The sequence below is a fragment of the Muntiacus reevesi genome, chromosome 3 (assembly GCF_963930625.1).
Source record: "Muntiacus reevesi chromosome 3, mMunRee1.1, whole genome shotgun sequence".
NCBI lineage: Eukaryota > Metazoa > Chordata > Mammalia > Artiodactyla > Cervidae > Muntiacus > Muntiacus reevesi.
The window spans coordinates 36,119,585-36,407,117 of record NC_089251.1 but is presented as its reverse complement, the minus strand read 5'-3'; the positions used below and the strand labels follow the sequence as shown (position 1 = coordinate 36,407,117).

Here is a 287,533-nt window from a genome sequence, read left to right as displayed (position 1 = left end):
AAAGACTTGGTTAGCAAGTTGAATCTATCGCTTTTTAATTTCCACTGTAAATCTCTCTACTGACCATCGCAACAATCAGTAGGAAGGAATAGAATTGATATAACTCTTAGCTGCACAACTGTTGTGGGGACAAATCTCTCCACCTCGAGGGTAACCACTAAGCTGATTTCTAACACATAGACTGGATTCGCCTTTTTTTGGGAAGTTATGTAAATGGAATCTTTGGATTTCCGTGTCTGGATGTTTTCGCTCTGTACTGAGTTTGTAACTTTCATCTATAAGGTTGGGTGTAGTTCATGGCTGTTCACTCTCATTCCCTGTAGCATTTCATTGTGTGAATATTCCCCAGTATTATTTATCCATGTTCATGGACTTGTGGGGAGTTCTCAGTTCAGGGCTATCTTGAATAATGCTGCTATGAATTTCCTTGTACATGTTTTGTGGTATACAAGTCCAAGCATTTCTGTTAGGTAATACCCAGGGATTGCTGTGTCAGAGGATGTATATATGTTTACCTTTAGTTCTGACTGCCAGATAGTTTTCCCAAAAACATTTTTTTCCAAAGGATTGTTATTTTAAATTTATTTTTATTTGCTTATTTTTGGCTGCATGTGGGATCTTAGTTCCCTAACTGGGGATTAAACCCGTGCCCCCTGCAATGGCCGTGCAGATTATTAACCACTGGACAGCCAGAGGAGTCTCCCCAAAGATGTTTTTGATTGACTTCCTTTTTCCAAAGTGTTGCCTGGGTGTCTAATTGCATAGCTTGGTTTTCTGGAGTAGTGCTAATCATAGCCTGAGATGGGAGGCCATCCGTTTCTTGAGTTCAGGACCAAGGCTTTTTGGGGCAGGAAGTGCTGTTACCTAGCATCATCCTCCCCTCCCAGGTCATAGCAGATTCAGGGTTGTTCTTTCATGGCTGCTCCTTTTACAACTGTCTCCTTCTCATACAGTCACACAAGCTCAGAGGTCCTGAGAATACCTTTCCTGAGGTGTAACAAATCTGTGCATCTGTCAAGTAACTCGGCTGTGAGAAGAAGCAAAAATGTGCCGGAGGGCCAGAGGAGGCTTTTGTGGATAAGGGGAAATGAGCTGAGCTTTGAAGAATGGATGCAATTTGAACCAGAGAGGGCAAGACACATCTTGTGTTTGTGTGCGACTGAAAGGTGTGTTGGGATAGAGCAGAGGGTGTGTGCTGTGTGTTGTTTACCCAGAAAGAGGCCCAAACCCTGAGAGCTTGACCACATGGGTTTGAGGCCACCCTCTGTTTGGAGGAGGGGAAGGAAATCTATTTTTATTTAATCAAATAAAGCAGTTCAAAGCCTGTGACTTTCTTCAGATGCAAATAATTCTGGAAAAAAAAAAAAGAACTCATTTACATCTGTTTTAAAACTCCTTCCTATTGAGATGTGTTTTGAAATGTCCAGAAGGGAGAAAGACCAAAAGGTTGGTTCTTCAAAAGTGTGGGAGGTGGTGGAGAAATCAGAGTAGGGAATGGCTCTAAGACCAGGGTGCTGCTGTCTCCTGGGGTGGAAACTCTAAGAGCAGAAGCAGGCGAGAGGGGAAGAGCATGACCCCACTGAGGTTCCAGTCGAAGAGCCTGTAAGAAAGTAAAAAAAGAAGATGTGCGAAAAAGCTGCCCCAGGGCTCACCCTAGTGAATCTGGGCAGCTAGATCCGCTGAAACTGCTGCTCAGGAGCACTGAAAGGCAGGCCACCAAGTTTCTTCTAGCCTGATGTTCAGTTCAGCTGCAAAGAGTGACTGATCTCAGGGTCTGCCTTCTGCAGGGGCCAAGTGAAGGTTCTTAAGCCCATGGAAAGTTACATGGCAGCTTAGGGTGTACACTCCCGTTCTGGGGGTGTCTGCACTTCTACAAAGATCTGTGGCTGTGTAGTGTCTCACGGAGTCAGGTGGAAGATGAGGCAGCTGGGAGTGGGCAGGGAACTCCATCAGCCAAGTTCTTATATCTTCACATAGTCATGTAATCACCCCAGCGTTACCAGTGAAGGCAGGGAGCTTCCTGCCATTTCTCCCCACCAACCCCAAACCCAGCATCCTCGCTAGGTGCCTGGTTGCTATGGAGACTCCTTTGCTTTTTGAAACCGCCCTTGATTTTACGTTGTGCCTCAGGCTACTTTGCTTTAGATCCTGCATACCACCCCCTACAGCCAACCTGTGAGAAGCGGTGCTGTTAGGGAGGTCACTGAAACCGAGTCTCAGCCTAAACCAGTCCCAGGGATGTGGTCAGAAAAACAGAAGAGCAGTCACATGGTTGTTATCTCACAAAAAGTTTTCCTGTCCTTTTCTCCTTCAGCTTCATATTAGGAGGGGTGGAGAGGGCAGGTTTTATGATTCTTTACATTTTACAAATGAAACATCAATTCATTCATTCAGTCAGCTAGTCAGCAAACACATATCAACCATTTCTTTATTCATGACTGGGTTCTGCAAATCCAGGAAACAAATCTTATTCTTGCCTTCAAAATAGTTCATAGTTGGACTGTGTTCTTTATTGTTTCCTGAAAGACAAAGTCTTGGGATTTTCTATTAAAAATGCAATCTAAATGCAGACAGATGTCTAAATGGTAAAAACTTTCAAGATCCTTTCCAACCATTAATTTTGTAAAATCATTTCCCCTTTCATGAACCAGTCATGATCTGTACATGGAGATATGGGTTTTCCTATTCGTCATCAGTACCCACAAAGCCACCTGAAATCTTCTCAGGAATGCCTGATGTCAACACCTGTAAAAAATGTATCAGAGACCTGACTTTAGCAGAGAGAAATGGCGAGCCATATCTTTAAGTCTTTTTGAGGCACAAATGAAACTCAAAATGTTAAGAGTCTGTTAAAAAAAAATAACAATGAATCAATTAGAGATAAAATTCTGTTGCATTAAGATAAATTCTCAGTGATGAATTCAATTAACCACATTTTACTCTGTGGATTCCTCCTTGGAGCTTACCCCTGTGCCTACCGCCATGTAGCAACAATACATCTGGGTTAGATAGTGCTTTAAAGCAGACTTCTCTGTAAAGGACTGTGGTGGTTTAGTCGCTAAGTTGTGTCCGACTCTTGTGACCCCATGGACTGTAGCCTGGCAGGCTCCTCTGTCCATGGAATTCTCCAGGCAAGAATACTGGAGTGGGTTGCCATTTCCTTCTCCAGGGGATCTTCCTGACCTAGGAATCAAACCCAGGTCTCCTGCATTGCAGGCAGATTATTTACCGACTGAGCTATGAGGGAAAGGGCTAGGCCTTCAATATTTTTACTTATGGGTCATATGATCTCTGTTCCCTCTATTCAACTGCGCTGTTGTATGTTGCAAAAGCAGCCATGAATACGTAAATGGGTAAGCATGGCTGTGTTTCAATAAAGCTTTGTTTACAAAAACCAATGGTGGGCCAGGTTTGACCCATGGATCACAGAATGCCATCCCCTGCTTTAGAGTTTCTTCAAGCCACTTCACATCATTGTCTCTTTGAGTCCTGAGAGTGGGCACAGGATATGTCATCTTCATTTTACAGGTAATCCAGATAGCTGGGCGATGGTAAAGTGTCTGCCCATGGCCACACGGTAAGAGGTAGCAAACCCAGCCACCTCTGGGTTTTCTAATTCCAAATCTGACATACCATGAACACTGTACAATGCCCGTTACACAAAAGAAAGATAGCTTTGCCCAAGATAAATCAGGCAAGGCTGATTCTTAGTCTTGTTCTTTTGTTCCAACTGTCAAGAGAATGGAATTGATCATTTTTTCAATCCGATGCTTTTTATCATGTAGACAGAGCCATTGTGCAAGGAGCCTAGGTTTCTATTCCAGTTTTACTCAGATAACTCAGTGGGCTGTGGCGAGATGCCAGAGCTCTCCGGGAATCAGTCGTCCTGTAGGAGGATTCTACAGGTCCGCAGTACCTGTGAGCAGGGATGTACTGATTTCATTTCCTTTTCAGAGCCCTGACTCTACTCTTACTGGTGGGTCAACAACCACATGTATGTATGTGACATGGTGCTGTGCCTGCACACAGTAGGTCCTCAGGGAACATCTGAATGAACATCAGGGCAGGGAGCCGAGGCATGGAAGAGATCAGAGTCTCACCTGGTGCTGCTCTTCCAGTTAATGTTCTAAGGCCTCTTTGGGATCATGGGCACCAGGGATCCCCCTCCCCATCATAAAGCTGTCTCTTACCCCCAACATCTACAGAGAAGGCAGGTATAGCCAATAGGGCAAGGTGAAGATTGAGGTTCTGACTATTGATTTGCTGAGTTCAAATGGATCCTGACCTGAAGAATGTGATGGAGAAGTCCAACTGCCTCTGGGGAGCCAAGGAAGCACTCAGGTCAGACAGCATGTCTTTAGGCTTCGCTGGCTAATATCTGTGCCCTGATTAGCAAGCCTCTGTTCATTTGCATTATCTCGTTTTACTGGCCTGCTCCAACACTGCTCACTCACAATGGTCAAAGTGCGTTTCCAAATATGACCGAGACCCATTTGGCCCTTTGTGGAGAGCTGTGGTGATCTGGGAATAAGCCAGTTTCTTGAACAGCTTGTTATACATGGCAGACACGCAAGAATTTCCAACAAGCCGCATGTGGGTCTAGACTTTCCTGAAGGTGACTTAGGAATACTTCTTTAAGGATATGTATGTATGTTGCCTCATCCTAAAATTTAGAGCAGGAGTATCTTGTGAAGGGCATGTTGTTCTCTGAGCCCCACAAGACACCGATGCTTGTGTTGAGATGCAATGTTTTCAGGCCCAGAGAGGAAACAGAGTGTGAGTCAGCCCTTGGTGAGGAGGTCATGACCCTGGGCTGGGTTCTGAAGCCAAGGGACCCCGTTTGTCATGTCACAAGCAGTGAAGGATGGCTGTTCGTGCGTGAAGGACAAAAAAGTAAGAGCTTGCCTTTAGGTGCCTGGTGTTTACAAATGTAAATGGTGGAAGAAACTTGCTGGGAAGGAGGTGGGCTGGAGGAAGCTTTACCTGATAGTCCATACCAGGAAGGAAAAAGTGTGGGGAAACACAAGACCAGACTAACCGCTTTTGGATCCCTCTAACCCAGGTTCAGGAGAGGATTGAGTCTTCCCCCAGAAGGTGTGCCAGCAACTGTGACAAATAAGAATTTTCAGGAATCAGTGTCCTAACCTCAGAGAGAGGTAAGGGTGTGAGGCTAACAGAATTGCACCAGCATTAACCCCTTGAGGGATAAAAGACTGGTATCAGGCAGGAGGAGTTTCAGTGCATGAATCACTCACTGCAGAGCCCACAGTGGGGTCCAAGGACAAGGTCATTCTGCAAACAGGTCACTATCAACGCATGACGAGCTAAGTGTAAAACAAAGGTCAGTGTTTAGAAACTTTCATAGCGATTGACCCCCCCCCAAAAAAAATATTTCTGTTGAATCTGAATTTTCTTTTTAAAAGGAGGGCTTGCATTTTGTATTATCCTTTAAAATTTTCTGTTTCTATTAATTTATTTTAATTATATTTCTGTGACAAATTTGAAAGAAAAGAATACATGTCTTTCATGAATGATAATTTGAGAAGCACCAAGTAGAGGGCAGTAGGAATTCCTCTACAGTAGGGGGCCGGAAGGTAGTCAGGATGAGGGAAGCTCAGTGATGGCTACACATTCAAAGAAGGCTTCCTGGAGGAGGGATCAAGTTGGATTTTGAAGGATGGGTAAGATCTTGACAAATGAAGAGGTCCCTCAGGTCACTTCTATAGCTGTGAGGGAATATTCAAACTTCGTTTGACTGTGTGTAGGTGACTTTTAGTGCAAATACATTCTGTCCCAAGGGCTTTACTTCACACAAATGTGAGTTCCTGGCATCGAGGGCTGAGCACTGTAATGGGAACCAGAGTCCTGGGTCCTGAGTTCTGGGTTGGGCTTTGATTCAATTTCCTCATGCAACTGGAAAGGTCATTTAAACCCCCACTAGACTGTCAGAGTCATGAAGGTGGGGACCATCTCTGGAGAATGGTGCCTGGCTCAAGCCTGGCAGATGACAAGTTTCCAACAAAATTTTTGATGAGTGAATGGGTGAACAGGTTTCCAGTGAACACCTGAAAAATGAGGCAGACTAGAAAAGGCTGGTGATTTTCAAACCATACAATGATAAACTTTGCAAATATGCACTGGGATCCAAGCTGCAACCTCAAGTCTCCACCCTTGAGTTTCTGTGGGGTTTCTTTCGTATGAAGAAAGAACCCCACTGCTAAAGTAATTTGGGGAAATACTAGACAACATATTTTTCAAGGCATATTCTGATTCTGACATTTTCTTTTTCTAAGTGGATAAGAATGCAAATAATAGAGGCCTCAAAATCACTGACTTAACCAATCACAACTGCACAAAAATGCAGGAGATCCAAGGATGTGCTAGAATATTTATTTATTTTTTTGGATGTGCTAGAGTATTTAGATTGGTAGGGCCTATGGCTTGCACACCTCTTAATATGAAACTCATTGATTAGCTTCAAAGAAGGGACCCACTGACCCCTTAAAAAATACATGTAAAATTTAATATGCCATCGAGTACCAGTTGAGAATGCTATGGTTGAAGCATAGTGTTCAACCAAATGCATGAAGCAGGCATCTGGACAGTGGCTGACATAAAGAACCTTACAGAGTCCGGATACTACCATGGCTTAAGTAAGCCAAAGTTTTATCCTTCTCATGTAAGAAGACATCTAGAGGCAAACCACCCAAAGCTGGTGCCTTTGTTCAAAGCAGTCCCCGAGATCCAGACTCCTTCTAGCGTGCCACTGTTCCCTAATGGTTGCAAGACAGCTGCTCCATCTCTAGGCATCACATCGACTTTCCAGAAAAGGGAGAGGGAGGAAATAAAAAATAGTGACCATTGAGCCTTTTTTAAAAAAAATTTATTTATTTTTGGCTGCACTGGGTCTTAGTTGCAGCATGTGGGATCTTTCGTTGTGGAGGAGCATGGGCTCCTCATTACCCGTGGGCTCCAGAGGGCCTGGGCTCAGTAAGTAGTTGCGGTGCGTAGGCTCAGTTGTAGCATATGGAATCCTAGTTCCAGGACCAGGGATCAAAGCCCGTGTTGGAAGGCAGACTCTTAACCACTGGACCACCAGGGAAGTCCCGAGACTATCTTTTTTATTGGTGAAGTTATAGCTTTTCCAAAAGCCCCACCTAATAGACATCCACTGTCACCTTGTGAACCAGGTGCTATGGTGGCCGTCTTGTCTGCCAAGAAGCCCAGGGAAATCAAGTTTGGCAGCTGGGCAGCCAAAACTGGAATTCTACCAATAAGAAAAAAGAGTGAAAGGTGAGGTTCAGGCAACTCTCGGCCTTTGCCACTACACGTGTGACTTTTTTTCACATTGCCAAAAATGTCTTCAAGGAAGTCGTTTTGAAGAGCATATAAAAGGGGGAAAGCAAGAGACATGGTTTTTCAGGGAAGATGGAGGAGGCCATGGGAGCAGGCGGAGGGCTGAGTGAGAGCTCTCCGACTCCCTGGAGGGGCAGAGAAGGGGCAGCCACCGCCGCTTCCAGGTGTAGCATATGGACCCCCAAGTCCATGAACAGAGCTTTCACTCCTACTCCTCCCTTCCCTGTGTTCCCCACTAAGCAGGAGTAGCCCTGTGGCCCTGGCACAGTCAGGGGCCCAGGACCCAGCCCTGAGACTGGGGAGACCCTCCTTTCCCACAGGACTCCCTGTGGGAGCCTGGACCTCCCACCAGAAACCCCAGCTCTTAAACAAACAGTGCTCCAGGTCCCCCACTATCTGGAATGAGAATAAACCAAGTGCTTCAGTCCTGTTCTCATGGCCTTTTCCCCTACCCCCACCTCGCCTGCACCACCAGCCCATCCCTCCATCTTCCTCTTCCTCCCCGGAGGCCTGGCAAAGCCTCAACAGAACGTGAGGACACTGGGCACCCTCTGTTGTCTGTTTCAGGTGCCGGAGTCCGTCCACAGGGCCCTGGGGTCTGCGTGGTCCCAACCATGGCCATGTGGTTTCCTGTCTGCAGAAACTGGAAGCTGAGGCGTGAGGACACAATGGGGCATTTTTCGCAGCTCCCCAGACAGGACTACGAGGCCCTGAAGGAAAGGTGCCTGAGGGACGGCAGTCTCTTTGAGGACAAGAGCTTCCCGGCCTCCCTGTGCTCCATCGGCAGCGGGCCTCTGCTGCGGAAGCTGCCGAGCCGCCTGCAGTGGAAGCGGCCTCTGGTAAGGGGCCTCTAGACCCCACGCGTGCAGTGTAGCACCCAGACCGCCTGCCCAGGGCTCGGGGCTTACTCACTGTTGTTGATCCCCACGTGAAGGGCTCCAGGGAGGTCCCCACATTCCCATTTTCCAGAGAAAATCCAGGGTGATCCTGAAAGGGGTCTAAGCACTCCTTTACCCCCTGCCCTGAAGTACACTGAACAGTTGCAGCCAGAAATATATCTCAGTGTACCGCTTGGCTCCATGTGACTGACCAATACCATCTGTCAGAGAGGAAGTTTATTTATTTATTTATTTTCCCAATTATTTTTATTATTTGGAGGCTAATTCCTTTACAATGTTATTGTGGTTTTTGCCATGCATTGACATGAATCAGCCATGGATTTACATGTGTTCCCCATCCTGAACCCCCCTCCCACCTCCCTCCCCATCCCATCCCTCTGGGTCATCCCAGTGCACCAGCCCCGAGCACTTGTCTCATGCATCCAACCTGGACTGGCGATCTGTTTCACACTTGATAATATGCATGTTTCGATGCTGTTCTCTCAGATCATCCCACCCTCGCCTTCTCCCATAGAGTCCAAAAGTCTGTTCTATACATCTGTGTCTCTTTTTCTGTCTTGCATATAAGGGTTATCGTTACCATCTTTCTAAATTCCATATATATGCGTTAGTATACTATATTGGTGTTTATCTTTCTGGCTTACTTCACTCTGTATAATGGGCTCCAGTTTTATCCATCTCATTAGAACTGATTCAAATGTATTCTTTTTAATGGCTGAGTAATATTCCATGGTGTATATGTACCACAGCTTTCTTATCCATTCATCTGCTGATGGGCATCTAGGTTGCTTCCATGTCCTGGCTATTATAAACAGTGCTGTGATGAACATTGGGGTACACGTGTCTCTTTCAGATCTAGTTTCCTCGGTGTGTATGCCCAGGAGTGGGATTGCTGGGTCATATGGCAGTTCTATTTCCAGTTTTTTAAGGAATCTCCACACTGTTCTCCATAGTGGCTGTACTAGTTTGCATTCCCACCAACAGTATAAGAGGGTTCCCTTTTCTCCATACCCCAGAGAGGAAGTTTAATACTCCCCTCCCCAAATCTGGCTCATGAAACACCTAGGTGAAGAAGCTACTAATCACTTTAAAAAAGTCTTCTCTTTGTGAAATGCACCAACAATTCCTTTCACAGGCAACTTCTTAATGTGTTGAAAGGCAACCCAGCTCCCCCAAATTTGGTTTACAAGTTGAAGATGGCTGGTGAACAGAACGAAGTCACTCAGGGCTACAAATCCTCCCCTTTTCTGTCCCCTATCAGCCAACCCCATCAGAACCTGCAACCCCAGACTTACCAAGTCCCTCTGTGTAAATTCCCCAGTAAGCCTGCTACACTAGATGACAGCCAAGACTCTCCTCCCAGAGAATCTAGGGAACTGCTGAGGTAGCAAGTCTATCACGAACCTGACCTTGTGGTGTGGTGCCCAGGTCTCCCCTTTGCTGAGGGCCTGTGGAAGGGAGCCCAGGCAAAGATGGAGGGATTTAGGGTGTGCCGTGGAGCAGAAACCATCCCACACTCTCCCCTTGATGCCACCCCCACCTGCATCTCAGCATGGAAGCCAAAGAGACCCGTTAGACTGGGGGTTGGAGGTGGGAAGGAGGAGTAGCAGGGAGAATAGTGGGAATGAGAAGATCTCTAGGAAAAATGAGAACACCCCAGAAAACAGATGCTTCCATTTGTCACAGATACTCCAAGAAAAGGCATGTTAGGGACAAGTGCTACTTCTCACTATCTACCCAGGGTTTTCTAGCACTCTGACTTAACACGAGCAGCAAGAAGGAATGAGAAATACAGTGGGCAGAATCCCGAAATAGCCCTGATTTCTCATATGTTCTGTGTCCATGTGCCCAGAAGTCTAGTTCAGGGACGTGAGAAACTATGGTCACTGTAGCTCCAGGGGCTTCTTTGTTCTCCACCAGAAGGACTTTTCTGTCTGTTCCTGCAGGAGCTGCACAGCAACCCCCTTTTCTATTCTGCCAAGGCCAAACGCCTGGATCTGTGCCAGGGATTGGTAGGTAAGTCTGCACAGCCCCGAGACACACCTGGCACCTGCCAGCCCAGCCCAGCCAAGAAAGAGGGGGGTGGCGAGGAGGGGGCTTGAGAGATCCCAAGAGAGGAAATGGCCACCCTGAGCTCCATCTTGACATGCTGTCATTTTCTGGGAGAACGATCACAACTGGTCCTCTGAGGATGCATGGGAGCGCCACACCTTGCCTAACGATCCTCCTCCCTAACCAGTTTCCAGGTCTGGGTTTCATCTTGGGAAAATGGACTCACCCTACCATAGTTCCTGTAATGAGTCCTTCTTGGCATACCAGTTACTAGATGCTTTAGGATCTGAGCAGATCTATCCTCAACCCAACTTCTTTTTAGAGGGAAGAGGAAAAACCCTTTGCCATGACAGAAGGCACATGTGTAGTCATACACATTTCACAGACAGAGAAATGGAGTCCAGAAGGGTTGAAGTTTTCTCAGAAGTGCATAAATCAGTTACAGAAGCAGGCTTTAGAAAAGTTTGGTTGGGCTTGGGTCCCAGTTCCTGATGTCGGGGCATATGGGAAACTAAAAACTAGTCTAGGAATATGGTTCAGTTCTTGGTGTCAAGTCTGATTTCCAGACGATGTTCCCTGCCCCCTGCTCTGCTCACTCACCATCTTTCTCTTTGATACAGAATTCCTTCCTCTTAAACTAGGCCACAAGTCCAGAGAGGAGAGCAACTGGGACTAGGCACTTCTTGCCTGCAGTTAGTCCTCAGTAGATTCACATGGACACTGGTAGCTTGTGCAGGCCTGTACAGTACATCCATGCAGACACTTGCGGTCTTCGCATGTGTGTCCAGCAGATTCATGTGGATACCTTGTGTTCTCTGGCTTAGGTGACTGCTGGTTCTTGGCGGCTTTGCAAGCTCTGAGTTTGCACCAGGACATCCTGAGTCGCGTTGTTCCCCTGAATCAGAGTTTCACGGAGCAGTATGCTGGCATCTTCCAATTCTGGGTGAGTGTCCTCTGGGTGCCCCAGCCTGGAGGAGGCCATAGGAAAGAGGGTTCTGCAAGAGTCATGTCTCTGCTCCCTGGGCTGACCATCCTCCATGACCTTCTCTCCTTCCAGTTCTGGCACTTTGGAAAGTGGGTTCCGGTCGTGGTGGATGACCGACTACCTGTGAATGAAGCTGGCCAGCTGGTCTTTGTCTCTTCCACCTACAAAAACTTGTTCTGGGGAGCTCTTCTGGAAAAGGCCTATGCTAAGTAAGACAACCGCACAAACCCTTCCCCTTTCCTTCCTGGCCCTTCTCCCCTCCTCTGTCTCTGTCTCTCTCTCATCAACATTGAGGGAGGCAAGAAGAGGCAGGGGAAGTTTATCAAGTGAGATACTGAGGAATAGCTCAGCAAATATAGAAGTGACACATCCAGGGTCTCTTATGTAAGGGTCACCCCATCGGAACAACCTTTCCCTGATGGATGGACTTGTGTAGTAGGGATAGAAACTGACTATGTATTTCTTTTTTGCCCCTGGGATGGGAGGAAGGGATAGCAGACACACACCCTGGGAATAACCAAGCAGAAGGTCCTTTAGTCTTGTTTGGATTGTGCTGCGTACAGTAGAAACACCCTTCCTTTTCTCACATCTGTTCCTTCCCTGGGCAGGCTCTCTGGCTCCTATGAAGACTTGCATCGTGGACAGGTGTCTGAAGCCCTTGTGGACTTCACCGGAGGGGTGACAATGACCATCAACCTGGCAGAAGCCCCTGACAATCTCTGGGATGTCCTAACCCGAGCCGCCTGCAGCAGAACCCTGATTGGCTGCCAGACCCACTGTGGGGTGAGACTGGGCTGTGCCCAGGCAGGACAGCCTCCTCCCCTGCTCCCCTTCCCTTCACCCACCAGCTGCTGCTCTTGCCTCAGTGTATGCCCCGGACTCCCCCAACTCCTGCACTCAGAGTCCTGATGTTCAAACTAAACGAGCAGAGCTGAGCCCCCAGGGCAGGCAAGAACCCCGTAGAATACAGATGGTGTGCAGAGAAGGGAGCTAACATTTCTGGAGTGTCAACTACATGCAAGGCAGTTTACCGGCTCTACTAGCTATCATTGTCTAGTTTCATAACAAACAAGAACCCGAAACTGGAGTAGGCAGTCCTCAGTTTAGCCCTGCCTCCGTTAATGACCATCGTGTCACCTCACATGACCTAGCAGCTCTGAGTTGAGTTGCCCTCCGGAAAGCAGGATGATAATCACTGCAGAATGGCCCCTTGACTTCTTCAAAGTCTCAAATGAGACTGTGGTTGCTGAAGAGCTTCAAAAACTGTAGGGAAACACCACATAGGTCTCTCCCAACCCTCCCCATAAACCCTTGCTCCAGCCAACAGGTCCCCCCGACTTCCAGGTTAGCTGTACCCCACAGAGCACTGACAGGAGTTCTCTGTCTCTGCAGAAGCAGCGGGTGCTGGAGAATGGGCTGGTGGATGGCCATGCCTATACACTCACAGGCATCTGGAAGGTGAGTAGGACCGGGCTCCTCTGTCTCCCTTCCACCTCTCCCTTCTCTCCAGGGCTTTTTCCCAATGCATTACCTCATCTTGGTGACTGTTACTATCCGTGCCCAGTCTAGGGGTGAATTCTCTGGTGGGCCTGCCGAAGCAGGTGGTGGGCTTCCCACACCTCTGTGCCACTCTTCTCGGGTGAAATGGTGGGTTCAGGCCTTGCCGCCTCCAAGTATCATCCCAGCCTCTCTTGCCATGGGGCAGCCTTGGCCAATCGGCCATCTAGCCCTGATGGCTAAGTGGGTAAAAGAATCTGCCTGCAATGCAGAAGACACAGGAGCTGTGGGTTCAATCCCTGCGTTGGGAAGACCCTCTGGAGAGGGAAATGGCAACCCACTCCAGTATTCTTGTCTGGAAAATCCTATTGACAGAGGAGCCTCATGGGCTACAGTCCATGGGATTGCAAAGAGTCGGATATGAGTGAGTGACCAAGCATACACACAGCCTTCTTGTGTCTCATAACCATTTCTTGAGCTTCGCTTTGCCCTGGGCTGCCAAATGATATGCTAAATGGAAATGGGGTTTCCCTTCAAATTCCTGCTTCTTTCTCACATGCTCCTTTTCCACCATCTTCTAGTTTCCTTCCATTGCTCTCTACCTTTTGAGCTTTATTAAACATTGAGAGGAAGATGAACCAGACAGGGACCCTGCCTACAAAGAGTTTACCATCAAGTATGGAGACAAATCATATTTGAAATCTATAGGGAAGCAAAGTAGAAGCTGAAAGAAGGAAGCAATGAAGAAAATCTTCTGGGGTTTAGAGGTAGGAGAGAAAATATTTATCTGGTTGGGTTGGAGGGAAGTCAGAAAAGGCTTTATAGGGTAGGTGGCCTTGAGTTGACCCTAAAAGATGGGTAGATTTGTGTCAGGGGAGAAGGGCCTTTCTAATGGAGGGAGCAGCAGGAGCAGAGCATGGAGATAAGGAATCAGCAGGTTGAATCTTCGAGAACTTCTGCTACTCTATAGAGGATGCGACTTCCCCAAAGTCCTCCAATTCCCTTTAACTCTGGTTCAGATTTTTTTCAACTCCATTCATACCTGACTTCTATCTCCTAGATCTCCATCAGTCATGTTTGGTGTGTCAAGAAATTTTTCACATATATATAACAAAATTTATACTTTAAAATATTTATTTTTATGATTTTATATTTATTTAACAAAATGTGGCACTTAGTGTGTGATACTGTCTTAACTGCTTTACCATGTTAACTCAATGCTCATGACAGTCCTATGAGTAAGTAAGAAATTGGGAGATGTAAAGCGAGAGAAGTGTATTTTTCACAGTGTTTTCTAAAGCCGGATGTCTGAAATCCAGGTGTCTTTAGTCCCATCCTCCCTCTGATGGCTTGGGGAGAATCCTTCTGTACCTCCTCCCACTCAGGGTGGGTCAAGCTTTCCCTAACTTCACACACATAACTCCCGTCCTTGCCTCCATCTTCACATTCCCTTCTCCTCTGTCTTTCCCTTTCTCTTCTGTAACGACTTTTGTCATTGAATTTAGGACCCATACTAATCCAGGGTGATTTCATCTCAAAATCCTTAACTTAATTATACCTGAAAAGACCCTTTTTACAAATTAGATCACATTGACAGATTCTTAGTAGACATATTTTTGAATGTTCAACTCATGCAATAGATGTAACCATTAACTTCTTCTCACAGATCAGGAAACAGACACAGAGAGGTTAAGTAACTTGCCTTAGGTCTCACAGCAAGTAAAACAGCAGAGCCATTTTCTCCTCTGCCAACTCCCAGGGCCTTTGATGGTTCATTTCAAGGTCTCAGCTGCAGGCATGAATCTCACCCAGATATCTGCAGCATTTGCGGTTGGCCCTCTAGCCCAGCCACCTGAACTGGTTCTCATTTTGTGCAGGTGACCACCAGACATGGACCTGAGTATCTCGTGAAGCTGCGGAACCCCTGGGGGAAGATAGAGTGGAGAGGAGACTGGAGTGACAGGTGAACCTCTGAGACTGGCTGGGAGGGGTGAGGACGGGGTAGGTGAAGGCGGCAAAGAAGTTTGTTGTTGGTACACAAATTCCAGTGCATGCTTTTGGTCTCAGGTTGAATCAGGAAAGCTTTTCGACTGTGTGGTTCAATCCCTCATGTTTACAGTTATTTTCATTTTAAATTTGAATAATAGTTGATTTACAATGTTGTGTTAGTTTCAGGTGTCCAGCAAAGTGATTTACACAGACACACACACATACATATACATTGCTTAAATACACAGACCAATCCGCTTGTAATGCAGGAGACTCAGGTTTGATCTCTGGGTGGAGAAGATCCTCTGGAGAAGGGCATGGCTACCCGCTCCAGTATTCTTGCCTGGAGAATCCCATGGACAAAGGAGCCTGGCGGGCTATAGTCCATAGGGTTGCAAAGAGTCAGACACAACTTAATGACTAACACTTTCACTTTCACTTCATTCATTATAATAATTAAAGTTAATATTTATTGAGAGCTTGCCAGCATTGTGCTAAACCTTTTGAATTTTTATCATTTCACTGAGTCCTCCAAACGACACTATTATAAGGTAGGTGATTTCATCCCCATTTACTTATGAAGAAAGTGATGCTTCAGTTCAGTTCAGTTGCTCAGTCGTGTCTGACCCTTTGCGACCCCGTGGACTGCAGCAGCCAGGCTTCCCTGTCCATCACCAACTCCTGGAGCTTGCTCAAACTCATGTCCATCGAGCCGGTGATGCCATCCAACCATCTCATCCTCTGTCGTCCCCTCTCCTCTTGCCTTCAATCTTTCCCAGCATCAGGGTCTTTTCCAATGAATCAGTTCTTCGCATTAGGTGGCCAAAGTATTGGAGCTGCAGCTTCAACATCAGTCCTTCCAGTGAATATTCAGGACTGATCTCCTTTAGGATGGACTGGTTGGATTAAGTGAACTCTTTAAGGTCTCACAGCATGACTCAAGAAAGGTCTTTGGCATCTAATCCACTGCTCTTTCTAGTCAGTGTACACTTGGACTTGTCGAGTCAGGGTCAGACAGATCAGGATTGGCCCCTACACTCTAATTACATTTAATGACCTCTGGACATTCTGATTAGATCCCTTCTTTTTTATTGTTTCTGTCTAAAATCAACCCTAAAGGAATGCGGGCTTTACAGGCTACGGGCTGGGATAGGGCACAGGCAGAAAGGCAGACCAAGTGTTGTAGTCCTTTCCCCTCTGGCAATGAAGATTTGTAATACTTAACTCTACATATCACTTGGGGGATTTCTTGATAGCTCAGTTGGTAAAGAATCTGCCTGCAGGAGACCCTGGTTCAATTCCTGGGTTGAGAAGATCCGCTTGAGAAGGGATAGGCTATCTACTCCAGTATTCTTGGGCTTTCATTGTGGCTCAGCTGGTTAAGAATCTGCCTGCAATGCAGGAGACTTGGGTTGGATCCCTGGGTTGGGAAGATCCCCTGGAGAAGGGAAAGGCTACCCACTCCAGTATTCTGGCCTGGAGAATTCCATGGACTGTATAGTCCATGGGGTAGTAAAGAGTCAGACACAACTGAGTGACTTTCACTTTCACATATCACTTAAGAGTACAGAAACATTTTCACATGTGCATCATCACTGAATCATTTTTATGGATGAAAAATTGAAGGCTCAGAAAAATAAGTAGAATTTTACTCCTGATAGGTTGTACTGCACTCTATTTATTATGTTTTAATAAAGAGAATTGTCAGAGGGACTGGGTCTATGTGGAAAAATGGCATCCAAAGATATACATAAATTTTAAAGTGTTACGGAAATATAGCATCATAATGCTGTTGCTAGTAGTTTGTTTAGGAAAACAAGTGCTTGTTTTGAGAAAAAATGAGTTAAATTGACTTTGTTAGCTGTGTGATCTTAAGCAACCTTCTTTGAGCCAGAAGTGTGATAAGGATTAAATAAAATGATGGACACTATTCCATAGTATCTAATCTGCAGTTAACATCTCATCCAAAGTAGTTTTCATTTTAAATAAATATTTTTTAAATCTAGAGATACCATTTGAGAATATCTTTCACTTCTCTTTTCATTATGTCCATAGTTCCCTTTACATCTTTGGGAACATGGAGCATATTTATAATCGGTGTTTTAATGTCCTTATTGACTAGTTCAATCATATTTCTCTTATTTCTAGGTCAGTTTTTATTCCTGGTCATGGATCACATTTTCTGCTTCTCCATACACCTAGTAATTTTTTATTAGATGCTGGACATTGTAAATTTAGTTGCTTAGGGATTAAAATGATACTCTGAAGTTTTCTTTTAGGACAGATCTAGGAAAAACTTTATTGAGGGGATAATTTGACCTCACTACTAAGGTGTAGAATTTTTGGGTTCTTTACTAAAGACCCCATGTATTCTATAAGGTCTTTTAACCCTGGCTGGTGGGAATTCAAATGATTTCCAACCTAGTGTCAACTCTGGGAATTGTTCTCAGTATAATTCAGTCTTGTGGGGTTTCATTCCATGTATGCACAGATTTTATTTTAGCCAAAGACTCAAGGGACCCCCTATGAAGTTCTCTGGAGCTCCTTCCTTAAGTATCCCTCTTCTCTTGGGCACTGTTTCCAGCAAATTCTAGCTTCCTTGTCCTCCCTGAACTTCAGACTGTCTCCTCCACTTAGCAAGACTGCCAAGTTCTTTTGGGGTCCCTGTCCCTGCATCACTGTCTGGGGAATTAGTTTCAGGCAGGAGTCTAGTCAGTGTTAGGGCTCACTTCATTTGTCTCCGTCCTCTTGGGGTCACAGTTCTGTGCTGCCTGCTGTCTGTGTCTAAAAACAATTATTTCCTGTATTTTGTCCCATTTTTAGCTGTTTATAGTGGGGAAGTGATACATGAAAGCCTTACTCTTCTATGGCCAGAAATAAAGTCCAAATGACGGGTTGTGAAAAAAAGAAATAGCAATATAGATTCCAGTGGTAGTTCTGGCATTTAATAACTTTGTGGCTTCAAGCAAGTGACCTGATCTCTTTTAACCTCAATTTCCTTATCTCTAAAAATGACAGTGGGGCTTCTCAGGTGGCACTAGTGGTATAGAACCCATTGGCCAGTGCAGGAGACATAAGAAACATGGGTTTGATTCTGGGTTGGGAAAATGCCCTGGAGGAGGGCATGACAACCCACTCCAGGTATTCTTGCCTGGAGAATCCGATGGACAGAGGAGCCTGGAGGGGCATGGTTCATAGAGACACAAAAGAGTCGGTCACAACTGAAGCAACTTAGCACGCATGCACACAAAAATGACAATAAAACCCCTCAGTTTGTAAAGTTGTTGTTATCCTTAAATAAAATAAAACATGTCAAAAAAATAAAATAAAACATGTCAAAAGCCTAGTCCAGAGCTTGGCTCAGAGTAAGTAATGTGCCTAGACTGAGTGACTAAGCCCGTTATAGAGCTCTATAATGCAAGAAGAATTTCTTGCATATCCTTTGTAATCCATTCCTCCCCCCTGAAAGCATTTCTTTTCTGTTTTCAGCTCGAGTATGTGGGATCTACTGAGCCCCAAGGAGAAGATTATGCTGCTGAGAAAGGATGATGATGGAGAATTCTGGTATTTGATGCAGGGACTCAGAACACACGCCCTGGCTTACATTAGGACATCCATTCAGCAGACATTTATGGGGTGCCTCATATATGCCAGGCATTTCTTTTAGGAGACCAAGAAGGCCCTTGAGGGGCTCACAGCCTAGCAGGGCAATCCAGCATCCACAGTCTCTGTGATCAGAGCAGAGACCTGTGACATGGAGCTCAGTGGGTGCTCAGAGCAGAGCGTGGGGGTGGCCACCACCTCTTCTCTGACTGCTGTTTCTTGCCACACTATAAGCTATTGCACCTGTGCCCTCTGGAGCAAAGCAGTACTATCCCACCCACCCCAAAGCCTCTCACCACTTTTTATGAAAGACCACAAGATGCCCTGAGCTGATGCTGCTTCTGGGTGTCTGACATGAGACCCACCTGTTCCTCATTTCCTCTGCATTTCACCCTTACTATTAACTTCCAACCTGTCCCATGGGCCCCTCTTCTCCCCTTACCAATCCTTTTCAGACTTATTCTTAAAGAGGTCATTGAGCTCAAGAGCCCTGAAAATACTATTACTTTCTTGTTACAGAGAGTAAATGGAGTATCTGCTGCTTCAGGTGGCATGCCTTGGGCCATAACGTTAGCCTGTAGGGGCAAAGATTTTTTATCAATAGATGACTAGGAACAGATCTGTGTGATTTTCATTTAGCATGTATAAATCAATGGACAGCTATGAATACTCCAATTCTGCTTTATCACCACTGTCAGTGGTGCAGGATCATTGCCCTCAGGCAGCCATTGTTGGAGGCTGCTTTCAGCCACAGAGGGGGGTTTCTCCGCAGCACCACTTGCTGGTGATGGACCCTCATGTTGCTCCAGCCAGCCCCACTCTCCTGGATCTGCATGAGGGCATGGAGGATGGGGCTCTGGGTCTAGAGAGGGCTAGGTGCCCAGTCCTTAGTTATAGCTTCCCTCTGGTCCTGATGACTGAATGTCATCTCCATGGGCTTCCCTGGAGGCTCAGAGGGTAAAGCATCTGCCTGTGATGCGGGTTTGATCCCTGGTTCGGGAAGATCCCTTGGAGAAGGAAATGGCAACCCACTCCAGTACTCTTGCTAGGAGAATCCCATGGACAGAGGAGCCAGGTGGGCTACAGTCCACAGGGTCGCAAAGAGTCGGACACGACTGAGCGACTACACTTTCTTTTCTTTCTTTCATCCTCTACACAGGATGTCACTGCGGGACTTTAAAGCACATTTCATGCTTCTGGTCATCTGTAAACTGAGCCCAGGCCTGCTGACTCAGGAGGTGGGCCAAAAGTGGTCATACACCCTGCTGGAGGGGAGATGGAAGAATGGGAGCACTGCTGGGGGCCGGATGAAGTCGCCCCGAGGTGAGTCTGTATATGGAAGCCAGAGGCTTTCGTGTCTAATGTGGCAGCTTCTCCATGCAAAGGTGGGGCTGTGGGCAGAGCCGTTGCCGGGGGCATCTGGCTGAGGAGGTAGGGGGCTTTGCTGGCGGAGCTGTGTGTGCTGGCCCTGGGCTGTGTCAAGCGGGAAGATGGGACACCTTTGTCCTAATTTGCAGAGGCATAGAACACTGTCAAGCTGCCCATCTGTTGGGGTTGCAACTTTGTAGAGGGTGGGTTCTCTTCCCAACCAGCACCAGGAGTCCACAGGTGCATGAGCATAATAGAAAAGTTACATCTTTCTGTGGTTTTTGAACAAGGCCTTTGATATGCTGAAGTAACAACGAGGTAACAGGCAGGATGAAATTAGTATTTATATTGTATGTACCAGGCCCTCATTACTTAGAGTCTGATAGGGAAGCAAAGTCAAGGATTCCCAGGTCATCAAGTACAGGAGATGAACACATATACATTCTCCAAGTGCAGTGGTTTGGGGACTGCATCCCTTTCTCCACAGTGGAGGTACTGAGCCATCTCCATGGTAGGAAAGATTAGATGGGTAGGATCTCAGCAAGGTCACAGTGGTCTTAGTTCTGACTTTCTCTCCCCTTCAATGTCCCCCTCGGAGAAGGAAATGGCAACCCACTCCAGCATTCTTGCCTAAAGAAATCCACGGACAGAGGAGCCTGGTGGGCTGCTGTCCACGGGGTCGCACAGAGTCGGACACAACTGAAGCGCCTTAGCATGCATGCATTGAAGAAGGACATGGCAACCCACTCCAGTATTCTTGCCTGGAGAATCCTAGGGACAGAGGAGCCTGGTGGGCTGCCATCTAGGGGGTTGCACAGAGTCGGACATGACTGAAGCGACTTAGAAGTAGCAGCAATGTCCCCCCCAAAGGCTGAAGCTGCCCATAAGCTAAGCCTTGGTCTCCACTAACATGCAGCTGCCCTGGCACCACGGGCATCTACTCTCCAGTTAGTTAACACAGTCACCAACCCAGGCAATGAATATACAGGACACAATGTCTGTGCCAGGCCGTGTGCTGGGCCCAAACTATTAATACAGGAAGAGTAACCTTTGGCCTGTGTGTCCACAAAAGAACCCGAGATGGAGGAGGTGGGTGGGAGAGGGACAGAGCTATGGTGGAAGAGGCCCCAGCTCTGTCCAGATGGCCCTGGGGTGGGAATCCCAGGCAGGTGCCCTGGATCTGTGCCCCTCCCTGTGGTTTGGCGAGCAGGATGCTAGGGAAACCTGTCTCACCTTGCTGTGTTTTGCACCAGACACATTTTGGAAGAACCCGCAGTTCCTGCTGTCGGTCTGGAGGCCCCAGGAGGGCAGGAGGTCCCAGATGCTCTGCAGCGTGCTGGTGTCCCTGCTCCAGAAGCCCAGACACCGGCACCGCAACCGGAAGCCTCACCTCGCCATTGGCTTCTACCTCTTCAGGGTCAGTAGGCCTCTCGTGGGGTCTTATCCTTTCTCCCCCTTCCCTGTCCTCTTTACCACTTGTCTCTGTCTGCCCACTCCCTTTGTCCACCATGGGTGCAAATCCTGTCTCTGTCCCTTGGGAATACATGATCTAGAACAAGCCACCTCCTTGCATTTGAACATGTTTCTCCATCTGTAAAATGGGGACAGAGATAATTATGCAAAGGGTGGAGCAGAAGAAGATCCTGTGGATAGTGTTATCTTTGTACCTGGCACACAGTTAGTACAGTTAATTCTGGTTCCCTTTGCGCCTCCCCCCTCATCCCTTTCCAGAATTTCTAATGATGGATTAAAATGTCACTGACTAGAACAACAAGTCTTCTGGGAGGGGCAGTGGCCTCTGGGTAGAGTCTTCTTGTAAATCAGCCTCTGTTAGAATTTGTGCTTGTGAAAGAGCTGGATCACCGCCTAATGAGGCCTCTTTTTTTCCTTGTTTTTCAGGTGAGCCAGGTGAGTCGCACACTTGCCCTCCGGCCCTGGTTGGGAGTGATGTCCCCTGTGGCTGGTGTCGCTGTGACTGCAGGAGCCTTATGTAAGGAGCTCTGGAAAGGGCCGGCAGTAATGCCAACTGCCTGTGTGTGCAAGCAAAGAACGTCAGCTGTTCTTTTTTATCCAAGGACCCCCGAATGTCCCTATGCCTCTGTAGAGACGTCTGAGCCTGATGCAGAACCAATAAATTTTAGAATTTATTAAATCTCTACATAAGTACCTACGGCAAATATTGCAGACTGTCACAGCAGAGGAAGAATGATAAATTACAATCTTGCCTGAGTTATGAAGCCCATAATAAAATAGATCTATAACAGAGGGGGCAACAGGAGACCATACAGCCCACCGCCTAGGAAACAGGGACAAAGGCTTGGGAAAACAAAACAGAAAACACAGGCAGGGGACAAGGATAGCTGTTTCAGCTGCCGCCTAGAGGGATCAGTTAAGAAGGCCTGAGCTATCCTGGCCTCTGAAGGGTGGTAGCTATTATTTTGTTTCCCAAAGAAAACAGGAGTGAAAAACTTAATTTTCTCATATTAGACTGATTAGAATAAAAGGATTTTTATAAAGAAACCATTTTGCATTGGGTGTCTTAGTTAGGTTTGGGCTTTTTTTTTTTTTTCTTCTCTCCCGAGGGAATACTGAGTGCTTCCAAAGTTACCTATTAATTTAAAAAGAAAAAGTTATTTATATCAAGCCTATTCCTAAATAGAATTTAGGTCAACTTACAATAAAAAGTGTAAACATAGCAAAACCGTGAACCAGTTATAGAATTCAACTGGAGAGAAAAAAGTTATAAATGGACAACGGAGAAGGAAGCAATTGATTCTACCAGGAACATTACACATAGGACAGCTGCTACAGCTGATTATAAAAGTGAGTTCTGAGATTCCTGGAAACCAGGGCAAAGACAGCAATGGACTGATTCTCTAGTTCTCATTTTCTCAATAAGGAAGCAAGCAGGACTAGGACATACATTTTGTTTCCCCAGCCCTGAGTGGAATGGGGGAAATGTCTTTATGTGGTGTAGTGTCTTTATCAGCAAAGGTATGCATCCCCATATGGACCACCATAGCCTTCATGAGAGCCAAGGGAAGAGGAAGTGAGAGAGAAAAATAGGGCCAGAGGGAAGTAAAAGAGGGAGGGAGAGAGGAAGAGAGAATAAAAATATGATGTAAAAACAAAACATAAGTCAGACCTCTGATTGGGTCTTCTGGATTTTGGCCAGTCCTCTTTCCCTTTTATGAGGCTGTCTTCCCTGAGGTGGTGTGGAATGTCCAGGTGATCTGTATGGAGGGAGATGGCTGGTGGTATGTGTGTACCTGTGACCACAATCATGTCATAATCAACCTTGAAACTGTAGCGCATACCTGGAGGCAGCATCAGGAAGGATCTAGAACATGGGCACTGGGGCTTAGCTGCCCTGAATTCCGGTACTGGCAGAGACTCTTACCTGCTGAGTAACTCTGTGCAGATGACCTACCTTATCTGAGCCTCAGACCCTCAACTGTAACGTGTATATGTAGACGCAGTGACATTCCTCACCTCATTCTATGCATGATGTTGTTTTAACACAAAGTCAAATCAAACGACCAATGTATTCAGCCTCATGTAAGTTTCCAGCAGAGGTGCCTACTCAGGACATGTTCTGGTGTTTTCTCTCCACTCCTCTCCCCTCCACTGGCGCAGGTAGCATTTGGCAAATCAGAGGCCACTTTAGTCCTGGCTCTTGGACAAGGTGCCCAGGCCTGACCACAAGCCCTGGGTGATCACCTCATCTGTTGCCCTCTGTCCTCCATTTACAGAGCTTTGATGCCCAGAAGAAACTGCCCTCTGAGTTCTTCTGGAAAAATGCGTCCCTGAGTCGCCCTGCGACGTTTCTCACAGAGAAGGAAGTGAGCCAGGAACTGTGGCTGGAGCCAGGGATGTACGTGATCGTGCCCTGCACATCTGAGGCCCGGCAGGAGTCTGAGTTCGTCCTCAGAGTCTTCTCCAGGAAGCACATCTTTCAGTAAGGGCCAATCCTCTCCCGGACATTGGGGTCCACTTGGGCCAAGGGAGAGCGAGTAAGCGGAAAATGTGGAGTGGTCTCTGTGACCACACAGAAGAGAGACAGGGCGAGCCTGAGAGCAGGGCAGCTCTCTGCATGGAGACACCTTCACTTTTTCCTCCCTGCTCTCCTAACAAATGAACACTCTGCTAGAGAAAAAGCTAGAAAGCCCTGGGCCCTGCCCTCCAGGAGCTCAAAGTCTGGAAAGGACATAGATATGTGAGCAGTTATTTATGTGGCACTTTGTCTGGGGCAAGTGTTTATTTGCCCAGGGTGTTAGGAGAACATCAAGGAGGAGCATCTGAGCTAACTTTCCATGGTCCTGGGGGAAGCAGGGGTTGCTTCATGGAGGTGGTGATTCTGACAGGAGGCACTGGGATTGTTCAGATGAGGGAGGCTGTCATCAACTATTGGGCTCAGACAATTCAATATACATATACCCCAGCCAAACTTATAACAGGCCTACCTTAGGTTTAGTTCCAGACCACTGCAATAAAGCAAATACTTCATTAAAGAGAGTCACAGGGGTTTTTGGTTTTCCAGTGCATATAAAAATTATGTTTATACTGTATTGTAGTATTGTGCAATAGCATTGTGTCAAAAAAAAAAAAAAAAACCCAATGTGCATACCTTAAGTAAAAAATACTTGATTGCTAAAAAAATGGCAACTATTGTCTGAGCATTCAAGGAGTTAGAATCTTTTGCAATAATAACAAAACTGATCACAGATCACCATAACAAATAAAACAATAATGAAAAGTTTGAAATATTGTGAGAATTACCAAAATGTGACAGAGACACACCGTGAGTGAATACTGTTGGAAAAATGGCGCCCATAGACTTGCTCAACACAGGGTTGCCGCCAACCTTTAATCTGTGAAAAATACAATAAAGCGAAGCACAGTGTTTTGCCAAGGATTGTTTTGACATGACTACCTTTCAGTACATAGGACCCAGTTCTTTTTCCTTCATGTTTTGGGCATAGGTAGTTTAACTTGGTCCTTAACTCACCGCCTTATGAGACCTCTGAGCCTTAATGTGTGACTGGGTGTAGTTAGATGAGGGTGTGGGGTGGGGGGAGGAAAGGGCACATGGGGTTGGGGTGGGGGGCTCATCTTGAGCAAATGCAGGGGGTGAGAGCTCAGGGCAGGTGGAGAAGTACAGCGAAGTGCTGAGCTGTGTGCCAGACTGCACACTTCAAGGGCAAGTGGGGCATGAGGTGGAGCCGGGCAAGGCCCACGTGGTGCATTAGCTAAGGAACTGGGAAGATGAGGGAGGGTATTGGCCAAAAGATTCCCAAGGCTAGCCCCAAGAAGTAAGTCTGTCTTTTCTCCCCTCTCAGTGAAATTGGCAGCAATTCCAGTGTCATCTTCTCCAAGGTGAGTTTTCAGGTGGATTTCCACATGACTGGATCTGTTCACAAAGCCGGGGGGGCAGGTTTCTCCCCTCACATTAGGGTTTAGGGGGAAGAGGTCCACAGATCCTGCAGGCCCTACTCTGTGGCACACATGTGCATGCTCTGTCGCTTCAGTTGTGTCCGACTCTTTGCAACCCTATGGACTGCAGCCTCTGTCCATGGAATTCTCCAGGCAGGAATACTGTAGTGGGTTGCCATTTCCTCCTCCAGGGGATCTTCCCAACCCAGGGATCCAACTGGAATCTCCTTGTCTCCTGTGTTGCAGGCAGATTCTTTACCGCTGAGCCACTGGGGAAGCCCTCTATGGCACATATATTGTGTTATCTATCATGCTCTAAAAGTCCTCAGATTCTGCTGTTTTTGTACTAGGAGAACTGGCCTTCTGATCAGGTCCTTGGTCTTGAAGGCCCAGAGCCCTTGTGCATGAGTTATACATCCATGCTCTTATTTCTTTCTACCTGGTGTTTCTTCTGCCCCTTTCATGGTTTGCTACTTCTCCCAAGCCACTGAGGATTAGAGAAACAAGGGATGTGTGTGAAGGCTATGGTAGAAAATTTAAAGCAGTGGTCAAGGTCAAGTTTATAGATTTCAGAGGCCTGGGGGCCATGACCCATTAGTGTATGCATGAGAGTCCCTTTGTCCAGGGAATGACCTTGTCCTTCTGTATGTCTGTTTCTATAGGAAATTGTAGACCAAAGTGAAGGGAAGGATGAATTCTTCACTAAACTCTTTGAAAAGGTAAGTTGACCAGGGGAGGTAACGAGGAGCAGGGGACACTGTGGAGCTTCTAATTTCATGAAGAATGGTTTTGTCTTTGCTTGATCCTGTGTTTAAGTTGTGATTTAAGGCTTCCTAGTCCCCAAATTGCCACTTTCCAGGGAAGCCCTCAAGTTTTTAGACAAATGAATAGAGCCATTGTTTTCAGAAGCCTCTTATAAAATGCATATCTGCTCTTGGAAGCTACCTTGATTTGCTGTGGGAGAAACAACTTCAATTTTTAAACCCTGAAAAAATGGAACATGGCAGGGGTGAGACTCAGTGTTGGGAGGGGAGGGTGGGGTGTGGCCATGACGAGCCCTGGGGTATCTGGAGGATGGAAACCCAGGGAGAAAGACCCCGTGGGTGGTCCCCTGTGGAGGATGGGACTGGTAAGAGGACTGGGGAAGAGGAAGGCTACCCACCTGGTAGCCTTTCAAGTTCTTTCCTTGGGCTCACCCAGGTCTGAGCACCAGCAGAAAGCCACCCCATTCTTAACTTATAGGACAGTAAACCCAGTTAGGAACAGGGCAAGAAATCTGGGTCTGACATCTGAGAGATGTCATTTAAAACTGGAAGAACATGAACTTCCTGCATTAGTAACACTCCTGATTTAATTCACAAGTTGCCTGCCTTCCCATCTTTTCTCATTTTCACACTGGCATTTGCTTAGTATAGTCACAGAGGCTACATCAAAATCTGTGTAATGTTTTTAAGAATTTTCCTCCCTGCCAGGGGTTTCCAAACATTTTCTGCTGCAGTCCTTTTATCAAAGGGAATCTCATAGAGAATCCTAAGATATATAAAACAGATAAATATAAACAGGTATCATAACCATTTTATAAGTTCAACTTTATGGTACTTACATTTCATTAACATATTTTAAAGTCAAATGTCCATGTAAAGAGCGGCTTCTGATGAAGTCTAAAATGGAAATCTGAACTCTTGGCTAAGGATAGTTAAATAAGAATAAAATTGAAACTCAATTGCTAAACTTTTGCAGCATCTCTATAGAACCCAGTTTGAGAAACACTTCTATTTGTCTTCCTCTTAAGAGTCCTGCCCTGCTGGGGCACTCTGAATTTGTCACTCAGTTAAACTGTTGTTGAAGTTCTTATGAAATTTTGGATTTAATTATATGTCTAGTCACGTCCTTATGTATAAGAAAACAGTGTCACTTTTTCTGCCCAGAAATGGCATATGTGCTGTGCTAAGCAGATGTGGGAGAGGCTTTTCCCAGACTTGTTTATCTGTGGGTTCATCTAATGAGCCTTCAGAAATGATGATTTTCTCCCGACCCTCTGCTTCCACTTCAGTATCCAGAAATAAATGCGATCCAACTGCAGAATATTCTGAACCATATGCCCTGGTCAGGTGAGTATTTCAGTCATTCCTGTTGGACTCAGGGGACACAAATTTTCTGAACTCTGGGTCTGCTTCTCTTTCTCCTGGTGGACCATGTGAATGCCCACTGGTCTCCCCAGCAGCTATGTCCTGCACCAGGGTGGGTCGTGTGTTCAGACAGAGGTAGAGGAATTTATGCAGCTTGGGAAAATAGTTCTTTTTTTTTTTTTTCTTAGTTGGGTGTGTAGAGATACATGGTAGAGAAAATAAAGATTTCTACTAGTTTGCTAGTTTGAGAAGAATAGCTGAGTATTCCTTTCTTGGCTTAGAAAGTCCATGTGGAAGAATAGTACTCATTTCTTCAACTCAGCAAATAAATAAGTATTGGTAGCTTACCAGGGAGATCTCTGATGAACTCATATTTAAATTGATTAACCTACAAAAATCTGATAGAAGGGAGCACATCACACAGGAGAACTTCCATGTGGATGCCTTTGTGTGAAGCCTGGCATAAATCATCAGGAAAGCTTAAAGCCCATCTAAAAGTATTTTATATGTAGATTTTGAATGAGAAGAACATAATTTCTCCAGGCAAGAGAATGAACCTTAAAATGAAAAAAGTAAACCAAACAGTTGAAGGGTATTTGATTGCTTCTCTTTTATATGAAGCCAAGACTTCAAACCCAAACAAACTCCGAAATTGTATAATTTCCAGATGGTTTCTCAAAACCACACTCAAATATCATAAAAGAGCCAGAAGGCGAGGCTCTAGAAATGATAGAATATGAGATGCACCCCTTCCCTACTCCTCATAAAAAAAAAAAAATTCTATGGAAATTATCTAAAAGAGGTGGCTTCTGCACATTTAAATTTTTAAAAGAATGGATGGACACATTGCTTTCATTTATTCCTATGAGAGTGTTTCTGGTGGACAGATCAAAGAGCTACTATAGATTTTGGCAAAATAGTTGGTAAAGTCTCCCATAACAAGTGATGAAGTGGGGGTTGGAAAGTAGCAATATGATTCAAAATTTTAGCGTCAATCCCAAGAGTTATATAAATATGAAACCAGAGGGATAATTCTATGTTATGGATCAGAGTCTACATGTTTAGATACTTAGATGAAGCGCTGTATTCTGCCCTTGGTCCCCCTACACATCCTCAGCTTTTATCAATGGCTTGGAAGAAGACAGGACATGAAGGCTTATCAGATCTGCAGATGGCACAGAGCTGGGAGGAATCATTAATAGACAACAGAATTGAAATTCAGAATGTTCACCACAAGCTGTGCCCAAGCCAAAAAGATGAAATGCAGTCAGGGTGATAATTAAAAACTGCCATTTTGTAATTTTTAAAAAATTGGTTGCACAAGTTCATAACAGAAGAGAACTCATCTTTGTGGCAGTTTATTTGAAAGATATCTGGTTAATTTAGTTGACCTTGGGCTTAACATGTGCTAATAGTTTTAAGTTGCTGCTAAATAAGCTAATCCAAATTCAGGCAGTATTTAACGGAAGCTTTAGATGTGTGTTTTTGAAATCATGTTCCCAGAAATGTTAGAAACCAAAAGGTTTTAGTGAGTGTTCCATGAAATAAAAAGGGTTAGGTTCTATGGTCAACTGTGCTTAGGAAATTAGGTTTTAGTGAGTGTTCCATGAAATATAAGGGGTTACGTTCTATGGTCAATTGAGCTTAGGTAATTCTGCATTAAACAAAATTTCAGTGTTGACTCCTCTATACCAGTCACGTGCTAAGGTACATGATAATGGAGAAAAGGCTTGTAGATACAAAATATTTCAAATGTATTTGAACTCAAAACCCTTTCTCTGCAAAACATCTTCCTTGGAACCTAATTTGGGAAATGCAGATTGAACATTTTGGAAATGATAGACCCACTGTACTCTGCTTAATCCAATTGCAGCTACAGGAGTATGTTCCAGTCTTGGTATCACATTTTAGGAAGAAGCTGGCAAAGCATAGCTCATGGAAGAGGGAGGTGAGGGTCTAGAAACCATGTCATCTGGGGAAGCGTTGGAGAAATGTTTAGATATTTAGAATGGAGGGGAGATGTCGAGGAGAGGACAGATAGTTATTTATGCTTTTCTGGAGGTAGAACTAGGACTAGTGAATGAATGAGAAAAGAGGTTCCTTTGGAGTTAAATGAGAAATTTCTCCCGACTTGGAGCTATGGGTTCAAGTGAAAAAGAGAGGTCCCATCGCAGATAGGAGCGCTGTCAAGATGTCTGAGGCTGTCTCCCAGTTTGGGTCGGAGCTTGAACAAGTTGCTCTTTCAGGCTGGGTAGTCTGTGACTAGCTGGCTGCCTGCCTCTGCCACTCCCCCAGTTACAAAATGTCACCCCTCTGCCACTCCACCAGTTACAAAGGGCCATGTTCATCCATCTGTCCCACTGTGTAAGCCAGAATGTTCTCTGCAGGGTTTTACTGCTTTCCTTGGGGGTAGGAATCACCCCCTGCACCCCCCACCCACCAAGCGTTCTCTGTCTCCACTGCTCTTATTCTCCCCACCCCCAACATAAATGATGCTCCTTGGAACCCACGGAGGGTCTAGACAGCACTGCCTCTTCCTGTTTGGAAAAAGGTCCACGCAGTCCCAGGGCCACTCCCATGCAGACTCTTTCTGTTCCTTCACAGGTCTAGGAAGCAAACAGCCTTTCTTCAGCCTTGAGGCCTGTCAGGGTATCCTGGCTCTGCTGGATGTATCCTTCCAGGTTTGTGGGTAGATGCATTCTACTGTTGGAGAATGCACTAAACTAGGGCTCTGATGAGTGACAAAGTCCTCATGGGGTGGTGTTAAAGCCTATTCTGTAGGATTGGTATGCAAATAAGATAAAGTGCTAAGGACAGAACTGTCACTGAATCATTGAATAAGTGATCAATATCCTAGTGGCTCAGATATAAAGAATCTGCCTGTAATGCATGACACCCAGGTTCGATCCCTGGGTCAGGAAGATCCCCGGGAGAGGGCACGGCAATGCAATCTAGGATTCTTTCCTGGAGAATCCCATGGACAGAGGAGCCTGGTAGGCTATAGGCCATAGCGTCTCACAGAGTCGGACATGACTGAAATGACTTAGCACACATGCATTGTTATTAATAACAATAAGTTTATTTCCTAAGAGTGAGGATGAGGCAGCTGCAGGGTGGTGGGTAGTAACACTTCTCTGGATGACAAGAAGCTTTTAAAGGAGCCTCAGGGTTCTGAGTTTTCCTTTTGCTGATGAGGCAGCAGCTGCCCCCATTTATAGATTGGGAAACCAGAGCTTGGAGTTCAGTGACCTGCCGAGAACTCAGTTTTCCTCAACCCTGTGATCTTTCTAGCAAACCTTCTGCTTTTCTAAGTGGACAAGTTAACTGGAGTTTAATTACCCACACTACAGAGAGGCATGTAGAATGGACAGTGTGAAGAGGGTTGCAAATACAAGGAATCTTGTTAGCAACTTTGCAGAGGCCGGGGGTGATGGGGGATGGTGGTCAGGTGTGCAGGCTTTGGGGCAGGTCCCAGCCTTGTCACCAGATATATGGACTTGGACCAGATCATACTCGCTGAGCTCTCATTTCATCATCCATAGCAGGGGCCAGTTAGTACTTACCCCAACTGCTAGGTGAAAATGAAGTTCCATAGGTCAAGTGTGTAGCTCAGCGCTAGGCCCCCCACCTAGCACTAGTCAGGGCTCCAATATAGCTGGCGTGTGGTGGGATTTTTAACCCAGTCTCTCTGATGTGGGGGGACTTGGACATGGTCTGCAGAGCCAACCATTGAGCTGCCACATTTAGACTTGCCACAAAATGTCTAAATATAAAAGGACTCCTCATCCACCCTTGTGCCTGAATCCATCCATAAGTTAGTTTTAACAACAGTGATAAAATATTTACATGTTTTATTTAAACTGTATCAAATAGGCCACATCAGAACACCCTGTTTCACTAAATGGAAGCTGTTGTCACCACCATCATCCCCACCTCTCCTCCTAGTGTTGCTGTGTTCCAGCTCATTCTGTCCTTTCCTAGCAACGGCCAGGGAGCCCTGGGCTGGACAGACCAGCCAGGGGAGGCCAGCTAGGGTTGTCCAACATTGACTGTGGTGTCCCAAATTGCCTGCGGCTCTGTGGAGGGCCCATCACTGCCTCCAGAAATGGGCATGAAACTCCCGTGGGGGCTTTGACCTTAACCCTGCTATCAGCTTAACGCATCCGGCACTGTGAGTATCCAGGAATTCAGGGACCTGTGGAAGCAGCTGATGTTCTATCAGGTGAGAACAAGTGTTTAGCCTGCCTCCCGCAGGATGGTGCAGAAATGGCAATTCTGCAAAACTTGTAAAAAGACTTCTCTCCCTTTCAGCCCTTTCTACTGTTAGGTAGTTAGAATAGGAAACGGGTCCAGAATGGTGGTGGCTAAAAGACAAGGAAGGGAAAAGTCCGCAGAAATGGAACAAAGAAAGGTCCAAGGACTGGAGTGAGGACCTCAGGTAGAACAAACAGCACTCCTGGCTAGCCCAATTTACATAGGGCAGGCCCCGGGGCGGGGGGGTTGGGGGGAGGTGGGGAAGGGGAGAAAAAAACATATAAAAAGAGGAGCCAAAGGGCTGGGTCTCCCCCTCTCTTCTCTTTGCATCTTTGGGTCGGCATGCCCTCACACCTCGAGGGTATATTTTCTTGCTATTTTATAAATAAAATTGAGCTGTAACATGGAGCTGTAACACTGATCTGTCTGAGAGCTATAACACGGTCTGTCCAAGACCTGAGAGCTATATAGCACGGTCTGTCCGAGAGGTATGATATGCCGAGGGCTCTAATGTCCGTCACTTCAAATTTTTGTTGAGACGAGACAGAACCGAGAATACACTCGCCTGACACCACCCAACCACTCACCCAGTCTTCCCAAGTGTCCTTGGAGTGTTTCTTCCTCTCCCTCCCAAACCCAGAGAGCCTGCTGCAATCATCTTCTGAATTTTGAAAGTGACATCTGATCACGTTGCCTCCTTCCTTACCTAACTAAAAGGAAGAGACTCTCTGTGCCCTTCAGATCAAGTTCACACCCTCAGCATGGCCTTTAGAGTCCTTCATAAATTGGCTCCCGCCTACTTTTCCAGTCAGTGCTCACAACTCTCCTCCTGTCTCCTGAGTCATCAGGTTGGAAACCCTTCACAATTTGGATAATTCGCTTAGATTAAGCATGTTTATTTGTATCCTGTCTCTCCATCCTTCATGACAGAAAGACTGCCCCCTCTGACAGCCTAAAGGACAACTGGGATGGGGTGGGATCCCGGCCAGGAGACCCCAGCCTGTTCTTGTCTGGGCAGCTAGTGAAGATGGAGCCTCATGCTTACTAGCAGTCCTGCAGGCTTGATACTGGGGTGCAAGGGGCTCTCAGGGGGTGCTTGGAGATGGCTGGCTTCCTCAGCCTTTGCTTTGTGTTCTTCCCAGGAGGTTTTCCACAAGCAAGACACTAACCGATCAGGATCCCTGAATTGGGCGCAACTGAGGGCTGCCATGAGGGAGGCAGGTAGGCACACAGCAGGCGGGGAGTGGGGCTGGGGGTGGGACGGGGTGGGGCAGGGGTGCGTGACGTCCTGGTGCTGGTTTAGTCACAAAGTTGTGTTCAACTCTTGTGACCCCGTGGACTTCAGCCTGCCAGGCTCCTCTGTCCATGGGATTTTCCAGACAAGCATACTGGAGTAGGTTGCCGTTTCCTTCCCCAGGGGATCTTCTGACCCAAGAATCAAACCTGGGTCTACCTGCATTGCAGGCAGATTCTTTACTGACTGAAACACTAGGGAAGCCTGCAGCCATTCTAAAGAGCAGGGTTACTCCCTGAGTTCAGAGGCCCAAAGATAAGTATCTGTGGTTAACTAAAACATGGGTTATTACCAGTATGCTCACAGCTAACATTTGCTGAGGTCTGGCACACCCACACTTTAGTCTTTGCCAGCACCTAGACATAATCCCCACTTTGCAGAGGAAGAAATAGCAGCTCAGATAAGTTAAGTCACCTGGGGCTTACCTCCAGGACTCCCAGACTCCAAAACAGATTCTCTTGACCACTAAGCAGACTGTCTCCTGCCTGGAAGGCCAGTAACCCGCGTGATCCAGAGATCCTCCTGGTTGCCTAGGGGACAGGGACAGAGAATGGAGAGAAAATAAGATTAGTAAGATAAGTAATTAATTCACAATGAACCCTGCCAAAGAAGACCCCGGGCTATTAGGAATCAGGTCCTGGAGATGGAGGGACAATTTAGGGGCGTCAGGTGGGAGGGGAGCTAGGTGTGAGGTCCCAGCACCCACGGCGGGAGCCTGTGTTCCCTGCAGGAATCGTGCTCAGTGACGACGTCTGCCAACTGATGCTTATCCGCTACGGCCGCCCCGACCTCCAGATGGACTTCGTCAACTTTGTCCACTTGATGCTGCGTGTGGAGAACATGGAGGGTGAGCTGGTAGGAAGGAGGGTGGACCCGGGCTTCCTCTGCTCTCCCCGTGGATTGCCCACCTGTCTCAAGCAAAAAGAGGACGGCTGCCAGTGCTGGGAACTCTGGGGATGCTGGCTCTGTTTCTGTGAAACCTGGCTGCATCTCCCCAAACTCATGGATGCCTTGCCTGTTCCAGGGCAGAGGTGTGAGGTGGCTTGCTTAGAACAAGTGTGGCGCGTGTGGTTGCACTAAGGCCAAAATTGGGTTCCCGGGTGAGGGGATGCATGGTCCCTTATGTTTCCAACACACACACACACACACACACACATTAACTGTGTTCCTTTCTGCTGCATTTTCACAGATGTCTTCCAAAACTTGACCCAAGATGGCAAAGGGATATACCTCCAGAAGCCAGAGGTAAGACCTTCACGGGATTGAGTCTCGTCATTTTAAAGAGTGGTGGCCAGTGTGGGTCCAGGGTCTTGTGAAGGAGAAGGGTGCTGGGGACCCTTCGTTCTGCTGAGTTCAGGAGGCAGCACTGCATTCATTCATTCAGGCATTGTTCTGATGGGGCACCCGCTGTGTGCCAGGCACACATGAAGGTACAAGTGTTTGTTGAATGATTGAAGTAATATGCTGAGGGGAAAACAACACTGTGTCTGACACTGATTATCTTCCCCAATGACTCAGGTTGCATGGATTTACTGAGCACCTTCTATGGGCCAGATGTGGTGTTAGATGGTGTTTGCTGCATAGACGTTGGAGTCTGGAGTTGAATCATCTGCCCTTTCTGTCTCAAACATTCTCTGGGACTTCCCTAGAAAGCCAGTGGATAAGACTCTGTGCTTCACTACAGGGGGTGCAGGTTCGATTCCTGGTTGGAGAACTAAGATACCACATGCAGGGTGGCCAAAAAAATAAAACACATTCTCTGAGTTGCTTAGGAAGGGATTGATAAAAGCTGGGGTTTCTCTCTTGATCCAAGATGTCCATTTTATGGAATAACCTTCTAAGATATAGAAGGTTCCCTGGTGGGCTTCCCTTGTGGCTCAGCTAGTTAAGAATCTTCCTGCAAGGTGGGAGACCTGGGTTGGATCCCTGGGTTGGGAAGATCCCCTGGAGAAGGGAAAGGCTACCCACTCTAGTGTTCTGGCCTGGAGAATTCCATGGACTGTATAGTCCATGGGGTCGCAAAGAGCTGAACACGATTGACTTTCACTTTCTAAGATATAGGGACCCATAGCGTGTGTCTACCCTCAATCACTCCCGTGTTTGAGTGTGAAGGTGGGATGCAGCTAGAGAGGCAATGGTTTTAGAACTCCTGAGCCCATCCCCAAGCAAAGGTCCCCAAGACCACCTCCTGATCTCAAGCAGTCCTTCCATAGCAGACTCAGCACTGAGAGAGCAGGACAATGTCAGTGTGGCAATTGACACAGGATAGCCCACAACTTGAGGAGGCTTCTAAAAAGCAGTGTGCTATCAATAAGAGAATAGACAGTTACAAGCCACAGTACCCCTTGTAACCATTTGTGGGCAAATCATGTTACAACTCTGGGCCTCAACTTCCCAATATGTGAGATGAGCTGGCTGAGTGAGGTGGTCTCTAAGAGTGTCTGCAGCCCTGACCATCTCTGGTTCTCTAAGGAGATCTCAAGGTCATTCAAGGTGGTCTGAAAGGAGTAGCAGCCAACTTGTTGGGATTTCACTCTGGGGTTTTCTCTGATCCTTTTGGTAACGTCACCATTATCACCTTCATCATCACCAGCATCAGCATCATCCTTTTTATGTAATTGGCCTGGGGTGTGGCCTCCCAGAGATCCCCACCGTGTGAGTTAGAGTGACCATTCATCACACGCACATAAAGCTGTCAGACAAATGGGTTCATAAATGTAAACATGTAGAATATGCTCTAATGGATCTCTGCTGCCCAGTTGGTCCACACACCTGCGCACTGCTATCAAGAGCATGCCAAATTGAATTCGTGGGGGAAAATTGCATTGTAAATTGAATATAGAATCAACCTGCATCTCTGGCTATCATCATTCACAGGCACCAGGAGAAGTCAAGGTTGATTATATTTCAGGTTGATTTATACTTACCACTGGATGCTGTGGTCCCTCTGGCTAAGCCATCCATTAGTGTCCTGTCTCCATGGCTTCCCAGGAGTGAGGGGGAGGAGGCCCCAAGTCCAGTCACCAGGTGACTGAGAGGTGAAGCATCCTTAACTGAATGTCAGAGATGGGTCTGAATGGACTGTAACTTGCTTCCCCGTTATTCCAGTGGCTAATGATGGCTCTGTACTGCTGAGAAGGCTGGAAGCTCACTGATCCTCACTGAGGACTCTGCATATGGACCAAGAGTGGCCTTTAGCTGAGACCAACCCACGTTCAACCCACCTACAATTCTTCAGGACCGTGTCTCCAGTCATCACGTTCTCATCTGGGAGGATGGGCAACATACAAAAAGAGAAGTGAGGAAGTAAAGATTGCCTTGGGGTTGTCAAGAGCAGCTCTTTTCCTCAGTGACCACAACCATAAGCAGAGACATGGCTCGATTGACTCTGGGTTGGTGTGCTTACCTTTGTATGATACTGCCTCTATGGGTGTCCAACTTAAATGACCTTAGACATGCTGTGTCATCATATTTGGGGTAAGAGTCTATCTAGGTTTCAAGATCTGAAGAGGGAATGATATGTTTATAGACATATGTAAATTGGCATCTATAAACTGGTAGCAGCATAGGCTAAGCTTTAACTGTCTGGGGGTGGAGTAGACCTATGTTGCACTTTCAAGAGTACAGAAAATAATAGAACTCGCAAGGTTTGGGGGCGGGGATGGGCTGGCTCTGGCCTTTGAGGTCACTGAGTGATCTTCTGCTAACAGTATCTCCAGATAGTTGGATTTGGTATGTACGGGTAGATTTGAAACACCCAGCTTCTTAAAGGGCTTCCTGCATATGATGGGTGTCAGTCTGCTTACCTGACCTAGGGGCTATCAGGTCTACTTCAAAGAAAAACAGCAAATCCATGCTACATCATAGAGTTAATCAGTAAATAGTCAGTATATCTGTGTTTTTTTTTTTAAACTATGTTCACACCTCATTTTCATGGGATCCCTACCAACCCAGAACCCAGATGGAAAACCAGAGCGTTGGCTATTTTCCAAGGCCATACATTCTATTTATAAGTTAGCAACCTAGAGCCACTCGTTAAAATTCTATTTATTATTCACTTACAAACTGTTCTAACCAACGTGACTGCCTGGTTTCCAGGCCCATAGCAGACTAAAGGAGGAGGCTGAAAAGCGGGGATCAAAGGGTGTCTTTTGGCAGAACTAAAGGAAATTTGACAGCCTGGTAGATGGGCAGTACAGGAGAAGGAGGGAACACTTTCAAAGCATGGCTCAGGGAGTAGAAAAGCATTTTATTTAGAAAAACCTCTATTTATTCCAAATGATGAAAAATATCACAGTTTGTCATAAAGTGCCATGTATACTACTACATGAGGTATTACTGATTTTATAAATAGTAATCCTGTATTTATATTCTTTTAAAGAGTTTTATGTCTATTTATTTATCAATATTTCTATCTTTAGATTCTGCCATTGTAAATATTTGGTTTAATTAAATTGTTATTGCTTTGCACCATGAAGGTGATTTTGCAAATTTTTGGGGAAGGTGGTACCATTATTCCTTTCATGACATGTGGATTGCAAAGTGATGGTTTTGCTGGTGCAGATGGAATCAACACTGAAATGAATTCTGATAGAGTCCCTCTTTCAGCTTCTTGGTGATGATCTGAGATGGCCTCCTGTCACTCATGTATAATCTCCACTCCCCTGAAGTTATGTATCACTGTGTGGTGTGGTGACTCATAGATGCCCTGGGCCCTGCTGACCTCCACCCCTGATGATTTCTTCTATGCTCCCCAAAGCTGAGTACTGGAAATGAGGGGCAAAGCCACCATCCCTACCCATATAACCCCTTCCCATCTGCTGTCACCCAGGGCATGGGAGCAAGTAAAGCTCTAGAGCAGGATAGACTGTTGAAGGTCAGGATGAAGTCACGCTGAAGGCCTGAGTGCTGGACGTCAGTGACTTCCAGAAGTCAAAAGCCCAAGCTTGTCATGACAGGTGCAAAGTGTGCAATCCAGAAATCCAGCAACGAGGGAGCAAGGAGCCAGCCCTCAGGTGTTAGGTGAGGGCAGGCGTCCAAAGGATTGGGTTGTCCAGAAGACCAGCCCAAGTAGGCAGAGCATGCCAAGGGAGCCTGTCCTAAGCTTTCATATCTCAGGAGGAAAAAAAAGGATTCTTACTGATAAAAGAAAAGGGACTAAAGTACCTGCCCTGTTTATTTCTTTATTCTGGTTTTTCTTTTTTCCTTTCTCTCATGGTTTGTATAAAAGTTCAGCCGCTGACTGGGAGCTCAACCCAATGCTTTGTGACAACCTAGAGGGATGGGATGGGTGGGAGATGGGAGGGAGGTCCAAGAGAGAGGAGATATATGTATACTGTGGCTGATTCATGTTGACGCATGGCAGAAATTAGCATAATATTATAAAGCAATTATCCGCTAATAAAAAATTTAAAAAAAGTTCAGTCACCACAGAGAACCTTCCAGATTCCAGTTAAGGCCCAGGGCAGGGCAGTCAGTTGCCATCTGTACAGAGCGCTACTTTCCTACTGTTGTTTCTCTGGATTAGAGAAATGATTTTAGCCTCTAGGATTTCCAAGCTGATGTTTTCCCAATGAAATATAAGTTTTTATATTTAGGGAAAAAAGGCAAAAATGAGTTCCGTGGGCCCTAGGTAGGTAAGAGGAGGCCAGCTCTGCCTGGCTTGTGAATGAGCAAGCTGTGTATCCAGCTCTTGGGAAGTTCTGGTAAGATGGCCCTTTGGGGTCACCTTGCTGGCCATAGTGCGTGAGTTACCCTCTCTCCCAGGGTTCTGAAGATTGAAGGGGTGCAAAGTCCAACAGCAATGAAAGTGGGAAGGGGTTGGGCAGGGAGAGTCTAGCTGTATGACCTTGGGCCTCAGGTTACCCATTTGTAAAACGGAGCCCAAAATGTCTACATTACTGGGTTTATGAAGACTAAATATTACTGGTATGCTATAGGCACTCAGTAAATGAAGCTCCTCTTTTTCTCTTAGGCAGTGCAGATTATTTTTACAATTATTATTTATTTTTTAAAAAAATAATGTATTTATTAAATATAAAAAACAAAATATATATATAACATAAAAAAAACATGTCTTATGTTTTTAAGGCATGGTCACTTATAACAACCACTCTCCTGAAACACCCAAAGTTTCATACTCCATTTTTACTTTCTTCTTCCTCTACATCTCCTCTCTGAATGTGTTATGATTATGATTTTGACTGTTAGTCACTCAGTTGTGTCCGACGCTTTGCGATCCCATGGACTGTTTGTAGCCCGCCAGGCTCCTCTGTTCATGGAATTCTCCAGGCAAGAATACTGGAGTGGGTTGCCATTCCCTTTTCCAGGGGAACTTTCCAACCCAGAGATTGAACCCGAGTCTCCTGAATGTGTTACTCCTTCCTTGAAGTGTGCTGCCAGGAGGTCCAGCCCAGTCTCCAATGCCAGGGATCCAACTCTAGGCACCTCTGAGAAAGGGGCCGTCTTGTAATGAAAGCTCCTCTCAAGTTAAACAGACGCAGGTGCTGCCTTCTGCTCCCCTTGAACTTCAGATGCAGGAGAAGGTTTACTCATCAGAGTCCTAGGTTGTCAGTGATGGGTTTTGTGGACCACAGACCAAGCAATTTCTGGAGACCATGCTGACCAGCAGTTGTTCCAGCCCTTGAAAAATACAAGCTCACAGACTTAGGGAATGGACTTCGGGTTGCGGAGGGGAAGGATGAGGGGGAAGGGATAGGTAGGCAGTTTGGAATGGAAATGTACACAATGCTACATTTAAAACGGATAACCAACAAGGACCTACTGTACAGTACATGGAACTCTGCTCAATGCTATGTGGTAGCCTAGATGAGAGGGGAGTTTGGGGGAGAATGGATACATGTATATGGATGGCTGGCTTCCCAGGTGGCTCAAGGTTAAAGAATTCACCTGCCCATGCAGGAGACACAGGTTTGATCCCTGGGTCAGGAAAACCCCCTGGAGGAGGAAATGGCAACTCACTCCGGTATTTTTGCCTGGAAAAAATCCCATGGACAGAGGGACTGGAAGGGGCTACAGTCCTTGGGGTCACAAAGAGTCAGACATGACTGAGCAACTGAACACACACACACACACACGCACACACACATATGTATGGCTGGGCCCCTTCGCTGTTCACCTGAAACAACATTATTAATTGTCTATATCTCAATACAAAATAAAAAGTTAAAAAAAAAAGATGTGAGCGCAACCTGATTTCTCGGATGGAGCGGGGGCGGGGGTGGGGGTGGGGGCTCTGCCATCTGTGGCATGTACTGAGGCTGTATAGACACTAGATGGCGCCCTGTTCCCATGCTAGGGCTCCTTCCTGGGAGCTGGACTGCCACTAACACCTTCAGCCCCTATCCTGGGAAACCCTGGCTGATTTAGAGTCGTGATACCTGACTCACCTCAAAAAGCCACTTTCAGCCCCACGTGGGTTCACTCCCTTTTTCTTGTCTCCTTTTTCTGCTTAGGTTCTAATTGTTGCACTGTACTTCATTTTACACAGCTTATTCATTTATGGGGGGGAGGGTGCGGAAAGCAGGCTGTGTTTCTAAACCCTTGTTTCAGATGCATCTCTCATAATGCACCCAGTTCTCTCACCCTTGGACCCCAGCGCCTGCCTTAGTGCCTAACACATATTTGGTTTTCATTGAATGAATGGATGATTTTTGAAAAAATTCAGGTGAATCCTGTCATTTAAAAAGCCAGCATCTATTCAAGTTTCTAGCTGAACATATTAGTACATAAAGGTTGCCTAGGGACAAACAACTTTCTTCTGAAAGTTCCCTCAGATGGTATATAAGGTTTAGTTGCATGCTGATGCCGAGCGCCGTTTCCTGACCAAGGGGACCAATTCGGACCACCCGTGAAAACTGTTATCAAGCTCTATCTGAAAACATTTTCCACATCTTGACATTCCGGGGTCTCAGGCATCATTTTCTCTTACACATTCAGAATTCAGTGGTATTAACCAGTTGGGGAAAGTTCCAGAGACTTTTGCTTTCACGGTGGCAGTGGCAGCTCTGTGGGCAGTGGGAGGGGGCTGGTCGTGGTTGTGGTCATCTCCATCCTAGGCCTCCACAGCTCCCCCCTGCTGGCAGAAGTGTATGAGGCCAGCAGTCCCACAGCCCAACACAGGCAGGGAGGGGAGGCGGCAGGAGCAAGGCTCACCTAGGTGGAGAGTCTGGGTGTTTTTTGTTCTCCTGGAAAGCTCTCCAGGGGGCCTTAGATGCATTTCCTAACTTCTCAATTCAACTATTTACAAAAGTTATGTATGCAGTTGAAGGAGGCTGGACTGTGTAACTTCTAAATCTGCCTCTGGCTGGAGATACATTTGCCAAGAGCACAGGCTGGGGTTGAAAAAAAAAAAGCCTGCCTGAGCCTGGCTCCACCATTTACTAGCGTAAGTTACATTTGATGAGTCGCCAATGATTCTGTGGTCCACAGGATGGTGTGGATCATGTGTCACATGTGGTTACAATGGTGAGCTGCTTAGCACCAAGCCAGGCCTCTACTATGGTTTACCGTGGACCCACAGGAGGGGCCGTCTCCATTCTGCAGTGGCCCCAGGATTCCCCCAGGCATGAAGCCAAGTGGTTTCTGAATCAGGGCAAACCAGAGGCCTCAGGGCTCTGATGCCTGAAACCCAAGCTTCAGTTCTAGTTTTGCTTGGAAAACATGGCTTTCAGAATTTTCATACAAAGAATGTTTCCCAGATTCATTTTCCTTTTGACCGAATGAAAGGATCAAAATAATCTTTGTCTTTGTTTTGACTTCCCATTGACCTCACATCAAGTCACCCCCAAGAGGGAGTGTCATCGAGCTTGACTGTCCACTCACCCAGTTAATGGCCAAATTGCTCTTGAGCAGTCACAGGAGAGGCAGCCCAGCCACGGCCACATGGTGGTGACAGCAGCCTTGCTCGGGCAGAGTGGGCAGACCAGCCTGCAGCCATGGGCCAGCCCCTCTGCTCTCTCACCCTCAGTTTCACACGCACATGGAGAAGTGGACTTGTTCAGGCCCTAGAGCAGGGCTGACTCCCATCCTGCATGGTCCAGGGTTCTCTGGGTACAGCTTGGATGGTTGACGGACATAGAACATTCTTTTCCTGGTCTTTGGCCAGGAATCAGAGGAATCAGAGATTGTTAGAGGGCGTTGGCCAGGACTTTCATGCTGGGAGGGCCGTGGTGTTCTCAGGATCCCTGCCTCTGGGTGTGGGCAGGGCGTCTGGAGGAGGGAGCTATAGGGAGCCCTTCTGGGGACTCTGGAGGTTGTGTGTATGCAGTTTGGTCTGTAGGCGATACCTGGAAAGGGGCCTGAGAGACTGTCACTCAGGGTTGCTCATTGCTGCCCGGGTGCATGTGTGTCTGACACCCAGGCTCCCAGAAACAATCGTTCCTTCAGATCAGGCTATATGGGGCTAGAGGCTCAGCAACTGAAAGGAATTCTGAATCCTGCAACTTCTGCTGTGAAAGTTGGGGTCCTTAAGGGAGTAAGAATGACTCAGGTGTGGGCTAGTAAAAAGGGCAACACACCTGACCAAGAGCCAGATGATGTGAGCTTACGTCCCCTCTGCCACCAACTGGAGGTGAGGTTGGGTAGCCTTAGGAAAGTATTTGACCTCTCTGAGAATCGGTGTGGGTCATCTTCTTATTTGGGATGGTGACTCCTGCCTCCCAGGACGGTGGCAAAGATTAAGTAAGATTGGGAGTGTCAGAGAGAATTGCAAATTGTAAAGTGGGGGCTACTATTCTAGTGGATAGACCTGGAGTCATGTGTGTTTGCTGGATTATTTGAGAATATTTGATTCTACTGTAGAAAATAAGGGAACCAAACAACTAAGGAGGATAGATAAAAAATAGTATAGAAGCAAATGACTTGAAAGACAAATTAGAAGTAGATAAAGAGAGGGAACCACAGCGTGAATGTAGATAGGAAGGCATGGAGATAGTGGGCTCTGAATATTCATGATTCACACTAAATATACATGAGGCACTTGAAGCATCAAATATTCAGGATACGCCAAACAAACACAAGACCCATGAGGCATGAGGCACTCAGTCTTCAATCAGCTGCCCATTGGTGACGCCCATCTGGTCCCATTCTAACCCCTAGAAATGCAGATAAGCACCTCGGCTTTCAGCTGACTAAATTGATGATCTGCAGCTGTGCCCCGCCATCCCTGCCCGAGGCTCGCTGATAGAGCACCTGTGTGGCTGGGCCCAGAACCTTCTGTCTTTTACTCAAAGCCTCAGCTCCGGTGCTTGTGACCGTGCCAGCAGCAGGAAGGGCTGATGTGGCAGACGGACGGGACACCCAGGATTCGGTGATGTGGTCCTTTCACAGTATCCTAAGTGTCTCTCCTCACCTTGCGTTCGCTGTGTTTTAAATTGATCCAGTCACCCATGTGAGCTGCGACTCTGGCTTTGGTCTGCGAGCCCTTCGGCTTGGTGATCTGTTGGCAGTGGAGTTGGACGCTATCCTTGCAGCAAGGTAATCCCTCCACGACACCTGGGGCCAGAAGCGGGGACTGGGCGCTGGGGGCGGGAGGACTTCGTGCTTCCAACTCTCTAGCCGAGCTGCTGAGATGCGGGTGCTGTGTCTGCATGTGTGGTCGGTGGAGGGGTCCCTCAGGACTCCCCCACACCCCCGGTCAGGTGGGTCAGCTCCCTGGCAGAGTGCTGAATGATGCCCAAGACTACACTGCGGACAGCGTCCCAGGGGTCCTGCCACCCTTCTCCCCTTGTCCTAAAAGGACAGGAAGTCAAGTGACTTCAGCAACCACCTGACAGAGTTTCCTGCTCTCCTCATTGGCCTGGCCAGTGTCCCAACTTTCTTACCATCGCCTTCCTGCAGACTCTTCTGAACGTCATCCTGAAGAGGCTACGTGTCAGAGAGCAAAGAAAGCTGGGTCAGTGTCCCACCTCAGTCACGTACTCGCTGTGAGATGTGCATGAGTCACCTAAACTCTGGGCCTCAGTTTCCTCATTAGTAAAATGATGACTGACCATACACTTACAACAGCTGATGTTTATTCAATAACCTCAAGTACCAACAAGGCAGGTAGTTCTTTATTTTACTTACTTGGCTGCTGCTGCAAAGTTGCTTCAGTCATGTCTATCTCTGTGCTACACTATGGACTGTAGCCTGCCAGGCTCCTCTGTTCTTGGGATTCTCCAGGCAATGATACTGGAGTGGGTTGCCATGCCCTCCTCCTGGGGATCTTCTCAACCCAGGGATCGAACCCAGGTCTCCCACATTGCAGGTGGATTCTTTACTATCTGAGTCACCAGAGAAGCCCCTTACTTACTCTACTTGATTTTATTTTCTTATTTAGATTTTTTTTTTAAGTAGACATACAGGTGCTGGCCTAGATCCTAACATATGAAGATGAAAATTTAGCTACTGTCCTTAAGGAGGTTGCAATCTGCTTGGAGGAAAATACTACAAAGTAGCTCAGTGTAGGGGGTAAGAACATACCTGGGGAGCTCAGGTTTATTTGAGGAGTCTTGGAAGAGTTCCTGGACGATGTGGTACTTTGCTCAAAGTCAGGTCCAGGGACAGAGGTTGAGCTGGGTCAAAGGAATGGCATGGGAAAGGACCGAGGATTAGAAAGTGGATTTATCAGAAAAGGGACAAGTGTTAAAATGACAAGTGGTGTAGAGGATAGAGGGTGATTTGGAGAGATTGTTCTAGCAGCTTAGGAGAGGACAGGTTGGCAGGAGTAGAAATGGGAAGAATTCAGAGATTGTAAGTGACCTACTCAAGGTCCACAGGAAGTGGCAGGGCCCGTAACTCAACTCTCTCTGGGCCTTCTCCTCAGGTTTCTTAGACTCCCAGAAGGGCCTGACCCTAGGTCGGTGCCTTTCCAGACAAGTTGCTGTCAACCCCACCCTGGCAGCTGCAGATCAAGCTGCTCTGGAGGGAAAGCTGTGAGGAAGCTGCCCCGTCCCACTTCATGTCATCAGACACACAGACAAAGGCCAAGCTGAGGGTGTGACGGGGACGGCGTGGTTCTGAGACAGGCAAGAGCGGAGCGGCAGCCTCCCCAGAACCTGCGCCCCGCCCAGGCATCCCTCCTCGGGGGTTTCCTGCAGGAGGTAGAGGAGAAGGAAGAGGAGGCGACTTCAAGCTGCCCCTCACTTCTCAGTGTCGCTCCCTCAGCCAGACGGCATTTGGTTTCAGGAGCAAAAGGGGCATTCGGTGAACAACAAGGTCCCTACCCCACTGCCAGCCCCTCTGACTCACACTACACAAGACCAGCCCTCTGAGCATGCTAAGTAGCATCAGTCATGTCCGACTCTGTGACCACGGCCTGCTAGCCGCCTCTGTCCATGGGATTCTCCAGGCAAGAATACTGGAGTGGGTTGCCATTTCCTTCTCCAGGGGAATCTTCCTGACCTAGAGACTGAATCTGTGTCTCCTACATTGCAGGAAGTTTCTTTACTGTATGAGCCATGATTGGAAGTCCGTTTATTAAGAGGCAGTGGGAGGTTGAGGAAGAGAAGAGACCAGCTCCTGTCTGGGCCTCTGAGGGACTGTACGGTAGTGTGACTTTCACAGGTCAGGATGCAGCAGGTCAGAAACCCCAGGTCACCTGGAAGTGACCAGTCTCTGGACAGCTGGGTCCCCAGTGCCTTCTCATGTCCTTGTAATGCATTCTGGAAATGCATCTACTTGGAGGAGGCTCCTTTAGTGTGACCAGGCTCATGCCCATCCTCCAAGAAGCACCACCTCTGGGAACCTGGAAAAGCAAACAGATCATTAAATGGCTAAACAGACCTAAAGCCCAGGGAGTGAGGCAAGCCTTTGCCTGCCGAGTGATTAAATATTTGTGCTGCCAGATGCGCACTCCCATCGTCCCCCTGGACGGTGCTCCACAACTGCGAGGGCTCTGCCTTCCCGCTGCGCCCCCATCAGCTGTCAGTTACTTCCATCCATCTGCTGGCGCTTGTATGACATCATCTCCATCTGAACACATGGAGCCTCTGTCGCAGGCCGCGCTAAGTTTACAGATCATTATATGTTGATTGCGTTTTTGAGTGGCTGCTTCCCTGAGCCTGTGCGGAGGGCCTGTAATTCACCAGGGCAAACTCTCAGTCACTGCCCCAGCCCGACTTACTCCAGGAAAGATTTCCTTTTAGACAGTTAATCCCCATCAGGAGTGTAGATTCCCATTAGTTTTGATCAAAGAGATTCTCTGTGATCTGTCTTACCCTTAAAGCACCATGTGTGTTGGTTTATTTCACTAATAACTGCTGCCTTTAATGTTGCTGGCAGCCCGTGGGAGCTTACATAAATATCCTTTAAGCCAAAAACAATAGAAAGTGTGCAGGGGCCTTAAGGAAGGCCAACCTTTGAGTTAAGAGTTTGGGATTTTGAAACAGAAAGCTTTTCCACTCCTCAAAAATAATTCTTTTTTTTTATAAGGCAAGCAATTAAATGTTGTTAATAGGCATTTAGAAATTAATTTTTTAGAAGAAACAAAGACCTTAAAGGTCAACCCCAGGTCTTTATCTTCAAGTGTGAATTTCTGCCTCAGACCCACACATGTTTGAAGTTCCATTTGGGGAGTACCTACTTGTCCCCTGCTGCTTGGTTTCCTAATGGATTGTAAGAGCTCTCACTATTCACTCCCATTCATAAGGGAAGTGGTCTTTAAAGGAGCTCAGTTATGCTTCAGAACTGAGGTTCTCGATTGTTTACTTGGTTTGGACAAGTGGACTCTGGGATTTGGGTAATTGACAAGCTGTGGAGAAGGAAACGGCAACTCACTCCAGTATTCTTGCCTGGAAAATTCAATGGACAGAGGAACCTGGCAGGCTATAGTCCATGGGGTCCCAAAGAGTTGGACATGACTGGGCATCTTTCACTTTCATTTTCAGAGGACCTGGTTACCTCCTCAGTGTGTGTGACCAGTGTGACCTTATATCAGATTGCCTGGGGCTTTTAATTGCACAGCTTTCAGGGGCCCATAGATCACCCTCTTCATTTTAACATGTGGCACTTTCAGGGCATCACATGTTCTCCCAGCTTATAGATGATTTTCTGTTGGTTGAACTTCAGAATGGGTGATTCTCAGGAAATGCAGGTAAAGGCAACTTCACTCACCACTTAAATCTGAAATTCTGGGGCCAAGACACGAAAGTCCAAGTTTTCACACACACACAAAAAATCTCTACAATGACTCTGATGTATGCAAAATTCTGATGTTATTCAGAACCGACTAACTTCGCTTTGCCAGATTTCATTTGTTCCCTGTTTCTTTCCAAGATGCGCTCCAGAGATAGTTTTCCAGAACACACCAGAGTCATGTAAGGTACCCATCAGTTGGGCACTGGTAGCAGTCACCTCTTGGCATAAAGGCAAATGCCGGGCGGTGTACATTTCTGCATCCTTCCTCCTATCTCTCTTAGATCTGCACTTTCCCCAGAGTTCCCCAAAGTAAAGAGATCTGAAGATGCCTAACGTGACCTGTTGGCAGTGTGTGGGTACCTTTCTGAGAAGAGGATGAAGTGAGCATTTAGCTTCCTGGTGCTGGCGTATACACGTTCATTGTAGGGTCTTCATCTGCTTTGGTAGATAAATCGCAATATTTCCATGAATAACTGCGTCTGTTATGCAAATTGGTTTCCGTCTGTTGAGAACAATGTTCCATAATTACAACAGTTATTTACTTATGGGCAAATCAGCTTTCCTACCACCTTCTCCATTTAGGGGAGGCCTCCAGCTGCCGGGGGAGCCTGTGTATCTGGAAGGGCTGGGGAGCTCTGCCTTTGTGGGCCTGTGGTCTGAGTGTGCAGGTCCTGAGACAGAGAAGGATCCAAATGCCATATATTACTTATTTGTACATTTATCCTAGGAGTGTTTATTGAGTACCTACTTCATGCCAAGAGCTGTGCTTGGCTAGATATTCAGAGATGAACAGACCCAATTTTGTTCTCCATCATTCACAGTCTGGTTAAAGAGAAGTCAGCATGGTGTTCTGGTAAGGGGAGTGCAAGGGGTCATGTCAGTCCAGGGGGGATCCATAGTCCAGAATCACGAAATGCTTCCAGGCAGAGGTGATGTTTTCTCACTTTGCTGGTCTGTCCTGCTGTTACAGACTCCTCCAAACACCAGGGAATTTTCATTCTCTGTTCCCTCAAAATTAAATGCTGTTCCCCCCTCTTTTTGGCTATCTCCTCCCATACATCTTCAGGTCTTGGCATAAACATTGCTTTCTCAGGGAGGCTTTCCCTGGCCTTACTCCCCACAAATCTAAATGATGATTCTTCTGCTGCTTTTCCTTCCTACCTTCCCATTCCTTTACAACACAATGTATCTGTATCTATGTGCGTGCGTGCATGCTAAATTGCTTCAGTTGTGTCTGACTCTTTGCAACCCTATAGCCCGCCAGGCTCCTCTGTCCATGGGATTCTCCAGGCAAGAATACTGGGGTGGGTTGCCATGCCCTCCTCCAGGAGATCTTCCTGATCCAGGGATTGAACCCATGTCTTCGGCACCTCCTGCATTGGCAGGCAGCTTCTTTACCACTAGCACCACCTAGGAAGTCCACTTGTATCTATGTGAGTTTTTAAATAACTGTTTATTGTTCCTACCAGCTGTAAGCTCCTAAAGGTAGATTTTCCTCTGCTGTGTATACAACTGTCTGCCACACAGAAGAAACTCAGTAAATGTTGGTGGGACACGTGAATGAACTTACCCAACAAAGGCGAGTCAAGAAGCCTCTGGATCTCAGTTTGTTCCTCTGCAAAATGGGATTTAGGTGTGCCTGCTTCGTAGGGTTTTTAGAGTGTGGTTACCTGAGCAATGCCCCCCTCTCCTCCGAGATTTTCACACCCTTGGAACCTGTAACTATGTGACCTTATATGGCAAAGAGGACTTTGCAGATGTAATTAAATTTTGTAATTTGAATGTATTTAAACCTTGAGATGGGGAGATTATCTTGGATTATGCAGATGGGTCTGATGTAATTGCAGGGGTCTTTGTAAGGAAGAGGCAGGGGATCAGAGGGACAGAAGGTGATGTGGTCACAGAAGCAGAGAGAGACCAGGAGATGTTATGTGACTGGCCTTGAAGGTGCAAGAAGGGGCCACAGACCAAGGACTACAAGTTAGGAGAGGGAAGAGACAGATTTTCCCAGAGCCTTCATAAGGAAAACCCTCCCTAACCCCTCTGACACTTGGATCTAGCCCTGCAAGACTCATTTTGAATTTCTGACTTTCAGAGTTTTAAGAGAAAAAAAGGTTATTTTAAGCCTCTCTATGTGTAGTAATTTGTTACAGCAGCAATAGAAAACTAATACAAATAGGGATCCAGTAAGATCTTGTGTGGGAAGACTGTCAGAAAAACACAAAGCCAGGAGTCATTATTAGTTTATGACAACTCACCCCTTGTTTATTCCATTTCTGTGCAGTGCTGTGTAAGTTTCAACGACGATAATGAGGCGAGATGCTTGAATAATAGCCCTACACCCCTAGGAAGGGTATTTTTTCATAGTTTATAATTGCCACAGAGCTTGAAAATCTTCCAGGTCTTATAGTTCTTAATTATGCTCTCATGCATATGTATCAATTACCCACATGCTCCTACCTAGCTTGTTACTGCAAAGATATTTTAAAATATATATATTTGGAACAGTTTCCTCTGCATGCATCTCCATCTGAAAATACCCTATGAAATATTTCACCTCCACTGCAATAATCCGTGCCGGTTGGGACATGCTTGCCAATCTTCCCCTGCACGATGAAATTAAACCTCCGCTGTTGTCTACTGCAGTCTCAAGCCTGCTCATTCTACCTGCAATTCTCTCCTTATAACTCTCAGTGGCTTCATTGCAGATTTGGTTCTCTGGGTTTGTGTCTGCTTTGGGGGGGGATGGTCGGCAACCCAGGAAGGATCAGGGAGTGCCTGATCCAGGAAGTTATATTGAAATGGCTGTTGTGGGGGGGGAAGAAAGTGTGTTGATAGTTTTGCTCACTGTTTCTCCCTATTAGAAGTGACTCTGCAAGATCTGTACTTCTGGGCCAGTGAATTCTCACTGACTCTCAGGGCTAGGGAGGCAGTTTTATCTGCCAATCAATGACTTCACCTAGTGATAGCACGTGAAGTTCTCCAGTGGCCCTTTCGTGGTGATCTTCGGATTTACCTGACTCAGGTTTCCAATTTACAAGTCGATTTTCTTCTTTCCCGATTCTCCATTTTCCTTCTACTCCTTTTCTCCCAGACTATTTCCCCTGTCCTGGAGCTGCCCATAGGAACTACGCCTGCTTGTCTCTGTTGGGAAAGTCATCTGTAAATCTTCATCTGGTATTTTCATCAAATGGACTGATGGTGTTCTGTGGGTGAGCTAAAACATGGTGGTCTGCCTCAATTTTTAAACTGTTATACTGAACTTAAAAAATTTTCTTTTGTGAAAGAGGAGATTTCACCTGTGGAACCTCTATTTTATAACATACACATTTTATCATTAGGTAAAACATTTAGCCTCTCTCCATCTTGGTTCCTTCATCTATAAAATGGAGGTAGTAATATAAACACTGCAGTGTCACTGGGAGGATTACATGAATTACTATGTAAAATGCTTGTCACACCTGGTGTACAGTCACTTGTAAAATATTTATTGTCTCCTCTGCCCCCTCACTCCATTCTCGCGCTTGAGATGTATATACACTCTCTGGTGGATTTGCTGTAAAGAAGGATCCTGGGGTTCTAGTTAAGAGAATCGATTTGGTTTCTTCCAGGAGAAGCCAGGAAATCTGTGTTTGGATTCCCAAAGCTGACCAGATGACACTGACTCAGGTGTTCTTCAGACTCTCCTTTTAGAGACTGTTCCGTGGGCTGTAAAGATGCTGAGCTTGGACCTTAAGCATCTTCAGGGCAGCGCCTGTGTGCTGTCAAGTTTGTGGCTAATCACAGTGCCTGTCACAGAGGAGATACCCAACACACATTGGCCAAAGTTAAATGAGTACCTCCATGCACTTTCCATACTACCTGGTTTATTTTTTCAAGTTTTACTCCTCAGTGGGCAATCAGAAGGCTATGTATAAAGTACACTAGTGTGACAACTCATCCTCAAGCCTGAAACGTATTCCTAGGCAACATTTGAGCCCCCATTCTCCTCCATTCCTGCAGTCTACATCTATCCACCTTTCAATAAGTCCCAGTTCTGAGGCATGTTCTCTATGACTCCTTCTCTGGTTAGAGTTAACATTGCCCTTCTCTTCAACCAGTTTCTGCATATCATGTAAAATAATTTAAGTCACACAGGTTATGTATATTCATTGTCTCTCTCAGCAAACTGCATGCTCTCGGTGGTTTTCAAATCCACCCCGTTTTCCCATCTGGACCACAGTTGGCTCAGTTCCAGCTCCATCATCTTGCTTGTGTTTATGATATTAGCTTCTTTGAGTCAGGTGACTGGGAGTTCTATATCTTTTCAATAAACTCTCCTTTAAGTAGGCAAGCTTGAGTGGGTCTCACTCATTCTTTATCTTCAAAAGAAATGTGAGAAGCAATTGGGCTTGTCATGGAGCAAACAGTTTAATTTTGAATTTGAGATGAACCTGGGTGTACTCACCTTTCTTAAAGACTCGAGCCACAAACACAGCTTCAGAAGAAGCAGGCTAGACATATCATGCTTGTCTGTAGTTAAGCTGAAAGCCAGTTCTTGTGTTTATGTATAAAGCCAACATTCTCTGTTACTCACAGTTGGGTGAGGGAGACTTTCCTGACTGGACATCTGACCCAGCACGACTTGGGCTCATAGCCTGCTTTGGGGGAACTGCTGAGACTGAGGTTTAAAGTGGAAAGTCTTTTCTGCTGCCTCGGGAGATGGTTGTGGAATTGACAGGCACAGAAGGAATCTACCTAGTTCTTCCCTCTTCCAGTCCAAGGGCAGCCTGGCCTGGCAAAGGGCTTATACAGAATCTCCCTGTTCTTCTAGGTTACTTTTAAGGTGTTAGCACCATGCTGATGCTCTTGTAAAATCACACTGGGTGCTAGTCCCCTTGGATGGTGTCTCAGCCGCCAGCTCTTAACGCCTTCAGATGTTCGAGTCAGCAGACCCTGCACTGTCCTCGCTGGCCAAGGCACTGTCACCCAGTCAGCAGGTGCTTGTGGAGAGTCCCCGGGTGCCCATCTCTGTACCAGGCGCTCTTGCACTTGGCTTAAATGTGTGAAGAAAACTGTTAATTGCCTGCTGCACGTGTTGCTCTGGAAGGGGTTTGACACTTCAGCAAGCATTGCCAGGGCAACCAGACCAAGAGTCTGTTAGTTAATTAACATTGCAGTGATTGCACCCTATTCTAGCTTCTAGAGAAGAGGAAGCTGGTTGGGGTGTTTTCGTCCTTTGTGAGGGGTGGGAGAGAGAGAGACAAGGAGTTTCACAGTAGAGGCTTTGTCTCAGTTTAAGGCCAACTGGGACCAGACAGAGAGAACTGATGTTGCAGGGAGTTGTAGATGAAAAGAGTTCAGCTCATAATCAAGTAGAGGGTTTCTTAGGACAGAAGGAAACCACAGCATGAAGGGTCTATCAAGGGAAAAGCTTAATTGCTTCGGGGTTGAGTTGGGGTCCAGGTTTCATGCAAAGGTTAGCCTTCCAATCAGGGCTCCTGAGAAGATCACTTAGAAGGGCTTTTGTAGAAACATGAATTCCTCGGGAAATTCATGAAGAAAGACATTCCCATGTGGATTTTGTTTAATTTTGTGTGTATGTATGTCATCACAAAAAACAAGGAGTGACTGTCCAAGTTCCTCATGGATTATTTGGGACAATCACTCATTGGTTTTTGTGATTACACACACACACACACACACACACACACACACACACACGCACGCACACACACACACACACACACACACACACACACACACACTTAAATGAAGACTGTGCCCATAATAGGCCTCCCAGGTGGCGCTAGTGGTAAAGAACCTGCCTGCAATGCAGGAGACATAAGAGATGGGTGTTTGATCCCTGGGTCAGGAAGATCCCCTGGAGGAGGGCATGGTATACCCTCCAGTATTCTTGCCTGGAGAATCCCATGGACAGAGGAGCCTGGCAGGTTACAGTCCATGGGGTCACAAAGAGTTGGACATGACTTAGCACATGCCCATAATGGTTTTTGACATAGGGATACAAATCATTTCTGCCCGTAGTCCTGGCGGTCTTTTGGTGCTTTGAACCCCATTGTGCAACCAAAGGTGTTTGGAATTAGGGTGGACTCCTAAGGAACTCATTTATAGGTTGGGCACAGCCAATCAGATTCTATCTTCAAGAATTGCACTAAAAAACTGAATTAGTTGCTAGTCAGGAGCCTGAATGGGGAGGGCAGGACATGGACACCTGTGCTAGGCAACCATGTCTTCACGAGCACCCAGACACAGAGAACAACACTTGGGTAGCAGGGGAGGCAAGGATTATTCACTCATTCATTCATTCACCCACCCATTCATTTTTCACTCATTCAGAGCTATTCGCTGAGTTACTTCTATGAACGATACCCTCCTCGGGACACAGGTGATGCAACAATAACTAAAACACAGTTCATTTCCTTGTAGAGTCTACATTCTAGTGGGGCAAAAGGGAAACATAAAATTAACAAACATACACTATATGCTCTGGCAGTAGTAAACGTTATGAAGAAAAAGAAAAGTCACTAGGACCAGAGAGATAGATGGAATTGAGAGGCTGCTATTTTAGATAAAGAGGACAGGAAAGGTGAAACAAGGGAACAATAAAGGTAGCGACCTAGGAGGAAAGAGTGAAGGGGATGGCTGGGAGGATTAGGGACAAGTTTTCCTCTGGTCACAGAGAAAAGGAGGGAGGGCTTCTTTTGAGATCTGGTTGTCCTTAATGTCCTTGGGTTCTGTGAGATCCCCTGCTGTACATCTAGTGAATTACCCCTTTTTGCTTAAGTCAGTTTGAGTGGCTTTCATTTTCTTGCAGTTATCGGATTTCAAAGTCATCTACAAATCCACAAGGTGAGTCTAACGCAGTCACAAGTCACTCTAGAATTTCTGTCAAGGCACCTTAGTCGGAACATGTGGCTCTCTATCCCCACCTGGTGCCGATTCCCTTGAAGTGCAGGTGCCTTAACAAAGGGGCAGAAACCAGTCTGTGAGCCTAAGAGATAATAAACACAACTGTTTCTTATCACAGTTTTAGCAAATTTCGAAAATGGAAAAATTAAAATCTTGAAAGCATTCATGCCAGGATCCACCCATTTCATCTGGAGGATTCCAGGAAACTTAGAGATATTAGTTGTGATTTCTTTGAACTGAAGGCAATAGCTGGTCCTGTCTTGGAGTCTGGCCCCATCACTCTGTATGGCTCTTTGTGATTCTACATGTAAACATGGGGTACAGTTCATTTCTGGCCTTTTGATCTCACTCTAGCTAGAGAATCAACCAACAAGATGGGATCTCTCTAGAACTCTGTGGATCCCCAAGATACCACAAATACCCCAGTGTCAAAAAGGAACATAAGGAACACTGTAGCTCGAGGCTCTGACTGCTGTTAGACTTGTGTTTAACGGAAATAGTATTTCTTGAGTTCTCTGATGCCAGGCACTGAACATACACCATCTTTTTCTATCCCTAAGGAATTAACCTTATTGTAAAGATGGGGAAGCAACTCCAGAGATTAAGCATGTTGCCGGATCAAATTCTGGGTTGCAAGCTCCAGAAGATTACTCTGGTGGATAGATGCAGAATACTAAAAGGAATTTGGGAAGTGCGCGGAGAACCAGGGCTAAGCTTTGAGAGGTTTGCCTCCAGTTGCTCTGGTCTGATGAGCAGACAACTAGATACCAGATTTGCACCACTGCCATTTTTGGGCAGATACTCAGCTTCTACTGTTGCTGTGAGTACCAGGCCTCTTCTGTGCCAGAAATTCAACATTTCAGCTGTCATGTCTCCCACACCCCTTTGTTCTTTCTCTTTTGTCTCACAGCTCCCATGTAAAAATTTGACCAAGTAGTCTGATCAGGAGAGCATAAATCTGGGTTTTAGCTGCAAGGGAGGCTAGGAAAGGAAGTGCTGGCATTCTTCAACTGTTTTGAGAGAGGCTGTTTCAGTTCCTTATCAGGGAGGGAATTCCCCCTAAATAGAAAGGGATTCAGATGTAGGCAGCCAAACAGTCACGTACCCTCCAGAGCTGCCAATATACCATGTCTGGTGCCACCGGGGAGTTGGCATCTCTTTCCAGAGTCCTTCTTTCTGTCAATACAATGGAAGGAGATGCTGGCTTTTAAAAATTCATCAAACAAATAGAGTATTGAGTATTTTCATCATGTCACTAAGTGGTGGGGGAAGGGTGCCAAGGTCAGAAGACACGGTCCTTGCCCTCAGGGTGATAACTTGTCAAGCCATCATCACATGGTGGTGAGTGGTGATGATGGATGACTAGTGTATTGATTGCCTTCTGCACCAGGTGCTTTGGATCTGTTGTCTCTAAATCCTGACAACCCTGCAAGGAGCTATTTGTAATGCCATTTTTTTCAGATGATGACACGGTGCTCAGAAAGGCTCCATAACACGCCCACATTACACAATTAAGAAGCAGCAAATCCTAGACTACAAGCAGAGGTCTATCTGGCCAACTATGACCTGGGGATGCTAGGGGCCAGAAGGATTCAGTAGCTTGACAAAAGTCGGCAGCCGATGGCAGAGGTGGAATTAGAACCCAGGGCTCTGACTCTGGTCCCTGTGTGCTTAGCCGCTAAGTCAGACTGGCTTGACGTCATGTCATGCCAGGTGTAGGCTGGCCTGCCTGCCCCTTCTTTGCATTTGTTGTTCTGAAGGCCTTTTATTCAGCCTTGAGGTTTAAAACTTGTCCTTTCCAGTCCCATGTTTTTGAGGGATGCTGTCCACCTCCGGTGATTTCAGGAGATGTGGTGTGTCATTAAAACCAGATCACCAGAGACCCTCTGAAGGACAGGCTAAGTGAGAAGCAGGACATCAAGCAGTTGAGCATGCAGGTCATTTCCCGTCTGACTTTCCATCAGGAGGGCTCACTCTAGAGTGTGTGACTCCTTTAGGAGAGAAGCTCTCGATATTACCTCCCCTCCGTGAGAGAGGATGCTGTGATCTGAGGGCAGTCACCCTGACCGCTGGTGAGCTCCTTCCCTAAAGGACAGGAACAGATTGCTTTCTTTAAAAAACAAAGAGCTGCTGTATTCATACGAACTGTTAACATATACACACCAACTGTAAAGCTTAAGTATGGAAGTCGTCCAAACCGATGACAATTCAACCTCTGGGGTTAGTGGCCAGAATGCTCGAGCGGGATGGGACCAGGTCAGATTCCCACGGTGGAGGGGGCATCTTCAGAGGTGAGGTGGCCAGGACAGGCTGCTGGTGGTGATTAATTTCCTAATGAGGAAAAAGGACTCCTGCAGAAGGAGCATGATCAGAACCTTGGTGGGAGAAGTTTTGTGAGTGACATTATGAGGACATGCCTCCCAACTGGACAGGTCTGGCAGCACTGAGGGCAAAAAGGAGAGGATATTCTGAGAGAGGTTGGGGGAAAAGCAGACTGAATTAGAGGAGCTGGTTCTTTACATCTTTCTCTCCCACCTCCCATCACCGGTCCAGCTTCCACTGTGGTGATGTAGCCTTAGTTTTTATCTTGTCCCTTAATGTACCCATGGCCTGTATATAAGTGCTTAAATATGTTTATTGTTGTTGTGTGAGCATTACTGGATCATTTCTATTCAGTTCCTGTAAATGTGAGCCTATACCACCTTCTCCCCTTTCATCTCTCTCTCTCTCTCTCTCACACACACACGCACATGCACACCACCCGTGAAAACCTCAGAGCTATTTGCTGCACCCTGGGGATTGCTTTGTCTTTGAGAGGCCAAAGAGAAAAACCCATCAGCTGTCAAAGATTTTAATTATTTATTTTTAATTACACAAGCAATGCATGAATATGTTCTGGTTGTAAAAAATTCACATGATACATATAAAATTAACATCTCCTCCAAGTGAAGAATTTTAAATAGCTCTGGTCCTCACCTGTCAGACCTCAGGACTGCCATGGACCAGTTCCAGGGGGTGTTGGGGAACCAGAAAGGGGGTTAAGGCAGCATGGAACCCTCATTATACAGGGAAGGGTGGGGAAGCTGGGGTTACCTGTTAATTAAATTGGGGGGTGGTCTCTAGCTGAACCTACCCTTTCTGTTTAGAGGCTGTGGATTCTGCCAGGAAGGTTCTCTTAGGTTTTTGCAGTTTTCTTTTCAAGGAGTGAGGAAGAGGATGTGTGGGCCCCTGCTCCTGCACTGAGATTCACTCTCTTCTCTAACAGATGCTGCTTTAAGGCAGTCAGCATCAGAGGCAACTGCTCAGCATCTTGGCCTGATGGCTTCTCTCTAGGGGGCTGCCCCGGCTCAGACAGAAGAGGAAGAATCTTCTTCACACATCCTCTGTCCCGTCTGACTTACTGAAGGAGTCTTGTGATTTTGGTTCATACCCTCCTTTAGTTTAAAGGACCTGGACCTACTTGGCCATGGCAAGCAGGAAGAATTTTGTCAAGTACATCTCTTCTCATCAACGTTTTATTAATGAGTATTTCCCTGTGACTCAATTTACCCCTTTTCATGTTTGCTGCAGAACCAAATGGAGGTGAGTCAAAGGTGTAGGAGGAAGGGCCGGAAGGGCACTGAATCAAAGAGAGATTGAATTGGAAAGAATCTTAGAGACCATTAACTTAGTGCCTCGCTTTATAGGTGAAGATACTGAAGGCCGGGGAAGCTCGGCCTAATGCTCTAAGTTCCATAGGCAGGGCTAGAAGCAGTGGGAGGACCAGGATTCCCAATTCCAGGCTCTCAGGTCAGTGCTGTGTCTACTACCCCAGAGTCAGAGTCCAAGCTGTCACTGAGATCCACCTGTAGGACCTGGGAACATCCTGACAAATCTTGGTCCCAGTTGCGTCGTCACTCCTATCTACCTTAGGGAAGAACCACTGCTAAGAACATCATGAAATAATGACTAAGTTGCCTTGCAAATCACCAAGCAATTTTCAAGTACAAAAAGTAAACTGCATTTCGGTTATTGGCAAAACAAGCCTCTTCATCATTCAGTCAAAAATCATCACCTACATGAATGAACCTTTTTGGGAATCTGATCAGAAAAGTTTGCTTTTCAGTTTTGCTTTGTGTTTTTAAGTTTCCCAGAAACATGGTTATGAACTGAGTGTTGTATGATCTTAGGAAATTATTTTTAAATCAGTTGTTGTTGTTCAGTCCCTAAGTCATGTCCAACTCTTTGTGAGCCCATGGACTGCAGCACACCAGGCTTCCCTGTCTTGCACTATCTTCCAGAGTTTACTCAAACTCATGTCCATTGAGTTGGTGATACCATCCAACCATCTCATCCTCTGTCGCCCCCTGCTCCTCCTGCCCTCAATCTTTTCCAGCATCAGGGTCTTTTCCAAAGAGTTTGCCCTCCACATCAGGTGGCCAGAGTATTGGAGTTTCAGCATCAGTCCTTCCAATGAATATTCAGGGTTGGTTTCCTTTAGGACTGACTAGTTTGATCTCCTTGACATCCAAGGGACCCTCAAGAGTCTTCTCCAGTGCCACAATTTTAATTCAGTTAGGTGTGATCATAGTGTTGTGGTTATGACCAGGATGCCATTAATTTGGAGGACTGTGTGACAAAGGATTTCTGAGTTATTGTTCAGGTGTTACATATCATGTCTGTAGTTTACTTTTTAATGGTTCAGCAATTATAGATGCAGGCTTGTGTGTGTATACACACATATAGTCAAATGTTAATATTTGAGTCTTGGTGGTACGTGTGTTCTGTGCCTGGCTGTTGAGCAGACTCTTAGTCTAACTTCCTACATGTTTGAGAGTATTTTTAGTACAATGACTAGTAGAACAAGTTTTCCAGGTGATCCTGATTTTCTCTACTGGTTTGAGCCCATTGATGTGGAGCTGTGAGCCACAGACCAACGACAATGTGTGAGTGGAAAAACCTTTTTAATTCCCTGCTTGGTGTCTTGTCAGAATTGGAATCACTTCTCCTCAGCAATACTGGTGAGGTTCTATTTCCCATGGCTCTGTTTCTCCTGTCTGAGTCATCTATAAGACCAAAGCATTGGGATGACAAACCATCTTTAACATTTCCAGGCAGACCTAGAGGGGACACTGACTCAACTTGAAGGTACTGATTAGAACAGTGGTTCCCAAACCAAAGTGCCGAGGAACATCACCCAGAGAATTTCAGCAGGCTTAGGATGAGACACAGGCATCTGATTTAACAGCCATCAGAGGTAACTCTGATACATCTATATTTGAGAGCCATATTTTAGACTATGATGATCTTAAAGCCAAGGTCATGGGTTTGATTCCAAACTGAAGAGCTATTTAATTTTGCAGGAAGCAAAGTTGTGTTCCTTAATGATATCCTGTATATCTCACTCTATTCTATCATTTTTTAAAAGGGGTCCTGGTGGGAAAAAGTGAAAAATAAAAAAGAAACAGGACAAAGAAGGTGAACGGATCAGAGCAATTTACTATTGTAAACACATATACAATTTATTCCCCTTCTTATGAGAACCTGATACAGTCTATTGTAGAGGTAGCTGCATTTTGTTGGTGGGAGAAAAGAGGCTTTATTTGTTGTTCTCTGACTACCAAGTATATTCCTACCTCAAGAATTTTGGATGAAAAGGTAAAAAAATATCTTGTTAATATCAGTGAATTATGATCCAAAGGAACCATGCTTTTAATGAAAAACATTTGATGGACCCTTACATGGCAAGCCTAAAAGGAGAAATTGAACCCTGGGAAACCAAAAAAAAAAAAAAAAAGAACACTCCCCCCTCACCCAACTACCTTTGTTATGAACACTTCCTGGGACGCCTTACACCACCCTCAAAGAAGCCAGGAACCTCCCCGCAGCCCTGGTTTCTGTAGCAGGAACCAGCAGGGTCTTTCATAGGCATGCCACAAAGCAGCTTCCTGTGTTCTTATGTAATATGTCTTTGCAGCTTAAACCTTTAATTAACCAGAGATGTCATCGAGAAAAGTTTGCCAAGGAAGAGGATGCCTGGTTTAATTAAAAAGATCTTTAATAGTTATTAAGGAAATCAATTTGGAATTCAGGCCTGAGAGCAGTGATGGGGGAAGAAATCACTGAAAGGAACTTTGCCATCTCTCTGGGTAATGGATTTTAACCCTTTGATCTGCATTGCATCAAAATCCCTGGGACAGTGGTGCAGGAGAAGGCAGAGGGATGCTTATCACTCATCACTTTTGAATCTACCTTCCAGATACAAGAGGCAGGTCTACCTTATATATGGAAAGCCTAACCTTTCTGTTATGCAGTTATCCTGGCAATTGAAGGAAATAGAAAACCATTGTAAATTGAAAATCTCCTACCTCATAAGTATAAGCTATTTTTTTTTTCCAAGAGATGCATTATTTCTCCCTGAGGATTTGTGCTTGGACTGTACATCAGGCATCTATTACTGCTCAAACCCACCTTTTTTGGATCAAGCCAGAAAAAAAAGGGGGGATTTGGCTCTAAGGAGCACAAGGGAAATATTATTTTCACTTGTCTCATGAAAATGATGACACAAAAGGTGAACTATCCAGAGGATGGGCAAAATAAATTGTCTATGTTGGGGAAAACTGCAAAAAGGAAAGAGTTTTTTTTTTTTTTTTTTATAAACAGCATCCTGCCAACAGGGGGTTAGCTTTAATATCATCCTCGGAGGCAGCCCCATTGAGTTCAAATGTTAAAAGCACTTTTCAAATAATCCATGTTTAATTAATATTTGTACAGCACTTAGCAAGGGTATCTGAAGACAGGTGCAGAGTATGGCTACAAAAATGATTTTTCCTGTTGCAATGTTAGCTCATTCTCAGGCAGACTGAAGCGCCTCTACCTGGAGTTCCTATCATTACCCAGTGGAAACTGAGAGGATGGACTAGATCTTTCAGCACTCAAGCCTGCATCCTGATCACCAGCTTACACTTTCTTGAGGAGATGGGAACAGGCTGGTATTTATTGGTATTCCTTATAGCAAATTGCCCAGAATATGTGCCCACAATATCTTTGTTGATTGCTTGGCTGATTACCTGAAACTTCTGGGCTTATAAGTCCCCAAAACATCTCAGCTCCCTGTTTCACTTGGTCTGTTGAACCTAATGAGGGGTGTCACTTGGGAGAATTAGGGGTTTGCGTTATAATGCAATCTCTATTGAAGAACTTGTCTTGCTGGAAGTAGATCAGGTAGCTTTTCTAAGCTCCACTTTCCTCAATTACAAAATAAGAAGCGTTGAAGTAGATGGTCTCCAACACCCGTTCTGGTTCTAACATAGTTTGATCCATTATTTCTCCTTTGTCTTCACTGGGTGTGTCTGTTCTAAGTTAGTGGACTGATAGTACACAGGAAATCTCAGTGCTTATTGAAACATTTCTGCTTGAAGTACGGGTTGTAAACTGGCAAGCAGCAGCCTGGATCCAGTCTGCAGATCTGTTTAGTTTAGCCTACCTAATATTTATTTTGGAGGAAGGGTGGGAATTGAATTCGTTTACAATAGTTAAAATCCAAGATATATCCTGAAGTTGGACTTGTGTTTCTGTTGAGATGTTGGAAAATTCTGGTACTGCTTCATCTTCACAGGCAATGATCAATTAGGATTGCTTTCTTGTGAGTCCTAAATGGACCCCACCACTTCCTACTGTGTCTCCAACAAGCTGAATGTCAGTCCCATTGTTTTCATTGCGTTTATGCTGTCCCCGACCTCATCCCACTTCACTCATTCATGGCCCACAGAGGCATGTGGGTAGAGGAAGAGAGAGTTGGAGGAATAATTAGAGTCCAATGTCAGGAACCTCCTGTCCTTTGAAGAGACATCCGTGCCAGGATGTTTCCTGAGATGTGTGAGTTTCTAGGTGGATAAAGTGCCTTCGTTGGGTGGATAGGATCAGACATCCATTGACTGATATGGTAGCACAATGATCTCCCATTTAAAGCCGGCTCAGTATGTCCACATTTTCTCTCTTCTTTGAACAAACGTTTTGAATATCATTCACTCAGAAGAGTGCCCCACAGGGACACTGAAGCTACCCCAAACTCAGCACATACACAAAAGAATTTGAACAGCAAAGACCCTTTGGTCACCTAAAATGATCAATCCTCTTTTAGCAACATCAGTGGCATCCTCTTGTCCATTAGAGTGGCCATCTAATTTATTGCCTAAAATAGGAATTTCTTAAAAGTGAAAGGGGGCACTATTAATAATTATGCCAGGAAAATACTTCCCTAAACAAACCGGAGCATGTGGTCACCCTGCTCAATGTGCAACACCTCCTAATGACTTGATTACAAAAAGCTGCCATTGGCCGCAGCAGGTTTTCTTGGGAGCCAGATTTGTCCCATTTCCACCCCTGGGGCATGCGTGGCTCCTCTCATTGTTGAAATTCCCACCAGATTGAAGAGGCCTCCTGTTTCCATTTCTTCCAGGAATTGAACTCTCTTGCCTGCTTCTACCTTTCACTGATGCTCTAAACTTAAGATGGCATCACTGACTCAATGGACATGAGTTTGAGCAAGCTTAGGGAGATAGTGAAGGACAGGGAAGCCTCATGTGCTGCAGTCCATGGGGTTGCAAAGAGTCGGACACAATTTAGCAACTAAACAACAAGACTGTCTTTGACTCTCAGAGATGATGCATGCGACTATCAGATGTGGCTCTCTGAAATTTGGGTCCTGGGGAATGAATGAAATCTCTGGATCTCTCCATTTCTTTTCCTGCTCCTGTTCCCCTCTTTCAGAGACCCTGCTAGGTAATTCAGGTTAAAGAATTTCCCTCTACTTTTCTTTAAGCTAATTGGGTCATCCATTCATGCTGCTAGAACGTTACATTTTCCGTGGGGGGAGGGGTGGTCCCTGGCTCAGGTCCCTGCAGGACACCAGCTCTGAAGATCACACCACTTTCACAACCAGCAAAGGCATATCATTGCAGCAATAGTGAGTTTTATACTTGGCATTTGGGTGAGGAACAAAGAAAGTTTGGGGGCATTTCAAATAATGAAAGAAAGGAGCAGGCTTTTGAAATGCAAAGATATAAATCCCTTTCCAGGAGGCAAATTATACAGTGGAACAGAAGGGGGAAAAAAAGGGAAGGAGGGGTTGAGGGGAGTAGGGTGGTGAAAGGAGGTGTTTAATGGATAGAGAAAGATCCAGGAAGGTGAGGCTCAGATCCCTCAGATAAAGCCACCTATCTACTCAGCGAAGATAAGAGGAAAAGCCTGTTGGCTTTATTCTTTTGACTAAGATGCACCAATGTGGCAGAAAGAAGAAGTAAGAGGGTTGGAAACAGCTCATTCTCATTTACCACACAGCCTAAACTATCCTATCACTCACTTTATAAAAAGGACTTGCAGGAGACTCGGGACATACAGTTTGACAGAATCTACAGTGGCAAGGAAAAAGAAGAGGAACACAGAAAAAGGGAGCTGATGTATTATTTATAGGTAGAGAACTTGAACAAAGCAGGATGCAAAAACAGGTCCAAAGACTCGTGTTTATACGACTGTGGACTAAAGACAGACACCTCTGAATTCTTACTGCCGTATCTTTTGCTGCTGGAGACCTCTGTCAGTGCTGGGCCGGCGTGCTCCAATCTGCCCTGCTCTCGGTTACATTTCCCTGTGGCCCACAAGGGGTAAAGGTCTCACCACGAAGTTGCTGGGCCTCTGTAGGTGCAGTCTCATTAGGCTGGGCACAGAGGGCATCTCGCTGGTGGTGGCAGGTCTAATAAGCATGCAGATGGAGGACAAACGCGCATACACACACTCTCACTGAAGTCACGCAGCGGGCAGAGAGGAGGGACAAGGGGAATCAGATCCAAAAGGAACAAAAGGCTGCAGCCTCTGCAGTGAGCTGAATGAGAGTGACAGGAGGACAGTTAAAGGCAACCAGAAGCAAAGTGTGAAAACCCACAGCCAAAGGCGCTGGGGAGCATATGCCCTGGACTTCACAGCTTCCTCTTCTTCCCAGCTTACATTGGCTCCATATGCTGCTTCATATAGCGTTCCCGGGCCATAATGGGTTTTATTCCATAGTTTTTATACGAATACGGATGACTCACATCTGCTCCAATACCCAATTCGGTTTCTAATGTCTTCGGCTGCTAGGAGAGAACTTGCCAATTGACAGGAGTGGCAAAAAAAATAAAAAAAGCTTCAATTCAGGGATGAGGAAGGTTACCACCCCATAGGTGTGAGTTGGAAGCCCTTTGAGAGGGCAAGACCTTAGGGATGGGAAACAGACCCTGGGAAATGAGGAATTTGCTCCAGACTATCAAGACCTGAGGGTAGAATCATTAAAGGGCAATAGGATAGTCTTAATTCAGAATGTACTTATATTTCTTATTTTCCTGTCATGTTAAATCTTTTGCTAGGAGCTTTTCTTCCCCATATAGACTGTGATGAGAAAAAAGCCACTTGGATTAATCACCAATGATAGCTAATCCCCCACTGGGATCAACTGTGCTCTGCATTACTTAAGCTGGTTATTAAAGTTTTAAATATTCGGGGGAACCCCTGGATAGGCTGGGAGATACTTAAAGGGCTGGGCCCTGCATGGAGACTCACCTGGCTTCCAAATGTGTGAAGTCCCATCCGAAATCAATTTCAACACTAATGACAGTGACTGGCTTGATAACCCAAACTAATATGGCTTTTGGCTGGATCAGGTAATGACACTTGGCAAAACTGGGTTCCCTTGACAGCTTTCATAGGCCCAGGGAATCTCCTCCACTTGAATGGAGGACAAAGTAGTAATCAAGAAGCAAGCACCTTGAAAGCTGATAACTGCGCTCCCAGGCATCACAGTCCCTGGACGGAGCTGCCATGGGAGACCCAGGGCCTCAGTTTCCCCAGATGCCAGACAGCACGAAGCACCTTACCTCCTCAGCAGCAGGCGGTGTGTGCTGCTGCAACCAGATCTAAAGCTTGGCGGTGGTGTTGTGTAACTGTTTGCCATCTGTTACTCAGAAGCAGCACCACAAAGCGCTGAGCAATGGACTACGGAGCTGCGGCTCCTGCCTGGAGCTGACAGCATCTCAGCAACTTGCCTGGGGGTCCCCTGCAGAGCCTGCCGCAGAACACTTTGCAGGCCCCAGACCGCAGGTCCAGGGCAAGACTGCTGGAAGGGATCCAGGAAGCTCATGATACTGCAGAGAGGGGTTCTCTTGCTGCTGCCCCCAGCCCTCCCAGACCGTGATCTACCTGGACCTCTGCCCAGCCAAAGCAGTGGCTGGGGAGCCTACCCCAACCTTTCATTGTACAGAGTTCTAATAAAGGCAAATGGTTCTGTGTCATGGTCTGAGAGCTCAGCTGCATGTTGAGATGGGCTGGCAAGTGTGCTCAGCTTTTCTGGGCTGTTTTATTTTCTATCTTTGTTCCCACCCAAAACTTCTTATCTACAGCTGAGCCAAGAACACGTTGGGGCTAGGAGGAAAGACTGTCCTGTGACTAAAAGACAGTGTACCAAATACCGGGGCAGATGCCTCCATTTTTGACTCCACTTTTTGCTGGCTTCGTCTTCCTGAAGAGTGAATTCTGGAGCCCTGCTTTATACCTGCTCTACCTTCTATGCTGGGCCCTGTAGGGAGAGGCCAAGAGGATGATGGCTACAGTAGTAGGTGCATCACCTTCACCTCACCAACAGCTTGATGAGATAAGCATTCTTCCAAGCAGGCTCCACACATAAGATGGCACTGTTCCCCAGGGAGAGCAAGGTGTCCTTCTCCGCCTCCTTCAGGGACCAGATGATCAAGTAACACCAGCACGTTGCACTTAGCTTTCACAACTATTCATTCACTTGTAAATCGTCCCCATTTTACAGATGAGGAATCTAAGCCTCCTGAGGTCTCCATGATTCACACAGCTATTGCGGCTGACTGGGGCCAGGAACTCCTCACCCAGTGTTATCACCATCATTCCAGCCTAGCTGAGGCCCATGTGGGAATCCAGTTCAGACTGTGCTCTGTCTCTGGACCCAAGTAGTTTTAATCTTCAAGAGGAAGGAGGACGCACTTCCAAAAGGCACTTGGGGAAAGGGGCTTTTTAAAGATAGCCCTCTGCACCCACTACCCCCTCCCTCCAAGTCACCTTGACCCAACTTTGGACCCAACCCCCACCCCCTTTCTGCAAACACAGAGCCCTGATCCTCAGGGAGAGAAGACTCTTAAGGGAGGTAATTGCACCTTAATTTTTAAAAGGATTTCTTTAAAGTTAAATTTAGACCAACTCAGCGTTCCATTAAGCAGAAAAAGTTGCCAGGCACCTGCAGGCAGGCAGAGAAACACCCTGGGGAGTTGGCTGAACTAGGCCTTGGCCCTGAAAGGCCAGGAGCATGACCCCCCGGTGAGGTAGCATGCCCCTCAGCGCCGGCTCCCCTAGGGTGGGTGCACAGAGAGCGGGACCAGGCTGCAAGCGCCACGTGCAGACCCCCGCGGCGAGCGGGAAAGTCCTCCCGGGCACCGCTCCTCCGGGCACCGGCTGGCCTTTGGGGTCCGGCGTGCAGCTGGGGGCGGCGAGTCTCGCGGACGCACCGTTCCCGCCCCGCCCCGCCCCATCCCAGGATGGCCCCCGAGCTGCGCGCGGGGCTCGGCGCGGGCGGCCCCAGAACAGCACGCGGCGGCGTCTCGGTGGGCGGGCGGCGGTAGCGCCCGCTCTCAGAGCCCAGCTCGCTCCCGCCCGGGTTCACCCTCGGAGTCGCTCTGTCTGTCGGTCCTCCCTCCCCCTCTCTCCCTCCCTCCACTTCCCCCTCGAGCTCCTCGCGGGGTGCCGGGCACAGCCTCGGATTCCTGCCTCCCCGCAGCTCGAGTCAGTTTCCTTCGCGGTGGCGGCGGCGGCGGCGGCGCGGGGAGCATCTCGGCGGCCACCGCGCTTCTCCGGCTGGAGCGGTCGTCCAGCTTGGCCGGCCCCTCGGCCCTCGCCTGCCGCGCCTCGGGGCACCGCGTGGTTCCCCCTTCTGCTCGCTGCTCTCCCGAGCGGGCGGGGCGCCTGGCAAGCTCCCGCCGGTCCTCTCCTGCTCCGGATCCCGGGGCTAGCGCTCGCGGGAGCAGGGCACGCTCCAGGACACCTGCCCCGCCGACCCTGACCGCCAGGGGGTGCCCCCGGGGCGCAGTGACGCCCAGAGGAGAAGGCAAGCGGGACCATGCGGCGCCTGAGTCGCCGCCTGGTGCTGCCGATCTTCGGGGTGCTCTGGATCACCGTGCTGCTGTTCTTCTGGGTAACCAAGAAGAAGTTGGAGGTGCCGACCGGACCCGAAGTGCAGACCCCCAAGGTACGGGGTTTGGCTGTGCGCCGGGAGTGGGGCAGTGGTTGGCAGGAGGGCGCGCAGTTCGCGCGCGGGGTTTGCGGGCTCCCGGGAAGCCAGGGCGGGGGTCTGGGTGCTGCGAGCAGGTAACCCGGCGCCGGATGCGGATACAGTGTGATATTTCTGGATTTTACAAAAGCTCAGGGGCATCCCCGGCCCCGCGCTGTGTGGAAGTGGGAGTGGGTGTGGGTGGCGGGCGCACGCTGCCTCGCGGAGCGGGTCTCTTAACTTGGGTACAGCTCGCCTGGGTCCCGGGGCGGCGGGGGCGCAGCGGTCGAGCCGCCCGGGGGTTGGTGGTCCGTGGACGCTGCGAGACAGTAGCTGGTGGGGCGGGGGGGTGGTGCTGGGGTCGGGTGGCAGGGCCGTCCGGCGCTTGGCGCCGGAGAGAAGTCTGGCGGCCGCGCTGACCTCCTTCCTTCCCGCAGCTGCCAGGCCGGAGCAGGGGAGGCCGGAGGCCCAGGGGTGCTCCGCGCGCGCGTGTGCGGCGCGGGCGAGCGCCCTGCAGCCTCCCGGGCGGCTGCCGCCCGGGTCCACCCAGCCTGTCGCAACCCTTGCTTTATAATTGTCCTCGATCTCTTCAGCTGCATTGGAAGTTGAAATGAATGTGCCCTGAACATCACTAAAGAGCCTGTAAAAACAGACGCCTTGGTATTGGTGGGGAGTTGGGAAGTGGCTTTTCCAACTCCTGCCCAGGCGGTTCATCTGAGCGGAGCCGCTGGGCTCTCCGTGCAGGCTCAGTCTTAGCTTTACTCAGAGCCCCGGTTCCTCGGTCTCTTCTTCCACAGACCTGGCCGTGGGACACAGAAGGGGGCCTCGGGGGGGTGGTGGTGGTGGTTTCTGACCAGCCAGGCAACATTTATGAACAGGGTTCAGAGAGGTTGTCCAGTAACTGTGAAAGAACCCTTAGAGAACCTTATGGTCCCAAGCAGGAGACTGAAAATAATGGGGGGAGAGGGAGAAGGGGGCGTAAGTACAGTGCAGAGGACCAACTAGGTGGCCTGTACGTGTGGATGCTTCCTAAATAGTTGTAGGAGTTGGGTGGGATTCTCCTTATTCCATAGATTAGGAAACTGCTTCAGTCTTGCCTTAGGAATGCTACTGATTTGAACTCAGACCTCTGATGTTCAGGATCTTTCCACTATATCAAGTTGCCTCTGAGATTGCCTTTTAACTGTCTTTGGGTACTTACATTCTGAAATCTTGCCAATGCTTGACTGAATTCCCCAAGCATTTATTGATGGTCTGCTGTGTGCCAGGCAGTGTGCTAGCTGCTGTGGGTACAGAGATGCAGAACCTGTTCTCTGTGGGCAGGGGCTTTGCTCAGGAGTGGACCAGAACCATATGGTGTGCACTAGGTGTCATGGGGGCCTGGGCACTTAATGGAGGAGGAGGAGGAGGGCACAGTGAACCGAGTAGAGAAGGAAGAACAGTAGGTTTGGCACTAGGTAGGGAGGGCATTCCAGGTAGAGGTTAATTGCACCAAACAGGCCGAGAGGAATGACACAGCATGCTGGTTGAATTTGGCACAATTCGAGTGTCAAAGCACGTGGCTGATGGTGGGGATGAGGTTGGGGGGAATGTGTAAGAGTCCTGTTGGGTAGGACTTTGAGGGTTCCAGGGGGCCTTGAGGCTACACTAAGCAGGGGAGTGACAAGGTCAGATGGATGCCTTCCAACAGCCTTCATCACACTGGATCGATTTTCTCACTCACTTTGGACCCGCCTATAGATCTGGGGAGCTTTTCCTCTTATTCCCTGGGTGGTTCTGCTTTTTGTGATGCAGTTAATGATGCCTGTGGGGACATGAACTCTCTGTTTTTTTTTTTGTTTGTTTGTTTTTTTTTTTGAACTCTCTGTTTTGCGTTGAACTTCATTACCTTAAGCTTGCTTATTCTAGTTTACTCCCCGGAGCTGGGACCAGAGATCTGTTTCTTCCTTTGTGCACTTTGTCGTTCTTCCTTACCTGCTTCTTCTCATCTGGCCATGCGTTGAGCACACATTTATCCAGTGCAGCCACAGGCCAGGCTCTGTGCTGGGTTTGGGCATTGCTATGAGAATCACACTCTGCCTCTGCCGTCTGGGGGTGGCTCTCACAACTTCCTGGTTGAGGCAGAATTGCAAACATGAGTAGTGGGATGGGGTGGGGGCAGTGGTCTAATGTCAGATATAGTGCTGTGCAGTCATGGAACAGGGGTCTCCTAGTTTTGACCACTTTCTCTTTGTCTTAACATCTCCCCCCCCACCCCCATTTTCTGTCTCCTTTATAACCGTGAATTCTCTAGACTTTAACAGTCTTGATACTTCTTATTGTTGGTCACCCTTTCTTGTCAGTCTATTTCTTCTTTCTCTCTTTCACCTATATTACACATTTGTGTGTCTACATATATATGTTGTGTATATTCATGGGTGTATTTTGTGTCTGGTGGATGAGCACCCCTCTGTATCTTGGTGCGTATGTGTCTGAGGGGAGGGATGGAAAGACAAAGAGAGGTCCTTCTCAATGCCACAACAACTGTTTCCATCACTGATCTATCAGGAAATTTGCATGTTGGGTCCCAAGGAGTGCAGTAGGATTCCAAACCTGACTCCATGTCAGAACCACCTAAGAGAACTCGTTTAATATACACGTTTTTATATTTACTGCAGAGATTATGATTCTGTGGGTTTTGGTAGAAGGTCCTAGAATCAGTTTTTTTTTTTACAAGGGCCCCATGTGAATCTGAAGTAGCCTATTGATGGATGGTTTTGGAAGCTAGATGAAGAATACCAAGTCTATGGGGTTTTTTTTGCGGTTCAGTGGGCCCCGTGTAAATATGGCCGAATAATTTCATTCTTCTTGAGTTCCTGGTGGTCCAAGCTTGTGTGAGCATGTGCATTCATGTGAAATGACAATAGCTAGCATTTGCATTGGGTTTTACAAATTTACAAACTCCATTTCACATGTATTAGCTCATTTAAGCTTCACAATGACCACGAACAATAAGGCAGATCATACTTTAATGCACATGAGATTGAGTAATGAGGTTAAACAATTGGCCCAAGATAGCAGGGCTATTATTAAGTGGCAGCTTCAGCACAAGAATGGAATTGGATCATCCTGGCAACCACCCACACCCTGTGCTGCTTCTTTGCCACCAAGCCACCTGGATGCCTGGGTCTTTGCTAGGGGATGATGGGGTGAGGTCAGGGATGTTTACAGCTGCATGGTGCACACCTGCTTTCCAAGCACTTCATGACTCATCCCTAGGTGCTGGTCTTTGTAGAGCTCCAGGGAGGTTGGTGCCATCTGTGGGGAAACCATCTCAGAGGGAACCCTGCCCTACCTATGGAGGAGGCCATCTGGGGCCGAGGAAGCGCTTCTGGCTGGCCAGAGTGAACCTTGCTGGGACGGGTCCAATGAGAGGCTGCAGCGTCATTGGGTGGTTGCAGGTGGTTGCAGCACCCTTGGTCTAGGAATCATTTGCCAAGGCAGAGACTTTTTCCTCAACAGTAAGAATTATCCAGGGACATTTGTCTATTGTAGGGCAAAAAATTTGGTTTTTGGGTGAGTTCAGCATCCCAGGTTTCTCAGATGATGCTTCTGCCCAGTCCTGGGGGGAACTCTTGCCTTGGATATGTCTGAAGCTATGGGGACTCCACCTAGGGCTCTTCCCAGTGTGGCAGAGGGCTCAGTTTATTATCCAAAGCAAGAGCAGTGGGCTCCATTCCCTCTGAAATATTTAGAGAAGTTGAAATGGTGGAGGGATTGGACAGGAGAGGGCTGTAGCCAGGGCTTCTTGGCTGGGGACTTCCCAGCGTGTCCATTCCGTGCAGCCAGTTGCCATTGCTGGGGACTAGGCCCTGGCTCTCTTTCTCAGTGTTAGCAAATATCTTCACTCACCTGGCAGTGGGATCTCCAAAGTGGGCCTGATAATAAAATAAAATCTATGCCCCGTCACAATCCAAGTGATATAGAGAAGCTGGGCTGCACTCTTGGTTTAAGAAAATAATTGGATTTTTTTCTTAGTTTCAAGAAGGGCTGGTTCTATTAATAGCTCAAATAAAGATTTCTTTAAGTTTGACTTTTCAATGTTGATTTGATTTTTATGGAGAGTCCCACCCCCAAATTCAGCAAAGCTCTAATTCCTAATTGAAAATCATGTAACAAGCTTGATGCTTTAATTTAAATAGGATTTTAGCAATAAGTACTGTACCACTAAAAAAAAAAAAAAGACAGAAAAACGTTTCCATTTCTTCTCTCCTCTATCATTTGTTTGCCATTTGGAGAATTACACAATAACTGACAGAAATTTTTTTTAAAAACAGCAAATTTGTCTCTTATTTTCAAGAAACTAAATTTAGGCCAGGGGTTTAGGGCTTAGTAAAAGAAGAATTTGAAGCCTGAGGGTACTTTTGGAGGAAGGTATTGGAAATGTAAAGGCTTTGAGTAAAGTGCCTCGGGCCCATGTAAATGTATTTGTGCCGTGCTAGAAATACTGCAAACACTGTAAGAAAGGAGCTTGTTTTCTGTAATATTTGCATACTGCACATGCCTTATGTATAGGCACTGTTATTGTATTCCCCATTTATTACATAATTTCTTCCACTAAAAAAAAAAAAATTCATCAATTTTAGAGAGAGGGCCTAATAATCTGCTGAAGCTCTGTGGGCATATTTTAGATTCTGTTCAGGAAATTTCAACTCTGGCACGACCAGAAACAGCCCATTTTCAGATGAACCTTCATCCTTCGTGAACATTCGTGCCTGTGTGTGCTGGTGCCCACACTGGGCACTGTGCTGATTTCCCATCTAAGGCAATTTCTGGAGAAGGTGGTGGGGATGATGCTGCCTTCATGGTCCAGATGTGGGTACCGTGAGAAGCTGGGAAGTATGAGACTAGCAGGTTAGAACTCCAGGTATTCAAGAAATAGCATGCCTTGCTTTCTAGATATTAACAAGCTTAAAACAAAACAAAACAAAACAAATCACCGCCCTCCCCTCCCCCCAAAAAACCAAACCCTGAGCTCCCCTGTACTCCTGTCTTGCCTTCATCAGCCCTATCATGCTCGTGGGAATTTCTCTTCCCTGGGTCATTTTTGGCCTGCCTGGGGTTATACCCTTGTCCCAGCTGATATTCTCCCCCAGGCTGTATCCCAGGGACCCACAGATCTATTTTAAGGGAATCTCTTTGAATCAATCTGGGGACCGTTCTCTCTCTCTCTCTCTCTCTGTCCCTAAACCCTTGTTCTCCTAAGTTGCCTGGTGCTTTTGGAAATAAAGACCAGGAATCCCCATCTCAAGATTTCCCAGAGGCCCAGAATGATACTTGCTGCAATCAGAGAAGACACAGGGACAAAACCAGAAAGGAAAGAGAAATTAATGTCCCTGTCACAAGCTTCCCCAGCCTGTCTAGAGACTACCCTTTTCCAAGGTTGCTCATCTGTTTGTATCATTTAAAAGTGCTAATCTCCACTCATAAGAGGTCATTTATTAGCTCAACAGGGACAGAATGAGGTTGCCTTTGGCTGATGCCTAAGGCCCAAGATCTTTACAGGGCCAGGTTCACATGCCATCTCGTCTGCTTCCTCTGCCTGCATCCTTTCCCACACCTCTCCCATCCCAAATTTCCAAAATAGTCTTATGCATTATCAGGCACCCAGGAACAAATTTTGAAGTTGAAGAAATGTGTTTCTGTGCCTGTTTAGTTTTTAACGTTTACAGTTATGTCATTCTTCCAGAGCATTTCAAAGTCCCTGATGTGTTTTTCAGAAAAAGAATCTGAATTAGAAAGCTTCCCTCTCTGGGGGCATCTGTGAACCCCGCTATGACTTTTGCACAGTCCACTTGAGATCAGTGTTATAGACCCACCATCTGTCTGGGGAAGTGAGTCTCTACAGCTGGCTGCTGCGTCTTCCCACTTGCCCACAGTGACCCGGAGCTGGGTAGTTGGCCTCCCTCCTTGTCTGGACCTCAGAGACTCAAACTGTGCACCAGGGTCGAGAAATGGAGACCCCAGCTCTCTTGTGGCAGCTCCCATCATGTCGTAATCAAGTGTGGGTTTGCCTTCTGGTTTTTCTAATACACCTGGCAGCCCGGGTGTCTCTTTCTGCCATTGGTGGTGCCAGGGATCACTCAATCTTTTCTGGGCTCAGTCTCCTCATCTGTGAAATGGGAGCAGCTTGCTACAGCCCTACCTATCCATCTCCCACTTGCCTTGCTAGCAGTCTGAGTTATTTTGCATTACTTGTGAATAACTCTGAAGTGAAACTTCATGGCTTTAAATAATTATACCACGGATACTCTGAGTCTATTACTTATCTTATAATTATTTTACCAGAAACGCTAGATTAACCAAACACTAAATCAGTTTCTGAGTCCTGAGATGTTGAGCTGATTAAGAAAGAACCCCTTTGGGACAGTGAAAAACATGCGCATGCACACACACGTGTACACTGGCACCCTAGGGAATTCTGCAGAAGCTCCTGAAATTTGCTGGCTCTGGCATTTTGGTATTTGAGGATAAATGGCCTGAGATGACCTTTTGGGGCAGCAGCCATTGCATTCGGTAGCAGCTTCCGCCATCACAGGACCTAATGGGCACTAGGAAACTGATGGCGAGAGGAAGGAAGATTTGTCTACAGTGAGAGGAATGTATATGCCTCCCAGGGAGTCCTCTTTCCTCCTGCTTTCCTTTCCATCACTTCCCTCCTCCCTTTATCACATTCTTCCTCCTTCTCTTACTCACATTTTCTGGGAAGCAAGAGGGCCCTGGAGCAGAGAGGCACAGGGCACTTGGTCAGGAGTCCTGGAAAGAAGTCTGTAGACCTGGGAGCCTAGTACCTCCCTGCAGGCTCCGACCAAGGTCAGGAGCGGCTTGCCTAGCTGCTGGTCTGGATGCAAAGGCAGTTCTTTCCGAAGGAGGGACGTGGCTGCTCTGGCCACCCTGAGCCATTCTGCTCAGATGCCCTTTATCAGCACAAGCCCTCTTGGCTGGATTTAAGGGGCCAGCGGACCACTGCCTCTGGACAATGCCAATTTCAAGTACAGAGTCTCTTCTGCCTACCATTTCCCAGAGACAAGATCAGGCACTTAAAAAAATAATTAAATTCTCCTCATATCACTTGTCTTCTTAACTGTGAGCACTACAGAGATCTTTCAAGGAAATGCAGGGGCAAGCAGCACAGGCACTTGTTCCTGCCACTAGATCTGAGTGCCTGGCCGGAGAGCCACCACCCAGCTGCCTCTTTCTAATAATCACGTTGTTTGAACCCAATTTGCATCTCATTCATGGCCAGAAGAGCGTGAGGAACATCTCCAGGGTGGGTAGGACCACCCCATCTTGACGCGCTCTTTCCCAAGAGGCAGTCAGTTCCTTTCCTCACTAAGGTTTGGAAATTAGGATTTTTTTCCTCTAATGGCCCAGGCTGAGGATTTATGTAGCTCCTGTTGTTCCTCTGAGAGCACTCTAATCGTTAATTTCCCCCCCAGCCACAGAGAGACTGAGCCGATCAATATTTATGCTCCCATCACTTGCAGCTGCAATGTGTAGGCATAGTGGAGGCCAAACTCCTTGATGGTCATTGAGAAATTAGCTGGCACTCGTGTTTCAGGCTCATTGTTTCTCTCTGGGAGATCAGATCACGTGGTCCATGGATTAATTAAGCCACCCAGATAACTGGCTGTTAATAGACGGGCAGTTGATAGCTGAATTGACAGGTCCTGATTGTGGTGGGCTGGTGGTCTTCACCTGCAGAGGGACTGCTCAAAAACCTGAATGATTAAAGGTGAATCAGAAACTGGAGGATAAGAGAGCTTCCTCCCTTTGTGTGATGTTACAGAGTTTACAGAGCATTTTTATTCACAAATGCCTCCTTTGATTTTTCCTGCAACCGCGTGTGGTGGGTGTTATTGTTACCCTCATTCTCTGAAGTAGGATGAAAACTGAGGTTGCAATAGGGAGGAGACAGGCAAGCTCGCCCAACCGTTACGTGGCCTTGAACTCACTCTTCTGACTGTAAAGCCTGTGCTGTTTCTATCATGGCTATGCTCAATGTCCGGCTAGCTTCCTTTTCCAGGGGAAGTGGCAGTTCTTTTATATGTGTATGTGCTTTGTGTATATTTTCATCTGGACAAAGAGCTCATGCTCTTGCTGAAACATGATCTCTATACCTCTGATAAAACACCAGCAATGCTTTTCTGCACGTAAAGGGGAATGGTGGGTCAGGTTAAGGGAACTGTACAACCTGTCTCTGAAGGGCCAGCAGGACTTGGTGTTTTCTCCCAGGACAGACCATGTTTAACTCAGTCTCAGACCCAGCAGAAACATGCTACAGGTGATTTGGGGAAGATACTGGGCTGGACTGGCAGACTCGTGGTCCTGGGAGAAGTGGAGAGAGGCTTTCGTGCCCCTTCAGTCCTATTGTCGGCACTGGCTCTGTCTTTGTATTAGTGACCACCCCCCCAAACCCCCACCCAGGATTGGCAAGGTTTGACAGCAGGAAATGAAGCTCTGCTGTCATTCAAGAGGCTGCTCAACTCAGAAGTCAATGGGATCCTGCAATTAAGACGGAAATTGTTGATCTGTATCCGTTTCGTGATGAATGTGGTTCTTAAACAATCAGAAGCAATTCCCCTCTAAGAGAAAAAATGTCATTTGGAAGAACCTAAGACGTACATCCTATTTGAAATGTGAGGCAGGTAAATGGGGGAGTGACTTCAGGGAAGTGACTTTGGAAGGTACCCAGCATCACCTGAGAGAGCTTTGTGGCTCAAAGATAGAGGGCTCCCTGCCTGCGTCTTCAGCCTTGAAGGGCCAGGGTTCAGTCATTTGGTGGTTGCTTTGGGGGCTGGGTGTGAGTAACAGAGTTGCTGCCCATGTATATGTTTAAAGTTATGACAGCATAAAATCAAGAAGTTGCTGATATCTTCCTGCTATTTTTGTCTGCAATTCTGGTGAGCTCCTAGAGAGCTCATGGTAATGCTTTTGTGATGTGGCCTGAATGTCACAGTCTGTATTGCGGGATCCTGGGCAGAAACATGACTTTTGCACTCTTGTGCATTTCTGCAGAGTATGGCAACATTAACGGGGACAATATTTTTTAAGGATATGCTTGGAGTAAGAATGAAAGGAAATGTAAACCTAGAGAACTCTGATATTTTCCCTCTCTGCTCAGAAGTCCTGATGGTTTTCTAATCATTTGTTTAATTCTGAATCAGATAAACTCTCTGTAATTCTCCCTGCCTCTTTTAACACTGAGATTATGGCTTTTGCTTCAGGTTTTAGCTTTTCTGCTAAAACTGAGTGTGTATTTTGGGGGCAGTGTCTTCTAAAGCTGAACATACGTATAATATGTTAATATTCCTATGACCCTGCAATGTCACTCCTAGCCGTAAACCCCAAAGAAATGCTTTTGTATTTCAGTGAATGCCTTGCATTCCAATTAAAGTCAGCACTTTTCTCTGTAAAGGGTCAGATACAGTAAGTCCCCTATATACAAAAAAGTTCCATTCTGAGAGCACATTCGTAAGTCCAGTTTGATCTCTAAGTACCACAACGTTGGCCTAGGTACCCAACTAACATAATTGGCTATTTAGTATTGTACTATAATAGGTTTATAATAGTTTTCACACAAATAATACATAAAATACAAAAAATAACACATTTTTAATTTGGAGAAGGAAATGGCAACCCACTCCACTATTCTTGCCTGGAGAATCCCATGGACAGAGGAACCTGGCAGGGGTCCTTTAGGGTCACAGGAGTCGGATACAACTTAGCGACCAAGAGACAGAGAATCTTACAGTACAGTACCTTGAAAAGCACAATATACAACAACTGGCATACAGGGGCTGGCATCGAGTAAACAGGCAAGAAGATTTACTGGCTGGAGGAGGGAGAGGAGGTGGGAGAAGGTAGAGCTGAAGGACTGTCAGCAATAGGAGACAGAGGGCAAGCTGCCGTTTCACTCATGCCTGACATTGATAGAATGCACGTTTGCATCTTTGAAAGTTTGCAATTTGAAGGTTCATATGTTGGGGATGTACTCAGAATCTTTTTTTTTTTTTTTTAGATCGTATGGTTTCTGTTGTAACTATTCGACTCTGATATTGTGGAGTGAAAGACATTATGTAAATGAAATGAGTGTGGCTGTGTTCCAGTAAAACTTTATTTATGGGCCCTGAAATTTGAGTTTCGTGTAGTTTTCCCATCTCATGAAATACATCGCTTTTGGCGTGATTGTCAAAGATTTACAAATGTAAAAGCCTTTCTTAGTTTGCAGGGTGTCCTAAGACAGGTGGCAGGCCAGATTTGGCCTTCAGGCTGTGGAAAGAAAGTGAAAGTGCTCAGTCGTGTCCAACTCTGTAACCCCATGGACTGTACAGTCCATGGAATTCTCCAGACCAGAATATTGGAGTGGGTAGCCTCTCCCTTCCCCAGTGGATCTTCCCGACTGAGGAATTGGCTGTGGAATTCTATTTAAAGTACAAGAACAGGCCAAACTAATCTGCCGTATTTGAAGTCAGCTTCATGGTGACCCTTGGTTGGCCTCAGGGACCAGAAGGGAAACTGGGGCAGGGGAGCGGGGAGGGCGCATTTGGGGAATTGGTACCCTGTTAGTTTCTTGATCTGGGTGCTTGTAACTTGAGTATGTTCGCTTTGTGGAAATTCACTGAATGCTTGCTCTTTTCTGTTTGAATATGCCACCTCAATAAGGCCTTCGAAAAGAAAAGAATGAACTGAGTGGGTGGCTTCTGACTCTGGGTATTAGCACCTCCTTTGAGGTCAGAGTGCAGAAGTTTTCACTCTTCTTGTAGCCACTGGCTTCTGTTTCTGAACGGAGAAATGTCTTGATAGATCTTTCCAATTTCCCAATTCCTACCCCTTTTTACATACAGGGAGATGTTTCACAGCTAGTGTGGTACAGGTACCAGCCACCTAAAATACCATACCTGGAAGAGTTAACCTTTTAGTTGCTGAATCATAGGAAGATGGATAAGGGAGGGGAATTCTAAAGGAGACCCAGGCAATGGGAACTGCCAGTAGGAATTCGGCTGTTAGAGCAGCTCCATAGTGAATCTGAGCTGAAATCTATCTTTTTATGGCTAAGATGTGGAGGCTTAGTTACATTTGTTGTTGGTTACTTGCTTTGTCCTGTCTGACTCTTTGCAACCCCATGGACAGCCTAGCAGCCTGCTAGGCTTCTCTGTCCATGTGATTTCCCAGACAAGAATACTGGGGTGGTCAGGATCTTCCTGACCCAGGGATCGAACCTGTGTCTCCTGCATTGGGAGGTGGATGCTATACCACTGAACCACCAGGGAAGCCCTACTTACAGTGAATGGAATTATATGGCATAAGCTACTGGCTTGTAGAAAACCAGCTTTCCCTGCCACCCCCCATCCAGCAAAAAAGCAGAGAACTAAGAACCTGAGCTTCTGTGAGTGCCAGGTGCTTCCTGTGTCAGACATCTGTTCTCCTAACAGCCCTATACATTAGGCAGTGGTAGCTTTGTTCTTCAGGTGAGCAACGTCAAGGCTTAGGGAAGTTAAGTGACTTTCCCAAGGTCATGCCACTTACCAGTGGAGGAAGTGGATTCCAACCCAGATCTGTCTGGCTCCAGAACCCACCTCTTCCCACTTCACCATGTTCACCCTGGCTTCTTTCTCTCTCCTCACAGTCATACCGAATCTGGTCTCCTAAAAGAGATGCTGAGTATATTTTCCCCTTAGCAACCTGTCGTTATAGCTGGCCTTTGTTCTGCTTCCTAGAATTACACACATCTTGTTGAGACCAGAAGCTGTTGAATGAAATAGTTTATACCAGAAGCTATCTCTTCCAGGACAAGTCATTTTAAAACAATAGGCAAGGAGAAATTTTACAACACTTTCAAAGAGAAATATACCGTGCTTTCAGCTTTGCTTGCTACCCCTTGTGAACATGTCCAACCTACAGAGGACTGGAGATGTTTCTGGTCCCAGGGTTAAACTTTAAAAAAGGATGTCTTCAAGCTGTCACATTCTTGAGAGTGTGAAGGAGCTTTCGGTATGCCTCCAGACTGATTAAAGAGGGGATGGCATGGACTTAATCAACAGACGCTGAAAATGCAAAGGCTGTCGTGAATGGAAAACAACCCCTCCCCCACAGCACCCCTTGGAGAGGAATAGTCCTGTATCCAGCATAATAGCACCAATTATTTGGTTGTTTGTACTGAGGAGTTGAAAGCTATCATGTGCCGGGAAAATACTCAGCATGGAGCAGTAATTATGGATCAGCTGATAATAAAGGATGCTCTGGATTGACTACTAATTAGATTATTAGCACCAAAAAACAAATACTTGCTATTAACCATGAATAAGCCACACTTATGACATTTCCTACTTTTAAATATATTTTCCTTTTTATAATGTGCAATTTCCTTTCTTCCCTTTCTTTGCTAAGACTTCCCATTTTCCCTAGTCATACTAAACTTCGTCGTCTGTTCCGCTGTAACCAAGTGGTTTTCTTGTTTCCTTCCAGGCTCAAAAGGGCCTGAGGTTGTTGATGAATTGAGTGTCACATATCAGACCCTATGTGAGACGTGCTAGGTGTTTTCAGGGGAGAAGTCAGGGTTATTCTAGAGCAGGATCCAGGTCTTTCCCAATGGGCACAAAGTCTTTATAAGGGGTAAGGGGATTTATGGGCTTCCCAGTGGCTCGGATGGTAAAGAATCTGCTTGCAGTGTGGGAGGCCTCAGCTCGATCCCTGGGTTGAGAATATCCCTGGAGAAAGGAATGACTACACACTCCAGTATTCTTGCCTGGAGTGTTCCATGGACAGAGAGCCTGGTGGGTTATAGTCCACGGAGTCACAAAGAGTCAGACACGACTGAGCGACTTTCACTCTCACACTTTCTTTTCACAAGGGATTGTACATTTTTCCCTGTCAAATACGTGCTGGAGTTAATTGCCAAAGAAGTTGCTTTTTTTGTGGCACTTTGAGATTTGGTCCTTGTCTTCCCGATCTGAGGAGATGGGATGGGCGTTGAGTGTCAGCTTTGAGTGTCAGCTCCCACCCTCCCCAGCAAGTAAGCCATCTTCCTACAAGTAGGTTGACAATGCATTCCCAGTAGAGTGAGATTCTAGCTATCTTCTGCCCAGGGCAGATGTGGGTAGGACCATGTGGGAAGAGCCCCTTGGGAAGTCTTCAGGGAGCAGCTGGATATGGTAGGAGTCAGAGGGCAGCTCTGGCCACGCCCTCAGTAAGTGGTCAAAGTGACTGCCAGGAGTCCTACAGGAAGTGCTAGTGATGGAGCTTGTTCATGACCACCATTAAAAGCTAGGAGGGAGAAGCTTCCTTGGGGAGAGGGGTGAACAGCTGCCTGTCAGGAGAAATGCGAGTTGCTCTATCTGTGTGAAATATTCGTTCTTTCCAAGACCTACCACAAGACAGGCAGATGAGATTTAGCTGGTACTTGCCAGTACAATCATACTTGGTGTTTAAGACTAGCACCTTTCTGATTAAACAGTGTCTGAGCCATACTGATTATTCAGATGTTCTCTTTTGAATATTATTTCTGGATGATGTATTGATTACTCTTATTTTACCAATGAAGAACTTGAGGTTTTATAGCATCCAGTGAAACTTGCCTAAGTCTACAGAGCTTGTAAGTGTTGGAGCCAAGACAGGTCTGGTTGATGCTGGGGTGCCAGTGAGGGAGTCAGCAAGTGAGAAAGTCAGTGATTTCCTTGAAGGAATATCTCCCTTTGAGCACCCATTCAGCGTGGGGAGAGAGGCTTGTCAAACAGAGGGAGACAGAGTGGGCCAGTTCCCTGGCACCAGGCCATGGGATCGAGCTCATCTGTTCATCCAGCAAACCTATATGGGGGTGTCGGGGGACGTTCAGCTTTATGGGATCCAATATGTTATTCTTTTCTTTTGTGTGCTGTTTCTCAAGGATTCTCAATTCCTTATCAGTTCCTGGAAACCAGGAGCGAGCAGAGCTGCACGCAGTTCTCAGGACTGAGATCATGAGAGAGGGCACCTGCTTGGATTCCTTTCAATGACTCCCTTCAGTGACCTTTTACTTAAGTGTAATCTGTTCAGTTATGCCCTTCTTACTCAAGATATTGAATGCTTTCTGGCCCTTTGAAGATTGTTATTTGCTTGGCTTTGTTTTTGTTCAATTTATTTTACTGCTTAAAGCTGCTTTGTATGAAGATATATAAACATGGATTTCTGCAAATAAAGCACCCTTGTTTCACTCGAGACTTGGGTCCCCTGTGTCCCTCTTCTTGTCGACTGCAGTCCCCAGGTCCCGGTCTATGAAGACCATGACAAGTGGCGCCCGAAACAGGGACCTGGTGAAGCCCTTGGCGAGCGGACGGAGTGACTGTTAGGACCTATGGAGGTTGGTAAGTGCGGGGTTGTGGGACAAACGGTCGGAAAGCCCCCACCACTTTTCTACTTTACTTCATCATTTATTTAAGGTTCAAGGACTTCCGGTTTCGTGTCAGCAAATAGAGGCTTGTCTCCAAACAGTGGTTGAATGTAATCCCTGGTTCCCTGATGAAGGCAGTTCCAATTTAAAAATTTGGAACTGGGTTTAAAAAAAAAATTAAACGAACTGCAAGACGGGGAGAAAATATTCCAATAGGTTTCTGGCCCTTGTGGGCCCTCATTAAAGTCATAATCTTTCCATTTCAAGGCAATTCTAGCCCCCCTGATATTCTTCAACAAGTGTAACGCTCATTATACGAATATAAATTAGGTGATAAGAATTTACAAAAGGCCCAATTAGAGCAACATAAAATGTTTCAAAACTTTCCCACCATCCCTGCTCTGGCTGTCCCAAGTGCTCCTCCTCCTCTTGTAATGGGCATGAAATTGAAGGTCCCCTCGATTCAAGGACAAGATAAATCTGATGATGATTCTTCTGATGCTCTCTTTGACACTAAAGTCAACAATACTTTTTTTGATGTCAATGATCAACCCCTAACACACACTCATATTTATGAAAATGGACAATCCACTCATTCTCCTTCATGACAAAGGCTTTCTGATTTACTGACTTTGCAACCTCTAGTCTCTGAGGCCAATGACCTTTTTGTCTTTCCTGTATTAAAAAATATTAATGCTCAAGGACAACTAATACTTCAATACAAAGACATTGACTTTCCTCACATGCAACAAATGAAAAAGGCTATAACTATATACAGCCCTCATTCACCTTTTGCTAAAAAACTTCTAAATGCTATGGCATCTTCTATTGGAAATTTTATTCCTTATGATTGACAAATTTTGATAAAAGCTACATGACATGTTATAACCCACCTGTTAGCTTGCTTTGCAGTAATGAGAACACCTAGTTCTATAAAAACAGATGGTGGCCCTGCCTATGTTTCTAATCAATTCAAACAATTTTTACAATCATTTTCTATTAAATATATTACAGACATTCCTTATAATCCACAAGCACAAGACATAGTTGAACGAACACATCACATACTAAAACTACAAATAAAAAAATTTGAAAAGGGAATACACAGGAATACTTCTGTCTTCCTTATCCAGAGCAGACTTTACTAGATTCCAACGCAATATATTCTTTAAGCCTATAACTATTGTTATAGTTAATTAAATTATATTATATTGTTAAAGCTGTTAATAAAGCTTTATTTGTTTTAAATTTTTTAAACTTACCACAACGAGATATTTTGACAAAGTAGAAAAACATTTCGAAGCATTGAAGGACACTCTCTTCCTCTGCCCATTTGGTATCAAGACAGGTTGACTAAACAATGGAAATCTGGAAAATTAGTATTACAGGGAAAGGGGTATGCTTGTATTTCTCCAGATGGATCCAGCGAAATCAGTTGGCTCCCTCTTCGTAAGATCTGCCCCAGGGGAGCCACCGGCATTCAAGATAGAGAAGGAAGGGTGAAATCCCCAGGAGGAGGAGTTTCCAGTACAAGCCATGGCAGCTTTAAAAATTTCCAAGAAATGCCGCACTCGATGTCCTTGACCTTATGGTTTCCTTATTTGAGGACAGATAAAAACCCTTACTAATCAAACTGAAAATCTGGTTTCTCAACAGTGAATGCCTTGGAATCCTGAAAATATTTTTGTCAATATGCTTGCTTTGCTTGCTTTTGCTTCCCCTGCTCAGGCTGACTTGATTAATCACACTTATTGGGCGTATCTACCTAACCCCCCTTATTGCAGGTTATAAAATGGACAGACATAGAACTGATCATATCCATTAATGACTCAGTACATATGCCTCCTCCTTGGAACTTGGAGGGGCCCTCTCATCCAGAGAAAGAAGGAAGACTAATTAACATTTCTCTAGGCTATTAAATCCTTCCTTTATGCATGGGCCCAACAGAATTATGTATTAATGTTCATCGACAAACGTGGACTTTCTTCCTACCTCCAAAAAAGAACTTCCGCACATTGCTTGGACTGTTTACTGCTCTGTTCTTTTATGAGAACCATGTCAATACTGCCAAAACTCTAGGAGTAGGACAAAAGTTGGAATGTAAGTGGTTTACTTATAAGGATTTTAAATATACTCCTGATTACTGAGATAGATGTCAAGCTAAATAAAAAAAATTAATGTTTGTGGCCAATTATACCATTGTTGATTGGGGATCCTATGGTATGTGGTTATCTAACTGCTCAGATGATATTAACAGTACTATGTGTGATTATGTTACTCAAGTAACATGGAGGGTTACTAAGAGTTCAGTGAAACACTTCCATGACAAAGGACTCCTTGACTGGCTTGATGGTGGAATGGCACCTCCTCTCCCTCGAATCGTCCTCAATAAACAGATTGGGCCTGAACAATGAGACATCTGGAAACTTGCTGCGAGTACTGAAAAACTTGAAACTTGGACTAGATATTTCACAGAGACCAATCATGATCATAGTAACTATTCCTTCTGTTGTAATCATTCATATTTTATACAAGCTTGTGTTCCCCTTCCTTTTGTTATAGCCATAGGAAACTTACAATATAATAAGACTTTATGTTCTGTGATTTGTGTAGATTATGAATTGTATACTTGTCTTAATTCTTCTATTTCTCTAAAAAACAAATCCTTTTTGATTCTTTGATCTCAACGTACTCTGTGGTTGCCAATAGATCTCCAGCGACCCTGGGGAGAGGGTCCCATGGCAGGACTTGCCTCCCAGTTGCTCACTAAATTACTCCAATGATCTAAATGGTTCATTGGATGGCTAATTCTTGGCATTTTGAGATTAATAGCCATTTGCACCACTGCTGCTGTCGCAGACATTGCTTTACAAACTTCAATTCAAACACAAAACTTTATTCAAAATTGGACTAAAGATGCTCATACTATATGGGTCACTCAGGTTCAGATAGATGAAAAATTTCAAGATAAAATTCAGAAATTAAAAACAGCTATCCAATGGGTTGGAGATCAATTAATAGATTTACAAAAACAAACATTATTAAATTGTGATTGGAATTCTACTCAAGTTTGAATCACTCCTGTTTGGTTCAACCATTATGCTTACAATTGGGAACAAATCAAATTTCATCTGCAAGATATACATAATAATGCTTCCTTAAATGTACAATTGTTGCAAAAGAAAATTTTTGAAACCTTCTCTAAGAGTCTGCCCTCTTCCAACCTTTGGAAGAGGAAAGCTTAGCTGAACAGCTAACTGATCAATTATCTGGGCTGGATGCTCGAGGATGGTTTCAAAGCATTACACATGAACTATAACACTGATAATTGTCCTAGTGATATTTGTAGTGTACCGATGCCTTTCAACTAAAATTATTCAGACTAAACAAACTCAATTGGTCAGGGCCTTTTTCACAAAAGTATCTACAGTCACCCCCAGTTGTGAAAAAACAGAAAAGGGGGAATTGTCGGGGGACGTTCAGCTTTAAGGGATCCAATATGTTATTCTTTTCTTTTGTGTGCCATTTCTCAAGGATTCTCTATTCCTTATCAGTTCCTAGAAGACAGGAGTGAGCAGAGCTGCACGCAGTTCTCGGGACTGAGATCATGAGAGAGGGCGCCTACTGGGATTCCTTTCAGTGACTCCCTTCAGTGACCTTACTTAAGTGTAATCTATTCACTTACGCCCCTCTTACTCAAGATATTGAATGCTTTCTGGCCCTTTGAAGATTGTTATTTGCTTGGCTTTGTTGTTGCTCATTTTTTTTTTTTTTACTGCCTAAAGCTGCCTTGTGTGAAGATATATAAACATGCATTTCTGCAAATAAAGCACCCTTGTCTCACTCGAGACTTGGGTCCCCTGCGTCCCTCTTCTCGTCGACTGCAGTCCCCAGGTCCCGGTATACAAAGACTGTGAGATATGGGCATTGCTGGGTGTGAAGTGCTGTGCAGGGCACGAGAGATGACTGAGCCTGGTTCTGCCTGCCTCATCCCGGATGAATTCTTAGAGAATGGTAGAGTGCGGCTCTGTGGCCCCCAGCTAGTGCCTGGCTATTTCTGTCTCTAGAGCCCTGTCTCCTTCTTGGACTTTAAGGTGTGTTGCTTTATCCTTGGAAAGATAAAACTGTGGCCCTGGGATGGCTGTTTAATGGTGAAAGGGGCTGCAAGATGACTGGAAGTCTTTTCTGTCTTTTGAGTTAAAATGGGATGTAAGGCCGAGGGAAATGGAGAGAATCTTTACATGGGTTCGCCAGATAGAAGTTTGAGACAATTGCTTTTGAATTTACTAGCAGTTGTTCTGCAAGGTTGAATTTCTTCCCCTGATCATGTCAGTCTGCTGTTAGCTCAGAAAACTGTGGTTGAAGTTTAATCTCCTCCTTAAAGCTCTTTCACTAAAACAGAAACCTGTTATTCCACTGGGCTGCTTATTAGAAGAAGAAGGATTTAGGGCTGCCTTTTAAAGTCAGTTCAGTGAGTTTTGAAGAAGTCCATTTGCCAGGACCCACTTGTCCCCAAAGTGTCTGCTCTTTGAAAAGCACAGCACTAGTGGAAGGATAATGGGAAACGAAAACCAGCCTTGGGATAGAAAAATAGGCTAACTGAGCAACCCACTTTAATTTAGTCAAGGATGCCTTTTGTGGCTTTTATACTGTTTTGGACACTAGACCAGGGTTGGCCCATGGGCCAAATTTAGACCCCACCCCCTCCTCTGCTTAGTCTGTGGGCTAGGAATGTTTTTTTAAAAATATTTTTAGTGGTTGGAATAAAACTAGAAAGAAAAATATTTTGTGACACATGAACATTATCTGAAATTCAAATTTCAGTGTCCATAAATATAGTCTTAGGGAACCATCACCCTCAATTATGTATTGTCTGTGGCTGCCCTTACCCTCCTGTGGGTGGCGGAGATGATAGCTGAGATGGAGACTAGGTGGCCCACGAAGCTGAAATTTTTACTGTCTTTTTAGGAAAAATTTGCTAACCCCTGCCTTAGACCTTTGCTTCTCAAAGTGTGTTTTGGCGGTAGTTTGTTAGAAATGCAGTTTCTCGGGCCACTCCACAGCTACTGATTGAAAATCTGCATTTTAACAAGATGCTCAGGTGATGTCTGGGCGATTAGCCTCTGAGAAGCCCTGTATCAGATGACAACACTCTTGCTCACAAAAAGCTAGTGTGAATCATACTTCATGGATTGGGGTCTGGAGTCGGTGCCACATTTCCCTATTTATTGAACTCAGCCTGATTCTGAGCTCCCATTCCCCTGGGTTGAAGTGGGGATTCCATATCTACTTATAGGTTCACAAGGGTTGAGAAGGCTTCCTCATTGCCTGGTGACATGGGAAGAGCCTGAACCCTTTTAGCATCATGGTCATGTCTGTAACATCATCATTTTAATGCTCCCGGGCTGGTGGGTTCCTTGTGATGCTGGGAGCCTGGAGCCCAGGGCCTAGCCTCCCTAGGGGCACCACAGAGCCATTCCTCTTGGACCCTGCTGTCCCTGGGGGTACCCACCTCTTTCAGGACTGGCTACTTTTGTTTCTTGCCAAGCTGGAGGAATTCCGTTTTTCCATCACCTTCTGGGCTACTCATTCTTTCAACATACCTAAGCTTTCATGTACCATTTCCCTGGGAGGGAGGGAGTGTCCTGTCCAGGTTATATGCTGAGGTTGGGGACTAGTACACAGCTGGGATGAGAGTGAGTGGGTGGAATGCAGTGAGGATGAATACAAATGAGTATCCTGGTGCATTATTCTACCACTATAGTGTATTAGGGTGCAGTTGGGGGACATGACCAGCACAATGCAGTGGCAAATCTAGGATATCTTCCTGCAGAACAAGAAGAAATTCTGAAGGAATTTAGAGAAAGGGCAATTGTGTGGGTGGCAGGAGTGGAGAAGTTCTTCCTGTTATTGGGACTCAGCAAGAGTGGCCAGAGGTTCATGAAAACCAGGAGCAGCCCAGATGGCAGAAGAGTCTGAAAATAAAGCCATTTGCTTATTTTTGTTCTCAGATGTGAATGTGTTTGAAAGTAAATGGATCTCTTCAGTTGGGAATGTTATAGTCTACTCACTGGGGACTTTGTTCAAGAAGTGTTTTTAATTTAAGAATTTTTAACTGCTTAGAGTACATTAATTGCTCTTAAAGGGGCAATTCAGTGAAACTTGAACATGGCATTCCCTTTCTTTTACTCCCTGGCCTAAATGAGAGCTGCTGTGTTCTGTATTTCTCATCAAGGCTGATTCTGGCTTTTCTTGACCACCTATTTTCCTCTTTAGTTCATGTAGCTGCTCTTAGAGAAACACCTCATGGAGAAGTCATCTTTTCCGTCTTGAATGAGGTCTTGGCAGGGCCATGGCCAAAAGTTACCTAGAATAGTGAAGTCTTCTGAGTTCAGAAGACCTGAGTCTGTGTGTATTCATTGGTGGATCAAGGAGTGAAGCCATCCTGGCTGGTGTTACCAGGAGGATGGGTTGGGACCAAGGCCAGGGAGATTTCTTTCTTCTTATATATACCAGCTAACCCAAAGGCTGATGTCTTGCTGGCATTTGCTAAAATGTATGGCTAAGCCGCTGTATTTCTCTCCAAATTATCTTCTTGGGAAACTAGACCAGGGGAGGACCTAACACAGTGGACATGGAAATATACTTATGATGTGCCAAGTTTAAAAAAAAAGGATTCAAACTTTTGTCCATAGTAGGATCCTGTTTTTTTCAAGATCAGTTCAGTTCAGTCACTCAGTCGTATCCAACTCTTTGTAACCCCATGGACTGCAGCATGCCAGGCTTCCCTGTCCATCACCAACACCCAGAGCTTGCCCAAACTCATGTCCATTGAGTCGGTGATGCCATCCAACCATCTCATCCTCTGTTGTCCCCTTCTCCTCCTGCCTTCACTCTTCCCCATCATCAGGGTCTTTTCCAATGAGTCAGTTCTTCTCATCAGGTGGCCAAAGAATTGGAATTTCAGCTTCAGCATCAGTCCTTCCAATGAATATTCAGGACTGATTTCCTTTGTATAGACTGGGTTGATCTCCTTGCAGTCCAAGGGCCTCTCAAGAGTCTTGTCGAACAGCACAGTTCAAAAGCAAGATATCTATTGAAAAATTTTTGGAACATCAAAGTGGGTGATTTACATAAGTGGGTATTAATCTATGTTGTATTTCTCACTGTGAAAGTGTAGTCACTCAGTCATGTATGACCTTTATGACCCCATGGACTGTAGCCTGCCAGGCTCCTCTGTCCTTGGGATTCTCCAGTCAAGAATACTGGAGTGGGTTGCCATTTCCTTCTCCAGGGGATCTTCCCCACCCAAGGATTGAACTCAGGTCTCCTGTGTTGCAGGTGAATTCTTTACCATCTGAGCCACCAGGGGAGTCCACGTATTTCTCATTGCTATCTATTAATTGATTGATTGATTTAGGCTTATCTTCTCCTTAATGCCCTCCACTCCCCTCTCCCCTCCACTTTAAAATAAGCAAACTAACAACCTGTGTAAACTTCCATATCTTTCTCTCTGCACCTTCTAATCAGTATATAAACATATATAAACATTTACTGATCTATTTTGATCATTATTAAGGAGAGAAAGAGCGTGATCATATTATACATACTTCTTTGTATCTTATTCTTCATTGACCATGTATCTTAGAAATCCTCAGGTCATTATTTTTAATAACTGGATATTTTCTGTGGCATGGTGGTGGCTTGTTCTAGTCAACCTTCCGTGGAATGGGTATCTGCCTTGTCTGTTACCTCTTGTCACTACACACAGTGCTGCATGCAGTAAATATCTGTGCATACTTCTTACATATTGGTGCTTTTACTTCTGTGGGATAGCTGTGGAAGAGTGGGAGTTATGAGTCAAAGGGAATCTAATTTTTATATTAATAGATATATTAAGATTGCTTTTAAAAACAGTGTAATAATTCACATTTCCACTAGCAAATTGAATATTCTTTCCCCAGTAGCCCCTTTAGCATGAATATTGTCATTTTCCTTTTGCCCATTTTGGGTGCAAAATTGAATCCTATTGTAATTTTATATTCCTCTGACTACTAGAGAGGTTGAGTACATTCTTACATGTTTATTGCTCTTAAGGATCTGTTATTCTGTGAAGTGTTTTTTCATATCCTCTGCTCATTTTCCACTGAGTTGTTTATCTTTTGTTGTCAATAATGAGTTCTTTGTAAGTTACAGATAGCTCTTTATCGGTCATATGTAGTACAGATTTGTTTCTAGTTAATTGTTAAACTTTTGACTTTGTTTATAGTATATATTACCATATAATTTTTTGCCTGTTTTTAGATAGTTAAATATGTCTTTAAAAGTAGTTAATGAGTGTTCTGTCTTATCTTTGTACTAAAAAGATCTTCCTAACTACTAAGTTGTATATACAACATCCTAAATTTCCTCTTCTATATGAATTAAAAAAAAACCTTTTGACAATATTGATTCTTCCAATCCATGAGCACGGTATGTTTCTCCATCTGTTTGTGTCCTCTTTGATTTCTTTCATCAGTGTTTTATAGTTTTCTATGTATAGGTCTTTTGTTTCTTTAGGTAGATATACCCCTAAGTATTTTATTCTTTTTGTTGCAATGGTGAATGGTATTGTTTCCTTAATTTCTCTTTCTGTTTTTTCATTGTTAGTGTATAGGAATGCAAGGGATTTCTGTGTGTTAATTTTATATCCTGCAACTTTACTATATTCATTGATTAGCTCTAGTAATTTTCTGGAAGAGTCTTTAGGGTTTTCTATGTAGAGGATCATGTCATCTGCAAACAGCGAGAGTTTCACTTCTTCTTTTCCTATCTGGATTCCTTTTATGTCTTTTTCTGCTCTGATTGCTGTGGCCAAAACTTCCAACACTATGTTGAATAGTAGTGGTGAGAGTGGGCATCCTTGTCTTGTTCCTGATTTCAGAGGAAATGCTTTCAATTTTTCACCATTGAGGGTGATGCTTGCTGTGGGTTTGTCATATATAGCTTTTATTATGTTGAGGTATGTTCCTTCTATTCCTGCTTTCTGGAGAGTTTTAATCATAAATGAGTGTTGAATTTTGTCAAAGGCTTTCTCTGCATCTATTGAGATAATCATATGGTTTTTATCTTTCAATTTGTTAATGTGGTGTATTACGTTGATTGATTTGCGGATATTAAAGAATCCTTGCATTCCTGGGATAAAGCCCACTTGGTCATGGTGTATGATTTTTTTAATATGTTGTTGGATTCTGTTTGCTAGAATTTTGTTAAGGATTTTTGCATCTATGTTCATCAGTGATATTGGCCTGTAGTTTTCTTTTTTTGTGGCATCTTTGTCTGGTTTTGGAATTAGGGTGATGGTGGCCTCATAGAATGAGTTTGGAAGTTTACCTTCTTCTGCAATTTTCTGGAAGAGTTTGAGTAAGATAGGTGTTAGCTCTTCTCTAAATTTTTGGTAGAATTCAGCTGTGAAGCCATCTGGTCCTGGGCTTTTGTTTGCTGGAAGATTTCTGATTACAGTTTCGATTTCCTTGCTTGTGATGACTCTGTTAAGATCTTCTATTTCTTCCTGGTTCAGTTTTGGAAAGTTATGGCTATTCTACCCAAAGCAATCTATAGATTCAATGCAATCCCTATCAAGCTACCAACGGTATTTTTCACAGAACTAGAACAAATAATTTCACAATTTGTATGGAAATACAAAAAACCTCGAATAGCCAAAGTAATCTTGAGAAAGAAGAATGGAACTGGAGGAATCAACCTGCCTGACTTCAGACTCTACTACAAAGCCACAGTCATCAAGACAGTATGGTACTGGCACAAAGACAGAAATATAGATCAATGGAATAGAATAGAAAGCCCAGAGATAAATCCACGAACCTATGGACACCTCATCTTTGACAAAGGAGGCAAGGATATACAATGGAAAAAAGACAATCTCTTTAACAAGTGGTGCTGGGAAAACTGGTCATCCACTTGTAAAAGAATGAAACTAGAACACTTTCTAACACCATACACAAAAATAAACTCAAAATGGATTAAAGATCTAAATGTAAGACCAGAAACTATAAAACTCCTAGAGGAGAACATAGGCAAAACACTCTCCGACATAAATCACAGCAAGATCTTCTATGACCCACCTCCTAGAATATTGGAAATAAAAGCAAAAATAAACAAATGGGACCTAATGAAAATTAAAAGCTTTTGCACAACAAAGGAAACTATAAGTAAGGTGAAAAGACAGCCCTCAGATTGGGAGAAAATAATAACAAATGAGGAAACAGACAAAGGATTAATCTCAAAAATATACAAGCAACTCCTGAAGCTCAATTCCAGAAAAATAAATGACCCAATCAAAAAATGGGCCAAAGAACTAAACAGACATTTCTCCAAAGAAGACATACAGATGGCTAACAAACACATGAAAAGATGCTCAACATCACTCATCATCAGAGAAATGCAAATCAAAACCACAATGAGGTACCATTACACGCCAGTCAGGATGGCTGGTATCCAAAAGTCTACAAGCAATAAATGCTGGAGAGGGTGTGGAGAAAAGGGAACCCTCTTACACTGTTGGTGGGAATGCAAACTAGTACAGCCACTATGGAAAACAGTGTGGAGATTTCTTAAAAAACTGGAAATAGAACTGCCATATGACCCAGCAATACCACTTCTAGGCATACACACTGAGGAATCCAGATCTGAAAGAGACACGTGCACCCCAATGTTCATTGCAGCACTGTTTATAATAGCCAGGACATGGAAGCAACCCAGATGCCCATCAGCAGATGAATGGATAAGGAAGCTGTGGTACATATACACCATGGAATATTACTCAGCCGTTAAAAAGAATTCATTTGAATCAGTTCTAATGAGATGGATGAAACTGGAGCCCATTATACAGAGTGAAGTAAGCCAGAAAGATAAAGAACATTACAGTATACTAACACATATATACGGAATTTAGATAGATGGTGGCGATAACCCTATATGCAAAACAGAAAAAGAGACACAGAAGTACAGAACAGACTTTTGAACTCTGGGGGAGAACGTGAGGGTGGGATGTTTTGAAAGAACAGCATGTATATTATCTATGGTGAAATGGACCACCAGCCCAGGTGGGATACATGAGTCAGGTGCTCGGGCCTGGTGCACTGGGAGGACCCTGAGGAGTCGGGTGGGGAGGGAGGTGGGAGGGGGGATCGGGATGGGGAATACGTGTAACTATATGGCTGATTCATGTCAATGTATGACAAAACCCACTGAAATGTTGTAAAGTGATTGGCCTCCAACTAATAAAATAATATTAAAAAAATTAAAAAAAAAAAAAAAAAAAAAAAAAAAAAAACCTTTTGAATCTAAAGTGCTTCTGAATTTTATTTTTATTTCTAGTTTGAGGTAGGGATTTAACTCCATTTTCTTCTAAATGGATAGTTATTTGTGTCAGTATCATTAATTAAATATCATCATTTTCTCCACTAAACATTGAATTTTAAGTCTAGGAACTCCACTCTATTGATCTATTTATCTTACTATACCAATATCATACTTTTTACTAGAATTTTCTTAGTAAACTTAGAGATTACGTGTTAATTAGTCCCATTAGATTCTAGGCATAAAATCATATCATTATCAAAATGAGTTAAATTTATCTCTTCTTTTTGAATATTGATCTTGATTATTTCATTGTTTTGTTTTGTCACATTCATGAGGACATTCAAAATGAAATACCAAGGCAATATAAGACTCTTGCTTTTGATGCACATGGCTATAGTATTTTATTATTTACTACTTTACATTTATGAAATATTTTTTTATCATACTGTAGTAGTTTCCTTCCCTTTCTTGTGTTACTTCAGGTTTTTATTAGAAATATTTTTGGATTTTTCATTATATTTTGATTGAATCATATAATTTTTCTGTTTTATTGATGCAGTGAAAGGACTTAACCCAAAGTATGTTAAGTTCTGAAGGCAAGAAGGAAATCTCACAGGCCACCAGACAGAAAGAATAAGTAACTTACAAAGGAAATTTAATTAGCTATTAATTACCTGCCATCTGCAAAATGGGAACCTAGAAGACAGTGGGAAACCATCCACAGATGGCCAGACAGCTAAGCCAGAGGTTATTCCACCTGTCTGACTGGTAATTATTTTGACTTCCTTATTTTTGAACCATCCTTGCTTTCCTGGAATAAATCCTTCATAGTTATAGTTTATTTCTATTTATGCTACTGGATTTTATTTGTTGGCATTTATTTGGAAGTTTAACAGCTATGTTCATGAATTAGACTGATTTATAGTTTTTTTGGTACTCTATCAGGTTTTAAATTTAAGAGTATATTTCTTACATAAAGTTGATTAGGGAGATTTTTGTCTTATTAAATAGTTAACATAATAGTTTAAATAACTTTGACTTATCTGTCCTTTAATGGATACATAAATACTCAGGTCTGAAGCTGTTAACTTCTTAAGTGGTAGCCCTTGATTCCCTTGAATACCTATTTTCATTTTTCAATTCAATCTAAAAATGTTAGTATCTTAATAGGAATATTCGACATATCATAATTAGTGAGATAATCGATATATTGAATATTTACTTCTTATTTTCTTTCTCCTTTTTATTATTGTCACTATTTTAGCCAGTTGTAATTTCAATTTCTATTTCCTGTTTAAATCTGGACATCTCACTTTACTTTACCATCAACATTGACCGTTACCTTCTTTTTCAGGACATTCAAATAGGTACTTCTATAAAAACAAAATACAGATGAGTTTTCCCCACAAAAATGTTTACTCATTTATTATCAGTCTAATACATCAGGTCTTTTAAGAATACTTTTACTTCTTTACTCTGTCTTACACTTAAATAGGGGGGACCTTTACAAGAGTTTTACTCACCCCCTCCCCACCCCCAGTAATTTCTACAAATGCTTGCATATCCAATATACTCTACCAGTCAGACAGGTGGAATAACCTCTGGCTTAGCTGTCTGGCCATCTGTGGATGGTTTCCCACTGTCTTCTAGGTTCCCATTTTGCAGATGGCAGGTAATTAATAGCTAATTAAATTTCCTTTGTAAGTTACTTATTCTTTCTGTCTGGTGGCCTGTGAGATTTCCTTCTTGCCTTCAGAACTTAACATACTTTGGGTTAAGTCCTTTCCCGAGACTCCTGCAAGAAGCTCAATTCCATTTGCAGACATCAAGGGAAACCCTCTTCTTTCATTTGTTTAATTCTCGCCTATTTTTTTATTTGTTCCTTTTTCTCCTTCTGGGATTACTCTTATTCACAAATTAGGTCTTCAGAGTAGATCTGCTATCCAAAATTTTCTTTTCCCTAATTATTATTTCTTTGTATTTTTTCTCTTATTTATTTTTTATTTTTTTTATTTGATCTTCTGAGCCACCAATTCTGGTCAGTATTGTAACTGTTCCTTTACTTATTCATCTGATGAGATTTTTACTTTGAAAATCATGAATTTTTGTTCTAAAAAGTTTTCTCTTTTTGGTGCTGTTGGAACATCAGTAATTGCTGTTGTTTTTGTCTGTGTTGTTCTTTGGCTTTGGTGGCTCAGTTGGTAAAGAATCTGCCTGTGATGCAGGAGGCCTGAGTTTGATCCCTGGGGTGGGACGATCCCCTGGAGAAGGGAATGGCTACCAACTCTAGTATTCTTGCCTGGAGAACTCCTTGGACAGAAGAGTCTGGCAGGCTACAGTCCATGGGGTCGCAAAGAGTCGGACACAACTGAGCAACTTTCACTTGCCTTCTCCAGCAGCTGTGTTTCATCATGAGCCTTCCCCTTCTGTGTTCTGCTCATTCGTCTCTCTGGCTTCTGGTCCCCTCTGTGGGCAGCTCTTTTCCTTTGTCTGTTGGATGAGTCGCTGCCTTCAGGTGAGAGCAGCAGAGAGTGGTGATGGGATTACAGTCTTAGCTCCTGTACTTTGGAGTGGTTCCACCTGGCAGGTAGCCAGTTCCCTGAGACACCAGAAGGAACTCCTGAGCTGCTCTGGTTCCAGGCTAGAGGGGACTTAGCAGGACTGTTCAGCTTCCAGCCCTTCCTCTGGGCCACAGAGCAGGAGGTCCTCTCTGAACACTCACACCAACTGAGCTGCCTTGCTCTTGGTGTTCATCCTGCTCTGGCCTACGCTGCCCACGGGATTTTGGGAGCTCTGAGCTCACTGTGGCCTCTCTTCTGCTGCTCTCGGGGCTCTCTTTCAACCCCACATCACTTTCTCCATTCAGCTCTGCAGGACCTGAGGTCTCTCTCATTGTAGACTCTAGACCACACCTGTGTGCTGGCCTCAGCGACTGCCAGGTTCACGACAGCAGTCTGCAGTTAGTTGGATTGACATTGAGAGAGATAACTCCAACTGTCAGCAGGGGCATGTTCAAGACCATTGTCTCAAATTGCTTCAACTCCTGAATTTTCAGCAGTGAGTTTTCAGAAACTTTTCCAGCACATGGTTTTAAAATTTAGGTCTCTTTGTGAAGCAGTTGAGTTCTAGGAGGAAGATGAGAAGACAGAGTCTTTGCCTGGACTTTTTTATCTTGCCATCTTCAAGGAGGGCTTCCCTGGTGGCTCAGTGGTAAAGAATTTGCTTGTCAATGCAAGAGACTCAGGTTCGATCCCTGGGTTGGAAAGATCCCCTCAAGGAGGAAATGGCAACCCTGCTCCAGTATTCATGCCTGGAAAATTCCATGGACAGAGGTGCCTACAGTCCACAGGGTCACAGAGAGTTGGACACGACTGAACACACACACATTTCCTCCCCCCCCTGCCCCCGCACCCACACACCCACACCTTCAAGGAGAGGGGGTTTTACTTTAGTTTTTAAAGAATGTCTATGCATTGGAAAATGTTACTGTGATTTTATAGTAGCTGCATATTATAATACCTCTGGATTGGCTGAATTTATCTAGACCAAAATTACTTCCTTATGGGATCATTTAGTCCACCACAAAGTAAGAGTTCCAGAAGCATATGGAGGTGCGATTCTCAAACCAGAGGAAGGAGGAGTTGGTATAGTCTGAGGATCAAAGAGGAGAAATTGGGGCTGGCAGGAAGTAGAAGGTTTGAAGTAGAATCAGGGCCAGACTCAATGGTGTTGTAGATAATGAGAATGACATGGGATCTTGTTCTGTAGAGTGGACAGGATGCCAAGTGGACCCTGGGTCACTGGAAAATTCTTTGGTCAAGATGTTATCAGATGTCCCTTTAGGTTTGGAGAACTGGAATATGACCTGGATCGTGAATGTTGGCCATTTTCCCTTGAAGACCATGACCTGTCACAAAGCTTACCTTTCGAAGAATTCAAGAGGGCCTCGTGTTTTTCAGAATTTATTAAACATTGGTTCCATACAAAAGATTGTGCCTAGGTTTACTCTTCACCTCCCACATATCTGGTTTACTCTTCACCTAATGATCTATGTTAAGCAGTGTTTCCCCAGTTTACCTAAAGAGCAAGGATGAGAAATGAAGTGACTAGTTCAAGGTCACAGGTCAATAAATGCCCAGCATCATTTATTTGCTGGGCAGGAGGCCCAACTCCCATGTGACAGTGTGGTTGAAATGCATAGGTTTTTGCCCAGAATTTACTCAAACGGTGGTTGGAATAAGAAAGCAACCGCAGTGTGTTGGTTCCCCTGTGCCCTCTGCCGGCCCTCTGTGAGGAGTGTTTCAAGGACCTTCGGCTGAATGGGTAGGAGTGTGACCACTGGCGGTCTCCCCAAGGACAGCCTTTTACAGAATTGGCTCACAATAGTCGCTCAGGTCCTCTGTGGAACAAGGAGGCACACAAAGAAGAAAAGATGAAGAAAACACGCAGAGCTGTAAAGAGAGAAGGTGCCCAGCTTCGTTGGTAGAGGCAACAGCTGTGTGGGGGCCTGTCCTCTTGCTAATGGCGCTTCTGGTGGCCTAGTTTAAAAATAAAAAGCAAGTAAGATAGAAGAAAGAAGCAAAACAGATGTAGTCCAAGGAAGAGAAAATCAAATTGAAACTCCCTCTTGCATAGAAAAAAATGACAAAAGCTGGTAAGGACCTTTGAAAAAAGTCTTAAGCAAATATCAACTTACCTGCCTCAACTCACGTCATTTTAAAAAGAAACAGAAGTTCTCAAGGTGTACTTCAGGAGTCTCCAGAGGGCTAGGTTTAGGGGTGAGCTTTGGGTAGTCTATGATAGTTTATTTTTGGTTTGATGGGCTGTGGTTTGAAGTCCATGAAAGCCACACAGGGAGTGGACAGGAAAGCTGTCCCAGTCAAACCAGCCTGGAAGCCAGCAGAGAGGGGCTTTCCTGCCATTGATTTAGTGAACAGATTAAATTCTACAAACGTTTAGATGAACATCTGCTGTGTGTCCAGGGAGGAACTCAGCCTTGTGGGAATAAAAGTTTAGCCCTGGTCCTTATCCCTGGAGACCTGTGAAGTCTTGCAGGCTGGCCGCCCTGGGAGGCCCGTATGTCCTTGGGGGTCACTTCTGCAGAGTCCTGGGGTCTGCCTTCTGGGCAGCTCAGTGATAGCATTTCCACATCTGCAGTCTCGACGGTTCCCTGGGGCTTCAGAAAGGAAGCAGGGGGCCTGCGCGTGTTTCTGCCTCACCCCGGCTTGTTCCTTTGAGACTTTGGAGCACCCACGGGTTTCAGTTCTCTTGCTCTGCTGGGAGAGGCGATCGTTTGTTTATCTCTGTCTTACAAATGGCCTGCAAACACCAGGGAGGACTAAAGCCCTTGACTCCAAGTCATTCAGGGGTTTGGAGTTACAGTCCAAGTTCCTTTAACCCACGTGAATCAGGTTGAGTCACATCTTTGAAAATCTGACTTGGAGATTTTTTTCCCCTTATGAATTGAGTGCCTACGGGAGAGTTAATGTGAGTCAGTTTTCCCATTCAGAGAAAAAGACCAATCAACTTGACATTAATCCCCCCAGGTTTTCAAGCAGATGGTTTTCTGAGCACTTAAGAAAAAAATGTGATGGTTGCCAGGCCTCACATGGCTCTTATCAGGACAAAGCATGTCTTCCTTCCTGTGGCCCTTCTACTGGGGGGTCAGGGCAGAGACACAGCAAGGGATGGCCTGCATCTAGCCCGTGTGCTGCCACTCCATCCCCAGCACTCACTCCAGGGGAGACAGTGCTAATGGTCCCCTCCGCCAGCATACGGCCACAGTTTTCATGGAAGCCAGCGCCAGGCCTGGTATCTCCTGTTCTGCTTTTGTTTTGCTCGTTAAAGACTGCCTTCTGGGTGAGAAGCAGGGTTCTTTCTTTCTTTGTGTGACTTTTTAAATCCTTGGCCTGTTTAGTTTCCAGGATGCCCCATGTGTGGAAGACGGGGCCTTTGGGGTCAGTGCAGGTAGACAGCCTTTGACTTGATGAGCCAATGAATGGAGTATCTGGAAATGGGGGCTAGGAGAAGCCATTCGTGTGCTTCTTTGTATTTATAGTGAATAGAGAGACTGAGGAAGTAAGAAGGGGAGAAAGAAGGATTGAGTCTGGCAATTCAGACACCTGGATTATTGTTTCAAAGACAGGCAGTGCAGAAATTAAACCATTTTTTTTTTAAAGAGATGGGGCTCAAAGACAAGGAAAGAATGGATTTGTTTTTAACGATTTCAAGTAGAATTGAGGCTGTTCCTGCAATTGTTGGAAATAAAATTGGTTAGAAAATGATGTCAGCAGAGAGTGGGGACTGTGAACCAGGAAAATAAATGAGCTCTGAAATCACCTTCTATTTTATAAATATTGTTTCTGGAGCTGAGAAAATTGAGACAGATTATTCCTTCTTCTCTCTCCCCAGCTATGGGTGGAAGAAACCCTGAGTATCCCATTTGGACCTTGTGAGGAGTGTCCCATCTTGTCCTGACGCGCTAAGTAGCTTTGTCTGCATTTAGACACACTCCATTTCCCTCTCAAGGACCGCTATCAGCAGTAGCCAATTACAAACACACCTCATAACACATTATTGAGATACACTGCACACAAATAAGCTGGAGAGATGTTTAATGATTGTACCGCATCGCGTCCATTCCAATCTGTCCGCACTGCCAGGGGACGGAGGGGCCAGGCCGGGACTCGAGCATCTCTGTGCATGTGCACTTATGTGTATTTCATTTTCACTGTGCCCTAATTGGACATAATTTGAGCCAAACCAGTTTACACTTTCAAGGAGGGAGAAAGGGCATCATTTCACATTCTGACAGGCTCCTTTTAAGCCTGAGATTCCTTGTCTTCGGTTTTCTAAAAGTATTGGTGCTATTAGCTGCCTGAATTCATCTGAGAACAAGGGGTGATGTGTTTTCTGACTCCATGGGTGGTTTTCTTCTGTTGTCTGTTTCTCGTGGAGAAGCAAAAGGTGGGCAATTTAGAGAAATGCTACTTAGGCAGTCACTTCCTCCACTCTTTCATCTGTGGGCTTGGTTTTGCAGTAAGAGTTTGCTGAATTTTATTTTCTCTGCCATTTGCCATTGCTGTCGGTTTTGAAGTAATGACTGCATTTTGCCACAGCGACAGCTGCATTCCAGGCTTGGGAGAAGTCGTAGCTGGTTCAGAAAGCATAAGGCCTTCCCTTGCAGTGTGGGGTTAGGGGGATCAGAGCTGGGAATGACATAACAGGCAGGCTCTGGGGGGTAAACTGGAATTCTCACATGTTGAAGCAGGGAGCCTTTGGGTTTATCAGACCCACTTGCTCATCTTACATCTGAAGATGTAGGGACTAGGGAGATGGTACCCTCTTAATAGTACTTGGGGCTTCCCTGGTAGCTCAGTTGGTAAAGAATCCGCCTGCAATGCAGGAAACCTGGATTTGATTCCTGTGTTGGGAAGATTCCCTGGAGAAGGGATAGGCTACCTACTCCAGTGTTCTTGGGTTTCCCTGGTGACTCAGCTGGTAAAGAATCCACTTGCAATGTGGGAGACCTGGGTTCGATCCCTGGGTTGGGAAGTCCCCCTGAAGGAGGGCGTGGCAACCCACTCCAGTATTCTTGCTTGGAGAATCCCATGGACAGAGGAGCCTGGCGGGTTATAGTCAATGGGGTCACAAAGAGTCAGACATGACTGAGCAGCTAAGCACGGCACAAGAGTACTCACTAGTTGGTGGTGGAACTTACCTGGAACCTGGCCTCTTGGCACTGAGTCCAAGCTCTTTGCATGCTGCCTGTTTCAAGCTGGGTGCATTGGCTTTCATCCAATGAAGAGCTCAGGGGGGAGGTGAGAGCAGCTGAGGGGGTGTTGGGGGGCCCACTGCACCCTCCAGTCATGAAAACCATCATGGAGCATGCAGACAATGAACACTTGTATAGTTCTCATTCCCCAAGGAAACTCTTCCCAATCCACAGATCCTTCTGAACGAGGGCATATGATTTCAAAGGATTATTTTATCAAAGGATTGTTTTTATCCTCCTTCTTTTGGAGAAATGGCATGCCCAGTGTTCCTCCTCATGTTGCCTTGCTTTCGTTTCAGTCTTGTAGTTCTGAGCCTTCCTTGAAGGGTAGCAGAAAGAAGAGAGAACAAACCTTTATATCTGCCTTGAAATCAGTCAGGAAGGTTTTCAGCTGGATGGAAAACTGGGTCGGGTCTTCTAGAGCCTGTTTGTATAGCTGAGCGGGTGATGTGTCCAGCCTCCCAACTTGAAAAAAATTTACTGTTCACACTTCATTCATATGTTCCCTAGTCCTTGGCAAGCGAATTGCTTTTGAAGAATTTATGTTCCCATCTGCCACTTCTATTACTAAGGATGATGTTTGTGACTGATAGGGTGACGGCTGAGTCCTGGGGCCTTGATGATTTGACATTGCTCGTCTGTAGCTGAAACTTTGGGGTTCACGTGGGGTCATGAGTTTGGTATTTCCTGAATCACACCACCTGGCTGAGGGAGCCCGTGTTTGCTCACAACCAGGAGGATGGTGCCAAGTAGTGGCACATTCCTACTGCTCCTTTTGCAGTCAGCCAGGGAGATGAGACAGGGCAGCCAGCAAATTGGCATTTTGAAAAACCTGCTATGTCTGTGGGTGTGAGTGTGGGTGGTGTTGGGGAGGTGGTGAGAGTCTGGAGTCTAGTCCTAAAGAACCAGCTGATCCCTGGCTGATGGTCTACAGAAGAGCTGGTGCTGAAGGGGAAGTAGGATGGGAGGTAAGATGATCAGCACCACGGAAAGCACCCTTCCTAACGGCAGGGAGACTTGCCTCACATTTGCACCTCCCATACTCTGCTTTCATCATCTTCAGAAGGAGCTGGGAGAAGGACAGCTGTTCCTTCTGCCCACTCTGCTGACGGAGAGACTGAGGCTCACGGGGTGACAGGTTTGAGACATGGTGACCCAGTAGAACAGGCAAGTGGAACTTCCAGCATATGGTTGTTTGTGTAAGACACCCTCTTTTGCTTTCCATTCTTGGATATTCTACAAAAGCAACAAGGAAAATAATTTAAAAATGCAAAGTGTCATTTCAGGTGGAATTAGAGAATAGGTGTAGTCTGAAATCTGTGAAATCTGAAATATGTGCAAGGGCTACCCAGGCAGCTGGGTTCGGGAGAGGCTACTGGCGGATATGAAGAGGTTTAGAAGAGCAGTGGGAAGGCCTCAGGGCAGCAGATGGCAGAGAGTGTCAGCAAGATATGTGTCCTGGAGGTTCAAGGGCATCCCAAAGAGCCCCAGCTGTATCCCTTATTTGCAAATGTTGGGACTGGCATGAGCCGAACTGAAGAAGGTGCCTCTTGGTCCTCTGTTTTGCTTTAGAAAAGCAGAGGAGGTGGGTTGATACAAAGGATCCTCCAGAAAGACCTATTTGCAGAAAGTAATGTTTTTCTGCTGCAACAGAAAAACATAATTTCTCCCCCCCCTCTTCCTCCCTCCCTTCTTTCTTACCTACATTTTTCTTGAGGTCTAACATACATGCAGTAAAGCATATAACTATTTTTTAGCTTGATGATATTTTATATATGTGTACACTTGTGTAACCATCTCCCAGTTCACTATCTAGGGCATTTTCAGCACCCGAGAAATCTCCTTGTATCTCTTCCCAGTCATCCAGTCATTACCTCTTCCCACAAAGAGCTGTTTTTTTGTTTTTTTTTTTTTTTAAATAATAGTGAAGGGTTACCCTGGTTCTTCAGTCTGTCCCTCAAGAACTTCCTGCAAAAGAGTTGGTCCAAGAAAGTCCACTCATACAATAGTAAGTAATAAAAGAGAAATGAGAAATTGAGAGTATTGGTAGAATAGAAGCAAAGATTTTACAGTGAAAAAATATCAACAGTAGCCACAAAAAGTACCTCAAATAAGGAACATTCACAGGTGAATGTAAGGAAGAGATGAAAATGATTGCAATGAAGTATTTCACCATGAATTTAAAGGACCCAATGAAGCAATCATTTCTATGAAAAAAAACTGCAAAGCAGAAACAAGAATTCTGGAAAGGATGACAAGATGGCAAGAGGTGGTGAAACACGAGCTGTCAGAACTCAAGGAGGAAATAGGAGAAAAAAGGCAAATCTATCTCAGAAATGAAGATAAAGTTGGAAGGACCTCAAGGGAAAATAGACACTAGAAAATTCAGTGCAGAACACAGATAATAGAAATGAGGACAGTGAATAATGCAATTGAAATAAGGGAAGTGCTCATAAAGATGAAAAAAAAAGGTAAATGTAGAAGACGTATAGTGGAAATCCAACAGAAGCATCATTTAAGTTCCTGAAGGAAAACACAAACAATTGAATAGAATATATATTTAAAATGTAGATTAAGAAAGCTTTCATGATACACAAGAAGATTTAATATCTAAATGTTGAAAGAACACAAATTTGGGCTTTTGGGGGAAAATTACCCAGAAAAGTTAACACCAAGATATAGCCTTAGAAAGATATAGGCATTAAAGAAAGGAGATCATTCCCTTCTTTCCTTCCTTCTCTCCTCCCCCTCTTCTTCCGTGTCCTCGCTTCTCCTTCACAGCAGAGTAGAGAGTAGGTGTGGAGCTGGCAGGCACAGAAGCTGGCCAGATGATTGGGAGATTAGTTATGGGGCCAATGAATTAATTTACTGAGCAAGTAAATATATAGAGAGGATAATTGGACCCGTGTTTTTCACTGTTTGTGAGAAGATTTATAAACAAGTAATGAGGGAGGGCTAGAAAGAACCTGGGGTGCTGGGGTGGAATTAGAAGTATCCATGTGTATGTGTATATATGTGTGTACATACATACATGTATTTCCTAACTCATTCTGCTGAGATGGTCTGGAGGCAGTAGAACTGCAGCAGCAGTGACTTCACACTGAATACTCAGATCTTGGTATCTAAGTACTGTCCTCTGCTAGGAATTTACTGGAGCTCCTCAGAGAAATGGCTGATTTAAGGGATGGGGCAGGGAAAGTGTAAAATGAACCTGAAATATTGTTTCGCAGACAGTCTGGAAAAGAGTGTAACATATCAGAAGGACACAGAAACCAGTTTGGAGTATCTATGAGCCAAATTGAGGACAGTATGAGCATCAAAGTAAATAATGAGTATCAGATTACAACAGGAATCCATGTTATAAATGAATGAATGGATGAATGGATGGATGGATGGATGAATCAGTCAGTATATAGATAAAGAGATAAGTGGGGGGGAGGGGGAAAGTTTTCCTTATAACAGAATGCCAACTGAGAAACATAGAAGGAGTGATGGAAATAAATATTCATCACTTGACAGTTATTGTAATGATAGTTTAAACAGGCAGGAGTTGTCAATGGATGCTAAGTCTTCTGGATGGAGTTTTCATAAGACTCAGTGTTTCTGGCAGACTGGAATAGCTTCCCCCCAAATTGTAATCAAATACAGTGGAAACATGGTAAATTGTCAGTGGCAAAACCTGGCAGACACTACCTAGGCCAGATAATCAAAGTTAGCATTACTAGTGGTGCAGCGGGCTGATCTAGGGCACCCTGGATGTGATGCGCTGAGAACACGGCATCATTTCTCTTGTATTCCTGCCAAGAATGCATGGTCTTTGGTCATGGGGCAGCATTGAATGTACCGTCGCCCTTCAGAATGAATGGCCTGAAACTGAAGCTTTGAAGGACTTGAGAAACAAAGAATTGTTCCGGAGGGACTGTTTCAGATTGGAGGAAACTGATAAGACTTGACAATGAAGTGGAATACATGTTGGTGGATAGAATCCTAGACTGGGAAGGGAAAGGAGGCTTTGTTAGGACAGCTGGAGAAATTTGATTGGGCCTGTGGATCAGGTTGTACCATATCAGTGTTGAATTTTTGACTGGAAGGGTTTGTATGGTGGTTATACTTAGGAGAAGGGTCCTTATCTTTGGGATGCATACATGTATTTAGAGGTGATAGACACCATGTCAAAAGAAAAATATCTCTCCACAGATGGGAAAAGTACAGTAAAATGTTCTCATTTAGATAGTTTGTGTGGAGAGGGTCTAAGAGCTTGTATTGTTCTTGTAGCTTTTTTTTTTTTTTAATGTTTGAAAAAATGAAAAGTGAAAGTGTCAGTCACTCATTTGTGTCTTTGCGATCCCATGGACTATAGCCTTCCAGACTCCTCTGTCCATGGAATTCTTCAGGCAAGAATACTGGAGTGGGCAGCCATTCCCATCTCCAGGGGATCTTCCTGACCCAGGGATGGAACCTGGGTCTCCTGCATTGCAGGCAGATTCTTTACTATCTGAGCCACCAGGAATGTCCAAGGTTTGAGATTTTTTCAAAATTAACAAAAGGACCATGAAAAAGACAGTTGCAAAGAAGGAAGGAGAGAAGAAAGGAAGAAATAAAAGAAAGGAAGACAAGGGAAAAAATGTAGGAAAAAGGAATTCATGGAGAATCTGGGCAAAGAAATCAAGTCATTTAGGAGGAGAAAAATAGCAGGTTGGCCCCATTTTTCTCTGCAGAAGCATTAAACTCCTGGAAGTCAGTGAAACGTCTACAAGATAAACAAGGGAAAAGGATATGAGCCAAAATTTACATCCATCCTAGCTGTCTTTTACGTATAAAGACAGTTTTGAGCGTGTGATAACTCAGGGAATATTGTTCCCATGAGCGCTTCCTGAGCAAACTACTAGAGGATGAACTTCAGCCAACAAAGAGAAGACGGAGGGTGAACACCGAGTAGTTCCAACTGTCAGTCTCTACTAAAACTAAAACAAATACAAGGATTAGAGCAACAGAGGAAATGTAAATGTTCTGTGCCCTGATGATGCAGAAATAACACAGTCAACAAATATTGGAAGGGGAAGGGGGAAAAGTTAGTTGTCTGCCTCATTCAATACTAGCAGGGAGTCAAAGAATAAAATTTAGAGCTGACAAATGAAGTAATATAAGCATAATTATATTTAACAATAAATGGTAAACATTGCAAAAGATAATATTATTGACTAAAATCAGGTGATGGAAGAGAAACACAGCCTCGCCAGAGTAAATTGTGCCCAAGGGGCTCTGTAATGTGTTTGTCATCTCGCTCCCTGCGTGCAGCTGCCGCTGTGTTAAATCTCAGTGAATTTTTATAACTGGCATCCAGGGATGTGTGTCTTTTTCTCTTCCCACCCCAACCACGTCTTTGCTATTCTGCTTCTGTGGAAAGGGAAGTGATGGGGAAAGGAGGAAATACACTGATTTTATCTTTGTACTATAGGACTCATAAATCACATCTAAAGACATAGATTAAGATTATCATATAATGTTGTAGTTATGAAATGTAACCACTAGAATAAAAACACGAACCTTCCCAGAAGAATCCTTCAGGATAAACAGTCACAGAAAGACTAAAAATGATGCCAAGAAGCCAAGAAACATGATATAAAATGAGAATGAGGAACAAACCCATTTATCATATTGCTAAATATAAATGAATTTAACTCACATTTTAAAAAAGATTTTCAGATAGGATTACAAATCACAACCCAATTCTATGTTGTTTAGAGCGACACCCCTAAGGAAAGTGATATAGAAAGGCTGAAACTACAGGAAGAATGCATAAAGGAGCACGAGGAAAATGCTTAAAGTGGTTAATAAAAAGTAAGCATAAAACTAAAGTAATAATCACAGGCTTGCATCAGAAAAAGTAGTGTGTGCTGTGTTTAGTTGCTCAGTTGTGTCCGACTCTTTGTGACCCTATGGACTGTAGCCTGCCAGGCTCCTCTGTCCATGGAATTCTCCAGGCAAGACACTGGAAGGGGTTGCCATGCCCTCCTCTGGGGATCTTCCCAACCCAGGGATCATACCCAGGTCTCCCGCATTGCAGGCAGATTCTTTACCATCTGAGCCACCAGGAAAGCTCAAGAATACTGGAGTGGTAACCTATCTCTTCTCCAGGGGATCTTCCCCACCCAGGAATCAAACCATGATCTTCTGCCTTGCAGGCAGATTCTTTACCGCCTGAGCTGTCAGGGAAGCCCAAGTTAAAATGCATTAAATGAAATAAAGGAATTTCATTATGCTAAATTGTGCATGTCACAATGAAAAAAAAAATAGCAATATTGAGAAAAGGGAAATTTCAGGAGATTCAAGGAGAAATAGACCAAAGCACACTAGTAACAGATCACTTTAATTTGCATGTTTTAGTCTCCAGATAACTAGACAAGAATAAAAATCAATATTGAAGACCTAATTACCACAAGTAATAAAGCAGATCTGATTGATAAATAGCAAACCCAGAAGATTAAGCGAAGAGAATGCACCTTTCAAGGGCCCATGAAGCATTCACAAGTATTGACCATCTATTAGCAGGCAAAGATAACCTCAATAAATCCCCCAAATTAAAGAAAAAGATGCAAGCAGTATTCTCTGATTAAGCAGCGTTAAGCTATAAAATAGTACCAACTCAGAAAATCAAAAGGCCATTCCATTAAAAGTAAAATCAGATCAGAACAAAAAGACCCCTTCAGTGTGTGGCTCAAAGAGGAAAATAGAAACTGAAATTTCAGACTTTCTGGAAAACAGCAACTGATATAAACACTAAAAATCAGGACAGATATGATAAAGCTAAAGCAGTACTCAGAGGGAAAATGATGACTTTAAATATTTACACAAAAGAATGAAAACACATGAATTAAGTCATCTAAGTCTTTTTATTCTAACAGAATAAAAAGATTATAGTAGAGGGAAAGCAGAAGGAAGAAGTAGATAAAAGTAAAAATTAAGGAGTTAGAAAACAGAGCAGTTGGAATAAATTTCAAACTTGGTTTTGGGGGGAAAAACATGAAATAGATAAATTACTAGTTTGTGGGAGCAAGTGCAGAGATATCAAATAAGATATGTGGGAAATAATGACAAAAAAGGACGTTAAAGGAACCACAAACGCTACTTTGCTCAGATTTATGTAGATGTATCTGAAAGTCTGATTTCACTGGATTGTTTTCCAAGAAAATAAAATTCACTAAACTGACCTCAGAAAAGAATCCAAAATGTCTCAGGCAGAACACAAAAAACAAACAAAAATTCCTTTTCAAATGGGGATACTCCACCCCAAAGAAAAAAACAATGCAGATGGTTTTACAGAGGAAATTTTATCAAACCTTGAAGAAACAGGCAATTCCAGTACATCCCAGATCATAAGCAAGCAAGATAAATAGTTAACCAAAATCTAACAGAGAAGGCACAAATAGAAAGCCAAAGACTAATCCCACTTATGATATCAATTCAAAAATCCTGGGGAAAATGGCAAAGCAATTTCAGCAATACAGTTGAAGACTAATAAATCATAATCAGGAGAGTTTTAGTCTTGGAATGCAGATACAGTTTTACACGAGTGAACGTTAGCAGAAAAATGATATGGTTATCTTGAGAGAGTAGCATTGACCTACATATGTACATTACCACGTGTACAATAGAGAGCTGGTGGGAGGCTGCTGTGTAGCTTAGGGAGCTCAGCTCTGTGCTCTGTGATGACCTGGATGGGGTGGGGGTGGTGGGAGGGAGGCTGAAGAGGGAGGATGATATGTATACATATAGCCGATTTGCATTGTACAGCAGGAACTAACACAACTTTGTAAAGCATTATATTCCAATAAAAAATGATATGGTTATCTTCATAGATGTTGAAAGGCCTTTGAGAAAGTTCATTGATCATGTTTTATTTAAAAAATATATATAAGAAAACAGGAACAGCTGGGTACTTTCTTAACATGCTAAAAATACATCTATTTCAGACTAAATGCCAGCCTCATTCTTAATGGGGAAATGCTACAGGAATTCTTACTAAAGAAAAGAGCAAGGATCTATACTATTAGTACTGTTATTCATCACTGTGCTGGTGATACCTTCCTGTGCAACTAGATAAGAGAAAACAATTAGAAGAGAGAAATGGGGAGGAGGCAATAGTCACTATGTGAGATACTGTGGCTGCATGACTGGAGAACATGCAAGAAATCACTGTGTAAATCTTTCATGAAATGGCATGTACAAAGAATCCCATGAAATGGCAATGTACAAAAATTGGTAAACAGAAATCAATACCTTGCATATATACACACGTCAAACAGAGTGTACATTGGAAAAGCCCTCAGTTATAATAACAAGAAAAAAACATAAAATGGTAATAAAACTTAGCAAGAAGATATATAGGGTGTATAAAAAGATTTTAAAATATTACTGAAGGTTGCAAAAGGAAAATTGAGCAAATGGAGAGATAGCTCATGTTCACTGATGGAAAACAATATGATGTTTTTCTCCTGATGTCATTCTCCTTTTAAATTTAATACAATCTAAATAAAAATACCAGTAGATCCCTTTTTCTAAAAAACAGGTGAGTTTATTTTAAAGTTCACATAAAAAATGAATAAGAATAGTCAGGAAAATTCTGAAAAATAAAAACAATGTGGGAAGACTGGCTCTACCAGATATTAGAATTTATCATAGTGCCTCACTTTTTGAGGGACTTCCCTGGTGGCTCAGTTGTAAAGAATCTGCCTGCCAATGCAGGAGACTCAGGAGATGCAGTTTCGATCCCTGGGTCAGGAATATCTCTTGAAAGAGGAAATGGCCACCCACTCCAGTATTCTTGCCTGGAAAATCCCACAGACCGAGGAGCCTGGCGGGCTACACCCTGGTGAGTCTCAAAGAGTTGAACACAACCGAGCACGCACTGCACACTTGCATTCGTTCATTGAAACAGTGTTGTGGGCACATGCACAAATAGTTAAACAGAATGGATAGCTTAGAAATAGACTCAAATATATGTGATTATTCAGTATTTGATAAAGGTAGCATATCAAGTCACTGGGGGAAACGTTTAAAAGTTTAAAGAGATCCCTATGGGAGAAGAAAAAAATTGCAACACCATAGATACGCCAGGATAAAATTCAAAACAAAAATAAGATTTACATGTAAAAACAAAACTATAAAGATGTCCAAAGAATACACAGAGAAGCCTTTTCTAACCAAGATTTAAACCCAGAAGCTGTAGAAGAAAAATCTGATATAACTTGATATGCATTTACATTTGCTTCTATATGCATGGAAACTTCTGGGAGGATATGTAACAGACTAACAGTGGTTTGCATTTAGGGGTGCTGATGTGAACTAAGGGTGGACAGGGGTGGAGGGAAACTTTTCACTGTGTGCCTTTTTTTCCCCAACATGTAAATGAATTCATTTTAAAAGGGATTATTATAATAATAGGATTATGACATATTCACTGATATATTTATATCACAAAATGCACATCCTCTTATCCCCTACCTACAGAACCGTTACATCTACTTCTGCTCCAACAAGATGTAATTTGCCTAAACATTTCCCCCCTTAATAAGTCGTGAAGATAGAGGCAGAGTGTGTCTGAGTCCACTGTGAGTTTTTCAGGTAACGTCAGCATCATCTCGAATCACTGACTTTTATGAGGCACTGGAGTGTTTGTTTGCAGAATGCAGTGCATTTGCTGAGTGTGCGGTTTGCATCTCCCTTGACAGTTTGGTATGGATGTGGATCAAGTGTTAGATGCTTGTTTTGCAGCTTTTTAATAGAGATGTACAATGATGACTAATACCAGCTTGAGATTACTCAGTTCCCAGCTCTAACATAAGTCTAAACAGTCTTGACCATAAGACAACCTAGGACATAAAATGGAAGGCATGGAATGGATCATTGAATTCACTGGTCATCGTGGAAGGTACTTGTCTAGTCAGTGCTGAACTAGAACAAAAGCCCTGAGGTTCTGAGCTGGAACCTGCCAGTTCTGGGTTCTTTCCTATCTCCCCCTTTCCCATGATCACAAAGATCTTGGCTGGGTCAGTATAGTGTGTCTCTGTGGACAGAAAGAAGGAGGCCTAGTACTGGAGGATGAATCCCCCTTGTGTTAGCACACTTACATGTGTACAACAGGAAAGAGAAGAATTAAGCAAAGGTAGCCTCAAAGTCCAGATAACACCCTTGGTCTCTCTCTGTAACAAAAACCCTATTTTATTTTCTCATAGCCCATAACACTCTCAGAAAGATCTTGCTGGATTTTTGTTGTTGTTGTTCATTTGTTTATTTTTTAGTTCTGTGACTGAGGAGTCCTTGTCTGGCTTGTCTACTCCTGTACCTCTGATGCCAAGAACACATCCTAGGTGCTCAATAATTACTCATGGGAGGAGTCAGTTTTCTGCCCTTGGAGTAGAAGTTGGAGCAAACACATGGTCTAAGTGTGCGGAGAGGAATTGTCCCCAAAAGACATTGAGAGGTGACAAATAGATGCATGATGCCAAAATATAACAAATTCAAAATATAACAAATGTCCACTGTACCTCAAAGACTTTCATGGAGTCTTTAGTTCTCTTCTCCTTCCTGGTGCCCTGAAAAATGTCTTAATGTTCATGTTTTCCCTTTTGTTGGATTTGACTCAAGAGGATGGGGAGAAGCTTCCATAATGGTGATGGGCACCTCACACACCACTTGACACTTACTCTGCACAATGCGACTCTCCCCAATCCTTCCCCAGCTAGAGGATCCTGACTGCTTCTCCTTGATTTAGACCCAGGACTAACTTGATGATGTGGAGTCTAACAGCAAGAAAAGAGGAGTATGGTTTTAGGAGGAAACTTTCAGTGGGACACAGCCAGACAGAGGACTGAAATACAAAGATGTCTTGATTCTGAGAAGCTGTGAGTATGTTAGGTTACATACTAATATGTATACTAGGTTACAAAGGGGAGTTAAATTGCTGATCAGTTGACCTTAAAATAGGGAGGTTATCCTGGGTTATCTAGGTGAGTCCAATGTAAATATCAATACAAGCGTCCTTAAAGGGGAAGAAGGAGGCAGGAGAGGTCAGAGTGATGGTGTGAGAAGAACTAATCCAGTGTGGCTGGCTTTGGCAGGGGTCCCCAACCTCCAGGCTGCAGACCAGTACCTCCTGTCAGATCAGCAGTGGCATTAGGTTAGAAAGAAAGTGCACAATAAATGTAATGCCCTTGAATCATGCTGAAACCACCCCTCACCCCACCCCCAGTCCGTGGAAAAATCGTCTTCTACAAAATCAGTCCTTGGTGTCAAAAAGGTTGGGGACCCCTGAGATAGAAGACAAAGTCAAGAAATACAGGTGTCTCTGTAAGTTGGAGAAGAGAAGGGAAACCATTCTCCCCTAGGGCCTCTGGAGGGACCACACCATCGCAGACACCTTGATTTTAGCTCACTGACTTGTGTTAGCTTTCTAACCTGGAGAACTGCAGGAGAATAAATTTAACATTGTTTTAAGCCACTAATTCATGGCAGTTTGTTACGGCAGCCATAGGGAAGGAATACAGGTACCATCCCTCACGTTTAACTAGGCACAGAAAGGAAGAGGGACTTTTTCTAGGTCATAAGTGTCAGCTACTTTGGCAACTCGTTTTAGATAAAGGAGTTGCCATGCTGAAAATATTCCATAACTACTATGGGAGATAGCCTGGGAAAGATTAGGATATTAAATAGCTAGTCTTAGAAATAAATTTTCCTCTCTTTTTAGCTAGCTTGCATTCCCTCTATGGAGGGTCAAGAGCTGTAACATTTTTCAGTGACCTGATTTAATCATTGCTTATCCTGATGAGCTGGCAGGTTGACCTTCTCAGGACCAAAGAACATCTTGGTGAAAGGTAAAACATGGGAAGTTGAGGCAGAAACCACTTTCATATAAGTGGAAGTGGGGACTTTGGCATATGCACTTTTTTCTTTTTTTTTTTAGGATGATTTACCCTGTGTTCAGTTAGACTAGGTAGGAAAGGAGTGGGCTTCCCAGGTGGCACTAGTGGTAAAGAACCCGCCTGCCAATGCCGGAGAGGTAGGATATGCGGGTTCAATCCCTGGGTTGGGAAGATCCCCTGGAGGAGGGCATGACAGCCCATCCCAGTATTCTTCCCTGGAGAATTCCCATGGACAGAGGAGCCTAGTGGGCTGCAGTCCATGGGGTCACAAAGAGTCGGACACAACTGAAGCCACTGAACTTGCAAACAGGAAAGGAGTAGCTTAATGCAGGGCCCGTGCTCTGGCAGATACTCAGCTTGCAGTTGTTCTGTTGTCCAAGCTGAGGCATCTTTGTTAGTGCACCTGAAACAAGGACACTGAGTTCTGGGTGGGATCTGAGGGGTTACCCCACCTCGTTTTGTGTTGATGACATTAAGCTATTGCAGTGACAGATGTCTACCAAGATGCATTCATCTCTGGTTTTGCCACCTCTCTTTTTCCACTCCCAGTTGTTTCCATGATTGTTCTTTTTTCTTCTGTAGTTTTCTTGGTTTATTCAAACATTTTATGACAGCTTGATTTATGATGATATAATTAAACTTATTTTCAAATACTTTCTACTTGAGTTTTAAAAAAGTTTATTTATTTGAATTGAAGGATAAATACTTTACATTATTGTGATGGTTTTTGCCATATGTCAACATGACTTGGCCATAGGCATACATGTCTCCTGCCTCCTGAACCACCCCCTCCAACCTCCCTCCCATCCATGACTGTTCTGCTGTTCATCCCTCTCTAGCTCAGCACATTATTTGTACTCTCAGTGACTCAACCAGAATATGCTCATTGATTCCACGCGAGACTTGATGTTTGCCTGGTGGTTCTTTTGTTTCAGTGTCCAACCCTCTTTCTCATTTTGATCTTGATACTCCTCCCCCGTGCCTCTAACCTGACTTCTGGTTCAATTCGCTCCTTGGACAGATGAGCTACTAAGGGCAGAGAGGAGAAGTGACCCACGTGGGTCCCATGTAATTGGGGCAGCAGTGGAACCGGAGCCCACTTACCTCTACTCCAGTCTTTGCCCCTCACCAGCACATCGCCTACAGTGTCTCTGTGGGGACATCATTGCTGGACCAGGGGCAGCCTGTGCCTTCCAGTCTCAAGACCAGCCTCGTGTTCTATGGGAAAATTACTTAATCATAATCCTCCATTCTCCATAAGCAAAATGGAGAGAGCAGAGAAGAAGCCGAGAGATACCTGGGGAGTGGTAAAATCTGGCATGTGCAATAAAAATGAATCACGGGAAGCTCAAGGACATCCTATTGCCAGAGCAAAGAGAGTGATCAAGTGCTTCTGGCCACATGTTGCCCACGGCCACTTTCACAAATAGCTTTGGTCTCCGAAGGGACCAGGTTAAAGCTTGCAGCCAGGGTAGATCTTATTGCACCATAAACAAATGTGAATGACCTGAATTCACTGGGCTTCCATCCCATCAACATGCTTGGGAGGGACTTGTCAAGTCCTGCTCAGCGTAGGTCTTGGAATAACCTGGCAGCTTTACTGTTATGCTCCTGGCTGTTTTTCTTTATAAGACGCTGCAAGTCTGCAAAGGGGTTTTTCAGTCCATTTGCATTCAACACCTGCTGGATGCTACAGAAATAAAGTGATGTATACATGATAGATACATGTATCTATCAAGTGCTACATTGTCATTTGTTAACACTGCTATTCATTATTCTTTGCAGCAGTGTGGTATGATAGATTCATGTTATCTTCCTCCTAGAGAGGAGAGACAGAGGCCTGGTGTGTGGGAATCAACATACCATGTCTGTGGTCCCTGCTCAGGGTGTGCAGCCCGGAGTTCTCAGGCACTGCTTCTAGAAGTGGCATGGCCTTCTCTGTTGTACAAACATGGCCTCTGGGGATATTCTACTATGTGGATGCTTGTGGTGTAGTTAAGGAAGCCTCTGTAAGATGCGTAGTGTTCTAAAAGATGAACAGATGCTGGTCACTGATCACTACATTTTATATTCACAACATTGTATATTCACTACTTGGAGATTATGTAGTGATGGGGAACTCATTGCTTGAGGCAGCACCAATAGCCAGGATGCTTCTTTAGGTTGAGCTGAAATGGGTCTTCAGTCTTTCACCTACTTCTTATAGCCACGGAGAAAGATCCTTACCTTCCTTCTTCCTAATAGTGCTTTGGATAATTGAAGCTCCCCCTTTAATTATGTCTCTAGCCATTCTTCCTGTGACATGTGTTTGAGTCCCAGGACATTCCTGGTTGATAACCTGAAGAAGCTGAAGTTGAACAGTTCTATGAAGACCTACAAGACCTTCTAGAACTAATACCCAAACAAGATGTCCTTTTCACTATAGGGGACTGGAATGCAAAAGTAGGAAGTCAAGAAACACCTGGAGTAATAGGCAAATTTGGCCTTGGAGTACAGAATGAAGGAGGGCAAATGCTAATAGAGTTCTGCCAAGAAAATGCACAGGTCATAGCAAACACCCTCTTCCAACAACACAAGAGAAGACTCTACACATGGACAACACCAGATGGTCGACACTGAAATCAGATTGATTATATTCTTTGCAGCCAAAGGTGGAGAAACTCTATACAGTCAGCAAAAACAAGACCGGGAGCTGACTATGGCTTGGATCATGAACTCCTTATTGCCAAATTCAGATTGAAATTGAAGAAAGTGGAGAAAACCACCAGACTGTCCAGGTATGACCTAAATCAAACCCCTTATGACTATACAGTGGAAGTGAGAAATAGATTTAAGGGACTAGATCTGATAGAGTGCCTGATGAACTATGGACGGAGGTTTGTGACATTGTACAAGAGACAGGAATCAAGACCATCCCCAAGAAAAAGAAATAGAAAAGAGCAAAATGGCTGTCTGAGGAGGCCTTACAAATAGCTGTGAAAAGAAGGGAAGCGAAAAGCAAAGGAGAAAAGGAAAGCTATTCCCATTTGAATGCAGGGTTCCAAAGAATAGCAAGGAGAGAGAAGAAAGCCTTCCTCAGTGATCGGTGCAAAGAAATAGAGGAAAACAATAGAATGGGAATGACTAGAGATCTCTTCAAGAAAATTAGAGATACCAAGGGAACACTTCATGTAAAGATGGGCTCCATAAAGGACAGAAATGGTAGGGACCTAACAGAAGCAGAAGATATTAAGAAGAGGTGGCAAGAATACACGGAAGAACTGTACAAAAAAGATCTTCACGACCCAGATAATCACGATGGTGTGATCACTCACCTAGAGCCAGACATTCTGGAATGTGAAGTCAAGTGGGCCTTAGGAAGCATCACTACAAACAAAGCTAGTGGAGGTGATGGAATTCCAGTTGAGCTATTTCAAATCCTGGAAGATGATGCTGTGAAAGTGCTGCATTCAATATGCCAGCAAATTTGGAAAACTCAGCAGTGGCCACAGGACTGGAAAAGGTCAGTTTTCATTCCAATCCCAAAGAAAGGCAATGCCAAAGAATGCTCAAACTACTGCACAATTGCACTCATCTCACACGCTAGTAAGGTAATGCTCAAAATTCTCCAAGCCAGGTTTCAGCAATATGTGAACTGTGAACTTCTAGATGTTCCAACTGGTTTTAGAAAAGGCCGAGGAGCCAGAGATCAAATTGCCAACATCTGCTGGATCATCGAAAAGGCAAGAGAGTTCCAGAAAAACATCTATTTCTGCTTTATTGACTATGCCAAAACCTGTGACTGTGTGGATCACAATAAACTGTGGAAAATTCTGAAAGAGATGGGAATACCAGGCCACCTGACCTGCCTCTTGAGAAACCTGTATGCAGGTCAGGAAGCAACAGTTAGAACTGGACATGGAACAACAGCCTGGTTCCAAATAGGAAAAGGAGTACGTCAAGGCTGTATATTGTCACCCTGCTTATTTAACTTATATGCAGAGTACATCATGAGAAACGCTGGGCTGGATGAAGCACAAGCTGGAATCAAGCTTGCTGGGAGAAATATCAATAACCTCAGATTTGCAGATGACACCACCCTTATGGCAGAAAGTGAGGAAGAACTAAAAAGCCTCTTGATGAAAGTGAAAGAGGAGAGTGAAAAAGTTTGGCTTAAAGCTCAACATTCAGAAAACTAAGATCATGGCATCCGGTCCCATCACTTCATGGGAAATAGATGGGGAAACAGTGGAAACAGTGGCTGACTTTATTTTTGGGGGCTCCAAAATCCCTGCAGATGGTGATTGCAGCCATGAAATTAAAAGATGCTTACTCCTTGGAAGGAAAGTTATGACCAACCTAGATAGCATATTAAAAAGAAGAGACATTACTTTGCAAACAAAGGTCCGTCTAGTCAAGGCTGTGGTTTTTCCAGTGTTCATGTATAGATGTGAGAGTTGAACTATAAAGAAAGCTGAGCACCGAAAAATTGATGCTTTTGAACTGTGGTGTTGGAGAAGACTCTTGAGAGTCCTGTGGACTGCATGGAGATCCAACCAGTCCATCCTAAAGGAGATCAGTCCTGGGTGCTCATTGGAAGGACTGATGTTGAAGCTGAAACTCCGATACTTTGGCCACCTGATGTGAAGAGCTGACTCATTTGAAAAGACCTTGATGCTGGGAAAGATTGAGGGCAGGAGGAGAAGGGAATGACAGAGGATGAGATGGTTGGATGGCATCACCGACTTGATGACGTGGGTTTGACTAAACTCCGGGAGTTGGTGATGGACAGGGAGGCCTGTTATGCTGCGGTTCATGGGGTCACAAAGAATCGGACATGACTGAGCGACTGAACTGAACTGAACCTGAATGTGATCCATTTTGCCCATACCGCTATTAAAGTAGAATTCCCAGAGTCAAATTGAGGCTCATTCTAGATCTTTTTCTGGAGTAGCCTTGGGGTAAGTAGAAAGAGGTCTATAACAGAAGTTGGCAGACTTTTCCATTGAAGAACCAGTTAGTAAATAATTTGGCTTTACAGGCCATATGGTCTCTGTTGCAGCTACTCTGCTCTGCTGGTATAGCTTGAAGGCAGTCGCAGATAATATGTAAACAAGGGAGCATGGCTGTGTTTCAATAAATCTTTATTTATGGACACTAATTTGAATTTCATATAACTTTTGTGTGTCACAAAATACTCTTCTTTTGACTTGTTTTTCCAACTGTTTAAAAATGTAAAAACTGTTCTTAGCTCATCTCTCATACAAAAATAGGTGGTGGGTCAGATTTGGGTAGTGGGCCATAGCTTGCTGACCTCTGGTCTATGTCTATATTTAAGATATGAGGATCTCCTTCAGTCAAAAAAAAATCCAGTTCATGGTATTTCACCCATGCTTGAAATACCACCATTGATGAAGATGGAAACATTGCCCTCCATGCCGAAGGGAAGGGAGGTCAGAGGGTCTGTTTAAAAGTGAAAATATTTTGGGGTGAAGGAGTCCAATCTTGACAATCTTTAGTATGAATCACTATTAATGACTTACCTTGTAAAACAGTTGAACACACATTATTTAATTCTATTCTCACAGAACCTGTGAGGTGTATATTAAAATATCTAGCTTCATAGTAGAGGAGGAAGTCGCTTAAAGATGAAGTGACTGCCTCGGGCTCCATGGTTCAGGCAGAGCTGGGGCTTAGTCCAGGCAGGTTGAATTCTCTGCTGCCTCCACTGTTAGGCTATAGCAAAACATTTATTCAGCTCCCACCTGTGCCTAGCACACTGCTAGAGAAGGAAATACAGGTGGGTAAGACACAGCCTCAGACCCAGAGAGCTTAGAGCCTTAAATACTCAGGCTCAGGTATCTTAGATCTTTAGATACCTAATGTTATTGTTGTTGTTTGTCTAGAAGGTAAGAGTAGGGTGCTTCTGAAATCTCAGGAGAGGGGACCTTCACCCAGCCCAGCCATAGACTGGAGGACTTCTTGAGGGACAGGCCTGTGTTCATGCTAAGTCGCTTCAGTCGTGTCTGACTCTGCGACCCCATGAACTGTAACCCACCAGGCTCCTGTGTCCATGGAATTCTCCAGGCAAGAATACTGGAGTGGGTTGCCATTTCCTCCTCCAGAGGATCTTCCTGACCCAGGGATCAAGCCCACATCTCTTCTGTCTCCTGCACTGCAGGTGGATTCTTCACTACTAGAGCCATCTGGGAAGCCTTCTTGAGGGATGCTTTGCTCCAGTAGAGAAGGGAAGGTGGGCTGGCTTGATGATTCTGGCATCTGGAAATGAGGGGAACTTGGGAGGGTAGATCGAACCCTTCTAGGGGATGGAAGGTGAGCGGCCTCCCCAACTTTACAAGTTTGCTGTGGTAGCCCTGCAGCTTGGGGTGTTCTCTGGATCAGTCCTGTTTCCTCCACACATAACTGGTGGGTGTTGAAGGACCTTGTGAAACTGTCAGGTTCCTTGAACCGAGACTTCAAGGCACACTCCACTACCCTGGCTCAGGCTGAGAAGGCCCTCGAGAGCGAGCTCCCTCTGATCTCTCCCAGGTATAAATAAGATCTGCATAGCTGGGATGCAGGAAGCAGTCTGGCTGCTTGTTATTTCTGGGACCCCTTGTATGAAATACAGGCTCCTGAGCATCACCTGTCAGATCTGCTGCCTTTTGTTTCATTAAAAATAAAACAGAAAGTGCTCTAAGCAATGGCATTAAAGCACATCTGGAAAATAACCCTTCTGCTTTCCCAGGGAAGATGTCAGTACATCCAAGGCAGGATTGATGAAGGGATTTTTGAAGCAGTCCAAAAAAAAAAAAAAAAAAAAAAGACGGATCAGGCTTCAGGGAAGTTGGCATAAGAAGTGAGAAATAAAAAATAACCCCAAACCAGAAAATGTGTCTGTCTCCAAAAACAATAGCTCTAGTGGCTAACTCTAACAGCTAATCTTGCCTGATTTGTTTTGGTCCAAGTCAGCTATTCTAGAAGAAGAAACAGTGACAGACAAATACTTTTGCTTCTTAAGCCAGTTAACATGTAATTATTAAGCCTTCTCAGCATGACCATCACTACTATGTCATTGGTAAGCAGACGGCATGGCTCACGTGTCTTATCAGGCTCAGGTCCAGCAGAGCGAAGGGGAGGCGTTAGTTCTGCCGGAAACAAAGAGAAGGCTAATCAGTATTAGACAGGGGTTGAGATTACAGATGCTGTAGGACAAGTGAGGTGTCATGGTAATCTAGGGTAGTTAGGAAAAGGTTTCAAGGAGAGAGCAGGGCTTATTAGAATCTAAATCAGTCAAGAAAATCAGACATTTAAGGAAAGGCATATAGCAGGCAAAAAGGCCCCCCTCACCACCAAAGACATGTCCTACAAATGACCTTGCATCTTTGTTCTTTGAGAAGTTTGAGTCCATCCAACCTGAGCTCCTCATCATCCCGCGACCAGACTTTTAAATCTTCTGATGTCTGTACCCATCTTTTTCTCTGTTATTGTAATGGAGGCTATATCACCCTCCACTTACCTTAGGCCAATGCCTCCACTTGTCCTCAGGACCCCCTTCCTTCTTGCTCTTTCATGGATAATGCCCTTCCAAAGCTATCTCACATCTCCCAGGCAGCAAAATCCTCTTTCATGTCAGTAGATCATTTTCCCATTAGTATACAAACATACTCTAGTATCACCTATCTTAAAAACAATAAAGATATTTGAACACATGCTTTCCCTTGTATCAGTCAGTCATATCTGTAATCAGGTTGCATAACAAATAAACATAGTGTCTCAGGCATTCATATAATAAGTGTTTGTTTTTTGCTCGTTGGCCTCTGTGTTGGCTAGGAGTCCACAGATCTAAGCTGGGTTTCAAGTTATGGGTTGTGTTCTAGTCTGTTCCACATGTCATTCATCCTCCTTCATTCAGAGGCTACCCAAGGTGTGTTCTTCTTCTTGTCGAGAAAGGCAGGAGCCACAGAGAGTGGGCCCAATCAGGCAAGCGCATTTCAAGTTCTTGTTCAGGGCATATCTGCACATCTCATTGGCCAGATCATGGATCATGTCAGATGTCCAAGCCCAACATTAGTGGGGTGTGAAACATACTCCTCTCCTGTGGGTGGTAGGGGAGGGATGAATGCTTGATGAGTGATAATCTACCATGTTCTTTCATCCTCAGTGCCTTTGTTCTATTTCTCTTGATAGCCAGACCTCTGGAAGAGTTTTGCCTGCACATGGGTGTCCCCAGTTCCTCACCTCCTGTTCTGCCTCCGTCTCTTCCAGTGGCTTCTGCCACAGCCACTCTACTCTGGTCAAGGCCCCTCTGGTCAAGGTCACCAACACCATCCACGTTGTCAAAGCCAATGATGTGTTTACATCCTCATCTTACTTTCTCCATCGCTCAGCAGCATTCCACCCAGGAAGCTGCTCCCTCCTTCCAGAATTCCTTTCTCTTTGGGATTTCACGGCTCCACTCTCCCTCCACGACTGCCCCTCCTCATCTCCCTCTTCTCTCCAGCAGCTCAGCGGTGGTGTTTCTCAGGACTGATCTGAAGTCACTCTTGTCTCCTTTCTCTAAACTCCATCACTGTTCACAGAGTGTGAGGTGCTGTCTCTGTGCTGATGACTCCTGGAAGTGGGTGTCTGCCTCAGGGATTGAGTGTTTGCCTCCTCTCTATTCGGCCGTCTTGATGGTACTGTTGGGATGCCACGCACAACCCTTGAAGTCAGTACATCCAAATGGAATTGTTTTTCTCTATAATGTGCCCCTTTAATGTCCCCATCTGCAGCCATAAAGATCTTAAACAGACTGCATTGGCAGCTGCCCCAGAGCCTTTGGAAGGGCTGTTTCTTCTTCCTGGAAAGCCTTCTGCCCTCCTTCTCCCCACCCCACCTCTTCCCCTGGCTGGTGTCTTGCCATTGTCCAGACCATATGGTCCAGTGTCACTACCCCCAAGAAGCTTTCCTTAACTGTTCTCTATAAAGGAGGCCACTCCCCTCACACTGCTCATTCTTTATGTCCTATGTTTCCTATCAGTTCCCATAATTAGTCATTCTTTTGAACTCATTTGTTCTCTTGGATTTTTTTTCTGTCACTCTAACTAGAATGTACACTTCCTGGCAGGCACTCAGTAAGTATTTGTTGAATTAATGACCTTGACAGGCCCTCGGAGATTATCTAGTCCACTGTTTGCCAACCTACAGGCTGTGGACCCCAGGGGGACTGTGGAATTATTACCCTGGGTCCAGGAAGCCACAGTGTGCCAGTAGTAATAGACCTCACTCATCTATGTACTACTGTTTTTCAAACGATGGCGTTATAATGAATAAGGTACAAATTCATTTGAAGGTATTACTACATTCACAGGGTCTTTTTGTCTTACCTTCTAACGTAATTCATAGAACTCTGTCCTTAGAGCTATAAACCCAGCTCCAGAGGGTTGAAGTTACTTTCTCAAGGTTACATTCTGCAGCAGTAGGAAGGCCTGGAGGGGGATGGAAAGTAAAGGTCAGGGGCCTGGGGAGCCATGTAGCCTGCTGATTAAGAGCATGCTGTGAGCAGATGCTCTGGAGGGATCCGCTTCTGCAGGGCAGGCAGGCCCGTGGGCCTGAGCTGATGTATGAGACTAAAAGGCAATGACTCGGAAGATAGTAGCAGGTGAAAGGGTTGAAGAGGTGAAAACTCTATGTGCTTAGAAATCACACTTTAGCCTGGAACAGTGTGGTGTGTCCAGAGGTCTTGGAACATAGTGAAGGTCTGATGGCCAGGGTGGGACATGACAGAGCAAGTGTCCCCCAAGGGCAGGAACTGAGCATTTCAATGAGAGAAGCAACGAGAAGGCACAAGAGAGCTGAGGGGTCATAGTGATGCACAGAAAGGAAATGGAGTGACTTCTAATGATCTCATTGGAAGGTGGCAGGGGAGAGATGACAGGGAGATGGAGAAAGTGTGGCGGAGGTGGCAGAAGTCAGGGTGTGGCTTGGGTTTTCCCAGTGGGGGCACCAGTGCTCAGGCCCGGGACTGCAGAGGCAGACTCTGTGGCTGTGCTTGGGAGCATCTTTTAGAGACTCTGAAGTTTATGTCTGAGCACTGGCTCCTCTCTCTCTCTCTGGGAGCCCTTCTTGTTGTCTTGATTCTGGTTTGCCTTTTGGGATGACTGCAAGACCAGGAGTGAGGAATGGAGGCTTCAAGTCAGGCTCCTAGCTAGACAGGTCAGTCTGGCATGGTTAAAAGCTGTTAATGGGGGAATGACCATTGATCCTGTTTGGCTAAATGACCTGGCACCTGGGTGGGTTAGCAAATGTTGCTCAAAATAATCTTCCTTATGTATGGAGGGCTACCCTGTACTGCATGCAGTCCTAAGCATGTCAAATGTGCTATTTTTTAATAGTCACACCAGTGGTGGGTGAGCTAGGTTATAGATGAAGAGACTGAGGTTCAGGGAGATTAAGTGACTTGCTGAAGGCTGCCTAGTTACCAAGGGACAGAGCCATGAGTCCAGTCCTAACCTGTGCGGTGTATGAAGCCATTCTTCTCCTTCAATAGGCACCACAGCAGTGTTTCCAAAGACGAGCCCCCTGCCCATCCCACCCCCCAGGATCCAGTCAAGCTGAGCATCAGGTCAGGGCGTCAAAGAGCTTAATAAACATAGAGGAGCTGGATACATCAACCACGAGGCTTCAAATACCACACGGATGACTGGCCCAGGGAAGACTTCTTCCAGCCCCGGGTCCCTGGGTCCTCACATCAGCCACCATCAGTTGGGAGCATGTTCCTAATCCCCATCCCCACCCACATCTTTAAGGTTCCAGAATCAACTGCTTTTGCTTCAGCCAGCACACCCAGCTCCTCAGTAGCTTCATTGCATGAACAACTCACTTCTCTTAGCCTCAAATTCCACCTCACTGAGATTGCTTCCTCATCCAAAAAAAAAAAAAAAAAAAAGACATAGTAATGCTTATTTTGGAGTCTTATGCTGAGAATTAAATGAGGATAAAATTTGCAAAATAGCCTTGTGCGGTGGCTGCTCCCAGCGCCTGTCTGGCGTGTGTTAACTCAGGCTGAATTTGGAGGGTGATAAACATGCAGTTCGGGCTTCCCAGGTGGTGCAGTGGTAAGGAATCTGCCTGCCAAAGCTGGAGACACAAGAGATGTGGTTTCGATCCCTGAGTCAGGAAGATCTCCTGGAGAATTAAATGGAAACTACTCCGGTATTCTTGCCTGGAGAATTCTATGAACAGAGGAGCCTGGCAGGCTGCAGTCCATGGGGTCCCAAAGAGTTGGACACGGCAGAACACAACAGCAAACGTGCAGTTCTGTCAATCAAGCGTGCTTTCTCCAAATTTACTGTATAGCAGCAGCCTCTAAGAATCGTGTTCCTAAGCCCATCCCTAAAGCCTCAGGGAACTGAGGGGTCCCTGGCAGCTTCTCCCACCAACAGCCTCTCACCAAGCGTCCTCCAGGCCCTCCTTGTTTCCCCTATTGTTGGATTTGCCAGTGGTAGGACAGGGAGTTGGAACTCTGTTGCTCAGTCGTGTCTGACTCTTTGCCACCCCCCATGGACTGCAGCCCACCAGGCTCCTCTGTCCATGGAATTCTCCAGGCAAGAAGACTAGAGCGGGTAGCCATTCCGTTCTCCAGGGCATCTTTCTGACCCAGGGATAGAAGCCTCATCTCCTGCATTGCAGGTAGATTCTTTACCATTTGAGCCCCCAGGGAAGCCTCTGAGGTTGTATAACTGCCCTCTTGTTGGTTGCATTTAGGGTCTGGTGATGGATTATAGGGAAGGCCTTAGGCCTTGGGCCCTGACGCAGGAGACTAGAGCCTGCCCACTGAACCAGGGCTGCCTGATAGTAACCTCAGCCGAGCGCCTAGGCCTCTCTGCAGAGACATGTCCCAGGAGGCAGCCGATCAGAACTCTGGGCCTGTCACATCACTTATTCGGATGCTATGCGTGAGGCTGTGTGCCCACCACCTGCCAGGTTCCTGCAGTGAGTGAGGCTCTGTAGGCACCCAGTGAAGGGTGGGGAGACCAGCTGAAACTCGATGATTCCAGGAGCAGCCAGACCTGGCTTCCTACCATCTCCTCCCATCCTCTTGTTCTGTTTTCTTTAACTGGAACTGACGGGAGGAAATGATTAGACTGGGCAGCTTGTTAACGATCATTGATTCACCATGTTCACTTCACCAGGTGCTGTGATGGGAAAGGCCAGACCATGATCCCCAAATAAGAAAACTCAAGTTTTCCCCTCAGGAAGATGCAGTACCTGGCTCCCTGACCCTGCTGGCCTCTGATGGCCACAGCTGAAGGCAGTTAAGCCTACCTGCAGCTTCTGCCCCACTCCAGGCTCTGTGATCAGTTTGAAGCGAGAGAAGGACCAGCCATCCTGGTTTGCCTGGTTTAGTACTGGATGAACCACATCTTGGGAAATGATCAGTCCTGGGCAAACTGGACAGTTGGCTATGCTAGCAGGGACTCTTTCATCTGCCTCCCTCATCAGCAATAACTAACATCGAGCACTTCCCATGTACCAAGTTGACCTGTGCCACACATTCTAAATCTTTAGAAAGTCAATAATCCCCTTTAAGAAGCAGAGACAGAGGTGACAGTTAATTTACCTGGTCAGTTTCTGCATGACTGTCTTTCCCCAAACCCCTAATTTATGTTCTTAGCAGCAGGTCAGCCTCCTGCAGGGGCTTCTCTAATCCTCTGGTTCCCCCTAAAATCCTGCCTTGTCCCGGTCTCTAGCTCTCAGTCCCTTCTATGGCTGACATCCGCTGAGTACTGCAGTCCCCCAGGACCGAGGTCAGCCTTGTTCCTGACTTCCATCCTGGATTTGAACAAGAGCCTGAATTGTTGCACTTGAACTTCTACCGCTGAGGCTTGGCCTTTATACCTGCACTTGGATCCCACTTGGCTGCCTGCTCGTCACTTAGTAGTTATCGTTGGTGCTTGGTTGACCTTCCTGGAATTATCTGCAACCAGTCTGGGCTTGCAGAAGGCTGTGCTGTTGCTGTGTTGGCAAGGCGTGGGGAGCACAGTACTTTTCATATCACTCCGAACATCCTATAACTAGAGAGACAAATAGTCCACTGGAAATAACATCATGCACTCCAAAGGCATGTATAAATGACTTTTGGAAAGGGTGGGCTCGATTAAAATCAAATTGATTCAAATCATGATTTGAATCACTAGTCAGGAAGAGTCGATTAAATCAATATTTTCCCTTCAAAAATGCATTCATTTTTGATATAATTTTAATGCACAGCCTTCACAACTCTGACAGAGATAGATGTGGTTTTCATTTTTAGAAGTTACATACCATGCATTTTTAAGCTGTGATTTATTTTGACATTTCGTTGAATCAATTTTGCAGCCACGTCTGAGTCTTGAGTGATGACTTGGTTATTTTATTTACCAAAGCTAATCAAACAAATGTGTATAATTTTCCCAACAAAATAAGCATGTGCACTTTTGAATGTTTAACTGTTTTTTTCTGTAAATATAAAAATGTGTCTTTGCTGAGATGAAATTTGGCTGTTTTGGGCAGATCCAACCCCAAAACACTTTTTATAGTTGGAGTTAACCCAGTCTTTACCTTTCCTTTCTGCTTATGTGCATATTAGGAAAGAAAGGGTAAGCTTTTCTACTTTTGTAGTTCCCAAGTGATTTTAAAATTTAGACTGAATTTGTCTTCTTTGGGAGACACTCTTGAACCTGTCAGTCCTAAAGGAAATCAGTCCTGAATATTCATTGGAAGCACTGATGCTAAGCTCCAATATTTTGGCCACCTGATTCGAAAAATTGACTCATTGAAAAAGACCCTAATGCTGGGAAAGATTTGAAGGCAGGAGGGGAAGGGGATGACAGAGGATGAAATGGTTGAATGGCATCACTGACTTGATAGACATAAGTTTGAGCAAACTCTGGGAGTTGGTTATGGACAGGGAAACCTGGCGTGCTACAAGTCCATGGGGTCGTAAAGAGACATGACTGAGCAACTGAACTGAACTTGAACCTGTAGAGAAGAGATAGCTGTGATCACACAAACTTGATATTTGTCCTAATTGTTGTTGAGAATCCAGTACTTGACTTCTGCCAGCCTTTGGTATGACCTTCATGAAGCTTTGTCAGCATCTTTCATCATTAATTGAGCTTTACCCTGTCTGAAACAAATTGTCTTCATGAGGGTCAGTGGATTTTATTTTCAGAAAGTATTTTCACAACAACAAAACCTTTTAAGATATACCTTTGGAACTGGATACAGTCTTAATAGGGCTGTTTATGGAAGGGCTATTTTCTTTCCTTTTATCAGCCTGGGAAGGTTTTGGGATGGACCACCATACAGTAGTAGAGGTCCAGGTAACTTACTTGGGTTCATCTTTTCTGATCCTATTTCTGTTCTCAACTCTTGACATTTTCTCTTAGGACAGGACCACATGAATTCTGTGTCTGCTGGAAAGTCAAATGTCTACCAGTAGATGAATGGATAAAGAAAATGTGACTTATATATGCAATGGAATGTTATTCAGCCATAAGAAAGTTGGAAATCCTGTCATCTGTGAGAATGCAGATGAATCTGGAGGACATTATGCTAAGTGAAATAAGCCAGACACAGAAAGAGCAACACTTCATGATCTCATTTATATGTGGAATCTAAAACAGTTACACTCATAGGAGCAGAAAGTGGAATGATGGTTACAGCGGGTGTAGGAATGGGGAGATGTTGGTCAAAGGGTACAAAGTTTTAATTATGAAAGATGAAGAAATTCCGGAGATCTAATATATAGCATGATGACTGTAGTTAATTAGATTATATACTTGGAATTTACTAAGAGAGTAAATTTAATTGTTCTTACCCTCCCCGCAAAGTAACTATGTGAGATGATGAATATGTTAAAAAAGAAAGGAGAGACCTGCAAAGAAAGAACCTGCATCTTTTAAGCTGAAACGGGTGCTCTCTAGTTTTGTTTTTCTAGGACTTGGAACATAAATACATTTGTTCCACCCTGTTCATATAGTTCTAATTGAATTGAATCATAATATTTTAGGATTGGAAAGAAAATACACATTTCCTAGTCCATCCTCGAACTAATTCTTTGATGTAAAAATTATTATATGTGACTTGCGTAGGTCACAAGCCTGGGACAAGAAACCATGTCCTCTGAGTCTCCTAGCACAGCGTTTCCTGTAATAATTCATGCTTGGGTTTGAGTAATTTCTCCTCTTAGTCTCCCTCTTCTGGAAAGTAATGGTTTTTAAAAACTAATTTCCATATACAAACATCTAACTTTTGTTTATTTATAGCTGTCCTTTGCTGGACTTTCACAGAAGTGCACTTAGAGTCTAGGTATAGAATGGATATTACATGGTTTTCTGGATGTCAGATTTAGCAAGTGAAAATAGGGGATGCCCAGTTAAATGTGGAGTTCAGATAAACAATGAATGTTTTTTAGTGTAAGTATGTCCCTGATACTGCGTGGGGCAATATAAGTTTTTCTTACACTGAAACTTAACTGGGCTTCTGTATTTTACCTGGCAATGCTATTCTCCCTATTATTGAGGGTAATATATTTTATTTGGTTTCCCATGCTGTTTCTAAGCACAAGCATGAGCATGTGTGACTGTCTGATTGCAGGAGCAGCTCTTCCTGGCCATCATCTTCCCTCTGGGTGTGGCACCTGGCCTATGGCTCTTGGTTCAGACAACCTGGTTTCCCAAAGATGTGGTCACTCGAGCCAAGTATCAGAGGATGCATTTCTGTTTCTTGATATTTTCGTGAATTAAAAATGGTCCGCAGCTGAGGCCTGGGCCCCTCATCTCTAAATCCAGCCCTGGGCCCCCTGTGTAGCTCCGTTGTTCGCCCTCCACGGCCCTGGGATGGGCGTGTACAGCGGCAGGCCTGCCCACGCACGCAGCTTCCTGCTCCAGTGGAGCTGAGGTGCCTGAGTCCACAGCCCTGTGCTTCTCTGACCTATGCACTAACCCTGCTTTGCCCTGCTCTCTGGCACCCGCTTTCTCCCAGCCTGTATCTTGTCCCATGCCTTGAGCTCACTTACCTTTCTCTTCTCTTTGCTCATCTTGGGGGCCTCACCAGGCTGCCCAGCTTCTGAATCTTTGCCATGAGTGGACACTGTCCTGAGTGGGCAGGAGCCAGGGCCTGGGGGCTCCTGGTCCTGGCACTGGAGCAAGGCTGGCCCCAGGACAGCTCACATCCGCAGGGTAAGTGGGCTGGTTTGACCCGGGTCCAGGGAGTGGAAAGAGAAACCTTTAGTAGGCTAAATCCTCCCAGGATTGCTTTGATGAGAAATTCCAATCTCGACCCTTTCTTCTAAAGTCATTTAGTTGGCTTTAACTCTGGATGCAATTTTCTGGTAACCTTTAAAACAATAGGGTTTTCGTATCAATCTGTGTTCCTTTAATAAGGGAAGGGCTGATTAAGACAGGAATGGAGGGGCAAACCTGGTGAACTTATGTATCTAATGTTATCAAACCTAATTACCATCTTCAAAGCCTGGCTAAAACGCGCAAGTTGTTGAGCAGGATCATTACCATTCAAGTTTTCTCCTCCTTAACAAGCCTGAACTTTCTCTGCTGTATCAGAGCCTGATACTTTTGACGGTTGTCCCTGCTGACTAATGAACATAATTGGTCGTGGCCTTTTTTCCAGCCTACTCATTTCAGACCCAGCAGTTTCTGCTGGAGCCAGTCTTTTCTTAAGATTGCCTGTATCTCTGCACTTTTGCTCCTGCGTTGTCACTTCCGGCATGACGTAGCAATGTCCTTAACTCCCAACCTGAGCCTTGTGGCCTCCGCTGGTTGCTCTTGTCCCCAGGGTGGTACTGAACAACTCCATCTGTGATCCAGTACACATTTCCTCGTGGACACAGCATGATGAATCTTAGGTTCCTCGGCCTGACAGTCATAGCCTTTCAGTGTAGACCCGCACTGAAATGCGATGCATGTGCAGTGGAAAATAGGCAGTGCTGTGGCTGCCCACCTCGTCAGGGGATGAAACCCAAGGCTGATGAAACTGAGTGAGAAATGTGTGTATTTTGCTGGTACCCAGGGAAAAGTTGGTTTAATTAAAGACAGATGAAGAGGTAAATAGAGATTTCTGGGGATTGTACAAGGGAACTTCTGGGCACTTTCAGTGTCATTATTGGAGGATATAACTGTTTATTATTTTAAATTTTATTTTACAACTTAGACTTTCATTTGCCTTGATGAAGGAACTCAGGCTTATCAAACAAGATTAGTGAGCATCTTTGGAGATTTGTAACAGGAATGGAAACAGAGAAAGTGATATTTAGAGAGAAGGAAAAAGTATTATTTCCTGAGATAACTGAAGGGAAAGCAAGGACAGATGTTAAGTAGGGAAACAGACGTTATAATGGAGAGAAGAAAGCTGCCTGAAATGGCAGGAGCTGAGCTGTGGGTGGTGAAAGATGGGTGTGTGTATTGGATTTCATAATCTCCTTGAGGAATACAGGTCAGAACCTACAGTTTGTAATTAAGACAATGCCCTTTATATTCAGGCAGTGCTGGAGTACTCACTGTTGTGGCCACTGGACATGTCACTTAACCAAAACTCTTTGTTCCCTGTTTTACCATCTGTAAAATGGGTCTAAATAATGCCCCTCTCTTATTGTGAGACTCAAGCAAGCTAATGTCTAATGCCTTAGCACAGTGTCAGGCATATCTAATCAGCAAAACTGCATTTGTTAAAAGGATTGTTACTATAATAATATGAATAATAAGAGAGGATTCAGTGCTGGTGTCACAGGGACAAGGATGTGATGGGGTGGTACTGTGCAGAACTCAGCACTTGTTTAGGACACTTGAAAGTGCACTCAGGGTATGTCTGGCTGGGGCCTATGACCATCTAGCTACCTGAGTTGACCTTACATCCTGGTTCACCTTGGCTAGTTCCATTTATATCTTTTTCCCAGTGCCATTATTAGCAGTGTCTCCTTTCATTCTTGAGCGCATTCCAGTGTGGATGACAAATCATATAGTTATCCTACATGTGGTTCTTACTGTCTAAATCAGTTAGACAGTGTTATTGTATTATTCATTGTTTCCTATTTTCTCAAATGGATTATGAGTTTCTTGAGGCCACTCTCTATATGCGTATGTGTAAATCTGTGTGTATAATATCCACAGAGGTACACACACACACAATCTAGTGCTTCTTTTGTATTTGCATCTGTGCTTCAGCAGTGCTCATCACACAGAGAGGCAGTGCCCTCACTCTATAAGTGAGGTGGTCATCTCTCTAAGACCCTCCCCTCCCACTGTTACTGCTTGATGAGCCCCTCCCTCATTGCTCAAAGGGAGTCATCAGAGGACATGGGGTATGAGGAGACATGGAGACAGAGTGTTCATAGGAGCAACGTTAGTTGCTCAGTCATGTCTGACTCTTTGCGACCCCATGGTCTGTCCATGGAATTCTCTAGGCAAGAATACTGTAGTGGGTTGCCATTCCCTTCTCCAGGGGATCTTCCCGACCCAGGGAATGAACCCAGGTCTCCTGCCTTGTAGGATTCTTTGCCATTTGAGCTACAAGGGAAGCAGAGTTGGTTCTAAATGAACTGTGGGCCGACCATGGGTTTGCACCCTCAACTTCTCCTGGGCCAGTCACTGAACTTCTTCAAGTCTCCATTTGCTCATATAGAAGAGTGAGTAACCTGGAAGGTATATTGGAAGGATTGCATTGCATGGTGCATGACCATAGTGGATGCTCAATAAATGGGAACCCTGAGCAGGGCAGCCCTCTAAATACACATGGGCAGCATCATGTCCCTGCCTGCTACTTCCCAGTCTTTCCTCCACTTCTCCCAGCTGTTCCTTCTATATTGTGGTTTCTGGTCCGTGGGTGACCTGGGTACGCTTGTGAGAAGACAGTTTCTGGCCAGATTGACAGACAGGTCAGTTCACATGGCTGTCGGAGTTGTGGGGTGCTTTAGAAAGAGTTCTCTCCCAGGTTCACGAATGCATGTGTAGAACCTGCCAGAGTCTCAGAGCCCAGTGTTGGGGAGAGGTCTTTCTACTGTGAGCTTTGTACTTCCTGCTTGCCTTGAAGTTCATTCATGTTATGCAAACGGGATATTTGTGATTCAATAATCAATTCAACAGTGAAAGGCAAAAGAGCAGCCTGCCAGCCCTGGTGGAGTAAATCACCCCGTAAGCATACGAAGAGCAGCAGCCCCTAATAGCTCTTGTAAACATGCTGTCACTCTCGAGCTTGGGCGCGGTCCAGCCAGACCTCTCTCTGATGTTCGTCTCTATTTCTTGGAAGTGCTGCGAGAACCAGCTGTGACATTCATCCTGTACCAGTCAAGAAACACTTTTCCAACCTGTGTTTCTACCACCCCGAGATTATTTCTGATTGTCTGCAGGTCAATCAAAAGGTCTTTATGGAGCCACTTCTGGGTGGAGGCCAGTGGGGGAGGCTCAAGGATGCTTGAGCCAGATTTGCGTGTGAAAGATGCATGGGGATGGTGGAAGCCCTGTTTTGAGTCACGCTCTGCATAGAATAGTTACATCTTTTGTCCGAGATCCTAGAGCTGCTGAGTGTTGGGTCCAGGCTGTTGGACTCCAGTTAGAGCCCTTAAGTTGCTATTCCCAGGTGACCGCTAGCTCCCATCACCAAGAAGTGATTTTCCCAGTAGAGATTGCCTGGCCTCTTTGATTCCTGGTGTTTTCTCTGAACCCGGGTATTTTCCTTACCCACATCTTCTTCCATGTATCCAACACTCAGGTGTTTAAGTGCAGGAGACAGTTTATCATCATATGTTGAGAAAGCAGGGCTTAAGACACACAGACAATAAGCAAGGCCAGAGCAAGGCGCAGGAGCAAGAGGTTGGAGTCCGGTGGCTAGGCCACCCCGTCTGGCACACTTCTGCCTGGGGTCCTAGTGTGAATGGCTTCCCTTACCCTCTGGCCCCATCTGCAAGGGGAGGGGAAGTCTGCTGGTCCCCACGCACTGTGAGGAGTCCTGTAGGGACATTGCCTGTTGTGGGACAGGATGTCCTCCAGGTCTCCTTCAGCTGCAGGAGTCTGTGGGTCTGTGGGTCCACTAAGGGGGAAGCCAAGGAAGGCAGAACTGTTCAGGCAAATTAGAGCAGGGGAGGGGAGTGAGCACACCTGAGCCAGGGCCACTCTAGGCTCTCCCCACCAGCCGGTCCACCCAGCACAAGGTGATCATGCCCTCCATTCCGTCCTCCCATCCTGAAGTGTTTCTCTTTCGCCAGGTGCGTCTCTCCTTCCATGTGTCTCTGTCACCTCCCTTTCTGTCCCTCCCGAGTCCCTCTTTGCTCACACATAATGAACTCTATGCCCCACAGTCCACACTGTCCCAGGGTAACAGTTCCTCTTCTGGGGGTGCTCAGCACCTCCAGTCCAGATGTCTGATTCAGGGCAGCTCCCAGAGCATGGCCGGCTTTCTGGGCCTGCGGTTCATGCAGCTGCATGTGGCTCTGTGCTTGGCTTCAAGTCTGCTCTTGAAATTCTTAATGAGTTTTTGAACAAGGAGCAGAACAAACTGCACTTTTGTTTGCACTGGGACCTGCCAGTGATGAAGCCAATCCTGCCTCAGAGCCTAGAAGCCCACTGAGGGGTCTGAAGGATGGGAGAGACACCAGAACTGAGAGAAGGATAGAGGTGCGAGCAAGGGAGGCCGAGACACACCAGGCCAGGTGAGGAGGGCCTGGGAGCAGCTCAGAAGCTGTGCGGCAAGTTCCTGGGACCAGGTGAGCCCAGCAATTCTGTAAGACAAGACAGGCCAGTAGGGACACTCAGAGTCAGAAGCTCCTGGGCCCTGCCTCTGTGTGGCTGGGCAATGAAAGAGCCTGGAATGGCTGCGATGAGGAAGAAGATGTCACTTTTCACCAGTTTCTGAATGAAGCTTCTCCATCCACCTCTGGTTTTAGATCCAGATGACTGTCCTTGAAGCCTCTGGCTCTCCGTTATGCGCCATTGTCCTTTGGACATTGTTCAAGAAACAACTGTGGAAGCACAAGTTCGAGGAGGACTCAGGTTCATGATAAGCGTCCTTGGTTGACCCTGGTTCTACTTTTCTCCAGGTTCAAGGAAAGCCCTGGCATCTCTCTGGCAGTAAAGACGGCCCTTACTGCTCCTGCAAGCGTGTGCCCAAGCCCGAGTAGGGCTGCCTCCCTTTGTCCTGCAGACATTGAACCCACACTTCCAAATCTGCAGTTTTGCAATTGGGCAAAGGATCTTGGATTGTTCCACCCACTCAGTGGTTTGGGCATTTGCTCCACACTGGAATTTGGATGCACCTGAAAAAAATTCAGGCTCCAGGATATAGGATTTCAAATTAAAATTAGAAGCGTGGTTCACAGCATTGCTTGTTTCGGCTGCACCGGCTCACGGCTGTCAGCCGCCTCCCCTTGGGTGCACTGATAAATTGCTGCTGAGCAGTTTTCGGGCTGGTAGAAAATGGATGAATCACAGGGCTTGTGAAGCCTAACTGCAAGCTTGTGTAAGTTCAGCGTGAAATGGCAGGTGGAAGTAGACGGCCTATGAGTCAGGGCCCCAACAGTGGGACAGAAACACCTCTGTGTCTGAGGACAGGACCTCCTGGGCAAGATTTCTACAGTCCTTTTGTGTTTAGAAGGATGTTAGGACCTAGAGTGTCCCCTTTATAGCCCTCAAACTGACATCCTAGGTTTGTTTCTGGGCTCCTTTTGGGAGGGTAGACAAACACTGGCTGGATTTCCAACTGGTACTTGGCAATTGGGTGAGCACGCGGGAAGCAGGCTTGAATGCACGATTGCGTTGAACATCCTGGGACTCCACTCAGGTGGTTTGTCTCTTTCCTCCCAGAGGCTCTTGGAGGATGCTTTGTGGAACTCTGGGGAGAGGTGCAGGTGGATGGAGGAGAGTGTGGCTTGGCTGTGGGCTGAGTGATTAAGCTGTTCTCCGCTCCTTCACCGGGTCTGGCCTAGTGTTGATGGATCTCCCTCCTCCCTGTCACAGTGCCGGCTTCTCACGGAGCAAGGCTGTTCATCAGCCCATCGGGACGGGGGAGACAAATGTCAGCAGTAACGTGAGCTGAGGAGGATTAGATAAAACCAAGGAGCTATCACACACAACAGTGGACAGTCATTTAAAAGGAGATCCATCTCGCTGTTGCCTGAGGCCTCTCGGGAAGAAAAAGACATCTTCCTATCATGAGTTTGGTTTTTATTGTGGGGGATCAGCTCCTGCGGCGAGCTCTCCCAGGGTCAGGGGGAAGAGGGAGGGCTCCGGAGATGCACTGCCTAGTTCACACTCAGGGTCTGCCTGTCCTCGGGCAAGACAGCACATTTAACCTCTTGGGAGTCCATTTCCTCATTTGTCCAGTGCGGGTAATAAAAGCATTTCCTTTACAGGGCGATCATGAAGGATAAATGAGGGGATACAAGCAGGGTGCTTAGGACAGAGCCAGGATGCAGGCAGTGATAAGCATGATGATTGTAGGGCAGGTGCCGGCATCAAACCTGTCCATAGACAAATACACTCCAATGAATACAGACCCTCTGACCTTTCTGATGTGACCCGGGGGTAAATAATCATGAGGATGTTTAATGCTGTTTCTGAGATACTGATTTTCTCCCTATCCCTCTCCAGAAAGGAAGATAAAGGGCATGACCCAGCATCTTCTTATTTTTTAATAGCTTTATTGAGATATAATTTATATGCCATAAAGCCCACTCATAGAAAGTATACGTTCAGTATTTTAGTGTATCCATAGGGTGTACAGCCTATGTACACTGTCCATACAACCATCGTCGTACTCTTAGAACATCTTCATCCCACCACCCCCACCCTACCAGCCGCTGCTGCCCACGAGTCTGCTTTCTGTCTGTATGGATTTGCCTGTTCTGGACAGTGGATACAAATGAGTTCATACAAGGTGCGATCCTTTGGGACTGGCTTCTTTCACTTAACTTGTTTTCAAGGTTCATTCACATGGGAGCATAAATACACTGCATTCTTTTGAATTGGGAAACAATATTCCCTTGTATAGATGTATCTCATTTTATTCACCTGTTCCTCAGTCGGTGGGACTGTTTCCATTGTGTTGTGAATAACCCAGCATCCTCTTAAACACCCAAGGGCTCCACTGCCGTCCTGGGCTGCCAGGGGCTGGTGGTGAGTGGCCGTGTGCTACTCCCAGGGTGACTCAGCGTCTGGTTTGGATCCTCTGGGGTCGGGAGGAGAAGGGGGATAGCTTAAAGTGAGTATCTTGTTAGTTAGGGGCCTTTCTTGGGGTGCAGCCCTTTATTCTCCAAAATCAGCCAGAACCCAGTTACCTGCAGGGCCGGGCCCCACAGTCATGACCAGAGGCTCCAGTTTGGGGAGTGACTTGGATCCCCTTTCTGAGTAGAGCTGGGGGTGGGATGGGGAGTGGAGGCTCCTAAAGTTTGTTGCTGTCCAGACGGGTAGAATCCACACCTGCAGGAAGGCAGAGCAGACTCAGGGACGAGGCGCCATGGCCCCAGCCTTTCTGCCCGCATCTCCGCCGGAACGTGACTTGTGGGAACAGTACTGCTGGGTGTGTCCAGATTGCCTGGAGTTGGCTCAGGAGGACATTGAGCTGGTCACTGAGCACCTCTGAGCCCTAGTCCTTGTCTAAAAAGTGGAGTGAGTCACACCCACTTTCTAAAACGTAGATGAAAATTCAGTGAGCTGATGAGAGAGGAAGCAGTGCGGCGTCTGTAATAGAGGGTCATTTTTACTGCACGAGCGGGACCTGCACCTGTGTCCTCCCTTTGCAATAGGACAGATCCCCCCTACCCTTGATGCTGGGTCAACTGTGGCATGGGAGGCAACCTCAGTCTCAGTGCCCCTAGGGGCTGAGCCAGGGATCCTGCCCAGTTTCACAATAGATCCACTCACCTGCATATGCCCCACTTTGCTGAGCAAATGTGTCTGCCTGCTGCAGGACTCTCGGGGAGAAGCTAGGTATTCTGTTTAGTCCTCAGGATGTGGTGGAGACAGCCCAGGCCTCAGTGATTCTGCCTCTGCCCCTTGTCCTTGGCTCGGAGAGGGGACTGCTTCTCCGGTCTCTGGACTCCCTATCTCGGTGCCAGGCTGGGCCCCCAATTCTCTTCCTCATCTTCGCTTGGATCAGCCGGGCTGGAGGGGATCTTCCTGCTAGCTTACCTGGCCCTCATCCACAAGTAGTCATGTATGGATGTGAGAGTTGGACCATAAAGAAAGCTTAAGCACAGAAGAATTGATGCTTTTGAACTGTAGTGTTGGAGAAGACTCTTGAGAGTCCCTTGGACTGCAAGGAGATCCAACCAGTCCATCCCAAAGGAAATCAGTCCTAAATATTCACTGAATGCTGAAGCTGATATTCATTGATGCTGAAGCTGAAGCTCCAATACTTTGGCCACCTGGTGCAAAGAGCTGACTCATTGGAAAAGACCCTGATGCTGGGAAAGGTTGAAGGCAGGAGGAGAAGGGGACGACAGAGGATGAAATGGTTGGATGGCATTACCGACTCGATGGACATGAGTTTGAGCAAGCTCCAGGAGTTGGTGATGGACAGGGAAGCCTGGCGTGCTGCAGTCCATGGGGTCGCAAAGAGTCTGACATGACTGAGTGACTGAACTGAGGGTGGATGGCCAGGGAGGTCTAGTGGCTGGCTGAGAAGGACCCAGGGTGCGTCTGCTCCCCAGGAACTGGAGGGAGGGAGTCTGAGTGGATAAAGTAGTCCCTGAGGGAAGGATGATGCTGTGGCTGCTGGGGGCAGAAAGAAGTCCTTGGCAGAGCCGGATGTGGGCACCATTCAGCCGCATCACTGGTGTTGGTGGGTGTGGGCGCCCCTTGCTGGAGGGGATTGGGGTTGGCGTCCTGAGCATCCCCACACATGGGTGAGGTGGGCCTGCAGCCAGTGCCCCGCCCCCAAGTCTTCCCCTTCTTGGCCTTTCTGCTGAGCGCAGAAACCATTATCTGCAGTCGATTTTATCATTACGGCGGGATCTTGAGGATGAGGATGTTTTGGCCGAGAGGTAGTTCCTGTCCAGCCCGTGTCAGCATTTCTGAGGGGAAGAGCCCTAATTAAGCCTTCCCTGCACAGCTCCTTCCCTGCTTGCTCAGCCTGAGGACATAAAGAAGCTCCTTATTTCTCTCACACCAGCAAAGCGAGACCCTTAACAGGTGGCTGGATGCCCTCTTCCCCAGCTCCTCCCTCTGGCGGCCACTGGGAGTCCTGGTCAGAGTCCGTGAGTAACTGGGCCACTGTCCCAGCCTCAGCCTCACTCCTCTAGCTTCTGACAGAGCTTTACCGCAGGGGAGGGTGTTATAAATGCTTCTCTCTGCTTCTGACAGTGATGCTCTGGCCCCTGGGGTGGCCTGAGGATGGCGCAGCTGAGGAGTCTGTTGGTGAGAAGCATCTTAACAGTGGGTACACAGAGTGGAACCTTTGGGTTGTTGGGAAGGGGGTATTGGGGTCCCAGGAAGGGGGCATCTTGCCATGTGATGTCCTGCTCTGGGGGAGGCACCTTACCTAGGATCTCATGTCTCTCACATAGCAGCCCTGGGAGCAAGCTGAGGAACAGGAGGCTCAGAGAAGTGGAGCCGCTTGCTCTACATCACACAGCTAGGGAGAGGCTGGGCAGGGATTTGCATCCTGAGCTGAAGGCATACCCTCTGGGCATGGCAGTCTACTGCCTCTTGGGGCAGTTGTTGGGGCTATTTGGCACGAATGTGTCAAAGCTAGAACCCAGACCCAGGCCCACCTCCTCCTCTGCCCTGCTGTCCTGCTCCCCCTGGGTGCCCAGGGCAAATCTGCTGGACACCCAGGATTTGTTGGGCACCTGGGGGGAATGTGAGGAATGGCTGATTGTGGTCTTTCTCAGAGCAGAAGGTCCCTGTGCAATTTGAATGTGAGTCCTTTCACAATGCTTCGACTCACACGTCATTTTTTAAATCTGATGATGGTGAGCAGAACCTAGAAATCTGAGACCCAGGAGGGGCCATTACCAAAGTGATGGGTCTGAAAGGTGCATGGTAGCATTAGGCCATCCCAGGCCTTCCTCCTGGCCTCTTACTGGTGGGATGCTGGCTGACCCCACCTAGCACCCTGCCAATCTTGTCCACTGAGATTTATCAGACATTGAACTAGACTTGGCCTTAATTCTAACTACTCTTAAAAATTATTCTCCTTCTTTTCCTGTGCAGAAAATGGAGCCAGAGAGAGTCAGTGGACTTGCCTAAGTTCCCACAACCTTGTAATAGAACGGAGGGATCTGGACTAACTCATAGCAATGCTCTTCCCTGGTCATCTCAGCCTTTCATGGAGGGAGGGGAGAGGAAGGGGGAGTCTTAAAGACAGAAGTGTAAAAAGATGAACTTATTGACAAAGCAGAAATAGAGACACCAATGTACAGAACAAACTGATCATACCAAGAGGGGAAGGGAGGGTGGGGTGAATTGGGAGATTGACATATATACACAACTATGTATAAAATAGATATATGTATAACTATGTATAACTAATGAGAACCTACTGTATAGCACAGGGAATTCTACTCAGTGCTCTGTGGTGATCTAAATGAGAAGGAAATCCACAGAAAGGGGGAAACACACACACATATACATATAGCTGATTCACTTTGCTGTACAGAAAAAATTAACACAACATTGTAAATCAACTATGCTCCAATATAAAGTAACAAAAACATAGAAAGCAAACAAAAATCAGGCATTGTCTGCCCTCCAGGCAGAGCATCCATATAACAGTTAAAATAATAAAAGGGTGAGTGATAAAGTATGTAGATGGATGCATAGATTTCTATCTCAGTGGGAGCCCAGAGGGGGTCTTCAGGGCTGATCTGGAAAGGAAAAATTCGGTTTAGGGCTTGCTTCCAGCTGCTCCTCCATCGTCCCCACTTTTCATCCCCGAGGAGAAGCACGGCCAGCCTGAGACTGTGAGTGCTTAATCTGCCGGGAATGAAGGAGGAGATGAATCTCTTTAACCGTGCTAACAGTTTTTCACTGCTCTCTCCCTTCTCCTCTCTGTTTATTCTGGAGATCAATACAGACAAAGGAAAAGTTATTCCCCGGAGAGGACCTGGCTGTGTAGTTTTCAAAAATATCCTTAGTCCTTCTTGCCTTCCCCCACCACGTTTATTCAGAGCAGAGGCATATGAGAAGCAGCACTGGCTTGTGTGCTGAACCTAAGAGCTCTGACTATTGCAACCTGGGCCTTGCAGGGCCAGCGGAGGACCCGGATGCCTAGGTCTGAGGGATACCCAGCACAAGGAGCACAACTCTTTCCTTAAGACAGAGATGTTCACCTTGTGAGCCAAAGCCTTGGTGGGAAAGCGCTGCAAAGACAGAGGACCCATGCTGGGTGGGGAAAGAGACCTAAGTGTGCTCTTGGCTTCAGATCTGAAGGGGCAGAGGTGTCTGACAAGATCCAGTTGGATGATCTGAAATCTTCCAGTCCAATAGAAATCAGTTTCCCCTGAGCCATGTGTTCTGACATGTAAAATACAGTCTTGGCTATTACATAAGCTAATTGAATGATCTAGGGAATTAGAATAGCTGTTAACTTTCACATGTTACCCTTGGTGAATCCTTTTCATCGGATTGATGTCGGCCATGTTGCAGATATGAACCAGGTTAAAGTGTAGCTTGGAGAAGGCAATGGCAAGTCCCTCCAGTACTCTTGCCTGGAAAATCCCATGGACGGAGGAGCCTGGTAGGCTGCAGTCCATGGGGTCGTGAAGAGTTGGACATGACTGAGTGACTTCACTTTCACTTTTCACTTTCATGCATTGGAGAAGGAAATGGCAACCCACTCCAGTGTTCTTGCCTGGAGAATCCCAGGGATGGGGGAGCCTGGTGGGCTGCCATCTATGGGGTCGCACAGAGTTGGACACGACTGAAGTGACTTAGCAGCAGCAGCGGCAGCAAAGTGTAGCTTTGGTTTTAGGGGACCGGGGTTTGGCACAGACTCTACAGCCCGTTTCCTCTCCATGTTCCTGTAGAATCCGGGTCTCTGAGGGTGGTAGGGGAAAGCACTGGAGGAATTGGCCCCGAAGGTTGTCTCTAGCTCTGATAATCTAGAAATTAACTTACATTATCCTAATCTCTCGGTTGTGTCTAGACTCTCCATGGAGCCTGAAAGCCACGTGGGCAGACACTACCTTCCATTTTATTTGTACCCTTGCACACAGTAGGAGCACAAAAACAGATTTATGCCCACTGGAGTCTCAATCTCTGTTGCCACTGGAATCAAGGATTTGCAGCAGGTTCTTCAGAGGAGAGAGCCTCTCTGTGCCAATGTAGATGTGACATCCGTTCTGTGTTCTGGTGGACCTGGCTAGGAAACTTGCCATTTTCCTCTCTTGCCATCTGTGAAAGAGGACTCTGCCCAATAGGGTTGAAAAGAGAATGAAATTCTCACCTTGGAAGTCCCCTCCTGTCTTTTCAAATCTTTTGCTTCTAGGCAAGAGTAGTCTCAAGTATTGCCAGGGAGGAATTCAGTTCATTTTCAAGATTTTATTGAAACCGTTTGGTTCAGGCACTGTATGAAATGTTAGGAGTAGGAATGAACTTAAACTTAGATCTTGTCTTCAAGGACTCTTTAGTGTGAGTGGGGACAGTAGGTACGTGGGGGCAGGTTTATAAGATGTAGTGATGAATACTCAGAAAAGAAGCAGGTTTAGAGTCGGTTGTAAGACTTTATCCTGAAAAGGCCAGGAAACTGGGCTGAAAGTATGAGCGATAAAGGAAAGAACAGTCCAGGTGGGGGAAATGGTATAAGCGAACCCTTCATGTATCACGATGCTGGTGCTTTCAAGGTTACACAGTACTCTGGGGTAAGTGGGGAGGGTCTTTGGAGGTGAGACTGGCCAGAGGGTTTGGGTGCCAAGGCAGAAAGTTTGAAGAGTTTGTTTCCAGAAGGGGAAATTTATGGCATTCCTTAGTTTTGGGGAAACCACCCTGATGACGTTTTCAAGGAAGCGAATTGGAGTGAGGAGCAAGAGGCGCTCAGTTGTCCTAAGGAGGGATGATGGGAGTCCAGACTGGGATGGGATGATTTTATTTGGAATGGGAGCGAGGAAGGAGGCAGATGCTGGACATCTTTGGAAGCAGAATTAATAAACCCTTTTGTGAGAGTTGAGGAAGAGAAATTAAGGAAGAGACCAAATGTCTGGTTTGAGAAACTGAATGGAGGAAATAACTTGCAGCTGAGTTTGGAGCTGGGTAGAGAAAGAGCACGTTGGGCTTGGGAGGTGGAGATAAGGCTGGAACCAGGCTGAGTTTGCAGGGTTGATGGGATGTCCAAGCGGGACCCCTCATAGGGAGTCTGCAGCTCAGGGGAGAGCCCTGGTGGAGTTTGGCATTTGGGTGATGGCTGACTGCCTGAGTGTGGATGGCCACTGCGGGGTGGGGGCGGGGGGTGTCTCTCGAAAGCTGGAAAGAGAAACACCAACACTTAAGAAGGAAATGGAAGGGAAGATGAGAAGAAATGCAGGACGAAGAGCCAGGAGAAGACCTGTCTGCTCTTGAAAGCCTACTAGGAAGAAATCTGTGATTCCTGCAGCCTGTTCGTCGCAGATCTGTCCTGGGGACCGCCGTGTCTTGGGCTTCCTCTTGGGAGCCCTGGCTGGGGAGTTGGAGTGCAGTCAGACTCTGGGCAGAGTTAGCTGGTTCTGCAGAACTGAGTGTCTCTTGGGCCACACTGGCTTCCCTTGGAGAGAGGTGACCCCACTGGGCCCCAATGCCGAGACTCACTGGGAGAGCTCTTTAGCTTAGACGCATCACCCAACCCCGGCCGTGGGATGTGCAGCTGGGCCCCAGGAACCACGCTGACAGCCGTGGGCCTGTTAAAGGTGCATCGAGACTGGGGAGGCACCCCTCTGAGGTGCTGCTATGAACAGCGTTTAATAGCCAGACTGTAGTTAATGGTTAGCAAATGTTTTATGAACAGATTCCTCGTGCTCTGTGAAGGCGGATTCAACTTATTCAGAATGGACTTGCTTTACCCTGTTAAGCTCCGGAGTGTGTAATCAGCCCCTTCCCTCCACTGAAGGGCTTTATACCTGGCAGAGGTGGGGCCTCTTTAGCACTGGTCCTGTCCAGGTTCAGTTGGAGGCCCTGGGTGGGAGGCAGATCATGTGGATTGTTGGCAAAGCGCAGACTTGAGGGACTGATTGATGCTGGGCAGAGAGGGGCTGCTGGAACAATTGCATGATCATAACAGCTTCTCCCCAGCCTGATAGAAAAACCCCTGACATGGGCCTTCCCTGCTTCCGGTCCCGGCTGCAAGGCTAGTTTCCTCATCACTCTTGGTGGAGCCATTTAGCTTCTCTCTGCCTCTGCTCTGCTCATCTGTGAAGTACAGCTAATAACACCTCTCACCCTCTTGGGTGTGCTGTAGGGATTAATGACCATGAAACATCTCAAGCACTGGGGAGGGGAGAGGGCTGGGGGTGGTGTCCTTGCTAAGTGTTCAAGGAGTGTTGGGAATTCCTGTTGAAAGCCGGGGGTGGGGGTGAGGGGGTGGAATATAATTTGGCGTCGCCAAGGCATCATACATTAAATTGAATTTCTGGTAATATTTATTCAGGCCGAGTCACATTTTAGGAGAGGTGCAGAAAACACTAGATTGTTTCTATTCAGAGAAGAAGTGGGCTGCAATGTCTGCTTTTAACCCAAGAAAACTACCACTGTTTTCTCCTTAGTGCTGAACGGGCAAGGAAGAAGGCAGAGACTCCAGGCAGGCTCACTCGCCCTTAAAACAAAGGTTAAGAAAATGTTGTCCCTTGGGAAATAAAAAAAATAGATGAGGACTTTAAACTCTCCAACTTTTACTTAAACATAAGATACTTCTTTTGAGGATTTCCCTGGTGGCTCAGTCAGTAAAGAGACTGCCTGCAATGCAGGAGACCCAGGTTCGATCCCTGGGACAGGAAGATCCCCTGGAGAAGGGAATGGCAACTTACTCTAGTACAGAGGAACCTGGTGGGCTACAGTCCATGGGGTCGCAGAGTTGAACCCGACTGAGTGACTAAACCATCCCACCACCAAGATGCTTCTTTTATCTCTCTGCTTTTTCCTGGCATTATTTTCACTAAATTACACAATCAAACCATAAACACTCAATGACTAGTAGATAGACAGCCATGTCTCTTTGATGCATTTATGTTTCTCAGTGCAACAGGCTGTCTTTCCAGCCCAAAGACTTACTGAAGGGTGGGGGCTTTGTTGAGTCTATCTGAGCTCTTTCTGCTGGAAAAGCAATTGAGACATTGGTTAGAAATTTTAAGGACGAGGTCTGGTTTTGGTCCTCAGGAGGATGTATGATGCTGGACGAGTCTTCCAACTTTGTCTCAACTTCCAAATATGTAGGGTAGTAAGGCTCATTTTATAATATTGTAAAGATCAATGGGCATCATCTCTGAAAGCTCCGTGCACCTGTCAGGTGTGGGGATGTATTACTGAAGTGGGAAAGAAGAGGGAAAATGAAGAGGAAATCTAGGGGGTGTCACCCCCTAAGTCAGATGGCTCCCCGGCACCCAGCCTGACCTCCTCCTCTTCCTCCCGGGGGGAATGGTCCCCTGGTTGCTGAGTGCTCTGCAGACCTAGAGGCCTCTGAGCCCTGTGTGTCTCCAAGAGACCTCTCCCAGAGTACTTCTGGCCATTCTGGACTGGAGATCCCCTAGGTCTGTTTACCTGGAACAAGCAGCAGGGAGCACCTTGCTGGCTCTAACATGAAGATGACTTGCCAGGAGCTTCTCCGGCCAGCACCCTGCTAGACCTTCTATCATCCTGCTTCATCCACACAGCCCCCCGTAGGAGTGGGTGCTGCAATTCCCCTTCCATGGATTAAGAGGCTCATATTGGTTGGGTTCCTTGTTTAAGGTCATGTAGCAGGGCAGGGTGTATCAGCTGGCAAGAAACCGCTGACACATACTGTGGCTCAGAGGATCTTAGTGAAGGGGCTTTAAAAAGCTTTTTAAATTTTTAATTGGAGGATAATTGCTTTACAATGTTGTGTTGGTTTCTGCCATACAACAACATGAATCAGCTATGGGTATACATATATCCCCTCCCTCTTGATCCTCCCTCCTACCCGCCTCCCCAATTCCACCTTTCTGGGTCATCACAGAGCACAGGCTTAGCTCTCTGTGCTATGTAGTGACTTCCTACTAGCTATCTATTTTACAACTTCCAGATGTTCAAAATGGTTTCAGAAAAGGCAGAGGAGCCAGAGGTCAAATTGCCAACATCTGCTGGATCATCGAAAAGGCAAGAGAGTTCCAGAAAAACATCTATTTCTGCTTTATTGACTATGCCAAAGCCTTTGACTGTGTGGATCACAATAAACTGTGGAAAATTCTGAAAGAGATGGGAATACCAGACCACCTGACCTGCCTCTTGAGAAACCTGTATGCAGGTCAGGAAGCAACAGTTAGAACTGGACATGGAACAACAGCCTGGTTCCAAATAGGAAAAGGAGTACGTCAAGGCTGTATATTGTCACCCTGCTTATTTAACTTATATGCAGAGTACATCATGAGAAACACTGGGCTGGAAGAAGCACAAGCTGGAATCAAGCTTGCCGGGAGAAATATCAATAACCTCAGATATGCAGATGACACCACCCTTACGGCAGAGAGTTAAGAGGAACTGCCTCTTGATGAAAGTGAAAGAGGAGAGTGAAAAAGTTTGGCTTAAAGCTTAACATTCAGAAAACTAAGATCATGGCATCTGGTCCCATCACCGCATGGGAAATAGATGGGGAAACAGTGGAAACAGTGTCAGACTTTATTTTTTGGGGCTCCAAAATCACTGCGAATGGTGACTGCAGCCATGAAATTAAAAGACGCTTACTCCTTGGAAGGAAAGTTATGACCAACCTAGATAGCATATTAAAAAGAAGAGACATTACTTTGCCAACAAAGGTCCGCCTGGTCAAGGCTATGGTTTTTCCAGTGGTCATGTATGGATGTGAGAGTTGGACTGTGAAGAAAGCTGAGCGCCAAAAAATTGATGCTTCTGAACTGTGGTGTTGGAGAAGACTCTTGAGAGTCCCTTGGACTGCAAGGAGATCCAGCCAGTCCATCCTAAAGCAGATCAGTCCTGGGTGTTCATTGGAAGGACTGATGTTGAAGCTGAAACTCCAATACTTTGGCCACCTGATGGGAAGAGCTGACTCATTTGAAAAGACCCTGATGCTGGGAAAGATTGAGGGCAGGAGAAGGGGACGACAGAGAATGAGATGGTTGGATGGCATCACTAACTCAATGGACATGAATTTGAGTAAACTCTGGAGTTGGTGATGGACAGGGAGGCCTGGCGTGCTGCAGTTCATGGGGTCGCAAAGAGTTGGACACAACTGAGTGACGGAACTGAACTGAACTGCTATCCCCGCCGTGTCCACAAGTCAATTCTCTTCTCTACGTCTTGAGTCTCTGTTCCTGCCCTGCAAATAGGTTCATCAGTACCATCTCTCTAAATTCTGTATTTATGTGTTACTATGTGATATTTATTTTCTGTTTCTGACTTAATTCACTCTGTATTACATTCTTTAGGTTCATCCATCTCAGTTCAACTGACTCAAATTCGTTCTTTTTTATGACAGAGTACTATTTCATTGTAAAGAGCTGTAGGCAGGGGTAAGGAAGCCAGCAGGGAACAGAGAACCCCCCAAGGACCAGCACCAGTAGGAAGCAGTTCCTCTCTAGGGCTGGAGGGGCAGGAGAGGGGTGGTGTTTCTGTAACAGGTGCCCAGGTACAGGATGGGTCTGCAGGGGTCAGCTCCCAGGGTGCAGAGCAGGGTGGGAATGGTCAGAATATATGTCTGAGGGCAGATGGAGAATAACAGGATGCCAACCTGATTCTCAGGCATCAAAATCGGGCCTCGTTATCATGTCACTAAGCTCAGCTAAGTGTTACATGTGCTCTCAGGTAGTCTGTAGTTGTCATGCAATGACACAAAAGTGAAGCTCCTGGCGCCTGTCCTTCCTGACAATTGTAAAGAGGGCTGTTACCTGTCCTTTGCTCCTGGAGTCAGACCTGGTGCCTCAGTGCCTGATTGGGGCTTCTTAACTTGGCCCTAAGTTTACACTTATGCGATGCAGCTGCTGTAACTCTTTTGAACTTTTTTTCATCTTATTGAAAGGTTAGTTGCTCAGTCGTGTCCGACTCTGCAACCCCATGGACTATACCCCACCAGTCTCCATGGAATTCTCTAGGCAAGAATACTGGAGTGTGTTGCTATTCCCTTCTTCAGGTGCTCTTCCCATCCCAGGGATTGAACCCAGGTTTCCTGCATTGCAGGCGGATTCTTTACTGTCTGAGCCACCTGGGAAGCTCTTTTCTATCTTGGTACTGCCTTGAAATTATAGTAGTTCTTAAACCACTGCTAGATTTTGTTGAATGCATTAATAAAGAAACACATATATGCTATATCAACTTAAGACTTGTTGAAAAACCATATTTGAATAAAATGTTTCCTCTGTAACAATATGCATTTAATTTTGTGCATATATAAGCCTTTTTCTGAGAAGGGCTTTCCCACAGCACATAGCCCCAGGCAAAGCCTCAGAAGCTCTGGATGGGCTGGGCCCTATATAAGTTGTTGCAGCAATAGGTCTTGCAACTGGACTGTGGTGATGCTTCGAAGGTTTAGGTCATAGGACCTGGCCAGGGGCTCCCCAGGTCCCGTGGTTGAGAGCCCTGGGTCAAGAATCAGGAGTGTTCTAGGATGGCTCTTTTTGCATCTGGATTTTTGCATCTGGATGCAAACACCGATCCTTTCTCAGGATCACACTTCTGAGACAAGTGTCCTGAGGAGGGAAAGTGGGAATGGATAAGCCTTAACCTACTGAGTTTACAAGGGTAAACCAGCTCATCACCTCCAACTCAAGAGTTTCCTCAGTGTGTGGTCTGTTCATCCCCTGCCTTCCTCAGAATCACTTGGGAAGCTTATTAAAATGTAGATTCTCACTCCAGACCTCCTGAATCAGAATTTGGGGAGCAGAACCTGGGAATCTACATTTCACGGGTTTTTATGTGGTTTGAGGACACGATGATATTTGAGACCCAGAACTGCTGCTTTGATTGGCTGTGCCCTGGGGCTTTTAATCTGACCTAAAGTTAGAGATTTTAACTGGGTCTTCAAGAACACATCTAACTTCTAAACCAAGTTCCATTCCAGTTGGAGGGAAGTGTGCATGGGAAGGATTCGTGGCTTCTCAAATTGTGCTGGTCTGTCTGGTTCCTGTCCAGCGTAACTCGAGGTCTTCTTATCAGGTTCAACTGTGGCTCCAGCTCCTCTCTGGCTGGACCACTTTTCATAAGAGAAATAAGGCAACCAGTGACTGTACTAACAGGGTCTCATCTCCTCTGCTCTGGAAGGCACAAGAAACAGATCAATTGGACCAAACTTCAAGTAGAGACCTTCAAGTCCTTTAGGCCATCGTAGCCAGGGACTGGCCAGTAGGGAGTCTCTGCCCTTTGCAGAGAGCCTACTCAAAGCTTCTCATTGCAACAGGAGGCCACTCATAGCATCCAGTGCACTGCAGGTGGGTGGAACAGACATTTGGGTGGCAGGGGCATGCCAGAGTCAGACAGCAGGTGATGGTCTAATGGTCCCTTTGGCTCCACCAGGTGGAATCTCAGCTGACCTGGGCTGTTCTCTTCCTACTCTAAAAGTTTTGCATTGTAATGGCCAGTTAGTGAATCAAGTGAAATGACAAGGCAGTGGTTTATCCAGCACCTTTAATCCCAGCATTTAAAGAGCTGTTCAAAGGCCAGCTTCCAAGGAGTTAGTGCCCATGTCATTTAGGCTTTAAAATATTAGGGAAAATGAAAAGCAGTTTACTGGCACCTTGCTAATGGGTGCATACTGTCCAAATTTTCATTAGCCCTACTGAGGATTGCCAGTGTTAAATGGATGATCTGCTTGACAACAGAAAGCCTGAAGATTCATAGTATCTGTGCTGCAAATATTTTCAGCTTTCATGTAAATTACTCTCTTTTCTAGAATGGGATTTCTTTTATGTGTATTATTTTCATGGCCAAGTCTCAGCCTCTTTTGCTCTGATGGTTTAGTGGGCAGACCTCTGGCCCAGGTTTCTTGCTCTCAATAAGGGTTGGGCCTCAGTCTTGCCATCCAGAAAAGGGACAGCTATTCCTAGTCTCTCCTCCACCGCAAGAACCTTTTTATACTTTTTAATCTTGCTCAGAGGTTTCCTGTCTTGAAAGATGTTTTCCACTTAGTAAACAGGTTTGATGTTATAATGCTTTTGTTTTCCCTCTTTTAATAGTCAAAATATATTCACTAATTAGAGTGTCTAATTAGCAAGGGAGCCAGTAATACTAACCAAGTTGAGATCCTTGTAGTCAAAGGCAAAAAAAATGTGACATCTTATTTCTCTTGTGGGGCTTTATCAAGGGTAAGCAAACAGATGAAGCCTGTTAGGCTTTGGAATATAGGAAATTAACTCACAGGAGTCCTGGAGGTTGGAAACTTCTGGGTGGTGGTTCTTTCTCTTCATTTATTTGCTCTTCGTTTGTGCTCTACACTTCATTGGAGGCAGCACTTGCTGGGTGCTGAGGGTGTAGCTTCAAAGGAGATAGGCAAAAATGCAGGAGGACCGGTGAACAGAGAAGGAGAGGCCAGGCCATGAGAAATGCCATCATAATGGCATGACAGGAGGCTGGGAGGGAGAGTGATGGGGCCACTTTAGATCAGGCAGTTGGGGGTGGTCTCTGAGGGAGGAGATATTTAAGGTGAGACAAGAAGGACAAGAAGGAGCCAGCCACGCCAAGGTTACCTTTGGCCACATTGACAGAGTGGCCTAGTATAAGTCTACACATGTGTAAATGTGACTTCAGTCTTATTGCCAAGCATTTTTTCCCCCAAAATCCGAACAGCCGTAAAGTAGACAGCTCACCCCAGGGGCTCAAAGCATTTGTCACATTTCTGTGAAGTGTCTGTCTCCTTGTCTCCCTCCCTAAATAATGTGTGACCCCTTTGAAGACAGGGACCCTGACTTGCTCTTCCCTGTAGCCACAGAGCCTGATGCTGTGCCTAACTCAGGGGAGGCCTGCAGTAAATTCAGCGGGTGGGGGAAGGAAGGGAGGAAGGATGGAGGGAGGGACGGAGGGAGGCAGGCAGGCACAGTGTTGATTTTCACTCTGCTTAGGCTTTGTGATGGGACATTCTTGCCAAGTAGTGACAGAGGCTCAAAGATGGGTGGGAACTAATAAGTGGAGTCAGAAAGGGTCTTCCCAGCCTTCTTCAAGGGACTGATTTGCTAGTCCCTTGAAAAATGTGGTCTGAAGACTGCAGGCGAATGAAAGGTCTTTAGTGAAATATTAATGCCCCTTGTTAAGAAAGCATGGGTGCCAGAATAACTAAGAAGCCAATCTGATCAGACTTTTGGGCTGGCTGGAAGCAGCTGTGTCTGTAGGGAAGGCTGGGAATGGGAGCAGAGGACAGTCCTGGGCTTCAGGCTGTAAGTGTAGCAGGGGCCTCAGGGGATGTGACAAGATGTCCGGGTTTCGTGATTCCTGGGGCATTTTTGTGGGTCTTATTGTCACAGGCAGTCCTGCTCGGCACCACACCTGGTTAAGATCTGATTTGCGGCCATCAAAGCTGGAGATGGGCCGGAGGTAGGACAGGGCAGGTGGGGAAAACAGGCTGAGAAGAGTTCCCCTCACCTTGCGTGGGGAGCTCACCCCGCTGCAGGTAGAGTGGGTGAGTGTACACCTGCAGGCAGCATAGGCTTTGGGGCCTGTAGCTGTCTTCAGTCAGGGAGGATGGGGTACCCAAGAGAAGTGGCCTTCCACACAGTATGCCAGCTTTAGGCCTGCGACCCAAGGTCAGGCAAAGGGCCTGTATTTTAGGCAGGTCCCTATGATAGCTCAGTTGGTAAAGAATCCACCTGCAATGCAGGAGACCCTGGTTCGACTCCTGGGTCAGGAAGATCCGCTCAAGAAGGGTAGGCTACTTGCTCCAGTATTCTTGGGCTTCCCTTGTGGCTCAGCTGGTAAAGAATCCGCCTGCAATGCAGGAGACCTGGGTTCGATCCCTGGGTTGGAAAGATCCCCTGGAGAAGGGAAAGGCTACCCACTCCAGTGTTCTGGCCTGGAGAATTCCAAGGACTGTATAATCTATGCGGTTGCAAAGAGTTGGACATGACTGAGCAACTTTCACCTCACCAGACCTCAAAGAGGGGCCGAACAGGACCTCAGCACAGGCTTAAGAAGCAGATCACAAGACTAAGGCCTGGGGCCAAGGGAGGGTCTGTTGGGAGCACTGGGGTTATGCTTTGCTGTGTCTGGAGCTGCTTAAACCCTTTCTGTCTCAGCTGAGGGGTGGGCTCAGCTGTGAGGAAATGGGATGAGAGGCATGGAGGTTGGGGACCAGCAGGGCCTGACGCTGTCAGCCCCCTCCGCACCCTGCCACTGGCCCCGGCTCTCCTGTGCTGGAAGTAGGACTGTCAGATAAGATATAGGATGCCCAGTTATATTTGAATTTCAGAGAAACAGCAAATAATTTTTTCATTGTAAGTGTACCCCAGATATCACACGAAGTATATTTGTAGTTGATCTGAAACTCACATTTAATTGGGCATCCTGTATTTTTATTTGCTCAATCTGGCAACCCTGATTTGAAGGCAAAAGACAGACGCTCCCAAAGAAACCGCCGATTTCTGGCACATCGGCTGCCAGGCTGTTGAGGCTGCTGGAGCCCGTGCCTCTCCTCCACCTGCTGAGCACATGTGCCCCCGGGTCAGCCGCTGGCCTGAGGAAGGCAGCCCGAGTGGCCGGGCTGAGGCCGAGGGAGAAGATGTCCGGGGCGAGTGGAGGAGGATGTCCCGGCGGGCCCCAGGCTGCTGCTCCTTGTTCCCCTTCCTGAACAACTGTCCGAAGTGAAAATGCCCAGTGTCCCGCTTTGTCCTTGAGTGCGTCCTCCAGTGACACCTAGGATGTGACCTCGAGGATGTCATCCACCCAACTACGTGGGGTGGGGAGGGCCGGGCTCGCGGGAGATGAGTGACTGTGCTGGGGACATCTTCACCCTGACCTGCGACTGCCGGCAGCTCCGTGGAGGTTACTGGTTTCCCTGACGCTGAGAGAAGGAAAGCAGCCTGCCCCAGTGACTGGTTCCGCTCTGTGCCACGCTAACCAGTGCCCCAGTGAGGGTAACTCCTTGGCAGCCGGCATGTTTGTTCTCCTCCCTGGGGGAGTTCTGTCAGCCCAGGCATACGTGGCTGTGGGTAGCTGAGTGATGGGCTGTTATTTTTGAGTTGAAAATGAGAGGCAGACGGGATGTCCACTAAGCTATTTCTGAAATGTTTGCCACTTCCTGTCCCTTTTGAGTACAGCGAAAGGCATTCTCTTAAGGCGATCGATATGAGCTCTTTATTTCAGTGAGGGAACGATGAAGCTGGGGAGCACCAGTGATGGAGTGTCACCATCTCCAGATTCACAGAGGGGTGTCCCTGGGACCTGGGGTGAGGTCGCACACAGGGAAGGCCCCTGCCACTGTGGGCTGCTCCCAAACTGCACCTACCACCCACAATGGAGAACCCTCACCTCCAGGAAGGTAGCACATTCAGTTCTTTTTTTTTTCAATTAAACTTTTAGTTTAGAATAATTTTCGATTCATAGGAAAGTTGCAGAGATAGGACAGCATTCCTGCGTACCTTCACCCAGTTCCCCACAAAAGTTATCCTCTTACATCACATGGAAATTTTGTCAGCATGAAGAAACCAACATGGGTGCATTAACTCTGGGCTTTGTGTAGGGGTCACTAGTTCTCCTGATCAGGAGCCAGTCCAGGAGCCCCGCTGTGCTCAGCGCTCCTCCACTTTCCAGGAGGTTTGGGTCTGTCGGCGTCTTCCTTCTTCTCACCACACCTTTCCCAGGTCACCCCTGCTCCCCCAGCAGATGTGTGTCTTGAACGGTCACTGACCGGAGCTCGTGGCCATGTCTGTTGGTCTTTGTGCAGAGGCCTAACCTGGAGCTTTCTTCCCTCGTTCACGCTGGGAGGAAGGAAGCCACTCTGGCCACTTGGTAAATATTTTACAACCTCTAATGGAATGAAGTTGTTTACTCTGCAGGAAATAGAAAGGCATTCGTTAAAGACAGTAACAAGCTGGCTGGTTGCTGACGCTTCAGGTTTAGCGAGAGACCTGGGAGCTTGAATGATTTTTACTTTAAGAAGCTTTAGCACCGGCCTGCCGCTCGAGCATCCCCGAAGTGACTGGCTTCTGCTGTGTCTTGGGGCAGGGCTCCAATTGCCGCAGGACCTAGGAGCCAGGGTCCCCGCAGCCTCAGACTCACTAGGGACCTCGCCAGGTTCCTGCTCAATTCTGTCCCCAGAATGTCTCCCCTCCCCCAAACCTCATTCCTCCAAAGCTCTCCCCTTGGCCTCCTCCTCCCCAGCCTGCTCTCCCAGCCTGTACCCTTGGGGGTGTCATCCCGAGCCTGTTGTGTCTGAGCCCTACTGGGACCCTGATGAGCTGTCCCATCAACACGGCTCCTTCCCTGTGGACCTGGCTTTCTTGTCTGGAACGAGAAGGATGGTGCTCAACACGCAGCCCAGAGACAGAGTGGAAAGGGCTTCTCCTCCCGGCTGGGTCTGGGAGTCCCTCGTTGCCCCAAACTGCTTTATTTCCTGCTCCTGTCCCCCACCCCTACCTCCTCTTCCACCTCCGTTTTTCCGTACTTGGCCCCCCAGGAGTTTCATTTCACAGACGAGTGAAATAAAAATATTTATTATTTAAACCAGGGCACATAAAGGCTGCAGTAAATTGTTTTGATGCTGTTTACAAGCTGTGCCTTATAGTAAAGTTTAATGTGAAGTCACAAGGGAATCAGTGACTGATCTGAGCGGAATCGAGGATGAAGGAGAAACGGATCTTACTGATCCTCAGGTTTGCAGTTTCGTCCTCTGCTGGCTTGTCCTGCTGAGGAGGGCGCTGACCTCCTGGTCCACCCTGCTCTGCCCCATGGCTTCTGCTTCCTTACTTAGCTGGCACCCCATCGTCCACCCCTCCTGTACCCCCATTTGTCCTCCTGACCCCTTCCATGTGCACACCCAGTTCTGGGCCCTCCATAGCTGAGGGAGTGAGCAGCCTGCTTGTTCCTCGGCACCTCCTTGTGGGACTGGCCCACTGTCCCCCGGGGACCTTTGAGCGGCCCGGCTCTGGCTTGGAGCACTCAGGAGCCTCCGACTGGATTTTGGAGATTTACGGGGATCCTGGGTCCTCTTTCTCAGTTGTCTTTAGTGATAGTCATTCCTGCTTTGAGCATTTCACCAGTGCATGTTTGCATGTGATACCTGAGAGCAAGCTGACACCCTAAAAAGTGGCGACCCACAATGGATGGCACAGAAGTGGACAGACAGACAGCTGCACCCCGAGTCCAGCAAACAAGCGAGCCAGGGAATGGGTCTGTTACAGTGCAGAGAAGTAGCTGCATGAAATACATATTGCGGGAACCTGCAGGGTGTTCAAGGATAGCAGGGGAGACTTGTCATGGCCCGGATGCTCCCTCCTCATTCGTGCGGGAAGACTGGCTGGGCAGGGTGAGGGGAAGGGAGGAAAAGGAAGGAAGAGGGGTCTGTGGGCTGGAGGGGGCATCAGTCCAGTGAAGGGGTCCTGGTAGGAATGAGCAAGGCAGGAGAAGGGCCCTGAATCCTGGTCATGGGGGAGTTCAGTCCTCATCACGGAGTGGGGGGGCTTGTCTGGGGTCTGGGGGAGAGAACTGACCTGGCCCAAGGTCAAGAGAGTGATATTGTTGTTTAGTCGCTAAGTCGTATCCGTCTCTTTTGCAACCCCATGGATTGTAGCCCACCAGGCTCCTCTGTCCATGAAGTTTTCTAGGCAGGAATACTGGAGTGGGTTGCCATCTCCTTCTCCAGGGGATCTTTCTGACCCGGGGATTGAACCCGCATCTGCTGCCTTGGCAGGCGGATTCGTTACTGCTGCACCACCAGGGAAGCCTGCCAGAGAGTGATAGCAGCAGCATAAAGTGAAGGAGTTAGCACAGAGCTGTCGGTACATCGAGGAAGAGAGGGTGAGACCGTGGCTCACATTGGGGGCTCAGTGTGGGGGAGTGATGTGGGGAGGCAGGTGAGACAGGTGTCAGGGTGGGGAGGCTGTCCCCAGGCCTGGTCATCTCTAGCATTCTGTCTCCCTCTCTTTCACATTTTCTGCTGAGAACCTGGCCATTCATTGCTTTAGCCTTCAGAGGCTGGCAAGTGGTGAGTTTGGAAACTGGATGAAGGTGGGGTAAGGTCCTCTCTAGGCTGGAGCTCCCCGTCTGGGCCTTGCAGTCCAGCTTCCATGAGGGCTGTCAGCTAATCAGCTAATGAAGTCAAGCCCTTTCCTCCCTCTTCCATTCTCCCTCATCAAAGTCTCCATGGGGAGAAGTGGCTGGTCCAAGGTACATTTGGGCATTCCTATACCCCTCAGCCAAAAGCCATCGAGCCAGCAACGCATCAAGCCTGTAGTTCCTAACAGAAAGTAGGAAGAAAGATGAGTACAGGTTCCCTGCTATGTGCCCCCCCACCCCGGCCTGGGATGGGCGCACATACACCCAGGAGCCCTCTTCGGGGGCGATGAGGTTATCCCTGACTCTGAACATCACCCCATCTGGGCCCATAGCCACTGGGTTCATGGTCCTTGCATCTGGGCCATTTCTCCCAGAGAGCTGGGAGCTGGCTTTCCAGCATTTGGAGTCATCCCACATGCTCAGCAGCTTTGGATTAAAATGTTCTAAATCCGCCTATTATGGACCATAAGCTGGAGCCCCAAGAGGCTGGCACTTGGCTGCGAGCCAGCGCTCCCCCAAAATAGGTTAGACATTGGCACTGAAAATGAGCCTGGAGAGAAAGCTGGGTGGGTCCCCTTTCTGGTCCTGGCTGCTGAGAAGACTGCACCCCAGCTTTGTCCTCTCAGGGAGGGAGTCCCGTCTGCAGCAGGTTGACATGCAGAGTCCAGGGCCTTCCTGCCAAGTTTGTGTTTTAGTGTGTCCAGGGTGTGGCCTGGATTTTGACAAAGATCTCCTGGGTGGTCCTGACATGCCTGCCACCAGATTTGGGAAACCTTGCTCAAGTTCACCCTCCTAGAAAGACTCCATTCAAGGTCAGAAGCCCAGGCTGTCATAGATTGGGATGTGGGAAAGAGACTGGGAAACACCCTGGGGCCTTCCTCCAGTTTGATTTTAGTTATACAGAGGGAGGAAATGTTCCTGTAGTGCCCACTAGACTTCAGAGTATAGAGTCCTTGGGAAGACCTGATTCTGAAGCTATTCAGAGCTCAGGGAGTAGCTATGAATGGAGCCTGGGCCCCAGAGACACCCTGTCTCATAGTGAAGGGATGAGATAGATAGCCACATAAGGAGGATGACGGGCTTTTGCCAGTGGTGAGGGAGGCAGGGCTGCTGCGGAGTCTCCTCGCTGCTCCTCTCAGCTACATGAGGCCTGTTCTCAGCCTCCTGCCCGATAGACTCTGCTCTGTGCACTCCTGGATGAGTGCTCCAGCCCGGCTGGTGGCTGGCGTTGTGCTCCCTCTGCGCTGTGGGGTTCCACTGGGGAGGACAGTCTATCCTGGGAGATTTAGCCCCTTCAAAAGGAAGCAGGAGGCCCGGATGGTGTCTGTTTTCAGCCTCATCACATCCTAGCATCTATGCCCAGGTGAGGGCTCAGTCTCCCTGAGCCTTAGTTTCTCCATTGGCAAAAGGGGGATTTTGATTTCTGTCTTGCTTCCTCTATAGAAACATTTCAAAGACCACATGAGTTGGGAGATGGGAGAATATCTTGAAATTCCTGAAGCAAGTCCATGAACTTGCTATATGGAACTAAATGAGTGAACTGGGCAGTGAGGAATGGCGGGAGCTGCAGGGAACTGGGCAACAGAACTGGATTCAATTAGACAAAGTCAATACTATGGGCTCTGAAGAGCTCATAGATGGGACCGAAATTTGGCTTTGCAGGCCAGCAGTTCACCTTTACTGTCAAGTGTTATTCAAAAGTCAGGTAGCTGTCATAGATTTCCATGCCATGTCCATCAGCTATGACATAGTAGTATTGCAAACAATGCCCTGCAAGGTATTCTATGCCTGGACTTATATATATATATATATAAAATGTGCTGTGCTATGCTCAATTGCTCAGTTGTGTCCAACTCTTTGCAGCCCTGCAGACTGTAGCCTGCCAGGCTCCTCTGCCCATGGAATTTTCCAGGCAAGAATACTGGAGTAGGGTGCCATTTCCTACTCCAGGGAGTCTTCCTGACCCAGGGATCAAACTCAGATCTCCTGCGTCTCCACTAGCACCATCTGGGAAACCCCATATGTTTACGTGTGTGTGTATAAGTATAGAGGCTCTAAGAGATGAGCTCCAGAGTCAGCCTGCTTAGACTCAGACTTGGTCTCTGGTGCTTCAGTTCAGTTAAGTTCAGTTTAGTTGCTCAGTTGTGTCCAACTCTTTGTGACCCCATGGACTTCAGCACGCCAGGCTTCCCTGCCCTTCACCACCTCCCAGAGCTTGCTCAAACTCATGTCCATTGAGTCAGTGTTGCCATCCAACCATCTCATCCTCTGCCTTCAATCTTTCTCAGTATCAGGGTCTTTTCCAATGAGTCAGTTCTTTGCATCAGATGGCCGAAGTATTGGAGCTTCAGTTTCAGCATCAGTCCTTCCAATGAATATTCAGGACTGATTTCCTTTAGGATTGACTGGTTTGATCTCCTTCCAGTCCAAGGGACTCTCAAGAGTCTTTCCCAACACCACAGTTCAAAAGCATCAGTTCTTCGGTGCTCAGCTTTCCTTATGGTCCAACTCTTACATTCATACATGACCACTGGAAAAACCAAAGCTTTGATTGGACGGACGTTTGTCAGCAAAGTGATATCTCTGCTTTTTAATATTAATATGCTTTTTAATATGTTTGTCATAGCTTTTCTTCCAAGGAGCAAGTGTCTTTTAGTTTCATGGCTGCAGTCACCGTTTGCAGTGATTTTGAAGCCCAAGAAAATAAAGTCTGTCCATTGTTTCCCCATCTATTTGTCATTAAAGTGATGGGATGGGATGAAAGAGCTGTACCTCTCCTCGTGAGAACTACCCTGAACCCAGGGCAAGAAAGCCATCTCACCTCTGGTGCTTAGATATGTTATTTCTATTTTTTCCTACTCTCATTTGTGTGTGTGTGTGTGTGTGCGTGCAAAATGTGGATAATAACATCACCTATGTTGTTAGACTCCTATGTGGATTAAATGAGATATTCCATGAAAAGCTTAGCTTAATGAGTGCCCATAACTTGCTAAGTAAAAGTCCAGTATAATGGTTGTTGTTGTGTTATTGTTGTTTTTTTCTGCTTCATTGCACAAAGGATTGGAGGGCCATATGTAGTAGTAACAGTGGTAATACAGGATAAGAGATGGTGGTAAAGAAGAGTCAGAACTTAAGAGCAGACAAGGATGACCCCAGAGGTCTCATGTGGTTCCTTTGGAAAGTTTGTATTTTACTTTGATCTTTCTGTTAATCAGAGAGATCAGGGAGAAACGGCCAGTTATAAGCTTCTTATCAAAATGGAAGAGGGATCATGGAAGCTCCTTCTGGATCCACCCTTATCTTTTGTTCAAGAAAAAAAGTGGAAAAAACTTTCATCCTTGGTTGAAATGACTGAATGTACCTGGATAATAGGTGTGTGGAGTTTGGAGACTAGTGTTTCCTCATTGGCAGGTCTGAGCCCAGTGTGATACCTTGGTTGTTTTTAAACCTCAGTGGTTCCCAGACGCTGGGACTTAGAAATTGTCCTCTCATGGCTAGTGCCTCAAAGTTTAAGATTTGGGCCAGTGTTCTCATCTTCCTGAGTGTGCCAGATCACGCGTGCTGCTCAGATATTTCAGTAGGTCTATCCTCATCTGCACCTTGTACGTAACCCTCTCCTGCAGCAAACTGGTCATTCTTCTCTTGCCGACATACCGTAGCTCTGACATCTGCCTTCTCTCCTCCCATCTTGAAGCCCTTTATTTCTTTTTTTAAAATAAATTTAAAAATTTTTAATTAAGTAAAAATTAATTTATTTGTTATTTGTTAGTTTTGGCGGTGCTGGGTCTCTGTTGCTGCATGGGCTTTTCTCTAGTTGCAGTGAGCAGGGGTTACTCTCTAGTTGTGGTGCACGGGCTTTTCATTCCAGTGGCTTCTCTTGTCAAGGAGCATGGGCTCCAGGGTACACAGGCTTCAGTAGTTGTGGCTTCTGGGCTCCAGAGCACAGGATCAGTAGTTGCGGTGCATGGGCTTAGTTGTCCCTTGGTCTGTGGAGTCTTCCTGGATCAGAGATCATACCCATCTCTCTTGCACCAGCAGATGGATTCTTTACCACTGAGCCACCAGGTAAGCCTTTGAGGCCTTTTCTGAAGGTTTTCTGGGTGGTGACTTTCTGTGAGCATACTGACTTGGGTTCCCAATGCCTTTGGTAGCTCTGACACCCCATACTTCTGACTGCCCAAACGTTCCTAGGAGAGAATGTCACTAGTATGTAATTTCTAGAAGACTCCTTTCTGGTTTGTGCACTGTTAATATGGAACATTGAAGTATAGCTTTCTAGAGTACACAGACCACACATCTGTTTATCTTACTCTGATTTATATTCTGTGCACAGAAGGATACTTAAAGCAATGTCCTGATGAAGATGGGGGTGGTGTCAGTAAATGATAATAATTGGGGCAGCACAAGAGGAAAATAATACCTGATTTAAATGCAAACCTTGAGTTTTCAGAGGAAAGAAAGCTCTGTGCAATGTATTTATTTTAAGAGGGCAGTGTGTTGACTTTGCAAACCACTGCTGGATGAAACGAGCAGTGCATTATTCTATTGCTGAGTCCTTCCAAATGTTTTTGGGAACTCTGATGTGTCAGGACAAAAGGCCTTCTTTTTACAACAATGCATGTCCTTAAAAGTCTCACTAATGGAACATGAAGAAACAATTATTGAAAAAATTGATTTTTGAATGATTAAAGTGAAGTAAAAGTAAAAGTTAGTTGCTCAGTAGTGTCTGACTCTTTGCAGCCTCATGGACTGTAGCCCACCAGGCTCCTCTGTCCATGGGATTCTCCAGACATGAATACTGGAGTGGGTTGCCATGCCCTTCTCCAGGGGATCTTCCCAATCCAGGAGTCGAACCCGGGTCTCCTGCATTGCAGGTAGATTCTTTACCATCTAAACCAAAGGACCTTGTAAAAAGTTGTTGGTCCTTTGCTATGCTGTTATAGGGTCCAGTACATGAAGCGGGTAGTCGGGAAACTCCGTCTACTGCTCTCTGGAGAAATGTGTTTCTGGCTGAGAAAAGAACTAAAGCAAAGGCTGTAAGGTAAGAGTGTGGTTGGAGGAGTCAAAGCCAGGGGCTGGCAGAGAGGAGTGGACTGGATGAATGTAGCAGGAGGAGATGAGATAACCAGAGCCATATCAAGTGGAGTCTTGTAAACTGTAAATAGGAGTTTGGTTTAGATTTGGAAGGAAATGGAGAGATGCCAGGGGCTTACCTGGTGGCTCAGATGGTGAAGACTCCGCCTGCAATGTGGGAGACCTGGGTTCAATCCCCTGGGAAGGTCCCCTGGAGGAGGTCATGGCAACCCACTCCAGTATTATTGCCTGGAGAATCCCCATGGACAGAGGAGCCTGGTGGGCTACAGTCCATGAGGTCACAAAGAGTTGGACACGTCTGAGCAATGAAGCACGCGTGGAAACCCTTCAAAGTTTCGAAGAACTGAATGACATGATCTGACTTGTTTTTTATTTATTTTATTTTATTTTATTTTTTTTTAAATTCATTTATTTGACTGCACCAGGTCTTAGTTGCAGCATGTGGGATCTAGTTCCCTGACCAAGGATCGAACCTGGGCCCCCTGCATTGGGAGCTCAGAGTCTTAACCACTGGGCCAGCAGGGAAGTTCCCTGACTTGTTTTTTAAAGAGAACCAACTGTTGTATTGAGAACAGACATTAGGAGGGCAAGAATGCAAGCTGTCCACTGACCCACCAGGGAAGCCCGAGACCTTTTAGGATTCTACTGAATGATCCAGGCCCAAGATGCTGGTGGCTTGGATCAAGACGGTAGCCACACACTAGAGGTGGAGACAAGAGTCAGATACTGGGTGTGTTTCAGAGGGAGGGCCAAGAGGGCTTCGTGAGGGACTGGATACTGGGGAACCCAAGGTTTTCCCCTTAGCAGATGGAGGGAGGAATTGCCATCTAGGTGATGGAAGGGCTGTGGGTGGAGCTGGGTCCCCCTCCCCCACCCACTGCACTGGTTCCCTTCCAGGGAAGGAAGAGGAGTGGGGAGAATGTGGAAGACCACCCATCCTGGTGAGATGACAGTCCCCCCTCCTGTTTTGAACCCTCAATCTTGTTTTCTTCACCAATTCAAATGCTGCCTGTTCAGTACCCTCTTCAAGATTCATCCCCTCCTTTATGACATCTACCTTGATTAATTTTACCTGGCTGAAGTCTCCCAGTTCACTCCATATTCATACAGAGGTATGTTTTACTTAACAGGAGAGTTTTTAAAAAGAGAGGTGTAAGTCACCTTTAAAAAAAATATTAAAGCCTGTCTTATGTTCGCCAGGGGAATGAACTACTTAAAGTGCTCTATTATTAATGCTTTTGTAAGGTGAAGAATCTTTTTGTTGGATGACTATGGATCTCCAGTAATTTATCAGTTTTGAAAGATCAGATTGAAGACGTATAATACTGATTGCACACTTACGTGACATGTCTCCGTACATGAGGCACCTGCTAGGCATCTCGTTCCAGGGCCCATTGGGACCTCAGACTCTGCATTCTTACCTGAGCTCATCATTTTCTTCCTCAACCCTTGGCCCTCTGTACTCTTTGCTTCACTCAGGCCTGAAACCTCAGAGTCATCTCGATGTCTGTCCTTGTCCTTCTGTCTGTCCCTCACACCCCTGTCTTGTCACTTCACACCCGTGAACTCCCTTGCATCTCCTGCATTCTTTCCTTGACCCTCTGCCTCTATTATAGTTCAGGTACATGGACTTCTTAACTCTTCTCCCTGTAACAATTCTAGCTTGTTCTCTAATGCATCATTTCCCATTCAGCTATGCGAGCAAACTGCCAAAAGTATTATTCTTATCATGACCCTTCTCTGCTCAAAGATCTGTAATCTCCCCATCACCTTGCCTCTAGCTTGCAACTAAATACCTGTGTGTGTCATCCAAACCCCTACCTTTACCAGCCTGCATGCACCTTCATCACCCCTGGCCTGGAGTGCCCCTTGGCCTGCCTTATTCTGCTCAAATCCTTTCCATTTTCAGAGACCTCCCAAGTGTCCTTTCCTATGGGAAGAAGTCTGTTCTTCAGACAGAAATGACCTCTCTTTCCACAACATTTTATGCACATTATTTTCATAGCCAGTATCCTCCTAGCATGTCCTTACTCTACCTCTCCTAATCTTCCTCACCAACCTGTATGCTTGCTGCCTGCTGGGAGCTGTCTTCAGCCTCACCTTTCTCTTTCATGTCTTATGTGAAGTGAGTGCTTAATAAAGATGTGCTATACGACTGTACGGCTGCCCTTTTCCTTTTTCTTATTCATGTTTTACTGTTGACATGTGCTGCCCCCATTAAATTTTAAGTTTTGTAAAGTCTGTAACTGCCTTTGGTTTTTTACGTCCATCCTCACTGTACAATCCCCATTGCTTGCATGCTCAGTTACTAAGTTGTGTCCAGTTCTTTGAGACCCCATGGACTATGGCCCCCCAGGTCACCTGTTCATGGGATTTCCCAGGCAAGAATACTGGAGTGGGTAGCCATTCCCTTCTCCAGAGGATCTTCCTGACCTAGGGATCAAACCTGCATCTCTTGCATTGACAGGCAGGTTCTTTACCACTGAGCCACCAGGGAAGCTTACAGTCCCCATCTCTCTGTCTCTCTCTGTCTCTCTCTCACTCTCTCTTCAGTTGCTAAGTCGTGTCCAATGCTTGCGACCTCATGGACTGTAGCCTGCCAGGCTCCTTTGTTCATGGGATTCTCCAGGCAAGAATACTGGAGTGCATTGACATTTCCTTCTCCAGGGGATCTTCCCAACCCAGGAATCGAACCCAGGTCTCCTGCATTGCAGGCAGATTCTTTACCAACTGAGCTATGAGGGACAGTCCCCATAGATGGTGTTTATTATGCTAAGTGCTAAATTTTCCATTAGCCCTCGTGTTTCAAGGTTGTACAGCCCTAATGGTAGAAATACAGCAAATTGGCAATTCATCCCAGGCACTCTGCCCTCTGGTTTGTTTATTCATTCATTCATTTATTTATATCCCACGTGGAAGGTACAAATTTCAGGCCACAACAGTAGGGTGCAAGAAATGTCACATTTCTTTATTTCTCTAAATCAAATTTAATCAGTGCCAAGCTTCCACCTGCTGAGCTGGCAGGAAATTCAATCTGTCTTTTGAGAGGCCCCGCTCCCATCCGCCCTTTGAGGATTGTATAAAAGCCTCAGGGTTCTCACTAGTTCTGAGGAGCTGAGGAAGGACCCTTTTGTTTGGGGTCAATACCGGTCACATCCTAGCTCACATGATCTGCAGGCCAGTGGCTGCTCTGTTTCTGTGTTAACAAAGCTGGAGGGCTCAGGCTGGAAGCATCAGGGACTTTCTAAGATCTCCCTTGTTCCCCCAGCACTCCAAGGAGAAGAACCCTAACCTCTACCACTCAAGGTTTCTCCAGAAACCAGGCTCCATCACTCCAGGGGACATTCTCAAAAATTCCTCCACATGAGAGAGGAAAAATACCTCTTGTTCTTTTTAGTCTATTTCAGTATTACCTCCCTAAAATCGATACCAGAGTGGTTTTTCTGTCATACATATCAATAAACTGACTTATGCTCAGCATACAGGTTATAACTTTGTGACAGTATAGAAACAGAAATAATGAATTTTGGACCGGGAAAAGAACTCAAGAGCCAGTAGCTCTAATTGCTATAGTTAAGCTTCACATTTGACTCTAAACTTTCTGTTGTTCAAGTGAAAAGGGAGATGTGACTTCATAACTTTGTTATCAGAAAGTGAAAGTGAAAAAAAGTGAAAGTGAAGTTGGTCTTTTATATATATATATAAAAGAGAACCAAATAGCCATTCTGGAGCTAAAATGTATAATAACTAAAATGAAAAGTTCACTGGAGAAATTCAGCAGTATATTTGAGTTGGCAGAAGAAAGAATCAGTGAACTTAAAAATAAGTCAATTGAGATTATACAGTCTGAGGAACAGAATGAAAAAAGAATGAAGAAGAATAGACAAAATATAAGAGACTTGTGGGATGCCATAAAGCATACCAGCATATGGGTAATAGGGTCCCAGAAGAAGAGAAGAGAAAGTGACATGAAGAATATTTGAAGAAATAATATGCAAAAGCTTCTCAAATTTATGAAATACATTCATCAACACATCTAAGAAACTCAATGAATTATAAGTAGAGTAAGTCAACAAAATCCACACTTAGGTACATCACAAACCATAGAAAGTCAAAGACAGAGAATTTTTAAAGCAGCAGGAGAGATGTATCATGTACAAGGGATGTCAATAAGATTTACAGCTGACTTCTCATCAGAAAGCTTGGAGGCCAGAAGTCAGTGGTTTGGAATATTCAAAATGCTGAAAGAGAAGGTTGTCAACCAAGCATTTTATATTCATTAAAAACTGTCCTTCGTAAGTAAAGGAGAAATTAAGACATTCTCAGGTAAACAAAACAGAATTTGTCATTAGAAGACTTGCTGTACAAGAAACACTAAGGCGAGTCTTTCAAGATAAAGTAAAAAACACGAGCTGTAACTCGAGTCCATGCAAAGAAATAAAGAGCAGTAGGAAAAGTTACTTTACAGTGTCAGTGTATTTTTTATTTGTTATTCTTTTATTTCCTTATCTGATTTAGAAGGCAACTATACAAAGCAATAATTATAAAGCTGTGTTAATAGGCTTATAATGCATAAAGATGTGATTTGTTTGGCGGTAATGGCATGAAGTGGGGGAAAGTGTGGGGCTATATTGGAGCAAAGTTTTTATATACTATTGAAAATAAATGGGTATTAATCCAAACTAGATTGTTATAAATTAAGATGTTAATTGTAATTTCCAGGGAACTCTTTAAAAAGTAGGTCCAAATGAAGAAGAAGAAGAAGAAACAATGGGTAATAAAATGGTACACCAGAAGATATCCATATAACATAAAAAAGGCAATAATGAGAAATAAAGGAAAAAGAGACATCCATATAGAAAAAAAATAGCAAAATGGCAGACATAAATCCTACCTTATCACTAGTTACACTGTGTTTAAATAGACTCAACACTTTAATCAAAAGGCAGAGATTGGCAAAATGGTTTTTTAAAAAAACACGATCCTGTCTACAAGAGATATATTTTCTATTCAAAGACACAAATCAGTTAGACGTAAAAGGAGAGTTAAAGCTATAACAGGCAAACAGTAACCAAATGCAGCTATACTAATATCGGACATAATAGAAATAGAAAAATTTGATTTCAAATTTTTTTTGGAGACCAAGAACATTTTATAATGATAAAAGGGTCGATTGATCAGGGAGACATAACAAATATGAGCATAATCACTTAACAGCAGAACCCCAAAATATATGAATTAACAGAACTGAAAACTCAGCAGATAGCTGACAAGGAAAAAATGGCTTGGGCACTAGAAACCAACTAGAGTTAACAGATATCTATAGAACACTTCACCCAACAGTAACTGAATAGACTTTCTTCTCAAGGGCACACGGGACATTTTCCAGGGTAAACCATGTATCAGGCCATGCAACAATTCAATAAATTTAAAAAGATTGAAATCATGCAAAATATTTCCCCAACCATGGTGGAGTCAAACTGGAAAGCAATTACGGAAAGAAATTTGGAAAATGAGCAAATATGTGGGAATTTAAGCCACATACTTCTAAATAACCAATGAGTTAAAGAAGAAATCACAGAGAAAGTAGAAAATACTTGGAGAAGTGTGAAAATGAAAACACAACATACCAAAGCCTATGGGATCCTGATAAATCAGTGTGCTTAGAGGGAAATTGATGGCTGCAAATGCCTATATTTAAAAAGAAGAAAGATCTCAAATCAATAACCTACACTTCCACCTTGAGAAATTAGAAAAAAGCAGATCAAAGAGATGGAAGGAAATTAATAAGTATTAAAGAAGAAATAAGTCAAATAGAGACTAGACAAGCAATCAAAAGACTAGAAAAAGATCTCAAGTCAGTGACTGGAGTACCCAGCCTTAGGAGGCTCAGGGGAACACTCCAGGCTGGGCTGCCAAGGATGGGTACCATTTTGTGGAAGGTCCTGGTGCTGGACTAAGCACCCTGTTTTGAAGTGTGGGCTGGGAGAAGTCCTTGAAACTTTTTTCCTGGAAGAGTAACAAAATGAGATAAGTATTCTAAAGGATTATTTGGAGTCAGTATTCATTATTTGGGGTGTTCAGTGCATTTTAAAGGCCAAGGAATGAAATCAGTAAAGTGAAACTAGAGACTACTGCAGTAGTCCCGGCAGAAGGGACAGAAGTCCAGAGTCAAGCCATGGCAGTGGAAGGACAGATTTACTATAAAACAGATTCGTACAGAAGGAAGACCTCATAGGATTTGATGTCTGTCTGGATCTTTGCTTAGAGAAGTAAAGAAACAAGCAAGACTGAGTTCAGTCTTGGCTCCATCATGGACTTGCTATTTGATTTTAGGCTATTCTTCTGAGCCCCCAGGTCCCTCATCTATAAAACGAGACTAGTAGTGCTCACCTGGCCTACATTTTAGAATTTTTTGTGTGATTGAAATGGAATAGTGGGCATAAAAGAGGTGTAACAGCCACTTGTGAACGTTCAAACTCTTGACCAGTATGAGGGTTTGTTTACGGTTATCATGCGTTCTGTTTCTGATGTGTGTTTTCAATAGTGAGACCATCCAAGTGGCTGAGCTAATGATTGAAAGTGTGGGAGGAATTCTGGAGAGAAGTTGGTGTCAGAAACAACGTTTGCACCTCACTTGCCTATTGCCTGTCTCAGGGAGAGGAGTGGAGAGAGAAGTGGGGTGGTGGTGGGGTGGGCAAGGACTCTGCCGGCAGGGAGATGGATCTCCTTAGGGGCAGAGGCAGGCCAGGGGGGGAAGGAAGTGGGAACTCACTTGGGGACAGGGTTTCCCAGAGCCTCAGCTCTGAGTTGGGAGAGGGAGAAGGTAACAGGTTTGGGGATGATGGGGTATCTGAACTACACACAGGAGTTTCTGTGGAAAGTGATGGAAGAAAAGTCAGCCTTATCTGATTTTAGCTGGAGTATCAAGGGTAAGGAAAGATAGGTCATGGGAGAGAGTGTTCGTCTAAATGACTGGTTTTGGATGAGAGAGTTGGGACAGTCTCAGAGTCTTGCACTGAGGCGTCATTGCTCTTTATTTTGAAATAGAAGCTCTGTTGTGGTTCTACTGCATGAAGTGTCAGAGTCACGAGGGAGCCACCAGCGGGGACGGGTGCGTGCAGGTTTGCAAGTAGGAGCCATGCCACACATCACATAGAGGTGGGGACCCCCATCCACAGGAGCAGGAGGGAAACACTCACAAATTAGAGATACCCTAAAGCTGAGTTTCAGTGCCTGCCTGAGCACCTGGAGAAGCAGCCCCCACCCACCCACCCTTACCCTAGGCCAGCAGTGCTCGTTTTGGTGACTTGATGCCTTGACTGCCATCTGTCCCCTCCCCTGCTGCCAGTCCATTTCCCTAGCCAACTGCTTGCTGATCACAGTATAGCGCTAAACCTGGGCTGGGTGTGACTCCATGTCCCTCCCAGCTCAGGGCCCCTTTGGGAGCTAACTGATTCAGTGACGCCCTTAGGGTGTGGGAGGCAGCCTTTCCTGGCTCCATCTCTCCCAGAGCCTGGCAGAGCCCAGCTGTCTTTCCAGTGTGAAGCAAAGTGCTGCCCGAGGCAGGGCTTCCTGGCTCTGGAGTGCAGGACTCATCTTCTGCTCTTCACAGCAGATCAGTGGGAGGTTGATCTGACCTTAATGGCTCAGCGGTGCTGCTGGCCTGTGCTGAGCAGGGGCTTCCTGGGCTGGAAAGAGTTGGAGGGTGGAGGTGGGGACGTAGAGAGGAACACTCTCAACAGCTCCCCTGACCGAAAGATCACAGAAGCAAGTTGTGAGTGTGCTTCCATGAACCTCTGGGCTGCTTCTGTAATTTCACAGCCCCAGGATGCTTAAAAAAAAAAAAAAAAAAAAATGCATCTCTTTGTTTCTATATGGGAGGAACTTGAATTGTCTCTGCTTTTTGGAAAAAAAAAAAAAAAAAAAAGCAGAGACATTTGCCAACAAAGGTCCATCTAGTCAAAGCTGTGGTTTTTCCAGTAGTCATGTATGGACGTGAGAGTTGGACTATAAAGAAAACTGAGCGCCGAAGAATTGATGCTTTTGAACTGTGGTGTTGGAGAAGACTCTTGAGAGTCCCTTGGACAGCAAGGAGATCCAACCAGTTCATCCTAAGGGAAATCAGTTCTGAATATTCATTGGAAGGACTGATGCTGAAGCTGAAGCTCCAATACTTTGGCCACCTGATGCGAAGAACTGAGTCATTTGAAAAGACCTTGATGCTGGGAAAGATTAAAGGCATGAGGGGAAGGGGAGGACAGAGAATGAGACGGTTGGATGGCATCACTGACTCAGTGGACAGGAATTTGAGCAAGCTCCTGCAGATGGTGAAGGACAGGGAAGGCTGGCATGCTGCAGTCCATGGGGTCGCAAAGAGTCAGACACGACTGAGCGACTGAATAACAACAATCTACTTATTTACTTTTTAACTTATTTATTCTACTTATTTGCTTACTGGAGATGACAATTCAAGTTCAGTTAAGTTCAGTCGCTCAGTCGTGTCCGACTCTTTGCGACCCCATGGACTGCAGCACGCCAGCCTTCCCTGTCCTTCACCATCTGCTGGAGCTTGCTTAAACTCATGTTGCTTGAGTCGGTGATGCCATCCAACCGTCTCATTCTCTGTCATTCTCTTCTCCTCCTGCCCTCGGTCTTTCCCAGCATCAGAGTCTTTTCCAATGAGCTGGCTCTTCACGTCAGATGCAAAGATAAGTAGACATGAAATAAGTAGATAGTGAAAATTATTTGATATCTGTTAGATAGATTTAAAACATTTTGCAAAATTGGGTCATCTCCCAGGATGAAGAAATTGTTTATTCCTGTGTATCAGATGCTTTTTTTGTTAACTTTTTATTTTGTGTTGAAAGTGAAGTGAAAGTGTAGTCTCTCAGTCCTGTCCACCTCTTTGGGACCCCATGGACTGTGTAGCCTGTCAGGCTCTTCTGTCTGTGGAATTCTCCAAGCGAGAATACTGGAATGGGTTGCCATACCCTTCTCCAGGGGATCTTCCTGACCCAGGGATTGAACCCAGGTCTCCTGCATTGCAGGCAGATTCTTAATCATCTGAGCCACCAGGGAAGCCCTATTTTGTATTGGGGTATAGCTGATTAGCAACCTTATGATGGTTTAAAGTGAACGGTGAAGGGCCTCAGCCACACATGGGTATGTCTCCATTCTCCCCCAAACTCGCCTCCCATCTCAGGATGCTTCTTAATATGCTGGACCTCAGCAGGCACCAGAAAAGTCAAAGCAGCAAAAGTCAAGCTCAGCTACCCTGAACTGCCGGCATTGTCTATTTCTTGAAGCCTGGAAATGAAAATTGCCTCACCTTTGGTTGCTGTTCAAGACATCCTGGAGCCCTGCATGGTGGTCTCCCTACCTGATCCCCACACCCTGACTTCCTCTTCCCCAACCTGGGCTCAGGTAGGAATGAAAGTTCTGGGATGTCAGTGGCTGGAGGCATCTCAAGTGGGTGAACCCCCTACCAGCCAGCCCCACAAGTTCCCCAGGGACTGTGGGTACAGAAGACTTTCTGAGAAGGGCTTTGGGCCTGAGCCCTTGACTGGTCACCCACTTTAGGGAGCTGGTCTCAACATCATAGACCTGAAGGGTTTCTTTGTATTCATGAGTCTGGCCCTGGGCATCCATCCCTCTCCTAGTCCATCATGGCTTAAGCATGGCCTTCTTGAAGGATGAAGAAGACTCCTTCTAAAGGCAGGATGTTCCCCAGCAGATAGTATGGCAGCGCCAAGGAGTTCCTTTCAGGAACTGGAGGGGGCAGGGCACAGCTGGGCAATGCCAGGGACAGCGAGTCCCAACGGGACGACACCTACTGGAGCCAGAACACGTTACCCAGGGTGTGTTCCACCCCCCGCGCTGCTCCTTCTCCTGGCGGGGAAAGGAAGGGAGCCTCCGCCCCTCGTTGTAAGTCAGGGTGTGTAGCCAAGATCCTGCACCCGAAGCCCCATTTCCTTATGAGATTCGAAGGGTGGCAGCTCTTTTCAAGGCTCAGGCAGGGCATGTGAAGACTTCCTTTTACTACATACGACCATGTTTGGATGCATTGTGATTTTGAGAGCTGTGCCAACAAGCTGGTACAGTTTGAGAATGAAGAGGACACAGCCATGTGCTCCAGCTGCTCACTGTTTGGAAGACGCACATGTTACAGTCTGTATGATGTGCCCTTATAGAGTGCTTGTCAGAGAGCGGGTGCGCTGTGGCTGCCCCGAGCAGAGAACGCTCTCTTCCGGGAAGGACAGTAAGTGTATCTATTAGGATATGGGCTGAGCTGCTATAATAAGAGACCAAAAATGATAGTGGTTCCATCAAGATAGACACTGCTTCTTCTCTCTCTGAACAGTCCAGTGGTGGTTCAAGGTGGCCCTGATCCACAGTGTGAATTCACATGGAGAGCCCAGCTGTTGTGTTGCTTCTCCACATCCTAGTGTGTTGTCCTTGTCCCCACGGCTGAGACTGGCCACCACCATCCCATCCGTGTCCCAGTGCAGGGGAAGAGGGAAGGAGAGGAGCAGGGACAGTCCATTTCCTTTATAAAGATTGTGATCTGTATATTATACACATAATATCCACTCATCTTCTATTCATTAGGTGGTTCCATCTAGCTGCAAGGCACACTGGGAAATACAGTTGTTAGCTGTAGTCGTTAGCTGGGTGAGCATGACTAGCTGAAAGTCAGAGGTTCTGTTCCCTGGTAGCTTAGCTGGTAAAGAGTCCGCCTGCAATGCAGGAGACCCCAGTTCGATTCCTGGGTTGGGAAGATCCGCTAGAGAAGGATTAGGCTACCTGCCCACTCTAGTATTCTTGGGCATGCCTTGTGGTTCAGATGGTAAAGAATCTGCCTGCAATGCAGGAGACCTGGGTTCGATCCCTGGATTGGGAAGATCCTGGGAGAAGAGAACTGCTATCCACTCCAGTATTCTTACCTTAAGAATTCCATGGATAGAGGAGCCTGGTGGGCTACAGTCCATGGGGTTGCAAAGAGTCAGACACGGCTGACCAACTTTCACTTTCACTTTGTGTTTCCAAATGAATGAAGTGGAGACTCAAGAAGACAAAGACCAGTCTTTGCCTGAATGGCTTCACTGCCAGGGGACGCAGGTGCTACTGGAGGACCGGGTGGTTGGATGCTGGTGGCCATGAGGAGGCATTTGGGGATGATGGTGGTGGAGGCCCTAGGGGTGATGGAGGTGGCAGAGGCACCTGTGACAGTGAATGTGGTGGGGGGCATGGGGCAGAATATTCGTGAACAGGCAGCCTGGCTGTTCCTGACTTTGGTTCTTTGTGTGAGAGTCACGGAGCTTATCCAACACTTCATCTTGCAAATGAGAAAACAGATCCAGAGAGTTGAAGTGACTTGCTCAAGGTCACACCGCTCTTGAGTTGCTGAAGAGAAGCTCAGAGCCGGGCCTTCGCTCTTCTGGGCCAATACTCTTCCCTTCACGCATGTTAGTTTTCTTGGGTGGGGCAATTTGATGCGTGGGCACAACGGGAGCACCTAGGGGAGCTGAGGGTTATAGGAACAAGTGAGACCTGCTGCAGACGCCCTCAATCCTGGCCCCCCGCCTGCCTTCGGAAAAGCAGTGCTTTCAGGTTTTTTTTTCTAACACAGCCGATCCCTCAACTGTAAGCTCCTTTCCACCCGCTGCTACTTAGCATGTGAGCTGTCCTTTCCCGCTCCTCACCTTCCTTTCCCCGCTCGACATCATGGCAATGAAATACCACCTTGGCAGAGTCGGGGAATTTGTCATTTTTACATCTCCACATCCTAGTGTCTTCTGCTCCCAGTGACAAATAAATCCCAGGGCTGATGGCTGGCCCCGGCCATTCATTAAGCAAATAAAGCCCCAGCGTTCGAGCCAGAGACTCGTAAATAATCCCTAGTGTTTTATCCCCGTCGCCTGCTGCCTCCCAAGCTTTGCATATTTATAATACAGGAGCAGTATTTCTGACACAGCCTATTATGTGTGGGAGACGCGGGGGAGAAGGACAGACAGTGCAGGTCCAGTCACCGGGCCTGGCTGCAGGCAGCGGTCCTGCAGCCCTGGGGTGTTAAAATCACCCTCCAGCAGGGCTGAGTGAGGGGCTCTGTCATGGCCCGCTCTGGCTCCAGCTGAGATGCAGAGGAGGACGGAGACCTGGGCCGAGTGGCAGCTTCAGCCCTTCCTGTCCTGAGGGTAGAGGACCATCATCTTGGAGAAGGAAGTGACTGTAGTGTGGGGCAGCCCTTGGCAGCTAAGTGCTGGTTTTGAAGCCTCCTCATAGAGGCCAGGCACACTCATGCCTGTCTCCCTGGGCAGTCTCATGGTCAGACGTCCACAGTGGGGCGCAGGAGGGAGATGAGAAAAAGTTTACACAGGTAACAGTGAGAATGAGGAGAATAAACACTGAAGAAGAGGATCTGGCTCATAGGCACGTTCGTATGGGTTCCGTGCCTCAGTGTATACATTTGAGCGATGAACTCAGCAAACCTCTGCTATCTGAGAAGGGTGTCACCATGCAACACCCTGCCCCCATGTACACCCACACACCCACACACATGTGCACATGCATACACACATACCATAACCCTCTTAGCGTGTCCCATCCCTCAGGCAGCATTTGTTGCTTAAAGCCTTCTAGAGGCAAAGACTATTATTTATGGAGGTGTGCAGTGAACACAGGTATACGATGGTGGGTGTGAATTTCATTTCGGTTCCTATTTTAACCACAAAGTGTGGGCACATGAAGTTGTGGTGAGAGAGAGACACACAGGTAATGGGCAATAGATACTCTAATCCAGTCCCCAAAGAAAGGCTGGGGACACAGTGTTAAGCCACTGTTACCCACGTACCAGATTTCTTTCTGAAGTAGCCACAGTCGGCTGATCTCACCCAGGACCCCTTTTGTCTAGACTCCCTGTGCGCTGGCCTAGGACTGCCGAGTTTTCAGGTTTGCTCTCTCGACTGGGCCCTGTGATACCTCAGCGCAGGAGAACGCTGAGAGCAGAGCTTGTCTCTAGCTCTTGGCAAGAGCATGTGGGTGTCCTGTTTAGTGGGAGGTGGCCCAGAGAGTTTGTTTAACATGGATTTTGACGCATCCCTGAACTGAACGCATTTTTTTTAAATGCATGGAGGATTGAATGAGAAAGCAGTAGAAGCAGAAAGGGAGAGTTGCATTCATAAAATGTCAGCTTTTGCTGTGTTTGCAGGTGTGTGTGCTGTGTGGGTGAACTGGCCGCAGTCTGTCGTGTATTCCTTACCTGGAGTTGCACTTAGCAGGTGGGCAGTTTGGGGATGGCTGGAGAAGAAGGGGCTCTGAATGGAGTTGAAGGTCCTGGATTTGGTTCCCACGTGTGCCCTTGAGTCCTTTTGCACATGTTCACATGCCTTGACTCAGGCCAGTTCCCAGTCTATACATGAGCGTGATAGAAATTACTGGTCACAGTGGCATGGTGGAATGGTTCAGCCATAAGACAGCTTGGAAATAAGCCAGGTCAGCGTGGGAACAGGTTGTGCTAGTATTAAAGAATCCTCCTGCCAATGCAGGAGACATAAGAGATGCGAATTCAATCCCTGGTTTGGGAAGATCCCTTGGAGGAGGGCATGGTAACCCACTCCGGTATTCTTGCCTGGAGAATCCCATGGACAGAGGAGCCTGGTGGCCTACAGTCCATGGGGTTGCACAGAGTCGGACACGACTGAAGCAACTTAGCACGTACCACAGGTGGAAACTCAAGGCCAGAGATTGGGAAAGGCTGGTCCACCGTCATCTGACACATTAGTGACCAAGGCAGGACTGGAACCCTTTGTGATCCTTGCCCAGCCCCCCTTCTGAGAAGCCATAGACACAAAGGCATTAGAAATCTTCTTAGAAGCAAACGTCTCTATGGAACGGCCAGGATAACCCCGAGTCACCCCATCCTCGGCCTCATTCATCTCTGAGCCAAGGCAGGGTGGCCTCTTACGCCATTACAGTCCACACTCCAGCGTCTGTCTGGAGAGAGAAGACAAGATATTCTGCATCCAATTAAAAGCAACAGGAGAGTGTAAGGGAGACAGAAAGTAATTCTCCTTCTTGGAAGCCAGCCAGGGCATCCTCGTGCCAAGATTAAGAAGGATAATAACAGCAGCCATAATAGTGGGAAGGAAGAAGCTTCTACAAGGCCTCAGGGACCTGGAAAACGAAGAAGAGGAGAGGGGGGACCAAAATGGACACTCTGACCTTTGCAAATCTGGGGAGAAGCCAGTGTCCCAGCCCCTCACCAGAGAGAAATGACCTCCTGGAGGTGCCCTTGGGTCTCTGGCCGGCTCTGTACCCTTGGCACGTCTGAGAACGAGCCCATTGCCATGGTTAAATGCCAGGTGTCAGCTGGGCAAGGCTATGGGGTCCAGTTGTTTGGAAGCAATTGGTCTAGATATTGCTGTGAAGGTATTATAGACATATGATAAGCATTTAAGTCAGTAGACTTGGAGTCAAGCTCGTGAACTTTGGAGTGTGGGTGGGCCCCATCCAATCATTTGAAAACTTCAAGTGAGGTTTCCTGAAAAAGAAGAAATTCTCCTCGAGATGCTATCCTAGAAAGCCCGCCGGAGTTTCCAGGCTTTGGACTCGAGCATCCACTCTTGCTGGAGCCAATTGCTTAACATCTCTCCCTCTCTCCTGTTGGATCTGTTTCTCTGGAGAAGCCTGACGAATACTTTCCTCGGCTCATCGCCAGATCTTCTCCTGTCCCAGGTTCCCGCACCCTCCTCCCCACCCAGGTTAGAGCTCTCGGAGCTGACCTCGTCTCTGGCCTCCTCTTCTCTCCACCCGCATTCAGTGGGACCACAAGCCTGTGATGGTTTTCCCACTACTGTGGGACTGCTGTTTGGTATTGTTTTGGTACTGCCCGTCTCACATCCAGCCCTGACTTATCATCCTCTAGTTGGTCCTGTTTAACTTCTCACATCAGGACGATTGCGGTAGCCTCTGTAAGCTCTCTCGTGCTCTCTTTTTCCACCTCTCTGTATTAGAGACTATTAGTGGTGGGAGGGTGGCTTGCCGATCATGAGATCCAGCTCATTGGTTCTGGAATCAGACCTCCTGCATTGGGATCCAGGCTTGTCAACTTCCTCACAGTACCATAAATCTTTTTGTCTCAGTTTTTCCATCTCTGAAGTAGGTACAATAGTAACCCCTACATCTTGGAGTTATAAGAAGGATTAAGTGAGGTGGGCCACTTGAAGTGTTTAACCCAATATAAATACTCAGATCAATGTTAGTTTCATTGTTATCACAGAAAAAAAAGTTGACCCAAATGGGGATGAAGTGACTGGCCTGCTGAAGAGTCTGTGGTGTAGCAGAGACACCTGTCAGATGTTCTGACTTCCAGTCTGAACAGTTTCTCTCCTGTTCCAACAGCTCATCATCACTGCCGAGAAGACTGTTCTGGAGCCAACTGTGTGGAATTGCTCTCCTCCAAAGTTTTCAGTGGCTCCCCATTGCTTCTCCAAATAAAATCCATACTTTGGGACCTGACACTTATTCGGCAAATATTTGTTGAGTAAGATTATATGCTAAGCCTTGGACTGGGTATTAAGGATACCCAGTGGAGTTCCTGTCTTCATGGGGTTATATTCTAGTGAGAGGAGAGAGAAGGCAAATAGATGTATAAAAATCTCCATGGTGCTAATGAATGATGTGAAGAGAAATAGAGCAGAATAAGGGGAAGGGTAGCCCAGAGAAGTCCTCTGGAAAGGTGAGGTGAGATGTGAGCAGGGGGAGGTGAGACAGGCAGCTATCTCAGGGAAGACTTTCAGGTGGAAATAATAGCACACACAAAGGCCCTGTGGCGAGTGCTTGGCAGGGGTGATGGAGGAATAACCAGGACCCCAGTATGATTGGAATGGGGTGACTGAGGAGGAGCAGCAGGAGATGAGAATGTGTGGGATCATTGTAAGGTTTTTGTTCCTGAGAGAGCTGTTCAGCCAGGAGGTGCTTTGGCAAAGAAGTGTGTCATGACTTGACTTACATGTTCAAAGAATAACTATTGAAGACTTATGTGTAGACAATAACCTCTAGGGAGTAAGGGGAGAAACAGGAAGGCCAGTTAAGAGTTCAGGTGAGGGGTGACTTTGGCTCGGGCTCTGGTGATAGGGGTGGGGGTGCTGAGAGGTCACCTGGGATGTACTTCAAGTTTCCTGACAGTGAGAGGAGTCAAGAGTGACACATACATTGAAGGCTGGAGAATCGAGGAGGATGGATTACCTCATACTGAGTCGGGGAAGGCTTAGAGGAGAAGGTTCAGAGAGGAAATCAGGTCCTGGGCTGGGGACGCATGTTCAGGATATATTTTAGACCTTAGAGTAGGGATACTGGGTAAGCAGTTGGAAATGAAGAGGGAGAGAGGTTGGAGGTAAAGATATAAATTCAGGAGTCATTTCTATATTGAAATCCTGGGACTTGATGAGATCATGCGGGGAGTGTGTGTGGATGCAGAAGAGAGGATGGCTGGCTACAGAACTGGGGGCACTTCAGTGCTTAGCTGGGAGGAGGAGGCTGAGAAGGGGTGGTCAGAGAAGTGGGAGGGGACCTGGAGAGGGTGGGATCACAAAGGTGAAGGAGGAAGGCACCCCAGTGGGAGGGCTGGAGCTGCTGTGCAGTGATGCTGTTGAATGAAGCACGCTGAGAATTAGGACTTGTCTATAGGATTTAACCTCCGTGGAAGGATGACCTCCATATGGGTCACTCATAAATCATAGCTGACCTCCATAAAGGCCATTTCAGTAGAGAGTAGAGCTGAGAGCCTGATGATGTGGGGCTCAGGAGAGAAAAGAGGAAGGAGACCGTAAATATGGGATCTTTTTTCATACAAGGGGATTATTGCTGGAAAGCGATCTAGGGAACAAGGGAGTGTTTTTGAAATAGCAAATATGTTACTAGGTGTGTGTGCTAGTGAGCTGATCCAGGGGAGAGGGAAACTGTGATGATGTAAGATAAGACTGAGAGGATGCAATTACAGGAAGGAACTCCTTGAGGAGGTGAGAGGGCTGGCAAGTAGCATTTCCACAAGACCTGTCCCGGAAATGGTCCCTCTTGGCTGTCTGTGCTCTCTGCCTAGGCTTTCCGAGCACTTTTATCATCAGTGCTGACTTCACTAAGCAGATTAAGTTCATGCTGAGGGCAACAGCATAACAGGACCACCGTGGGTGGGGAGTGAGGGAGGGAATTCAGCTCCCATCAACTTACCCAGCATTTTGGTATTGGAAGAACCACAAAGCTACTGTCCATTCCAATATACTTGTAAATATACTTGTAAGCTTTACTGTGGCATGTTGTGTTTATTTAGAATTATATATGGGAGACGTCACGATTTCTTCTGGCCTTAGGACCCCTCAAGATCCTCATCAGATCACCCTCGCTCTCCCCTTCCTCCCTTAGGAGGCTGTGAGTACCTTGAGGATGCATTGCAGCCCACCTGTCTTGGGACCCCTGAGGCATCTCCTTAGCTCCTAAATATACATTTGCTCTGTGTGAAAACACTGTTTAGCAGAAGTGTTAACGTAGCAACTGGAGGCCCCGTGTGGGATGGTATTCTGACTTTGAGAAGGGTAGGGTGGTGGTGATGAATGGTCATATTGCAGAACTTGGGGAGAGCAGGACTGCAGGGGTGAGACTGGGGTCATGATCCATAGACTCAGCTCAAGGGGAGGCTGACCAAAGCCTGGTGTTATGATGGACCCCACATCCCAGCATCTGCCTCTGAGGAGACCCCTTAGGGGCTCTGTGGCTATATTTTGAGTGTGCCAGTGTCTACGTTAAACAAGAAAGAGGGCTTTGTTTAGAGTGCTCATCCGTATTTCTCCTGAGAAAATCAAGTAGATGTCAAAGAACAGCTCTCCTTTCTCCCTTCCCTTCCTCTCCTTTCTGGCCCACACCTCTCATCCATCCATGCACATATTCACAAAACAGTCAGGGTCTCTGAAAATATTCTAGCCCATGGAGAATAGTCTGCAGAGGTATATTTCAGAGCCACAGGGGAAGAAATGTTCATCTCTTCTATTGATGCGCCTGCCTTCCAGGCTTCACTGTGCACACAAATTATCCCATTTTTACGAATTAGGACAATGCCCTTTAAAGTGGATGTTACATCCCCATTCTATAGACGAGAAAAACTGATCCACAAAGAAGTGAAGAAACCTATGCAGGGCACTCAGCCAGAACAGGACAGAGCACACGTTAACCTCTAGTCTCTTGGCTCCCAGGATCCAGGCCATTGCTCTTTCTACTACACCAGGGGTCGGAAAACGTTTCCTATAAAAGCCCAGATAGTAGATATTTTAAGATTTGCAGGCCATATGGCCTCAGCTCTGCTGCTGTAGTGAGAAGGCAGCACAGGGTATAAATGAGTGGGTGTGACTGGGTTTCCATAAAACTTTATCAGTGGAGGTGGCGGCTGGATTTGGTCCAAAGGGCTGAGAGAGAGGACCCCAGACCTCCTCCAAAATGTCTCCTCCCTTCACGCCCTTCTGTGACCCCAGGTTCACAAGGCCCTTGCGGGGTTCCTTCCTTGTCTACAAACAGGCCCCTGCCTGCAGCGCCTGCTGGCTTTTCCAGCTCCTGCGTCTCTCTTAGCTCCAGTATGGGCATTTCCACTCCTACCTTCCCTCTAGGCCCATTGGCAGGTGATTAAGAGCCCAGCTCTACATTTCTGACAGCAGTGGCTGGCAGGAGGGACCGCATGGCTGAGATAAGCGAGCGTGTGCTGGGGAAGGGGGCCAGCCACGTGGGACAAGGGTTTCGTTCCTGGAGAGGAGTAATAAGCATGTAATTGGCTTTTCAGAATCATGCAGGCTACTGGAAAATCCTGTCTCTGTCCCACACCATGTTCTCTTCTGAGCGGCTGAGGCTGGCTTACCCAGAGGAGGGATGAGCTAGATGAATTCTGGGTCGGCAGGTGGGGGCTCCCTCGTCCTCATCATGTAGGCTGTATGATGCTTGGGAGCCAAGAGGCAGATTAAGGAAAGACAGAAGGTAAGTTGTTCATAGCAGCAACATCCCCCCAGCACGGGGCAGGAGAAGTGGGTCTGGGAGGACCATTCCTAGATCCAACATGACTGTTGAGAAGAGAATTAAGTAGCTTCCCCAGGGTGCTGGGTCCCTTGGGGGGTCTGTAAAATGGACCATCTTTGCATGACCCCCAAGGCCACCTTGAACTCCAGACAAAGGTGGGAATTCTATATGCTGCCTGGAGGGGCAGATCTCTAACAATATTTGATGGTGGGGAGGGATGTAGGAGGTCCCCTGCTTCTCTCTAAGCCTCTCTGTTTTCTGGGTGTCACTGGCCCACATGAAGGTACCAACAACTGCAGCCATTTTTTTAAATGAAACTGTTGTTACAAAAACCAGCTTTCACTGTAGGTTGTCTTTAGTTCAATCCCCCTTTAACAAACACAATTAAAATGTAACATCTATAGCATGAATCTGTGTTCACGTCCTGGATAATGATCCTGCACTGCTTTGCGTGTTTTAGCAATGGAATATGTCTGTCTAGCGTGTTTGTTTCCCAGTCCCTGATCAGTCAGCACTGGTCTGTCCAGCAGGGATGCTGTTTGTAGGGTAGATGGTTTGAGGACCTCTCACTTGTATTCTAGTACAGTTCTATGCTTAGATTCTGGCACAGTAGTACTCTCTTACCTTTGTAGAGAGCTCTTAGGTTGTCAAGGCACTTTAATATGCACCTTTTTTACTTTATTCCCACAGTGACCCTGTGACTTAGGTAGCTCCGGTATTATGATTTCCATCTTACTGAAGGGCTAATGGAGGCTCCAAGCTTGGCCTTTTGAGGTCACACAGGGACAAAGCTGGTTAATATCAAGGAGAAATGCTGGCATCTACCAGACCAGCCCTGTCATAACCTTCATGACCTTTTGTGCAGCCTACTGTCTCCTGACTCAGATGGTGTGTTTGTGTGTGTGTGTGGCCTGTTGCCCAGCCCAGGCCGTGCAGGGCACAGACAGATTCTCAATGAGTGGCCGTTAAATGGGTGAACGGACAAGTGACCCTGGACCCTTCCTAAGTGACACATCAGGTGTCAGACACTGGGCTCTACAATTCCAGAAGGAAGAATTCTTTACAAACAAAAATTAAAGCAACACCCACTCAAAGTAAGCTCTGATGTCAACAAATTCTCAACCTGTCTGATTCTAAATTAAGTCTGCACTGATTCGTGTTGACCTAGAGTTTCTGCAGCCGTGAAATTAAAAGATGCTTGCTCCTTGGAAGGATTGCTATGACAAACCTAGACAGCATACTAAAAAGCAGAGACATTACTTTGCCAACAAAGGTCTGTCTAGTCAAAGCTATGTTTTTTCCACTAGTCATGTATGGATGTGAAAGTTGGACTATAAAGAAAGTTGAGTGCAGAAGAATTGATGCTTTTGAACTGTGCTGCTGAAGAAGACTGTTGAAAGTCTACTGGACTACAAGGAGATCAATTAGTCAATCCTAAAGAAAATCCTAAATATTCATTGGAAGGACTGATGCTGAAGCTAAAGCTCCAATACTTTGGCCACCTGATGTGAACAGCTAACATATTGGAAAAGACCCTGATGCTGGGAAAGATTTAGGGTGAAAGGAGAAGGGGACGACAGAGGGTGAGATGGTTAGATAGCATCACTGACTCAGTGACCATGAATTTGAGCAAACTCCACTCTCCGGGAGATCGTGGAGGACAGAGAAGCCTGGAGTGCTACAGTCCATGGGGTCTCAAAGAGTCAGACACGACTTCATGGACTGAACAACAACAACAGCAGAGTTTTAGTCGGAGGGCCCAGTGGAGGCATGGCCGCCTCCACCCTTTCTGAGAAGCTCCCATCCTTGGGGCTTCTATCCCTCCCACCCTGGAGGCACATGTGTGGTGATTTAGAATGTCTGACTGCCCTCTACCAGCTTGTGGCCTTGGGGACGTGACTTAATCTTTCCTACCTCATGGCATTGTTCTGAGGATGATATAAGATGATGTCCAAGAAAGCACCAAGTGTCGTGCCCGCCGACGCCTAGCTCATCCATCACCAGTTCTGTCACACGATTGTTTGTGGGGCCCAGGGTCACTGTTCATTCACCCATTTAATGACCAGTTGCTTAGAATCCATCTGCCCTGCCAGGCCTGGGCCAGGCAGATGGCTGAGGGGGTCTACCACACAACCTTGAGCCTGCAGGCCGCAGTGAAAGGCCATGCAGTCCTGAGGGTGACACGCTGAGTAAAATTGTGTGTTTTATCATCACCACCCTGACCTCATGCTCTCACATCCCCAAGAACCTATGCACATTTTCTTACTCCGCACTCTGTCCCTCCCTGAAAGTCTTCACTGTTCCAGATATCATTTGTTTCCAATGAAAGTGAAAAGTGAAAGTGAAAGTCGCTGAGTCGTGTCCAACTCTTTGCGACCCCACGGACTATAGAGTCCATGGAATTCTCCAGGCCAGAATACTGGAGTGGGTAATCTTTCCCTTCTCCAGGGGATCTTCCCAACGCAGGGATCAAACCCAGGTCTCCCATATTGCAGGCTGATTCTTTACCAGCTGACCCACAGGGGAAGCCCAATACCTTCCAAATACCACAAGGGAAGCTGAGTATTGGAGATCATTTGTCTCCAATACCTTTAAAAAAAAAAAAGAAAGAAAGAAAATAGTCCACTCCTCTAGACTGTTCAGCAGAAATGAATGATAAGTGGCGATTATTCCTCCCAAGCCCTTCGAAGCTGATGCCGCCGGGTGTCTGAGATGGGTGACCTCCTTCCATCATCCAGGCCGGCCTGGAGGCCTTGCTGCCCTGCTGGAGTGAAGCCCCAGAGCGCTGGCCCGCCCTCCTGCTCTTCGAGAGTTCCTCCCTTTCACACATCCCCAGGCCCCTTTCTTCTCAGGAAAATTGCTTTTCCCAGAGCTGGGAGGCCGTTGAATTGTTGGTCCTGATGTGAGTCAGGATGCAAACAGAGAGCCACCCCCAGGGTCCAGGGCCTGCGGGAGGGTAATTTCACCCTTGTCACTGTAAGTGCAGACGCCCTTATTACTCACACACACGCCTCACCCTTGTTTAACAACATATTAAACCATTAGTCTCTGTGCCAGCGGGTTCAGTTAGTTCACAGTGGCAAAAGCTGATCATTAAATCCCCTTTTCCCTGCTTAATCTCTTTTAAATTGGTTGCCTTTTAATTTCATCAAGTGCCCTCTCTCTCAACTGTTCCATCACCCAGTGCAGCAGGGTTGCCATGTTCCAAGGTGAGCGGGGCTGCTGGGCTTCCTGGGTCTTCCCCCGGTGGGCTCTGTGGACTGCAAGGCCATGGGGCAGAGGCCAGCCAGCACCCTTTCCCTGCAGAATGGTCCCCAGGAAAACTGGGCACTGTGAAAGGGTTATGGGCTTTACTCTCCTCTCACCCGTATCTGACTCAGTACCTGAGGCAGATGATTCCAGTCTTTAGAACTTCTGCTGCATCAGTTTGTCTAAGAACCTGGATCCCCATAGGTAAAAGTTAAAATCTTGTGTTTTTTTAGGAGGAAATTTAGGTAGGCATAAAAATGGACTATATATATATATATATATATATATGTATGCATGTATGTATATGTGTGCATGCAAAGTTGGCTTCAGTCATGTCTGACTCTTTGCAATCCCATGGATTGTAGCCTGCCAGGCTCCTCTGTCCATGACATTCTCCAGGTAAGAATACTGGAATGGATTGCCGTGCCCTCCTCCAGGGGATCTTCCTGACCCAGGAATGGAACCTGTCTCTTATGTCTCCTTCATTGGCAGAGAGGTTCTTTACCCCTAGTGTCACCTGGGAAGCCCCATATATGTGTGTGTATGTATATATATACACATATATATGTGTATATATATGTATATATATATTACTTAGAGTAAATTCGAATGTTATTAAAGATGTAATGCTTCCCTGGTGGCTGAGATAGTAAAGAATCTGCCTGCAAAGCGGAAGGCCTGGGTTTGATCCCTGGGTTGGGAAGACCCCCTGGAGAAGGGAACAGTTACCCAATCCAGTATTCTGGCCTGGATAATTCCATACCCGGCTCCACAGAGGAGCCGGGTAGCCTACAGCCATGGGATCGCAGAGTTGGACACGACTGAGCGACTAAGCAAAGATATAATAGAGAGAGGCGTGTTTGTATTGCTAGGGCCCTATCAGTCAGTGGTTATACTCTATACAGTTATGGCTGAGCACCTGGATGCCAGGAGATGCTCCAGGGAGTCACCCTGTGTGCCAAGCCTATTCCTCCCCTCCCCTGATATGTAGCCGCTCCATCCCCTCACCTTACCTCAGTGACCCTTCTGGTCAGATTGTTTAACTATTTTCTGTGCCTGCTGGTCTCTTGATAATAGGAACGAAACCTGAAGGTGTGGCAGCCATAGCTTTAAGTGTAAGGAGCTCTGTTCACTTAGGTGGGACTGAAGGGTGGAAGCATCCATTGGCACACAGGTGCTCAGCCATACCTGTACGGAGTGATGCACATATGGGTCCACTCCTATTCCTTGGTTCCCAGGTCCATCCGTGAATTCTGAGTGTTGGCTATAGAGCCGTATTCTGGCCACAGGTGCACGGCGGCACCCTGAGGACAGGCGTCCTGCCTTCTCAGGGCCATGACCATGACGGTGCCTCAGTTATGCTCTCGTAGGCTTGTGACTTTTCAATGACATAGTATGTTTTAGGATCAGTGGATCTGTAGTCTTGTATACATTGCTTTTCCCCTTTGACATAAAGCAAGTCCCTTCGTATAGGATGATATCATTGTGGGGAATCCTCTGCTGGTAGGTCAGACTTTCTGTGAGCCTCAGCAGTGGTACTAGTCAAGGCTCTGTGGACAGGAGATTCAAACACATACCTGGAATGTGTGTTCATCTGGAAAGGATGAATCTCTGGCTGCCTTTTCCATTGTGGAAGGGTGCAGTGTACACCCTTGAAAAACACAAGGGATGATCTGAATATAACTTATGGTTGGCCTTCCTTGTCCATAGTTCCTCTGTGTCCAAAGATCCCACCCACAGATCATGTAGTAATGTTTTACTATTGAAAAATACCCATGTATGAATGGACCTCTGCAGTTCAAACGCACGTTGTTTAAGGATCAGCTGTAATTAACTTGCACCCAGTGGTTGGTTGGTCTCCAGCAGCCAGTGGATGGTGGGCTCAGTGTTGGGCCCCCATTGTCAGCAGGTTGACCATGTGACTGTGGCCGTGGCTGGCTCAGACTTGGTGGGAGAGAGCCCTAGCTGCTAAACCCACACATACCCTCTATCTTTGCCCTCATGACTACTGCTTCGTTCCTGAGCCAGTTGGGAACGCACTAGGGTGGCTGAGAACAGAGGCTGGCTGGCTTCTGAGGAGTTGTCATGGCCACTGCCTGTTCTGCCATGGATGTTCTTGTAGGCATGAGCATGTGAGAGTTCCTCACACATGCCAACGTCCATAAGGCTGTCACATGCGTCTACCCCAGACCTCCTTGTCTCCAATCTTTTAATCTTGCTCCTTCCAGGCCCTTAACCAACCAGCTCAGCCATTTGCCACTGCTCATCAGGCCATGGATGTCCTTTCCTTGGGCCACTCCACACAAGGTGCATGAGTGGGCGCCTTGGCTGAAAATTTACCCTCTGGGAGGATTTCCCTTGGCACCATTCCAAGGCCACATTGGGGTGGCTAATGCAACCACAATCTGTTTGTGGTTTGCATCCATCTATGGATCCAACTAACCTGTGAACAAAACTCAAACTTTTCCTTTTATCTGTTGTGGGAAACTCCGACCCTTTCCCCATGAGGCCAGATTGGTGAGCTGAGTGAGCAATGTGGGTGGAGTCATTATAAGTGATGACAGGGAGGAGGAATCTGGGCCACCTGTTTGTGCAGTCTTCTTTCTGGATGTGCTTCAGCCTAGTTCTGGCTGTTCCAGCTCCGTTTTGTGATGGCTTCTCTTGGGCCTACTCAACCTTATCACTTGCTAGGTCCCACACTCTCCAGTTCACTGTGAGTAGTCTGGGCTCTGTGGTTGCTTCTGGTCTCATGGTTAGATTTTTCTATGCTTTTCCCAGGGTTAGAGGTGTATGTGTGTGTGTGTGTGTGTGTGTGTGTGTGTGTGTTTTAATATTCTGTTTCTACTAGAGCCCAGAACTGTCTCCTGGCATATAGCTCCATGCCTCAATGGTGTATGTAACATTGCTACAAAGTCCTATGGTTCTATGTTGCACCTCCCTTTTTGGTTCCTTCCAGAAACTAATGCAGTATTTTTCTCTACCGCGATACCTCTAGTACCGTGGGCTCTTCCAGGTTATATGCCCTGAGTGTCAGAACTGCTTGACATGTAGCTTTAATCTTCTGTGGAGCCTGTTTTTGTTCTGGGTCTTTTTTAAAACCAGCAAACTTTGAAGTTACCTGATAAATGTGTAGGAACAGTATTCCAAAGTATGGAATACCCTGATTGCAAACCTGTAGACACCTAGCAAGTGCTGTGCTTCTATTTCAGTGGGGACGGTGCAAAGTGTGAGCCTGTGTCTTTCACTTTGGAGGGGATGTCCTGACAGTCCCTGGGGGACCCCTAGAACCTTAGCCTTGCATCTTCGAGGGTGTATCTCCCACACTGTGCAGTACATGTGTCTTACCGAGACTTCTAAGATCCTTGCTGATTCTCCTTGTCTAGCTTGATTAACATGATGCCATCAGTGTAATGGACCAACGTGATGTTCTGAGGTATGTCCAGATAGTCTGGGGTTCTTTGGATGATATAGTGACAGAGAATTAACATATCCCTGGAGCTAGCCTGTGAATGTATGGTTGTTGTCCTTTCCATATGAAAATAAACTGGTCTCCTTCTTGAAAAGTGAAAGTGAAGTTGCTCAGTTATGTCCAGACTCTTTGTGAACCCATGGACTGTAGCCTACCAGGCTCCTCGATCCATGGGATTTTCCAGGCAAAAGTACTGGAATGGGTTGCCATTTCCCTCTCCAGGGGATCTTCTTGACCCAGGGATCGAACCCAGGTCTCCCGCATTTTAGGCAGACGCTTTCCCATCTGAGCCACCAGGGAAGTCCTTCCTGAAGGGTGTGAATAAAAACATCACCAGGTCAGTAGCCGTGACCCAAGGCTGTGTCAGTCTGTTCTAGTGAAGATGCCACATCTGGCATAGCTACTTCTCTTGTGCCCACCATCCGGTTAGATCTGTGGTTGTTCATTATCATCTGCCATAATCCACCTGGTTTTTGCCTTGGCCAGGGTAAGATGGTGATTTAAATAAGCATTGATAGGCATCACTGCCTTGCCATTTTTAAAGCTTTGTGAGTAGTGCTTATTCCCCAGGGGAAACAGGATTTTAGGGTCTTCCACTTGTCCTTTTCTATCACAGTGGCTCTTACATATAGGTCAGAGAAGCAATGTGGTATTTCTGCTATCTATTGTATATATGTCCTTTCCAGTTTTATATTGAAGAATCAGAGAAATGACCACTAGGTAGGCCTGTGGATTGGGCCAGGCCTCCATTTCTTAGCTGACCCCTCTCTGCCCCCAGTCCAGCAGAGGGACTGTGGTGGCACTTTGGGTCACAAGGTGTCAGTAACAAATTAGACCCTGAAATTTATAGTCCTCAAAAGACCTGCCTATGGTTACCTTTTTGAAAGAGGAATAACTTTTTTATCCACCTAATTCCCCTGCAGCCACCTGATTCCACCTTCGGGGACATACCTTTTCACCTGTATTGTGTCTGGTTCACCACACAGATGTTAGAAATAACACAGTTTCTTCCATCTGCAGTCAGTGTTGGGGTCCTGTTGCTATCTAGGCAGTATGTTACTCATCTCCTTAGAGTGTGACCCTGGAAGCAGAGCCCAAGACAGGGGCCCTTGTGAAAGTGATGTACTTGATATGGGCTTCCTGGGGGAGGGCCCTTTGGGAAGCAGGACAGGGCAGGGATGTACTCCTCGGAAACCTCACTTTAACCTGGTCCCACAGGGAGCTCTGGATTAGGAATTGCTTCAGAGTTGGTCCCACTTTCATGTAAGAGGACTGGCCTGTGCCAGTCGGTCACTGACTTCTGGGTTCCTCCCAGAAAAGGACCCTGCAGGGCTCCTGCTCAGTAGGGTGAATATATGGAGAAGGAGACAGCTTTGAGTCATTAGGCTATCAGCAGCCAAGAATCAGCTGAGGGACGAGCATCCTGAGCCCAGGAAAAGGGTGGGACACTAATGCATCTAAAGGCACCTGGGATCCTCTCTATGGACCTGCTGTTCTAATCTCATTTTACCAGTGAGGAAACTGGGGCACAAAGAGATTGGGTAGTATTTCAGGGGTCACCTAGCAAGTAAGTGTCCAGGCTGGGCTTTGAACCCACACTCTCCATTGTTTGAATTTGGGACTATGTACATCAGGGTCATGCTTCACTGCTTTCCAGGCTGCCAGATCAAGGCCTGCATCACACACACACACACACACACACACACACACACACACCCTGGGCACAGCAGGGGCAGGAGTGTCTGGCATTAGTAGAGTGGACTTAAGTAACGAGGTAGAAGGACTATTAATTTTAGAGAGTTCAGTGGCCCATGAATTTGGACAGATGAAGGCTTTTTAAAAAACAACTTTTTATTTTGAAATGATTTTAGATTTATAGAAAAGTTGCAAAATAGTAAAAGAATCCTCCTATACCCTTCACTCAGCTTCTCCTAATATTAGCATCTTATATAACCATAGTATAATTATCAAAACCAGGGAATTAGCACTGATATAATACAGTTAACCAAGCTACAGACCTAGTATAAATTAGGCTGCAGTTTAAAAGCTTCCCCAGTTTTTCCACTAATGTCCTTTGTCTTTCCTGGGGTCCGATTCCAGATCCCGCTTTGCCTTTGATTGTTTGTCTCCTTGGTCTCCTCCAGCCTGTGACAACTTCTCTCTTTCTCTGTCTTCATTGCCCGTGACAACTTTGAAGAGTACCAGTCAGTAATTTTGTAGAATGTCTCGATTGAGTTTGTCTGGTGTTTTCTCCTGACTGGATTGAGGTTCTGTGCTTTGGGTGAGGATACTACAGAGGCCACGCTTGGTGCATCATTTCAGGGGTACCTGCTGTCAATATGCCTAATTAGTGTGGTGTTAACCTTGTCCCCTTGGCTAAGGTGGTACCTGCCCATTTTCTCCATTGTGAAATTAACCATTTTCCCCTTTTGTAATTAATAAAAATCTTAAAGGGATATACTTTCAGTATATATATATTGAGTGAAATATCCTGATTTGACTCTAGTTTTAGGATAGTCGGATGCAGTTTTTATGCTGTTTCCTGGACTCTTTTAATAAGGTGGAGTTGACTTCTTTCAGCAGTTCTCTGATCAGGAGTGGAATTTAGGGGACTCCGTGCAGGTTGAAGGTAGTGCCTCCCAGTCCTCCCTGCAGGCAGCCAGCTGACACCCCTTTCTGGCTGTTAGTCATGGTTGGTTCTGTCACAGGGACATTATTAGCCTTTTCTGCTTCCTTTCCTCATCCCCTCCCTTGCTCATTTATATTTCAGTCCCCGTGTTTCCTGGCCTTTCCCCCTCCTTCCTTTGGTTTGCTTGTTGAATCAATTGTGGCTACAAAGACTCCCTGTGGGGCTTGCAGTCCGCTCAGAACTCTGCAGACTACACTTACAGTAAACCAGAGAACTTTGAGATCACCAACTCCCACCCTCATCCTTCACGGGTGAGGAAAGACACAGAGAGGTGTGGAGAGGAATAAGTGAATGCTACAGCTGGGTCTAGAACTGGGCTTCCTGACCTCCACGCTATCTGTTCCCCCAGGGGGCCCCCTCCCTCGGGGCTGATCCTGCGGAGATCAGGAGAAGGTACCTGCTGACTGGCAACCCGGAACCTCATCACCTCTTACCTTGCTCCTCATCTGTGGGGGAGTCTGGCTTCCTGTCCTGGCTTCTCTTCCTCAGTCCTGGGAAAGGGGACTGCTGTCTCTGCCTGGTTGTAAACTAGGGGCCCCACGTCTGGCTGTGGGGAAAGCTTCTCTCTGCTGGGTCTTAGAACACTGGACAGAAAACCCAGAGCCTCCCGCCAGTATCCAGATCAAGAGTGGTGGTTCCTCATCTTGCCTCTCAAGGACTGGGTTGGGGTGCAGTGGGAGAATGCTCACCTTCATTCCCAGTTTCGACCTCAGTTTGGTCTCCTTCACCTCTTAGGGAACAGTTATTATGTGCAAGTCACTGCTTTTTGTATGCATTTTCATTGAATCCTTAAACTCTGTGAGATTGGCATGAGTCTCCCCATTTGGCAGGTGGAGGAACTGAGGCTCAAGTAGGTTAAACAGCTTCCTCCAAACTGCACAGATAGTGAGTATTTGAGATAGCATCAGAGCCAGGTCTTGGGAAAACATAGATCTATTTTTGTTCCTTATTAGCAGCTTTTATGATCGCTTACAGAGAAAGAAGCCTAAAGCCATTATCCACATTATTATTATTTTCAGATTGTCAGAGTCTATAACATTTTAACAGTTTTATATGACCATTCCCATAGCTGTTTCTTTTTAATTTCACTGTTAAATGGATTCAATGTGCTCCTGGTTCTTATGCACCATTCCTGGGCTTTTCATTCTGAACCATCTCTCCATTGGCTGGATGTTATCATTTAGTACAGCGGTCCCCAGCCTTTTGATGGAAGCCGTTTTGATGGAAGACAATCTTTCCATGGACCTGGGCACGGGGTATGGTGAGGGAGAATGGTTTAGGTTTCTCCCGCCGCTCACCTCCTGCTGTGCAGCCCAGCTCCCAACAGCCCACAGGCTGTTACTGGTCCAGGGTTGGGGACCCCCTGATTTAGTAGATTGTTCAAAATGGGCCCAGAGGTGCTATGATCCCCTAGGTTCTTGATGGTGGGAATGTCAGTCTCTTGCCTTCTGTGCTTGAACGGGTGAAGATGCTGTCAGGTCACACCTGGAGTCAGCCTTTGGGTCTATTCCTTCACTGTCGATGAATGTTGCTCTGGGGAGGTTTGAGGTCAGCAAGTGCTTTCCCTTTTGTAGATGAGAGGATGACTTAGTTCTGCCTGGGTGCTTGATGATTTCTGTCTCGATCGACCATGTTCAATACCTAAATCAGGAAGCATCTCTGGGGCAGTTGTTCTGCATGTTTTTCGTGGAACATGGCGTACTCTTTGGTTGTACACATTCCGTTCTTTATTCTTATCAGGGGCTTAAAAAAAAAAAAAACAAGAATGAATACCTTTTTGTGTGTTCCCCCAGCTTCAGGTTCGCTGATTTTCTGATGTTGGGTCACCTTTGCTGTTTCAGCGTGTTTTATTTTCTGTCTCCTAGTTGCTTCAGTAACTTGAGCGTTCCTCCTCTGCACTCTGTTTCACCCAAAGGACCCGCTGCTGCTGGATGGCAGATGGGGATGGAACCCTATAGTTGGTGTCAGCAATTAGATCTTCTGCTTTGTCTGCCTCTTAGAATTTCCACATTTATCTATTGGTTCTCCAAAAGCATTTGGTGGTTGTCGATTTTATAATCCTTCATTTTGTTTCATTGTTTTATCATCTGATCTTCTAGCTCTTGTTTTATTAAATTCATGTTCTTAAGTTGTTCTCTAACACAAAGCATGTTTGGGTAATGTCTTTCTCTTCTTTAGGTTGTGTTTTCTTTTAAATTAGGATTTTTGGTTTATGTGTATGTGTCGTGGGGGTTTTCTTTTTTTTTTCATGCTATGCTCCATTTCTTCGTTTGTTTTTGTTCCTCTGCCCTCCCCCACCCCCACTTACATTTGCATCATTGCCATGCAGTATGTTTCCAATTTGGTTTTTTCCCACTGACCCTGATTTAGGGCAACTCAAATCTTGACCCCTTTTCCAGCATGTTTGAGCCTCTTCAGTTTCTCCACTAGGTGTAGTTTGAGGGCTAGGGTTCTGTGTTCCACTTTTCTTCTGACTTAGAGACTTGGTGGGGACAAAGCTAGAGATGGAGAGCTGGCCTGAGACTGGTCTTCAGGCTCAGGTCATCATCACGACCCCCAGCCTTTCTCCCAGGTGTCAGGAGTCAGAGAAAACCCTTGCTGGAGCAAGGAGAAAACCCTGGCTCCTTCCTCTAAGACAAACTCAGTGTGGGAGAAGAAGGCCCAATAAACAGGTAATTATCATCACAATACACTTTCAGATGGCAGGGACCAGATTTTCTCAACTGACTTTCAGTGCTGATGGTGGCAGTTTAATGTAAGGATACTGGTTTTCTGCGGACGGAATTAAGCCACATGAGGCCTGAAGGACTTGCAGGCCACAATGAGGAACTTGGCTTTTATTCTGTCAACGTGTGTGTGCTAAGTTGCTTCAGTCGGGTTTGATTCTTTGCCACCCTGTGGACTGTAGCCCGCCAGGCTCCTCTCTTCACGGGACTCTCCAGGCAAGAATACTGGAGTGGGTTGCCATGTCCTCCTCCAGGGGATCTTCCCCACCTAGGGACTGAATCTGCATCTCTTATGTCTCCTGCATTGGCAGGCAGGTTCTTTACTGCTAGCACCACCTGGGAAGCCCCATTCTGTCAGTAGGATCCAACTACATTTTAGAAAAGGCACTCCAGCAGCAGTGTGAAAATTAAACCCACATCTCCAAAGCATATCTGTTGGTCAGCTCTGCAAAGAGGCCATGTTGTTGTTTAGTCGCTAAGTCATGTCTGACTCTTTGTGACCCCATGAACTGCAGCAAAGAGGCCAGGGGAATATCTTTTGTACTCGGAGCTGGGGCACCATTCAATAGAGCAGTTTCTGAAACAGGCTGACACCCCCTCCCCTTCCTTATCCCTGCCCCACTGCAGACACCCTCACCTTCTGAGGGCAGCTGAAGAATGCCCAGCTTTTACTCCCACTGCTGTTCCCTCGTGGACTTCTGGAGATGGTTTCTAGGGCCATCCAGATGGCAGCCAGGGCCAGGGGCTACACATCTGGATAATAGATCTCAAGGTTGTTGTGTTTTCCCAGCACAGCACAGAGCAGGGACCAATTATGGGGTTCCTCTGCACAGCAGGCCTCATTACTGTGCTCAGCATGGATGGGCAGAGGCAGGCAGAGCTGGGGAACCAGCTTTGGCCCCCTGAAGGGTAACTTAGCAGGGTTGGTGGGGGGAGGAGAAAATCATTGATTCCTTCTTTGCCAGACAGGTCTGCCCATGTGAGCTCATGTCTTCAGGGAGGTACTTATACCTCTGTACCAGTCTTGAGAGCCAGTTGCCTTCTGGGGCTCCAGGGTGGCCCTGGGTCCTTGATACTATAAGCAGACGTTTGTATCTATGTCTGCAAAGGCATTTCTCTCGGGAAAAGGGCTTCCATCACATTGAAAAGGGGGCTGTCTCTCCTCAGAATAGTTAGGAATGCCAGCTCTATCTAACTCCTACACTTGACAGGTGAGGAAAACTCACCAGAGACCCAGTGAGTAGAAGCAGTTTACATAAGGATGCAAGGGAGTGGGCAGGGCAGATCTAAAAGCCAGATCTCCTGGCTCCTTCCAGGAGTTCTCGATGCCTCTCTGGTCAATTACTTCCTGCTCCACAGGTCACGTTATTGTCTTCACTTGACTAACAAATGAAGTTGTGGCTTCCATTTACTGAGTGCTCATGTGTGCATAGCACAGTGCCCAGTGCTTTACTTAGTCTATTTGTTCACAAAACAGAATCATGATTTTACAGACTAGGCAGCCAAGGCTCTCCCAGTGGAGAAGGAAAGGTTAATTGCTTGCCCGAAGTCAGAGACAGTAACTGGAGGGCAGAGAGGGCACACTCAACTCTTTGGGGCATCCATTCTACCCATCCACACCTCCCCTCTCTTTGGACTCCTGTCTCAGCCTGCTCTTTCTCTCTGGGCCCAAACCAGGGCTTCCCCCTCTCTGCAGCATTCTCTGATGGGCCCAGCCCTTGCTGGTCTTCCTGTCTCTCTGGGAAGATAGGACCACTGCAAGTTCTTCACAGGTAAATGATTTTGGTTCAGCTCTTGGTCCTGCTACTTCCTTGATGACTGCCCTTGGGTATATTTACTTCTCTCCTAGCTCTGCATGTGTGTGACATGGGAATAGTAGTATCCAAATCTTGGGGATTTTAAGAGGTTTAAATGAGAAAATTAACATCCATTGAGTCATTTATTCAACAAATATTGGAGAACCTATCATGTATCGGGCTTCCCAGGTGGTGCAGTGGTAAAGAATCCACCTGCCAATGCAGGAGATGCAAGAGCTGTGGGTTCGACACCCTGGAAGAAGAAATGGCAACCCACTTCAGTTTTCTTCCCTGGAAAATTCCATGGACAGAGGAGCTTGGTTGGCTATAGTCCATGGCGTCGCAAAGAATCAGACAGGACTAAGCACACACGTGCACCATGTACCATGCACTATGCCTACAGTGGTGAACAAAACAGAAACAGTTCCTGCTGTGAAGAAGGGTGTGGCCAAGTCAGAGAGACAAGCATGAGATATATATTATAATAAGACAATCTTGCCTAATATAGGCTGTGACTTCCGAGTTCAATGAAAGAGATGTATAAGGTTCTAGGAGAGTATAGGAGGGGCTTTTTTTCAACCTCAAGATTCATAGAAGTCCTCTTTAAAACATAACACTTGGTTTGAGAGCCGATGCATGAAAAGGAATTGATTAGATGAAGAATATCCCAGGCAGAGAACATGGCAGGTATGGAGGTCTGAGGTGATGTATTTTTTGCAAGAACTGCCATAACAATTTAGGAGGCAGACTGCATAAGACTGGGAGGCTTAAATTGCAGAAGTTTATTTTCTCAAACTTCTGGAGTCCTGAGGTCTAAGATCAAGGGGTTGACAATGCTGGCTTTTCCTGAGGCCTCTCTCTTTGGCTTGTAGATGGCCGCCTTCTCATTGTGGTCTTTTCTCTGTAGCAAGGTAGATTTACCTGGCATCTCTACCTCTTTTTTTTTTAAGATTTATTTTTTATTTAATTTTTTGGCTGTGGTGGGTCTTCATTATTGCACATGGGCTTTCTCTAGTTGCGGTGGGGGACGGGGTACTCTTTGTGGTGGTACACAGCCTTCTCATTGCAGTGGTTCCCCTTGATACAGCGCACAGGCTCCAGGGCACACAGGCTTCAGTAGTTGCGGCTTCCAGGCTCAATTGCTCCACAGCATGTGGGATCTTTCCGGACCAGGGATTGAACCAGTGTCCCCTGCACTGCAAGGCAGATGCTTAACCATTGGACCACCAAGGAATCCCTCTACCTCCTTTTATAAGAATACAAGTCATATGGGATTAGGGCTCCACTCTGATGGCCTTTTATAACCTAATCATCTCTTTGAAGGACCTATCTCCAAATGCAGTTATATGGAGCAGAGCACACCCAAATATCCTCATTTAACCATAATTACCTCTAAAGGCCCTGTGTGTGTGTTCAGTTCCTCAGTCTTGTCTGACCCTTTGCAACCCATGGACTGCAGCACGCCAGGCTTCCCTGTCCTTCACCGTCTCCTGGAGTTTGCTCAGGTTCATATCTATTGTCGGTAATGCTATCTAACTGTCTCATCTTCTGCTCCCCTCTTCTCCTTTTGCCTTCAATCTTTCCCAGCATAAGGGTCTTTTCCAATGAGTCACTCTTTGCATCAGGTAGCCAAAATATTGGAGCTTCAGCATCAATCCTTTCAATGAATATTCGGGGTTGATTTCCTTTAGGATTGACTGATTTGATCTCCTTGCTGTCCAGTTCAGTTCAGTTCAGTTCAGTCGCTCAGTCGTGTCCGACTCTTTGCGACCCTATGAACCGCAGCACGCCAGGCCTCCCTGTCCATCACCAACTGCCGGAGTCTACCCAAACCCATGTCCATTGAGTCAGTGATGCCATCCAACCATCTCATCCTCTGTCATCCCCTTCTCCTCCTGCCCTCAATCTTTCCCAGCATCAGGGTCTTTTCAAATGAGTCAGCTCTTCGCATCAGGTAGCCAAAGTACTGGAGTTTCAGCTTCAACATCAGTCCTTCCAATGAACACCCAGGACTGATCTCCTTTAGGATGGACTGGTTGGATCTCCTTGCAGTCCAAGGGACTCTCAAGAGTCTTCTCCAACACCACCGTTCAAAAGCATCAATTCTTCAGGTGCTCAGCTTTCTTTATAGTCCAACTCTCACATCCATACATGACTACTGGAAAAACCGTAGCATTGACTAGACGGACCTTTGTTGGCAAAGTAATGTCTCTGCTTTTTAATATGCTGTCTAGATTGGTCATAGCTTTCCTTCCAAGGAGCAAGCATCTGCAAGGGGCTCTCAAAAGTCTTCTCCAGCACCACAGTTTTAAAGTATCAATTCTTCAGTGCTCAACCTTCTTTACGGTCCAATTCCCACATTTGTACATGCACATGACTACTGGAAAAACCATGCTTTGACTAGACAGACCTTTGTCAGCAAAGTAATGTCTCTTCTTTTTAGTATGCTGTCTAGGTTTGTCTCCAAACATAGTTATGCTCTGAGGTATTGGAGACTTCAACAGATGAATCTGGGAGCGCCAGAATTCAGATGGGGGAAAGCTTGACTTGTTTTATAAGCTGAAGACAGGCCAGTGTGACTGGAGTACAATAAAGAGGGCAAGGGAGAAGTGGGTGAGGCTGGAGAATTTGCAGGCCCGGATCAGGAAGGGCTTGGAGGGCCATAGTACCGATTGCAGATGGTGTTCTGAGTATAGTGGGAGTCCCTGGAGGGATTTTGAGCCAGAATGGGAGAGAGGGGATCAGGTGTCATTTTATGAAGGTGACTCCTAGAAATGAATTGTCGGGGCTGGAAGTAGAATACGGAGTTGGGGCCTATTTCAGTCAGTATTTCACAAAGGAGTCAGTGGTGGTGAGCATTGTTGTAGAGACGGAGATGGTGAGGGGGAAGGATGGAGAAGGTAGGATCCGTAGGACGTGGTGATGCGTTAGCTCTGTGTTGGGGAGGGGGAACAAGCGATCAGAGTAAAGATGATGTTGAGAGAGGAGTGTGAAGGGTGACTCAGATTCCTGGCTGAGCAGCTTTACAGATGGTGGTGCTGCTTCCTCAGTGGGGACAGACTGGAGGAGGCACCGGTTGTGATGGGAAGAGCAGGAGTTCCATATGGGACCTACTCAGGGTGAGATGCTTGTGGGACACCAAGTGGGCATGGCAACTAGGCATCTGTTTAATCTAGATGTGAGCTCAGAAGAGGTCTGAACTGGAAAGATGTAGTGAGAATTATCCACCTGTAGAAGGCTTGCAAGACACAGGAATGAAAGAAGTCACCTGTGAGGAGCATATAACGGAGGTGGGAGGGGGGAGCAGGATTAAACCCACAGGCAGTTCCAATGTTTAGAAACCAGAGAGAAGGAGAAGCCAAAAAGAAGATGGGGAAGAGGGCAGAGGATGAGGAAAAGCCCAAGAGAAAGGGCTCCTGGGACCCAAGAGGTAATAGCAGCAGAAGAGGATGCCTTTGGTTGGGGCAGATGCAGCTGAGGATTCAAGGAAGAGGAAGGAGCCAAATCCTGGCTCCGTGGTGAGCACCCGATGGGTACCCAATTGACATGGTCTTCTTTTCCTTACCCCTCTCGCTATCTTGATTGGTTTTTATATGTCTGAATATCTATCGCCTTTTCCCTCAGAGGACAGTAAGAGGCCAAGAAATAATGACTAAATGAATGAAGAAGTGAATGATAAGGGCAGTGAGATGGGTGGTCCCCAGGGTGAGGCATAACTCCCCTCGTCTCCTCTCCTGCATCCCTGGGCATCGATTTTGTACAAGAGCGAGGCTGGGCGCACGTCTCCTGGATACCGATGGCTCCTGTCCAGCAGAGGACCCTCCAGGAGCCACTTGCCATGCTCGTCAGGCATCCTGGCCTGAGCAGGACCGAGACAGTCCCCCTGACTGCGGGCGCAGGGAGCCGCCTCCCCCAGCAGGTCGCCGGAGTCCCGGTTGCCTTTCCTCCCTGAGCGGTGTCGTCTGCACTGTAATCACACAATTATGATGCCATTAAAATGTCACATTTGGAGAAATCCATATAAACAAAGCATTAACAACCGCTTGAAAATTGTAGTCTTTACCACTAATGACCTACTTTCTCTATATACCCCGCTCTCCTGCCACCCCAACTCAGCTGCCGCTTTCCCCAGCCTCACTTTCGGAGGCAGACCAGAAGGTACAGTCGTGTCTGCTGCCTGGTAAGCCTTAATGTTTAATGTGCTTGGAGAGGCTCTTTGATCGGTCCAAAGATGGCAAGCCAGGGGGAACCTGGCGCTGAACCACTTAGCAAATGAGATAAGAGGATCCCAACACCCAACCCCACCCCCTTACCTTCCCCACCTACCCCCCTCCCCCCACCCATGTAAGATGCTGATGATGGAAGAACCCTCTGAGAGGATCTGTGTGCTGTGCTAAGTCGCTTCAGTCATGTCTGACGCTTTGCTACCCCATGGGCTGTAGCTCGCCAGGCTGCTTTGTCCATGGGTGTCTCCAGGCAAGAACACTGGAGTGGGTTGCCATGCCCTCCTCCAGGGGATCTTCCTGATCAGTCCTCCAGGGATTGAACTCGTGACTCCTGTGGCTCCTGCATTGCAGGTGGATTCTTTACTGTTGAGCCACTGTAGAGAGTATCTGGTCCCTGGAAAACTGAAGAAAGAGGATGGTGTTGAAAGACATGAGAGTCAGATTTGTGCCATTGGCTTTGGCTCCTTCCTTTTGGGAAGAGATTGAATGAGACTTGGCGAAAGGCATGTAGGAAGAAAGTGTTCTGCCCAGGGCCTTGGGCCAGAGTGAGTCCAAGCTGAGAATGCAAGGGAGTGGAGAGGCACAGGGCAATAGAGCTTTAATGGTTTTTACCTCATTCCCAGAATAGTGCTCTGGAGAAGTTGAGATACTGACTTTTGTCACTGGAGTCTAATTTTCATGCACCAAGGAAATGGATTACTTAAAGGAATCTTGTAGTGAGTGCTCTTATGCAGTAAAACATAAACCAAAGCAGCTCTGGCCAAGTGATTAATCTCTTCCTGATGTATCTGAATTGCAAATCTGGATTCCCAGAGAGTCCCATTTGTAGTTAAAGTCAGAGTAAGCTCTATTCCGAAGAAGCAAAAGAGCAGACCACTCTGGGTTTAAAAATTTGAATTAGAGGATAGGAAGTGTTTTATTTTTATTGAAGTATAGTTGATTTATAATGTTGTGTTAATTACCACTGTGCAGCAAAGTGATTCAGTTGTGCATAGGTATATCTGTTCTTTTAAAATATATATATTCTTTTCCTTTATCGTTTATCATGTGATATTGAATATAGTTCTCTGTGCTACACAGTAGGACCTTGTTTATCCATTCTCTATATAAAAGCCTATATATGCTAACCCTAACCTCCCACTCCATCCCGCCCCCAACCCATCCCCCTTGGCACCCACCAGTCTGTTAGTCTGTTTCTGTTTCCTTGATAAGGTTCGTTTGTGTCACAACTATAATTCAAAAAGATATGTGCACCCCTGTGTTTGTGGCAGCACTGTTTACAATAGCCAACACGTGGAAACACTAAATGTCCACTGATAGAGGAATTGATAAAGAAGATGTGGCACATATATACAGTGGAACACTACTCAGCCGTAGAAAAAGAATGCAGTCATGCCACTTGCAGCAACACGGATGCAACTAGAGATTATCCTACTGAGTAAAGTAAATCAGAAAGAGAAAGACATAACTTGTGACGTCACTTATACGTGGAATCTAAAATATGACACGTGAGGATAGAAGATGTTTTAAATGTCACTCTGGCACTTGACGTCCCTCTCAGTTCAGGATTAACCTGCAGAAAGGATCGTGCCACAGGTGCTTTAATGAATGGACAAGAATGGTCAGTGACAAGCATGTCGTTGAGGGAGTGATTATTGGTGCTTCCTGGGGTGAGAGAAATGCCCCATGTGTTTTATTTATATAAGCAAGTGCTTTATAAACCCCTTCTTTATAGTTCATGTAAGACATCATAGACGAGATTCCTGCCAGGCCGTAAAGATGGTCAGTATTTAGGTCAGTCTTGTTAGGATTTCTCCCAGTTTTTCAACCCACCGCTATCATCACTCCCTGTGTCGCCTGCAGCACTAAATTTGCCCTTGGCGGAGGCGGGCATCCTGCCCCCACCTAGTTCAGTGGCCATGACGTCGGGTAATCTGGGTCTGCTTTTGACATAAAAGAGCCTCTTTCATTGAAAGTAGCCAGCAGCCCCCATGGAGTCCTGGGAGATAAAAGTCCTTTCAAAGTTATTCACTCCAACCCCATACCTACATAGTCAGCAGCTGACCTAGTTTTGAGAGAGCTGGAGGGTATCTGGGTGTCACCTTATTTACAGAGCGGATAGAAAATGCGCTAAGCTCTGGGCCCTGCCTGCACACGGTATCTGGGGAGATCAGGCCAGCACCTCGGAGGCAGAGAAGAGAGAGGAACAAATTCTTCTCCGCCAAGCACTAGAGGCTTCTAGCTAATGTCACCTTTGGGGAATGAATGACAGGGCTTAAGGGATGCAACTCTGAAACTATTTCTAGCCAGAAAATCCAGTTTAGCACCTTTTGACCTGTTCATTAGGGGAAATGTTTGAAGAATAGCCTTGGTGGAAAGTGTAGGACAGGCTTCTGGCAGGTGCCTCCTCCCCTCTCCTTCCTCCATCCTCCTCTAGACAGAGCTGGGTTTCGAAGCCTCATTTCACGAATGACCCTCTGCCATTGTAGGTCCTGGTAAAGGACACGACAAAGCCCACCTGCCCTGGTTTCAGTCACCTTGACTGAGTCCCTTTAGTTCCTCGAACCTCAGTTTCACCTTCAGTTAAAATAGGTTGGTAGTATCACCTGCTTCAGGTTTGTTCTGAGCACTCAGTGAGTGACATTTTTAGGACAGAGCCTGACACAGTGAATGTTACACAACTGTTAGCTGTGGTTGCCATTCTGAGCGGCTCTGTCCGGCGTGCGAATTGTTCACCTCTTCAAGTCAGTCCCTTTCCCTGGCTCCCCACAGCCATTTCCATCTTGGCTCCCCCGAGGTCACCTTGGCCTGAGAAGAACCTGGAGGGAGATGTGGGGAAGCTGCAAACCCTGGTGAACACACTCCTTGTGAGGGTGACTGTAGGACTGGCCATTCCAGCTCTTGGAAGCCAAGTCCCAGGAGGCACCGAGGAGACGCTTCAGGGTTGCTGCGTCGGAGAGGGAGAGGGGCCAGCACTCGAGCAGAGAGACCTGACGCCCGGGCTCCTCGGCCTGATGGGAGCCTCGGCGTCTCAAGCAGGTTCTGGTTTCTGACCTCACCTCTGAGATCCCAGGATCTCCAGCCAGAATCGCTCAGCATGGTTTCCAGGCCTGCCCTAGGTCCCACCTCCAGCCACGTAAAAAAGGGAGTTTGCACAGAAGCCTTGCAAAGCTAGATGTCTAGCCTTCCAAGCTGGTGATGACCTGATTAAAAGTAGTTTCCTGACTGTGTCGTTTGCATGGCTCTGTGTTCAAACCTGTATCTGAGATGGGGCTTTTGGGTGGATGAGCCCTCCCAAGCCCCAGGCAACATCAGCAACCTGTCTCTTTCATCACAGGCAGACAGGAAAGAGGTGGAGTCAGAGACCCCATTTCTGCCACAGGGAAGGAAGAAGCTGAACATAAATTAGCTGAGTGTAAATTGTAAAATTGTAAAGTTTCTCCTCATTAGTATTCTGTCCCCAAAAGGAATAATAGTAACCACAGCAATGCTGACAATAATAATGGGTTACTTTCGCCTTATGTTTTGCCCAGCAATTTTTCCTATCTTATTTCTGAGACTTAACTCACACCTGTAAAATTGTGTGGGGTAAAAGTTTATCTTGCCCCTGGGGTGGAGGAGAAACTGACCATAAGAGGTTGAAGGGGCGTGCTAGCAGAGCCAGGCTCGGGGCCGGCTCACCTGACTCCTGTTCTCTTATGGCATCTTTGGGACCATTGAGGGGAATTGCAGGATCTTCTCTGGTGCTGTGCATCCCTTTCTTTGCCCACCTCCACCATCCCACACCTCAGAACTCTCTGCTGCATTTCTGTCTGGGTGAAATGTACAAGGGGTCCCTTGAAGGAGCGAGATGTCACAAAAGTCTAACATGTAGAGTGAGCATCTTTCCCTTTATTCATTCTTCTCTCCTTTATCTTTCTTTACCCCCTTCCTTTTATTCCATGATTGTCCCTGGGTCACAATTTGGTAGCCTGCAAACTTAACCCACAGGCATATATTATCACCAACAGTGGAGGATGGCTCCTCCATCCATGGGTTTTCCAGGCAAGAATACTGGAGTGGGTTGCCATTTCCTTCTCCAGGGATCTTCCTGACTCAGGGATTGAACTTGGGTCTCCCTCATTGCAGATAGACTCTTTACAGTCTGAGCCACCAGGGAAGCCCTGTTTCACCCAAAGGGGAGATTTAAGGCAGCGTCACTAGGCGGGTGTTGTGTGGCTCCTGGAAAGTCTTTGCTCACATTTCTGTTTCCCGTGTCCCTGGAGGCAAATTCACATGTGACCCCTGCCACATGCTGTGGTTCAGTCCAGCACCTTGAAAACTGCTTGCTTCCAAAGCTACTCCTTGAGGCTAATGAGACTTCTGATGATGCCCGAAGATATTTCCTGGCCCTGTATAGGTGAAGAGAGAGACCTCTTCTGTCACTGGGGAAATCCACATCTTGTTTTTAGCATTTTGGCTTTTATCCTGCTTCTAGTGGCTGTGAGGCTCTATCTCTGTGCTGCTATGGCCACACTGTTGGGCCTCCCCAGGAGAAGTGGCCTCCTCTTCCCTCGCACCCCTGCCCTGGGACATGGCTGCAGTGTCAGTCACCTGTCAGACCTCAGTCTATTGAGATCCCAAGACGACTCAGCTGTCCACCCCAGAGACAGTGCGTTTCAGCGTCTGGTTCTGTTCTGTTGGGGGCCTCCCTTCCTGAGCCTACTTCTGGTCCCCTCTCCCAGGTATAGGCCCTCTCCTTGGTCCCTCCTGAACACTGGTTCCATCTCTTCATGCCTGCTGTCCCCCAGTGCCAGCTTCCTGGTGATGGGGCACAACCACCCGCTTTACACCTCCATGCAGTCCACCAAATCCACTTCCTCCCAAGCCCCAGGTGGTTACTTGGCTCCCTCTGCACTTGATCTCTTGCTCCCTGGGTTCCAGAGCTGGAAGGGACCGAGTCTTCTTGTGTTCCCATGTCTGTTTACTGTTCCACCTTTGAACTCAAAGAAGATGCAGGAATCAGTGCTGCAGTTAAGACCGGCTCTCTCTCTTTGTCTTCCTGCTGACCAGCAACTGGGAGGTGTTCTTCAAGCAAACAACAAGTGACCTGAGATGCCCATGTCCATAAAGGAGCTCTGGGTTTGGTCTTTGGTGGTAGTTGTATAAAGTGTGGGGTAGGAAGCAGACATGTAGCATTAGAGCTCACCCACCCTGGCACGTGCAGGGGGGACCAGACCTTCTTGCCCAGTCATGCTGATTTATACTTCCCTGGCACCTCCCTCTCATGCTAATTAGCAAGCAAATTAATCTCCATATAAGGCTCAAATTGCATGAGATTCTTTTTTTTCCTATTCCAGAAACAAAAGTTGGGCTTCTGTCCATTCTGTTAATCACATTATATTTCACAGTTGGAGTTTTCAGGCAATTATAATAATTATCAGAACTTGTCTTCCAGAAGGCTCATAGCACCTCCCAAAGCTGTGATGTGGTGAGTGTGTATTTTGGGGCAGTGGTGGGGAGGAGAGATCTAGGTGATGGTGGCTCTGGTCAGAGACCAAACAAGGCTGAATCCAGCAATAAAGAGAGGTCTTGATGTGGGGCCAGGCCATCAGACCTCCCAGCAGCTCAGAGAAGCCACAGAAGACCCCATTCCTTGGCACCTGGCTCTTGAGGGAGTGGGGGTAAGAAAGAAAGTGGGGAGAAGAGACAGGAGGAGGTAGAATAGAAAAGTAAACTCACCCTACTGAATGATCTGCTACCTCATTTGGTCTGAGAAATTGCCCTTTCCTCCTCTATTATATGTCCATTCCATCTACCAAATTCTCTAAGAGTGACTTTCATATAATTAATACTAACCATTAAACTACAACATTGAAGGAGCAATTGCCTAATTCTGAGGAAAATTTAAATTTATTACCAGCACCCGAGATAAAATGAATTCTAAAGAGAAGAGAAAACCGTGCAGAAGATAAATAGAAAGCCAAGTGGGATATTGACTTGATCCTTCTCCAGTGCAGGGTAATTTGGCTTCTAAAGTGAGTTAGATCATAATAAATTAAATTTAGATTTCTGCACATCAGTTAAATAACTCCCCAGACAGAATTCCAGTGAGAGGGAGAGGTGATAATACATGGTGGAAATATTAAAATGGAGATCTTATCTAATAATCCATAATTGATGTGCTGTCCCCAGATGAGGGGAAAGGATTTTGCAGCTCTTCCCTGTGTCGTGAACCCAGGTGGGGTGAACGAAGGGCTGGCTTGTCCCTCCCTCTTTGTTTCAGCTGATCCTGCACACTGTGGGGAGTCTGTTACTGGCCGTCACTCCTCTCACAGACCACCCTTGCTAATTCGGACTTACCTAGCAGTGTTGGTCTGATGTGGGATCATGCTATCCTCTCTTGACTGGCCCTCTGGAAAAATAAGGTCACTCCCTAGATGGGTTGACAATAGAATAGTACAGAGGTGGGCAGATTCTCCTGTATTCTTATGACTGCCTAGCAGGGGGAGCAAAGTGGCCCCGTGAATGAGTGACACATCTGGTGATGGGGAAGGAACACCAGTTTTCAGATCAGAAGTCTTGGGTTAGAGTCTCAGTTGTGAGCTCTCTATCTATGTGGTCTCAAGCAAGTTCTTTTGCTATTGTGAGCCTCAGTTTTCCAATCTGCAAACTGGCCTGCTGACTAAGTAGGGATAATATAAATGAGATGTTCTTGTGAAAAGGCTATGAAGATTGTAAGCATTTGTTTGACTTTCAGTCATTCATATATATATCTTTTGTTTCTAGAAAGTCTGTTTGATTCTTTTTCAAAGAACTTCTGTTCTTTGCTAGTTTTTCATTCCACATTTCAAGCTGCATATGCTTCATTCTGTAACTGTAATTTCTGTGTCTGAATTTCTTGGAGGATCAGAATATGTTCTTTATAGTTTCCACTGACTCTCCCTTATAGTGACTTGCTTCCTTGTGTGTCTGATCATTTTTTATTGTGAATTCATCTTTTGGTGGCTTTGTGGGAATCCTAGGGGCCTGCCCTGGGACTGCTTTCCTCCAGATAAGGTTTGTGTTTGCCTTTGCTCTGAGCCAGCACACAGCTGATCTGGGACCATTTAGTCCCTGTTCTTGTCCTTAACTGGGCTTCCCTGATGGCTCAGCAGGTAGAGAATCTGTCCACAATGCAGGAGACACAGGAGAGGCAGGTTTCATCCCTGGGTAAGGAAAATCCCCTGGAAGAGGAAATGGCAACCCACCCAGTATTTTTGCCTAAAATTCCACAGACAGAGTAGCCTGTGGGCTACCAGTTCATGGGATCACAGAGTCCGACATAACTGAACAACTAAGCCTTAATTATGGAAGACTCAGGTTCAGTGTCTTCATCTTTAGGAGGTGGGCTTTACTTTCTCAATGACCAGTACCCCTGGGGCAGCCTCACATGTTGTCTTTACTTACTATCATCTATCCCACCTCTGGCTTCACCACCCTATATTATCCCTGGCCTCATCCCTATCTCATGGTGAATATTTTCCTTCTAGAAAGCCCAGCAATGCATTAAAAACCCCATTTGTTTTTAATTATGCAAGATGTGGCTGTAGTTTAGCATGGAAGTCCTGGCATTCGGTCTGCCATGGTGCTGGAAGCAGACATCTCCGGTGGGTGGAAGGCAGGGGCCGTGCCTGGGGTGGTGCTGGGGAGCAGAGGCTGCGGTTCTGGAGATAGCCTGGGTCCAGGGAGGTTCGGGAACTCCAGACTGCATGGCTGGCCAAGAAACTGGGTGTGTGGGCTTTGAGACACACTTCTCATTTGTGTGAGCTTGGGCAACTTATTCATCCTCCCCATGCCTGTTTCCTCATTGAGAGACTGGGGATACAATTTTCTGTTGAATATTGTAAGGGTTAGATGTTATTTGTGGGACCCCTCCCTCTAGGGTTCTGACAGGGGAGCTGGGATGGGTAGTTTTATGTGCCCAGTAGCGGGCATTATCAGAGTAACAGCGCTTTCACAGAGCAGCTTCCATCTGCATATGAAAGTTAGACTCTGTCATGAGCAATGCCTCTCCCCTTGTTCCACACATATGGAAGGCTTTCCAGGGTATTTGAATTCCTCGATGAATCCCACCTGACTTCGCTTAGTCATGTTCTCTCGATCCTTTGGTAGATCTTTGCACTCCTCTAGGTCATTTTTTCTGAGATACAAGTCATGTAATGGGGGTCTGAAAGACCTGGAGGACACAATAGTTGTCATTAAATATCTCAAGGACACGAGAAAGGAAGGTCAGATTTGCATCAAATATCCCTGGGGATAAAAACCAGCTCCCAAAGGGAGATATTACAAGGAGACAAATTCTGGTTCAAAATTAGAAGAAAACTTCTAGAAGTTATATATAGTCCTTTGAAGCTTGGAGTGGGCATCTTGGGGCCTCTGTGTTCCTAACTGGAGGGATGTGCATTGGATCCAGCTGAATGTTACACTGGAGTTTCACACATTGGTTGGATAGATGAATTATATCATCTTTATTTTTTTTAAGATTTTTTTTTTTTTGATGTGGACCGTTTTTAAAGCCTTTATTGAGTTTGTTACACTATTGCTTCTGTTTTATGTTCTGGATTTTTGGCCATGAGGCATATGGGATCTTAGCTTCTGGACCAGGGATCAACCCACATCCCTTGACTGGAACAGGAACCCTTAACCACTGGATCACCAGGGAAGTCCCTATACTGTCTTTAAATGATCAGTTCTATCATTTTTTTCTTTTTTTTTTCATTTATTTTTATTAGTTGGAGGCTAATTACTTTACAATATTGTAGTGGGTTTTGTCATACATGGACATGAATCAGCCATGGATTTACATGTATTCCCCATCCCGATCCCCCCTCCCACCTCCCTCTCTACCCAATCCCTCTGAGTCTATCATTTTTTTCAATGATGACCTTCTCTGTGCTACTCTATCACATTCCCATCTTCCTGCAGGAATCTGCCTGCAGACCTCCCCCTTTTCTTGCCTTGGGCTGTCAGGATCAAGGCCGCTGTTGGGAGGAGAACAGCTGCCCAGATGGGGAGTGAAGAGCAGGCACGGGGATGTTAAGAGGGGTGTACAGATGTCTTTGCTTGGAGGAAGATCTCTAAGAAAAGAAAGAACTGGACCTAGAAAAATGGTGGGAAACACACAGACAGTCTTTGAAGACCCAAGAAAATGGCAGTGAAGATGAAGCCAGGCAGAGTCACCTAATGATTGAACACATGGAACTGAAGCCAGGCTACCCTGGGGTTCAAATCCTGGCTCTAACACTTCCTATCTGTGTGACATTGGGTAAGTTACTCAATCTCTCTATGCCTCAGTTTTCCCAGTTACAAGATGGGGACAGTCCTATTGATATCCATTATAGTAAGGATTGTGAACTTCCCGGGTGGCGTAGTGGTAAAGAACCTGCCTGTCAATACAGGAGACTTAAGAGACATGGATTCAATCCCTGGGTCAGGAATATCCCTGGAGGAGGGCATGGCAACCCACTCCAGTATTCTTGCCTGGAGAATCCCATGGACAGAGGAGCCTGGCGGGCTACAGTCCCTAGGGTCGCAGAGTCGGACAGGACTAAAACAATGCACACATCATAGTGAGGATTAAATGTAAATGTTTAGGACATGTGGTGGATGCCCCTCAAGGTATTAGCTGTCGCAGGGTGACTCTGAGATGTTCCTTGAGGATCAGGCGCAGTTCAGAGTAGGATGGAAGCCTTAGCAAGGGCTAGAGATTTTGTCATTTGAAGAAGAAGAGAATTAGAGCAATAAGAGAAAACTAGCAGTGCCAAGCTGGGGAAAGAAGGAGGGAGACAAAACCTTATAGAGGCAGCCTCAGAACCTAACAGAAGGAAGGCTACCCCCGTGATTCCTGAGTCAGATAATCAGCTGGAAAACAGAGCGAGAGAAACTAGGCCAGGGAAGGATGAAGGGAAGGGGTTCCAGATTTCTCACAGAAGCCTGGTGGGAGGAAAGACAGGAAGCAGCTTAACAGATGTGCTTTTGAGCTTTTGATTTTGGTGCCAAGTTATTTAAGCACTGGTCTTTGCCAGGGGTTTGGCTGGCTTAGTCAGAAATTTTCTGTTTAAAAGATGATCTTTGTTTCTGTTTGTGGCTTTATACCCCTCTTTGGAAACACGCCCACTCTAGACCGAATGAATTTTGGTCAGAAAGTTGAGTGAGGGCAGCTTGGGGGCAGCCATGTGGGAGCGGGTGTAGTTCTGGGGTGGGCCCTCTTGGGGCTCCTGTGTCCTTGTTTGGAGCAGCAACATTCTGCTTCCTGGGCTAGGAAGGCTTGTTAAGGTGAAAATACATGTTCGGAAGCTTTCTGGGCCCTTAGACAACAGATGTAGGACTTATGGATTGAAGAGCTTGGAAATCAGCCCCCAAAACAGGCTTGTGAAGTCACTGCCCCTTCCGAAGTCCTTGGAGAACTGTGGTCACTCTATTCTGGGGACAAGTAGGGCAAGAGGGCTGGGGTCCTTCCTCTGGGCTTGTCCTCCACCCCACTCCTCAGAGGGGGTCTTTCTCTGCTCACTCACCCTCAGCAGAGAGGACAACCTTTGTTCTGTCCGTGGTGCTGGCATGCTCTGGGGAGACCCTGTCAGGGGTCCCTTCACTTACCAGCTGTTAAGCATGGATGAGCCACCTTACCTCTCTAAGCCGACCCCTCCTCATCCAAATGGGGGATTCTGCCATGCACCTGCAAGGTACTTTGTAAAACAGAAATTGCTACTCAACTGGTAGCATTGTCTTAAACACAGCCTCACCATTACTTAATGCACCCAGACTTCATTATAGGAATACCAAGCTCCCAGTACTGGGAGATCCCCACAGTGGATCCAGTGCAGGGAAGTGTGAACCCGCTCCACGCTTGTGACCATCTGAGGGAGTGGTCTCTTCAGTCCCCTGCAAGGACACCTCGACTAACTGTTCAGACAGTTTCTCTTGCCAGCCTGGCTGCTGCTCTGGTTCTAGGATTTCTGGAAGCCAGCTCAGTTCTTGTGGCACCATCTCCAAGGATGCCAAGGGTGCTTAGCTGTCCTAGGGTGGCAACTGCCAGGCTGAGCAACACCCCGAGCCTTGTGCTCTCTTGGCCTTGAGCCTGGTCTGGTATGAATAGAGAGTGGGGGTGGGGATGAAGCCAGGTTGGTTGAGTGCTGTCTCTGCAGGTCAAGTGTCATCTCTCCTGCCCCCATGCCTCCCCACAGGGCCTGCCCTACCCCCGGTTTCTCCAGCCAGTGGGTGGAACCATCCACCTGGACCCCAGCAGGCTTCCCTTCCCACCAGGCTCAAGGGCTAAGGTCACCTCCCAGCTGGTCTCCTTGTGGAGCTCTCTTCCCTCCCCTCCCTCCTACACATGTAGCCAGACAGTTTCCCCCGACCTGCTTCATACAGGATCATCTATGTTCCAGAATGTTCTTTCACTCATGCTTTCTTTGCAGTCCCAGCCCTGGCTTCCCCAATCCTGAGCTAGCCATTCCCCGATGGCTTTAAGCCATCATGTCTCTTATCTGGATTTTCACTGCACACACTTTCCTTCCCATCTCCCCTTCAGCAAAGCAAAATCCCAGCGCATCCTTCAAGCCCTAACTCATTTGATGTTTCTTCTGGGAGACTGTTCCTATTCCTGTCCCTCCTCTGTTATAGACATCTTCATGCAGCATTGCAACCCGCTGAAGGGCAGGGGACTGCCGTCTCCGCATCTCCTCCTCCCTGGTACACTGCACTGTAGGGGCTCACAGATTATTTTGAGATTTGCAGTAAATTCAGTTGGGCATGAGCCAGCTGCATGGCCCTTCCTGCAAGAGTGAGATGTCAGGGTAGCCCTGAGGTCATGTTCCAAGCACAGGTGACAGCTGTCAGGCTATGGCATGGCACAGCCCAGGCTGGGGTTTCAAACCCCCCCACAATGTCCCCATGTAGCAGCAATATCACAGGACATTAATAAAATCAATTATTGGATAAAAATCACTGGTTTCCAATGCTTCATTTTGTGCTATTAGCAGGAGAATGCTGTTTCAAAAGAAGATAACACAGAGAGAGAGTGTGAAAGGGAGAGATCAATTACCTGATAAGCTGGAGGGGTGCCTGAGATGAATGTGCACGTGGGCATGAGTGGCCCCCCTTAACTGCCAAGTGTGGGCTGAGTGCCTGCATTGCTGTCTGTGGTGCCTGCCCTGGGCTCTCCTGTTAGGTGCCTGGAGGACAGAAGGGCATCCTGGTAGTGATGGAATGGGTGGTACCCAGGCAGCTTCAGATACTTGCACAGGGCCAAGGGTCAGGAACACATGAATGAACATCTCATCCTTGATGACTATGCCACCCCGGGACTCCAGCCCTCATGGTCTAGGTCAGAGCCTGGTCAATAGGTTTTTCCAGATGCAGTGTTCTTTTGGCTTTGATGAACCTAAAATGTCTGAGCTTTGCTGATACAGATTGCCTCTCCCCTAGCAGGGGCAGTGCTAGCATCCACTGGGCAGTGACTATCAAGGGAAGCACCCAGCTTGCAGAGGCCCTGAAGCCCACACCCCCTACTGGCTGAGGAATTTCTGGTGGGTGCAGAGCTGGGTGGGCAGGGCAGAGGCGGCAGCCCAGGGTCTGGGCATGAACCAACCTCTCCCTATGTGAATCCCCTTCCCTCTTCTGCACTGGAGGGTCCAAGAGACAGAGCTCTGCATGGGCTCTGCCACCATCCACCTGGGGACCTCAGACAAGCCAGTCACCTTTCTGAAACTTTGTCTTCCCTACCCTGCAGAGGGCCTTGGTGAGAATGAATCGAGATGATGAATGCAGAAATCTCTTTACACATTCTAAAGTGCTGTCTTCCTCATATGATGAGGGTTGCTCCTTGCTCCCCCTTGGAGGCTTCTTAAAAATAAACATAGATTCCTGGGTTGGAGGAAGGAAGGAACACACAAGGTGTCTGTCCAGCAGGTAGCACCCCCGTTATAGATGGATCACTTGCTTTCCATTGCTGCCTTCCTTCGGCAGAGCAGGGAATGGCAGTCATTGTGTATACCTACTATGTGTCAGCCCTTGTGCCGGCACTTTCCATCACGTGTCTCAAATTACCCCAGAGAGGTGGCCTGTGGGGTTAGTATTCTAGAATCCAAGTCCCAGCCCTGTTGCTTCCTAATTGAGGTATCTTGAGCAAGGTGCTTGGGCTGTTGAGATGGCTTCCTTGTCTGCGTAGTGGGGATACGAGCAACATCCATTTCCTAAAATTATGAGAATTACATGAGATAAGTGTGTATAGGTCCTAACCCAGTGCCTGGTATATGAGTACAGCACTTATTAAATGGTAGCTGCCATTGTCGTCATCGTTGCTTATTATTACTGCTGATGGCTTTATTAATGTCCTACATCTGCTCCCATCTTTGCATTGAACCTTGCCGGCACATTCTTGGTCTCTGGGCACTGACAGAGGAAGCTGAGCGGGCCTGGAGCCATCCTCACCGACTTCCCCTTCATGTCCCATAGATTTCGGATGGTGACTGGGATGACCTGTGGGACCAGTTTGATGAGCGGCGGTATCTGAATGCCAAGAAGTGGCGTGTCGGCGACGATCCCTATAAGCTGTATGCTTTCAACCAGCGGGAGAGCGAGCGGATCGCCAGCAACCGGGTGGTCCCAGACACTCGCCTTTTCAGGTACTTCCTCCCGACCCTCCCCATAGTCATGAGGGGTAAGTTCAGTGCTGGAAAATTGGATATGGAGTGTTAGTCATGAGTGGAAGTCCCGGCGGTTCTCAATCCAGGCATCTCCTAAGAATTACTTGGGAAACTTAAAAAATGCTGATGCCAGACTCCAATCAGCTGAAGCATCTCTTTTCTGAGCTCCCCCAGTGATTCTATCGAGCAGCCAGGATTGAGAACCGCCACCGCAGGTAAGTGTTTCTTGAACTTAAATCATCTGAGGTTCTTTTTTTTTTTTTTTACATTTTATTTATTTTTATTTTTATTTTTTTTTATTTTTCAGTGGGTTTTGTCATACATTGATATGAATCAGCCATAGAGTTACACGTATTCCCCATCCCGATCCCCCCTCCCACCTCCCTCTCCACCTGATTCAGCAGGTCTGTGGTGGGGCCTGAGAGTCTGCGTTCCTGTCAGACTCCCAGGTTCTGCTGATGGATGATCCAGGGCTCACATCGAATAGCAAAGGCTTAGAACAATAGTTCTCAGAGTGTGGTTTCCCAGACCAGGGGACCAGCATCGGCATCACCAGTTAGAACTGCAGATTCTAAGCTTCCCCCCAGAACTACTGAGTGAGGTGCTCTGGGGTGGGGCCTGGTGACCGTGTCTCAACACGCACCACCAGTGATTCTGATGCCTGTTCAAATGTGCAAACCACAGAGCGTCAGCTGGTGCTGTGGCTTCCTTTTGTGGATCAGATAAAGTCCATGGTTGGTGGGTGGGTCCAACCTGGAGGCCCTGGGTTTGAGTAGGCAGTAGGCCCTGGAATAAAGATGCCTACCTGCCTACACGCTGCAGCCCTCTGCCTCTGTCCAGGAGACAGGCTCTGTCTCAGTTCCTTTGGAGACTTCTGGCTTCTCTGGTTCCTTCCTGCCCCCTCCTCTCAGTTTCTTCAACCACAAGGGTCAATATGCTGCCATCCTGTTGGCAACTGGCATCACCTTTACGAAGAAGCTCCTACTATAGCTCTTGGCCCACCCTGGGGGACCCGACTCCATAGACACAGTTTAACCTCTCCCTTTTCCCATCATGCCTTGCAGCTAAGGTTCAACTAGTTATGATACCAGTTACCCTCTAGGGGGAGAAATCTGTGATGTGTGATAGGAATTCAATAAATGTTAGCTGAGCAGATGAAAGTGAGAGTAAGCCTGGAAAGAAAACTGACTGCTTTCTTCCTATCTGCCTTACAAGTAAACAGGACAAAAGGAGCTAGAGGAAGTCCCCTTCTCCATATCCTCCCATCCTCATGGGCTTCAGATAAGGAATCAGGAGAATAGCCTCCGTTAAAGGGAAAAAGGCCTTTTCCCTTAAAGAATTCTCATTACTGAAAAGAGAAGAGTGAAGAAACGGCATGTGGGAGGGGGCTGAGCTTGTTAAATTTGCTTCCAATTTTCCTACCACAGTAATTGCATTGTGAGTTATAGGATGCGTTAGAACAGTGCCTGAGATCCAGAACTATTAGCTGAGCATTAGAGCAGGTGCTGCTGAGAGGCCGGGCACTGGGGGGCATCACTTAGGAATCCACAGATGCACAGGTGGAGAGAGGAGGGGAGAAAGGAGGAAGGCTGTGAGGGTTTCACCAACAGCCCGTTGTGCTGGTTGAAAAGCCAGTGCACTGGGGGTATGGAACCCCTGACAAACTAGTCATATTGGGGCATCATGTGATAGAAGACTCGGAGGGGCCAGGGGCTTGATTCTCTGGGTGAAATTGAACAGAATCACCATCTTTCTCGTGGTCTTTTTTCCCATGGAGTCCATGGTATTTTGTGGGAGGCAGTGGGGTTTACCTGTAGCCTGGAATGACCAAGTTGAAGAGTAAGAGTTAAGACTGGGGCAGGTTTTGTACTCCCCATTCCAGGGTTTATGGAAGTCTTAGGGTCCATGGGTCAGGCGGTGAGGATAGTTTAGAAATGAGTGACTACAGTTTCCAGTGAATCTATTCATTCACTCTATGAGGTTATCAACCTTTTCCTGCCCACCCCACTCCTTATGTAACACTTGACATTTTCACAATCTTGAGACAGAAAGCCACTGTCTTGGGTCTTCAGTCATGTCTTTGCTGCTGCTCCATCTCCCCATCCCCGATTCAAGCCCAGTGAGAGGAGTTGAGCAAGGTGACCAGCAATGGCCTTCCACCCATCCATGCCCCTCTCTTAGGTTTGTCTTCTCATCTGTGCTTGAACTCGGTAACCTTGAAGCTTTCTCACTCCCCGAGTGCCACACAATTGTGATGGGTTCGTTCTTCCATGGTTGACCTTCTCTTTTTCAGATATAAATACATACATATACTCTGTTCTCCCACCCGCCTTGGTCTCATGTGAAGACTACACGGGCGCTTCATCAGAGCATCCGAATTTTCTCCTAAGGCCCATAGTTCTGTTAATGTGGATGAGAGCCTTAATTTCTAGTGGTCACAAGGATGAATAGATGTGGCTGCCTGTGTTGGGGGTGGGGGGGGAGTGCCATAAATAACTATTTCAATGTGAGGAAAAGACAGTGTCTAGCTGGGGTGACTCTGAGAAGATTTCCCAGGGGAGTTCTGCTATTTATAAAGCATTGACTGGTCCAGCAAACAGTCCCCATTTCCCAGGCCTGCCGCCCCCCACCTGTCAGCACATTCTGGTGACAACAGCTGGATTTGCCATCATCCAAGTAGCACATAAAACGTCTGGCAGACAGGAAGCCATTAAGTGGAGGCACACCCCTTGAGAAGGGGGAAATATTTTGATAAAGCACATGTATATTTTTGCTGTTGCCTGGCAATGCTTATTATGGGGTTGCTTTGATTGCAGGGGAGCAGGTGGCAGGGTGGATGCGCCCTGAAGCTATGGGCTGGTGGGGGGTGGTGTTGGTGAGAGCTGGGAAGCCTTGTTAGTTCGCCTCCCCTTGGCCAGGCTGGGTCTGAGTGTTCCCCTCGGCATATCCTCCTGGGCTCTGTCCAGTTCCGTGCTAAATGGTTTGAACAGTGGGATGCCCATCGCTTGCCTGGAGGGAAAATTCCACACTTTGATACATCTCACTGGGAAGACATTTTTCCTTTGCTCTTTTCCATCCTGGGAAATGAAGGGGCTGTGGCCGCATCTAGGATTGCATTTCACCCTCCTGGTATTTACTCAGTTGGAATGGCTGTCGAAGATGATCATCATTTCTCTTCTTGAACTCGTCACTTAGCGGTAATAGGATAAAAATCTTTATGGTTGGAATGGCTAAGCATAAAAAATGTTCATATTCCCTCAGAGTCAAGGTGATTCTACTAGCTCAGCACAGAGTTGGTGATTCCACGTCAAGGTGGAGGGTGGGGAGCAAAACCCATCACAGGCACGTAGCTTTGCAAACAGGCTCGCCCATCCGCTGCATTCCGGTCGCTCCTGTGCACCATTTTTCAACCCAGGAGTTTGTGAGCCTGGTGATGGTAGTTCTGAGAGCGCTTCACTCCAGAGCACTTCAGAGTTTCAAAGAGCTTTGAAGAGAATAGTGGCAGGAGTTTCCCAACAGCCTGGAATCTCAGCAGGAGAACTGTGTCTGCTGCCCTGAGAACCAGCTACAGGGCCGGGAAGGGGTTCTCGCCAGGGTCCGGGGGAAGAAAGATCACAGAGGCTGAGACAGCAGGCGCCTCCGGGCCAGGATTCCTTCTCTGGTCCCATGTCTCTTGCCTGCTGCCTCTGCAGGCTCTTCCCTCACCCCTCACACCCGAATTCTGGCCTTCTCCATGAGTTTCAGACCGATTTCCCTTATAGTTAATTCAGTAAACATTGGACCGCTTTCACTTTCTCACTAGCCCTACCTTATCATCATAGCAATCCTGAGAGATGCCCTAGGCAACACATCCCTGGGCAGCACAATATTCTGAGAGTCCCTGCTGGTGGGGGGACCAAGCTCAGTCTGAATCGGGAGCCCACCCAAGGTGGTGGAGTGCAGTGTGGGATCTTAGCTCTGAGGCTCTGACATCCTCAGGGTAGGGTGTTGGGTCTTAGACCCGGGAGTTTACTCGGAGGTGAGGTGGAAGAGATGTGTGAATTCCAGTCACATTTTGCAAGACAGTTTGCTCATTCTCATTGCTGTATAGTATTCCTTTGGCGGAAAGTGTTACAATTTGTATATCTAGGTCTATTGTTAATGCTTATTTAGGGTTTTTCCAGTGTGAGATTCTTCTGATAGAGAGCCTATGAGTAACCTTGTATTTAATAGGCGTATAGGTTTCTGTAGGGTGTGTCCCTGGCAGCTTTTCTAGATATTGTCAAACATCTAAGGAAGTGGTCATACCATTTCCACCCCAGCAGCAATGCAAGAATTCCAGCGGTTCTGCAGCTTTGTTGCTGGTCGTTTGCTCTTGTCTGTCTCTTTCATGTTAGTTCTAGAGCCTGAGCAGTGGTATATCATTGTGGTTTAAGTCTGCCTTTCCCTGCTAATCAGTGAAGTGGAGTACCTTTTCCTAAGCATATTAGCTAACTGCATACTTGATCAGGGTTCTTGCCCCTCCCCTGTCCATCTTGCTATGCTTTTTGCCCAGGAACCAAACACAAAGCCTGGCTCTTAGTCTGTCCTCAGTAATCTGCTCTCTTCTGATTAGTCTCTGGCATTTTGTCCTGTATCTGGGCAGAGTGATAAAATGGGGGAAACAGCTGGAATGAGCATGAGAAGAACTGAGTTTCATCTAAGTTACTTCCCAACTCCGCAGCTCTCTGGGTATGTTTCTTCACCTGTAAGAAGTAAGAGAGCTTCCCAGGTGATGCAGTGTGAATCTGCCTGTTGATGCAGGAGACATGGGTTTGATCCCTGGATCAGGAAGATCCCCTGGAGAAGGAAATGGCAACCCACTCCAGTATTCTTGCCTGGGAAATCCCATGGACAGAGGAGCCTGGTGGACTACAGTCCGTGGGGTTGCAGAGTTGGACATGACTGAACAACTGAGTGCAAACACACACACACACACACACACACACACACACGAAGTGAGAAGTAGCTCAGAGATTGTGAATAAGGTTACCTCTACCTGCTGGTGGAAGATACTCTGCCAGTACATGCTGGAAGTGACTTAGAAAGTGGCTCAGGTTGGAGGCAATTTCCAGATGCAGGGCGCCCTCTGACTCAGCAGCACCTCCTTGCTCCTCAAGGCCCTAGATTAATCCTCCTCACACGCAGAAGGCAAGGGTCCCACAGAACCCGTAGAACCATCCTTTTTATTTGCTGCCATGGCCATTTCCTTGCACAGCCTCCCCCTCCCTCTCGTGCCTTTCCCCCAGTGGAGGTGACCAGACTCCCTCCCAGCTGAAGATTCAAATGTAAGCTGGTTTAACACTTTGCACTTATCTGAACATCTCAGGGTCTCTTAAACACAATGACAACAAAACTGTTTGCCCCTGGAGTTGACAAGTCACGTGGATGGCAACTTGACTGCAAACTGCAAACTGACCTGCCCACGTTTTTCAGTCTAAGTATAGGAAGTTGGAACATGTGGCTTCTTTCCATTTAAGACCCAGGATGCTGGCATGTTCCGTTGCCATTACCCACTAACACTTTGAAGAACACTTGTGGTGTGATGCCCCTAATGCAGAGAGAAACGAGGCTGGCAGGACTGGCTCGATGAGGCCCAGGGGATCTCAGGACACCTGTCACAATTTCTAAGTGAAAGGCTGGACCTTGTGGTGAGTCCCTCAGATAAGGATAATCACATCTTATATTTATAGGAGACTCTCAATAAGCCCTCTCATATCTCCTGCCCTTGATGTCCTCAGTACCCTCTGGGTGAAGGGGCCATTGTCAATTCTCAGTGGATGAAACAGAGGCGCAGGCAAGGCTACTGGTTGGCTAAGTGGTAGGTAGGTTTCCTCACCATGTGAGCTTGGAGAGAGAGCATCTTTGTCACTTACCATCTGATCCTGGTGTGAGTTACTCAACTCCTAAGCCTCAGTTTCCTCATCTTTAAAATGGGAATAATAATGGTACCCAGGGTTGCTGTGGGGGTTAGCAAAGCCATCCATGTCAAATGCAAAGCCTGGTCTTTAACCCCTCGTAAGCATGCGGTGACTGTTAGCTGTGGTCACGGGCAGTCAAACTGGTATTAGTCTGAGGACCAGCATTGGCAATCAGACCCTGGGGTCTTTTCACTGCTCTGCAGCTGTAGGTAAAAGCAGGCCCAGGAGGTGGGTGTAGAGAGGGTGACTGAAACCAGGAGAAAGAGGCGACCTGGATAAGTTTAGAGAGATCCTGGCTTGGCACCTGCTCCCCATCATGTTCTCTAAGAGTTAGGTAGGCAGAGGTAGAGGGGACGGGGGCAGGGAAGTTGTGCAGAGGGCGTCCTGCCTCAGCCTTGGCTTCAGCACCCAACACTTCACTTGCCTGAATGTCAGACTTACTTTGAAAATGAGAACGTGAAACAAGCCATGAGGCAATCGCAATGCCGCGTCTGGTAAAATTTGCACTTTTCAGATCCTAGGGATAGATGCCAAGGCCAGCAGAGGGAGTGATTTCAGGGCTGGGGGCCAGGAAGCACAAAATGTGTTTGACAAGAGCTGAAAAGAGCAGAGAGGAGCTGACAGCTGTGGGTGGGAGAAGCCGTGGGAAGGAGGCCACCAGTGTGGTCCTGGTGACAGACGGTGGGATGAAGTGACATGAGCCCTGGGCCCCAGGGTGCCAGGAAAACTCACTGAGGAATGTGTGATGTGACAGAAGAAGGGCTCTGCTGGGGGACCTGTGGAATCACGTAGCAGCCGGGCTTCCATCTGGGCTGGCGAGGGGCACAATCAGCAGAGGCCCCTTGTGGAGTCCTGGGTGTCCTGGATGCAGTAAGAGGAGCCACTTCCGTTGGATTGAAGCGGATTGTATCCAACAGCTCTCACCTCCTGCGCTCACCTCACCCCCCCAGTGACCCTGAAGCCAGCCCCATCAGGCGTCATTACCTCTGTTCTGTTTTCCCGCTTCTCCCTGTCCCTCCTTGATTCATTAAGTAGACACTTCCTTTTTTCCCTTACCGTGAGCCTTGCTGAGCCTGCCTCTCAAGATATCAAGTACCCGGTCTGCTCTCATGTCTCCATCTCAGGGTAAGCCCACTGCCCACCCTGTGACTCAAGCCAAGTCCTTTGGTGTCCCCCCTCCTCGCCCAACTTTGCTTTGTAGAGTCTGCCTCCTGGATAACTCTTGGCTTCTGACTTTGCTCCCTGCTCACTGCTGCCCCCTCTACCAGCCCCCCTCCCACTGGGCTGTGGGCCCACACCCGTCCACCCTCCATGCCTCCTCCACGGACAGTGTCCCATAGGCGGATGCATCGAGACTCATCCAAAATCCTGCCCTGCTACCAGCTCACCCCGTCCCTAAAGCCATGCCCACCCCAGCCAGGCCCAGGCTTGCAGCTGCCTGACTGTGCACGAGGGTTCATGCCTTCTCACCTTCTCATCTTCACAACCCTCTCTGCTCGGGATGCTCTCTCACCTTTCAGGAACCCGGGTGGGTGGGGTCCCCACTCCAGGGAGATATTGTGCCCCCTCAGGCTAAGTAGGGCAGCACCTCCCACTCCCATGCTCACCTCTGAGCAGCCCCCGTTACCCCAGTTTCAAGCTCTCCCTCTCTCCTCCTTGAATGACCTGGGCAGGCATGTTGGCTTATCTTTGCACCCCCCTCCAGAGCCCTGCAGAGTACCTGGCACTCAGATGCTTCATCAGTTTCAACTGATGACTGATGGATTCAAAGAACACCCCACTGGATTCATTCTCAAACGATCTGAAAACATCACGGTTTGCAAGTGCAGGCATGGGAATGAATCCTCAGAGCAGAGGGAGAAAATCAAATCACGGGAAATTTAAAACCACCTTCACTCAACAAAGAATTCTCCATGTTAGCACATAAATCCAGGACCATAATCAGCCAACATTTATTGATCAAACTATTCCCCTGACACATGGTAGGCACCTTATATATGTTCTTTCAGTTAAGCCTCACAACAACTTTGCTATGATCCGGGGTTTAGAGAGGAGAAAAGTGACTGCAGTCGGTTGACTATCTGGCCCATGGGAACATCAAGCAGTAGAAACGTAGCCAACTACCCGTGGAGAAGATGGCACAGCTGTGCAGAAGTGGGAGGGAGGCCAGGGATCCCGTGAAAAGTGTAATGGAGGCCCTGACCTAGGCTGAGCGTTGCACAGATGTTGTGCTGAGGCAGCTGTAGAAAGGATGATGGCTGGATGGGGAGGCATGGTGCAGTTATGACTAAGGAGGAGTGGACTGGGTTAGTAGGGCTAGAAGGCTCAGGTGAGAGAACTATCTGGCAGGGCTAACACCATGGTGGGGGCTTTGGGATGCAGCCAAGGTTTAGCTTAGGTAACTACCAAAGGTAGGGAGACTTAGATATGTGAAGCAGGATGTGAGGAAGATTAATGTGGAAGGTTGTGGGGAAGGAATGAGATGAGGTACAGTCAGAAGGCCATTGCAGCCCCACAGACCATGGAGGTGGGCCAGGCTTGGGCAGATGGAAGTGAGAATAAAGGGATGGAGGTAGAATTTGGTACATGACTAACTTAGGGATGGACCAACTGTCTAGAAGGGTGTGGGCAGGCATGAGAAGTCTTAACTTTTTACCTCCTCAGCTTAGACCTTCCACGAGGCCACCACTGTGAGTTCCTTGGAGGATAAGAGATGTTGGATGCTTGGCCTTCAAGCAGATCATTCCAGATCTCACTGTACTAGGTCTGACCACATCCCTGGAGTCACTAACTGCTTCAGTTAGAGGAACATTTCCCCCTTCAGGTAAAGGGAAGGAATGACTCTTCTCTGATCCTTTAGCTGGATTGTCTGATAAATACCAGGAAATAGCTCAGAGAAGATCAAGGGGAGACATCCTTCCTTCTGGACAGCCAGACTTGTGATTTTCCATCTTTCCAGTACCTTCCAGCGTGCAGACTTCAAGAGCAAAGACAGAGAGAAAGGTCAATATGAACCAAAGGTTTTCAAGTGAGTGAGCTGGCTGACCATCAAGGGGCATTCTAGTGGAGCATGAGAGCTCAGAGTTGGGAGCCAGACCATCTGGTGTGACATCGAGATGTGGCTGCTTACTGACTGTGACCTCACAGTCTTCTCCACAATGGTCTCAGAGCACTTTCCCCAAGGAATGATTGTGTGAATTTAAAGCTCTTGGAAGAATACCTGAGACATAGGTTTCCATCACTGTTATCTATTATTACTACTGTGTAATGTGATTCAAGCAGAACTAAAATAAGACTTGGAGAAGTCCTAGTCTCAGACACTGAGGAATCTTTTTCAGGAAACATTTCAAAAATAAGCCTTGGCCCACCTCCACACTTCCGGGTCCTGGCTAGACTCTGAATTTGTCTTTTGAGAACATGCTCCCCTGCACACACACGCGTGCACCCGGTTACCATCTGGGTGGTGCTTGGTACCAACTGACATGAGGCCTGGCAGCATCCCAAGAGAAGCCTCTTTGCAGCTTCCTGAGAACAGCCGATCTTCTTGGAGAAAAGTCGCTGCTACTTCCCTGTGGTTTCCACCAGACCTCAGCATCCCACTCTCTTCAAAGGGACCACTCAACAAAAGACCAAAATTAGTTGTCTGGGAAAACACAGTGGTGCAGAGTGGAGCCATGGTCATCTCTAGGAGGTCTCAATGTGACCCGCATTCTGCAGGTCAGCTGTGTGTCTTGAGCCCAGATAGCGCGTGATTGCTTGGGTGGCAGCCATGCACGAGGAGATAAATTGGGGCTGTGCTGTGCTGTTCTCAGTCGTTTAGTCATGTCCCGCTCTTTGCAACCCCATGGACTGTAGCCAGCCAGGCTCTTTTGTCCATGGGGATTCTCCAGGCAAGGATACTGAAGTGGGTTACCATGCCCTCCTCCAGGGAATCTTCCTGACTCAGGGATCGAACCCAGGTCTCCTGCATTGCAGGTGGATTCTTTACCATCTGAGCTGTCAGAGAAGCCCAAGAATACTGAGAATACTGGAATTCGTAGCCTATCCCTTCTCTAAGAGATCTTCTGGACTCAGGAATTGAACCGGGGTTTCCTGCATTGTAGGCAGATTCTTTACCAGCTGAGTTACCAGGGAAGCCCAAATTGGGGCTAGAGATTGAAAAACCATACCAGCTCATTCATATCAGCAGCACCAAGAACAGAGCTGGGGATGTTTTTTCCAGAGCAAAGTGTGGTGATGTCCTGTCTCCTGTGTTTAGTGTCCACACTGTCTGTGGAGGGTGGACATAGGTGCATTGTTATTTAGTGGGACAAATGCTTGAACTATACTTTCAGATGCCATTTGATATATCTGTGCAGATCTGATCTGTAGAGTTGGGGTAAGTAGGAGATGCTGAGGGAAATTTTCTCAAAGCTTAATTTTACAATTTATAGTGCTTTTAATTATTCTGAGGTTGTGGCCTTTTGAGTATTTAAACACCCTTTCCTTGACGAAATAACAATGATGCTAGATGATGAGAGTCTTAAAATATATTTTTGCTGCAAATGAAAATGGTGCAAGCCTAATAATGGCCTTGATAATTTTTAAAAATTTTATTTTGCTCACATGAAAGAACCCAGTTATCTAGAAACCATTGTCTGACACTAATGTTGAAATTTTAATTTGCATTATATACAAGCTTTAGTAATGACCTAGGACAATGGTGTCTAATAGAAATAGATGTAAGCCATGTAGGTAATTTAAAATTTTCTAATAGTCACATTTTAAAAAGTAAAATTTTAAGTGAAATTAGTTTTAATAATATATATTATTTTAACCCAATCACCTAGAGAAGAAAATGGCAACCTTCTCCAGTATTCTTGCCTGGAAAATCCCATGGATAGAGGACCCTGAAGGTCTATAGTCCATGAGGTCGCAAAGAGTCAGATACAGCTTAGCAACTAAACCACCAGTACTACCACTATCCATGGGTATCATTTTGACATATAATCAATGTAAAAAAATTACTGATGAGATATCTTACATTCTGTATCAGTGTTGGAAATCTTGTGTGTATTGCACACTTACAGTGCATCTCCATTCTGATTTGTCTCAAGTGCTCAATAGCCACCTGTGTCTGGTGGCTACCATATTGTACAGTGCAGGTCTGGGAGAAGAGAGCATCCGAGCTATAGTTTGGCAGCCCTACTGGATAGGATTTAGTCTCTTCCCTCCCATGTAAGGAAGCATTGTTCATCCCCAGGACTCATTGAACAAGGGGAACATTCCAGCATTTTAAACTCAGCTGAATATTTTCACCGCAACAGAGAATGCCCCAGAGCCTCCACAGACACAAGATGACTATCCCAGATGTCTCCCTGGACAACGTGAGCCAGAAGCTCCCTGTTTTCCCCACATGGTACCATTCTCAGTTTTGGTGACTTGTTTGGTCTCCTCTGTATGACTCACCTTGGCACCTCACCCAACTTGCAGTTCTGCAACTTCCTTGAGCTGGTGTCACTTGTCACTTGGCAAGAGATATTTTTTCCTCTGGCTTTGACCCCATGAAAGCCTCACCTGCTTCCTCCCCTACTCATCCACCCACTCATTATTCAGACATTTATTGTATATGTCTACCGTGTTTAGTCACCATGCCAGGTACTGAAGTTAGATTTAGAACTACAAACGAGCCCTGGGTTTCACTGCAGCTAACAATCAGTAGAGGAGACAGACTAGTAGTTCCCAATGACTGATCATAAACTGCACTGATGGGGGGGAGTGCAGAGTCCTAGGGGAGCACATTAGAAAAGCCTTAGATGTCAAGAAGGCTTCCGGCGGAAGTACCTTCCAAGTCAGGATTAGAAGAGGAGAAAATATCCGGGCCTGGAAAGATAGGAGAGTGCATTCCAGACAGGTGGGAGGGAGGGCAGCACCTGCAGAGGTCCAGAGGGAGAAAGAGCAGATCAGGCAGAACGTGGCTGAAAATTGGAGGATATGACAGGAGGAGCCAGAGATGGTGCCAGGTCACCAAGGATGGTAAGCGGTGATTTGGAGTTTCAACTTTATTTGTGAGCACTTGGGCAGTGTTGAAACATGTTAAAGATTTACAGTTTGGAATGATCATTCTAGCTGCAGCATGCAGGAGAGATTGGATAGGGATAAAGTCAGCTAGGAAGTGGTTGCAATAATCCAGCAAAGATATGATGGGAATAGAGAGAAACAGCCAGGTCAAAAGATAAGTAAGAAGGATTGACAGAACTAGGTTTAGTGAGATTGGATGTCGGGGAGGGGGAGGCAGGATTTGAGAATATCTCTTGGGTTTGGGCACATGGTAGGTGGTGAGTTGGGAAACATGGAAGGGTTAGCGAACTTGGACAAGGTGAGATAGGCAGAGGGCAGCTGAAAAGGTCGTCGCATGGGGTCGTTCAAAAGAAGATGTTCATCAGTTTAAGGTTAGGGTTGGGATCATTTGCAAACAGATGGGAAATTGAAGCCTTAGAAATAAGTAAAATAATCTAAAGAAAAGGAAGATTGAGAAGAGGATGGCTTAGGAGAGAATTTTGGAGGGGAACACCAGAATTTCAGAGGGGAGAAAGAAAAGAAAAACCAAACCAAGAAATAGCTTAAGAAGAGGAGAGCATGCTAGGGTGATTTCACCAAAGCCAAGGACAAAGATCCAAACATTTAATGATATGTGTGACCTTCAATATTAGCTACTACAGAGTTGACAAGCAAGATAAAGACTGAAAAGTTTCTGTTAGATTTAGCAACATAGATGACTTCTTGGGCTTTTGGCTAAGATCAAGTGTAGACTGAGTGACATAGAGAAGTAATAGGGAGTTTGGTGGGAATGTTTTGAAGGGAGAGGCTGATAAAGGGCAGTGGAAAGCAGTGGCCAGTAACCCTGTATGGACTGGGGCTGCTGTAAACCATCTGAAAGTACCCCCGTACCTCCCCACCCACAACCAAGCCTAAGTGCTTTAAGGAAACAGTCAGTTCTAGGAGATCTTAGCTTGGCCACTACCTAGGAGCGTGACCTTGGTGGGTCAATTCATTCATTGTTCTGGGCCTCAGTTTACACATCTTAAAAAAAAAGGGAGCTGGAAGCAGTGTCTTTTAAAATCTGTGTCCTACAAAATTCTGTGTGGTAGGATGTTAGGTGGTTCAGTATATCCCTTAAATATGGAGTCCCTGTTATATATGAAGGATTACAGGGCAAGGTCAAAGCTTGGTAAACAGGGGCTAGCGGAAGTCTCAGTGTGCAAGGATGAATCACCAAAAAAGTAATCTAATAGTTTTCCAGTATTTCTCATGCGTCAAACTTATCTGACTCTTGTAGACTTTCTAAAAATATATTTATTTATTTATTTGGCTGTGTCGGGTTTTATTTGCGGAGTGTGGGCTCCAGAGTGCACAGGTTCAGTAGTTGTGGCTTGTGGGCTTAGTTGCCCAAAGACATGTGGGATCTTGGTTCCCTGACCAGGGATAGAACCTGCATCCCTTACGTGGAAGACAGATTCTTAACCACTGGACTACCAGAGAAGTCCCAACTCTTATAGACTTTATTCACAGAGCATGCATAGACTTCCCTAGGAAATACGGTCCAGCAGCTCATAGTGTAGGAACTAATCACCAGAGGAGCTCTGTGGTCCTTTCCCATCCAGCATGGCAGCGGTCTATGAGTTTGTATGGAGCCAAAGAGGGAAAGATCTTCCGTCTACTCTGGGCTGCAAAATAGAGGCAGAGACTGAGCCTTTGGGGACCCCCAGACAATGTGGCCCTTTACATCCTGGTGACTCCCTGCCCCAGTTAGCTTCCCAGTTTGTCAGCAAAGACCCTTTGGGGCATTCTTATAGTACATCGCCAGGAAAATGCAGAATTGACTTAGGAGATCACCATTCTGATCTACAGCCTGCAATTGATAGTGGAAATGCTCTAGAATTGTCAAGATGTAGATTTTTCTTATAAACCTGATGCTAATGGAAGTAGATGGGTAAGAAATCTAGAGGGTCCTCTGAGAAATGGGGAGTGAACTGCAGACCTTGAGCTGGCCTGACAGATTCAACCAAGAACAAGGTGATGGTTGGTGCAGGGGAATGTTTTTATTGGCCTAAGTAGGTCCACACTAAGAACAAGTGCTCTGCCAAATGGCCTTGTGTTCATGGAATGGAGGGATGTCTGTGATGCCATCTAGGTCAATCTTTCTTAACTGAACTTCTGCAAGTGAATCAGGCCTTAAAACCCTCTGACATCATTGTAGGAAATGCGTTAACTTCTCTGTGCATGGAAGGGTACTTACTAGTTATGCACCATCCATGGGAGAAGAGAGACACTGCAACAATTTTTCCATGGATTGTGATTCATATTAAGAAGTCCTCAAGAGCTGAAATTAGACTGCAGCCATGAAATTAAAAGATGCTTGCTCCTTGGAAGAAAATCTACGACAAACCTCGAGAATGTATTTAAAAGCAGAAACATTACTTTGCTGACAAAGGTCTGTGTAGTCAAAGTTATGGTTTTTCCAATAGCCATGTATGGATGTGAGAGTTGGACCACAAAGAAAACTGAGCACTGAAGAATCGATGCTTTTGAATTGTGATGCTGGGGAAGACTCTTGAGAGTCCTTTGGTCTGCCAGGAGATCAAACCAGTCAATCCTAAAGGAAATCAATCCTAAATATTCATTGGGAGGACTGATGCTGAAGCTGCAATACTTTGGCCAACTGATGCCAAGAGCCGACTCATTAGAAAAGACCCTGATGCTGGGAAATATTGAAGGCAGGAGTGAAGGGAATGACAGAGGATGAAATGGTTAGATGGCATCACTGACCCAATGGACATCAGTTTGAGCAAGCTCCAGGAGATGGTAAAGGACAGGGAAGCCTGGTGTGCTTCAATCCATGGGGTCGCAAAGAGTCAGACACAACTGAGTGACTGAACAACTACAAAAGAGCTGAACTATGAATATTGGAACACTCCCCAAAGGTGTTCAAGGTGTCATCTGGGGCTGCAGGTATCTCAAAACATACCTTGGGGCACGTTTCAGGTGGGGAGCCCTCTTCCAAGTTCACTGACATGGTTGTTGGCAGAATTCGGTCCATCACAGGCTATGGACCAGAAACCCACTCTCAGTTCCTTGCCATGTGAGGCTCCCCATCATGGCAGTGTGCTTCAGCAAAGCATACTAGATCCAAAAGAGGGAAGTCACTGTCTTTTGTGACCTAATCACAAAAGTGACATCCCATCACTTTAACTGTAGTCTGTCCCTTAGAAGCAAGACACCAGGTTCCGTCCACAAGGAGGTAGGGGCTCGGGGCCTTCAGCTGCCCAGCCCAGAGCCCAGCCGAGTTCCTAAGCAAGTTCACTTCCCGCCCTGGCCCGTTTACCTCCTTCCCAGGACACTAGAATTTAATTATGCGCTCAGCAATTCAAAACATGGCAGAGTCAGGGAATAGCAGATCTCACTGTTATCTTAAGTGTCTTTAATGAGAGGCAGGATTTCTATAACACTAAGTGAGGGTGGCTGTGGAGGAGGCAAGGAGTCAGAGCAGTATATGTTTATGTGAATGAACAAATTAATCTGCATGTGAAATTCCAGTGAAATTGACATGAAATAAAAATTTCATGCCTTACAGTGTATCAGTGTTGCCCATGAAATGAGATTAAAAGGAATTTCTGGTTTTACCAGCTGTCGTACTTTTTAGACTGCTTGTGTTTTTCTCTTCCGAAGAGTCAAGTTTGAACCTAGAGGCCAGTCACAGATTGGGCATTTCATAGTTTTAGGTCATCTTCCTTTTCCTCCTAGCTGAGAGTGGACTTTCTTGCATAGAACTGAGCTGGGGATGGAGTAGGTGTTCTTGGTCCCGGTGCAGAGGAAGCTGACATTCTGGAAGAGTCATTGGGCCAAAAGCTCTTCCCCTTTTGTCCTTGCTTTGTCATGTGCATCAGTTTTGGGGAAGTGTTGGAGGCAAGGGAATGGGGAGGAGATGTGGTCCCCGTGGGGCCTCTTCTGGGCTCATGTGGAGGACACGGGGGACAGAGATGAAAGTGGGGAGCAAGGGAAGGCTGTGCCCCAACCAGCTGAGTGGGAATCTAGATCATCACTCCCTTGGGGACCGTGTTCTGCTGGAAACTAGCCGCACCCCCTTTTCCATCTTATGCCTGCTTCCCTTGGCCTTTGTGACCTTAGAGTTCAGGCAAGTGGCCCATGTGGAGATGAGAACCCAGTTGTTTGGTATGCCTGATCTGGCCTGTGGAGTGAGTGCTGGACCTTCGGAAACTGGAGGGACAAACCATAGCTTTCTGTTTAAAAACAGGTTCACATGCCTCCCAGGGCATCGTTGAAGTCACCCCACACCTGCCTTTTCAGGCTCCATCTGGGTGTTAGGGAGCCTCTGTTAGGATGTTCCTGTGGCATCTCAGTTGTCAGTGTCCCGGTCTTCCTGTGGCTATCCGGAAACGGCAGGCAACCTGGCCCTCCCTGCAGGGTCCTAGAGCTTGGGAGAAAGTGCGCCTTGGGGTGGTGATGAGCCTAGCGGTCTACACGGTGTGCAGGGCACAGAATACACTGCAGGGACAGCTGGCGGCCAGTGGCACGGAGAGGTGGTGGCGTGCTGACATGGACGTGTGGCAGGCCTGGGCTCACTAGCTGCAGCGAGTCACCTAATCTCTCTGTGTCTCAGCCTCCTCCTGAGTGAATCCATACAGTGCCTCTCCATCCTCCACGCCTACCCTTGCAGGGCTGTTGTGAACATTAAATATGCAGGTGCTCAGGACAGCGCCTGAGCAGGGATCACTAAATGGTCATTTAAAAACCTTCCCTGAGGCGGATCATTTCATCACAGCAGTCACTACCCAGCTCTCAAGTGATGAGAGCTTGGCCCAGTGTGTCCCACCCCAGGCCTGTTTGATTTCCACTGTGTCACACTGCGTCTTTGCGTGACCTTTCCCCTTTCTCTAACTGCTCTCAGCCTCCCCTCTGGGACACTAGAGCCTCCCTTCAAGATTTTGCCTTCTGGACACAGAGGATTGTCAGTTCTGGACATATTAGTAACAGTAATTATGCTGTTCTCTCTGCTTCAGAGTTACTGAGTCTGCCTCTTCATCAATCCCTCCTGCTTTTACACTCGAGAATAAAATCCTGAATGTTTATAATTGATGACCACTTCTTTTCTTCCATAAGGGTGGCATCCTGCAGGGGAAGACTGTGTGTCCAAGAAGTAGAGGACCATGGTCGTAGCCCCGGCAGGCACACTGTGGGCAGGCCCGGCAGGAGCCCTTCTGCCTGATGATAAAATGGGGATGACGATCATTAGAACACTCTGTTTACGGGCCACTGTCAGTTTAATGAGCTTATGCAATAAAATAAAAGGCATGTGCACACATTACATTTCTGGGATAACTGACAGCCATCCTCGCTTGGTGTGTTTCTAACATCCCCGCTTTGGCACCTGTTCAGGTGCAGAGATGCGGCGGGGTAGGCAGCAGAGCAGTGATTGGCTGGTGGAGAGGTGGAAAGAGATGGAAGAAGAAGCTCTGACCCCGTGCCAGGGGTTAGCATCTCAGAGCACCTCTCTGGAAGCATCCTTGGTGGATAACTGATGGTGAACACTCAAGAAATGGATGGTTAGGATGCACTGGGAGACCCACCTGAACTTGCAGAAATGAAGTCAGTTGACTCTTTAAAAAAAAAAAAGAAACAACCCATGGAAAATCAGCTCAGAGGAGCGTGCATTATTCAGGAGCTGCTGTGGCAGTCAGGATGGCAGCTCCGGGCTGGCATCTGTCTGCACACACAGTGGTGGTCCCGCCCTTCCTCCCGATTCCACCCCACCCCCAATATTTTCTGCTCACAGCTCTTCTCTCCAGTAAAACCCCTGAATCTTTAATAAATTATAAACATGCTTTCTCATCCATCTGCCGGCGCCAGATCTCAGTGTTGGCAGCCATCTCCATTCCCCTGGTGCCCCTAATAGATCTCACTGTTTGATTAATCTTTTAGATCCTCTCACAGAAAGCCCAGGCACCTTCTGACTCTCCTCACGGCAACCAGTTTTAAGGACTTTTCCAGGCACCTCGGCCTTGTTGCTGCCAGTGCCCGGGGCTCGTCCCTAAGTGGTTCTGCAGCTCCCCCTGGACCTTGAAGGGCAGGCAGGTGGCTTGGGAAGGGGGGCCCTGCCCAGCATCAGCTCCTCAGCCTCCTGTGCCTTTACCTGAATGAGGTCCCAGAGGGATGCTAGGGACAGATACCACGTTAGAAGTCACAGAACCTGGATGCAGCCCATCTCGGCCACTCACCAGACGTGGGATCTTGAGCGAGATCCCAAGCCTCAGTTGTCCTCTGTGGAGTAGAGGTTCTCAGAGGCCGTTGTGAGGGTCAGAGGAGACAAAGGATGAGTCCAGGCACTTGAGATGTGAGCAGGGGTGGGAGGAAGATACTACCCTGTGCCAGGAGCTGTGAGGCACCTCCCTCCTAGAGCTCACCTTTCCTGGGCCTGTGCACACAGGAGGCGCTCATGGGGCTTCTGCCTTGCCTCCAGGAAGAGCCTCTGTCCTTCATCCTTCGGGCGCAGGAGGCTGGAGGGGGCTGAGGCCCAGGAGTACAGCAGCACAGGTGCCCACGGAGGCCTGTTACACTACCAAGTTCAGCCCAGTTTAGGAGACTGGATTGGATTGTCTCCAAGCCCATTCCTTGGCTGAACTCTTGAGTTTGCAGTTCTAGTCCATAAACATTGAACGTAGCCTGGAGGGACGGTTCAGCCACTGTGTAGTCATAACAGTAATAGTTCTCACCACCATTTATTAAGCAGCTGTGAAATACCACATGTTTTGCCTGCATCCTCTGCAGTCTTCACCTCTTCTCACAGGTGATAATATTGAAGGTCAGAGAAGGGAAAGGACATGTCCAAAGACACACAGCCAGTTTTTCAGCAGATCCAGGATTTGCATCAGCGTCACAGCCCAGGTTTCTTTCTCTAACACGGATTCTACATTCTTTGCTCTCTTCTCCCCCTCTTGCCTCCCAGTGCCCCTCACCCACTGTGGGACAGGGCAGAGCCACTCAGCGAAGGTGCCTTTCCAGCCCATGCAAGACTTGGCTCCACCTGATGGGAGAAGGAGACTGCAGGCTTCAATGTGATGTTCAACATCATGATAGTTATTATTTGTCGAGCTAATTACCTAATATTGTCACAATCTAGGGGGGAAAATCTACAACTTAAAAATTATCTCCACTTTCCAGATGAGTCTTAGAAAAGTATTAATAAATGTGGACGTCCAGCCACACCGTGGAGCCTCAACTGCAGAATGGTTTTTGCAGCATTTCGTTCGAATCAACCACACTTATTGAATGGCAGCTACAATCAAAACTTCTGATTACTGATGCTTGGAGAAACTTGAGCAGGAGAGCCGTGGGCCCAAGCCCTGTTTTACAGATGAGCAGACAGCAGCCTGGAGAGGCGAGTGGTTGACCCACTATCTCACAGCTGCTCAGTGGTATCCAGACACCCAGGGCCAGTATTCTGTGAGATGCTTCCCTGGGCATCTGGCTTGCAGGTCCAAAAACTGTGCTGTGACGGGGATGCTGTACCCCATATCTCTCCATCCATCCCTATGTCACCCTGAGACCCAGCACCTCCTCCTCCATAAAGCCTTCTTTACTCCCCATTTGGGGGCCCACCTCCCTCTGCTCCCCCAGCACCTGTGGGGCCACACTCTGTCTCCCAGCTGGGTGCCTCCAGGGCAGGAAAAGGGGCCTGTCCAGCCTTGCTCAGGTCCTCTGTGTTCAGGGTTGGCTCTTACAGGAAAAAGTGTTCAAAATTATCATGGAGGCAAAAGGGGTGTCATGCCCATTGGCCTAGGATTGAGGTTCTTAAGTGTTTCAGTCCACAGGCTTTTTTGAGAATCTACTAAACGCTATGAGTCATCTTCCCAGGAAAAAAGCAAACACATATTCATATACAACTTTGCAGATGATTTCAGAGGGCTCACAGTCCCCTTGAAGTCCATCCTTGGGTCTCTGGACCCCAAAAGCCCCACACTTGGAAAGAAATTGAAAAACAGGCAGAGGACATGTTTGACTCGCCGAACATCTCTTATTTACATCCTCATTTACTACCCCTGGAACAGTGAGAAATGGGAGGAGGCATTACCCAGGGATTGCCCCTGGTGGCACCGGCCTCACTAGGTGGGTTTATTTCCATTATTATAGTAATTTTCAGGCTGCGGGCTACAATTTTCACTTGCAGTGGGGTATTAAATTGAAATTACCCTAGATGTAATTGTCATACAAAACGATCCTGGACCTAGAGAAATGAATGTCTTTTCAAGACACAGGTTTATTGCGTATGCCGAGTTTTAGGGCTCAGCCTCTTTAAACATGCCAGATTTTCGTGTATGTATTGGGGTGACAGGAGGTTGGGAATCAGCATGGTGTGGTGGCCTGGAGCTGCTGGCCCAGAACGTGGTGAGACCTTGGCAGGCCGAGATTGGCACCGACTGGGCTGCGGAGCCTGAGTTTGAGCGTGGGCTTGTGAAGCTGCCAGGATCCACTGTGCAGTGCCTCAGGGATGCGGGAAGTCCCACACTGATGTTCTGTTGTTGTTCACTTGCTCGGTCATATCTGACTGTTTGCGACCCCATGGGCTGCAGCGTGCCAGACTTCCCTGTCCTTCAGTATCTCCTGCAGTTTGCTCAAACTCATGTCCATTGAGTTGGCCATCCAATCATCTCATCCTCTGTCACCCCCTTTTCCTCCTGCCCTCAATCTTTCCCCGCATCAGGGTCTTTTCCACTGAGTCAGCTGTTTGCATCAGGTGGCCAAAGTATTGGAACTTCAGCTTCAGCAGCAGTCCTTCCAGTGAATATTCAGGATTGATTTCCTTTAGGATTGACTGGTTTGATCTCCTTGCTGTCCAAGGGAACTCTCAGGAGTCTTCTCCAGCACCGCAGTTGGAAGGCATCAATTCTTCGGCACTCAGCCTTCTTTAGGGTCTGTGTGTTAGTCGCTCAGTCATCTCTGTTTGCATTCCCATTAAGTATAGCCCGCCAGGTTCCTCAGTCCATGGAATTCTTCAGGCAAGAATACTTGAGTGGGTAGCCATTCCCTTCTCCAGAGGATCTTCCCAACTCAAGGATTGAACCTGGATTTCCTGCATTGCAGGTGGATTATTTACCATCTGAGCCACCAGGGAAGCCCTCAAATGAACTGTACATCCACTGAATTTGACTCTAAGTGCAAGTTCCCCGAGGTTGGTAAGAGATCCAGCTAGTCATTCTCAGAGCTTTGTTTCCACGCAGTAGGGCCAGGTGAGGCTCTGGGGTCTTACATGGTGCTGTGTAGCTGAGGTAGCCCCACCAGACACCAGTGATGCCCACGGCTCCGGCTCTTTGTGTCTGCTCTGTCTCTAAAGTCCTTCCTGTCCCTTCCCTCCTCTAGATGCACCCTGCTGGTGTACGGCGCTGACCTCCCTCCCACCAGTATCATCATCACCTTCCACAATGAGGCCCGCTCCACGCTGCTAAGGACCGTCCGCAGGTGAGAGCCTTTCTGTCCGTCAGCCTCCGGGCCGGCGCTCAGAGAGGTCGTGTCTGCCGACCCGGGACTGGCTCCAGTGTTTCTAAGCACCCACCAGGCGCTGCTCAGCACAGGCCACGTGCGTCCACGAGGGTAGTCACTCCTCACACTCCTATGAGGGTGGCTTTTATCCTGTTTTATAGGAGGAAAGACAGAGGCCGAGGCATTAGACTACTTACGGAAGGTCACTGAAAGTCACAGAGGACTTGACCCCAGGGCACTTGCCCTTAACCACTGCACAGGTTGCTTCTAGGATAGGAGTTCACATTTTCACCGCCAACGAGGGAGCTGGGGCCCCAAGAGGCTGAGGACATCCTCCACCCCCAGCATTCAGCTGGGGGTAGAACTTCGGTCTGCCAGGAGTGCCCAGCCCAGCACCTGCCCCTCCCCTGCCTCCCGCACCCTCACCAGGGGCCGTGGTGCGGGTCAGATCAGCCCGAAGGGAATGGCTGATGTCCGCTTTCTCGCCCATCACCTTGTACTCCAGCCCGGTCCCCCTCAGGCCTCTCTGTCCACCCTCGGCTCCTAGTCAGGGCCGGGCCCTTGCTCCGATTGGTGTTTTCTCACCGTGTGTGGCCTGTGTGGATTTTCAGTATGCAGCGCCCACTCTCAGCAGAACTCCCCTTAGAACACAGTCGGGGGCCGGGAAACTTGGCCAGGAAAGCCTCGCCCCCCGCTTCTCAGAAGACCCGGGTTGTGTCAGCTCCCCTTCCCCATGCCGCACCCCTTCCTCTCCTCTGGAGCCCCTCCCATGGCCGCCCTCCCTCAGCATCATCTGGCCCACCCCCCTCACTCAGGTCCTCAGCATCACTGGCCCCTTGGGTGGAGCCACCGTCACAGAGTCCCCTGGAGGACAGACGCGCCTGAGCTCACGCTCTCAGAGCGTGGCCACTGCTGTGCCCACTTCACAGCAGAGGAAACTGAGACTCGGAGATACTAAGTTAAGGCCCACTGTTGCTCAGCTGACAACAGTGAGGCAGGGTTTCGACACTTGCACTCTGCCCTCAGAGTTCTCAGCAGCCTGACAGGGCAAGGCTAGTCCCAGAGGTGGTGTTCAGCTTCTCTGGGGAAGGGGTTGGCACCAGGATGCCCCCAGTCACACTTCCAGCAGAACAAGGGGCTGGCCTTGGGGTAAACCGCCCCACGTCCCTGGGACACAGCCCCTTACAGCCCGTCCTGATCTGCTCACCCATCACATGGTCAGCTGATCCCACAGAGAAGGAGGTGAGCTTAAATGTGGGCCAAGAGTATGATCGAGCACAGTCAAACCTCCTGCCATTTCCATCACCCAGCCACACCTTCCACTCTCCTTCCCGTACGGGCATGGCTGTGGGCAGGCGGGACGGTCCAGGTGTTGTGAGGGTGTTGGTGATAGGCTGACTCTGATGGTGGGCAGTGTCTTCAGTGCCACCTGTCACTCATGATGCATGTCCACTATGCAGGGTCACGGTGTCCCTTAGAAACTCAAGAGGGCACAGCCCAAATGCACTGTCTTCAACCTGGTGCTTCCCACATCTCTGGGGGCAGCTGTCCATGCCCAGCTTTCCTTGGCCACAGACTGACTGGTTCCTCCTGCCAGCTGCTTGTCCCATCTGCCCTGGTTTCTGCATTCACCCCACAAGCCACTGCCTGATTTGAATTTGATTTCCCAACAAGGCTTCAGCTCTTGACAAGAAAATGTCCCAAGTCACGGTCAGGTGTCACCGTGAGTCCCGACGTAGATTAATAAACTGCCTTTGTGATGTGTGAGCTGGTGGGGGCACAGGGCTCAGCGGGGGTTCAACTGATGATTTACCTGGGTCTCTTCTGCGGAAGGGAGAGTAGAGTTTCTGAACCTTGCAGGCAAAGCAGGTCCATGGGGAGCAGAGGAAAGCGATACCACAGTGCCAGACCACAGCCTGCCGCGCCATGCAAGGTCACATCTGGGCATGTCTGCCGGATGTTTCCATGAGAACACCAGAGCATCCGAGAGAGGCTCCCTGCTTCCAGGCTGGCCATGCACCTCCATCCCGCTCAATACACACACACACACACACACACACACACTCACACTCACACTCTCACACTCCCTCAGGGACCTCTTCTGGGCTCCTTCTCTGCATGTCTCAACTCTTGCACTTAATGAATTTTCCCAGACGTAATCCTCAGTGAACTGTTGGTGAAGGCCTGTATCCTACTCATGTCTTACCTACCCTCCCTGTGGCATACGGATCAGTCCTACAGCTTAGAGCTGCTCTGATTAATTCGAGGAAAAGACTGAGAACTGTGCTGGCCTAGAGCAGCCATTCCTGGGTCTGTATGGCTCTGGAGCACTTTTAAAGGGGCACCACACCTGGAATCTGAAGACCTGCGTCCAGCCCCCACCCTACCATTTCCTAGCTTTGTGACCTCGGGCATGTTGTTAGCCACATTGGTATTGATGATGATAAAAACACCATTCATGTTTCAAGTTCTGTCACATTTCCCACAAGAAGACATTACCCTGGGACATGTGGGGGCTGTTATAATATGAGGACCCCGACCCCCCATGTTTCCTTACACTGTGCTTATGTTCTCAGGGGCACTTCAGGTACTGCCCCCAGACTCACCCCTTTCAGCTCTAAGACGTATTTATCTTTCTCTTCCTGCTGTTCCTCCAGCTCTTTGTAATAGTAATAATGATACTTTATGATAATAATATTAATATGTTAATATTAATATTAATGCTGAGTTTTATGGTCCACAGAACACATTGCATCTCTCACTTCATTTGGAGCCCCATCAGGGTATTTGAAGTCAGGGTGCACATAGTGAATGGAGGCCAAGGCCACAGAGCTGGGAAGTGCAAGAGCCAGGACTCGGGTTTCTGGCTTCCTGGGGGGGAATCTGGGGCAGTAGGGGTCGGCCCTAGTGTCTCTGTCCACCAGCCTGAAGGAGGGCCTCCCCGGAGGCCCTGGTGCCCTGCACTCTGGAGGGGGAGCGGGGGGCCCATCAACACCAAACTTTTCAGAAGGCCTCATGAAGTGCCAGACGCCACACCACACTCTGCTGGGTGCCTTGCTGGCCGAGCCCAGGACCTCTTTTCTGCCTCTCTGGAACTTCAGTGTGAGCCAGTCTCCCCCCTCAGACCCTGTGGTCCATGAAAACTGCAGAATGGGGGCCCAAGAGCCAGGTGTGAACAGATGGGCTTAACATCATCAGTGGGCAGAGTTTTAGGGGTGGAGGCAAGGAAGATTACTTCTGGGAACTTCCACGGCCAGGTGTCACTTGCCTTGGGAATCCTTACTTCCCTCATATTCCCTATTCTGTCACACAAATAAATCACCAGCCACTGGGAGGGAATTGAATGAAGAGCACTTCCTGTCTCACTTTTGTCATTGATGGAAGGATCTTTTCTAAGGTGTTTTTCATCTTCAAGTGAGTGAATTGCTCAGTCACGCGACCCTGTGGACTATAGCCCACCAGGTTCCTCTGTCCCTGGAATTCTCCAGGCAAGACTGTTATAGGTAGGCATTCCCTTCTCCAGGCAATCTTCCTAATTCCAGGGATTGAACCTGGGTCTCCCGCATTTCAGGCAATTCTTTACCGTCTGAGCCACCAGGGAAGCCCATTTTTCATCTTTAGTTCTCTAGAATTTGGATGGCTATGCTGCCAGGCTCTGGCAAGGGAAAGATGCTTGAGGAACTGGGGAAGACTGAGTTGCCCTCTGGTTTCTCCCACCCAGCACCTGGCCAGACCTTGGTCCCTCTGCTCATCCCTGCCCAAGTTTCTGCATTAGCCAGGGGAGGGGGCTGGGAAGGTGCACATGGGGGCACTCAGAGCCAGGCAGAGGCACAATGGGGCGGGTGATGGGGGGAGGCAGGGAGCCACAGTCTTGATGAGTTAGGGCACTTTTCTCACTTAAGGACAGAGAAAAGCCCTGAACAGTGGTTTCTCTTGACTGCTGCTGCCACGAGTCCTTGTGTATATATGAGACTTAGAGCCTCCTCTTTTCTTTTGGAGCATCCTTCCGCCCCCTGCCTCCCATGGGGGGGTCTGGAGCATGGCCAGTTTATATCTTGATTCTCCTTGCTGTGGCTTTTCATAATAATCTAGATTTAGAGGAGCAGTCTCTCACATTAATGTGGTGAAGAAATTGGATGCTGGGGCCAGATATTCCCACTCTGTCCTTACCAGCTGTGTGACATCTGGGCACCTCTTCACCTCTCTACCTCAGTTTCCTTTTATAACAGCTTCAGATGGTTGTGGTGAGGAGTGAAGGACTTCAGGTTGTTAAAGGCCTTGGAACAATCCTGGCACAGAGTGAGCCTGGACAGGCCACAGCACGTGCCATGAGGCACCTCCAGCCCAGGGAGACAGCAGCGTTCTAAGGCCATGGCTCCTAGACTTGAGTGGACATCAGAATCCCCTGGAGGGCTTGTCAAAATACAGTTTCCTGGGTCCCAACCCCAGATATTCCAACTGAATACATCTAGAGTAGGGCCCAAGAATTTGTGTTTCAGACAAGTCCCCAGGTGACACTGAGGCTGTGCTAGCCCCGGGATCACACGTTGAGAACCAGAAGTGAAGTGCAAAGTTTTGGCCGCTCAGCTGTTTCTGACTCTTTGCGACCCCACGAACTGTAGCCCGCCAGGCTCCTCTGTCCATGGGATTCTCCAGGCAAGAATATTTGCCTGGGTATTAGTATTAACCTGGGTTTAGTAATAGTAATAGTAACCACCTGGGGTGGGTTACTATTTCCTACTTCAGGGGATCTTCCTGACCCAGGGATTGGACTTGGATCTCCTGCACTGCAGGCAGATTCTTTACCACCTGAGCCACCGGGGAGCCAGTATCATCACAATTATCAAGCCCCAGATTCCAAGAGCGGCTGCTGAGCGCCAGGCAGGGTGCTAAGCTCGTTTCCTGCAGCTGAAGCGGTTGTGCTGGTGGTTCCATCCTTCCTGAAAGTCTCCAGCTAGTGAACGGCGGATACACAGACACAGCACTTGAACCCAAGATGGCCTGACTCCAGAATGACTAAACTCAACTGTCAAGCAGCCTCAGGTCTTCATTCAGCTGGCATTTATGGAGCGTCTGATAAACGCTGCCTGCATAGAGCCCCGTGCAGTTCAGAAAGCAATTTCAAGTACATTTCCTCATTTCATACACACAAAAGCCTGTGAAGTAGGTCAAGTATTAATATCGCCTGCCTTTACAAGGAAAATGTAATTACAGATGGAAATGAAGGCTGGGAGCTGCCCGGCGTCCCGCTCAGGATCGCATAGTCGTAGATGGTGGAGGCCGCCGGGCCTCCCACGCTGCTGCCGTAACCAGCCGCCTCTCGGGGGCTGGAGGAGGGGAGCTGTGGTTAGGGTGCAGTGGGCAGAAGGTGTAGACCCTGTGGGCAGCTGCCTTCTGGCAGAGAGTGAGCTGTGGATAGGAAACTCATTTCCTGGATAATTCCCAGACTCCAGCATGGCTAGGATGTGCCTGCGAGATGAACACCCACTCCCCTGTGAGACCGTGAAAGGAAGGCGCACAGAACAGCCACAGTGAGGTCCAAGCAAGGGAAAAACCGGGCCCTGGAGGGAAGGGAGGGCTGGCTTGGCTGCAGAGGGGCTGGTGAGGTGTCCTGGCAGAGGACTGGTGAGACCACAGGAGGGAGGGAGGTGCAAGCCCCCAGGGTCTGGGTGGCAGGGATGAGGGTAGGGTGTGCAGAAGAGAGGACCCAGGGGGACCCTCTGGGGACCCAAGCTAGGTCCCCAGGGCTGGACTTGACCTTTCTCCTTCTCCTGCCACCCCAGACTCCCAAAGCCACTGCCCATCTCAGTTCCTCCCAGCCCCGAGCCACTTCTTCGGCACCCCCCATCACTCCAATTGCTCTGTTTAGAGGAGCAAAAACCAGCCAGGTGTTACCAGGAAATAGTCTAATTAGCACTTACTGCTGACGATTTCGTTCTTTTTTTTTCTTCTTTTTTACACTCTGGACATTTTTTATTCGCTAATCATCTCTCAGTTCAACCAGCGCAGAGCTGCACGAGATTTACCTTTTGATGTTCACAGAAGAGAACTCTTGAATTTCAAAGAGCGGGCAGAGATTGGGGGGAGGGGGGCGCAGATCGCGTGAGAAGCTACAGCCGTAATCAGACCTCATTAGAGGGTATTCTTCCAGCAAGTTTTCCTTCTCTCTCTGCCTCCCTCTCCCCCCACCCTCTGATTGGAGGGCTGGTTGTTGAGTTTGGTGTGTTTGCTTTCGGATGATGGCGGCGAGGTTCCCCTCGCACCACCTCCTGCTCTCCTGTGTTCACCTCCCAACAGCAGTGGGCTCAGGGGCTGGGGTTGGGGTTCCTCTCTCCACCTCACTCTAGTTGCCATGGTGAGAATTAAGGCTTCATAAATAAAGGTAGCTCCAGGGGAAGTTCTCCTCCTGGGAAGTCTCTGCATCTTGCTTAGAAAGGGCGGCTCACCAGAAACAGGGCTGGGTAAGAGCCTCTGCCAGGCCCATCTGAACCCCTCCCCGGTACACATGGGGCTCTGGGTGTCCTGTGGCAGGTGGCGTGGCCCAGGAGTGTTTCCGAGGAACCACACGGTTTGGTGTGTTTAGAGAAGCAGGATGCAGCCATCTCAGTCAGGACTGAGACTCAGAATACACACGGAAACCTAGTCTTGCCTGGAGGCAACAGATTCCCAGCACAGGAAGGGAGATGAAGTCAGTTCAAAAATCACTGCTGATCCAGAAAACAGTAATAATTGTTACAGCTTTTTATCACTGTTATCAGCAGATGCTGTGCTGAATGCTTTAGAAACGTTTCCCTTTAATTCTCCCTACAGCCCTATGAATGATGGGTACTACTCTTATTATCCCCGTTTTATGGATGGGAATACTTTACTGCACAGAGCAGGAAAGTAACCTGGCCAAGTTCACACAGCTTGTAGTAAGTAGCTCCTAGACCACAGCTGCTGAGGGCCAGGTTCACGTCTTCCTTGATCCGCATCATGTACACAGTGCCTAGCACATAGTAGGTGTGCACTAAACATCCTTGGAGGGAACAGTCATGGGCTAAGGTGCAGCTGCACTCTGGCAATACAGAGAGTAACTTGACGAGGCCGCTGCCCCTGGGAGGTGACAATCTGGAGGGGCCAGGAAACCAGCACTCAGAGTCAGGCTGCCGTGAGAGATGCAGGAAGCTTCAGATACAAACGGCTGAGGGATCCCAAAGGAGGAAGCAATTCATTCTCACTAAGTGGATTGGAAAGCTCTTAGAGAGGAAGTGACATTTGAATGGGTCCTTGTGACAGACGAGGGGCATCTCACGCTGTGACAGCAGTAGGGGCATGGGCTTCAGTTGTAAGAAGCAGGATATCTCCAGTCAAAGGCACTGGGTGTGAGGAGGCTGCAAAGGGGGTTGGCTCCAGACTTGGAAAGGCCTTGAAGAGCGTGCTGAGGGTTTGGGGTGTAGATCGTGGGGAGCCTTTTTGTCAACTTCTCTATTTGCGTTAGTGAGGAAAGTTGCATGATTGAAGATCAGATCTGTGCTTCACACAGCTCACTCTGGAGGTCACAGGAGGATGGCCTGGCAGCAGGTCAGGCTACTGCAAAATAAACAGGCAGTGGTCTGTTCCCTGGTGGTCCAGTGGTTAAGAATCTGGCTGCCAGTGCAGGGGACACGGGTTTGAATCCCTGGTCTAGGAGAATCCCACATGCCACTGGGCAACCAAGCCCATGCGCTGCAATTATTGAACCTGCTGCACTCTAGAGCTCACGCTCCACAAGAGAAGCCACCATAATGTGAAGCTTGTGCACCACAGCGAAGAGTAGCCCCCGCTCGTCACAACTAAAGAATGCCTGCCTGCAGCAAAGGAGACCCAGCACAGCCAAAAATCAATAAATAAAAATTCTTAAAAATATGTGTTTAAAAAACCAGGCAAAAGAGGTTGAACCAGAATGGAGGCATAAGAGGTGAAGGTGATCTGAGTGATATTTTCAAGGAAAACCAGCACATTCTTGGTCACTGGTGTGATTCAGGATTTCGGGGAAAGGGAGGATTGTTGAGGGTGGCTCTGGAGCTCTGGGTGCTAGGTGGGTGCTGGTGGTATTCACCAAGACAATGCAGAGTTATATCCCAGTGGCTCAAAGGTGAGCATGTGACAGGACAAGTTTTTGGGTTGCTTGAAGTCTTTATTCTTCAGATAAAATGGCACCTACTTAAAGCTCAGGTTGATACGTAGATTTGACTCTAGAAGTCACAGTGATCTTTCCTCTTTCCATCTCACAGCATATTAAACCGAACCCCTATGAATCTCATCCAGGAAATCATATTAGTGGATGACTTCAGCAATGACCGTAAGTACCATTGTTGTCCTGTACTATGGACACAAGTGTCTGTTCCCAGCCTCTGTGTCGTGGGCAAAGGTGTACCTGCCAGTTCCCTGGGGATGGAGGAAAACCTGGGTTTGTAGTAGGTGTGGAGGACATTGAGTGTCCTTGTGGGTCAAGAAGTAAATGAACCTTATGTTTGGGAAAGAGTGTCTCAGGTCCTCTGCTATGAGTCTTTGAGGACCTAACCAGATCTGAATTGTAGGTTCTTAATGGGGTTGGTGGGCTTCCCAGGTGGTGCTAGTGGTAAAGAACCCGCCTGCCAATGCAGGAGACATAAAAGATGCGTGTTCGATCCGTGGGTTGGGAAGATCCCCTGGAGGAAGGTATGGCAATCCACTCCAGTATTCTTGCCTGGAGAATCCCATGAACAGAGGAGCTTAGTGGGCTACAGTTCACACGGTCGCAGAGTCAGACACGACTGCAGCGACTCATACACACGTGCACTGGGGTTGGTATGTGTGCATGGGTGTCACTGCCCCCAACCTGTTGATGCATTCCTGGACTTGAAGAGACCCTGCACCTTCAAAGAGACCCCGAGCCCTGAAGCCATACCCGTGAATAGAGATTCCCGACTCCTGTGCCCTGATAATTCACCAGCATGAGCCAAGGTCACCTACCCTCTTCCTCTCATTCCCATGGCAGGACTTGTGGGGGAAGAGGGGGCTTGGTCTTTGGGACATCCCATCACTTGGCCATGACACAGTGAGCAGCTGCCTTCCAACTTTCCAACCACTGGTCATTACCCATCTCCTAGCTATCCTGCCCAAGAACCTGGGTCCCACCCAAGTTCACAGCCCAAATCCACTTTCCCCGAGAAAATCACGCGAGAGTTTTCAGATACCTGTGTGTTCAGTTAGACAGGTGCGATCATTGCAGAAGTGTTGTTACACTTTAGGTATGTAGTGTTCAGGTATGTAGGAATCAGGCAGTGCTGATTCCTGTCCAAGAGCTGTCGTCACAGCCTGGGTGCTGCCGCAGACAGTCAGCCACATCCAGGCAGAACCACCTCTTAGTGATGAACCAGGGGAAGCAGGTGATGGCCTCTGGGGCAGCTCTGAGTCCCAAGGGAGTGGAGTCTTTCCACACCAGCCCTGATGCTGAAAGCTTGACGTAGGAGCCACTACCAAAAAGGGGTCTACTGTCGGAAGGCTGGAAACCCACACACCTAACATAGCCTTAGAAACTTGGGAGTTATGCACAAGTGGGTCGTGTACCAGATTCAGGGTGATCGGATTGGACTTGAGTTCTGAAACTCGGTGATCTGATCTCCCTTCCCCAGTGTGGAAGGTGTTGGAGGCAGGGAGTCACTCATTGTGTCGGGAGGTAGCTGGTACTCAGGCTGGAGATTGGGAACACTGCTAAATTTACTTAGAAGCAGAACAGCTTCAGTGGTTAGATCATCACCTCTGGAACCAGCTGCCTGGCTTCAAATTCTAGACCTGTCACTGGCTCACGTACTAGTTACGTTCCTTGGGCAATTTATTAGCCTCTACATGCATCAGTTTCCTTACTTATAAAATGGAGATAACAGTAACATATATATGGTTTATATAAGGATATAAATGTATTGACACATTTAAGTGCTTAGAGCAGTACCTGGCTCTGAGGAAGCCTCTGTAAGTTTTTGTGGTCACTCCGTCCAGTCCAGAACCAAATCAGAGAAGCTAAAGGTTGGTGAAACCAGTGAAGCAAAACCACAACTTATGATAATGGAGTTCAGAGCCAAGAACTGATGAGCCAAAAGAGTTCTGGGGCAGGCAGGCAAGTCAGGACAACCCAGGCTGAGTGCCTAGGATGGGTCTCTTGCTCAGCCCCACACATTTCCCCCATGTGGAGAGTTGAACCAACTCAGCGTGATGGGATATGCTGGAGAGATACCCTGATAAATAGGGTCTCCTGTATTGAGTCTGTGAGCTGAAAGGAAACGCTCTAGTTTGTCTCATCCATTCTCCGGCCTCTCAGCATCTTTTTCCTGGACGCTACCAAAGTGAATAAGACTCCCACCTCATGCTTCAAATAAGCTATAGAAAAGGAGAAATGTCCCCAGGTGACCATCTGGCAGTGTTCTAGCAAGTGCGAAAGTGCCAATGCATGACTGCCTTCTCCAGAGGCCCCCTTACAGCCACTTTGCAGAGACTGAGCCATACTGTATGTGGCTAGCCATGGTCAGTCAGCACCTTCCAAAGTCCACAGCACCCCGGAGTCAGGACGGGGCAGTGTGGTTGGGGGTGGGGACGAGAGGCAGGGTGCCTCACCTACTCTGCCGGTTCACCTCCAGCCCCGGATGCTCAATCCCACGACCTCTTGTCTTTGTAGCCGAGGACTGCAAACAGCTCATCAAGCTGCCCAAGGTGAAGTGCTTACGCAATAATGAGCGGCAAGGTAGGTCTGCGCTGTTGAGTGGGCCTGGGGCAGGGAGTGGGGACATGTTTGGGTATGTGTTCAGTGTGGTCTCCTTGCATGATGGTGCGACGGGGGCACTCCCTTGGCTCATTGTCCCTCCTGCAGGTTTGGTGCGGTCCCGGATCCGGGGTGCTGACATTGCCCAGGGCACCACCCTGACTTTCCTCGACAGCCATTGCGAGGTGAACAGGGACTGGCTCCAACCCCTGCTGCACAGGGTCAGAGAGGTGAGTGAGGCGCGTTCCGTGCCCCCCACTTTCTCCGGCTCAGCACTTCATGTGTGCCCTCCACCCCTTGGGAAGTGGAGCGGGGGACAGATTGCAGTGCCCATTTTATAGATGGAAAGACTGAGGGAGAGTGGCCTGCCTGGGGTCACGCAGCAGACAGTGGTGGAGTAAAGCCCCGGACGTCTTCTCTGCCTCACAGTGTCACCTACAACAGGCCTGCAGGTGGGGCGCCAACAGTGGGGACAGGACGCACAACAGCTTCCTGGGCAAGAGAATGGCCCGAATCCATTTTTCCCAGATATTAGAAGGTTCCAGAAAGGGATGAGTGCCATTTGTGAAAAGGAGGCAGAAGAATTAACAGGGCCTTGTCACCCAGTTCCTGAGGCCTCCGTTGTACCTCCAGCCATGTCACTTTCACCCAAAGACCAAGACACAGGGGGCTAGATGCCATGAGACCTGAATTCCTTGCCTCTGTCTGCCCTTATGTTATTCTAGAATTCTGTCTGCTTCCTCTCTCTGTGTCTCTTACTTCTCTTGAAAGTGAAAAAAAATTTTTTTAATTCTCCCATCAATATTTTATATCCCCCGAAATCTATCCACCCTCCACCCCTATCTACAGAAGGCCCTGCATATTTAGATGCCAGTATCTGTGATTGGCATTCATGCTGCTCATTCCCCCCCCCCACCCCACCCCGAGTTACTGACTCTGCAGCTGCTCTGTTAAGTGGGAGGCCAGGTATTTTTTAACATATCCATTTCACAGATGAGGGTACGGCTTCAGGGACAATGCTATAACTTGGACTGATGTTCCCTAGCTGGTACCACCAGCCCTGAGACCTTCAGTGTCGCCTCAACAGCATCTCCTTTGTGCTTTGTGCTGTGGTTATTTCCCTTCTCGCTCTTCGAGGTGACTCCTTGACTCCTACCTGCAAAATGACAGTGTCAGGCAATGAAGAATTGAGACACGTGAACTGCTCAGAATACTAAGAAATCCTTTCCAACTTTTTTCATCCGATGAGAGGACCTAGCTGGATGTACAGAGTTCTCACACATGAGCCTGGATGTTACAACCCATCCCATGGCCACTTTCCCTAAAGTTGGGAGGGCTCGTATACATGTGTGATGGTGAAGAGGTCTGGATGGAGACATGGTAGGTTATGAGCAGACCAGTCTATTGAGGGGCCTCACCGGGCACTGGAGGCCCTTCCGAGCTCTCCCTCCATTGTGCTCCAGCTGTAAATGCAGCCAGCCTCCCGGGTCTAATACCCTTACAAAGTTGGGCTTTTCTCTCTCGCTGACTGTGCCCTGACATTCCCAGTGCTTCACCTCCCACCAAGTCCTTCCTGTCCCTGGATGCCCTTCCTTTCCTCTTCACAGCCCCTTGCTCTCCAGGGCCTCATCCATGTTTCCTCTCCTCCAGGAAGCCTTTTCTGACTGTGTGGCCAGCTAGGATCACTCCCAGAAAGAATTGTCCACTTGGCCCCACAATCTCCTTTTCTGGGTTTAGATCTCTGTCTCTTCTAACAGATTGCAAACCCAAAGAGGGCACCAGTCACCTCCTGGTGATCCTAGAATAAGGTGCTCAGTGTTTGGAATGATAATAAGAAACTAGATGCAGTGGGAAGTGATACACTTGGAATAGGAGGAAAATGTGCTTGCTTCCTGACTGTAAATTAATTAACAGGTATTTATTGGACACCTGTTTTGGGCAGGGTTTTGAGGAACAATTGGGGATGGACCACATAAAAGGAATCCACATCCTGCTTAAGTTCCCCAATCCAGAAGCTCTTCAAACCATGTTGTTTAGGGTGGTTATGGAGACTTCTTTATGTAGTTCAGCTCAGTCTCTCCTCTCCTTGCGGGTGGAAAGAGGGGAGGTCAATGGGGAAAGAAATGTGAGAGGGCTGGGGCTGGGGCTGAAGTTTCCAGCCCTTTAATCACAGGGTTGGTTCCTCTAGAAACCAGCCCCAGTCTTCAGAGAGTCACCTCATTAGTATAAACTTAGATATAACGAAAGAGGCTCATTATGAGAAGAAAAGATGTTCCTGTCACCCCAAGTGAAAGTGAAAGTGTTAGCTGCTCAGTCATGTCCGACTCTTTGCAACCCCATGAACTGTAACTTCTGTCTGCATTTCTGTAGCTTGCTGAAATTCCTCAGGTAAGAATGCTGAGGGGATTGCCATTCCCTTCTCCAGGGGATATTCCCAACCCAGGGATTAAATCCAGGTCTCCTGCAGGCAGATTCTTTAGCTTCTGAGCCACCAGGGAAGCCCCTCCTGTCACCCCAATTAGTCAGGAATTTCCAAGAGTTTTAAGAGGAACAAAGGCCAATTTATTTCTTATTATATCACAGCACAGTGCATATTGCATTTTATTTATCCACTTCTCTACTAATGGACATTTGGGTTGTTTCTGCCTTCTCACTATTGTGAATAATGCTGCTGCAAACATTCATGTGCAAGTTTTCCCCTGAGTACCTGCTTTCAGTTCTTTGGGGGACATACCAAGGAGTGGAATTCCTGGGTTGGTGTGGTGATTCAGCCTGGGATCTGTAGGGACCTCCAAGCTGATGTGTCCCTGCAGAATGCCATCCTCAGGCAGCCTTAATGAACCTGGAGGCCCTTCCCTTCCCTGGGGCTCCAGGTCCACCTCAGAAGCCCTCTTTGAAAACTGCCCTCTTGGGCATCCCTGCCCACTTCACCTGCACAGAAGTCCTCCTGTAGAAGTCACAGCCCCAAGAGTGAGCTCAGCTTCCAAGGCCAAGCTCCCGGTCCCCATCGCTGTCTGACCTAACGCTTTCATAGTGGAGGATTGCTCAGACAAATCCTGACTGTGGTCCCGCCCTGCCCCTGCAGACCCCGACTCTTGATGATGAAACAGTTCTGCTGAGACATCCCTTTCCAGATGGGGAGTGTGGGTGTGTGTCAGCCTCTGTTTCCATGTCTTTGGATGTGTCTCATCTCAGAGTAAGACATGATTTGATCTTGTGAGTGCAAGTGGAAATTTTCAGCTGTAATTGGAGTTTGGGATTTTCGAAAATAGAGATAAGAGGCTGAGTTTGAGCTGTCAGAAGCTGTCCTCAGCTGGTGTTTTCCACATGGAAAATCTCCTTGATTTCCCGTCCTTCCCTTCAATTACTTGATGATACTTGAAGCAAGCACCACGTTGTTGGGTTTCTTTAAACTGAGTCTTCTTCCCTCTTCTCCTTATCTACATATTCCTTTAGTAGGAAGAAAAAAGATTTTAAGAAATTTCCATCCCAATAGCATTTGGCAAGTTGATATAAATAATGGCTTACATAAGCTTCAAAGCCCTTTCCCATGCTTTCCTCTCTTGTTTCTTCCAAAAGTCCTGTGAGGAAGGCAGGGTAGTTTTGCAAATTATAGATTGTTTTTGCTTCACAGATGAAGAAGCAGAGCTCCTCAGAGTATGCTGCTTTGCTTTAAGGTCAAATGTATGCTGCATGGCAGAACCAGAATAAGAACCCAGGTCTCTGGCCCTGCTCCTGCTCCCCCATCCTTCCCTCCAGGCTAACAGAGACCCCACACTGTCATCCTCTGCTCTTCTGTGCACCACCTTCCCCAGAGAGCAAGGTCTTAATCATCTTTGTGCCAACCACAGTCCCGAACCCACAGTAGGTGCTCCAGCAATGCTGGTGGATGCAATGAGTGAATGATCATCTCTGGAAGTTTCTTGACTGCCCATTCACAACATGGTTTTAATTATGGTGGAGAAAGAAGAGACATAACTGGAGGGGTGATTGATGGCCATCGGCTCTCGGTGGGATGGGGGGTGGGCTTGGATTTGTGTCGGGGAGAGGGTAGGGCCTTGTTCTTGATCTGTCAGACATTCCACCAGAGCTTACCTGTGGACCTAACCTTGAAGATACAGCCACCTGGGCACACGGCTGGGAGCCTGCGGGGATCTGGGCATCTTTATGGAGAGTACATCCATCTCTGAGCCTACAGAAGACAAGGCCATGTTGCTCAGCCATAATTGGCCCACCTGCTCTGTCTCCAGCCGCCGACAGTGTCCTCAGAGGGAGTTCATAGCTGCCCTCTTTCACCCAGTGCCAACTGAACACCTGCTGCCCAGCAGGCTCTGGACTAGGGGGTGGGCAGGGGCTGCTGAGGAATACAAAAATGGAGCAGATGAGACCCTCAAGGTCATTCAAGAAGCTTGTGTCCTGGCTTTAAGAGGTCATGTCTGACATCCCCTGCAGCCCCCTCTTAAGGTCTTGGCTCCACACATCACTTAGTCCCAAGCATCCCTCTCTGCCTATCTGGCCCTCCATTGTGTCTGAACCAAGAAGTTGCCACAGCTAAGTTGTGATGGGAGTAATAGAAGGAGAGAAATGCTCTGAGAGAGCTTCTCAGGTAGCGCTAGTGGTAAAGAACCTGCCTGCCAATGCAGGAGATGTAAGAGATGCAAATTTGATCCCTAGGTTGGGAAGATTCCCTGAAGGTGGAAGTAAGACTGGCGGTTTAACTTCAGTCTTCTTGTCTGGAGAACCCCGTGGACAGAGGAACCTGACAGGTTACAGTTCGTAGGGTCACAAAGAGTCGGACATGACAGAAGTGATTTAGCACGCATACATGCAGAAACCCTCAGAACTCATAGGAGAGTACCCAAGAGCCTGTCATAGACCTAGAGGCTGTGCGCATGGGTGGCTTCTGGGGAAGTCTGTGGCCAGGGTGAGCAATGAGTATTTTATTTTGCATTTCACTTTCCAGATATTGAGGAGAAAGTTTTTTTAAAAACAAAAACCAACAGGATTTCAGTTTGGGGTTTCTAAGACCACCCTCATGTTCAATAATTCACTAGATACGCATGGTTATTGTGTATTACCGCAAAAGGATATGGGTTAAAATCAGCAGCAGGAAAAAGTGCATGGGGAGAGTTCCAGGCATGATCATCCTAGAGCTGGTGTGTGGGCAGCACTTGCTTCCTGCCGCCGGGATGTGTGGCAAGATGCATGGAGAACTGCCAAGCAGGGAAGCCCACCTCAGCCTTGGCGTCCAGGGTTTTTATCGGAGGTCAGCCATGTAGACGTGACTGATCACTGCCACAGTCTCCATGCCCCTCCAGAGGTTCAACTGAGTTGGTACCACATGGCCCAAGGCTCTCACCACAAATCTCCTTGTCAGCAGAGTCTAATATAGCCCAGGGCTCCCAGGTAAACAGAGACACTTATAAGCAGAACAAGTCAAGGGCTTAGAAGATTCCTCTCAGGGGCTGGGCAAGGGCTAAGCATATCTTTAGGTCAGTCCTTTGGTGCACAAGGGCCTACCTAAGGATTTGGTGAAGCTGCAGAGGCCAAACTCAGCAGACAAAGGCAAAAAGAGGACTCTGTCAGACCCACAGAAGAAAGCCAGTCTCTGAACTTCTGAGAGCATTTCAGATTTCAAGTCAGGAGTGGGGTGTGTCTCTGTGTAGATAGTGGTGTGCGTGGGGATGGCTGTGTGTGCACGCGGTGTGTATACACACCTGGACACACGACGGCGGTGGCCGCAGAGCACTGGGGCAGCCAGTCAGGTACGGCGTTGACTGTGCTGGAAGCATCTGTGCACATCCCAGAGGGGGAAGCCATGCACTGAAATGAGCATTTCCTTCCACGGGAGCCAGTTGGCTTCAAAGGCACCTTGTCACTCTCGGAATGAATCCTGTATGGAGACTGAGGCCAGATTAAGTCTGTGAACATCAAGGCAGGTACTCAGTGATTCTGAGCTTAAAATAAGAAGACAGCCTCATTTAGGGGAGAGATTGAACCAGGAAATTAAATCGCTGCAAGAGAAACAGAAGTGCCTGCCCATGCTGACCAGGACAGGGAGGGGCAGAGGACTGGAAAAGTGCCTGGTACTGCCTGGCTGGTCCAGGCCTGTTGGCTCTTCCCAGCTCCTGGACTCTCATTATCCTGCCCTGGGGGCCCAGTTTCCCCTCCTCCACATCAGTATAGGAGTGTTCACCCAGCAGTAAAAGCTGAAAGGTGAAAGAGAAATAGCTCAGTCGTGTCCGACTCTTTGTGACCCCATGGACTGTAGACTACCAGGTTCCTCTGCCCATGGGATTTTCCAGGCAAGAATACTGGAGTGGGTTGCCATTTCCTTCTCCAGGAGATCTTTCCGACCCAGAGATTGAACCCGGGTCTCCCACATCGTACTTTACCGTCTGAGCCATCAGGGAAGCCCCAACAGTAAGAAACGTTTTAAAAATCCATGTAATGCCTTGATGGCCCCTGAGAAGTCTTGCAGATTTTGAAACTATCCCCTTGAGGACTTTGATGCTTGTCAGCAGGATAGCCTGGGGGAAAGAGCAAGTGATGAGGCTGGAAAGCTAGATTGTTGTTTAGTTGCTAAGTTGTGTTCGACTCTTTTGTAACCCCATGGACTGTAGCCTGCCAGGTTCCTCTGTCCATGGGATTTCCCAGGGAAGAATACTGGAGCGCATTGCCATTTCCTTCTCCAGGGGATCTTCCAGACCCAGAGATTGAACCCGCATCTCCTGCAGTGTGGTAGGTGGATTCTTTACCACTGAGCTACCTGGGAAACCCAGCAAAAACTAGATACAGGCCTCTTATTGATGGTCTTGGATGCTGGGCTAAGGAGTTTGAACCTTATTTTCAAGCCAGTTCAGGTTTTTAGCTGAAGAGCTGCAGGGTGAGATTTGAAAGTCAAGTGTATCAGCCACCTGTAGAATGACAGGAAAAGGGGTGAGAAGGGGGAGGGGGAGGGCCAGGAGTTCATTGCCATTGTACTCCAGGGGTGAGGGGATAAGAGAGAGGTTCCATTCAGAAGAGGGGTTTTAGAGTTACAATCAGCAGGATTGACCCAGTTGATGGGCAGAGGTGGGGCTTCTTAAGTTAGTGCTGGAGAGGAAGGGGGACATGTTGACAGAAGTAGGGAACCAGGGGAAGGAACGTGTGCAGGGAGGCTGGTGAAGGCCCCACTGCAGAGCTTTATGAATCCGCATGGAGGGGCGGATGGTGTACTAGATCTGCTTGAGTCGGGAAGTGAGGAGCAAAGTTGGGGCTGAAGTTACAGATTCAAGTATCACAGGTGACAAGTGAAGTTAAGAATCTCTGGAGATGCTATTCTCAACTTGCCCATGAACCATAGGCATAGAAGGTTAAGTACTGGGAAATTCCCACTGTGAGGGGAGCTGTTGAGGTCACCTTCCCAGCTGACTGTGTCCACTGCCTCCTGAGAGCCCCATGACACTGAAGGACTTCCTGGGCCCCTTTCTTCCTGATGTCCATTTCCTCAGTGAGCAGCACACTCCCGCCAGCTTCCCCATGTCCCCACCATGCCTAGATGGCCACGAGCAGGCCAGGAGTAAAGGAAAGGGTCTTAGCATTGTAGGCATTGTGGAGAGGACACAGTGTCTGATGGCCCACTTTATACATGAGAAATGTTGAAATGCAGAGAGCAATGTGCTTGATCAAGGCCCTGAAACCAGTCTCCGGCCCTCCCCTGCCCCACCCCCCCAATCCCAGGCCTACCTCCCTGATGCCACCATCTGAGTGCGGGCCTTCCGTTTTCCAGGACTACACGCGGGTGGTGTGCCCCGTGATTGATATCATTCACCTGGACACCTTCAACTACATTGAGTCGGCCTCGGAGCTCAGAGGGGGTGAGTGGGGCCAGCCAGTGCCCTCGCCCAGAAAGACTTCTTTGTCCTAGTCATTGCTGCCAAGGGAGAGAGAGGAAAGGTCTCCTAATGGTTTTTCTGGAACCTCCGGCCCTGCATCCTGTAATGTCAGTAGCTGCAGCGTGGCCCTGACCACGGGACTGTGCGTGGAAGGATCAGAGAGGGGGCAGGTCACCCCAGGGCCTGAGGATGGGAGGGAAGCAGGACTCCCCACCCGCCCCGCCCTGTGGGGCCTGCATTGTTCTGACACCTCAGCACTGGGTGCCTCTCTCTCCTTGAGGCCCACCACAGTTGTGCCCTGGGCTGAGCGCTGACTCCTCAAGACCAATTGGGGGTGATTCAACCCCTCACAGACCTCCTGCTTACACCCCCCACTCCCAAGACTTATGGCCAAGGGCCGCACTCTGGAATTGTCCATCATGTCCCCATTGGGTACCACTCTTGGGGTCTCTCAACTCCCACTCTGTATCCTCTGCCCTTCTTCCCTAAGTCCACCCAGCAGAGAAGGCTCAGACAGGCAGGAGGGCCTGGAGGAAGAGAGGAAGCAGTGGAAGGGAAATCAGGCAGCTTTGTTGTCAACCAGCCTGGGTGAGACCTCTTATCCCAGGACCACCTGGGAAACTGGATATGTTCATGAGCCCGAATGAGCAAGCTCTGCAGGTACATCAGAGAGACTGAGTCAGACTGGATGCTGTGTTTCAGGGTTTGACTGGAGCCTCCACTTCCAATGGGAACAGCTCACACCAGAGCAGAAGGCTCGACGCCTGGACCCCACTGAGCCCATTAGGTGAGTCAGGGCAAGGGTGGGGTGGGAAGATTCACTACCACTTGGCCCTTCCCTCTGTCACGTGCTATAGGGAAGCAGTCCACAGGAGAGGCTCAAAAGATTGGCCAGAAACCAAGAGGACCTTTTGCCAGGCCAGCATCACTTTTGCCTTTATTTTAGGAGGTTTCTGTCCTCGTGGAGATTTCTGCTAGAGGGATGGGGGCTGGTGGAGACCTGTGCTGAGGACTGGCTCAGCATCGTTCACATCTGCCATGATGTACTTACGTGCATGTGTGCTAAGTTGCTTCAGTTGTGTCCGACTCTGCGACACTATGGACCATAACCCGTCAGAGTCCTCTGTCCATGGGATTCTCCAGGCACGAATACTGGGGTGGGTTACCATGCACTCCTCCAGGGGATCTTCCCAACCCAGGGATCAAACCTGTGTTTCTTATGTCTCTTATGAACTCCTAAGGTGGGTTCTTTACCACTAGCACCACCTGGGAAGCCTTGATGTACTTACACTTCCTGCTAAATGTTGGAGGGTTCCACGTGGTCCCATTTGCGCCTCTGACAAGGGGAAATAAGGTTCCTTAGCCTCCAGGTCCTGGATGTCAGTATTCAGCCCAGGAGGGTCGTCAGCCATTGCTATGGGTGGAGGCTGCTGTCAAGGCGTGGCCACTGCTACGTGCTCACACACGTGACTGGTGCGTCAGTTCTGGGCTGTTTGTGTGGTGCTGTAGATGGCCTTGTCCTGATCTACATTCTCACCTCCAGCCCCTACTGTGACCCATGGCACAGTGCCTGGATGGCTGCCTGGGGTTCGGGCCCATCTGAGGGCTTGGCCGTCCAAATAATGGTCTCAACATCACGTGTGTGGCCTTGATAGTCCTAAGACTGGAGAGCACGCCTGTCCCAGGCCTGTTGGGAACCTTCAAGCCAAGACTTATCTGCCTCCAGTGGAGCCTCAGGAGGCCAGCAAGTGCTTGAGGATGTGGTGAGAACACCAGGGAACTAGAATTGCTCCTTCTGGGGAATGCACAGATGCCCTGGGCTCCTTGGGGGAACCTCTGCATCTCAGGGCCTGCATAGAGTAAATGTCTGATCATTCTCATTGAATTGTTTGTGTGTAAGTTGCTTAGTCATGTCTGACTCTTTGCTACTCCATGAACTGTAGCCTGCTAGGCTTCTCTGTCCAAGGAATTCTCCAGGCAAGAATACTGGATAGGTTGTCATGCTCTTCTTCAGGGCATCTTTCCAACCCAGGGATCAAACCTGGGTCATCCGCATTGCAGGCGGATTCTTTACCATATGAGCCACCAGGGAAGCCTTTTCTCTGAACTAACTTAAGTCAAACAGAGACCTAAAGGGCTATGAAGGATTGAGTGGTGACAGACAGTGGAGACTGGGAGAACCCTGCAGTGGAACCTCTGTCGCATGTACCAGCCAGCCCCTCCTCCCTCCTCCAGCCTTCACGATCTGGAGTGATGCTGAGAGGGAGATGGGAGCTGTGTGGCACACCAAATAGTGCTCTTGCTTCTTAAGGGAGAGCAGAACCTTCTGATCATCCTGAGGGCCATGCAGCCCAGCAGTGCCTCGGTTACTCGCCACACTCCCAGAGTCACCTGAAGCAGCAGTAGGCCGAGGCAAGGACAGAGTGGCTCTGGTTTCCCTTCTCTGTCCCAGGGGTGGGGTTCTCAGGGCTGGTTGTCTTCCTGTGGGATATCTCTGCTCATCAGAGGACAAGTGTTTCCCAGGATTGAGCCAGTTGTCAGAGGACAGTAGGATGTCATGGCATCGGCAGACCGAGTTTCTGACCTGCTCCGTATCAACTGACTGTTTGACCTAAAGCTCCCTTCTCTGTATGGACCTGCTGAATGAGGGGCCTAGTCCCAGGGGCTCACCCTCCACCCCCACCCCAGATACCCATCCTTGTGATCATTGGGTTGTTTGACTGGATTCTGCAGCCCTTTCCTTTCCAAGTATCTTCTTTGGAATCTCTCTCAGCAGTCAAGGAGAGGGGAGTTGGGGAGGGGCCCCAAGGAAAGAAAATGAAGATGAAGGTTGCTGCAGCAGAGCACCACAGGCTGCATGGCTTAAACCATAGAGATGTGCTGTCTTGAGTTCTGGAGACCAGAAGTCCAAGTTCGAGGTGTCAGCAGGGTGACTTCTTCCTGAGGGCCGTGCCGGACCTCATCCTGGGCTTGCAGAGGGCCACTTTCTCTCTGTGTCTCCTCACCTCATCTTTCTGTGCATGTCTGTTTCTGCGACTGAGTATCTCCTTTTATAAGGACACCAGTCCTATTGGATTGGGACCAGCCCCATGACCTCCTTTTAGCTTTATCACCTCTGTGAAGACCTTTTCTCCAAATAAGGTCACATTCTGAGGTATTGGGGGTTGTGTCCTGCTAAGTCGCTCCAGTCGTGTCCAACTCTTTGCGACCCCATGGACTATATAGCCTACCAGGTTCCTCTGTCCATGGGACTCTCCAGGCAAGGATACTGGAGTGGGTTGCCATGCCTTCCTCCAGGAGCCCAGGGGGATCTTCCTGACCCAGGGATTGAACCTGCATCTCCTGCATTGGCAGGCCAGTTCTTTACCACTTTTGCTACCTGGGAAGCCCACTGGGGGTTAAGACCCCAGCACATTTTTCAGGGCATATAATTCAATCTGTAGTGGGGGGGGGGGGGTGCGGAGTAGGGGAGAGAGACCAGTCTCAAGAAACAGATGTGCTGTTCACAGTGCTGCCCCAGCCTTTCATCTGTGCCCGGTCAGTGACCCACAGTCCCTGCCCTCTGTTGTGGGGCTCCCAGGAGAGCCCCGCTGGGCAGGGCCTGTAAGAGAGGCAGGGAAAGCTGGACTTCTGAGCAAATTTGGAAACCCCCCCCACAGGAGGTGTGCAGATGAGTGAATTAGCCTGTCTGCAGGGTCAGTAGGTTTACAGTCAATGGGAAAAGTCCCAGAGCGTGTTCTTGTTTGGGGTAAGTGGACCACGTGTGAGTCTCTCTGAAGAGGAGCAGAAACAGGGAAGGATATGGCCTCAACGTCAGGACTGAAAGGGCAGAAGAACATAACAGTGGGCCCCCTCCCTTGACTGACCCTCCCTCTTTTCCTGCCAACTGCACAGGACTCCCATCATAGCTGGAGGGCTCTTCGTGATGGACAAATCCTGGTTCGACTACCTGGGGAAATACGACACAGACATGGACATCTGGGGCGGGGAGAACTTCGGTGAGTCACTGGCTCTGCATCTTGGGGCCTGGCCAGGGGTCTCCATGTCCTTGGACCACCTGGGCCTATGATGAGGGCCAGGGAGATGGGCAGCAGGTCACTTCTTTGGGGGAAGACCATGTGGGGCATCAGAGGAGTGTTTGCTGGAAGTGGGGAGGAAAGGAGATTGTTTCTCCATGGGGCCAAGTGGGTGCTGAGGACCAGGGAAACACGCCCAGGGGACCCTTAGGGAAAAGTTGAGATGCAAAAGCCAGAAATACCAAGGAAGAGCGCCAAGCCCGAGGGCGGGCTGGGGGCAGACCTAAGCTAGAAGTGCTGAACTTGGAAATTTAGAGTTGGAAGGAGACTGGGGATAAAAGTATGAGGAAGATTGAAAGCATTGCCACTAACATCTGGATCACATCTGTTGGCTGCTCTAGGGGTATAGCCTGAGTTAATGAGGAGGGTCTGAATATTCATTGGAAGGACTGATGCTAAAGCTGAAGCTCCAATACTTTGGCGATCTGATGTGAAGAGCCAACACATTGGAAAAGACCGTGATGCTGGGAAAGATTGAGGGTGAGAGAAGGGGGCGACAGAGGATGAGATGGTTGGCATCACTTACTCAATGGACATGAGTTTGAGCAAGCTCCAGGGGATAGTGAAGGACAGGGAAGCCTGATGTGCTGCAGTTCATGGGGTTACAAAGAGTCGGACAGGACTGAGCAACTGAACAAGAACAGTTGGGTGACTGCTACAGAAGCTCTGGAGGCAACTTGCCCTTACCTTTTCTTGCAAAGTGATGCAAAGTGAAGGGGATGGAGGGGCTGGGTTCCAGGCTCTAGAACTGTGCAAACAGATGGCCAGTTTTGGCCACCGTGACATAGGGCTGCCATGTACAGATACAGGAGAAAGTAGTCAGAGACCCATTCTGTCTTGCTGATGACACTGACCCTCCAGTTTCCTCCTGTGTTAGAAGTGTAACACATGGATGCTTGGGGGTTGTTGTGGAAACCCACACGGGTAAGTCTGTAAAAGCTCCGGGCACCATATGGACACAGTCTGTGTTAGTTACTGTTCCTTCCCTCCAGCAGGTGAGACCTAAGAGATGACCAGTATGTAAGCTGTACTAGGCAGGGACTTGGTCTGTTTGTTCTTGGCGAGCTCCGTATGGTGCCTTCTGCGAAGGAGGTTTCAGTAACTATTTGATGAATAAACCAGAGGAAAGGAAGAGGAAGAGTCTGGGATGTCAGGGCCCCCCTCCCCTTCTCTGGACACCGGGGAACGTGTTTGGCACAGTCACCCCCCGCGCAGTGGTGCGAGCCAGGAGAATGATCCATGGGGTTTGTCCTGGCATTCAGTGGTAATGCCATACATTGTCCTCTGCCATTGTTTTCTCCTGTCCCTGCCTCCAGGCTGCTTTATGGCTTTCTTCCTCAGTCACCAAGAGTTATTTCCCGGAAATTTATGGCTATTGGCCTGACCAACGGCATCTGTTCTCCCAAACCGGGCCATGTACAGAAATCCATCAGAAAAATTCGTCTCCTGCCATATGGGGGCCAGATTGGAAACTCCGCAAACAAAGCAGAAAACCCCAACTCCTACAAACCAAATATCCTGCCTGGGACTCAGTCCTGGGATCCCATGAGGGTCTTTGGAGTGGAGTTTGAGTTGGGATCTCCCAGCACCAGCCCAGGAGAACTTGGAGCCAGGTACGCCCTTGGTGTTCTCAATGGGGACGAGATCTCTCTCTCTCTCTGAACAGAGCACATCAGATGTCCCAGTGTTCGCAGCACCTCTCATGATTCTTCATGGTGTGCTCTAGCCTTTCTTTCCATTCATGGAATCCTTTCTACAGCTCTTTTGATAGATAGCAGTCATCTAGTGTCCGCTTGAATGCTATTTATGATGATGTGTTTGCTGCTTCACAATCTGGCAAGTTCTGTCATTGAGAATGTTTGTGTTGAATTGTTAGTAAATCTTCTAAGTCAAACCAAAGCCTAGCTTCCATCTGTTGGGCCTTGTTCTGCCCTGTGGACCCTCACAAAATGCGTGTGATTCTTCCTTACGACGGCAGCCATGTGTAGATGCAGGCAGCATGCTATTTTCAATGACGTCACATTCTGGTCCAACCTACCAGTGCGTCTGTGCTATGTTGCTTCAGCCGTGTCTGACCCTGTGTGATGCTACGGACTGTAGCCCACCAGACTCTTCTGTCCATGGGATTCTCCAGGCAAGAATACTGGAGTGGATTGCCATGCCCTCCTCCAGGGGATCTCCCCGACCCAGGGATCGATCCTGCATCCCTTATGTCTCCTGCACTGGCAGGCGGGTTATTTACCACTAGTGCCACCTGGGAAGCCCCAGCCTACCAGTACCATCTCCTTATAGCAATGTTGACACACATCTGCTCACATCCAGGGTGATCCCCTCTAGGTGGCTTCCCAGTGGTCTGGCATTAATAAGTGCTGATTGGAACAGGAAACTAGAGAGAAACCCCAGGGGAGGTGTGGGAACGACATCTTATAATCATCACAAAATGTTTTAAACCACACACACACAAAAAAACAAACCCTGCAGACAGCTATCACAGGAAATACTGTTTTCTCCAATTCCACCATTCCATTTGTTATAGCCAGCTCCTAGCACTTTAAAAGTCATTTCTGGACATTTTTTTTTTATAGCATTTTACATGCCAGAAAAAGCAATGCTTTTTTTTTTTTTTTTTTAAGAAAAATTGAAGTATAGTTCATTTACAATACTGTGTTAGTTTTAGGTATACAGCAAAGTGGTTCAGCTATACATGCACCTATAGATTCTTTTTCAAATTCTTTTCCCTTATAGCTTATTATAAAATATTGAGTATAGTTCCCGGTGCTATATGGTAGGTCCTTGTCGGCTGTCTATTTCATATATGGTCATGTATAGATATTAATCTCAAATTCCTAATTTATCCTTCCCCCACCCTCCACTTTCCCCTTTGTTAACCATGAGTTTGTTTTCTATGTTTGTGAATCAGTTTCTGTTTTGTAAATAAGTTCATTTGTATAATTTTCTTAGATTCCACATCTATGATATGTGATTATATGTTATTTGTCTTTTGCTGTCTGACATTTCATTTAGTATGTTAATCAGTAGATCCATTCATGCTGCTGCAAATGGCATCATTTTGTTTTATTTTAATGGCTTAGTAATATTCCACTGTGTGTGCATATATACCTATATACATATCTATCTGTATATATAGATATATATACATATATGTACCACATCTTCTTTATCCATTTATCTACTGATGACATTTAGGTTGTTTTCATGTCTTGAATATTGTGAACAGTGCTACTGTGAACATCGGAGTGCATGGATCTTTTCCAATTAGAGTTTTCGTCTTTTCTGGATATATGTCCAGAAGTGGGATTGCTAGATCATATAGTAGCTCTATTATTAGCTTTTTAAGAAGTCTCCATACTGTTCTCCATAGTGGCTGCACCTACTTACAATCCTACCGGCAGTGTAGGAGGGTTTCCTTTTCCCCACACCTTCTTCAGCATTTATTATTTATAGACTTTTTGATGATAACCTTTCTGACCAGTGTGAGGTGGTACCTCACTGTAGTTTTGATTTGCATTTCTCTACTTATTAGTGATATTGAGCATCTTTTCATGTGTCTGTTGGCCATCTGTACACCTTCTTTGGAGAAATGTCTGTTTAGGTCTTCTGCCCCTTTTTTGATTGAGTTTTTTTTAAAATATATCAAGTTATATGAGCTTTTTGAATATTTTGGAAATTAAGCCCTTGTTGGTTACATTGTTTGCAAATACTTTCTTAAAGTTCACAGGTTGTGTTTTCATTTTGTTTGTGATTTCCTTTGCTGTGCAAAAGTTTGTAAGTTTGCTTAGGTTCCATTTGTTTATATTTGCTTTTATTTCTTTTGCCTTGGGAGACTGACCTAAGAAAACATTTGTACTATTTATAGCAGAGAATGTTTTGCCTATGTTCTCTTCTAGGAGTTTTATGGTGCTATGACTTATACTTAAGTCCTTAAGCCATGTTGAGTTTATTTTTGTATATGATGTGTTCTAACTTTATTGATCTGCATGCAGCTATCCAGCTTTCCCAACACCACTTACTGAGGAAACTGTCTTTTCTCCATTGTATATTCTTGCCTCCTTTGTTGAGGATTAATTGACCACAGGTATGTGGGTTTATCTCTGGGCTCTCCATCCTGTTCCTTTGATCCATGTATCTTTTTGTGGGGAATAACAGCAGGAAGAGATATCTGTTCTCTCCCAAGACATGAAATTTCTGTGTGTTCCAGATGTGGTTGCTTTTGTTGCATTGATTTGATTTCACAGCACAAAAGCCCATGAGATCACTGGATAAGGCTCCGGCCAGGGTGACTGGGACCTTCCTCAGTGGCGCGATGCCTCACCCGCTCATCTCACTTTCATCTTTTGTGAGCGACCTCAGCAGCCACTTGAATGCTGACACTGCTGTGCACTCAAGCAGCCCGACCCTGGTGCCATTATTCCCACAAAGCGTTTCTAAGAGGAACTGAAGAGCGTTGATAATTACATCTGCAGTTCAGCGTAGAAGCAGCCTTTAGGGAAGTGTGACTTTTAGCCTTTTTTCCCCCCAGAAGTTGTTTTGCATTAATATTGGATGTTTAAACTCCAATTTGCATAACACAGGATACATAAAAATATCTAATACATCTACTCCCTTTAGCTTTTGGTCTTTAGAGATGAAAGGAACCTATTGCCCAGTAGAAGTGTGTGTGTGTGTGTGTGTGTGTGTGTGTGTGTGTGTATGCACATGCGTGTGTGTGTGTGTGTGTGCGTATGGTGGGAAGAGGTGTACATTTCCAAAGTGGAGACCTTGGTACATATATGAAGGGAGAATATGGGATTTCTGGATTTAAAATGGAGGCGGGTGGTTTCCAAAGCATAGCAGATACAACAGACAATACTGAGGAAAGAGAGATGAGGTGGGTCCCAGAGAGGAGCTGCCAGCCCCACCTCCTCCATCCCCAGAATGTAGTCAGGGACGTTAGGCAGTGTCAGGCTTGGAGGGTCACGTGTGTGTCAACATGGGCTGTGGGGTCAGATAGGCCTACGTATGAATCCTGTGGTCATCCCTGGCTGTGTGTCCCTGGAAAAGTTACTTTCCCTCACTGAGTTTGCAGATAGCTACTACGTCCTAAGCTAGGACAGCAGCCTGGATTATCTGGGGGCGCCCAGTCTAATCAGGTGGGCCGTTTAACGCAGAGAACTTTCTTTGCCTGGAGAGAGAGGAGATGGAGCAGAAGCAGTTGAGAGATTCACAGGCTAGGAAGGATCATCCAGGTGTGAACAGGGAGATACTGCGTAGGAGGAGGAAGGGGGCTCCTGACCTACAGCCAGCGAGGAAGAGAGGACCTCAGTCACACGACTGAGAGCAACTGGCTTCTGCAAACAAGCTGAGTAAACTGGAAAGCCTCAGAGCCCCCAGACAGAAGCCCAATCCTGCTAATTTTGATCTTGGGAGACCCTCGGCAGAGGGCCAGACCAACCCCCGCCCCCCAAGCTGGTGTAATTTGTTACGGCAGCAGGGTCAGCAGTGGAAATCCATTAAGCTCCCAGGGTCTCCGTGAAGGTGAATGAGGCCTTGCACAGGGACCCTGCCTCCTCTCTGGGCTGCATGAGCAGGCTTGTCAGAGGAGCACCCTGTCAGACCCGCAGCGACAGCAGATCCCTCCCGCTTTCTCTTCAGCCTCACCCTTTCGAGGTTCAGGGGCTCAAGAGAAGAGAAGTGGCCTCATCTGAGAAGAGCATCCAGGTCTGATGAAGAGTCATCTTTCCCCCCAGGTGGGGCTGCTTGCTGAGCCCCAGGCCCAGGTGCGGTCCCTTAAGACCACCCATTTCCAGAGGCATGGTGGAGAGGTAAAGGGCGTGTGCCGTGACATTCGCTGGACGACCTGTGGTGACCATGATGAGCCTGTGCTTATATCTCAGAGGTCGGGAGCCTGGATGCGGCCCTGACTGTCCCCAGTGATGTGAAGCACAGTTTTGCTCACAGGTTCAAGCCTGTCCTTGTGGCTCAGTAAGATTGCTTCTACTCTAATCTGTGGACTCATTAAAAAATAAAAACAGAGGTTTCTGGCCAAGTGGCTCAAAGAACGTAAAGATTTTTTGAAAGGAAAATCTTTGTCATCACATTTGTCTCTGTGGACTGATGAGCAACGGTCTCTTTCTGCCCATCATTGTCCACTCCAATCCCTTTGTCCTCACAAGATTTCACCTTGTCCAGTGGTAAGTGGCTGATGCTGTTAGATAAAAGATATCTGTGTACAGTTCGTGAGGCTCCACTTAATACAGGCTTACTGCCTTAAATAGAGCCAGGTCTAATGCTCCCATTGCCTTTGTCCAGAAACCAGGCTATCAAAAGAAATTCCAGCCTTGACCTATATGGCTGAGAAGTGGCAGAGGAGTTGGTGTGATTCTGGGGGAGGAAGCTGTCTCCTCTCACCTGGACTCCTGTTCACCATCACGGCTTGTCAGGTGGACGTTTGTTCTGGCGAAGGGTTGTGGTTTTATGAGCACTGGTAACGCTACTGATGGGTTGACGTGGAGAAGGGAAGAGCTGAGAACAGAGGGTAAGGAGGGCAGTTTCTTCCCAAATATTAATCTGAAGTTTAAAGAAAATAAGGTAATGGCACCCCCAGTGTGGATGGAATAATTACATATCTCCCTGCCTGGAATTCAGAGCGGATTTAGGTCTGCATGACATTTGTCATCAGGGAGTATGTGGGTGCTGACTCAGCAAGAACCACCCCCTCCCCCAAACTCCCTACATTGTCTTTTTGCTCCTTCACGTGAGAAAGTGATGACTTTGCAGGAGCTACTGACAAGTAGAGGATCAGGGCTGCACCTGGAGCGCCCGCTGCTTTATGCCTCGGTCTGTGGCCCCCACTTCCTGGGGCTTTGGGATCACAAGGCTTTCCCAGAGGCTTCAGCATAAACCTGTGAGTCACTGGGCCTGGTTCCCAGTCCTGGGTGGATGCACAGCGCTATCCTGCAGTTGTGGTTTAGATATACATAGGATAACTAGAGGGATGTCCTAGGTCTTAAATACTCCTCATTGTGGTACCCAAACATCCTTACACCGCTCTGAACACTTCAAGCTTCCTCACTCAGACTGCCTTGACTCTGGCCACAGTACAGCAAGGCATGCTGCTCAGGTCATCTTGGTTACGACATTCTAGACTCCAGAGCAGAGACACTCTTACTGCATCTCAGGCAGCAGGCTCTGGGGGCATCAGTTAACCAGAAGAAGAGGTGAGACAGGCAGCTGTCAGGAGTGGATGAAGGAGTTGATGAGGTAGAAATGGGACACCTGGTTATAGATTGGCCTCTCTTGTCCGTCTGTGAGTGCCCTGAAGTCAGTATCTTTGTGCCCGCAGCAGTATTGGCTGATGGTGGGTATTCACACTGAGGGAGGTGGGATCAGGGCAGGGGCAGGAGTTTTGGACCTGGGGAGATGCACTTTGAATGCTAGCCACCTGCAGTCCCATCAGTACTGATTATGCTTTGAAAAATAGCATCCACAACCACAAGTGGGCTTGTTGGGACAACTCATAAGTTACTACCTGAGAGAGGACCCAGCAAAGCCCAGCCCAGGAGTAAATGGAGGGGTCCTTTCCTCCTGTGGCTTGTGTCTGCAGAACTGAGACGTTTTCAAGCACAGACACAGGAAAACAAGCAGGAACGATGGTTTTAGAGGCAGAGGAGAGGAGGCAGGTTGTAGGGGGGGTATGAGAGGAAGATGATGGGTAGAAGATGTACTGCATCTGAGGGCATCCAGTGCACCTGGACAGAGCCGCAGGCAGCCAAGGGAGTTGGTCCTGGAGGCCAGAGGAGAGCTGGGCTGGCAGAATGGGAATGAGTCCTCAGCATCAAGTGAAGGTTGGGCCAGATGAGGAAGCAGGGACAGCAAGGCACTCAGACCCAGAGCCTTGGGGTGGAGAATGCCAGGAGCCCAGATGGAAGGTAGAGAAGGACCAGGGCCAGGGGTCAGTACTTTCTGAGATGGGGATCTCTGCATGATGGTGGCAGAGGAGAAGGGGGTGCAGTAGATTCAGAGCAAAGCAAAATGGTGGGTGAAGGAAGCACAGGGAAACAGGTTTAGTGGGAGCTGGGGGTGTGGAGACTGCACAGGTTGGAGGGATTCATTTTGCAAATGAGGGACATATGCCTCATTTGAATGCATGTAAGGAAGAGCCCACAGAAACGTATGCATATTTTTGGAAGAATACTTGCACAAAATTCACAGGTTATATCCAGTAAGCAAGGCCTCCATCTCAACTTTTGAGGGGTATGAGGGTTTTCCTTTCTGGGAGCTAGAGCAAACCCTGTTTTGAGATCCTGGAGAGGAGTTGATTGGAGTTCAGTAGATCTTAGCCCTGGGGACTAAATTCATACACGTGCCATCACATTTCCCTGCACTGAGCCCTCCCGCCCCTCCAAGCATCACTACAAGATGGAGAGCTGGATGTTGGCCATCAGCTAAGCTCACTCATCATCTCCCGCAAACACTAGGTTGGGGCCCACGATTCCACCAGTGCCCCAGCCAAACACCAGGTTATCATATATCATTGACTTTTGTGGGGAGTCAAAATCTCCAGTGTTAGGTCCACAGATTTCAAGTGCTGCCTGTGGAAGAAGCAGGAAGCTGTAAACCGTCTTGGAAGTTGGAAGTGGGCACGTGGGGTGATGTCATTGGCATCCATGTCTTAAAGAGACTGGCTTTAGAGGAGTGTTTTGTGTCACTGAGCTTTCCATCTCACTTAAGAGTTTTCACATTTACTCTCGAAGTTCCACTTCAATGATGCCAACAGCAATCCTGTGGTGTACTTTTATGATCTTCATTTGACAGGTGAAGAAGCCCAGCCTCAACTAGGTCAAGTAGGTTTCCCCAGCGATGGGGCTAGTGGATTTCTGCAGACTCAGAGCCACTGACCCCAAAGCCAAGTTCTTCTAGTCTCTCCCCACCATATGTTCTTGCCATCATTTGGCAGCAATCTTGAGAAGTCCCTTCCTCACCCTAGTGTCCACATTGCCCCCACTCTGAGGGAAATCTGAGCAAGCTGGGAATGAGCTCTATCCTATCGGGGAGAGCACCTGGGCAGGTTGAGACGGGTATCGAGGAAGCTTGGCCTGCAAATTTCCCAGGGACACAGGACAGGAGACAGGAGGGGGCAGGGAGAGGGTGAGAGAACAGGTGAGGATCAGGATGAAGAACTTGTGTCCAAGCACTTGCTTGCAGGGTTGAAAAGAAGGGAGAAAGACAGCAGGACATGGAAGGGACAGAGGCTGAGGGAGAGGACCCCATGGTAAGGAAATCCAGGAAGGTGGGGCCCAAGGTGCGGAGGGGTGGGGCACATCAGATGTGGTGGGCAGTAGTAGAATACCCACATCCTTGGTCTCTGCTCATGGACACCAGCCTGCTTCCAGAGATAGTCGCCCACCAGCCTGGGTGTTTCCTGAAGCAAACTCCTCTTTCTTCAGCTTGACTATAGAAGCATGGCCCAGGCAGGCATTCCAGATGCAAGACTGGCTCTTCCCATTGGTGGCATATCCAGCGGGATACAGGGGGGCAATTGCACTGGGAGCAGTCAGTAAAGGGGTGCACCACCTGTAGAAAAGTTAAAAGCAATAATGAAATGCCCTCACAGCATTCAGCAGTTCCAAATGATGGCAGTGATGGCATCCTCCCCCCCCCACCCTGGTATAGCATCACTCCCTTCTCGGGCAGTACCACTGCTCCAAGCCTGCGGGAAGCAGCTTCAAGGGAGAAGAGCATCGGCCAGCATGGTCTCAGCCCACCCACCTCTCCTAACTCTACCTCACCCCACTCCCTGAGGTCCCTGCTACAGCAGCCAACTGGGGAAAATGGGTTTGTTTGCAAATCCCTACCCAGGCGAGCACCCCAGCAACAGCTTCGAGGCTTCCAGCACTTTCTATGGTTGTTCGCAGCCCTTGGCTATGGCTCAGACTTCCTTCTCTGGGCTGTGATTCAGATGCCCTTGCAGGAGATAGAATGGCCTCTCAGCATTGACACCTTGTCTAGGCACCTCCTGGGAACTGGTCTTGTCTATCCCATCCTGGCCATGTGGCTTGACAGCCTGTCAGAGTGGGAAATGCACTAACTCCATGACAACCCCTTTTATCTGGACCTTGACCAGCAGAAAATTCTCCCATAGTCTCTAATGGAAAAGCCTTTCTCCTTGGTCCTGGTTCTGACCTTCTAGGGTCATAGGAGCTAGTCTAATCCATCTTCCACTCGGAAACCTTCCGTATGCTCAAAAGCAGGTCTCTCGTAGTCCCTGGGCTCCTCTGTTCCAGGCCAAAGCCTTACACAGAAGCCCCCACCCTACTGGCCCCGGAGAGTGTTCCAAAGGCGTAAGCACAGCCCTCTATATGTTCTCCTGTGTCCGCCAGTTTCCTTGTTAAGGCAAACCACCCTCCCAGGTGTGAGTTGTTTAGCATTCTCATTGTGGGCAGGGCAACCGAGGTAGCAGGCCCGTGGAGTCTGGCTGTGGAGTCGGTGCCCTAGGCAGGCTGCTGGCCACCCTCCCCTCGCCCTGGGACCTGGGATTCCCTGGCGCCTGGTGTCTCAGGGCTCAGTCTAGGAGGCAGAGCAGTGATGGGGGCCTCGCTGTCTTGCAGAAATCTCCTTCAGGGTTTGGATGTGTGGCGGCAGCCTGGAGATCGTCCCCTGTAGCCGAGTGGGCCATGTCTTCCGGAAGAAGCACCCATATATTTTCCCAGATGGCAACGCCAACACGTATATAAAGTAAGCATGTGTTGTGGGGGTTCGGGTTCCCCGGGGGTGGTGGTGGCCACGGGCTTTTCTGGTGATGGGCTGTGGCTGTCCCAGGTTCTTTGGTAGGTTTGGCTGCCTAAGTGTCATGAAAGGACAGCGGCTGTGTGTTATGCTTGCTTGGGCCACAGCCTGGGCAAGAGAGGTCAGGCCTGCCCATCCAGGTCCAGGCTGGAGGCCTTGAGGTCGTTTTCCACCCTTGACTTTTCCCAGGCTTGGCAAGGCCCTGCCTGTGGCCTTGGGGGCTTTGAGTCACTAGGCAGCACCCACCCGCAGGGCTCAGGGCTCTGGGTATTTTGTGTTGTTGGGGCAGGGGGAGGGCAACCATTTTTGCCACTGAGTTCTAGAAGATCCCCTGCAGGGATCTGTAGGGATCACCTTCAGGCTGGGTCACCAGGGGAAAGGCCCTTGGGGAAGATTCGGGAATGGAGGCACAAGTAGATACAGCCCAGGTGACTGCTCCAGGGCCTCGTGGGTGCACAGAAACGGCCAGGCTGTCGTAGCCCCTGAGGCCCTGGGCTCCCTTCCTGGGGCTCGTCACTTCCTGCCCAGGGACAGGACAAAGATCATGAGATCTCAGTGACCCAGCGATGCCCACTTGCCTGTTCTTGCTCCCTCTATACACCTGTCTCCTTTTCATGATTTCTTCTCCTTCAACCTTTTTCCTATCCTTTAAAAGTAATTCTGTACCCCCTTTTCTCTTTCTGCTCATCTTTTCCTCCAGCTTCTTCTCCCCTTCTGTCTAATCCTCTTGTCACTTGACAACTTCACTCCCCATTTATTCCTCCTTTGCCTTTTTTTTCCTCTCATTTGGTCCATTTTGGGGAGGGAGGAACAGAGCACCTCTTTGAGTGTTTTTCTTCCCCTGCAGTGTTTTCTTCTGGGTTCTCTCATCCTTGGTTACTCACACGTGTGGACAGGTGTGGGTGTAGACAGGGTGTAGGGGAGCTGTAGGCTTGAACAGTGAGAAAGCTGACTTCATGCTGGGCAGGGTAGGGTCGTGAGAACCCCCTTAGCAGGGACTGGAACAAAGGCAGGGTTGCCTGGGTTCGGGGTCTTCACCAGGAAAGGTGAGCTGGGGTGCCTGGTGCAGGAAAGTCAGGGGGCTATGATGTGTAGCGGGGGCCAGCTGGGGAGTGGGGGGCAGAACCGCGGGCTCTAGAAAGTTCCTTGCATTTGGGACTGGGCCCTGCATGCCACCAATGGAGTTGAGGGGAAACTTGGGGCAGTGTGGTCTCGGCAGCGTCCAGTGTGCTATGGCTAGGCCACTGGAGGGAGCCGGCAAGGAGCTGTCTTCAGTGCACCAAGAGCTGGACTGAGTGTGCAAAACTCCTTCAGGTCCACGGGCTTGAAGGGCAGGCCATGCCCTCTTAGTGACACCCCCGAGTCCATGTACTCAGGCCTTGGAGGTGCTGCTTAGGCTTCTGATTGTTTTCCCTTGTCTTCTCTTCCTGGTACCCTGGTGTCCCAGACAGCTGAGTGACAACATCCTCCATGTCTGTCTCTTTTTCTGTGACCTTTGGGGTCAGACTCACAGCAGATAGCTAATTTTTAAAAAAAACTTCAGAGTCCTGGCAAATATTTGACCAAGATGGCTTGGTTACTTCATTCTTTACACCTGTGCCAAGCTAATCACATGGCCTGTGCAAATCTCATGCGTGACTGGCTTCCCCCTTGGAGAGCCGCGCCCTTTGCTGATGGGGAGAGTTGTAGAATAGGAGCCCATGGATGGCCAGAGATGAGATGATCAACACTCTCCCATCTTGTACTGGCACCAAAGGGACACGCCAGATTCTCCTGGCTTTTTTCTCTTTTTCTGAGAGCCATGGGAAGTTCAATTTCTGGTATAATTTCTCTGGTCTGTGCCTTTTGGGAAGAGGGTATGTCATGACTGCTAAAATCCTGTGTCTTGAGGGAGAGGCCCCTTTGGAGATTGGTAGGCTCAGCACCCTGGGGAGAATAAAGTTACTGAACCGTGGAGGCCCCCGTGCTGGCGACACTGCCCACTTATCACATGTGTGTATTTTAGCTGGGTACATCCCCGGTCCTCTCAGACAGCCCGTCCATGACACCCCTTGTCTTTCCAGGAACACCAAGCGGACAGCTGAAGTGTGGATGGATGAGTATAAGCAGTACTATTATGCTTCCCGGCCATTCGCCCTGGAGAGGCCCTTTGGCAAGTGAGTGTCTCCCCTGGTTGGTTTGTGCAGATAGCCCAGAGCCGCAGCTCACCGGCCGCCAGGGCCGGGGCTGGGCCTGTTCTCCCTTCCTGTGCCTTCTTGCTCCTGCCTAGTCCTGGGTACAGGGCCCCGGGCCACGCCTGTGGGAGACCCTGGAAGCCTGGACCATCCACTCAGTGGGTAGAGCCATGCCCTGTGCAGTGGACTGGTGTTTCCAGCTTTTTACAGAAAGGTGGGATGCTGGGCTAAGCAGCGCTGCTCCCTCTAGATTAGAGTTCCCTCCTCCTCCTTCTCAGCTACTGAAGCCTAAATCCTCTTTTTAGGAAGAACAGTACTGTGTAGACCTCCTCTAGAGCAGGGCTCCAGCTTTATGGGGGTGGAAGAGGACAGGGAGAGGAGTTAAGGGCCAGATGCCATTTCATGAGATTCCTCATTAGTCCTCTGCAAGCTGAGAAATGGGTATAATGACCCCTGTTTTACAGATAAGGAGCCTGAGGCTTCTACAGCTTCAGGTACTTGCCATGGATCACACCATTATAGGAGGAGAAGCTCAGTTCACACCTGTCTGATCCCCAAACTTTGTGATGTTGCATTCCCCAACTCAGGGCTGGTTTGAGTAGAGAAAAATGGCAACTTGATTGATGTCATATTCATCTTTTTTGAGAGGGGGTAACTGGTGGCTTTTATCATCTGATGTCCCTCAGTCATACTAAGGCTGTGGAGCAGATGGCATGTTTGCGGCCTACACTCCATCGATCGAGCCCGTCACTCCCAGGTGGATTAAATCACGAGCCTGCCAAAGTGTTTGCATTTCTGAAACTGAAAACCCACGCTGGTCTCCGCTTCTCCTCAGAGCCTCCCACAGTGTTTATTCTGAGTCCTCAGCTAACTTCCGGTTCATTGGCCATGTCCGTCCACCCCTCCTTTCTTCACTGCCTTCCCCGCTCCAGCTTGGGTTCTACTTTCTTACGTAAGCAGAGTGCTTAAAAGATGTTGTCCTTGAATCTCTTGCCATGTTGGGCATCTACCCGCCCTCCTAGGCCTCCCTCTTGACCTTGGGTGAACCTGACTTTGTGCCTTTTCCTCCCTGTGGGCAGGCTGCTGAACCGCTCTGGGAGTATCAGCCGGTGCTGCGAAGCCTCTGTGGCCATCTGGCTCAGGGAGGCCCTCAGTGGGGTACAAATCTTCATTTGTACCTTTTCCCATTTTCTCCAGCTGCGGAGCCTGCCCTGCTTTCACTCACAGCACAGGACACCTGTGTTTTATAGATGAAATAGACAGCACCAGCTTCCTGAGCCCGACCACCCTGTACCTGTACTATCCCCCTGTCTCTTTGATCTGGAAGGATAAGGGGTGCCTCCCGCTGTGGCAGGCCAGCCTTCTACCTCTTCCCCAGATTCACTCTTCTCTCCTGCATTCATTCATAAATCAGCATTGATCGAGTTCCCACTGCCTGGATTCATCTCTGCCTGCCTCTCAGCTTCTCAAATTTTAATGTGCATACAGGATCTTGTTACAGTGTGGATGTTGGTTCAGTAGGTGTGCATTTCTATGAGCCCCAGGTGGTGCTCTGCTGCTGGTCTGAGGACCTCAACTCAAGGAGCAGAATTCCAGGGTGATGGTTTCCAGACTCTCTGCACGTCTCAGTCACCTGAGGAGCTTCAAAAACTGCTGCTGCCTCTATGCCAGCCCCAGAGAGTAGATTAAGTCTGGGCTGTGTCCTGGGCTGTAGAATTTGTAAAAGATGCCCTGCCCCCCAGCTAGGTGACTCTAACCTGCAGACAGTGTGGGAGCCCCTGTTCCAGGGGACTTGGCCCGCCCTGTACCTTCACGCTCCCTGATCACCCATCTCTCTTCTCTATTGCCTGGCTCCTCTTAGTATTTAAATTTGTTCTGTATCTTACATATGTTTTAAAAAATAAAAAAGAGAAGGAAAGAAAACAAACTATAAGAACTCTCCCTCAAGCCAACGTTGCTCATCACCTGTACCCTGTCTTCTGCTCCTTCAGAGCCAAGCTTCATGAAAGAGCTGCCCACATTGCTGTTTGTGGCTCCCCATTTCCCTTCTTCTGACTGTGAGCTGAGGCCATGGCCTCCCTCCCCTACAATCACTCCCACCTGGCCCACCCATGGCCCCCTGGGGCCCTTACCTTCCTCGATTACTCTATTGATATGAGTCTTCTCCCACCCCTCTGATCTCAGTTTCTAGAACTGAAGTCTTGGCTCTCATCTGGAGATGCAAGCTGCACCCTCTCTGCCCACCCTTGTATGTTGGTCTTCCCAGAGGACCTGTCATAAGCCCTTGTCTTACTACAGGTTTTCCCTGCCATCAGCTACCTCCGTGCTTTTCCATCCTTCTCCTGTACCTCTTCTCTGAGCTCCAGCCCTTAGAGAAGGAAATGGCAACCCAACCAGTATTCTTGCCTAAAAAAATCCCATGGACAGAGGAGCCTGGTGGGCTGCAGCCTATGATGTTGCAGAGCTGGGCACAACTGAATGATTAAACACATCTTGCACCTCTCCTGAGCTCCAGTCCTTATGTCCGAATAGCAACTGGACATCTCTGCCTGGATGCCTCCCAGGCTTCTCTGACTCAACAAGTTCTAACTGAACTCTTCCTGTTTGCTCCTAAACCTGCTCCTTTCTACCATATTCCCCACCTTAGCTCTTCCATGCATCCTGTTGTCAAACCAGAAATCTTGAGTATCAACCTTCTCCCTCCCTGTCCTCCCACATCTAAACAATCACCAAGTCCCAGAGATCTTGCCTCACTCATACACTGATTGTCTGGAATCTTGCAAATACTGAACATTTAGCCTTTTTCAAGTGATATCATTCCTGTCCTCATGTTGCTTAGCGTCTGGTGAGGAGATGCAGTTAATGCTATATAAGAAGTTCCAGTATCATGAGGGCGCCTAGTCCAGTCTTTGGGGTGGAAGGAGGCGAGGCTTGAGAAAGCAGGGCTGGTTCTGTGTGGTTGCCCAGGAAGAACAAGGCATATGTGGAAATCAGATGTACTGGTGGAAGAGTAGAGAGAATGAAACCTGTCCCTCTCTCCCATCCCACCCTACCCCCCTGCCAGAAAGCATGGTCGGCACTGGGTTTCAACAGTGATCTCCTAACTGCTCTTCCAGCTTTGGGCACCAAACTCATTTACCTTCGTTTGCTATTGTTGTTCAGTCGCTCAGTCGTGTCCAGCTCTTTGAGACCCCACGGACTGTAGCACACCCAGATTCCCTGTCCTGCACTATCTCCCAGAGTTCACTCAAACTCATGTCTGTTGAGTTGGTGATGCCATCCAACCATCTCATCCTGTCGTCTCCTTCTCCTCCTGCCCTCAATCTTTCCCAGCACCAGGGTCTTTTCCGTGAGTCATTTCTTTGCATCAGGTGGCCAATGTATTAGAGCTTCAGCTTCAGCATCAGGCCTTCCAATGAATATTCAGGGCTGATTTCCTTTAGGATTGGCTGGTTTGATCTTGTAGTCCAAGGGACTCAAGAGTCTGTTTCAGCACTACAGTTCAAAAACATCAATTCTTTGGTACCATCAGTAGATGCTCTTAAAGGAATAATACTGCCACATTGTACTCTGTTTCAAACCCATCTGTGGCAGCCCATTGCCCTGAAAATAAAGGCCAAGCTCCTCCTTGGTATTTCACAGGACCTTTATGACTACACGTTCACCTCTCCTCTGACTCACCTCCCCTCTCCCATGCCCCCCGCCAACACATTCTAACCTGCACCACTGCTACCGCCAATAGACCCCTTCCCTCTTCACATGCCCTAATCTCTCTTTGTTGTTCCCTTGCCACTACCAGAGGCCCCCACTTTACCCTCTTTCTGGTTTGTCTAAACAATGTTCACTTTCCTTCCAGCTTCCACATCACCACTCAACCACCACCAATCCGACAATCAAGGGGCCACCCCTGAGATGCTCCCACAGCCCCTGCACACCTACCCCACATCCACCTGGTTCTTTACCTGTCTTTCTTGCTTGAAAGCTCACCATCAGGTCCCTCTTGGGCACAATGCCCGGCACATACTAGGTACTTGGTAAATATGTGATGACCAAAGCCCAGAACCAGCTAAAGAAGAGAATTCTTTGAGGCTGGCTTGGCCAGAATGGGGGTAGCGGGTGGGGGAAGTAAGGGAGGTATTTTAAGAGCAGAATCCGAAGGGGGATTTGTGAGGAAGTAGACCCAGAGCCCTGGCAGTGAATTATTAACAACACGCCAAATGTTCTTGTAGCTTTGTTTTTAATGAAAAGTAAAAACACCCCCAAATTCTATTTCCAAGTAAAAGCACAAATCTTTGGTGACATCACCACTCCACACTATGAGATATTGCCAAGTGTTTCCATAGCTCTCTCTGGGGCTCTCAAAATCTCTCTGTTAATTTCTCTAGCACCCTCCAGAGAGCAGGCACGGGCTGCATGGGGCACCTCCCAGCCTGGAGGGTGGGTGCCCCTGGGCCCCTGTGACTGGTACCTGTCTCCAACCAGCTGTGTTTTGTCTCCGTGTCTCCCCGCCTCTGCCACCCCCAGCATCGAGAGCAGACGGAACCTGAGGAAGAACCTGCAATGCCAGAGCTTCAAGTGGTACCTGGAGAATGTCTACCCAGAACTCAGGTATCTGCCCTGTGCTTTGAGCCTTTGCTGCCTGCAGAGAGACCCTCTGCTACCTTGGTTTGGGGAAGGGACTTCCCGTGGCCATCTGTATGAGCGTTTTTAACTAGATGGAGGTCTGAAAAGACCAGTTGGCTCCACTTATCCCAGAAACCTGAGAGAGAATTTTATTCATCAGTGGCATGAGGGATTGAGGTTGGCTTCTAGCAATATTTCTCAGCTGCTGGGGTTTGAGCTCTGGAGTGTGACCTCAGGGCGTGGACTCACTGATTCCAGGCTCCAGACTCCTGAGTCATTCCTAGTGGTACCTCTCACATCCTCAGGCCCTGAGTAGTACAAGTCATTGTAACACAGCCAGGGCGACGTGCCCCTGCCATTTTCCAGACACTACCCGACCTATCCGACAGCTGGTGTTACTGTTAATCCTAAGAACCGCGGATTCTCATCCCTCCCATGGCCTTCCTCTAGGGTGCCCAAGGACTCTTCCATCCAGAAGGGCAGTATCCGACAGAGGCAGAAGTGCCTGGAGGCTCAGAAGCAGAAAGACCAGGAGATCTCTAACCTCAAGTTAAGCCCCTGTGTCAAGACCGAAGGAAAGGATGCCAAGTCCCAGGTAAAGTAACCTGGGACTACTTGAATGGCTGGGGATACTTGAACATATGAATGTGCTTGGCCTCAGCTTCCTGCTTTTGCATGAACCAGGTGTCTAGTTATACCTGGAGCTCTACAGCAGAACAGGAGAAGCACAATGCCCCTCACTCTGGGACTGAGTCCACTCCGCTAGGTTTCCAAATGCATGGGCTTTCTCTTAAAGATGCCTCCCCGGGCAAATTACCACCTCTAGGAATTAACCATTAAATTAGCAGGAGTTGAATGAGGATGCCCAAGCTGCTGGTGGTAAATGTGGGCTGGATCAGGCAGGGTGGGCAATACAGCCACCTCAAAGGTATGAGATGCAAACTGAAAAGCCACTGCCTCCAGGATGAAATACCTGCTCTATGCGTCTCCCTGCTGATCTAACCCTGCCTTCCAGGCAGTCACATCAGCGGTGGTATGGCTTTCCCCATCGTCCACCATTCTGGTCTCTGAGCAGGTCCCTTGATCATTGCTCTTCTGCCCTCTGCAGGCCATGGCTCCACCTCTGCGCTCTCTTGCTTCCTCCAGGTCCAGAGGGACCTCAGGTGCCCCTTCTCAGAAAGGTTTCCTTGTGGCTTAGCTGATTCATCAATACTCTGTGGGTCAGTGTTCTGCCCTCTGAGGATCGAGCTCTTTTAAAAGTCACTGGCACGTTCACAGCCTGTCTCAACCCTGTAACGCTTGGCCTGCTGGGTGCATTAGAGCTTGTCCATCTCATGACTTGCCTCCTGGCTCTGGGGACACTGCATGATCCCGATTGTCCTGCATTTCTGTTCTTTCCACCGCTTGTTTTTACTGCCAGCTCCTCTCCCCAGCTCTCATACCCTTATGGTGAATATTCACCAAGGTTCTCAATTCACTGTTCTTTTCTCTGTGAGTGGTTTCTTGGAAATTTTATTCATGCTTTCAGCTTTAGTAACCTCCTCTGTTTTATTGATTCACAAATTCAGTGCCTTCACCCATCCGTGAATTCACTCATTCATTTATTCACTCAACAAACATGTACATTCTCTGCTGACTGTGGAGATGCACAGATAAAAGGCCACATTGTGGGTATTGGTGGCCCCTCAAGGTATCTAATGCAGAAAGGAACAAGTCAGCCGCCACTGTGATCTAATTTCTGCCCTGGAGAGAGTTTGGTCCATGATGCTGTAGAACTGCAGAGCGAGGGTGTCCAACCTCTGCATGAGGGTTAGGAAGTCTTTCCAGAGGACCTGAGCAGGAGTGGTGTCCTCAGAGATGAGTAGAAACACGCGGGTCAGGAAGGGGAGAAAGGGCAGGTGGGGAAGTCCAGCGTGTACCACGCCCTGGGCCTGGGAGGCAGGATGCCTTTCAAGACATAGTCAGAGGGGTGGAATGTGAGGGAGCTGTGAAGGTGAGGCCGGAGAATAAGGAAGAAACACCTCACAGCCTCTTTTCCCAGCTGAAGAGGTTGAGTTTTATCCTCAGGAGTAGGAGCTGTGCAAGCCCAGGAGATGGATGGAGGCTGAAGGGTTTACACTTAGCTGACCCTCCCGGACTCTCCCTCTCAAACACTGGGCGATCGAGCTAGTCCATGGCCATGACAAACCCCTCTGAATCTCAAGCCAACAGATGGCTCCAAGCAGCTATCAGGCTCCCCAGCCATTGCACCATCCCGCTAATTCTCTCTGAGTGGTCACCTTTCCCAGGCTCTGAGTTTCCAGTCCTGTCCATCATCTCCCGTGGTTCCTGTTTCTCCCACATCCCCTATTCCTGCAAGGCCCAGCCCTCCTCCCCTCAGAATAGCTGTTCTTGGCCCAGGTATTCACTTCTTCATGCCCGATCAGCAGCCCTCAGGCACTATTTACAGTTGGGGCTGGGTCACTCTATGGTGGCAACCATCCTGTGTGCTGTAGGCTGTCTGGCGGCTCCCCTGGTCCCTGCGCCCTGGATGTCAGTAGCATCCCCCCCACACACACCAGTCATGCCAATCAAAGCTGTCCCCAGGCTTTACCAAAGGCCCCTGGGGGACAAGACCACTCTGCTTGGGAACCGCTGTGTTAGATTATGGCCACTGCCTCAAGTAACATGTAGTCACCAGACCATAGTTCCCCATCTCCATGCAGCCTTCAGTGGCTCCCCAGTGTCTGCCACAAAAACCCACAGCCTCTGCCTGGCACTCGAGGCATCACACCCCCAGCCTCCAGATTGCCAAGATTTTTCAAAAAATCATCTCTGCTCCAGCAGGACATGGGAGGGCGCTGCCTGAGTCAGACAGGAAAGGGGGACGGAGACAGAGGTGTCAACTGTGCTTGAAGTGTGGCAGCATGGCTGAGAATGACAGCACTTGTCAGTGGCGCTTTATAAAATGTGTGAGGGATAACGCACATCCCTCTCTCCTGATTCTGTGTGTGGGCCCTGCTCGTGGGGGATTGCAAACAGCCAGAATGTCATTGTCCCCCTTCCCCTGGAACAGAAGTTTGCCTTGTCCGTTTGTAGCAGAGTAGGGGTTCTTCTGGCACTTGCTGTCTTTGGTTGCATAAGAAGTGGCAGTGGGTAGCCACAGGCTCTCTGGGTCTCAGGAGGGAGCCCCCCCACCCCTATAACCTGGCCAAAGAAGATGCTGCCAGGCCTTCATTTGACTGGAAGGGAAGGGTCCCTCTTCTGGCTGACGTTCCGGTGGAGGGAGGAAGGGGAGAGGAGAGAGCTGTCACTGTTGGAAACTACGGCTTATCACGGAAACCGTCTTCAAGTGAGCAAAGAGTTCTTTTCTAGAACATCTTGCCAAGCTGTCACTCCTCTCTGCTTTGGAGAGAACAGTTGGGTGTGTGTGGCAGCAGTTCGAATTCGGGATATGGAAAGAACACATGAGTAAGGAAGATGTTCAGTTTTCATCAACAGATGACACCCACTAAGTGTGCGAGGTGGCCTGGGCACCAGGCTGCGTGCTGGGGTACAGGGTGGGACTAAGCCGGGTTAGACACAGCTCTCCTAGCGGGGCCCACAGCCAACAGCAGGCCTGGGGTGCCTGTCCAAGTATTCTGAAGGTGTTGAACCCATGAAGAGAAATCCACATAGTTATTTCAGCCACACTGGTCCCCCAAGTGTGTGCCTGGGGGTGCATGCATGTGTTTCTGGGTGTATGCGTGTTCAAGCCCGTGTGTGCATGGAGTGTACACCCTTGTGGGATCGACTTAGGTTACCTTTCTCTTCCTTTCAGTGTCTGCTCTTCCTTCCTGCGTAAACCACCTGACCTGTCTTCCTGTTTCCCGACCCCTCCTGCTAATGCACTCACCCTCCTTTTCTTCTCTCCCTTCCCACATCTCTGGCTTCTCCTACCCCTTGGCCGTTCAGAGATGTCGTGTTGCCCCTCAGACCCTGGACTCTCTCACCTTCTCTCCTGCCCCCACCTCTCTGTCTCTGAGAGGCCATGTCAAGGAAGTGACATAAAAACCCAGTTTAGTAGATATTATCCTCATTTTATGGATCATGAGACTGAGGTCTGGAGAGATGATCCTAGGTCAGATGCTAGGAAGTGAGGAAGGCAGGATTTGAAAATCTGGCCTCCACACCATGTGTGCTGTTGCTGCTGCCGCGGCTCGAGTCATAACTGGTCCCAAGGCCCTTTTATTCCGTTGAATCTCAGGAGAAGATGTCCGTCTCTGAGGCCCCTCCTCCAGGTTGTAAATATTAAAACTAGAGATCAGCTCCTCCTTGACAGGAGATAGCCGGCATGAGGTTCTTCCTCTTGGCTAGTTCCCAGTGGCAGCCCCTATGAGAAGGAAACCAAGGTCACACCCCACGTCAGGGACCTGGAAGGGGGCAGACCTGACGTTGATGGGAGCTGAGCAGGAATGTGAGTGGAGGCCCACTGTCCACAGACTCCACGCCAGCCCAGGGGACACACACGGCTCTGCCTTCCAGCCTGGGCTGCCCCCTTTTCTTCCCGCCTCACCTCTGTCTCCACTATGAACTCCCAGCCTGTATCTCACCATGTGGTCACTCCCCTCCAAACAGTCCCCTTAGGGCCTGGGTGTGGGTACTAGGGGCTCAGTCTGTCCTCTGGAATGGACCCAGGGAGAGAGATCCATGCAGGTCCTGAATTGAGCTTGGGTCATCTGGTTGGTGGGTGCTGGGGTCCTTGACTTGTGAGCAGAGTATGGGGGTCTGGGGCCTTGAACTCTGCTTCCAGCTGGCCACTCACTCCCCAGGTGGCATGCCCCCGGGCACATGGGTGTCCACGATGTTGAGAGGAGCGCGCGGCCATTCTCTGGCTCCAACACTGGCTTACCACGCTCCTCTGCCCCCAACCCCGTCCACCCCTCACCCTGCCTTTACCTTTCCTTCCTTTGCTTGTTTGTCAACCTTGGGAGCAAAATAGCGAACCCGAGTGTGTATTCAAGATGGTGGCAGCCTGGCACCTTGGGTAGAAAGAGAAATACACCATCAGTTTGTAAATATGTGAAGCCCCCAGGAGCCTCCTGGGTAATCAATTTCCTGTCAATTTTATTGGATTCCCTAGAAAAATATTTGTGAAGGATAGAAAGAAGACAGATGTACCAATCTAGCCATATCCCAATTTAAAGAAATGGGAAAAAACATAAAACTTTTCAATGTGTCCTCCTACCTGGAAGCCCAGCAGTCCAGGCTACTGGCTTGTGAAGGATTCAAGCAGGCAGCTGGGTGGCCTGAAGATGAAGATCAAAGCCCTTCCGCCCAAACCCACACTTGCACTAGCGCCTCTCCATGAGTTTACACTCATGGGACAGGCTGCCAGCAGTCACTTCCCCACCTGACACCATCCTTCCTCCCCAGCTATCTCAGCACACCCTTGGGCGTGGCCTCTGCACCACTGCCTCTCAAATGTGTCTTCTGGGAGGTAAAGCAAAGGCAGTTTTCCAAAGGGAGACCTCCAGGGCCGTCTCTCCTGTTGGCATCCAGCACCATCGCAACCAACAGGCAGTAACTGAGCTCTTGGTCCGTGGCCAGCACCGTCTGGACCTGTCTGCACATTATCACCCTCCATGGAAGGGGCTGCTGTTACCTCCATTTCACAGATGAGGAGACTAAGGTGCAGAGTTAAGTAACTCATCCAGGTTTGGGGGTTCATAAACAGGCGAACCAGGATTCCTGCCCTGGCAGTCACTCCAGGGCCCAACACAGTATGTACTGGGTGTATTCTCACAGCATGGGAGGAAAGAACAGGATGGACTGGAAATGAAGCCTCCAGAGTGAGTCTAGTGAAGATGCCAACTAAAGGAGTGGGCCTGTCCCAGAGCCTCCCCTGGTCAGAGGGCCCCAACCTGGGCGTGGCTGAGCTCTGTCCTTGAGGGCGGTGAATCCCCCCGCCCCCAGCACGGCCGATCAGTGCATCTGGGGGATCCCACAGCTATACAGGTGCACCAAGAGGTCAGCTAAACTGAATGTTCACTTGAATCCACCCGTTCATGCCCAACATCTTGTCTGAAGTGGGCTTCCAGGGCATGTTTGATGGACCAGTGTGATGCCTAGTGTGGCCTGAGGTTCAAGGCCAACCCATGGCCCTGGGTGTGCTATGTTCGGATCCCATCTCACCGAGGGGGCCCCACGTTCACAGTCAACCCTGGGCTCTGCTCCTGGCGTTGCCCAGAGCACCCGTTGACCTCAGTCCCCCTCCCATCAAATTGTATATACCTCCCAGAGTGGCTGTGAGGGTCACGTAGACAATGAAAGTGGACAATCTAGGACAGGAGCACCCCTCAGCATTGACTTAATTGTGGCTGCCTAATCACAGAACAGCCAGCAGGGCTGACTCCCATCCTCTGTTTCTTCCCTGTTGTTTATTCTTCGGAATTTTTGAAATGGAAACATACCACCAGCAGAAAATGAGGTGCACCTCTGCCTAAAGGAAAACACAGCCTCCTAACTTCTGTCAACTTGGGAATGTTCCTCTGTCTTCACCCAAACACTCCTCCTTCCCACATGTCAGGAAAACATTGTTCACAGAGACTCTGCTCCAGGAATCAGGCCTGTGGCTCGGTGTTCCACGTGCATCTTCTTATTTCACTTGCACAACAATCACAACCATGTCAGTACCCCCATTTCACAGATGGTGTAAACAAGGCTTAGATAAATTGACCAAGGCTACCCAGGTCATATGAGAGTCATGCCAAAGCAGGGTTCAGACATGGGCCACCTGCCTCCAGAGACCAAGCTCTTGGACTAGGCTAGGGTTTCTCAACCACAGCACTATTGGCATTGGTATTAGATGATTCGTCATTGTAGGGACTGTCTGTGCATTGTAGAATGTTTAACAGCATCCCTGGCCCCACCTACTAGCCAGTAATGTCCCCAACCTAGTCATAGTAGTCAAAAAATGCCTTCAGACACTGCCCAATGTTTCCTGGGTAGGTGGCTGGGGACGAAAACACCTGAACTGAGAAATGCTACCCTAGATTTATTGCTTCTTACCTGCTAGAGGTGACTCTGGACCATTCTAGCGTCAAACCCTGGGCTGAGCCCCTGACTTAGCTTCCTGCCTGCTTCCTTCAGCACTTTGCTCCTTCAGGTATCTCCTCATGAGAACTTCTTTCCTCTCTGCTTCTCCATCCAATGCAGGATGGTGAGCCCCAGCCTGGGCGCTGTGGCCAGATGGACATTTATTAGAGAGAGGTTTGCTCCCCACTGACAGGCACTACCATCTTCACTTACACTGGCAGCTCCAGAGACTTCCTCTGAGCATGGAAGGCCTGCAGGTGGTCCAGCTTGGACCATACCCTTCCCATCATCAGCCCCCATCTTTCAGGGCAGGAGCAAAGCGGTTCAAGGGCCAGGAGATGCCCTCCTCCTCAGTCCCTCATCATCTGTCCTGGAGCAGGGCAAGGCGGCCCACACTGCCTCCAGGATGGCCTCTGGGGTCTTCCCATGGATGTGGCTGTCTGTGTGCACTGGGGTGGGGGCTGGGACTTCTCCAGTCTCCCAGACGGAGCTGTCAGTGCTTGGCGATCAAGGCCAGGCCGGCCTGAGCCACCAGTGCTGCCTTCTCCAATTCATTTCTGACTCTGAGATTCATTTAATAAGCCCATTCATCACCGGCCATTCTGGGAAGCCAGACAGGCCACAGAATGGGAATCAGAAACCCTCTCTTCACTTCCTGCCCTGCCTGCTCCTGTGTTGTGCTTCCCGTTAAGTTCTCTCCTCTCTCCTCTCGGCTGCGCTCCTCTGGGGAAATGCAAGACTGGATTATTCTGAGTGCCAGTAAAGCACCAGCTAATGGAAAGTCCGTGTGGTGTGAGGGCTTCGATCCCTGTCTGACCTCCCTGGGGGGTGGTCAGCTCAGCCCCCAGCCCCCCAGTATATCATGTGCGTTCCTTCCCGAAAGGCATTTGTGGATGGGGGTTGTCTCGGGGCACAAGGACCACCTCTCCCCACCCTCCCACCTGCCTTCCCCAGCATTTCTGGGTTTTGAAGCCCCTAAGATACTTAAAAAGAAATGCCAAAATGGGTTTCCAGAAATTGTGGTATATGTTAAGTTTTTGTGTTTAATCAGTTAACTTTTTTAACAAAAAAACACAAAGCCGGTATATTATAGTGATCATAAGATAATTGCAGGGTTTATTTTTAAAATACTAATTCATGGTTCACTGCAAACTGTGTGGTCGGGTAACAGGACAGAGCGACGAGCCTCATCTTCTTTCCACATTGCTAACTGTGTGTTTAGCCTCATTGCCCGACAATGCGGAAGTCTAACATTGAGGTCAGTTGTACTATGGGCCGAGGCAAACGGCCCCCGGGCAGCCCTGTCCACGAACACTGACCCTTCTCTCCCCTCTCCACTGGCCAAGGGACTGTCTGGGCTCACACCCAGGACCTGTGTCCACTTTCTTCATTACTCTCCCCAAATGTTTTGGACCCTAGAACCCACTGCTGAACCTGATTCAGGACCCACGTGGATCTCTCTCCCTGGGTCCGTGCAGAGGATGGACTGTGTCTTAGTACCCACACCCAGGCCCGAGGGGACCCCTTAGAGGGGAGTGACCGTGTGGGGAGGTACAGGCTGTGAGTTCACGGTGGGGACAGAGGCAAGATGGGACGTAAAAGTGGGCAGCCCAGGCTGGGAGCCAGAGCCGCGTAGGTTCCCTGGTCTGTTGTGGGGTCTGCGGAGAGGAGGCCTCCACTCATTTTCTCACTCGGTTCCCATCAATGTCAGGTCTCCCCCCTCCCCAGCCCCCCACATGGGGTGTGACCTTGGTTTCCCTTCTCATAGGGGCCGCTGTTGGAAGCTGGCCAAGAGGAAGAATCTGCTGCCAGCTGTCTCCTGTCAAGGAGGAACTGATCTATAGTTTTAATATTTACAACCTGGAGGAGGGACTCTCAGAGACAGACATCTTCTCCAGAGATTAAGTTGAATAAAAGAGCCCTGGAACCAGACATGATTCCAGCAGCAGCAACAGCAGAGATGTTGGGGAGAGTGGGTGAAGGGGCCACTTCCTGTAACTGACTTAGGGTGACCTCTCTGACTATATCTTCCTCATCTATGAGAGGGGGATGATAACAGTACCTACCTGATTGGAGTCGCATGATTAAGTTAACGTGTGTAAAGCTCCCAGAACAGCACTTGGTACACAGTAAGTGCTCAAGAAATGTGAGCTGGTGTAGCCTTGTCGTGGTTCTGGTGTCACCTCTGTGCATGTGGGTGTTTTCTCCTTTCAGCTGACCCTGGAGGAAGGCAAATGGTACGCATAAGATGGTGATGTTCACTAGGCCAGAGGAGTATTATGCATTTCCTAATGTTTTTATTATAAAACAGCTTTGAATAGATACAGAACTCATTGGAGGAGTATGAAGAACCTCCATGGACCCATCCCAGGCTTCAGGGATTTTCAGTTCACAGCCAGTCTTTGTTCGTCTCTATGTCCATCCTACTCCCCAGGAATCCTTTCTGGTCTAGGTCTTTTCCTGGCACCGGTGGCCTGCTATGGCAACAGAGCATTAGCTGGACAGTGGGGGTGTCATGGACGAGGAGGGGTACAGCGCTTACTGGGATCTGCTCTGCAGCTCCCCTCGGGGTATCCAATTCACAAATCTTCTCTATCCTGTGATGAAGGCAAAGGACAGATTCTATCCCTAGTTTACAACCTGGGGATAAACCTCCTGAAGGTTCGAGTTTGACAGCTTTTGTGCCAGCATTCCTGCTCCTGATCTAAGAGCTAGGCAGTGGCCCAGGCTGCTTCAGCTGTTGGTGGCTCTCTGGTCTGAGCACTTGGAGCTCATTTCTCATAGTGAGCCTCACTGAGTGCCCCTTTCCCTCTGCCACCAGATCTCTGCTCGTCCTTCCAGTTCCTCAGCTCCTCCAGCTGCAGGAGCCCCAGGGCCGAGTGCTGGCTTCTCCTGGAGCACCGGTGTGCGTGCACTCTCTTGGAACAGTTGCATTTCTTGTGACATTCTTCTTTCCATCCTGCTCTTCTTCCACCCCTCCGTCAGAACACCTCCCCATTCCCTTTGTCCCTCTGTCTGCCTGTTGTCAGAGCTCTCATGTTCTCAGGGCACTGATGTGGATGTCTTTTCAAAGAAGAGATGTTCTAAAGACAACTGCCGAGGGTGGGGGGATCCCTGGTCACCTGCCAGGTGGCTGCTTTAAATGTCAAGTGTGGGGAAGAGACACGCATCGAAACAGAGAAACTGGAGGCCATGACACTTAGCTGGGGTGTCGTTCAGTCTCCTGCCCAAGCCCAGAATTGTTCCTTGCCTCCCAGAGGTGACCTGCCTGCCCTAGGCTGGTCCCCTTCATTGGGGGCAAGGACTTCCCTGGAGGTGTGACCTGAGCATCTCTGACTCTTGAGTGGCATCTTCCCAGGTGACCTGTTGACAGTGGGGTCCTCCTAGGACCCCTGCCCCAGTGCTTCACACCAAGCTGTGCTAATTGTCACACGTGGCACAGTGGTGTCCCTCCAGGGTGGCTTCCAAGCACCCTGAGGTGACCCTGCCTGGCCTCTTCTCTCCAGATCTGGGCCTTCACCTACACCCAGCAGATCCTGCAGGAGGAGCTGTGCCTGTCAGTTATCACCTTGTTCCCTGGCGCCCCGGTGGTTCTTGTCGTTTGCAAGAATGGAGATAAAAGACAGGTAAGTGCTCAGTGCGTCCGCCCTGGGAGGTGGCCGCCTGTGTAGGTCTGAGTCTGTGTGCAGGAAAGAGAGAGACTAGAGAGGAGGGAGAGTTGATAAAGAAGACATCCTTCCGGCTAGGAGAGAGGAGCGGAACTCTGGTGCTGTCCGTGATGCCCAGGCAGCCATCAGCTGCCGTGTGAAAGCCTGTTGACCGCGTCGGACCTCTGCTTGCACGTGTGTCCTGTACTGCCCAGTCTTGCTCAGACGCCCACCAGGATCCCAGAGCATGCTGGGACAGAGGCTGCAGGACCACTAGGATAAGCAAGACTCGAACCTCTGCCTCCGGGGGCCTTGCTTGGGCTCTGGCAGGACGTCCCACAAAGTTCATAGCACTCTGGATGCATGACATGCCTGGTTCCTGTGGAGGCAAAGTTGTTGGCTTTACCCAGTTTCCCACCAACTGGGTCTTGTTTGGTGGGAATGCCCATTTTTATGGCTCACTAGCTGTGTGACCCTTGGCAGGTTAGTGGACCTCTCTGAGCCTCAGTTTCCTCCTCTGTGCAATGAAGCTGGCGATGTACATCATACAGGGCCGCTGTTTAAAGCAGTTCACTGAGTCGTCCATCCATGACACCTGGTCGGCGGTAGTTCCCCCGTACCTGTCCATCTCCTTCTTCCTTGTCGTGTGTGGTGAGGTGTGGGATACAGCCGTGCAAGACCCGCTCTCTGCTTGGTCCCTCGTGTGCTGAAGCTCTTTGGAGGAGCAGAGATTCAGGCCCAGGGAGCTGCCCTTCCACCCCTCCTGCTTCACCACCCGCCCCCCTCTCCTCAGCCACTCTCGCCTACTACTTCATGATAGTGTGGATACCGAGTGTGGATCATTTCTTTCGTTGCTTCTGTGACTAACTTGCTTCACATTTTCTGGCCCAGTGCTTGGAAAGTTATTGCCTTCTAATGAGTTTTCCTAGCAAACATATTGATTTTGCTTTTACTTTTTCTAATCCGATTTTAAAAAAAAGCCAGCAACAATACCTGGTAAGGCAATTAGTTGCAGCTTTCTTCCTCCTTGAGACCATGAAGTCAAGTTTCTGGGTGACCCTAGCCCTGTGGTGTCAGCATTTCTGATTAACACTGGAACTCCTGATACTGTTGCTAGGACCCAGGGCCTTAGTCGGAGAATCCCGCTTAGTCCTCTCCCCTCTCCGTTTCTCCAGCAATGGACCAAAACTGGCTCCCGCATTGAGCACATGGCGTCCCACCTCTGCCTGGACACAGACATGTTTGGTGACGGCGCTGAGACTAGCAGGGAAGTCGTCGTCAATCCATGTGAGTCCTCACTCATGAGCCAGCACTGGGACCTGGTGAGCTCTTGAGGAAGCACTTGGAACGAGCAGGGGCCATGGGGCAGCGCTTCCCTGGGTGAGACGCAGACTGGAAACCAGGCTGCATGTGGCCGTATGCTTAGCAGAAGCCCTGGATGGGGAGATGGATGCAGAGCTCCCGCCTACCCCCCAGGACGGGAGCGGTTGTCTCAGGGAGGACGCAGGCAAAGATGCAAGCCAGGAGGAACTCGGAGACAGAGCCCCGTGTTCTCAATGCCGTTACTTTCCAGTCCTGGCTGGGTGTGCCCCAGAGTGGTGTCTGGAGGCAGAGATCTGATGGAAAGTATTGATGTTTGTCCCCTGTCTTACAAAAGAGGCCGGAGAAGAACAGCCTTCCTTGTCACTAGGCCAGGACTCCAGTGAAAGATGAAGAGTGGAGGTTGTTTTCAAAACAAATAAAAGAACCTTAGAAGTTTTGTCTGTGTGTCTCTTACTTTGTTTTCACTTAGGTTAGCTCAGAGCTAGGTTACGCTCTCCTTCGCATTGGGGCGTGGGGCTGATGGGGACTCATGGATGAAGAGGAGGACAGGGAGATGGAAACCTGCGCCACCAACAGGCTGTGCAACCTTGAGAAGAGATATAACTTCTCTGATCCTTCATTTCCTATGACGTCAAGTAGGGGAGTTGCAGCATTTCCTCCCAGGGGACGCATGGTCTCTCTCACCCAGGGGTGCTGCATCTATTTAGGAACCCCAGGCTCTACCTGGGGGGACCCTGCTGCAGTGGATCCAGGGCAGGATCCAGGCTCCTCCCTGGCTGGAATCACTGCCCTAGGCATCTCTGTGGGCCCTTATGATTTTATAGTCTGCGGCCATTGGTTCAGGAGTTTCTTCTGCTAACAAGTCCCCAGTGTGGTCTGGGAATTGGTTCTGTGGTTGTCCATTCTTAGTAACTAGGGTTTAAGAAAAGAACAGACCCATGTTGTTTAAAAGCTCCCAGAATGTGCCTGTACATTCTCAGCCAAGGTAAGTTCACTGCATGCCAATTAGTAACACTCTTAGCTGTCTATCACCAAGTAACAAATGACCCCAAAACTTAGCAGCTTAAAGCAAAGCACATCTCTGATCGGACAGTTTCTATGGGCCTGGCCTCACTGGGTCCCCTGCTTCAGGCTGACTTCAAAGGTTGCAGTCAAGGTGTTGCAGTGGTTGTTGGTTCCTCACTGTTGGCCCAAACCTGCCCTCAGTTCCCTGCCATATAGGCCTCTCCAGCCCAGCAACAGAGTCAAGCAAGCCAGGAAGGCAAGGATGCTGGCAAGACGGAAATGACAGCCCTTTCCAGCCTCATCTCACAAGTTACCTTCCATCACTTGTGCCACATTCTGTTTGAGAGAAGCAAGTCATAGGCCCAGCCACACTCAAGGGGAGAGGATTTCACAAAAGAGCTGGTGCCAGGAGGTGGGGGTCACTGGGATCTGTTTTAGAATCCATCTCCCATCTTATACACTAAACAGGTGTCTGTCTCCCCTTCATCCAGAAAGCCTTTGGCGATGCTGTTCAAGCTCCTCATTATAAAATCTGTTACTGTGGAAAGTGAAGAACTGAAAATACACACCCAGCATCTCCACTGGTGACTGGATTTGTTTATGCTTTGTCTTCTATTGCCATGTTTAGTTACAATTTGGCTCTTTTATGGGGCTGTGTCACTTCCCACTGTGGAAAGGAGTAGAGGCCATAGTAAAGACATTTATAGAAGAAGGTGTTCTGTTGGTTCCTTAAGCTATGTGTCCATGGGGTTTAAACTAGGCTTGCAGAGAAGAAAGAACAGATAGTTTCACCAGCGTCCTCTCCCTTAAGTTAGGGGAGCAGATTCTGCACTAGAATAGCTAAGGGAGCTGGTGCTGTCCTCATCTGAGTCCTTGTCTCCCTCCATATCTCTACATATCTGGGACTTCCCTGGTGGCAGGAAAGCTGACTCATGCCTTGCTTCAGCTCCAGCACTGGGCCAGACACATCACACACTCTGTGAATGTCCTCCTAAATGGTGATTGGGAACGTTATTTCTTGTCCAAGATCCAGTGACATTACTTTTTACTCACCCTGTGAAGTCACAGTGTAGGTGATAGGTCTCTCTCAGACACCCAAGGACATAGGGAAACAGAAATGGAGGCCTCTATCCCAGAGGATTGCCAACATCCATTGGATCATCAAAAAAGCAAGAGAGTTACGGAAAAACATCTGCTTTATTGACTATGTCAAAGTCTTTGACTGTGTAGATCACAAAAAACTGGAAAATTCTTCAAGAGGTGGGAATACCAGACCACCTGACCTGCCTCCTGAGAAATCTGTTTGCAGGTCAAGAAGCAACAGTTAGAACTGGACATGGAACAACAGACTGGTTCCGAATAGGAAAAGGAGTACGTCAAGGCTGTATATTGTCACCGTGCTTATTTAACTTCTATGCAGAGTACATGAGAAACGCTGGGCAGGATGAAGCACAAGCTGGAATCAAGATTGCTGGGAGAAATATCAATAACCTCAGATAGGCAGATGACAGCACACTTATGGCAGAAAACAAAGAGGAACTAAAGAGCCTCTTGATGAAAGTGAAAGAGGAGAGTGAAAAAGTTGGCTTAAAACTCAACATTCATTAAACTAAGATTATGGCATCTGGTCCCATCACTTCATGGCAAATAGATGGGGAAACAATGGAAACAGGGACAGACTTTATTTTTTTGGGCTCCAAAATCACTGCAGATGGTGACTGCAGGCATGAAATTAAAAGGTGCTTGCTCCTTGGGAGAAAAGTTTTGACCAACCTAGACAGCATATTAAAAGGCAGA

The 287,533-nt window shown here is 47.4% G+C and overlaps 2 protein-coding genes across 3 annotated transcripts; both read left to right on the top strand.

Annotated features, from left to right (window-relative positions):
• Positions 1 to 8,024: 8,024 nt before the first annotated feature.
• On the top strand, positions 8,025 to 35,994 carry CAPN14 (calpain 14). Its single transcript, XM_065928787.1, has 20 exons — positions 8,025 to 8,195; positions 10,202 to 10,271; positions 11,132 to 11,250; positions 11,365 to 11,501; positions 11,901 to 12,075; positions 12,688 to 12,750; positions 14,667 to 14,752; positions 18,268 to 18,342; positions 19,541 to 19,704; positions 21,003 to 21,181; positions 23,502 to 23,707; positions 25,089 to 25,125; positions 25,845 to 25,901; positions 27,236 to 27,293; positions 29,916 to 29,980; positions 31,465 to 31,533; positions 32,708 to 32,786; positions 33,590 to 33,706; positions 34,049 to 34,104; positions 35,968 to 35,994. The coding sequence occupies exons 1-20, from the start codon at positions 8,025 to 8,027 to the stop codon at positions 35,992 to 35,994; spliced, it is 2,010 nt and encodes a 669-aa protein (XP_065784859.1).
• Positions 35,995 to 67,057: 31,063 nt separating this feature from the next.
• GALNT14 (polypeptide N-acetylgalactosaminyltransferase 14) lies at positions 67,058 to 285,097 on the top strand. 2 transcript variants are annotated; one of them, XM_065927236.1, is made up of 15 exons: positions 67,058 to 67,186; positions 210,748 to 210,917; positions 232,292 to 232,390; positions 240,667 to 240,734; positions 243,087 to 243,152; positions 243,279 to 243,400; positions 250,942 to 251,029; positions 251,750 to 251,834; positions 254,942 to 255,045; positions 265,731 to 265,857; positions 267,972 to 268,064; positions 272,607 to 272,690; positions 273,156 to 273,300; positions 283,268 to 283,387; positions 284,584 to 285,097. In XM_065927236.1, exons 1-15 carry the CDS (start codon positions 67,058 to 67,060, stop codon positions 284,740 to 284,742), a joined length of 1,659 nt encoding a protein of 552 aa, XP_065783308.1. In that variant the 3' UTR covers positions 284,743 to 285,097. The 2 variants fall into 2 exon arrangements, with proteins under 2 accessions (XP_065783308.1, XP_065783309.1); XM_065927237.1 differs by lacking the exons at positions 272,607 to 272,690; positions 273,156 to 273,300.
• The last annotated feature ends 2,436 nt before the right edge of the window (positions 285,098 to 287,533 follow it).

Excerpts from the sequence above, each read along its gene's own strand:
- CAPN14 (XM_065928787.1), top strand. The coding sequence starts at position 8,025 with ATGGGGCATTTTTCGCAGCTCCCCAGACAGGACTACGAGGCCCTGAAG. Across the intron at positions 8,196-10,201 it reads TGCAGTGGAAGCGGCCTCTG|GAGCTGCACAGCAACCCCCT; the intron begins GTAAGGGGCCTC and ends CTGTTCCTGCAG. Across the intron at positions 19,705-21,002 it reads CCGGATGAAGTCGCCCCGAG|ACACATTTTGGAAGAACCCG; the intron begins GTGAGTCTGTAT and ends GTTTTGCACCAG.
- GALNT14 (XM_065927236.1), top strand. The coding sequence starts at position 67,058 with ATGCGGCGCCTGAGTCGCCGCCTGGTGCTGCCGATCTTCGGGGTGCTC. Across the intron at positions 210,918-232,291 it reads CCAGACACTCGCCTTTTCAG|ATGCACCCTGCTGGTGTACG; the intron begins GTACTTCCTCCC and ends TCCCTCCTCTAG. Across the intron at positions 272,691-273,155 it reads AATGTCTACCCAGAACTCAG|GGTGCCCAAGGACTCTTCCA; the intron begins GTATCTGCCCTG and ends GCCTTCCTCTAG.